Source organism: Aulonocara stuartgranti, assembly GCF_965226115.1.
Source record: "Aulonocara stuartgranti genome assembly, chromosome: 13".
Taxonomy (NCBI): Eukaryota; Metazoa; Chordata; class Actinopteri; order Cichliformes; family Cichlidae; genus Aulonocara; species Aulonocara stuartgranti.
The window spans coordinates 24,579,452-24,867,809 of record NC_138949.1 but is presented as its reverse complement, the minus strand read 5'-3'; the positions used below and the strand labels follow the sequence as shown (position 1 = coordinate 24,867,809).

Below are 288,358 nucleotides of genomic sequence, written 5' to 3'. Positions count from 1 at the left end.
CAGGAAATAGAGCACCATGAAGCCCAGACAGACTCCAAGTAGGACCAAGTAGCAAGAGTACAGCGGGTACTGGTTCATGTGCAGGGCCTCCACCACCTGAATGACGTACAGAAAGGATTAGAGGAGAAAAATGTTCATCAAATGGATTTGTCCATTAAAGTAAGAATTAGCAGGTCCTTAAAAACATTAACAGTCCTGATAACTCTCTTATGGTCTGATTTGTTTAGTCCTATAAATCTTAAAGATTTAATATCTGTACAGATAATAGCAAACCTAACAGTAATGTGTAAACAAATCATAACTTTAGTTGAAATGATAGTGTTTAACTCACGTGTATGCCATCAACATTGATAGACATGTTTGCAATGGTGACGGAATAATCGTTGCCTCTGAACTGCACCTGCAGCATGCCCTCAAAACCCCAGCGCATGAATGAGGCATAAGAGAGCCATGATGCCACTGTGGAGACAAAAAACATGAACAAACATTAAATGCTGACCAGCTCATTTTTCTTTCCGAAGCTGTCGCCTGCTGTTTACGGTTTATAACGCAAATAATTCCTCACCAAGCCACAAATTCTCCAGGTTGATAACATAGCCTGCAGTCAAGTAGAAGACGGTGAACAAAGAATTGCCCATGAAGGCAGAAGTCTGCAGGGTGGGAAGCAAAGCAGCTACAAACAGAGCCATGGCCCGGCTGCAGTAAACCATCAGCCACACTAACAAGAAGTTCAGAAGGAAACGGTCTGGCGCCTTGTTAAGTCCTGCCAGCCAATAGATGGGCAGACCATAGACTAATGTGAACACACAGTGTTCTGGTAACTCCCCCAAAACCTGAAAATGGAGAAAAAGCATATATTCAAAAATACACGACAGTCAAGAATGCATAAAACATACTTGTAGTACTATTCAGCATACAGTGACTCCAGCATGGAACAAGACTGGCCCCTGCTGGAGATTCAGTTTTATCACTGGACTTTACCTTGGCAAAGAAGTAAGAGGTCACAGAGTACATGCCGTCCTGCAGCTCGTGGTAAAGCATGGCTCTCTCTGTGTGACCTGCAGAGAGCATTCAGTCTAACGACACTCAGTTCACAATACATGCAGTAGGATCAGCTTCATGAGCTGTATTTAGCCTCAGCCAGGCAGTTTGTTTTTTTCTTAAAAACTAAGATGTCAAAGAGTTGTATTAGGTTAGGGCATGAATATATAGCACAATGTCTCTCTACATAAATGTTATGATACTGGATAAAATGCAGTTTCAGAGATTTTTTTTAATTTTCTCTCTGCAGTTAGAGTCACAGTATTTAATTCTAAGTGAGCCTGGCATCATTTTTCTATCTTTTGGTGTCTTCTGACCTTGACCTGAATTAAACTTGACTTTTTATGGTTATGGCTAGACACCTCTACACTGTACATGTGGCTGGATGTCATAAAGTTCAGGGTTAAAGAACACAAATCTGTCTGATAACTCTGATAATCTTTCCATTCTGAACCATCCTACCTTTACCTGCTCTGTTAAAGTGTTCATCATTAATTCAAAGAATAGAATAGAATAGAATAGAATAGAATAGAATAGAATAGAATAGCCCTTTCGTCATTGCGCATGTACAATGAAATTGTGGACATCTGCAAATGACTGCAAATGCAGAGGTCACAACTTGAAATGCCTTCAGTGATTTTTGCTTTATTTTAAACAGATAATTTTTTTATGATACTTATTACATGTGAACATTTATAACATAAAACACTTAAATAATTTAAAGTAAATGCATAGAGAAATCAAAACACAACCTCAGTGAGACTTATTACTGGCTTTATCCTTTCAAACTGCTTTATTACTCACATTTAGCTATGACGTCCAGCACCACAGCAAATGGGGTGAGAGCTCCGATCATGTAGAGAAGAGACACGGTGTCCTGAATGGACAGGCGGGTTTCTCCTGCCCCGTAGTAGAGAGAGCCGACCAGCAGCGACATGAGGAGGGCCTCGAAGCCGTGAACTAATAGGGTGACCAGGTCTCTGAAGTCATTATACATGTGACGCCTGATGAACAAGAGGAGAGAGGTCAGTGTTCATATTCAGTCACATAGATTTGAGTGCTCCAAAACATTCATGCTCGTACTTGATGAGGGTGTTAAACTGGTGTAGTTTGCCTGGCAGTCTGTTTTCATGCCTGGAAATAGTTATTACTTCATCTTCTTTTCTCTTGCTTGGCTGCTGAGGGCTGCTGTGTGTGGGAAAAAAGAGTAATGGATGGGTTAGTCTGGGTTTTAAAGGTTTGGTCCACAGCTTAAGCATGACCATAAAGGAGTTTTAAGCATCTACAACAGGTAATCACAAAAAACAGTAAATCCCTATATATGGAAAGCTGTAAGCAGAGATATTGTGGTGTTATTTCTTACAAAAAATACAGAAAATCTTATGCTTTATTAGAAAAATGCTGGTTCATTATCACTACTTACTGTTTAAATAAAATTTTAAAAAAGCCAAACTTTCACACAAAAACATGATCACCTGTCGGTTTGCGCTACATCAGTCCCAGCGGCTTTCCACATGTGGTCGTCAGTATCACGAACCTTTTCCATGAACTGCTCAGCCAGAACTCTGGCCCTCTCCAAACACTCGGCTTCTCGCTCTGGACTGCGCCGGTCTATACTGATCAGATCAACTGGATACACACACACACACACACATAAAAGACACAGGACACCAACAACATGAGGCTTAAATAGGTTTAAAAGAATGAAAAACACAAAGAGATGTAGTATTTATCATTAAGATGAAAACAAATGCTTCTTTTGCAAAATTAGTGGTAAATTGTTGGGTCCCAGCTTTCCTTAAGTTACCAGTGAGCATGGGGTTGGTAAGAATATGTTATTGCATGCTGGGAAGAAGCACTTAATTCTCTTTTGACACACTTACTAACCATAGTAGTCAGAGGGGTTGCAGTATCGTGGGCAGGGGTGTCCCAGAGCAGTGAAGTAAGGCACCATCTCACGAGCTGCACCGCAGTAAACAGCTGAACCTGAAGACATCAGGACGACGAGGTCGAAGAGCTGAAAGATATCTGATCGAGGCTGGTGGACTGAAAGCAGGACCAGACGATTTCCCCGAGCCAGACGGGACAGTGTGATCACCAAGTTATGAGCGGTAAAGCTGTCTAAACCTGATGTGGGTTCATCCAGGATCAAAATACCTGAGAGGGGAAATAGACCAATCTATCACCTCTGTTAAACCCTGTTCTTTATATAACAGATCTTAACAGTATGAGCTCGAAAATAATAGAGGAATCATGATTGTTAAAGTCAGTAATTAGTCAAATGTGTTTGTTATTCACAGGAAGAAGTGTTACACTCGTGTCACTTCCCAGTAGTTTATAGATGTTCAGAAACGGTATGAAATACCCTGTTTAGAGCTGAAACATTTAAAACTCGCATAAACACAAAGGTTAAAAATGTTATATCTATAGTAACTTTAGAAGTTGCAATAAAAACAACATATATGACACTGATTACACTCAGATGCTAAATGGAAAGGAGGCACTGGAGGTGGGTTGCAAAGTGGCGTATAGAGGACACAATTAAAATAGTGTGCCATATATAAAAGCTGCTGCTTGGATTGGGACTTCAGTTTGAGTCATTGCCCTGTCTTAACAACATAAATGACAGTTCAGGGGACCACATTAATTAATCTCTGTGTTAATATCTCTCACCGGGGTTCCAGAGAAGCTGGACAGCTATGCTGACTCTCCTCCTCTCTCCACCAGAAACCCCTCTGATGTAGTTGTTTCCCACCCTGGTGTGTGCACACTGCCGCAACCGCAGCTCTGCGATAACATCATCCACCTGTGACAGACAGCAACCAGAGACACTGTTAGTCATTGTTATCTGGACACATACAAGCATTCTTATCATTTAACACGTGTTTGTTCAACAAAAACTCTGAAGAGTTTAAAAGGGCATGCCTTAACGAGAATGTGATAAACATGCTGACAACGGCTCTATTATAAAATGGATAAACAAGAACCTGCCAGTCCAAACAATCATGCAAATACTGTTATGGAAATAGTTTGAGTCCCATTTATTGACCAGTCTTAATCTTACCCTCTGGTCCCTTTGAGCCTGTGTGAAGTGAGTGGGCAACCTCAGTTTGGCAACAAAGGAGAGAGTCTCTCGGACGGTGAGGTGAGGAAGAAGCCGATCGTCTTGGCGGACGTGAGCGATGCTTTTCTTGACGAGCTGGGGCGTGTTGTGCTTCCCATTAATTAGAATCTCACCGGACTTCATGATGCCTCCTTCATCCCGACAAGTTATTATGTCCAGCAGAGACGTTTTACCACAACCTGAAAACATATTGAATTCAAGACATTCTCATCTTTGCTTATGTTCAAAAAAACAAACCATAAGCAATATAGAACCGGAGAAATGCATCTATGAGTCTTCCAAATGAGCAGATTTTCTACTTATTTTTACTTAACACACATTTATTCTTCAAGAAAATGCAGTTTTTTCTTTACTGTTCTGGTGGAACAACGCATATCTATTACTTTATTTAATAAAGCAATACTTCAAATCTTTGTGCATCACCTGAGCTGCCAATAAGGGCCAGCATCTGTCCGCTGTGGACAGTGAGGCTCAGCTTGTTGATGGCTGTCTGCTTATTTCCTTTAATTTCCCACGGCATTTTGAACTCTGACAGCCTCTCGTACCACGGGATCTGAGCTGCTGTATCCACCTGTGAACATAAACACATGTACACGATGAACACCTGCAGCATGTATACACATGAACCAGTCAGGAGCTTGAGAAAACTCATGTAAGATAAGAGCAGGTGACCTATAGTTACCTCATAGCAAAGGTTTTTGACCTCCAGCACATTGCAGCCTCCGCTGTAGGTGAAGTAGAGACTGCTGTCCTCCTCAGATGAGAATAACTCTCTGTCTTGATGCTGTTAATGCGAAGCAAGCAAGTCAATAAGTTTCATACAGACCAGGATACATGTACTAAATGTTTTTATATATATAGACCTATATATACCTTATAAACTATGAGAAACAAGATGTTCTTATTTCAAAGTTTCAAATCAGAATTACAGATATGCTGATTTTACACCACAAAATTGGGTTTAGTTAGTAACAACAAACAGTACAGTAGATAATAAACCTGTGGCCACACATTAGTTGGATGTGATTAGAAAATGTGATTTTGTCTTTTGTCATTTAGTCTTTTATGGAAAAAAATTGTTACACGCATTAACTTGTGTGTTTGATTGTCTACCTGCGTGTGTCTGTTTGTACTGTATGTGCAAATATCTGCCTGTGTGACCAGAGTCCAATTTCAAATAAACCCAATAGTTCAGTTGCAGAAGAAAAAAAATACAAATGTTCAAATTGAGATTAACAGCATCCTGCCACTTAATCTAGTTTACATGGTGTAGATTATAACATACAGTTCTGTTTTAAAATTAACGACTTTTTTAGCCACACATCAAATTTGATCATTTATCACTCATGGAAGCTTCTATAAAATAATAATGTACTGGCTGAAAAAAACAAATACATATTTGGTTTTTTTTACTGATTTTTTTTCATTGTATAGCAAAACGAGGTCGGACATCAGATAGATGTGAAAATGTGAGTCGTGAATGTAATAAAACAAAGAACGCAATTAATACATTTACAACCAAATTGAGCCATTAAACAAATGAGTGAAAAATAATTTGATATTTTACTGAATGTATAAATTAATGAGACACTTAACTGGGCACGATCAAAAATATGTTACAAATCCTGATTTGAACACTGGAAGGAAAAAGGACCTGGATTTCAGTGCTGTAACTGGGAAAGCTTGGTCTGAAACTGGTAAAAGCTGCTGGCAAGCAAACAACTTGGGTTTGCTGGGGTTAGCATATTTAAGCAGTGAGTCTGCGTTGTCTTCTTAACAGAAGTTTATGCATTTCTGGCCATTTGATAGAAAACATTTTTTTTATGCTTGAGTAAACGAAACCCAGCAGTGGACATGTTATAGCTAAGCAATAATAACTGAACAGGAAGCCAGTGTAATGACACCAGGAAAGGCAAAAGGTACCAGGTGTGATCGTGACCTTAGTGCCTACCAGACTTCATGTACTGAAGCAGTCTACTCTGGACTTAATGAGTTAAATAATTTTACAAATAACGTTAAATGGTTCATTTGGGTTCTCATTGCATAAACATCCAGATTTCAGAGCATTCTGGTCGCATTTTTAAGGATATTTATCTCGACAAAATGCATCATAGAGTTTGGAAATGTTGTCACTGCTGATCCCGCCGTTGCAACCAGAACATGCCCGATGCAGAAACTGACATAGGAGAAAAACAGAGCTTGCTAAACCATCTATCCATCCATGTGTTTTTCCAACCAATTATCCAATTCAACATTTCCTATTTGAAATTACAGTTTTTTTCTAAATTAATTTGCACTTAAGTGCATTCAGGGAAAAATTCCAGTTTTTCAGCAAAATGTTAAAATGATATATTAGGAAATCAATCAAATTCTTTTCTATAGATAAATAAGTTTGTTTTTTTTTAAGAAAAAACAAAAAACCCACGTAAAGTAAAGTTTCTAGTACTGGTTGAGCACACTAGTGATCATAAATTGATTTAGGTTACTTCAGATTAGTTAATAAAATCCCATGTTATACTCAGTCAAAGAGAGGAGTTTAATGGCTGGTAGGGCTATAAATAAAGTAAAACAGCACAAAGTTAAGACCTGGATTGGTCATTTTCTTTAGGAGAGCTAAGATTTGCATATTTTGACCTGACAAACCTGTGAGTAGTCGTTTGTGTGTATAAGGTCACTGCCATTGTCCATGGTTAAAATTTGCAGGTTAGAGAGGTCAATACTCCTCTTTTCCTCTTCTGTTAGGGTCTTTATTTTCCTCTCTGTCTGCTGCTTTGTGTCTCCAGTTGTTCACGTCCTCCTGAAGATCTTCTCCCTTCTAGTTCACAATTCTTTCTTCTTGAAGCATCCGAGTTCATGTCATGTCAGTTCGCCCTCTGCTTTATCCTGTCAGTCACAGCTTTTTTGGGAAGCAGCCGACAATACGAGGACTGAGTCCACACTGAAGGGCTGTGAACTGACTTAGCATGTGTGCTTTTTGTCTTCATTATACAACCTTTGATCAAAGTTCTCTGAGATAACATGACATTTGCTGCGCTCACGCTTCCAGAGAGTCACTACTGATCTCGCATTTCTGCTGTGTGCAGGCAACAGGCGCAGAAGACAAAGTCTGGGACTGAAACAATATGAACAATCTGATGTGAAACAGATTTGACACAGACCTGGAGGAGACATGAACAGATTTTATTCAATGCAGATGGAGGAGCCGCAGAACGGGAAAGTAAAAGAGTCCTTCAGGTTTGTGGCGGAGGTGAAGAAAGATGTGTGGAGAGACAGCAGAGAGGAGCAATCAGAGCCCACCTGTTCTCTAAGTGTCAGAAAGATCTCCTACACAGTCAGGTAAGTGCTGCTGACAACCAACACGAGTAACTCAAAAACAGACTCAGAGAATTTAACTTAATTTACTCATTATTACTTGACTGTGATTGTCTGATTATCTGATTGTTCATAAAGAGCTGATTCTTCCCACAGCCGAGATAGACATCGTGTTGAAAAAAATAAAATGCTAATATCAAAAATACTGTCCTTGTCCTTAAGCGTGTGTGCATATATACATGTGTTTCACAGTGAACGTGTGGGTCCGTGGTGGGACTTACCCTCCTACAGGAAACGATGGACTCGTCAGATCCTGAATGATGTCTCCTTTCATGTTGACAGTGGGCAGATCATGGGCATACTGGGCAACTCAGGTTCGAGGTTCAGTTCAATCCAAGAGCCAAATGTTTAAAGTGAAAAAGAAATACAACGTTTTTTATCAGGAAGCGTTAAAAATCAGTTAAATCATGAGTGTTTTATGCATATGTGTCTTTATCTGCACTTTTCATTATAAAGGCTCAGGAAAAACCACATTGCTGGATGCCATCTCAGGGCGGATTGGGAACCAGGGCACGCTGCTGGGAGAAGTCTTCGTTAATGGTAGAAAACTGAAGCAAGAGCAGTATCAGGACTGCTTCTCCTATGTGCTGCAGGTAAGACAAAGAAACGTCCACGCATCAAGATTTAACTCATAGCTTTTACTTATTATCCCAGTATTGCATTTCTATTGATACAATATTGATATAATAAGCATTCATAAATAATTAAAAGTAATATTAATGTTAATATTACATAGTGTTATATGTGTTAATATTATAAACATATAAAATATTATGTGTTAATAACTATTAGGTTACATATAGGTATTACATAAATTACATAAATTACATACAATAAATGTTAAAATAACACAACAATTGTGTTTAAGTTAAATTAACAGACTTTTATTTACACTTATAAGAAAATTGTTTCTCTGTTTAAGTTAATAAAAGCCTTGGGTTGCTTAATATCCTTAACTACCATATCAATTTTGACATTTTTAAACTCGTCATACGCTTTTCTGTTGCTTTATTACAAAAAACATGTACATTTATAAACAATTTACTGTGTAATTTTAAACAGCTGCATAAAAAGCACATTTAAATGGTAATAATATACACAGAAACAAAAGAAAAGCCGTCTAAGACTGCATGACCTCCATACTTTGTTCAAATTTCGGATTCTAATCCTTTCACAACATCAGTTTTTTGGGGGTCAGGAGTTCGAGTGGTTCGATCACTGGATCCTCACGTTCAATATTTGGCCAAAGTGTCATTGTGTAAATACTGAACCCTGGTTTAAAATCACTGCACACCTGAATGATCAACGGTTCAACAAAAAACTTCCTCTATTACCGTTTAAGTTTATTATTAATTATTATTACATTTATTAAGTTGCATACTCTCGCACACACTCAGATGTGCATGCTAGCTAGTGACCGCTTCACACGAGTGGATGGAAAGGGTAAGGCTAAAATAAAATATCAGTTTGACAAACTGAATCCTTAGTAACGTCCAAAAAGCCTCTAAACATTTTTTTTTCACAAAAAAATAAATACAATAATTTCCAGCTACATCTACACAAGTCAAAAGAGGGTCCACAGGCATTCACCAAACATTACAGATACTGAACCCCAAACTGACTCCAGTGCATCCATTAGAGTGTCAGTGTGTGCATAGTAGTAAGACATACCTTCACAATGGTAAAGAATTCATGGATTGAAACCCAAATGAAATTTAAAAGATGGGCCCAATCCCATCTTTTAAATTTTGAGCAATCCTGCTAACAATCAGATGGATAACAAACAAAAAGTCAAAGCAGTTGAAATTACATGACTTCTAATAAAGGACAATTTATTCCCAATTCATAATTGTCACAATTGTCACTTAACAGAAGTTGAAACCCAGCAGTGGACGTGTTAGACAAATGATTAATGGGAGACTGAACAGAGTTTAAAGTAATTAGCAAATAAGTTCATGCACATTTCACTTTCCTGTAGTTCACACAAACACTCATTAAACTTTCCACTACAGTTTCAACTGCAGCTGGCCTCATGCACATAGCCTGTATGTATTTAGTTTTGCCTGTGGTTGTACAAACCGCCACAAACTCAATGAACATTCTGCAGTAACTCCTGAAAAGCTGCCCTGGCCTCCGTATGAAATTAACTTAAGACCCCTGATAGCCTCCTCATATATGTAATCTCGCAATGAGAGGTGCTCAAGTGTATCCAAAGCCTGAATTAAAAACACTGGTTTAAAACCAGCCTTGCTTCTTTTCAAATCATCTCTCCCCTCTAGCTGATAGCTCCCCCTTCTGCTCTCTAAGCCTCGTCATTAACTTCCGCTGCTAAGCTGTAGATGAGGAGGTGATATGAGCTCCTCATATTAAAGTCATTCAGATGAGAGAATAAGGAGAAGTGGGATTGGGAGGCGCCATGTGTTAATTGAAGCAGGCAGCAGGTTCAGCTGGTTTAAGTCATGCGCCTGTGCCTGTGTGTATGCACACATCTGAGGCAAAGGTATATTACAGATGGGTCGCACTGGCATATATGAACATAGACGTTTGTGAGGATATACCGGTATGCTCACTGTACGGGGATGTGCTACAAAGATGCTATAGATGGAGAGAGTGTGACATAAAAGTATCCAGTCCAAACATATACTTCCATTTGTTTACTGATGACCACTCAAGAGAAATACTGAGATGTTTTCTTAATCCATCTCCTTGAGGAATAGAGGTGGTAGTTTCTAGTTTTAAGGTGACCAAATCACAATTTACAGTGTTTTTTTGTGTCTAGTTTCTTTTCTGTTAATGCCCTGTTTTCTCTTTCTACCATTCTTTTCCAGAGCGATAACTTGCTGAGTTATCTGACAGTGGAGGAGACTCTGACCTACACAGCTCAGCTGGCCCTGCGGAAACGCTCGGCTGAAGCTATCAAGAAAAAGGTGACTTTAGAGCTGCGTCTGGGTATTTCTTTCATTATTTTCTTAAACCTGGCATCTCTGCCTGCTACAGAACATATCCCAAAAAATAAATAAATAAATAAATTACAGGCTGATGGATATCAGTATCCACTAAGATGTCAGCACACAAACAGTTTCAGTGCTTATTTGGATGATCAGCTTAATCTTAGAAGGTGCATTGCTGTGTTGTTTTATATTTTAGGTTAGTTAAGTATGGCTGAGTTATTGCTTCACAGAGAGTCGTGTGCAGCATCAAGATGACTGAGAATGTGTTACAATTTGTTACAGATCTCTTTGCTTACAGCACATAAATGCTGCAAATGCCCATTTTTAAAAAAAGAGTACCTGACCTGACATTTAAGAACGGCAGGTCAGTTGTTCTCAGCCTAATATTTTGTTTGAGTCCCTCGCTCTGAAATATTTCCAAACTGTAAAAACAGGAAAATATTGCTTCTCCTAATCTTGTGGAGCAAATACACTCATCAAGGTCTAATGAAGCTCATGTGGTGCTTGGCACCAGCAGTGGGTCCTTTGGATCTTGTAAGTTTAAAGTGGAAACAAGATGAGTTTTTTTCTGGTGCTGGTTGCTTCTAGTTTTTTCTTTCTTGTTCTTTTGAACATTATTTTTTTAGACTGTGTAGATTGTTGCTGAGGTCAGACTCAAACCCCTGAGCAAATTTCTGAGTATTGTTCCCATGAGCAGGGTGATTATCTGAAGAGTTCACAGCAAATCTTTTCATAATAATGAGGGGATTTTATTCCAAAGTTTTAGCTGATCAATGTATAATATCTCCTGCAGGCCCTTTTTTAGTAGATTTGCTAATAGTTGTAACTCTTGTCTCACCTGAACCTTGACCTCTGGCTCCCATGTAGGTGTCAGCAGTGATGGCTGAGCTGAGCCTTAGTCACGTGGCCCACAGTGTTATTGGAGGTCAGGTTTTCCCTGGGATCTCCGGGGGTGAGCGCCGAAGGGTCTCCATTGCCAGTCAGTTACTTCAGGACCCAAGTGAGTAGTGCACCTCAGGAGATCACCTGAGGAGATTTACACAAGTTCATCTCTGACCAACCTGTTTCCTCCAAAGCAAACATTTGCTGTCGGTTTATATCAAAATAATGAGGTGACGCAGAGTAAAAGTCATTAATCACTCAAATCTTCACTTTTAATAGATGTAAAATAGATAATAAGAGGGATTAGAAGTGATTTTCAAAGACTTTGGCAGATAAAAGAAAATAATTATATATAACATGCTTTCATAAAATGTTTCAAAATATGTCTTTGGTGGAGTCGTGAAAAGGAAAGTTTCAATGAGGTTGTGTCTGAACTTTGACTGGGCTATTGCACCACCTTGATTATTTTCTTTTTCAGTCATTCTGTTGTAGATTTGCTGCTGCTTGTTTGTCAGACTAGCAAACTGCCAAAACAGGACTGCATATAGTCCCGTGAAAACTTTCTTTTTTCCCACGACTGTGGGAGAATGCAGCAGAGGGAGGCAGAAGGATCAGACGCATGAGAACAGTGGAAAGTTCACCACATAACCTGTCTCTCCCCAGAAGAGTTATGAAGTCCACACTGGAGAAAAACAAAAGGATCTAAGTGAGACAGGAGTAAGAAGAGACAGAGAAAAGGGAGAGATGGAGAAGAGTAATAAAGGACTGGGTTATCACACCGTAAGGGGAATGAGCAGAAGCCCACCTCAGTGTGTGTGTGTGTGTGTGTGTGTGTGTGGTGTGTGTGTGTGTGTGTGTGTGTGTGTGTGTGTGTGTGTGTGTGTATCCCAGGTGTAGTTTATCAGGACTTCAGTCCTCTGGGGAGGATGGAGGGTCTCAGTCCTCATTCAGGATTAAAATGCCCATGAACACACTCACACACACAGAGTAATGAGGAGTTCCCATTCGGTGACTCTCCAATCAACCAGGAAATGAATTAATCTCACAATTAAAGTATCTGCTAATTCCACTCTGCTTTCATAATGCGAAGAGCCAATCTTTTAATTGTCCTAATTAGAGTAATTAACTAAAAAAAAGAGAACTCACTTATCTCCGCAAGTTAAGTCGGCTCCACAGAGAGTCCTGCAATGTGCCACTTAATAAAAAGTACATCTGAGAGTTTTTACTTAGAAGGAAAAAGTTATTGTCCTGCCTTTCACTTATTCTCAGTGTTTCACTGCGTGACAAACCTGCAGTGACAGCAGTGATGTCATTGGGATGCTGTCGTTGCAGGGGTGATCCTATTGGATGAGCCGACCACTGGTCTGGACAGCATGACCGCCAATCAGATTGTAGTGCTGTTGGCAGAGCTGGCCAGGAGAGACCGTATCGTCATAGTAACTATCCACCAACCACGCTCTGAGCTCTTCAGGGTGGGTTTTTGAGAAGAACTGGTGAAAAAGAGAATGAATGGCTTGTAGAGTCAAACTCACACCTATGTGCCAACATCAGCTACATTTATCTAACTCACAGCTAAAGAACTTGTTTTGTTTTTTTATCAGAATTACACCACTTCATATATTAGACACATATTAAGAAAACATTTTGGTTACACTGTACACATGAGTCTTTGATCCTTTGATAGTGAATGTTTTGTGAAAAGTTGCATGCTGATGGAATCAAAGGAGCTTGAAAAGAAAAGCGTCTGGACTTCTTTAAGTTGCTTGAAGACGTTTCACCTCTCATCCGAGAAGCTTCTTCAGTTCTAAGGTCAAATGGCGGAGAGTCCCAGATATAAACCCAGTGGGAGTATCCCGCCAAAGAGGGACAAAAGGACCCCCTGATGATCCTCTAATCATCTGAGCCAAGGTGTGAAAATGGGTGTGGGTCCCAATCAGCCAGAGTTTCGGGTGAGCTCATTGTGAAACCTGGCCCCACCTTATCATGCGAATTCCTGAGGTCAGATGGCCCAGGATGTGAGTGGGCGTTAAGGCGTCTGGGGAGGGAACTCAAAACTGGATTATAGATGGCAGAGAGTTGGTGTCGTAAACCACCGCCTGTGTTCAAAGATGGTCGCTCACAGTGGACATAGATGGCTTCTTTCACTCCTCTTTCAAACCATCTGTCCTCTCTGTCCAAAATGTGAACATTGGCATCCTCGAAAGAGTGTCCTTTGACCTTAAGATGCAGATGGACAGCTGAGTCTTGTCCTGTGGAGGTGGCTCTTCTGTGTTGTGCCATGCGCTTGTGAAGTGGCTGTTTGGTCTCTCCAATGTAGAGGTCTGAGCATTCCTCGCTGCACTGTACAGCATACACCACATTGTTAAGTCTGTGTTTTGGAGTTTTGTCTTTCAGGTGAACCAGTTTTTGTCTGAGTGTGTTGCTGGGTCTGAAATGCACCGGGATGTCATGCTTGGAGAAAACTCTCCTGAGTTTTTCTGATACACCGGCTACATAGGGGATGACAATGTTGTTGCGTCTGTCTTTCTTATCCTCCCTCGCTGGTGTCTGATCTTCTTTTCTGTGCCTCTTTGCTGACTTTATGAACGCCCATTTAGGATAACTGCATGTTTTGAGTGCTTCCTTTACATGTGTTCCTTCTTTTTTCCCTTCAGGCTTAGAGGGAACATGTTCTGCCCGGTGGTGTAGGGTCCTAATCACTCCAAGCTTGTGTTCCAGAGGGTGATGGGAGTCAAAGGGGAGGTACTGGTCCGTGTGTGTGGGCTTCCGGTAAACTTCGATGTTGAGGTTGCCGTTCTCTTCAATGTGCACAGCGCAGTCCAGGAAAGGCAAACAGTCGTCCTTTGTGTCTTCCCTGGTGAACTTGATGTTTTCATCCACGGCGTTAATGTGCGCAGTGAAGGATTCCACTTCTTGTGTCTTGATTTTGACCCAGGTGTCGTCTACATATCTGTACCAGTGGCTGGGTACTCTTCCTTTGAAAGAGCCAAGAGCCTTCCTTTCCACTTCCTCCATGTAAAGGTTGGCTACAATAGGTGACACGGGGGAGCCCATGGCACAGCCATGTTTTTGTCTGTAGAAGCCTTCGTTGTATTTGAAGTATGTTGTGGTAAGTCAGAGGTCTAACAGTGTGCAGATCTGATCGGGTGTGAAGTTGGTCCTGTCTTCTAAAGAGCTGTCTTCTTGTAGTCATTTTCTGACAGTCTCCATGGCCGCTGTGGTGGGTATGCAAGTGAAGAGAGAGACTACATCAAAGGACCCCATGGTTTCATCTGGGTCCAGGGTAAGTTTCTGAACCTTGTCGGTGAAGTCGGTGGAGTTCTTGATGTGGTGTGGGGTGTTCCCCACGAGAGGAGCAAGGATGGTAGCAAGGTGTTTTGCAATGTTATAAGTGGCTGAGTTTATGCTACTGACTATGGGTCTGAGTGGGACACCTTCCTTGTGGAGGTCAGGGGCCAGGTTTCACAATGAGCTCACCCGAAACCCTGGCTGATTGGGACCCACACCCATTTTCACACCTTGGCTCAGATGATTAGAGGATCATCAGGGGATCCTTCTGTCCCTCTTTGGTTGGGGGGGGGGGGGGGGGGGGGGGATACTTCCACTGGGTTTAAGTCTGGGACTCTCCACCATTTGACCTTAGAACTGAAGAAGCTTCTCGGATGAGAGGTGAAACATCTTCAAGCAACTTAAAGAAGTCCAGACGCTTTTCTTTGCGAGCTCCTGTGACAACGATGACTGAGAACCTTCACAGACATGCTGATGGAATAATATTGTTTCTTTGTGTGTGTCTACCTCCAAGGTGTTCAACAGGATAGCTATAATGAGTCGTGGGGAGCTAGTATTTTGTGGACAAACAGAAGAGATGGTGGATTTCTTCAGCCAATGTGGATATGAGTGTCCAGAGTACTGCAACCCCTTTGACATCTATGGTACAGTATGACAGGACCCAGCACACTGCACGGTGTTGTGTTTTTATTATAAGTCTTCTTTTTTTTTTAAAAAAAGATGATTTTTCCATAGCTTGAACATTAAAAATTCAATTTGATGTCAAACAGTTGACTTCACCTCAGTGGACACACGCAGCAGCGAGAGGGAGGCAGCCACATTCACTCGCATGCATGAAATCACTTCAGCCTATCAGAGGTCTACCATCTACCAGAGCATGCTGGAAAAAATGGAGCAGAGCTTGCAGAGATCAGACAAGCCCGCCATACCCTTTAAGAGCAAAGAGTCACCCAGCGGTGCTGCCAAACTTGGAGTTCTCCTCAGGTCAGTGTGCTTGTACACACCACCCATAAATCACTATTTAAAACTGAAATATGATCACAATATTCCAGGTACAAATTACAAATGTCACTTAGTGTGCTGCTTTATAAAAGACATGTAACATATACAGATTACTTCCATGCATCATGATGATTTTTTTGTAGGGTATCAGTAGGTAAAACATTTGCTCATTAATTTTGCCTTTCTGTTCTGTGTGCAGGCGCACAGTAAGAAACCTGTCCAGAGACAGGATGGGTGTTCTGATGCGTCTATCCCAGAACCTGATTTATGGTCTGTTTGTGGCCTTCTTCGTCATACATTTAGACATCGACGTCACTAAGGGTGCTGTGCAGGACCGCATCGGCATAATCTATCAGAGCATCGGTGCTTCACCATACACGGGCATGCTGAACGCCGTCGCTCTCTGTGAGTTCCGCCAACACCAAACATCTGCTCACCAGGATGAATTAGTACATTTACATTTGCACGTCCCAAACACCAGGATGTTGCCTGACAGTTTTATATATAAAAAAAAAAGAGGAAGCTGGATAAAAACTTTGAGTCAGTAACTTGAAAACATGATTTTTTTCTTATTCAAAGACTAAATTAAAACATAACTCAGAAGCAGCTTTGCTCAGTGCTAGTACTGACTCTTGATTCAGGATAATGTTGGCTTCCTTCTCTTGGACAGACAGATCCAATGAAGAGCTAATAAAAGCAGTTTCAACACTTGGAATCAACTCCAGATTCCTTTATCCGCTTATAGGTATCAATTAATTTTGAACTTTTGAAAATATCTCAAATTGACTTTAATTCCTAATCAGCTAAATGCAATACTCTTGTTCAAACCCTTGAATTAAAGCTGAATATCTGCACTTCAATGACATCGTGACTAAATTGCACTGTTTGACCACTGTGGTGGTGTACCGAAACAAAATCACAAAAAATGTATCACTGTTTGAAAATGTATGGACTTAACTGTATAAAATGCTGAAAATAACAATTAGACAAGACAAAAGACAAAATGTGAATGTCGACTTTGTTGTCCATACATTCACTTAATCTATGTGACGTTACAGCACATCTCTGTGCATGTTTCTAACAACATTTAATCCACGAGGTGGGTACTTGTTAGTTCTGTGAAATGGATATGAGGCATGTTTATCGCAGCTGTGTGTGAGGCCACTTCCCCCTGATTCAGTTGTAAAATCACTTTAATTTCTTACTTACTTTTGTCACCTTTGGCAAAACTGTGTAAAGTCTAGCTTAATCTTGGATGTTAAAGGTATGTAGACTATTGGAGATAAGAATACATGAAAGAAAAAATGTCTATTAGAAGACCGTGCATGAAGTCATACTTTAGTTGCTGAGGAGATCCTTCAGTTTACATATTTGAAATGATCATTGGGTGTTCATGACCTTTAATCTGTTCAGAGCTCAATGAACCCGAGTGCCATTTTACCTACAAACCTAGAGAACCTACAATACAGTACAATATTGTGTGCACATAGATTTCCATGATTAACAGTTTTATGGGTTTTTTAATAATGCATGCTTTGACTTAAGATAACATCAAATACAGGGAGAGAAAAATTTGCACTAAGTCTCCTGTCAGCATTTTATAAACTACAACCACAGCAGTGTCTTGATCTTTTATAGAGGACTTGTGACCGCCTTTTAACCCACTTTATTTTTAATGTCAGAGAGATTTATGATTTTTATTTGTGGTTTAACAAATAATTTGGTCGTTAGTGGCTTTGTTCAATATCTGGGAGACTTATTTAATGAGTGAAAAAGTAAGGTTAAGAAAAGGACAACAATCAATAGACAAAAAGGCTCTATTGGAATGTGGGTTTCAGTGATAGGAATGGATGAATGAATCATCTTGGCTGTATTTCCTTACTGTCGGTGACACCCTTCGTCATTTACAAGGTTTTATCAAAACATAATAAAAATGTTCCAGTTCTTGCCAGATCTGACAGGTAGAGATAAACCTCAGATGAAAAACAACACTTGACATATCACACAGTGTCATCATATAGGCCAGAAAGCAGAAGCACTTTGTAAAAAATTGAGTACACCATGATTCAGTAGCTTGTAAAACCACCTTTAGCAGTCTTACTACATCAGTCTCTCACACGGAGGGATTTTTTGAACACTATTCTTTACAGCATTGCTTCAGTTCATTGAGGTTTGCAGGCATTTGTCTCTAGAGAGCCATTCTGTTAGAGATTTGCTGCTGAGCTTGGGATCATTGTCCTATTATTCTGTTAGCCAAGCTGTAGCTGTAAGACTGTCAGTCTGACTCAAACCAAATCAAATGCCCTCCACTCCCACAGCTGACAGTTAATAGGTGTTTGTGTGGATATGTTGTGTTTGGATTTCTCAGAATGTGACACTGTGCCTTACAGCCAAACATCTCCACCAAGGACATTGTTCCAGATGTCTTGTGGTGTCTTCAGCTGCAACTTTAAACCTACAGTACACTGTGCTGCCATGTAGAGAGAAGAGATTTTCCCCTGGAAACCCTTTTTAAACAAGCCATACTTGATCAGTCTACTTTTCTTTGTGTGCGTGTGCGTGTGTGTGTGTGTGTGCTGTCTTGAACGTAAACTTTTAACTATTTTATGCTAACCAGGCTCAGTAGAGTCTGAATTGCAGCTGTGGGGTTTTTTGCAGTTTCCATGAGCATAGAAAATAAATTTGCTCCGACGTCCACTCCTGGGAAGGCTGCCAACTGTTTTGAACTCTTTCTCACTGTAGAATGATGTCTTTATAAGCCTATAATAATTACTTCTTAAAGATTATATCTAACATCTTTATTGTTTGGCATAGATAGGGATGATTGGACATGCTGATGTTTAATTAACTGTGTGCATTTGATCATCAGCACCTACCTGCTACTTACCTCCTTAATTCCTTTGGCAGTAGTAAAGATGTACTTAGTTTTTCATGTACTGCTTCTGCATTTTGGTTTAGTTAATAATAACATGGTGCAATATGTCATCTGTTGTTTTTAATCTGCGCTTGTATTTACCTAATTTGGAGGACCAGATGATTTTTATTATGTCTTGATATATAAAACCTAAGAGAGTATACTTTCTCTTTCCTATGACTGTATCAACATAGTCTAAAATCTTGGCTTCAGGTCTCCAGCCCTCACAGACACTGAGGAGAATAGATGTGATAAACGATTGGGCTGAGCTGAAGTCAGCCTCTGTAAACACTCAAACAATCAGAGGTTGTGCTTGGGGATATCATTGTGACCTTCAGTCTCAGAGATAACAACTGATAGGATTCAATGAAAAGCTTTTTTTTTTTTTTTTTTTTAAAGAAACAGGCCCATCAAGTTGTCTTGGTAAATTCTTGGCATAAAAACAAGAACACCTGAAATATGGAGCGATTGCAAAAATGCATAATCGCCATCATCCTGTTAAAGGAAAGCCCTTTTGATATATTTTGTTTTCATATGCATGCTTTCAGTTATGAGACAATAGAACAGAATGAACTGTTCATTATAATATGCAGATTTTAAAGTACTGGAACTGAATGAAATATGGAAAAGGTAAAACTCCACTTAAGAAATTTTTCTGGGTTTTGTACTCTTGAAATCATCATATTTTTCCCAGTTTAATGTAAATTTAAAAACTGCAAGCAAAACAACATTAAGCCTTTTATACATACATGTGCATGTGCACAATCACTCAGCATTATTATATCCCTTGAATAATCAGTCTCAGATTTGGCAGGCATCAATATTTGACAGTATTCATTTATCTAATTTATATCTATTAAATATAATAAAGTTACTCTTTAAAAAATAAAGGAATAGGGTCAGGGTTTGTTTTTTGTTGTTTTTTTTTTTCAGATTTGGTTGATTTTATATCGAATGGACCAGAAGTCACTTTTATCTTTTTTGCACCCTTTCTGTTTTTATACTCACAGTCCCAGCATTGCGAGCCATCGGTGATCAGGAGAGTCAGGATGGACTCTACACTAAATGGCAAATGTTCTTGGCCTACATCTTCCACATCCTGCCCCTCAGCATCCTGAGTGTCTTCATCTTCACCTCCTTCCTTTACTGGTTGGTCATAAACTTGATGTGTTTTTGTGTTGGCGGTGGAAGAAGCACATTTATCCACTCAAGGATTTTGGTTTCATAGTCATCAATGTCTCTCCTGTGTGATTGTCTCTGCCTTGCTTTGCTCTCAGGACAGTGGGGATGCATCCGGAAGGTTTGCGCTTCCTGTGTTTCACTGCTGTAGTTCTGGTGCCGCATGTTATAGGTGAGCCAATTAAATAAAAGGGTAAAGTGCTATTTTGGGGGGCACAAATTGGTTGAATGCATTTAATAGCCACGTTTCCACTTTCTTTATCTTTTAGCTGCACATATTCATGTTTGTTTGTTTTTTTCCACTCTCATCAGGTGAGTTGCTGACTGTGGTGCTACTAGGTGTGGTCCAAGACCCTAACATGGTCAACACTGGAGTGGCTCTACTCAATATTGCAGGGATAGTGGTGGGATCTGGCTTTCTAAGGTAAAATCCCAAATATGCTTAACTTTATGATGAGAAAACTTGTGATTTAGAATTTATTGAAAATGAAGGTATAATAATGCTAACTCTCAGGACATATGCTCACTTTCCTCTCCTCTTCTTTGCAACAGGAGCACCCAGCAGATGCCACAGGTCTTTCAGTGGCTCAGTTACCTGACTTTCCAGAAGTACAGCTGTGAGCTGCTCATAGTCACGGAGTTTCATGGTCTCCAGTTCACATGCAGTAAGTTCATTTTTAACATGGGATCATCCTATGCTAGAGGGAATGCTATTTTGTTAATTTGGCCAATATCTACACTATTCTGCGAGTAGTGTAGAGGATAAAGCAGGAAAGATCATTAGAAATAACTGATTTCAATTATCTGTCTTACATTTGATCTTTCTGCTATTGGTCCTTTTAAGACTGATTTATAAAGGATGGGTTCAGGATCAGTGGTCAAAGTCACTCAGCAGCACTTACAATCATTTAGACTAAAAGGTAGGGGTGGGTTTTTATAATCGATTTATCGATTAAAATCGATTCTGGCTTGGGTAACGTAAAATCGATTCATTAAAATCCTGAATCGATTTTTTAATATTAATTTATTTTGCCCGAAATGCCAGAATCTCTGGTGAAACCTCACAAAATTTCAACAACCACCAAACAGCTAAGACAGTAAATGAGAGCAGGTACACGGCTTCTGCACAAAGACGTAAACACACAGCGCGGATCAGAATCAGTGAGATGTCGCCTTTCTCAGCTGACGGTCGGGGCTGAAAGCCGACGGCTCGCTGATTCTGATCCGCGCTGTGTGTTTACGCCCTTTTTGCGCTGATCATATGGCTGTTAGTTTTATCTCTCTCCAAACAATATTGACCGAACCAGCAGCAAAAGAAGATCCAAACTACGCTTCACATAAACATCGTCATGAATTCCCTCTGACTTTTGCTGACTTTTCAGTATAAAAATCACACTTCATGCACAGCTCTCTCTCTCTCTCTCTCTCTTTTCTGCATTATTCGCTTGCTTGTTACGCACAAGTCTACCGTTGTTTACAGCGCTGTCGGCCGACGTTTTTTTTCCCCTTTTACTTACTTCCGAAAAGTAAACCTAATTTCTGCCGTTCAATATTGAACAAATTTAAACTTTTTAAAATTAAGCAAAATGCAAAACGCTTAGCCGTGTCTCTAATAAAACCGCTGTAACTTCAGAGGTAATGTTCATGTGTTGATTAATGGTTTTCTTTCGTTTTTGATGTACTGCAGATTATTTTTATAAAATCCCAGGCCAGGAAAAATCACCTTCATGTTTTTCTGTGTTTTATCTTCAGCTACTTTGACACAAAGGCCTCTGCTGTGATGCTCACACCTTTGATAAAGTCTTGCGTGTGTCAGCTTCCTTTTAATAGATACAAAAATATGTAAATGTACTGATCTGAATTATAATATTTCTGACTGTCAAAATTTCCCAGATTCAAATCGAATCGAATCGAATTAAATCGAATCGTGGATCGAATCGATTCGGGACCTTGTGAATCGGAATTGAATCGATTCTAGAAATCAGTGACGATACCCAGCCCTACTAAAAGGCACTTTCAGAAGATGAAATCTCTTAACACTTTTTTGTGTTTTTGTGATTACAGATAATTCCACATCTTTGCCGGGAGCTTGTGTGGTCACCCATGGCAATCAGATCATTGAGGAGGGTTATCCTGGCGCATTGTCCCGATACACACTAGACTTTGTTCTCCTCTACGCTTTCCTGCCTGCTCTGCTGCTGCTGGGCATAATTAGCTTTAAGATCAGGGACAAGGTTGTGCGTCACTAAGCCCACAAACACACCTTTGTGGGTAAAATCTTCTTTTTAAGTTAAGCTTATAAAGCATTTATGTTATGAAATTCACTATTCAGAGATGACCTACACCCACCACTGTATTAGGTACACCGTACCCTTTTTGCTTTCTTGATAATAAAGGGATGGACATTTTCAGCAATACTCAACAGACTGTTTAAATGATGGCCACCTGGTAGCAGCCCAAAGTGTGCTAGGAAAATAAATTACACCACCAGCAACAAACTCAACCACTGATATAAGACAGGATTCATGTTTAGTTTTTGTTGCTGATTATGCCAAATGTTGACCCTACCATGCAAATGTCATAGCAGAAATCCAGACTTTTGGTGAGTTTGTGTGATTTGTACCCTCGGTTTCTCTTTTCTAAGCTGACTGGAGTGGCACATGATGCCACTGAAGCCCAATTGCTTTAAGGTTTGACGTGTTACGCATTCAGAGATGCACTTCTGCTTATCATAACGAGCGCTTTTGAGTTACTGTTGCTTTCCTATCAGTTTGAGGCATTCTGACAATCAAAAAGCCATATTTTCTTTTTCAGAACATTCTCCTTAAACCCAAGAGATGGTTGCACTGGAAAATCCTAGTAGATCAGCAGTTTTAGAAACGCTTCGACCTGCCTATCTGGCACCAACAACTATGTCATGATCAAAGTCGCTTAAATCCTCTTACTTTCAAATGCACGCTTTGAATTTCAATGTCTTACATTGTTACCACGTGATTATCAGATTAAACATTTGTGTTAAAGCACTTTAACAGGTATACCTAATAAAGTGGTAGTATAAGCACTTAGAATAAGTTTAAATGTTTACACTTGATGCACACAATGTAGTACAGCACGGTTTATCTCTGTTCACTGGGATGAAGCCATGCACATTAAAACACTTAAACATCTGCAGATGTTCTGTAAACTACTTGAAAGATGTTACCTGAAAAACGAGCATGTTTATGGCATGTACAGTTTTCTTGTGGTAACCTTAATCCTAGAACCACTGATGGCCGGGAAGAAAAAAAACATAAATTTGTTTGTTTTGTTTGGAAGAACAAACATTATTATTGGTAAGCTAAAACTATATTTTTCTTGATTAATTAAAATGTCAGCATTTATTTATGTAATTATAGAAAAGTACAACAGAAAATATAATACAAAAGTAAACAAATAGAATATATATACCCTGTACATTATAACATGTTGTATGTGTGTAATAAAGCAGAAGATATCTCATGTCTCCAGCTCTAGACCTTTCCATGATTTCGCTGCATTCCTTTTATACTGCTCCAACTCCTGAAAAACAGACAGATGTAACACTTTTCACATATTACTGAGGCAATACAAGAAAATCAAAACAGTGCAGGTAAATGCAAAAACACACGCTACTGTGAAGAAATACTCAAGACTAAATCTGATGATGCAGATGAAGGAAGGTTCCACCAAAGGCAAACGTTTTCAATCTTGTTCTAATTTTACTGTTATAAATTTTAACATACACTCAACAAAAATATAAACGCAACACCTTTGTTACTGCTCCCATTCCCCATGGGATGGACGTAGAGACCTAAAATTCATTCCAGATACACAATATAACCATCCCTCCCAAACAGTGGTCACAAATCAGTCCAAATGTGTGGTAGTGGGCACATCTGCTATATTGAGATAATCCATCCCACCTCACAGGTGTGCCACATCAGGATGCTGATCTGACATCATGAGTAGTGCACAGGTGTACCTCAGACTGCCCACAACAAAAGGCCACCCTGGAATGTGCAGTTTTTTGCGCTATTGGGGGTCTTATATTTTTGTTGAGTGTATAACATGCCAACTTTGGCGTATCGAGTTTGAGATGCAGCCCTCTGGTTTTTTCCAGCTGAACATTGCACGTCTGACCTTGTTTGACTCCAGGGACGACTGGCACACGCCTGAATGCTCCACACTTCGAAAATGCCAAAACGTCTACGTCTACAGAGGCGCTCACACCTCAGAGCAGTACTGTGAAACTTTCTTTTTTTTATATCAGTGTAAATAACCACAAGACACTGAAGCGCCTAAACTACAACAAATACACATTAACGAGGGGAAAACAGAACTATAGTTAATTAGCTTAAAACTCTTAAGATTGGTCTTTATTTGTATTCGTACTGAACTATGCATTTATACATTTTTACTTTGCAAACCTATCTCTAAATTCATTGTGTTGTCTCTCAAATAAAGAGGTCATTTCTGACTACCATGATCTGCTGAGATTCTTTTTAATCCAGACTAGAGGGTGCTGTCTAGAAAGGAGTTTCTCAAGACTTATTTGGAATTAACCTTTAGCCTGTTTTTCTATTGAGTTCTCAGACCACACAATGGCTGAGTGAAACGACGAGCGCCAGGTGAAAGTCAGTCAGCGATAACAGCCGGTGACTCCATCGGGTTACTGCAGTTCAAGTTCCAGAGTGGCACTATTGCAGGCAGGAATGAAGACAGCTAATCTCTAAGTTTATCACCACAGGATATAAAGTTACAGCCTGTTCATTTCAAGACAGAATCACTACTAGAAACAGACTACTGAAGGACAAAGTGTTACTTTGGAACATTAACCTTCTTTAAGATGTCGAATGAGTTTCTCCATTTGTATATTTTGTACAGCGTACACAGTTTTTAACTCTGTTACCCACGCCAAACAGGCCATGTCATTCGATTGATTTGTCTGTTTGTTTAGCTATGTTTGTTTGTTTAGCTATGCAGGATTACTCAGAATGTTATATGAACAGATTTGCATTGAATTTTTACCACAGCCTCGAACGCAACAATACAAATCTGGATTTGGATGCAGGAATTTTTGGGGGATATTTTACTATTGGGAGATGGAAAAATTAGACATCACATGATATCTTTGCAAATTCATATAAAATTGAAATAAGGAAAATCGGATAATGTCAAACTGAACTGAAGTCAGATATCCTTCTGGATCCAGAGACTGAAGTCCTTCTGTCATTTCGACCTTGCAATTTCAGACTGCCCATAATAGTGTTTAAAAAAAGAAATATACAATATATTTTTATTCTGACTATTAATATATTATATATTCATTAGCTTTTGTAACTTTGTATCCCACGAGCTTGTCATTTTAAGCAGGGTTATTATTTTATAAACACACATATCTTAACAGCCTCTTTTATCTGGGCTGCCATTATGTCTAATCCCTTTATCAAATGAAACTGTGCTATGTCACAGAAACTTATCTTCTTCATTTTGCGTTAAATGCTTTAGTGATTTATTATCTTCCTAAATACTTGCTACCCCTCAGAAGGAGGACAAAAGTCAGGGTCACGAATCTGAGATAAGTGAATGGGAATTCTGATTACCACTGATTAACCACCGTACTGCCAACTCATGAGTCAAGAGACTTGACTGCAGTAGGTCTGTCAAAATAAATGCAATGCAAACACGTATATAAAGTATTACCTGGTCTTTCTGGGCTCTCATGGCATCAATCTGAGGCTCACTGTACTGGGGATCTTTGGCTGGATCCTTTAGCTCTCTCTGCTCATTTGTACTCTGCAATGACAAAGTTGGTTAGACGAACAGATGCTTTTAAATCATGCAAAAGAAAAAGTAGTTTGTCTACATAAGTTGGATTTTGCAGAAGACAAACATGTTGCCAGAAGCTTAACTACCTCTGGGGGGAAGACACGCTCATACACTTTCTTCCAGAGGTCTTTTGGATTTTTAGCATGGAGAGACGTTATATCCACATCGACAGTAGGTGGGGAACCTATATTAACAGATTTTAAATAAAATATCACACCAAATGTTAAATAAAGGAGGGTGGATTTAAAGGAGATGTTTTGTTTCATCACAGAGTTTTGTAGTTTATTCAAAACTTGAAGACATTTCTACTTTTGGCTACTGGGGGGCGCTGTGCTCACCTATTTGACCGAAGGAATCAGAGCCTGCTGGAATGATGAGCGGCTTGAGGGGGTCAGAGGAAACAGTTTTCCTGATTACAGAAAAAAAGAACAAGAAAAACAGTATTACAGCTAAAACATTAACCAACAGACCCTAACATAGACAGCATTTTACATTTTTTTTGAAATTCTCAATGAGAGCAACACACATTTTCCCTTCAAGAAACAATGACAGTTGTTGTAAGTAGCAGCCATGCTCCTTTAAATGCAATATCTAATACCTCCATCATAAACAAAGGTAAAGATTATAGACTTCTGAGTGTGTATATCTATCTGGAGCTGTCCCATCACATGATTATATAACTAAAGTGAATATCCTAAGCTCACACTGTTTATGAAAACCTGTTCTATATCATACAATTTTTATACAGTACAAAAATGTAAATAAATCTGCAATGAGACTGTGAAATCTAGTATTATCAAGCATTAGTGGTAACATTAAAGTAACTCTATTGACACTATAATCTAAAATGAAAGCCCATGCCCATTACTGCTTTGTGTTCAATGTTGCTTTATCCTCCTCACCCTCTCTCCAAACCGAAAGCCAGGTGCAAGAAGAAGCTCTTGGTTTTTGATATAAGGCTCTCTGATTTGATGCTAGTGAACTAATCAAAGCATTAGGAGACACAAACACAAATACAAAGCGGTGGTTAGAGACAGCAAACTATAAGAAATATATGAAAAAGTGCAAAATTATTTGTTAAATACAAATGTGCTGCAGGAGCATTAAAAACGTTCTTACAACGAGAGAGGCCACGTAGTAATGAGCAATAAAACGCAGTGTTTTACTGACAACTTTCTTCTTGTCAGAGTCAAATTCCTGAAAAGCAGATGGGAAAATTGGAAATCTTATATACAAATATTACTGAAATTTATGATCTAATAATAATTCTGTGTACGTGTCTTTTTTTAATAAATCATTTAAAAAGAGTACAAATAGTGTGTTTTACCTGGAAGATGTCGTACTTGCTGCCGATGATGAGCAGAGGAACAGGAAAGGGACTGATCAACTCTCTGTCCTGCTGACAGAATCACAGTTAACTCTGGAGACAGCACCGGCCTTACACACTTTTACACTTTTAGTTGAGATTTGCTTTTTGTTCCCTCTGACAATAAAATATCTATTTTCACCATCTTGGTTGCATTTGTCAGGTCAATGCAAATTTTACTTTGTGACATTTGAGTGTTTAAAAAGCCAGAGGCATGAGTAGTTCATGTAAACACTTTAAATATGCAACTTGTTACGGATGCCTCAGTGCACCAGCACATTTACCCATTGATGACTGTTTTTTTTATCATCCTTATTAATCTGCAGTCTCTTTGTGCTGCATCCCTTGTGCTGATCGACTGTAGAGGCTCACCTGTATCACCATAAACCCTGAGGAGGCAGAGCTGCCTTTTCCCTCAGTGCTTTTTACAGTCTATTATGTATTAGCTGAGATGGAAGTTACTTGTGATCCTGTTCTTGGTTACATTAATTTAGTCTAACGATATTGATATTATTAGATAATACATGGTTAAAGAAATTTGCTTCATCTCACATGTTGAGTTCCTTTGAGTCGTGGATTTAGAAATTGTAACACAGCTATAAAATTGCTGTAATACAAATTGTATGTGTAATGAGACAAGGTCTTACAGGATAGTCTTTAGGTAAGACACGTGCTGCTGAGTGGCTGGGAGTCTGGTGTTTGACTCCGGATTTGGATTTCTGTACTTGGGAGGAGGTTCTCTCTAGGTGAGCCTGTGCAGCCTGCAGTAGCTTCTCCATTGTTCCCCACAGAGCGTTGGGTTTAGACAGGTCCAGGACGAGGATGACTGAGAGACAGCTGAACAAGACAGGAAAGGAAAGATGGTTTTCCTCTGAGGTTCAGACCAAGAAAACATTCTTCTTCTCTACTAACATGACATTGCTGTTCAAGAGATTCAGATTTTAAAGATACAAATAATAATCTGAACAGAAAAGATAAATAACATAATTCACACTGTGAATGTGTCAAATACTGACCCCTATTCAAAAGCAGGATATTTGTAAGAGACCTACCTGATGGTGACAGGAGTGATGGGGATCTGGACGAGGTCTGACAAAGAGGTCCCTCCTCCCAGCTCCCATAGGTGGGCTATGTCTTTAGGCTGAAATAAGTATATAACAGTTTTATCTTGAAGTTACATAAACATCCAGTGCAACCCTAACCCTCTATGGCTTGTTCCACATTTCAGCTGCATTTAATACCAAGAACTAAAATATTTACTTGCATAATGAGCACATCCTGCCACATAAGTACACTAAACGTACTCTCTAATGTGGTCACTGTGCTGAAATACTGGAAGGAAGTTCCTTCCTACTAACGCAAATAAAACATATACAGCATAAGGTGTATAACCACATTTGTCTTCTCATTTTTAAGAGACTAAAGCAAAGTGTCCAAGACTAAAAGGATTTACTTACCGTGTTGTGTCCTCGTGCTCGTCTGCCAAAAGTGTACTCCAAGGCCAGAGTTGGTTTGGATAGTTCATCTCTAGTAGACAAAAAAAAAGTGTGTTTATACAAAGTATGATGTCATGAAACTAACTTGTGCTTTTGGTTAAATATTTTACAGTACCTCATTCGTGTGTTTTCTCTAGATCAGCAGAGACACACTACACTTCCTTCTGGCCTTCTCTGTATTTCTCCATTAACACTCTCAAAGCAAACGGTACATCTGTAGAGGTCGTTCTAGACATGAGCCACACTGCTGCTCACCAATCATCACCCCGTTTCCCAAACAAAGCTTAAACTCTTTCCCATATCTTCATGGTATGTCTTAACAACTCTATCCCTCTGTTGTCACTACAGCTCTGCACATCACGCTTGTTCTTGAAAATCACTACACTTCTTTTCCATTTCTCAGGCATCCTCTCACTCTTCAAGAGTCCACTCTTAGCTCACAGCTGCCATCACTTCCTCCTTACTGAACTGTCCTCCTCTCTCTCATTTTCTTCATTCATTAGCTCTTCAAACTACTTCATCTTCTCAACAGCCTCTCATCATTCATTAGTACACTTCCTTCCAGCTCAATCTTGCCGCCAAGCTAATTTTCTTTCCTTAGTGCCGAGCCTCACATAAGCCTTTCCTTATGTGAGGCAGATCTACATGCTTTCCCAAATTTTTATTTGTTAACCCCTCCCTTTGAATAATTGCCAGCACTCCCTCATCCCACCACCAGGTACTCCTTATGTCAATAGGATACACCAAATACTTTCTTGGCAATCTCCCTAAACACTTCAGCCATATAAAAGCTTTGCCAAATATTGACTGTGAAAGGATCAGCTTTAGCTTTCGTGTTTCACTTTGCATGGTGTAAACTGCCCCTGCAATGGGTCTGAATAGTGAATATGAAGAGGGGTTTAGAGCACTCTAGTCTGCCCGGGCATCATCATACCAACCTGTCCAAGCACCTGAGGAGAATGGACGTTTTGCCCTAAAAAATAAACGGATGTGAGTTTACGCAGTACAGTAACAAGATACAAGCGCTTCCGTGTGAAATCAGTGACACACACACCCCAGCTTTGCTCCCCATCAGAAGCACCGTCCGCTCGTTCACAGCCTCTCCACCGTCCCTCTCCTCTGCACCTCCGCTCTCCCGGCTGTGGACCTCCGCCGCAGCCAGCTCCCATAATGTGTCCGAGCTGACCCATACGAGACGAGACGGGACGAGTCGGTCGACAGATATTACTATTACTGTTATCACAGTAAACAGTTATAATGATAAAATAAAGTAATTCTCACCTTATTTTTGGCATCGAGCTCGATGGTTAGCGAAGGCTACACAGCTAATAGGAAGGCTAACCGTTATAAACGTAACCAAAGCAACAGCGCGTTTTGATGACGTAACCATCTTATGTTTTAATGGACATTGTGGGATATGTAGTTTTACGCAGACAGACTATAAACTTGTAAAATACATTTCCATATTGTCATATCTACAATCTGCTATATGCCAACAATGTTTTAAATTAAGGTATCCTTTATTACAGATATATTTCACACAGAGGTTTTTACAAAGGTTTTCAAAGATAATTCTTTTTGTGGCTTTAAAGCAGAGCTGATTCTTGTTGTCTGTGGTTGTAACAGCAAATTAAGTCTGGGACACTCTGGGAATACTTGTAGTTAATCAGATAACAGTTTACATTTGTTACAGTACCAGCAAATTAATATTTTCCCCTTGTTTGATTCAATCATATGAAGAAGCCAGCAGATAATGTTTCAGTTCCATTTCATAACATGCTGTACACGAAATGACACGATCCAGTTTTCCCAGCACAGATTCCTTGAAACAGAACGAAGTAGATCCTTGCAGAATCAAAAGTGTTGAGATGATCTTATATTTTATTATTTTTTTAATGTTCCTTCTATAAAGCCAAACTGAAGATGAAAAGGCAACAAATGATATATAGTCTCTTTCCTGGTGATCATGAAGTTATCAAATGGTTTGTCACGACTTTTCCCTTGGTTTGTCACAATAGGGGACGTTTTCTAGCAGAAGGTCATTTCTGGGCCGAAGCACTGAGAGTGAGGAGAAAAAAACAAAAAACAAAAAACACAATCGTATCATTAGAGGAAAAAAAATCATTAGCAAGTATATACATTATGATACCTGATGTATGAGTAATCTTTGCATGCACATGCTACTTCCTTAATAAAAAGGAAAAAAGAAAAGAAAAGACAAATCATGTCATACACAGCTTATCTTCTGCTACGTGTTCCATTTGCACCACACTCTGTCGAAGGACGATGTCAACGTCTGAGCCCATTTTAATCAGCTATATATATATAAAAAAAAAAAAAAGTAAAAGTAGAAGTTAAATAAAGTCAATTTTATTTTCAAATATCAAAATGCTTCACAGTACCTTCTGGATGTTTTCTTCTGACGTTTCATTTTTGTTTTTCCGAAACTCCTCATTGATCTTTAATCGTGCAGCTTTGTAGAAGAAAACAAACATATTTCGAGTCACCTGAGCAATTCTGCAGTTCTAATTTGACTTCACAGCAAAAGGCTCAGAAAAAAGGTTTCATTTACACTCATTAGATGAAAATAAATCTCTCCAATGCAACCTTTCTATTACTCTGTGTACATGCTGCTATTACACACGGCCCTCATTACTGATGTAATCCAGATGATTTTCACATGTTTATCAACCATACAATGCAAAATTACATTAAATATCAGTTTACACTGTAAATAAGAATAACAGGGTGGACGTTTTATGCTTTAACATGTTGGTGAACCATAATAAAACATGGAAAAAATGCTTATGAGAGAGTCTTGATTCATCCTCAATCATTCAGGTAAGGAAATCCCAAAAAGTTGATCTGGACATAACGTTTTCAGGAGAATTGTTTTGTCACTCATTCCCTCAGATACAGCGGCCACACAAGCAGAAGAACATCACATTTAAAAAAGCCCTGTAAATGTGGTTATCCCAGCTGGACATATGTCAAAGTTGGGAAAACACCTAAAGAAAGCTCCAGGCTATCCAGGAGGGAAGAAGGACAAATGCTGCCTAAGGGATCACTAAGGGTTTTCTCTTATGGGTCATGAGTATCGAAACAGACTGTGAGGTCTATTTACACCTATAGGCCATTGGACACTCTTTCAATGATGAGGATGTATACAATCTGAACAGAGTGGAACGCTGGTTTCAATGGAAAGTCATGGATTTATGTGAAAAGCCCTAAGGCGACATCTTTCTTTGCTGTGATTGCAGCCACTCTGCAAATTGTACTTTTGACTTTTATAACTTAAACTGGTAATTGAACTTGCACAAAGACGTCTGGGGACATGGCATTTTAGGCTGTTTGTCCAGCTGAAAAAATAAATAATTTTAGGTATATATATATATATAAAAACAATTTAATGGTAGAGAGGGGTTAATAATATAAGACACGCTCATGGGGCTCATATGACACCGAACATTAGGAATGACCCATTTGATGAATGCTGAGCATGTGTTCACTCATCTCCTGTTTGATAAGCATCAATTATCAGTCCAAGATACTGCTCACAGACTCACCTGTCAGTGCTCGGTCATCATCTTTGAACACAGCCATCCTGGTCCTGTGTAGCGTTTTAAAAACGCCCAGAACCTGTATTCACAAACAGGCAGCTTTTATAACAGCTGTGAATGATGCTACCAGTCACCTGCAATTTCAAGTAACATGCAAGCAATGTTGCAATAAAGGTATTTAAAAAGACGATAATATCCCATACTAACCTTCAAACGAGTGCCCATGTTGCCTTCTTGTGTTCACTTCCGATGTAGGGAGACGTCACATATGTCAGAGCCCAATCAGAGCCGACGCTGGAAATGAAGCTGTGATTGTAGCCAATGAGGGCTCAGAGTAGTTTCACTGAGCTACTAATTCGATTGAGAACGGCCTCTCTCTAGATTTCCCATTTTATGGGGGGCACTGGTGAGCTGTGTTTTGTGCTGAGAGCTCCCTTCGGACACAAAAGTGTAAATGTTGTGGTGCATATAATCCATTTCTTGGATATTTTACAGGTTTCTGTTGGAGTAAAAAGAACTTTCTGGACGGCACCATGAGTCACTTTTATGGCTACTGCCGTCTTGAATAGGGGAGTGAAGCTAGCAGCTAGAGAAAACTTCTAACGTTTCTTATTATACACACGTTTTGTATTGTTTTTTGGTGTGGTGTAACTGCTCCTCTAACGTCTATGGATTTGTGCACTCGTAAAAGCTAGCATTTATTAACATTTCACTAGCACAACGATGTTTTTCATTGTACTAAAGAATAAAGGACACGAGTCTCGTTTTATTTAAAGTCGGGTGTATAATCGAAACCGTGTTTGCGAAAAATAAATAACTTAGTAAGTTTTTAAATCAGGAAGTAGGTGTAAATAATTACTTTCACCATTTAGCTTCGTCCACGCTTATCCACTGAGGGACGTGCGCCCTCTGCTGCCCCTCTGTCTGAACTGCAGCCTGTACAGTGGCATTAACAGGAATTGGAGTGGCTCTTATCATAGATCGGCTCTGATTTTAGTGACACTGGAAGCTGCGTGGGGGAGCCGTGGCTCATCTGCGTCAACATGGCTGATGAAACAGCGAAAGCGCAGACCGCCAAGCCGGGCGGAGATACGATATTTGGAAAAATTGTACGCAAAGAGATTCCTGCCAACCTAATCTATGAAGACGATCAGGTATGCGTTCATCACTTTGATTCACGAGGACGTTTAAAGTCTGAATGTTTCTCATCGTGGCTCCGCAACTGCCTGCAGGAGGCGTTCAGCTAATGCTAACTCAGCGTTGCAGAAACGCTGTTTTTGTGCCTACTTGCATTTAAAAATGCTGCAGCAGAGCTTGCAGAAATCATGTAATACATCTAGGGTTGCCAACTCCCTGAAAAATAAATAAGGGACACCTCGTGGCCAGGGCCGGGCGACCCAGTTGTCTTCACCCTTCCCAGTGTGGTGAATTTTCTAGCTCTTTTTTTGTGTGTGAAATTATTTTTTTAACCATTTGACTTGAAGTTGATTTAAGTACATGCATATTCTATTCTTTGTGATATGAACACATGTGAAACAAATGATCATTTAGCCATTCATTTTTAGCTCAAAATGACAACATTAACACAGTAAAACAGGTCTCTTTCTTAAACAGAAGCCTGTCATGCTTAACTTTTGAGAATATAAGTAAATCTTTCTTTAAAAGGACTCTGTCCTGCTTAACTTAAAATAATAGAAAACAATAGAAAGAAAAATATTCTTGTAACAGTGCACATTTAGTGCATTTAGTACAATTGGCTTCAGTTGAGGTATTATTTCAGCTTTTCTAATGCTAATCAGCTGCTCCTGTTTGTAAACCCGCTTGTTCCCATGATTACGCATCTTAACTCATCATCATTATTCATCTATGTATTACTTTTATGTATTAGTCATCAATTTGTTGTAATCATCTATCCTTGGAGTTGTTTATTACACAAAATAAATTATATTATCACACTTCTGGCCACATAGCGCTGATATTCACTGCACATGCCCATATTAACGTTTTCCAGCCAGGTGTTTTCCTTTTCCCATTCTTCCCTTTCTCTGAGGGAAACAAACATTGCTGCTCTAACGCTGGGCTCACACTGTGCGATTTTTGGCCCATTTTGAGCCGATTTTTGAGTGATCGGACCGATTTTGGCCTTCATCGTGCGTCGTGTAGTATACGTGGGGTAAAGAGAAGTGATTAACACCTCACGACCAGCTCCCGATCATCAATCGCTCGTGAGGGTCTCACCACAGGGGCTCACACTGCTCACGCGCAAACGTAAACGTTGGTGAAAAAGACGGAGCAGCACGGCTGTGCAGCGTGTGATCTGGACACAAGCGATGGAGGCACAACTTGTAGAACTTTGGAAAGCTCATCCGAGCCTTTTCGATGTGGCATCACAAAATTATCACGACCACAACAACCGTGAAAATAGTTGGATTTACACTGCTGCTTAATCACAGCTGCCTGATCATGTTTTTCATTAGCAATTTAGCAAAGTTGGTGGTGGTGGTGTGTCTGTGTGAGTGAAAGGCAGAGAGAGCGAGCGACAGATTTTCTGTTATAACCTTCATGTTATGGAGGCACAGTGTGAGCTCTCAGGTCGCATCAGAGCATCGGGCCGTATAGTGTGAGAGTACATCGTGACATACGAACTTCTAACCCCTGCGAGTCAATCGTGCAGTTTGAGCAGGAGGTGAATAACGTGACTGAAAAAAAACCGCACAGTGTCTGCCCAGCTTTAGGTGTACTGTCATCCGAGACTTGCACCGCAGAGTCGGCGTTTGTTCCCCTGTTGGCCATGCTTCTTGTTGTGGTCATCTGTTGTCTTCCGGTATTTTCTCCGCAAGCGACCTTTCCTCGACCAATGAGATGAGCGGTAATCTGAATTGTCATACTCGAATTGTCATAAGTGTGCTGTCAGCTCATTGGTCACAAAGCAGGAGAGGGGCTGGGAATTATGTTTTCAAACAAAGTGTTAATTCCATTAACATTTATAGACTACTTTTGATTCTCACTGTATTACGGGACAAAGTGCGTCCCTTATTAGCTCAACACGGGACGTGTACTTTTGTTTCGAAATACGGGACGATTCCGTATTTTAAGGGACGGTTGGCAACCCTAAATACATCAGAAGAATCTGCAAGTTTATAAAATAGCCATATTTGCTGCAACACAGCGTCTGAAGTTACAGATAGTTGGCTTTGCACCAAGAAGTGACAAGGTTCACTCCAGTGCTGTTTGTTTGCGGACTCGTTAAACATGTAGCCGCTGTAGGCTAGAGCAAGACAAGGAAAATTAAAAGGTGAGGTTCCTACAATAAAGCAACATCAAGTGATTTGCAGCAGACATTAGTGAAATGGGGAATCAAAGCGTTAAAAAAAAAGCAATATTTATTTTTATTTCTAAGTTTTGGAACTGCTTTGTATTCCCAGTGTAATGAGCTATAGTTGATGACTCCAGATAATTTATATCTGTCATGTTTACAGATTCCACATTTTTGTACGCCTTAAATGCAACAAAAACATGTAAACATTGTGTCACATTAAGGCTTGGGCTGTGCCACTAGTTGAATTTTAGTTGCAATTTTGTCGAAGTCGACATTTGTTGTTGTGCCCCATTCTGCTTTCTTTGATGTGTTTCAGATATTTGTGACAGAAAGATAGCAGCAAGATTGAAAGGGAAGGTTTACAAGATGACAGTGAGGCCTGCTGTGATGTAGTGTTCGTAGACAGTGGCACTGACAAAAAGGCAGGAAGTAGAGCTAGAGGTGCAGATGAGATTCTTCATTGGGAGTGATGAGGAGGTACAGAAATTAGATTTAATAAAGAAGAACATGCAGAGGGTTGGTGTGACAGAGGAGGATGCTTGGAATAGGGTGGAGGCAGGTTATCTGCTGTGGGGAAGAAAATGAGTGTGACTCATGATCATCTCATTTAGAGCTGAAATTACAATTAGAGTTGATGGAAATTAGCCTAAAAAAGACAATTTTATTCCTGTTTTTTTTTTTTTAAAGTTTAATAAATCTGTTTTTCCAAAATGTGTGTTTAAAATTTTCAGTATTGACCAAATATTCATGACTATGACTTTGAGATAAGCAAGCAGCCTTAATGTGTTTAACTCCAAATACTGGGGTGTGCATAAACACGTAAAACTATCTAAGTACTATTAAGACCTGAGTTATTATCATTTTTTAATTATATTTTTATTTTTTGTTTTCAGCTAACTTTCAGTTATTTCCAATTTTGATTGTGCACAGTCTAATTCTGTTTTCTAATTTCTTGCTTTGGCTCTCAGTGTGTAGCCTTCCCTGATGTCTCACCTCAGGCTCCCACTCACATCCTAGTCGTCCCAAAAAAGCCAATTGTTCAGCTCTCTCAAGCCGAGGATGACGATGCTGCGGTAAGTATCATTGTAATGACTTTTGCTTGTGAAATAAACTATAAACAATCTCACACTATCATTTCCCTGGCATATTTCTATCAGTGATCACTAGGGGGAACTATTTGCCTTTTTAATACTTTAATGCAAGTCATTCTTTCTGTGTGTCTCTTAGTTGTTGGGCCACATGCTGATTGTTGCAAAGAAGTGTGCTCAAGATGCCGGCCTTTCCAAAGGCTACAGGATTATCATCAACGATGGGCCGGACGGAGGCCAGTCGGTGTACCACATCCACATCCACGTTCTCGGTGGGCGCAGTATGGGGTGGCCTCCTGGCTAACGCTCAGCTTCCAGCACCCACCATCCAGCCATGCATATTCACATCTGTTGTCTGATTACCAGTGCTGTTAAATCTGATCAAGCCAAAATATATCTGTGGAATTAAAAGGCACATCACAACACCACTCGTGCTGGCTTGTCTTTATTCTTAAACCGGACATTTTTTTTTTTTTTAATAGAAAGCTTGATCGTGTTCTTCAGTGGGGTTAGCAGTAATGTCATTTACAAGCCTTTAACTGAAAGACGAGCAGTTGCGGTCAGAAGTCTGCATATAGTCATGATAACTTAATGATTCCTTTGCATTGTTCTTTTTCCAGGGATTGAATGATTGTACAGCATACCTGATTTTCTCTAATCTACACAGAGTCAAAACTGTACTGACAGGCTCAAATCTATACATACATAATCCTAAAGTGGTGCTGAAGGTTCTGCACTGTCCTTTAACTTGTTAATGCTAAGACTCCAAAGTGATCATGACTGATTACAACTAGTAGTTTGTCTTTGCCAGCATTAAAGGAATTGTTTTACAGCACTCATTAGATTGGATCCAGGTCTTCCATAAACTGGAAATTACTGGAACACCAGTACTACTGTCTTGAGAGGATGCTGATCAAGTAAAAAGCCCCTGCCTCAAAATTGACACCTTCAAGCTCAACTGAAATACGCAGCTGCCCACATGGACAAGCCAAATACCTTCTGGAGAAATGTTTTATAGTCAGATGAGACAAAGATTAAGAAATGTGGCCACAATGACAAAAGGTGTGTTTGGAGGTGTAAAGGTGAGCCTTTTAAACTTAAGAGTAGTGTACCAGTCAAGCTTGGTGATGGTAGCATCATGGTTAGGTCTTCACCTTAAATCAACAGGTAGAAGGTTGAAACTTGGACACAGGTTTTCCAACAGGAGAATGATCCCAAACTGTTTTTTAAAATGGATTTTATGGGCTAACATTACACTTCTGAAATGGCCTTCTGAAGTCTACACTTATAAACCCAGTCTGTGTCAGGAAATCACCAAATTTACCCAAGAGTGGTCAAATATCTGGCTGGAATTATGCCAGAAGCTTATTAATTGCTGCCAAAAGCACCTAGCCAAGGTTCAAGTTGCTAAGGGACATTTGTCCACAAATTAGCAGGAGTGTATTTGAGCTTCTGTGTATACTTTTGACCCTGTGTGGATTAGAGAAAATCCAAAATAAGTTCAAACTCGTGCATCCAATTCTTGTTCTTTAAAGTCATTAAAGATGTATGCTGTACAATCGCTCCACCCTGGGAAAAACAAAAAACAATTCAAAGAAATCATTAAAATGAGGACGCCCATGATGACTGTATGCAAACCTGACCACAACCGTAGCTCTCGTGGTTGAAAGGAGTGCAGCTGAAAGGATGAGGGATCGTTCCTGCTCAAAATGGGACTGTGGGACGGTTAGAGTGTGGGTTTCAGCTTTCTTATAAACCACTTTCCTAGACAACATGAGTAAAGTCATCTGTCACAAGAAAACCAAGGGAAAAATAAAAATATTAGAACCAGTCTGAGTTTTAGATCAATAGAGTGATTATATCTTTGGGCCAAAATAAAGCGTGCCCTCACTGGTTTCAAGGTTAAGAAAATAATTTAGTGTTATGGTTAGTGTTTGGAACTTGGTTGTAAGATTAATATTAGGGGTAAGAGGCTTGGGAATCCATTAATAAGAGAACAACTTTTAGCCAAAATATAAGAGGTACCCATCCAAATGACCTCAGCACTGCACTTATTCAGGCCCCCAGCCACAAACCTGACAAGTCTGAGAAGAGATGTGAGAATTCTGAATTTATTAGTGGGATAAATTGTATAAACCTCCTACATCAATTAAAAAGAATTGGATGCCAGGTACCATGTAAAAAAAAACTGATGTATTGTAGTTTGAATATAGTTCTTGTAGATTACAACAGCTGAACATGCAAATGTCTAACTGTTCAGGCATCACAAAGCGAGTAGTTGTATCATTTGCATTTTCAGTTGACGCACTATTAATGGCAATTCTACTCAGTAAAAATGATAGTTCAACTGACTGTAAAGGAGTTCCTTTTTTAAGGAGGAATAACAACAGGTTCCTCATTAATCAGTAGTGCTCACGTTACTTCTGTGCAGGTTAACTAAACCCCAAAAAGTAAAAGTGGGACAATTTGAGACGGGTTACTAAAACGGCTGAAACATGAGCATAAGCTCCAAATGTAAATACAGTGAGGATAAAAGCAAGTTAGAGTTTAATCCTTTAAATAACAACCTGTTTTTTCTTTACTGTTTTTTGTCACATCACTTTTTGAGTTCTAGGCTTCCTAGGCTCACCTTCCAACAGTCATGGGATGTTTCTCAGTTGTTACTGGAGATGCATTTCCTTTTCTTTGTGGTTAAGAGTCTGGGATAAGCCAGGTTTATGTTAAAAAGGGACTTGTTTATATACACTCACACGATCAAGGTGTGAATCAGAATGGGGAATAAAGGTGATTTAAGTGACTTCGAAGATGGAATTTGGTGCCACATGGGCTTTTCTGAGTATTTCAAAAAACTGCTGATCTACTGGGATTTTCCCCACATAACCACAACCATCTCTAAGGTTTACAGAGAATGATCCAAAAACAATATCCAGCAGTGGGAGTTCTCTGGGTGAAAATCCCTTTTTTTATGTCAGAAGTCAGTGGAGAAATGCCTGATTGCTTCAAGCTGATAGGAAAACAATATTAAGTCAAGTAGTTTCTCATTATAACCAAGGTTGTGGATTTGGAGAAGAGCATCTCTAGATGCACATGCAAACAACTGAACTAGGTGCGGTTAGTGCAGGACAGGAACTACAAAGACAGTTCTCACGGGCTCAACAAAAGACTGGAAAAATGTGGCCCGGTCAGATGAATCTCAATTTGTGGTGAGACATTGGGATGGTAGGATCAGAATTTGGAGTAAACATAAGAATGTGCCTTGTATTGGTGTAATGATGTGGGGGATATTTTCTTGACATCACAGCCTGCCTGAACATTGTTGATGACTGCATCTATCCCTGTGTCGCCACAGTATGCCCATCTCCCGATGGCTGCTTCACTGTAAAATCTAATTCGTTCCCAGAACTCAAAAAAATTGAGGAAACTCGTTGCCTCAAAAAAACTGAATAAAGCTTAGCTAAAAATGACTAAATTAGGACAACTTGTTTATTTTGAGTACTCCGTACAAGCTCATATGTTCCCAGAACTCAAAAGAAATTGGATCAAGTTTACGTAAGATGACCAAGTTAGGGCAACTTACTCATTTTGAGTACACTGTACAGCCTTGTTAGTTCCCAGAACTCAAAAAAATTAAGGAAACTCATTGCCTCAAAAAAAACTAAGTAAAGCTTACTTAAGATGACTAATATTGCAAGTCTGCAGTATTAAGAATAACTTGATATTTCTGACTGTACAGTGCTAATTGTTTACCTACACTGAAAAAAAATTGGAGTGACATTTACTTAAAAAAAGCTAGGCAACTTTTTCCACACAGAAAGTGCTTGTAATCTTTACTCGGGCTATTTCTAAGTAATATTTACTTACTAGAACCATCTATTTTTTATGTGAAATACACAAGTAAATTGCACTGGCAATACTCATCTATAGGTTGTAACTTTTACTCAGAATACCATTGCATCCAATTACAAAACCCAAGTGAACATTGCTGATATTTCTTTGTGTTTCTTACTCATCTTTTCTTTGTTATATTCTATGTAATTATTAAGTAATATTTATTATGAATGTACTAGTTAATATTAATCGAATTGAATAAATATTCTTATTATTCTATTAAATAATAAATCAATATTTTCCAAAACAAATATTTGCAGCTTAAGAGACACTTATTTCACAGTTGAAATGGCATAGATATATTTAAAATATCTACATAACATTATAACCACAAAAAACATGGCCATAGAACTTCTTGATCGCAAATTTCAAAACAGAGCATATACACATATACAAAAACAAACAAACATGCTATTCAAAAACTCAGTGTGCACTGTCCCCTTTCTTCTAATCAACTTTCAGAACACATACATCAACTCTGTCCATTAACAGTTGCAATCACTACCTTTGCAGACATTCTCAGAACGTTCAGGACAGAAAGAACTTGTATAAAACTGAGCAACATTTGAAATTACTGTCAGAAAACAGACAAAATGCAAACAAATTAATTGTACTGGACAAAAGCACAAATAATACTGGAACACTCACGCTAAAAGTTTCTTGTGGAGAGACTGGACCTTTGGTGACATTTTAAGGATGTCAAGCTCAAGAAACAGCTTCTGAAATGCCTCAAACGTATATTTCAGTTTCAGTGGGTAACTTAAGTTGACAGCATAGATGACACCCATGAGCAGGAGGCAAGCGTTTGTCACACTTCCGCAGTCCTCCAGAATTTCTGTCCCCTCAATGATGACCGACACGTTCACAGGATCTTGGTTTTCCTGTGCCACATTGGGATGGATTACGATGATCTTCATCATGTGATTACTGCAGTCCTCTTTCAATGCTTCTTGGCTGACGTCCTCCTGTGAAAACAAACAAACCACAATTAGAAATAACTAGAATAGATTCCAAGTAAAAGAAAAGGTTAAGAGAAAAAAAATGTAAAAATAAAAAAGAGGTATACTCAATTTAGTATACTCAAATCAAACAATATTCATATGGCACTTTTCATACGTAAAGTTACAGAACGTGCTTCACAGAGGCTGACCCTGAGACAAAGAAAATCCCTTTTGGGGGCCATCCAGCCTGGAGCTGTCCATGGGACGGCACGCGTGTTGGTAGTCCAGAACCATTAAATCATTAAAATAGGTTATAAAGGTATAATCAAATTAAATACTCTTTTGCTCATAAAATAAAGTTAATAAGTGATCGTTAAATAGTCAGAAAAAAACCAGACAAAAGGCAAGTTAAAGTTTAAGGCAGATAAGATAAAGATTAAATATGATTTAAAAAATAAAGGGTAAGAGCATAAAGATTTAAGAAATTAGTTAAAAGCCTGATTGAAAATATTAATCTTGAGTCTTTTTTAAAAAACATCACGTGTAGAGAATCTTTGACCTTCAATATATCATCACAAGTGAAGACCAGATTATAAGGTTAGACAATTTTAATACAGTCATTATGATCATCAGATACCTGATGGTCTTTGATCAGCTCCTCTCCACTCTCTCCAAGATACTCAACTAAGCAACGAATGATAATGTCCCTTCTGCCATCGACATGATGCTATTAAACCCAAAAAGAAAATTTTTTGCAGAAAATACACAACATAACATATGTAACATACATACATAACAGCACATACAGATGTAAACAGAAAGTTACCCATGGAGAATGTAAGCCTGCAGCTACATTCTAACGTTGTGAAGTGTACAACTTAACATGAATTTCTCAACGATGTGTGTTAAGACAAGAGTCCAGTGCATGTCATAATCTGTGGGTCCAGAAACTGTCTCTGCCCAGTGAGGAAAGTTTTCTGCCTCATCACTGGACATGCAAATGAATTTTTTGCAACATATCAGTACCTCCTATCACAATATTAACCAGTCAAGGACAGGAATTCCCACACACAAGAGTAATATTTTGGGAAATAATTGTATTGGAGTCTATGGGCAGCAGGAAGGGATCTCGCTGCACTCAGAGGGTCACTTTGAAAATTCTGTAAATTTCTCTGCTTTTGAGCGCATATTAAGGGAGAGATGACAGGTTTGTATACACTTGTAGAGACAATCATGTGCATAAATTGTTAATTGTGGCCACAGTGTCAGGATCAGGAGAACAGTTTCAGCCAACACAGACACTGATCAGAATAAAGGACAAGTTCAGTATTTTACACTTAAAGCCCTGTTTTCAGTTTATGATGAAATCGAACGATTTTGATTGAAATTTGGACACATGCTGCTGGCCCGAGCTTTTTTGGTTTCTGTGGTAGCACATCCCCACCTCCACAATGGCTTCATAGGTGCACTGGAACAATCCTTCCTAAAACGCATAAAACTGTCGTTTACAAAGACGTGAAACTCACCGAGTGGTCAGAAGTGTTCACTGATATGTTCACACAAAAATCGCTGCAAAAGATACTTTCCAACTGGTTTTTATTGTAGTTTTTGTCCAACTCCATTGACTTGTATTAGATGTGCTGTGATGTACGGTATTAGTCCGCCGCTATTCCATTCTATTATTCAAGCTCTCGGCGGAAGAATGTACAGGTGTAAGGCGTTTGAAAAAATAGGTCCAGTTTTACAACAAATGGTAAAACACCTGTTGGAAAGCATTTTTGCAACGATTTGTGTGTGAACATATCAGTGAACACCCCTGACCACTCGGTGAGTTTCACGTCTTTGTATGAAGCCATTGTGGAGGTGGGGGTGTGCTACCACAGAAACCAAAAAAGCTCCGGCCAGCAGCATGTGTCCAAATTTCAATCAAAATCGTTCGATTTCATCATAAACAATCTGAAAACAAAGCTTTAAGTTTAAAATAACAAACTTGTCCTTTAAATAAGAGTGATACATTCTCAGTGTGTATGACCTCATCTTTTCCATTAGATTATGTAATTAAAATAATTTAAAATTTTACCTTATTGAGTGAGTCCAACATTGGTTTTATTTTGGTCCCTGCAGTCCCGCCCTTCCTTCGAAATATCTCCAGGAGTTTGGTGGTGTACCCGTCCAATCTGGACAAAAACGTTCGCTCCAGATGGATTGTGGTTATTCGCTTAAACTCCTCTTTGATCTGAAATGAGAGATAAAACACAAAATCATGTCAAAGATGACTCATGAGATCTCACATACACTTAGTTGCTGCATGAACAAGAACTGGATTTACCTGATTTTCACAGAACAGAGAAGGCCACCTCTCTAAGAGGTCTTGGATTGCGGGGCAATCCTTGACAACCTCTTTTCTTCTCATAGCGAAAGACTTCTCCATTTTCTCATTAATTGCCCTCTCATTGTTCTTCTTCTTCATTTCCTTCAGCAAATCTAGTCTCTCCATCTCTAAGGTTTCCTCAGTCTCACCGAATGGCAGTGGTGGCAGATAGTTGACTTCAGCTTTTTTGGCCCTTTTAAAGCCTTTAAGTGAACCCTCTTCACTGGAGCATCGTCTCTTCAGTGTGTTCACCTCGAGCTCTGGAATGGCTAATTGGCGACCTCTTAACTTTGCCCTGTAGTTGCCCATTTTATACTTTATCCTCTGTTGCCAACCATATAGGCCATTAAAAGACCCTGGCTCTTTGAGGCATGGGTATTTTGCTACCAAGGCTTCAGCAACAGCTAAAATCTGGACACCAGTTGGATATGCTGTGAAGCCAAATATAGTCTCTGCAAGCTTCTCAAGAATGCTACTAGTTACGCTTGGGTTGTTCAAAAGTGTGCCATCATTTTCATAAGCTTGCTTTCCTGCTTCCAGTGCAAGGTCTATATCATAAGAGAAGTCTGGTATTTCAAACTTAAATGGCCATGGCTTAGACCTGTAGGATGGTCCACTCTCATCTGGGGAGGACAACAGGATTGTGTCGCATACAGATGAGGAGGAGCTTGCTTCTGTAGATAGTGGAACTGGAGATTCGACTTCTGACATGTCCACAGTAGTGAGACTTAAGATTACTGGTTCAGTTTTTACTACTTTGAGGTTAGCTTTATCTTGTACTTCCTCAATCGAGGTCAAAGTGAAGAACTGACCATCGAAATCCATGTCCTGGTACATAACAGTGAATGGTCCTGTAATATCAAATGTCTCTCGAAGAACATCATTGAGGTCCTGAAGTGTGCTTGGGATGCCTGCAGGTAAAAGTAGTTTGTGGACATCATCCTCCCCAAAAATTATCCGCAGTTTCGCTGAGGGTGCCATATCAACAGGAAGAAGCTGCAACAACAGAAGAGAAATACAGACATTTATTCACAAGCTTCTCTCCTCACATTTCAAAAAGATAGGCAAATGTGGTGCTTTAAAGTTGTCAGGCGTCTTCCTGCAAGGGTGTATGAAGCCAAAGGATAAAAATCTTTAAGCTCTCTTTGCTCAAGTAACTGCACACTCACTGTGTTCTCCAGCTCATAACTCCTCAGGTGTTCATTGTACCATGTATTTTGTTGTCTCACGAAAAAAGTCAGTTTGTTACAAATCACCATTATCTGTAACACTTCAGAAAAGTCAGGCAGTCCTGCAGTGGAACCACAACACAACAACATTCCCACTGCATAGTTGGTGCCTAAACTGCACACATTATTGGCAACATGCACAGCTGTAACAGCAGGGAATCTGCATTTCACCAGGTCTTTTAGATCATCCTTAAGCACATCTAAAGAGACCTCTGTTGTTTTTGTGACTGCAAGTGATGGTTTGACAGAATGTGATTGATGATATGCAACCATGAGCTGGTGCTTATTTGCAAGAGACAGCAAAATATTCCTGAAACAACCAGTGTGTCTTACCACCTTCTTGAAAAAGCTGTGTTTGGCCTCGAATCTCATTGTCCAGAGGGCAGCTAGGGGGCCAAATTCCCGAATGAGCTGAGGATAGTGCTCAAGGAAATGGTGCTTGGGAATGAGCTTATGTTGGGGGAAAACATCAAGGAATCTGCTTCGGTGTTCTGAAATGATGCTGTCAAGATAGCAAATGCTTTCTTCAGTATGGGCTCGAGACATGACAAGGTCCACAATGTCTTTCAGTGTCATCAGCATCTGCCATACAGGCTCTTGTTGGGGTACTTTTAAACCTATAATCAGAGGCAAAAGACGTAATAAGCACCAATTTTCATGTGCGTTGCCCCCTACTGATTTTCGAGTCGAAAAGTTAGCAGGAATGAGATGAGGGCGATTTGTTTTATCACTCCACTTGTATGGGAAATTGGAAATGGCATCATTCAGTTCCATGAGAGAAAAATATTTTTTCTTGATCAAGTTATCAAATGCCAAAGCCAGTTCCACTGGAACAATGCCCTCCAGCAGATCATGTAAAACATCTGGAGGGTAACCAGATGTAACATGAAAATGCTCAAGTTTTTCTGACAATGCACACTGTTTTTTTACACCATAACAATGAGGGTGATCTGGACTAGACACAGCTGTCTGTACATGCAGTGTATGTTGATCTTTGGTTCTTTGATGAAAAGACCCAGATCTCACTTCATTGGACTGAAACTTGGATCGCTCCCCAACACAAAACCGGCAGATGTATGACCCTGCAAAGCTTTCGACAAATCCTGCCACAGAGTGCGCCCCCAAATTATCTGCCACCACACTGACCACAGTCCCTTTAATGGCTTTCCCTAACGCTGGAACAAAAAGACCATCTTTCTCCAAGCTTTGGATATCTGTTAACAGTGGCTCTAAAACTCGCTGGAATCCAAACTGCTTGGTGTCTTCAGCCTTACACAGAATTGCAAGGTAGATTGATGTCAATGTGGAACGTAACTGCACCGGAATGTTTCCCAACACCCAATAGACAGCTGTGACTTTGTGCTTTTTTCGAGATGTCCCAAGAGGATTACATACCTCAAAGTCATCAATGTACAGGATGAGACTCACTCTGTTCTCCTCTACAGAGAAAAACTTGTTGTTTTGATAGTGAGATCCATCACGAAATGTCTGGTACTTAAAGTCATTTTCAGTTTTTTTTTCACCTTCAAATGTGTTTTCTTGAAAAGACTTACTTAGGACCTGCACCAAGGAGGGCAATATTGGGACATACTGGAAGGTTTTGCCCTTTTTTTTTATCAAGTATGTGTTCTTCTGGTTCAACAACTGAAAAATGCTTCTTCATAAATTCTCTTCTCTTGTAATAAGTTGTGAAAGGGCCACCTGTCCCCAAGGCAGTACTTATAGGGTGTGTCTCACAAAGATTTTTCACTAAATCTGAGATAATGGCTGGATCCAGATCACAGTTATGGCTTTTCAAGGTGGACACCACCACATCTCTTAAAAGTGGACCAGATGCAGAGGTGGATATAAACTGAAGCTCATCTACCATTTCATCAATGCATTTGTTTGGGACATTGAACATGCTTTCTAACTTTAAAAATAGATGGCCAAATTTCTCTTTTATATCTTGAGACAACTCCTGTGGTTCCCCATCCCAAAGCTCTAAGCTCTCTTCCACATAGGTCTCATCCTGAGCAAACATGGGTTCATTAGGTTTGCTTTTTAATACTTCAGTTTTAAAATCCTCAAGGGTGTGTGACTGGTGTTTTCTGTGTCTATGTGTAGCAAAGGTGGAATAAATATTTGTACTGAAGTTGCAGTCTTTGAAGACACATGCAACTACTTCAAACTTCCTTAAGTGGTTGTTAAGATGCTCAAAATACTGCTTCTCTGAATTAAAAAAAAAAACAGAGCAGCAAAGTAGACAAGTAAATGAAAGAGGTCCACTTTGTGTGACCATCTTCACATGGTGTCGAGACAAATGGGTCTTAAGGGCATTAAATGTTTTAAACGAGCAAGGGCAATCAGTGTGAAGACAAGGGACTGACTGGCTGCGACCACCATTTCCATGCTTTAGTCTGTAGTGTTTTAACAATCCCAACCTCTTCTCTGACTCAAAGCTACATATCTTACACATCCATCTCATGTTGTGGCACCTTAAACAGACAAATTATGTGACAAGTTAAACCTAATCGTTACTAATTTGATCTTACCTTGTGGAGTTCAAATTAGCAGTCAGAAGGTCCTATGTTCTGTAAAAAAAAAAAAAGAAAAAGAAAAAAAAAAGGTTATCTATATGCTTTTCAACTAATTTTTACTAACTCAAGGATGCACACTGATATTATTATTTTTTTTTTTTACATATGTTAGTTCGGTGGCAAATTTAAAACAGGTCAATATGAAGACTTGAGTGAAATCGAGTGCGTATATCGTTTTTTGTTTTGTTATTTTTCAAAATACACCTCATGGCAGCTGTGCAGCAATTATTTTAAACTGGACCGTGGTCGTTTTATTCACAAAGACGTTAGTTAAGGCAGCAGGCGTGTGTTGTTTAGGTGGCCATCTAAGCTGTAAAGTGCTGTGGGAAATTCTGGACATACCTCCTGCCAGGAAAGTTAGTCAGCAAGTCTAGCAGGAAAATACACTATTTGCTAGCGCAGCTTCTTTCAGTGCGGAGAAACTGACTTAAGTAGGTGAGCCAACAGGAACGTACAAAGTTTGTTCCGCTTAAAACTTACATTCATGGTTCTACTTCTTCCCATTTCCGTCAAGTCTGCCAACTGTCGAAATGTGAACCATGGTATGTCTGAAGAAAGACCGCTCAAATGTGGGGAGGGGCTTTGACGTCATGCTCCGAATGCAGAGAAGGTGGCCATATTCACTGATGTCACTCCATTACATTTTACTTGGAAATATCAACTAATTAAGCCAATGAATTGGTTTAGTGAATATTACTTGGATCGAATGATTCAATTTACATACAAAACTGAGGACACATAATTACAAACAATCCTCAAGTAATGCACTACAAGAAAAACTGCTATTTTAAAGTAATAGCACTGAATTTGTATTTTTTTGTAAAATTTATATAGCTAATTGAAATAATAATTACAGGGCCAAAAAAACATTTTTTTCCAGTGTACTGACAAACATTTCATGTTCAACTAAATGAAAAACAATTCGTGGTAACCTGAATATGATTAAAAATAATTAACAACACTTTTTGTAAGGATGTTAAAATCAGACCAACTTTTATTTTCAAACACAACAAAGTATAACAGCCAACATACTGGACACTGTTCTGCTGGACAACAAACAATTATATTGCCATCACTGTTATAATCTTACAATGAAACAAAGTCTCAGATTTAGTTATTCTGAAAATAAGTTTAGGCCTACCACAAGTTTGTTTTGTACTTACATTACTTATATAATCAAAATAAAATATTTGTTGTTCTGTCACAAATGCAGTCTCTAATTTAAACAACACATTTGTTTTGCATTCCAACACATGAGCTGGAATGTTGTAATATTTTAAGGATGGCTTGTTTCCAGTCCAGGCATTATTGCCTGAATGACTATCATGGATCGAGGTGACCCAAATGTAGGTGCAGAAGAAAGTCTTTAACTTCCCTTAAGTACAGTGGCAGTGGATGTGGGTTGGAGATGCAATGAGCTTGAACTTGCAGGCGACCATCTTCACTGACCACACCATCTGTGACGGAGGACTCATCTCTCCTGTTGTCCTGCAAGCAAACAATCATATTTTTTGGAACATGAACTTAATTGCTTTCTTAAAACATTTTTTTCTGCATTTGGTATAAAACAGACTCCAATTTGGACAATCTCAGGCTCCCTCCCCACCGGAGAGGTGATATTCAATGTCCCAATTGTCAATCTGGATAGCCGTGACCACCACCCAACACACAATAATGTCATGAAAGCATCATTTTAATATAAATGTCACTGACAGTTGCTAATATATTGGAAAACCAAAATACTTACTACTGAGTTGATGTCTTTCTGTCCAACAGCAGGAGTGCTGGTCCCGAGCCTCAAAGACAGAAGCAAGCAGAGGGAGAAAAAAACAGAACATTTTTCAGAAACCGATTTGATCCTTAATGGCTGTGCAATCATTGTCACAGAGTTTGCTTATGTTGTTAAATAAAGGCTAGATTTGACATTAATAGATGCCACAGATGTTCAAGGTGCCACAAAGCATGAAAAAAAATGGAAGTCTCGGAAAACGTCGGGGCATTTTTGCAAATATGTGATGTCTTGATAAATCGAGCAGATATTTGAACTTTCGACAGCTACATTCTCGCCTGAAAATATCTTAAAAGTTGATTTTGTGACCCAGAAAAGGTAATAAGTTTTTTAGCTGCGCTCCTCCGCCATTGCCGCGCTTACAAGTAGCGCAGGCTCCGACAACCGTGGCCGACATATGCGATCCTCCTTTTCCCCAGATTACCCTTTTTGGGTCACAAAATAACCTTTTAAGATATTTTCAGCGGAGAATGTAGCTGTGTAATGCTCAAATATCTACTTAATTTATCAAAATATCACATACTTGCAAAAGTGCTTCCACGTTTTCGGAGAGCTCTGTTATCCACCAGCGCAATAGCTGACCGGGAGGTCAAGGCTTGATAAGAGTCCGCGAGTCCTGGCTTATTGTTTTCAAACCCCCCTCCGAAGAATTTTGTCTGGGCTCTTATCTCACTTTTTTTATTTCAAACAATCAACAGAAAATTTCACAGACATATTTTTATATAAGGTTTTTAAGGCTGTGGTGTTAATTTTTAAGTAACATGAGCCCAGCCGCAGCAGCAACGCTAGGCTAACACTAACTAGCTAGCTAGCACGATTATAAACCTGGTGCTAAACTAAGAGAAGCCACAAAATCAGTTTGAATAAGAGTAAACATTTACTCACCAAGTCAGTGTATCAGGTAAAGATCCACAGCAATGACAACAATAATCTCTTGAGCTGACGCTTTTCTAGGTTTGCTCAACATATTCCATAAAAAATGCTGGCACCATGAACATGCGGACTGATCCGTGCTAGGGAGGAGGACGGTAGTGACGTGGCATTTTCAAAACACATCTTTCATCCTTCCGCACTGAGAAGAAAAACTTCCATCTTACTTAGTTTTTCTAAGTTAAGACAACTCAAATAAATTGAGTTTATCAGCGTTTTTGCATAAAATGTACTGGTAAAACTTATTTAAATCGAGTTCTAATAACAAATTGATAAAAAAAACTGAGTTCAGCCTATTTAATATTTTTAATTAAACACAGTATTACATTTTACAGTGTACTTTTAAATCACTATGGAACACCAGCATTTCTGTAGAGGACAGAACCACCTGCTTTAATCTACCATGATGCTCTGTGTTATGTTGCCATGGCAATATGAAAAAAACTGAGTTCAGCCTATTTAATATTTTTAATTAAACACAATATTACATTTTACAGTGTACTTTTAAATCACTATGGAACACCAGCATTTCTGTAGAGGACAGAACCACCTGCTTTAATCTACCATGATTCTCTGTGTTATGTTGCCATGGCAATATGAAGTCAAATAAATACAAATACATAAAATGCACATTTGAAGGAGGACAAGAAGACAGGCAACTGGAAGAGCTTTTGAAGCAGGAAAACTTTTCTGGATTACTCTTAATTTAACTGGAAATTTTGCAAATACAAGTCAAGGAGGAAACAAGGAGGCAGGTTGGATTATATTTGAGGACAGGACGCATGAAGGAGAAGCATGAGGAGACAGAAAACAGCAGAGCGATGGTGCAGAGCTAATCGTGGATCAAGTCGAAGAAGCAAGCATCAAAACTGTGAGTAAACATAACACATAAAGACTTAAAAATTACTGTGCTGATTAAGGAAACATTAAATTTGGTTAGTTTGGGGTCTGCAGCTTCAGGTTTGTGGGTTCAGTTGGTCTCAAAATTGAGGAAAGACAAAAAAATTTCTTTTAAAGGGTTGTTGGAGGATTCTTACTGTAAGAAATATCTGGGTGTGCAACTGCTTTTATTTAAAAAAAAGTTGAATTTTATTGAGTCACATTGGAAAGGGAAAATTGGAGGATCGGGACAATAATGTGGCCAGATTTACTGTTTCCTTAATCAGAACAATAATTTTGATCTGAACTAGAAATTTTGAAATGGGTTATTTTCTTTCTTCTCTACTGATCACTGTGTTAAAGGTTGAGTTACTTGTCAGTCTACATTTCTGTTAAAGGTACTTTTAAAAAATGCAGTTTATTCGTAATTTTGTAAAAAAGTTATGAGCTGTCTTGCTGCAGAGAAAGTGGAGTCTGTCATCCTTGAAAAGCTCCCAAGATTGGCAGCTGGCAGGTTGAATGATGCTCTGCCTCTGTGGTCAAGTACAGACATAGGCCTTAAGCAACCATGAGCCACTGATAAGCGTGACAGATTAGGAAACATGCATACAGTTCATTAGTTAGACTCCTATGAGCCACTAATAGGAGAAAATGAGCACGCAATAAAGTGGACTTGTTAGGGAGAGATTGCCATCAGAGTTAAACACTCCAACTCAATTTTTGATCACAAACACGGCTAAAAAATTGAGCGTTTTGTTGACACTGATGACAAAATCCTGGTCAGATACAGACAGACACATGCATACAACACACACTACTGCTCAAAAGTTTGTGGTCAGACTGAAACAGTCGTCTTTTAATTAATAACTTACATTTACTTTAACATAATATTACAGGAAAATGATCAGTAATGTTTTCACACATGTGTGTTTAATGAATCATTTAAGTTAAATCACCCATGATGCATTAGGAAATGTCTACACACTTATACATGGGCCCATTTTTAGTAACCATCACTGCTGTGTGGACCGATCACATGGTTATAAACCAGGTGAAAATTGACTTCAAACTTTTGAGCTGTAGTGTAGATTGCAATGATAGTGTATAGTTATCTATTACAGAAGAATATATAGAAGTATGAGGACAGGGAGACACTGTAAAAAAGTTATGAGCTGTCTTGCTGCAGAGAAAGTGGAGTCTGTCATCCTTGAAAAGCTCCCAAAATAGGCAGCTGGCAGGTTGAATGATGCTCTGCCTCTGTGGTCAAGTACAGACATAGGCCTTAAGCAACCATGAGCCACTGATAAGCGTGACAGATTAGGAAACATGCATACAGTTCATTAGTTAGACTCCTATGAGCCACTAATAGGAGAAAATGAGCACGCAATAAAGTGGACTTGTTAGGGAGAGATTGCCATCAGAGTTAAACACTCCAACTCAATTTTGACGACAAACGCGGCTAAAAAAATGAGCGTTTTGTTGACACTGATGACAAAATCCTGGTCAGATACAGACAGACACATGCATACAACACACACTACTGCTCAAAAGTTTGTGGTCAGACTGAAACAGTCGTCTTTTAATTAATAACTTACATTTACTTTAACATAATATTACACAAAGCTTACCAGTAATGTTTTCACAGATGTGTGTTCAATGAATCATTTAAGTTAAATCACCCATGATGCATTAGGAAATGTCTACACACTTATACATGGGCCCATTTTTAGTAACCATCACTGCTGTGTGGACCGATCACATGGTTATAAACCAGGTGAAAATTGACTTCAAACTTTTGAGCTGTAGTGTAGATTGCAATGATAGTGTATAGTTATCTATTATAGAAGAATATATAGAAGTATGAGGACAGGGAGACACTGTAAAAAAGTTATGAGCTGTCTTGCTGTAGAGAAAGTGGAGTCTGTCATCCTTGAAAAGCTCCCAAGATTGGCAGCTGGCAGGTTGAATGATGCTCTGCCTCTGTGGTCAAGTACAGACATAGGCCTTAAGCAACCATGAGCCACTGATAAGCGTGACAGATTAGGAAACATGCATACAGTTCATTAGTTAGACTCCTATGAGCCACTAATAGGAGAAAATGAGCACGCAATAAAGTGGACTTGTTAGGGAGAGATTGCCATCAGAGTTAAACACTCCAACTCAATTTTTGATCACAAACGCGGCTAAAAAAATGAGCGTTTTGTTGACACTGATGACAAAATCCTGGTCAGATACAGACAGACACATGCATACAACACACACTACTGCTCAAAAGTTTGTGGTCAGACTGAAACAGTCGTCTTTTAATTAATAACTTACATTTACTTTAACATAATATTACACAAAGCTTACCAGTAATGTTTTCACAGATGTGTGTTTAATGAATCATTTAAGTTAAATCACCCATGATGCATTAGGAAATGTCTACACACTTATACATGGGCCCATTTTTAGTAACCATCACTGCTGTGTGGACCGATCACATGGTTATAAACCAGGTGAAAATTGACTTCAAACTTTTGAGCTGTAGTGTAGATTGCAATAATAAAGTATAGTTATCTATTACAGAAGAATATATAGAAGTATGAGGACAGGGAGACACTGTAAAAAAGTTATGAGCTGTCTTGCTGCAGAGAAAGTGGAGTCTGTCATCCTTGAAAAGCTCCCAAGATAGGCAGCTGGCAGGTTGAATGATGCTCTGCCTCTGTGGTCAAGTACAGACATAGGCCTTAAGCAACCATGAGCCACTGATAAGCGTGACAGATTAGGAAACATGCATACAGTTCATTAGTTAGACTCCTATGAGCCACTAATAGGAGAAAATGAGCACGCAATAAAGTGGACTTGTTAGGGAGAGATTGCCATCAGAGCTAAACACTCCAACTCAATTTTGACGACAAACGCGGCTAAAAAAATTGAGCGTTTTGTTGACACTGATGACAAAATCCTGGTCAGATACAGACAGACACATGCATACAACACACACTACTGCTCAAAAGTTTGTGGTCAGACTGAAACAGTCGTCTTTTAATTAATAACTTACATTTACTTTAACATAATATTACACAAAGCTTATCAGTAATGTTTTCACAGATGTGTGTTCAATGAATCATTTAAGTTAAATCACCCATGATGCATTAGGAAATGTCTACACACTTATACATGGGCCCATTTTTAGTAACCATCACTGCTGTGTGGACTGATCACATGGTTATAAACCAGGTGAAAATTGACTTCAAACTTTTGAGCTGTAGTGTAGATTGCAATGATAGTGTATAGTTATCTATTACAGAAGAATATATAGAAGTATGAGGACAGGGAGACACTGTAAAAAAGTTATGAGCTGTCTTGCTGCAGAGAAAGTGGAGTCTGTCATCCTTGAAAAGCTCCCAAGATAGGCAGCTGGCAGGTTGAATGATGCTCTGCCTCTGTGGTCAAGTACAGACATAGGCCTTAAGCAACCATGAGCCACTGATAAGCGTGACAGATTAGGAAACATGCATACAGTTCATTAGTTAGACTCCTATGAGCCACTAATAGGAGAAAATGAGCACGCAATAAAGTGGACTTGTTAGGGAGAGATTGCCATCAGAGTTAAACACTCCAACTCAATTTTGACGACAAACGCGGCTAAAAAAATGAGCGTTTTGTTGACACTGATGACAAAATCCTGATCAGATACAGACAGACACATGCATACAACACACACTACTGCTCAAAAGTTTGTGGTCAGACTGAAACAGTCGTCTTTTAATTAATAACTTACATTTACTTTAACATAATATTACAGGAAAATGATCAGAAATGTTTTCACAGATATGTGTTCAATGAATCATTTAAGTTAAATCACCCATGATGCATTAGGAAATGTCTACACACTTATACATGGGCCCATTTTTAGTAACCATCACTGCTGTGTGGACCGATCACATGGTTATAAACCAGGTGAAAATTGACTTCAAACTTTTGAGCTGTAGTGTAGATTGCAATGATAGTGTATAGTTATCTATTACAGAAGAATATATAGAAGTATGAGGACAGGGAGACACTGTAAAAAAGTTATGAGCTGTCTTGCTGCAGAGAAAGTGGAGTCTGTCATCCTTGAAAAGCTCCCAAGATAGGCAGCTGGCAGGTTGAATGATACTCTGCCTCTGTGGTCAAGTACAGACATAGGCCTTAAGCAACCATGAGCCACTGATAAGCGTGACAGATTAGGAAACATGCATACAGTTCATTAGTTAGACTCCTATGAGCCACTAATAGGAGAAAATGAGCACGCAATAAAGTGGACTTGTTAGGGAGAGATTGCCATCAGAGTTAAACACTCCAACTCAATTTTGACGACAAACGCGGCTAAAAAAATGAGCGTTTTGTTGACACTGATGACAAAATCCTGGTCAGATACAGACAGACACATGCATACAACACACACTACTGCTCAAAAGTTTGTGGTCAGACTGAAACAGTCGTCTTTTAATTAATAACTTACATTTACTTTAACATAATATTACACAAAGCTTACCAGTAATGTTTTCACAGATGTGTGTTTAATGAATCATTTAAGTTAAATCACCCATGATGCATTAGGAAATGTCTACACACTTATACATGGGCCCATTTTTAGTAACCATCACTGCTGTGTGGACCGATCACATGGTTATAAACCAGGTGAAAATTGACTTCAAACTTTTGAGCTGTAGTGTAGATTGCAATGACAGAGTATAGTTATCTATTACAGAAGAATATATAGAAGTATGAGGATAGGGACACACTGTAAAAAAGTTATGAGCTGTCTTGCTGCAGAGAAAGTGGAGTCTGTCATCCTTGAAAAGCTGCCAAGATAGGCAGCTGGCAGGTTGAATGATGCTCTGCCTCTGTGGTCAAGTACAGACATAGGCCTTAAGCAACCATGAGCCACTGATAAGCGTGACAGATTAGGAAACATGCATACAGTTCATTAGTTAGACTCCTATGAGCCACTAATATGAGAAAATGAGCACGCAATAAAGTGGACTTGTTAGGGAGAGATTGCCATCAGAGTTAAACACTCCAACTCAATTTTGACGACAAACGCGGCTAAAAAAATGAGCGTTTTGTTGACACTGATGACAAAATCCTGGTCAGATACAGACAGACACATGCATACAACACACACTACTGCTCAAAAGTTTGTGGTCAGACTGAAACAGTCGTCTTTTAATTAATAACTTACATTTACTTTAAAATAACGTTACAGGAAAATGATCAGAAATGTTTTCACAGATGTGTGTTTAATGAATCATTTAAGTTAAATCACCCATGATGCATTAGGAAATGTCTACACACTTATACATGGGCCCATTTTTAGTAACCATTACTGCTGTGTGGACCGATCACATGGTTATAAACCAGGTGAAAATTGACTTCAAACTTTTGAGCTGTAGTGTAGATTGCAATGATAAAGTATAGTTATCTATTACAGAAGAATATATAGAAGTATGAGGACAGGGAGACACTGTAAAAAAGTTATGAGCTGTCTTGCTGCAGAGAAAGTGGAGTCTGTCATCCTTGAAAAGCTCCCAAGATAGGCAGCTGGCAGGTTGAATGATGCTCTGCCTCTGTGGTCAAGTACAGACATAGGCCTTAAGCAACCATGAGCCACTGATAAGCGTGACAGATTAGGAAACATGCATACAGTTCATTAGTTAGACTCCTATGAGCCACTAATAGGAGAAAATGAGCACGCAATAAAGTGGACTTGTTAGGGAGAGATTGCCATCAGAGTTAAACACTCCAACTCAATTTTGACGACAAACGCGGCTAAAAAAATGAGCGTTTTGTTGACACTGATGACAAAATCCTGGTCAGATACAGACAGACACATGCATACAACACACACTACTGCTCAAAAGTTTGTGGTCAGACTGAAACAGTCGTCTTTTAATTAATAACTTACATTTACTTTAACATAATATTACACAAAGCTTACCAGTAATGTTTTCACAGATGTGTGTTTAATGAATCATTTAAGTTAAATCACCCATGATGCATTAGGAAATGTCTACACACTTATACATGGGCCCATTTTTAGCAACCATCACTGCTGTGTGGACCGATCACATGGTTATAAACCAGGTGAAAATTGACTTCAAACTTTTGAGCTGTAGTGTAGATTGCAATGATAGTGTATAGTTATCTATTACAGAAGAATATATAGAAGTATGAGGACAGGGAGACACTGTAAAAAAGTTATGAGCTGTCTTGCTGCAGAGAAAGTGGAGTCTGTCATCCTTGAAAAGCTCCCAAGATAGGCAGCTGGCAGGTTGAATGATGCTCTGCCTCTGTGGTCAAGTACAGACATAAGCCTTAAGCAACCATGAGCCACTGATAAGCGTGACAGATTAGGAAACATGCATACAGTTCATTAGTTAGACTCCTATGAGCCACTAATAGGAGAAAATGAGCACGCAATAAAGTGGACTTGTTAGGGAGAGATTGCCATCAGAGTTAAACACTCCAACTCAATTTTTGATCACAAACGCGGCTAAAAAAATGAGCGTTTTGTTGACACTGATGACAAAATCCTGGTCAGATACAGACAGACACATGCATACAACACACACTACTGCTCAAAAGTTTGTGGTCAGACTGAAACAGTCGTCTTTTAATTAATAACTTACATTTACTTTAACATAACGTTACAGGAAAATGATCAGAAATGTTTTCACAGATGTGTGTTTAATGAATCATTTAAGTTAAATCACCCATGATGCATTAGGAAATGTCTACACACTTATACATGGGCCCATTTTTAGTAACCATTACTGCTGTGTGGACCGATCACATGGTTATAAACCAGGTGAAAATTGACTTCAAACTTTTGAGCTGTAGTGTAGATTGCAATGATAAAGTATAGTTATCTATTACAGAAGAATATATAGAAGTATGAGGACAGGGAGACACTGTAAAAAAGTTATGAGCTGTCTTGCTGCAGAGAAAGTGGAGTCTGTCATCCTTGAAAAGCTCCCAAAATAGGCAGCTGGCAGGTTGAATGATGCTCTGCCTCTGTGGTCAAGTACAGACATAGGCCTTAAGCAACCATGAGCCACTGATAAGCGTGACAGATTAGGAAACATGCATACAGTTCATTAGTTAGACTCCTATGAGCCACTAATAGGAGAAAATGAGCACGCAATAAAGTGGACTTGTTAGGGAGAGATTGCCATCAGAGTTAAACACTCCAACTCAATTTTGACGACAAACGCGGCTAAAAAAATGAGCGTTTTGTTGACACTGATGACAAAATCCTAGTCAGATACAGACAGACACATGCATACAACACACACTACTGCTCAAAAGTTTGTGGTCAGACTGAAACAGTCGTCTTTTAATTAATAACTTACATTTACTTTAACATAATATTACACAAAGCTTACCAGTAATGTTTTCACAGATGTGTGTTTAATGAATCATTTAAGTTAAATCACCCATGATGCATTAGGAAATGTCTACACACTTATACATGGGCCCATTTTTAGCAACCATCACTGCTGTGTGGACCGATCACATGGTTATAAACCAGGTGAAAATTGACTTCAAACTTTTGAGCTGTAGTGTAGATTGCAATGATAGTGTATAGTTATCTATTACAGAAGAATATATAGAAGTATGAGGACAGGGAGACACTGTAAAAAAGTTATGAGCTGTCTTGCTGCAGAGAAAGTGGAGTCTGTCATCCTTGAAAAGCTCCCAAGATAGGCAGCTGGCAGGTTGAATGATGCTCTGCCTCTGTGGTCAAGTACAGACATAGGCCTTAAGCAACCATGAGCCACTGATAAGCGTGACAGATTAGGAAACATGCATACAGTTCATTAGTTAGACTCCTATGAGCCACTAATAGGAGAAAATGAGCACGCAATAAAGTGGACTTGTTAGGGAGAGATTGCCATCAGAGTTAAACACTCCAACTCAATTTTGACGACAAACGCGGCTAAAAAAATGAGCGTTTTGTTGACACTGATGACAAAATCCTGGTCAGATACAGACAGACACATGCATACAACACACACTACTGCTCAAAAGTTTGTGGTCAGACTGAAACAGTCGTCTTTTAATTAATAACTTACATTTACTTTAACATAATATTACACAAAGCTTATCAGTAATGTTTTCACAGATGTGTGTTTAATGAATCATTTAAGTTAAATCACCCATGATGCATTAGGAAATGTCTACACACTTATACATGGGCCCATTTTTAGTAACCATCACTGCTGTGTGGACCGATCACATGGTTATAAACCAGGTGAAAATTGCCTTCAAACTTTTGAGCTGTAGTGTAGATTGCAATGATAGTGTATAGTTATCTATTACAGAAGAATATATAGAAGTATGAGGACAGGGACACACTGTAAAAAAGTTATGAGCTGTCTTGCTGCAGAGAAAGTGGAGTCTGTCATCCTTGAAAAGCTCCCAAGATAGGCAGCTGGCAGGTTGAATGATGCTCTGCCTCTGTGGTCAAGTACAGACATAGGCCTTAAGCAACCATGAGCCACTGATAAGCGTGACAGATTAGGAAACATGCATACAGTTCATTAGTTAGACTCCTATGAGCCACTAATAGGAGAAAATGAGCACGCAATAAAGTGGACTTGTTAGGAGAGATTGCCATCAGAGTTAAACACTCCAACTCAATTTTGACGACAAACGCGGCTAAAAAAATGAGCGTTTTGTTGACACTGATGACAAAATCCTGGTCAGATACAGACAGACACATGCATACAACACACACTACTGCTCAAAAGTTTGTGGTCAGACTGAAACAGTCGTCTTTTAATTAATAACTTACATTTACTTAACATAACGTTACAGGAAAATGATCAGAAATGTTTTCACAGATGTGTGTTCAATGAATCATTTAAGTTAAATCACCCATGATGCATTAGGAAATGTCTACACACTTATACATGGGCCCATTTTTAGTAACCATCACTGCTGTGTGGACCGATCACATGGTTATAAACCAGGTGAAAATTGACTTCAAACTTTTGAGCTGTAGTGTAGATTGCAATGACAGAGTATAGTTATCTATTACAGAAGAATATATAGAAGTATGAGGACAGGGAGACACTGTAAAAAAGTTATGAGCTGTCTTGCTGCAGAGAAAGTGGAGTCTGTCATCCTTGAAAAGCTCCCAAGATAGGCAGCTGGCAGGTTAAATGATGCTCTGCCTCTGTGGTCAAGTACAGACATAGGCCTTAAGCAACCATGAGCCACTGATAAGCGTGACAGATTAGGAAACATGCATACAGTTCATTAGTTAGACTCCTATGAGCCACTAATAGGAGAAAATGAGCACGCAATAAAGTGGACTTGTTAGGAGAGATTGCCATCAGAGTTAAACACTCCAACTCAATTTTGACGACAAACGCGGCTAAAAAAATGAGCGTTTTGTTGACACTGATGACAAAATCCTGGTCAGATACAGACAGACACATGCATACAACACACACTACTGCTCAAAAGTTTGTGGTCAGACTGAAACAGTCGTCTTTTAATTAATAACTTACATTTACTTTAACATAATATTACACAAAGCTTACCAGTAATGTTTTCACAGATGTGTGTTCAATGAATCATTTAAGTTAAATCACCCATGATGCATTAGGAAATGTCTACACACTTATACATGGGCCCATTTTTAGTAACCATCACTGCTGTGTGGACCGATCACATGGTTATAAACCAGGTGAAAATTGCCTTCAAACTTTCGAGCTGTAGTGTAGATTGCAATGATAAAGTATAGTTATCTATTACAGAAGAATATATAGAAGTATGAGGACAGGGAGACACTGTAAAAAAGTTATGAGCTGTCTTGCTGCAGAGAAAGTGGAGTCTGTCATCCTTGAAAAGCTCCCAAGATAGGCAGCTGGCAGGTTGAATGATGCTCTGCCTCTGTGGTCAAGTACAGACATAGGCTTTAAGCAACCATGAGCCACTGATAAGCGTGACAGATTAGGAAACATGCATACAGTTCATTAGTTAGACTCCTATGAGCCACTAATAGGAGAAAATGAGCACGCAATAAAGTGGACTTGTTAGGGAGAGATTGCCATCAGAGTTAAACACTCCAACTCAATTTTGACGACAAACGCGGCTAAAAAATTGAGCGTTTTGTTGACACTGATGACAAAATCCTGGTCAGATACAGACAGACACATGCATACAACACACACTACTGCTCAAAAGTTTGTGGTCAGACTGAAACAGTCGTCTTTTAATTAATAACTTACATTTACTTTAACATAATATTACACAAAGCTTACCAGTAATGTTTTCACAGATGTGTGTTTAATGAATCATTTAAGTTAAATCACCCATGATGCATTAGGAAATATCTACACACTTATACATGGGCCCATTTTTAGTAACCATCACTGCTGTGTGGACCGATCACATGGTTATAAACCAGGTGAAAATTGCCTTCAAACTTTCGAGCTGTAGTGTAGATTGCAATGATAAAGTATAGTTATCTATTACAGAAGAATATATAGAAGTATGAGGACAGGGAGACACTGTAAAAAAGTTATGAGCTGTCTTGCTGCAGAGAAAGTGGAGTCTGTCATCCTTGAAAAGCTCCCAAGATAGGCAGCTGGCAGGTTGAATGATGCTCTGCCTCTGTGGTCAAGTACAGACATAGGCCTTAAGCAACCATGAGCCACTGATAAGCGTGACAGATTAGGAAACATGCATACAGTTCATTAGTTAGACTCCTATGAGCCACTAATAGGAGAAAATGAGCACGCAATAAAGTGGACTTGTTAGGAGAGATTGCCATCAGAGTTAAACACTCCAACTCAATTTTGACGACAAACGCGGCTAAAAAAATGAGCGTTTTGTTGACACTGATGACAAAATCCTGATCAGATACAGACAGACACATGCATACAACACACACTACTGCTCAAAAGTTTGTGGTCAGACTGAAACAGTCGTCTTTTAATTAATAACTTACATTTACTTTAACATAACGTTACAGGAAAATGATCAGAAATGTTTTCACAGATGTGTGTTTAATGAATCATTTAAGTTAAATCACCCATGATGCATTAGGAAATGTCTACACACTTATACATGGGCCCATTTTTAGTAACCATCACTGCTGTGTGGACCGATCACATGGTTATAAACCAGGTGAAAATTGCCTTCAAACTTTTGAACTGTAGTGTAGATTGCAATGATAAAGTATAGTTATCTATTACAGAAGAATATATAGAAGTATGAGGACAGGGACACACTGTAAAAAAGTTATGAGCTGTCTTGCTGCAGAGAAAGTGGAGTCTGTCATCCTTGAAAAGCTCCCAAGATAGGCAGCTGGCAGGTTGAATGATGCTCTGCCTCTGTGGTCAAGTACAGACATAGGCCTTAAGCAACCATGAGCCACTGATAAGCGTGACAGATTAGGAAACATGCATACAGTTCATTAGTTAGACTCCTATGAGCCACTAATAGGAGAAAATGAGCACGCAATAAAGTGGACTTGTTAGGGAGAGATTGCCATCAGAGTTAAACACTCCAACTCAATTTTGACGACAAACGCGGCTAAAAAAATGAGCGTTTTGTTGACACTGATGACAAAATCCTGGTCAGATACAGACAGACACATGCATACAACACACACTACTGCTCAAAAGTTTGTGGTCAGACTGAAACAGTCGTCTTTTAATTAATAACTTACATTTACTTTAACATAATATTACACAAAGCTTACCAGTAATGTTTGCACAGATGTGTGTTTAATGAATCATTTAAGTTAAATCACCCATGATGCATTAGGAAATGTCTACACACTTATACATGGGCCCATTTTTAGTAACCATCACTGCTGTGTGGACCGATCACATGGTTATAAACCAGGTGAAAATTGCCTTCAAACTTTTGAGCTGTAGTGTAGATTGCAATGATAGTGTATAGTTATCTATTACAGAAGAATATATAGAAGTATGAGGACAGGGAGACACTGTAAAAAAGTTATGAGCTGTCTTGCTGCAGAGAAAGTGGAGTCTGTCATCCTTGAAAAGCTCCCAAGATAGGCAGCTGGCAGGTTGAATGATGCTCTGCCTCTGTGGTCAAGTACAGACATAGGCCTTAAGCAACCATGAGCCACTGATAAGCGTGACAGATTAGGAAACATGCATACAGTTCATTAGTTAGACTCCTATGAGCCACTAATAGGAGAAAATGAGCACGCAATAAAGTGGACTTGTTAGGAGAGATTGCCATCAGAGTTAAACACTCCAACTCAATTTTGACGACAAACGCGGCTAAAAAAATGAGCGTTTTGTTGACACTGATGACAAAATCCTGGTCAGATACAGACAGACACATGCATACAACACACACTACTGCTCAAAAGTTTGTGGTCAGACTGAAACAGTCGTCTTTTAATTAATAACTTACATTTACTAAACATAACGTTACAGGAAAATGATCAGAAATGTTTTCACAGATGTGTGTTCAATGAATCATTTAAGTTAAATCACCCATGATGCATTAGGAAATGTCTACACACTTATACATGGGCCCATTTTTAGTAACCATCACTGCTGTGTGGACCGATCACATGGTTATAAACCAGGTGAAAATTGCCTTCAAACTTTTGAGCTGTAGTGTAGATTGCAATGATAGTGTATAGTTATCTATTACAGAAGAATATATAGAAGTATGAGGACAGGGAGACACTGTAAAAAAGTTATGAGCTGTCTTGCTGCAGAGAAAGTGGAGTCTGTCATCCTTGAAAAGCTCCCAAGATAGGCAGCTGGCAGGTTGAATGATGCTCTGCCTCTGTGGTCAAGTACAGACATAGGCCTTAAGCAACCATGAGCCACTGATAAGCGTGACAGATTAGGAAACATGCATACAGTTCATTAGTTAGACTCCTATGAGCCACTAATAGGAGAAAATGAGCACGCAATAAAGTGGACTTGTTAGGAGAGATTGCCATCAGAGTTAAACACTCCAACTCAATTTTGACGACAAACGCGGCTAAAAAAATGAGCGTTTTGTTGACACTGATGACAAAATCCTGATCAGATACAGACAGACACATGCATACAACACACACTACTGCTCAAAAGTTTGTGGTCAGACTGAAACAGTCGTCTTTTAATTAATAACTTACATTTACTTTAACATAACGTTACAGGAAAATGATCAGAAATATTTTCACAGATGTGTGTTTAATGAATCATTTAAGTTAAATCACCCATGATGCATTAGGAAATGTCTACACACTTATACATGGGCCCATTTTTAGTAACCATCACTGCTGTGTGGACCGATCACATGGTTATAAACCAGGTGAAAATTGCCTTCAAACTTTTGAGCTGTAGTGTAGATTGCAATGATAAAGTATAGTTATCTATTACAGAAGAATATATAGAAGTATAAGGACAGGGAGACACTGTAAAAAAGTTATGAGCTGTCTTGCTGCAGAGAAAGTGGAGTCTGTCATCCTTGAAAAGCTCCCAAGATAGGCAGCTGGCAGGTTGAATGATGCTCTGCCTCTGTGGTCAAGTACAGACATAGGCCTTAAGCAACCATGAGCCACTGATAAGCGTGACAGATTAGGAAACATGCATACAGTTCATTAGTTAGACTCCTATGAGCCACTAATAGGAGAAAATGAGCACGCAATAAAGTGGACTTGTTAGGGAGAGATTGCCATCAGAGTTAAACACTCCAACTCAATTTTGACGACAAACGCGGCTAAAAAAATGAGCGTTTTGTTGACACTGATGACAAAATCCTGGTCAGATACAGACAGACACATGCATACAACACACACTACTGCTCAAAAGTTTGTGGTCAGACTGAAACAGTCGTCTTTTAATTAATAACTTACATTTACTTTAACATAATATTACACAAAGCTTATCAGTAATGTTTTCACAGATGTGTGTTTAATGAATCATTTAAGTTAAATCACCCATGATGCATTAGGAAATGTCTACACACTTATACATGGGCCCATTTTTAGTAACCATCACTGCTGTGTGGACCGATCACATGGTTATAAACCAGGTGAAAATTGCCTTCAAACTTTTGAGCTGTAGTGTAGATTGCAATGATAGTGTATAGTTATCTATTACAGAAGAATATATAGAAGTATGAGGACAGGGACACACTGTAAAAAAGTTATGAGCTGTCTTGCTGCAGAGAAAGTGGAGTCTGTCATCCTTGAAAAGCTCCCAAGATAGGCAGCTGGCAGGTTGAATGATGCTCTGCCTCTGTGGTCAAGTACAGACATAGGCCTTAAGCAACCATGAGCCACTGATAAGCGTGACAGATTAGGAAACATGCATACAGTTCATTAGTTAGACTCCTATGAGCCACTAATAGGAGAAAATGAGCACGCAATAAAGTGGACTTGTTAGGAGAGATTGCCATCAGAGTTAAACACTCCAACTCAATTTTGACGACAAACGCGGCTAAAAAAATGAGCGTTTTGTTGACACTGATGACAAAATCCTGGTCAGATACAGACAGACACATGCATACAACACACACTACTGCTCAAAAGTTTGTGGTCAGACTGAAACAGTCGTCTTTTAATTAATAACTTACATTTACTTAACATAACGTTACAGGAAAATGATCAGAAATGTTTTCACAGATGTGTGTTCAATGAATCATTTAAGTTAAATCACCCATGATGCATTAGGAAATGTCTACACACTTATACATGGGCCCATTTTTAGTAACCATCACTGCTGTGTGGACCGATCACATGGTTATAAACCAGGTGAAAATTGCCTTCAAACTTTTGAGCTGTAGTGTAGATTGCAATGATAGTGTATAGTTATCTATTACAGAAGAATATATAGAAGTATGAGGACAGGGACACACTGTAAAAAAGTTATGAGCTGTCTTGCTGCAGAGAAAGTGGAGTCTGTCATCCTTGAAAAGCTCCCAAGATAGGCAGCTGGCAGGTTGAATGATGCTCTGCCTCTGTGGTCAAGTACAGACATAGGCCTTAAGCAACCATGAGCCACTGATAAGCGTGACAGATTAGGAAACATGCATACAGTTCATTAGTTAGACTCCTATGAGCCACTAATAGGAGAAAATGAGCACGCAATAAAGTGGACTTGTTAGGGAGAGATTGCCATCAGAGTTAAACACTCCAACTCAATTTTGACGACAAACGCGGCTAAAAAAATGAGCGTTTTGTTGACACTGATGACAAAATCCTGACAGCTCGTACATTTGCTTCTTCCACACATATATAAGCATTGAGCCAAATTTAGTAATGCCAACATATTAAAAGAACAATCTTTGTCTGTTATATATAATACATCTATATATACACTGTCACAGATACTTGTCTTTAAGTGAAGATTTAAGGTGATAGAAAATAGAAATAGATGCAACTTGAATCTTTACTGAAGCTCAATGTTTGGCACAGAGTTCATTTTCACTGCTGTAATAACTAATAATGAATAATATAATATTGGCCATATTATATTTACATTACCAAAGTGAGATGACTTTAGTCTCATGAACAACATTAGCTAATTTTTATTTTATAGCTAATCTTAAATGACTGTTCAGTACAGAAATGAAGCCCAAAAATCATGTTTTACAGTTCTCAGCCTCAGATACTTATCAAATCACACAAAGCTCATGTAGAAACAAATGTACAAAATATGTTCTCCTTCATTTCTGTCAAACAAAGATGTATGAAACGTTTCCAGCTGTTAGTATCATGGTTGCTAGGCAACCTGGGCAGCGCGAGGCTAGACCGTCCCATCTCACAAGCCTACAAGCCTCACACTTCCGGCCTCAGCGGTCTTTGAGTGCGGCCCTTGAGGACCGTTAAGGCTGCATACTTTAAGGCTGCAGACTCTGAATTGAGAAACAGGCTGTATCCCAATCCAGGGTCTAGCCTCCGCTGCCCAGGTTGCCTAGCAACCATGATACTAACAGCTGGAAACGTGTCATACAATTTTGTTTGACAGAAATGAAGGAGAACATATTTTGTTCATTTGTTTGTTTGTTTCTACATGAGCTTTGATCATTCTCTGTAAGATTAAGCTCAGCTATTGAACGGCGTATATTTTAAAGTAAAGGCTTTAAAACCAAGTTAGTACAAACGTCACTAATGTCACATAACTTTGCCGACATGTGGCCAACTGTAATGTTTTAATGGTCTTCGTTATTAAACATTTGCACATAAATAAGTGACATAATATTCAGTACTTACTTAAAGTTTACTCTTCGGGCGCCCCTCACTATGGAACGCCAGGACTGCCATAATGAATTAATTAAATACACCATTAAATAATTAATTAAATGTGTCAATAATTAATTAAAATGTGAAATACATAAATAATTAATTAAATATGTCAATAATTAATTAATTAAATGTGTCAATAATTAATTAAAATGTGAAATACATAAATAATTAATTAAATGTGTCAATAATTAATTAATTACATGTGTCATAACTATTTATTTAATTAATTAATTCCAATTTTAATTAATTATTGCCACATTTAATTAATTATTTAATGGTGTATTTAATTAATTCATTATGGCAGTCCTGGCGCTCCCAACTCATCCGCCGTTTTTTTCGGCAAAATTATCCACACCCACCGCCGCGCTATGCATTCTGGGATATGTTGGGCCACGAAGTCTACACTGCCACAGCCTTAAAATTCAGGGAAATTAAGGACGCATTTCAGGGCCGCATTTCGAGCAGCCTTTGAATTGGGACAGCCTTCGGCGCGCCGCTGTGACGTAATCTGCCTTGAAATGCGTACTTTAAGGCTGCAGTCCCTGAATTGGGATACAACCATACATACATGTTTTGGTTCGTGCAACTGGTCCGTCCGGTTATTGTCTCCCCAGAAACATTTCCGTTGTCTTTTTTCCTATTTCCGTTGTGCTTTATGTGCTTTTGTAGCGTTTTTCTTTTTGCAGCATTTTTCTTTTTGCAAGCGTTTTTCTTTTTGCAGCATTTTTCTTTTTGCAAGTGTTTTCTGAAGTTGCAGTCCGTTTGGCCTCTCAGGGCCACCGTAGAGGTAGTACTTAATGGATTGAAAAGAAAAAAGATGACACCCTTGTAGTTCACACAAGTGGTGATGAGTTATAATTTGTAAGGTTTGAGTAATCATAAATTTTAAAACAGGAAAGTATACTATTTAACATATATTAAGTCAAAGCTAATACAGCTGCTCATATATAGGTAATTTGAAGAACTACCTACACCAATGAGTAGACTTCCCAGAATGGAAACAGCACTCTTTGTGTGGTTGGAGAAAACAGTCAAGTTGTTAAGAACAATGACTGAGAAGAATCCGCCTGTGTACAGCAGCAGGCTGCCTTCCTAGAATTTGGATATCCCCCGTGCGCTCGTCTCTGTATTATGTGCATTACCTCTCTTGGAAAATTAAAACCACAGCAGCTTTTTATAGCTTTTTTCATTCACTATCATCTTACACCAAAAGTCTACTCTGAAGAAGATTATTCTAAACATGCAACACAGTCACCAATCCCAGCAAATTCACCCCTAAGTCAGACTGTACAATACAGAAAATAAAAGAGCTACATCTCAGACTCTACAGGCTTCAGTTAGCATGTTAAATGTGAAAGTTCAGTTAGAAAAAGACTGAACAAAAACGGCCTGAGTTGAGCGATTAACCAAAGTGACAAACATTGCTCTAAATAATACTCCCCTAATCCAAGTAGTCACCTAAACCTGGACGTGGATTTAGAGGCCTGAGGGCCATCTCACACATTTATTCAGAAAAAAAACAAAAACAAGTTTCAATTAAAATTAAACAAATCAAAATCTTGTGGACGTATGCCTTTTACATGTTGGTAAAATGTTTAGAATGAGATGGAGATATAACACTCATGCACCCTGAAAATTATGAAGGTCTAAATATGTATCAAAGGGACTCACTGAACATCAGTGGATTTCTATGGGGCAAACGTACTTAAACTAGCCACTGTGACCATTGTGGCAGAGAATGAATGTTACTGATGGGAACTATGAGGGTTTGTAGTTAAATTCCTGCTCTTACAGGATCAGTGAGTGTCTGTTTAAAGATTATTAATTCCAGTAAGATAACACATCCTGTCATAAAACTCACACCAGTTTCTTGATCATGAAAATGGGTTCACAATGAGTTCAAATCTCTGAGAATTGTTTCCAGCACCTTGTTTTGAAGGCAAAAGTGCAGTACTAGCAAGGTGTACCTAATGTAGTGAGTGGTGAGTGTTTTTTTTCACTGCCTAGTCAAATGAAATTGGACAGACAAGTGTATGGCTCTTTTTTATTAACAGTAAGAACCAATGCAGATAACTGAACAAATATAAAATGCATGAAACATCCACAACATATTAAAACAAAAAAAAAAATAAATAAATAAAATGGTTTTTTTTTCTTTACAAAAATAACAAGAAAAAAAAATACAAAGACCACTGAGCAGATGACACATGTAGAGTTTTAAAAAATAAGCCTGTACCTAGCATTCACAGTCCCCCAATTTATATTTTTTCTGATAAAATGGGAGAAAATAAAAAATAAAAACACAATTAGAGGCTTCTTCTTCTTCTTCTTCTTTTTTTTTGTACAGGCAGAATAGTTCCAGAGAGGCAAGGCAGTCACGTCTGATATCAGGCTAAATGATATCGCTCATCTGATGCAGCCTTTGACTACTTCTGCATGAAAACACACCACAATCTGATGTGCAAAACCAGATAAATCTTCCTTAGACGACTACGTCTTTTTTTCTTCTTGTAATCAATGCCCCCCCAGCTTCAAAACGGGCACTTTGAGGCATTGAAAAACATTGTACAGTACGGTATAGAGAAGGAAATGAACATGTATTGTGGTACCTAATTCACTATTCCATGAGCATCTAAGTACTAATACACTTGCCTTTAAGTTGTCTTACTCTAGTACACAGACTATAAGCTGGAGAGAGATTCAGAAAATGGTTAGTCCCCATAAAATAACTACAAAAGCAGCAATGTCAATGAGTAAGAGGTTAATTATACTGAAATTCCACAGTATCAGTAAGATAACAATGCACCTTCTGTATATACACAAGCAAAATTCATTAAATCTTCACAGACGGGGAGCTTATTTTGTAATTATCTAATCAATTCAACGACTTGATATTTTAAACCATAAAAAGGCTTCTTGTGAGGTGCCTATATTCTTTTGACAGCACATTAATTGAAACTAACCCAGCAGCTTTTTTCAAGTTCAGATTTTGTATGCACAAAGAAAACGAACAAGTCAAATCATAAAAAGTGTCTAAATATAAAACAGTGGTTTAAACAGTGACCTTCTTTGTTGCTACTTGAAACAGAAGTCAATCTGTGACTTGGAAAGAAAAAAAAAAAGCAGAGAAAAAGCCAATTGGAAATCATAAAGACACTTAGGCATAGATTCTCACAGGGGCCAGAAATATCTGTTTGCAATTATTAAAATAATGATTCGTTATAATAAATAATCTTCTTGAATTCTTGATTTGCTAACAGAGACTGGGTTTTGACATTCAGAGAGGTGGGTGAACTGCAGACCAGATCACGTTAAGATGAACTGCAATATCAGTTGATGACTTTTTAGTGTTTGGAAACATACTCGCTTTGGTAAGTGATTATCATTGGTTTCCCTTAGGCTGTTACTACTGAGTAAAACCACTATTCAGTATTGTTGAGAGCAACCCAGGCGCTAGCTTGCAGGGAGAAAACACTCTGCTCTCTCATGCATGTGCTACTGCTCTGACAAACATGTTTCCAGCTACAAGGAGGAAAAAATGGGGAGGACAGAGGGGAACATAACAGGCGAACAAGAAATAGGTGAACCGACAGATGGGGAGGCACTGCAAATCAGTTTGAGAGATGGCTCGATGGACGGTTACAATTCGGAAATATATAAAACATCTGCAATTTGGCAGTTCCTGGCATAAAGCATGTCTATTTATGACTGTGGTTTTTCGGGGTGGTTATTTAAGGCTGCTGAAATATTCTTTGCACTGGCGTGGAGCTAATAAATTATTGCAGTGTGTTGTATTTTGTTCTAGTGTAAATAGAACATGTTTTGCAAGTGTTATGTTACAATGCAGTCTGTCATGAAAGTGTTAAAAGTCTTTGAAGTAGAAGGGATACGGGGTCATGCTGCTACTATGGAGGATATGTTTTAAGGCATGTCCTTAGTGTAGAAGGGGTCCAGACACACGGAGAAGGCAAGAGGACTGGAGGAGACTGTACGCCCACAGAAATCTGTCCACTGAGAGAGCACCCGACCGGTACCGCCATGTCAGCCGGCCAGCTTGAACAGTTCAAAGTTGAAATGTCAGTCTTTCATTCATGGGTCAATTTCTGTTCATGGTTAACTCATGATGTATCAGCTGAGGGTCAGAGAGGGGAGTCTAAACGTCAGATGAAGCACTTCAATTCTGGTGAGGAGAGCTTTTTTTTTATATTATGCTATAATCTTAGACTGGTATAGTCTCAGAATGGCCATTGTTCTGTCATAAACAAATAAACAAACAAAACAGTTTGAATGTTTCTACATGGATCACCAGCCGCTAGCACTCCAATCCATTTGTTTATTCACATAAACCAAACTTTATTTCTGGGCGATGGCCTCCTCTCCGCTCGGCCGGATCCGGCTGAAGCTAAGACCTCCGACTGCCGATTTACCCAAACCAATGCTGGTGTCGCGTGCTTTCTCCTCCGTGCTGGCAGAAGAAGTCTGAACCCTGGCGGAGGCTGCTGCTGAACCTCCAGACCCTGGAAGTATCTCCGGCAGTGATTCTTTGGCTGGGGGTGCCGACCCAGGGCTGGTAGCAGAGGGGGGAGTTGTTTTGGCGGCTTGGGGCTTTGTAGGGGTTGTGGGGCTGGTCAGGCTGAGGCTGGCCAAGGCATCCAGAGTCCCATCTGGGTCTACCATCACATTGATCACTATCACAGAAATAGACAGAGGGTCAGTGTGTGAAAGGCTTCATGTAAAAGCCAGTGTATATTTTCTATTGTAAAATATAGTTTTTGATCTGGTCTTGCTTTAAAAGCCACATGCACAAGTGTAGAAGAAGAAAAACATTTCAGATTTGCAGAGAATCTTTCTGACACCTCCATTTCCTACATATGTGTCCGTCCCATTTTGCAGGGTGATGAATTTTCAGCATTTGAAAGAAATCCATCATTTTTATTTCTTTTCCCTTAGTATTAAGGTGCTTCTCAACTTTTAAATACAAATAAACAGAGTTGAGATGCAGGAAAATGTCTACGACTCTGAGCGAGTTCACATTTATAATTTACCTTGAAGCTGCTTTTCGACTCTCTTCAGTTCAAGCAGAATACCAGAAATTTCCTGTGAATGGAGGGTGGAAATAAAATGATTAGGAAGTAAAACGATTGGGTTCACTTAACACTGGGAATTGTTTGTCACTCGATATGATTCAGACAGATGAATTTACGCACCTTGTTGGAAGTTTTAAGGAGTGGTACTTCACTCTCTGATCTTAGTTTACTCTCAATTTCATCCCAGTTTCTGTCCTTATCCTTAAACAAAATCCTGGAAGCAAACATTGTACAACAGGTCACGTTTGTATTCAGGATCAATGGGTTAGAGTTAGGCACTGTAGATATGTTGTTAAATGCTAATGGTACTTATATCAACAAGTATACTCACCTTATTTTTCCTGCTGTTTTGTCAATGGAGTGCCTGATCTTGGTGGACAGCTGGGAAACTGAATGGAGCAGCAGGCTGTCTAACACGGCCTGCATGCACACAGAAGAAGAAACTGACTGTTAAGCTGACTGCTGAATGCAATGCAGCTTCCAGAAATTTGGTGTCATATGTTCTTGTTTGCCTCTCACCTCCTCTCTATTCCAGGTGCGTCTTCTTAAAGCTCGAGGCTCCAAGTTGTCAGGAGCACGGGGCCGGAGCTCTGCTGGTTTACCGTTTATCTCTGGTGGCTTACTAGTTGAAATCACAGGTGGGATCTTCCTGAAGTTGAGGCTCTCATCAAACACCCGATCAACCAACTAGGCAAAGAGGGGGAGAGATGGAGCAGGGAGAGAAGAAGGATGTCAAAGTTTTGAACCGAAAGTAGAACTTCGGTGTTGTTCTACTTTAGTTTAACATAGTATGTGAGAATTCATGGGAAATGAAAGAAAAACTCTATCAGTAAAAGCTAAGCAGCTCTGAAGCTTTTTAACTGTTTAGCCAAAGAAAGTCGGTTTTTAGTCTTATAGTAGAAAAATAATAAAAAAAATACTCTCTTGGTCAAAATAAGGATAAACAAATGAAAGTGGAGTGCATGGGACTGTAATACGTGAATACCACACAGCAGGTGAGATCAAGAAGCAGCAGAGAGGCATTTTTTTTAAATGAAAGCAAAACATTAAGATGGAAGAGTGCAATGGAAACACACGCAATAAGGCAATAAGAAGAAGAAAAATGGGCACCTTTTTCATGCTGTCCTGTATATCCGGCTGCGTAGGACGTGCAGGGCCTACCTCTTCCCGAGTGTCAATGGCCGATCCTGGAGTGGTGGCAGCGGTGCTGACTGTGGTGCTGGGTGCTGTGCCGGATGAGCTGACTGAGTCAATCTCGCCGGCAACATCGTGGATTTCACGAGCCAAGATGGCCAAGTCCTTAGCCAGGTCCTGGCTGATCCTGCGCACACAGGGGAATAACCTGTTAACCATCAGACGGGGTTCTTTAGGACTCGGGATAAACAGCCACATGAACACATGAAACCTGCATACACAGAACAGCATATACAAAACCGTTAAACCATTAAAGCTCAGTTTCACTCAGTTCAGTGTGGATCAGTACCTGGCTATCTCCTCGCTGTGTGCTGTCCAGTCCCTGATGTACTCCTCTTGCTCTTTCATGCGGTGTTTGATCCCCACTCCACCTGGGCCCGTCACCCCAACTGGGCTCACAGTGGCGCCGAGTCTGGAGTTGCGGTGTGGGACGATGTGATGAGGCCGCACGTGGGGCCGTTTCGGAGAATTGCGATTGGAGCCGAACTCTTCCTCCGAGGTGGAACCGTACTCTGGTGGCAGACGTCTCCACCTGCTGCTGCTGGACACTATGATAGAAGTGCATGAGAAATGTCATCTTTCAGTCAAAAATATCAGTTATTCATAAAACAGATAAATGTGCTTATAAAGTTGAGATGCTTTGTTTCTGAGGAAGCCAGCAGCCGATTCTGCTCTGATCTGACAAAATATGAATGTTAAGCAGAGGAGAATGGATGCTTCCTTGTTTGTTGACAAACACAGATATTTCTCAAAGGCAACGACGATAAGCTTGATTACTGAACTGCCTTGCTGGGCTTGAATAAAAAACGATGGGAGAATAAGAAGCGTTAGTGGTGCCAAGTATTTCAGGAATACTATCATTATTGCAACTTTGCTTAGTTGTTGTATGGACTGATGCAGCAATGTTTGGAGTTTAAAAAACATAATTAAAAACAACAACAAAAAAAGAAACACTAGTTGAGTTTATTGAAAAGCTCTTGGCCCATGCTGCCAACAAAAGCATCCAACAAGTTAACAAATCTTGTTAGAACCATGTTAGTGTATGTTAACCTGCTTCAAAATGCTCACACACCAGAGCCATTAATGTACTGTAACTGTGCCATGATGAGATGACACAGAGTGCTCTTCCAGTCTTCTCAGAGCGGAAGTGTCTAGATCAGGGGTGTCAAACATAAGGCCAGAGGGCTAGAATCAGCCCAGCAAAGACTCTAATTCAGGACCAAGTAAAGGAAGGCATAAACAACACCAAAGTAATTAGGTATTCGCTCAACAGTTAAATGAAAGAAAATTTCCATGTTTTTCACTATCAACTATAAAACCTTCAGGGTTTTTTACAATAGGACTAAAATAAATGGTCAAATAATGGTCAAAAAACCTTTTGCTTTAAAATTAAGAGACAGCCTGAGCAAAGACCTACCAGAACTTCTTCTGTAATTCTGCACGTCTTATAACTTAAACGCAAAGAGTCGTGCTGACAGATTTCTTTTTTTGCCACAAAGTGGGCTGTACGTGGTCCGACACCCCTGCTCTACATGTAAATTCTCCACAAGGTGGAGCCAGGACCACATAATCACAGAGTTGGAGATCAAATATCAGATCTTTGGATAGAAGTGAAGCTTAATCTTTAATACATCGCTGTTAGCATTTATACCTGCTATAAAAAATTTTTGTATACTTTACAGAGCTGATACGACTGTATTGATTTGCTATCAGGAGTGACACTCGGCTGATCATATTGGAATTGAATATGATTGAATTCACTGAATCTATAAAAGCATTTAAAAAACATGGTAAACTTGTAAAAATCTAGCTACTGCATCAGCACAGTAACCAATCTAGATACAAACAAATCCTGTTACCATTTGCATCACGGCAGTTTTAACCTTGTGCTAATTAATAATTACATATAATACAACATACTACTACAAAAACAGAACTAGGAAACCTCTGAAAAGGTGCACTTCAGGCTGCATGTAGCATGGGATATAGGGCCAAACTACAGATTTGACGCAGTAAGAGTATGGGTAGAGCATTCGAGTCCTCATCACAGCAGATTTTAGGTAGGAGACGTTAACAATACAAATATGCTAGAGCTGGGTCATTGTAGTTTACGTTGACATTTACTGGTGATTTACTAAGCCTTTGCATTTTTGTATGTGGCAATTTTTGCCAAAGAAGCTACTCAACGTACATACATTGTTTTCATTTAACTTTTAAATGCAAGCAGCGCCATTTTTAAAACTGAGTTGCTGCAGTAACACAGTTCAGATCCTGTGGAGCTCAACCTTCTATTCCTGTGACCCAGGTCTGACACACACTTGTACACACTAGACACACACACATACACAGTCTAGTTAGGCTCTATAGTCCTGGTACAGTACCCATTAGCTCCTCCTCTGTATCACCACCTGGAGGTTCGGGTTGAAAGCTCTCTGGATAATGAAAACCAATGCACCAAATCATCACAACACGGTGGAAATGTTTGGACACAGATGTTTACACACTGACATGTGAGGTATGCAATGATGTAGATGTAATTAGACTTTGTCATACTTTTTTATAAAGAAACTGATAATTAGGTCAAAACAAAAATAAAATGAACAGCTAAAACTAGAATTCTACTTTTTCCTTTCTCTGTGCAACTAAAAAATCTGAATCAATCAGACAACAGTGCTGGAGTAGATGTATTCACCTGTTGGTGAGCAGTATCCCGCTGTAGTGGTCTTGCTTTTGGCTTCATTCAGTTTGGACACGCTGTTGGCTCTCATTCTGGGTGTCAGCTTGTTCTCCGTGGGTGTTGATGAGCGCAAGCCCAGACGCAGAGCAGTCTCTGATGATAGCCGGGGTGAAGAGGTGGAGCTTCGGGTCACTGTACACTCAGAGTCACTGCGGGCTGAGATGGAGCCCAGACGGTTTCTTCGTGGCTGCGCCAGCAGATCCAGCCGTGACATCCCTTTCCGGCCCGATGGCGGTTTTGAGGTGGAGCTGGTGGTGGACACCTCAGAAGCCACAGACACCCTGTCTGCATCAGCTAAATCCGTGTCAGATGTGTCTCCCAGTCGAGCACGACGGAGAAGAGAAGCTCTTGTGGGTCGTGGCTGAGGCAGTGAGGCTTGCTTGCTCAAGGAGGAGGCTGTGGCTGCATGAAGAGTCCGGCTGGTTTTGGAAGAACCACTGGCAGATGTCTTTGCAGACCTATCAAGTTTGGATTGCAAGACATCATCTGAGCCGCGTCCGTGTGTTGAGTGCCCCAGAGGTCCAGAGTAGGTCTCCTGGTCTGAGGAGAGGATGTCGGAGATGGGAAAGGATGAAGTCTGGTCGTCATCAGTGAGATCTGCCGAGGGCTGCCGTGCTCTGGAGGAGGCAGAAGATGGCTGAACAGAGCGACGTGCATCAGTCCGGGTCGTTGCTTCGACTGGCCTGCTTTTAGTCTTTCTCTCCAACCGTTCACGAGCACTGGGATTTGTGATGCTGGTTTTGGAAGCTGTGCTCATATTGCTTTTCTCCCGGTGCATACTGCTGAGGGAACGCCGTTTTTGTACACTGGCTGCTGCTTTCTTATCTGCCGATTCAGCCACATGACTAGCTGTGCTGGCTGTGTCCACATCTGATTCAGGAGAGATAGAGTCAGTCCGAGGGAGGAGGGCTGAACTTGAACCCTGAGCAGTGATGCCAGCTTTACTACTTTTCTGATCTAGTTTGTTTTCATCTCTTAGTTTGGCCTCTAGGAAAGCCATGACAGCTTCAGTGTCCTTCAGGAGAGTTGCAGTATCCATGCTGCCTACAGAATCACTGCGTTCACGTCCATTGCAGCCTCTGTTTATACGTGGGATGAGCTCGGCAGGGACGCTGGCACTGGGCTTCTCAATTGTGAAACTGCCCTGGCGGACTAGAGGCTTTCCAGACTTCTCGCTTCCTTCTCCTGCTCCTCCTCCTTTCCTCTCCTCTGACTTCTTCCTCCTCTCAGTGCTTCCAGAGGTCCGGAGAGAAGCCTTAGATGGAGAGGAGGTGGAACTTTGTTTCCGTTTACTAGTCATTTCGCTGTTCTCCATGGGAGTCGGGGACTCCCCGTCTCCCTTGTTCTCTTTCTCCTGAGGTTCAGTATCCTGCTTTTCCCCAATCTCTGACCTCAGAGTCTGGGTAGCGGATTTAGCCCGGGAGTCATCCACAGGGAGCTGAGGGAGGGTCCTACGCTTACGGTCAGTCAGACTGGAGGAGGATTCGCCTCTGCTGAGGGAGGCACCAGACTCAACAGTATTAGCACCTATAAGAAAAAACAACTTAATTGTGATTCTTTTTTTTTTCTTTTGTTTGCATGAAATTAAAAAAAAAGATTTTCAGTCCTAGTTCTACTTTGAAATAATTAGCATATCAAGGTTTTAAAAATGAAAACATATTGTGTTTAAAAACTGAGTTTCCAATAGTATCTACCTCTCTCTTTGTGCAGGAAGCTGCCTGTTTCTGCTCCTGAACCCTCTGGGTCTGTTCTTGTGTGATTGGCTGCTATGCTGGCCCACTGAGAGACCCAGCTAGAATCACCAGGGAGAGCCTGGGAGGACACAACAGGGAAGAAAACAGGATTGAGAAAATTACAATAGAGCTCACTTAACTTAATGGTGGCACAAAAAATACCCAGGAGATCACAACAATTGCTATATCTAAAAGCCATTAAAGTATATAAATGATGAGAGAACTGAGTTAGACTGTAAGGATGAAGATATTTCACTACATTTTTATTTGATATTAAAAAAAATAACAGTTTGCTATATGCTCTGTGTGTTATTTAAATACATATAAATCACCCAGACAGGGGGGCATAAAAGACAGAAGAACAGACAGAAAGGCTGTCATTGCACACACACGCTGTCCCCTCCCTCTTGTAAAACTGCCTAAAGGGCCGAGCATGTCTCTCCTCATCTTAGTATGATCTAGGTCACTCGTAGGGAGGACTTGCCTACTCCCACGAACAGGCTTAGGGAGTAAGTGCCATCAGAGTTATTCTGACACACAATATGAAGCTTAGTCATGAATCTTAAGTCTGTTATATGACACTGGACTAAGAGGCTATTGTCAGTACTTTAACATGCTAATCTATAGGTGAACATAAAAAAGCTAATCAAAGACAGAAAAAGGAAGAAAAATACTATAAGGGGCATAAAAAAGTAACAAAGCAAAAACAAATAACCAGTTCAAGTTCTGTTTTCTACCTCTTTTCCACTCTGTCCTGCCTCCTTTCCTTTTCCTTCTCCTTTCAGGTCTGACAGAATCGATGAGTCTTTGTTCTGCTGCACACCAAACACCTAAAAATGTGTAAAAAAAGAAGAATACAAAAACGTTTTGCTCAAGTACAGTTAATCTTTAGACAATATGCACATTTTGTATGCAACAGAATAATGGTAGTCTTTGGAATGAAAATGAAATACCGCCATAATATATTTTATAAACATATCATTCAACAGTTCTCCTACTGAACAAAAGTGAACTAAACAGAAGTAAGTGCTGTTGAAATAAAGCATTAATTGGGTCTGGTTATTTGAGTACCATGGCGACATAAAAAATATCAGTCACACATCACACAGACACACACACACAGACACACATGCACTATTTACAAAAGAAAAGAGAGCGAAAGGCGGACAGACTGTGAGCAGTGTGCCAATTAGCGTGTCAGCTAATTACAGGAATTAGCATAACAACACTTCCAGTTTTGAATGTAATGTGCCCAGACTACCACTACCTCGAAATACACCCCACTAATTATATCACAGCTCCTCCTAAGATAACACCTGCATGCAACACTTGAAGGGACAAGTGCCACACTAAGATGTCATTTAGTAAAGTTAAAATCAGGCCTGTGTGATAACCTTGTAATTTAATAACCCACAGCAACAACCTGACTTCCTAAAAAAGGTTTATGTGCAGCCAATCCCAACTTCTGAATCGGTTAGGTGACAAATAAAAATACTGGCCATTGTTAGAGTTGCAAACTTTCCTTTCTACAACTTTCTAACCTTAGCAAGTAAAATTGTCTCTGTAAATTTAACTCACAGTCATCTCTCTAAGTGCATTTCTTGCCTATTTCCAGTATGTTTTCAGTGACCATGAAAAAGCTCTATGGCATAAGACCAGTGGCAGCAGTAGGAAATTGATGATGGTGGCACAGCCTCCCTGGAGCATTGTTTAATAAAGCAGGACAGTCCTTGATGGAGTAAGTCTCTCCAGGCAACTACAGAAGCATTAGCTTTACCAATGGGACAGAGAAGATGGGTGGTGGTCAAAAAAGGCAACAGAAAGGGGATAGCTTTGTTTTAATGTCAACAACGCCAAGTACTCTCATAGGACTCACTACCCCTAAAACTGCCAATGAAGCAGGTAATAAACAGACTATTAACCTTGCTCTGGCCTGTTTATGTTGGCTCAGTTACTTTCTGCAGTTACTGCAGAGACCTTAAATGATGCTTGTCATTCTAACTGCTACTTTTATGGTCAACGTTTGGAAACGAAAAGCAACAACACACATAATTTTTGTTTTCTTGTGACTTTGGAGGGATCAGAACATAAAACATTAAGACTCAAACAACAAAATGCAACAAATGTCCTTTAAATAACCCACATTTAAATTTACTATTGTAATTTATCGTATACTATTTACACAGCACATCTCAGGTGAAAAAAAGATTTCAATCTAGGTATTTAAGGCTTTACAGACTTACAGATTGTTTCAGTTTGTTATGTAGAGTTTAGGATTTCATTTCTGGAAAATATGTTTTTAATCACAAACTAGTGGTGATGTTTATGGCCCAAAAATGTGGGATCCTAAATACATCTCATTTCAAGTACTGTGAAAGCTGGGGCAGAATAACAGACATGTTTCCACGCTACCTTGTCTATCATTCGCCTGGCCTCCTCTTCCTCCGGGTTCTTGTTTTCCAGTTCGATGGTGTAGGTACCTTTATCACTGTGGTCGTCTTCTGCCTCCACACCAGCTGTACTTGCACCTCTGCCCACAATTGATGTGTCCTCACTGGGGGTGGTGGGGCTACCTGTCGCCAGCCCGGTACTGGCCGAGCTCCGACCAATACTTGGGTCCTCTGACCTCTGTTTAAGAAGCACTCGGGCAGCTGTAGGGGCACCTACAGTCACTGTAGCTGGTATTGGGGCTGGGACCTTACCTGAAAGGTACACACACAGAGCACAGAAATACAGCTGTTAAAAAAAATAATGGTCACACATACATAAAATGCTTTTCAGAGGATAAATAGTGCCTTTGTGTCATTCCTTTACTTAAATAGCTAAACTCCCAGTATGTCTTATTATATTTAATGGGTATAGTTTTAAACATTTACTTTGGAAAAGACAAACAAAATCTGGTCATAGAAAGAGTGTAAAAATACATTAAATCTGAGTTTTATTACCTGAGTCTGAGGCTGTTGTGGCCGAGGTGGAAATGCTAAACACCTTGGGGTGAGAAGGAGGCTGAGGACAGAGTCCCTCTCCACCAACTCCTGCTCCCAGCAGGGGTGCGGTCTGGGAAAATGAATATGACCGGCGCTTGCGAGGATTTTCCTCATCATAGAACTCGATCATAAAAGCAGTACGAGTCCCAGTTGTTCTGGTCCCACTGACTGTTATGTTGCCCCCTCCTGTTTCTCCAGATCCTCCTGCTCCCACGTGGCTGTGTGACGCTTTTAGGCGTTCCTCTAAAGCATGGCGTCTGTTGGCAAAACGCAGCCCCAGCCCATTCTCTGAGTCGCTCTGGGTGCCATCCTCATGTTTGCTGCCTAAAGGGACAAAAAAAAAAAAAGAATTATTTTAATTGACTATATTGACCGTCCACATATTCTCAAGCGAAAGATCTTACATTTACATCACAACATATATGCAGAATAATTCCACAGCAACAGGCCACAGCTTATGTAAAAAGATGCAATATAGCAATGCTGTGCATACAGCAGCATGTGCGGCATGTTCTGACAACAAGCAGTTAACACAAGAGCCAGGCACACAGAACCACATCCACCTAAAACCACATTCGTAGTCTAAATGAACTATGAACTTTCAGTTGTGACACACACATTTAACAGATAAAACAGACACTAAATTCACAACCTACCGCATTACTCGAGTTATTCTACATTTGTATCAGTCTGGGTCAAGTCATCACGTCCACGCTAATCCAGACATGCCACCCACACCCACCACTATCCCTGCCTACTTCACTGACAGCAAGAGAGGCGAGGGGGAGGGGAGGAGGAAAGCATGGAGAGGGAAGCGAAGTAGAAGAAGGCTGGACTAGAGTGTGTGCGTATGTGTGTATGTGTGTAGAGGGGGTTCAGGCTGAACAGAGAGGAAGATTGGGGGATGTGGAAAATGAGGAGGGTGGAGGGGCAAGGAATGAAAACAGATTAAGTGTGACAAAAAGGAAAAAACAGAGACTGAAGAATGCTCAGGATACGGAATGTATTGTCATTAGAGCTAAGAGAATGTCACACAATCAAAGACCTAACCAGTCACTGGCATTTAACTAGCTGGCAGTCAGTCCATCAGGATATGGGAGAAGCGAAGGGAAGGAAACACCACAGGACTGGTGCTGCACATGATCACACACATTGTATAAACCCAAAGCTCTGTGATATAGTTAATACTTTCTCCAAAATAATACAGGCCCCAAAAGCTTGTTTTTAGGCTGTTTTTCACTTCAGACACAATGTGCAAGTAGTGCTACTGAACTGCCCTCTGTGAGAAAAGAGGACAAAGAGCCTAAAAGATGCATACATGCTGAGTGGTCTTGAATGGCTTGGCAGGTTCACTGTGCACAGACTGCTCCTTTGAATCTGTTAACTTTCTAGATTAATTTCATTGTAATCAGGACTGAGAGTCAAGTTATGGACAGTACTGAATTAAAACTGGAAAGCCGGTAAACATTAGTGGCGTATCAGGATGACACATTATTTATGTTAACAGGGACATGTGTACTTACAGAAGCTCCACATATGACACACTTTAGTTTTCTAATTACTTCTCCTACTTGAATCTATTACTTTTGTTTGTTTTGTCAAGTCTAAGAAAGTCTGTTTAAAAAATGTGAGAGCTGGAGATCTAAACAGCGATACACCTTTTGAGATAACCTCTATGCCACCCCAACACTAGGTGTCTCTGTTTTGCTTTGGTCTTGTTGTGCTTTGGTGGATAGCTGGATGAGCTACACCTGGGCCCAGTATGCCCAGCTTTAACAGCTCCCTCCTTCCTGCAGACTGACTGGCTATGCTACAGTGAACTCTTTTAATTTAATCATTTTACTTTTCATGCATGCTGCCAGCCACGCATGCATGCATTATAATGCTGACTGTCTGATATATGCAAGTTCTTTTAAGTTGATCATATTGTTTTCTACGTTTCTACATCTAGTTGTGTCTTATTCTTTGCTATACTTTTTTTTTTTTTTTAAATCTGCCTTTTACAGGGCGCCAACCTTCATTCAAGTACAATATTAAATTGCAGAGCACCCCTGTAAGTACTTTTTCCACACTGGGATATCACAATGATTCTGCTGCCTAGGGCATAATTCAGAGTCTGTGGCTCATTTGTCACATTCCACCGGCCACCTCCTCAAAATGTTCCATCTTTCCAAACTGTAGTTTATTAAAGCATTTATTAAAGCATCTATTTCATTAACAAGAAGAAAAAAAAGAAAACAGTAGCTTGAAGAGATCAGCAGATAAGCAGACAACGAGAGGCAGGTCTTTCATGCTGTGTGTCCGAGACAAAGAAGCCCTTGGTAGGGCCAGAAGAGAACAGAGATGTCTGTGAGAGTCCAGTGCTCTGTCCCACTCGCCCCACTATGACTCACAGTGGAGCTGGCCTCTGCCCGCACACGCACACACGCACACACACACACAAGTAAACAGACACACAGACATACAAAGCTCAGCAAGAAAGTACTTACTTTACATGTAGACACACTCACACAAGCAGGCAAGCAAACACACAACCTCAAACATACACAGAATTGTACTGTATGTAAGGATACACTGCAAGTACAACACATACAATTGAATTTAAAGTCCTGAGTATGTGATAGGCTTTAACTATTAGGGCAAATTAATTACATTTCACATGAAACACTCATCATTAATAAGAAAATGAATTTTGTGTTCTTAATAACATCTCAAATCACACATATTTGGCAATATGCTGATAAGCGTGCAACAAAATACTTACATTTTCATGCATACACATGGCAGTTCATATTCTAAATAACCAACAGTATAAAGATATATCATGTAGACTATTTCCTACAGTGAGAAAAGAAAGACTTACCTTGATGGTTAGAAATCAAAACCTCAGTTGCTTCTTCTCAATTTTCTTGCTGAACCTCTGCTACCCTCTCTGCCTAGAACCTCTATGACACACCCTGAGCACATCTCACAAGCCTCCTCTCACACATGCCGCACTGCTTGTCTGCAGATCAGTGCAGAGCATGATTCCAGCACACACATGCAGCAGACGCAGACCTGGCGAATTTCAGCAACACAAATGAACATGTAAGCAGCGCATGCTTCGCACACGCACTCATCAGCACTGAAACGCATGTCTCACACATGCCGCTGCAGCCTTCACACACAGACACACAGACAGATGTTCAGCACTAGTGCTTGCTATATATGTCTGAACGCTCGCCTTCCCTGCCATCATTTGCATCACTGTTACTATAACAACTAACTAAAAAAAAAGCTCCCTTCCTTTGCTGCCTCCCTTTCCGCTTCTACTGCAGTGTACACAAGTCTCTCTCTCTCTGTCTTGCTTCTCTTTGTTTAGTCACCTTGGCTGCAGTTACTGCAAATACTGCTCTCTCTCATCCTGCTTCTTCCTACCTTCCCTCTGTACCTGTCTGCAGATAGCTTTTCATCCAGCTGTCCACTTACCCTCTATCTCCTTGCTCTTCAGCCACATTTTGAAAAGACTGCAGCATCCAGCAACCCAAAACTCGTATTAAAATAATAGTCCCATAGCTGAGCCATTCTGACAGCCCATTAACATGTGTGTTGTACTAACTCCATCTAATGAATTACCTTCTCTCCCTTTCACTTCTGCTAATAGATTTCCATTTTCATCAGCTCGCATCTGCTGGTCCCTTCCCTTACACATGCCAGCACTATCATAAATTGGCCTTCATTTAATTGACTCAAGACATGTGCATGGCCTAGCCTAGCATCAAACCTAAACTCTCTTTAGAGGGAGAGAGCACAAGGCTTAACCTTGCTTGGTTTAATCAATTCTCATAAAAACCCATAGCAGCAGGAGCCAACTCAGCAGCTGGCTGCTTGCAGGTAACGGGGACAAAGAAACACAGAGAACCAAGAAATCTACAGCAATAGTATTTTTAAACCTTATCCCACACATAATACAAAAGAAGAAAAACATTTTTCTGATCATGCAATCAGGCTTTAAATGGCAGGATGTATTCTATGCATGCATGTGAGTATGAGTACTCTTTTCTGCAAACAGGAAAAAGGGGCTGAGCTATACAGCAGCAGAGGAATAGGCATGGTATTCTCTGCTAGCTGCTAATCTCCCCTGCTTGGCTACCACTGCCAACAACCTCTGGCAAAGAATCAACTCCAACTTCACATAGTATGGCAAATGACAGTGTGTTAAATATTGTACTATTACAGTAAGAAAGTGAAATTAGAATGACTTTGCTGGTGAACTAACTGATAACTCACAAATAAGGATTATTGTAGGGACTAAATGGGATTCTTTTGTTAGAGGAAGGAGAAATAATCAGGGAAACCAAAAAGAGGCACAACAAAACACACAAACTACAGACATACAAATAGTAAACGCAATCTACCTTTCAGTCTTTTCAGATGAACTGGCACATCGCTCTTGATGCTCTTGCTGCTCTTGCTGTCATCCTCTGTCGACTCGCTGCGCACAAGAGTGGGGTCATTCTGGGCTAGCCAATCAGCTACTTTGCTCTCAGATGCCATCATAGCAGCCTGTAGGGTACTCAAGTCCCTTCCTCCTGCGCCTCCACTTCCTGCTCCACTCTTCTTGGAGCGAGATCTGTGGTGATCGGGTGTGAACTTTGACACGTGGTCTTTAATGGTGACTTTCCCTGGAGACGTGTTGTCAAACTCTATGGTAAAGGAGGCGTGACCTTGAGCTGTGGAGCAGACATACTACTGTGTCAGTCAGTACTAAATATAAGTTTGCTAACTGAAGCACTTTTCTAAAAGAAAAAATGCATATAACCAGATTGTGTAATTATACAGTAGTGCATGGACATTTGCTAAAATGTACTCAAATAAGCCAGTGTCACTAGCAGAATAACTGCTACTTTGTCTGCACTAGATACACATTGATCTCTTATTTGTGCCATAAAAGATTTCTCAAAAGTTCAACATGAATAACATGAAGAATACAAAACATAAATACACCTGCTTTTATCAAGACATATCAAAAAGAATTAAACATATACTTCACTTTACCTGTAGTGATGTGACTGGCTGTGCCCTCAGTGTCCTTGGTAGGAATCTCATGGATGCCGTTACTGGCCATGTGACCCTCCTTGGTGGGGATCTCAAAGTAACTGGAATCATGGGCAGTGGGCGCATGAAGACCACCCTCTTTAGCTTTCTCCCCTCGATGTGCCTCTTTGCTTTCTAAGTTCAGAAAATACCAAAAGATGCATTCGAAAATAGATCAAATTTGGGTAGGCAATAAATATTTGACATCAGTGGATTAAAATAAAACCACCCAACCAACCTGTGAAAATCTTAGCCAAAATTAGATGGTGAGATTTTATTTTGGGGTTGTGTTGTGTTACCAGCTTGTGGACACAGCACAACACTGTTCCAGCTAATGTGCTTTTGCGCTGCACACATCCTTTTTAAAAGAAAAACACAAAGCTTCCGGTACCAAAAATTTTGTACGTTGCCTAAAGACTCCATATTCTCAGCTTCTATGTGGAGCACAGGAATACATTACTTAGTCGACACAGATGAATACTAGATTTAATTTTCAAAGGATATGAAAGCGAAAATATTGAAAATCAAGCCATTCAAGACACAGATCAATCCACTCAAGGTTTGTTCTTCACATCAACTTTCTGTTTCTCATTTTCACTTTCTGTCACTATAAAAAAAGAAGTAGTGCTGGCATAGCTCTTTAAAACCTGATTTCGGGGGACTTTTTTTCTCATTTGTCCGTATTAGCAAACAGACCCTCTGTGAGATCTGAATATGACAAATGATACTTGCAGAAATTAGAAGGGCCATCTGCTTTATGTTGGGGAGCAAACGTAGGAACATATGGCAATTGACAAAAAGAAACAAGAAACAGAAACTGTCTGCACAATACAAGAGTGAGCAACAGTGAACACATTTCTAATAAAATATTTATTTTAAATATATCACAGAGCTGCTTAAAGACTTAGGACAGAAAACAGGACATTCCAAAAGGTACAATCTCTTAGTTAAAAGCTGCACTTTCCACTTCACTTTACTTCCCTCAGCTCAGTTTAGTTGATTTTTTTTTTATCTTTTTGAAACTATCAGTGGCTGCCAGTGTAAGCGGCTCAGCAGTTTTGGAAAGATTTACAACACAGATTAAGACTGAGAGCAAATATGATGTACTTTAGATCAAATATGTGCAGTGATGCTTAAGATTCAATGACTATGAGAACACTGTAATACCATTGAACTAAGACAGAACACATGGTTCAACTTTCAAACAGCAGTACTACTACACTGTTCACATTTCTTCTCTGTGATCTCTTACCTTTCAGGGCCTTCTGGTGTTAAAACAAACAGTTTTAAAAAGAGACAAAACAATATAAACAGCAACAGTTATTCCTTTAAAATTCTGATGAACTCAGAAAACTTCCTCTATCCCACTCATGTAAGGAGTGAGTTAGTGTGAACATAAGTCATCTGAGAATCACTTACATTAGTCACTTCTGCAAAGTAAAGAACTCCAATAATAATTTTATTTAACCGCTAGGTTCAAACTAACTGCTGAATGTGTTCCAGGATTTCTGTTGGCCTAACAGTACAACACCAAACCCTTTCTCATTTCACAGACTTGAGAGTTGAAGAGATTTCACTGACTGGACAGCTCTTCAATGAGCTGCTGGCAATCAAGTGCAAGGTAAAATATTAGATAAATACAAAGCTGACCCAAACTGAAAGCATTTCACCAGCTCCATTGCTCAAAGTGTATGGATGAGAAAGTGATACTTACAAAAGAATTAGAGCGTGGTTGGCTAATGATTGCTGCAGTGTACACTTAGTGTGGTCTGTTTGGACACTCTGTGTGTGTGTGTGTGTGTGTGTGTGTGTGTGTGTGTGTGTGTGTGTGTGTGTGTGTGTGTGTGTGTGTGCTGGGAGGAAAGGGGGGAGCTGGTGCAATGGTGTAACCCAATCAGCTTGAGCAACAATACATGAGGAGGGGAGGGTAGGGGACTCTGACAGCACAGCCTATTCAGAGGGAAACATAAAAAGACACACACTAAATTTAACTGAAGTACACATACATGCTACAAAGCACACAACCAAACAGAATCGCTTCCTATCCCCAAACCTCTCTTTCTCGCTTTCACTTCCTCCTAACTGTCATATCTGAATAAAATGACCTATTAGGGGAAATACACATGGAGGTAAAGCCACACCATTTAAAATTAAATGTCCACTGATAACATACTGATAAATATGCACGCCGCTTCACAATCCAACGTTTCAACATTCATCTTTTAAAAGCCGATGCTGGGGAGGGTAAATGCCTTTTACTCACCCGCTTCCATAACTGAAGTAGCCAATCCCATTTGGCTGATCTTCTGGAAACGTTTTTTTTCCGTTTGGTTTCAAATCAACCCTTCACACTTTTGCAGATTTACTCCAAACTGACAAGCTTTTCTAATCTCACTTCACCACAAAAATATGACACTAAAATCCACAGAGTGATGAGAATCGTAGAGAACGGAAAGCACCTATAACTGACTGTTAAAAGAGGTAAAACAAAAAAAACAAACAAACAAAAAAAAACCCCCAAAAACCCAGTCTTCTTTTACCGACTGGCAAAGATGCTGCCAGACTATCCATCCAGATGTAACGAGAGATTTGAGGATGCTTCAGTCTGCTCCAGTGTTTTTTTGTGTTTGGTTAACCTCCCCCCACTCCTTCTGGTCCACACTAAACCAGCCTGGCACAGACTGATTTTTTTGTATCACTGAGCTGTTCCACTATTCCTCTAATCCTGTTACTCTGACTATCGGCTTCTAGTTAACGTTATTCCCTCCTCAGTCCAATGGTCACTGTCTAATCGCATAGTGCAGGCAAACAGACATACATGCATACATGCTATGAAAAAGGCCTTTGTGTGCACTTGGACTGTCACAAATACAAAAACACAGGCTAGTTGGACATCACCCCTTCAACACAAAGAAAGCAAATAAATGGAGCTGGAGGACATTAGGATGACTTAAGCTACTGATTCAACTTAACATAGCATCTTTAATGTGTTAGCTATTTAACAGCAACGTTTCACAGTACATTGTAACTATACACTGTAAACAGTAAAATACTTTGATTTTAAATTTTTTGCTTGAACTAAAGCAAATAGAAGCTTCATTTAAATTACTGAAAGTGCATCCTATTATAGAGTATGAAATTGAACTTCTACGTCATGTCTATTTGTAAAGCAGTTACCAAGTGCTAACAGTAAAAACACCTTTTACAAACCAATCACAACTACACAAACTTTATTATAATATGTGGAAATCATTTGGCATTCTTACAACTATGTTTTGAAAATGTAACACTGTCATTGTACATGTACATTGTACCTGCTTGCTGTGTATAAACCCAAGAAAGCACATGTTTGCATTTGATCTCTGAAAGTGTAAAATAATTCAAAATCTCACAGCCTCCTACCTGAGGTGGAGCTGTCATGCTTTTTTGTGGATGTCCTGTTTTCCTGTTTGAAAGAATTCTCATCATCTGCGTCCCCATCCCCCCACCAAGATGGCTGGCCATACAGGGGGGTCCCACGAGGCAGTGCTGTAATATCCCCTGGGGCAAATGTTCACACAAAAACATTTTAACAAAGCCTTGCAGTGAGTCTACGTGTTACTCTGTGAAGGCGAGTGTTTATTACTGACTTTACATACTCAGGTCATATCTAGATAAACAGTTCACTGAATCACGTTGCACCAAAATTAACCCAGCTGCTCCTTGCGTATGTCTGTGTTCGTGCTTTAATTCCCCCTAGTCAGGTCTTGCAACACTGACCTATTTTCAAAACTTTAGCCAGCTTGGTCGAACACGCATGTGAACATTCAATGTTTTGGGTTCTTTCTCTTTCAGAAATAAATGGTGGATATGAAAGACAAGCTTTCCATTTGCCTCCCTGTTCCTATCAGACTATAAGAAAAGGTACTATGCTCCAGTGGTAACTCTTAAACTGAGTAAGGAAGTGAGAGGAAACATCACTGAGTGCTGTATCAGAGGACATCTCGTCAAGTTCTTTGCATTCTTTCCTCATCTTATGCCTTTTCCCCTCATTTTAGTACCCTTCACCTTGCGATGTGTTAGTTTAAACACAGTATATCCAGATAATTATAGATCCTCAGTGCCAAATTGTTTACAGTGAGTAGGGCTGATCTATATAAAAACTACTGAACGTATGTTTACTGTAAATTATAATATGTGGGTGAGGTCTGGTACTGAAGCAATAACACTGAGATTGCATCCTCATGAAAAACCGCATGAGTGTTATTTAAAAACTGAGTGGAAGATCAGGCAACATGCAAAGCTGAGTGTATATCATTGCCTGTTTAGGTCCAAATTTATTTCTGTGTCTGTGTATCTTACTGCATTTTATAGACAGCAGAGCTGGGATGTTGGTTTGCATTATTCATTCAATCTGACCCTATTACAGCTTAAGCTGTCTGTAAACCCAAGCCCTCTATGGCCTTGTTTTAACATCTGGAGATTAACCAGAAACACTGCTAGCACCCCAACATGCCCACTGATGTCACTTATTAGGGACACCCTCAAATGTAAGCCGTCTTCATGATAATGCTCAGCGCCGGGCAGCAATTTTTCATGTGACCATGTCCACCCCCTACTGGCCTAACCCTACCACACTTAAATTACACAATATTCTTATTTTAAAAAAGGTTTCCTTATTTGGGAAAAAACATCAACAAAAAACAACAACAACAACAACAACAAAAAAAGACACAAACACTAAACCAGGGGTGGGGAACTCCAGGCCTCAAGGGCTGCTGTCCTGCAGGTTTTAGATATCACCCTGGGTCAACACACCTGAATCAAATGATTATTTCATTACAAGTCCTCTGGAGAACTTCAAGACATGTTGAGGAGGTAATTCAGCTGTTTTGGATCAAGGACACACCTAAAACCTGCAGGACACTGGCCCTTGAGGCCTGGAGCTCCCCCACCCCTGCACTAAATGATGACATGAATGTGAAGCCTGAATGCGAATATAAAGCCTGCTCTCTCAGGGTTGTAGAAAGTGAAAAATTCAGTGAACTGCTTGTGAAACTGTGGTATTACATCTAGAGGTTTTAGAGAGTATTTGCAGAACTATATATCAGAACATACATTTTCTACTTGTTAATATCAGCATAAAGCCATTACTAAACATTTGTATTGCTTTTGTTGTTATTTCAGTCCCAGGGCTACTTTTGGATCACCACAAAATTAAAATTCCACTGAAGATATCTTTATTCATAAGAGAAATTTGTAAATTTAAGGAAACAGCAGACTAATTTACTTTTCTACATTTACTTCTGTTTTGTCTCTTACCTCCTATCCTCTCTTCAGCTTTGTGAGTGTCCACAGGTTTGGCAGATGACTCTTTGGAGGAAGTGACCCCATCCGTGACTTTGCTCTCCCCTGATTTAGTGTGGCTGGGGGATCTATGTGCCTTTGTTGGGGTCTTACTGGGAGATTTGGTTGTGGCTGTGGTGCTAGCGGTTTCACCAGTCGATGGTTTCTTGCTGAGTTGGAGGCCAATGGTGAACTTTTCATGCTAAAGGGAGAAGAAGAAATGGACACATAAAATGAATAGCCATATATGTAGTACAATGCAACTGTGAAACATGATCATGTTAGGACAAAGGTCCTCACCTTTAGAGCTTCCTCAGGCACAGTGAGTTCTCCTCTCACCACCGTAAAGAGATTGGTATGTGAAACAGAAAGGTTAAGGAAATACGGGTCACCATACAACTATGACATGATTACAGACACTAATGCAAGCCCACAGGTGGGGAAGCACAAATGAGGTAAGGACCTGCACAACCAGGTTTAAAAAAATACAAAGTAAAACTAATTTAAATGATTCTAATATTTTCCCTATTTTAATTAGAAAATAATAATAATCTAAAAATGCTAATCTATTGAAAGAAATTATTCATAATTCCCTATGTATTGTTATAGATTGATAAAAGTTATGGGGTGTCAGGCATGAGCTGTTTTGGCTTCTGTGATGGGGCATGACACAAACTGTTTAAGAACTGATACACTACTGCAAGTTGTGAACTCAACTATGTTTCTAGGTCACAACACAAGTTTGGCACCTTGGTGAGAATAAAAAATTTTTCCTCAGCATGTTCTCTAAATGGTGAACATATTGCTGGTTGTGTGAGGGGTGAACAGATTAGTGAAGGATATCATATCCAAACCTCAGCTTGTCCTCTAACTTTAGAGTGATGTACATCTGCTCCTGAATGCGGACATCGTTTACAAAGGTCTGCAGAGAGAGGGTACAGAAAGGCGGTTATTTAAAGAAATAGTCACAGTAAAATTCCAAAAATAACATGTGCTTTAGTACTTTAAGTACTATGGTTGACATCTTTCTTTCTTTATATTTATTTCCTTTTCATCAACAATTAACATCCTAATGTTTAATGTTTTTTTTAATATACAGCCATTATAAATCACAAAAGCTCACAGCAGGGACAGTAAGTAAAGTAAGTAAAGTTTATTTATTAAGCGCTTTTCATAGACAGGTAGTCACAAAGCGCTGCACACAGAGATTAAAATAAACAGTACGATAAATAGCAAAATGCACAATATACACAATATAGAGTTTACAGCTTGCTTGGTCTAACCAACAGTTCAACATGTAAAGATATTCAGGTTAATAACATTCAATACAGGACATGACAAAGCTTCAGATTCATAAAGTAAGCTAAAAACAGATGATGTTCAGCATTTTTGCAAAAACAAATACATCACTCAGCCATCTATGTCTCTAGCTTGTTAAGAGGTTAAACTAATGGATGGATAAAATGATTAACCGATTAGCAAAATAGCAACAGATTAATTTTCTAGTGATAAAATAATCAACTTAAGATTACAGCTCTAGTCTAAACAGCCTAAACAGTTTACAGTTTTAGGATTATGAAGCTAGGATAAACCAATCCGACAGATTTAAACACCAATAATAAACTTTCATATAGTCAACGGGGCTTCTTATATAGGAACCACGACTGGTCTGGATAGCGTGGATCAAATGCCAAAGCAAATGAAATCCTGTATTTCTTTGTTTTGTTTGGAGTTTTGCTTTCCATTTCTCTCCTTCTCATATCCCCACACAACCCTTTCACCCTTTTTTCTACTGTACAGCTCTGGGAAAGATCAGGTTTCACTGGATAGCCAATGAAAATCTATCACACTTGCACTGCTGTTGTAATAAAACATTCCTGTCTTCTCTCCAGTGAGATGAAATCCAAATATTTCAACAACACAGCTATGAAATGACTTCAGAAAGACAGTAAATGGTGACACTGTCCAAACATAGCTTTTCAGACCGTGGCAAACCTCAGTATATCCACTGACTCAGCAGGAGAAAACTTCCTCTAAATCCCGTCAAAGAAGCTGGACGGTTAATGACACAGCAGGAAGCGGCTCTGACTCTGGCTTCCTGTCTGAGAGCTAGAGAGGATGTGAGGGGCATTGTGCATATGTGTCTAATCTGGTGGGCTGTGACTGAGTACGAATCATTACACATGACTAACGCCATGTGGTAGCTGCGTGTAACCAAGTTTTACTGAGTCAAAGAGACAGAGAAACCAAGAATTACAAAAACGAATATAAATGTGTTCCCCATAATTCTCACATGCATCATGCTAACATCAATTATGGTGTTTGTTATGTGGTATTTTGGGATGAATGTACTGCTCGAATTTTGGTATGAACCAATTTAATCTATTCCAACTTGGGTATCACTATCCATTACCCTAAATATGCAAATAATTATGCTTTTCTCCACACATCTTTTATCTTATACCCAAAAACATTACGCATCTACAACAAACTTATTAAAAATTCACAAAACTTCGTGCAATAACAAAAATTTATAATGCTTATTCTTTATTTCATCTTCCACAATAGCATTCTTTCTGCCAGCTCACATGTTTACAATGTGTATTTCAAGTAGCATCAGAAAACACTGACAGCTTTTTTCTTCCATTGTCTTCTCATAAACCCTTTAGGGAGAGTTATTTAAATCAATCAAGGTAAGAAAACAGGTCCTAAAGATGTGTTTAATTGGCAAATTGACTCCTTAATTCATGTTCACATCACAGAGTTTGCCCTTAAGCAGCAATTTGCATAATTGGGTTTAGATTCAAATTGATCCAAGCCTTGATATGAATCTTGATTGACAAGGTGATTGATTAGCAGCAGAAAAGAAGTTCCCAATGACTTCCAGAAATAAACAAATCTCTGACCTCATCTCCATCTCTCCTACTTTTAACTTGACTATATTGAATGTTTTGTTTCTTTGTATCTATTGGTCTCTCTCTATTTCTCTCTATCCTTTTATTATCTTACTCCTCCCCATCTGTCATCCATCCTCTCCCCCTTTTCCCTTTGCTTTTTGACTCTGTATCCTCTTCTAGTCTTTTTATCTTGATGCTTACTTCTGTCCTTAGCATATTTTGGTGTTTGTACTCACCCCATTCAGACTGCCCAGATCCTTAACCTTGTGTTCATCAGTCCCAGGCTCGTAGTTGATGACAGCATGCTGCTTATCCACACTGCGCGACTTCAAACAAAAGGAAACAAACACGAAACATTAGCAAGTGGTAACAGCTGTTAATGTGATTATTGACATCTGGACCTCAAAATAATGTGTGATTGTTGGCTTTACTCTTCATGTTTGCTGTTGCACTCCAGCACAGATTCACAGGTTATTCACACTAAACATCAGGACAGTAACTGTTTCTTACATAAACGATTAGAATACTGTATGTCACTGAACCGGAGCCTTTGTGGAATTATCAGAATCCATGACAATGTCAAGAATGTAACTCTGAAGGTAAATATCAGGGTTACTGCATATGATATCTACTATCATATCAACTCTAAGCATATCAGCAGGTATTTCAATGTCTGTGTCGGGGCTCTTTGTAATCACTTGCATTTGTACACAGCTGTACACACACACACACACACACACACACACACACACACACACACACACACACACAGTAGACAAAGAGGAGCAGTGGAATAGTAACTGGAGATTGGAGGTAAAATATTGATTTTAAGCAGGCTGTTTGGAGGATAAACAATTTCCAGTAGAAACACTGCAACCTTCTGCATAGCTAAAAAAAAAAAAAAAAAAAAAAAAGATGGCAAGAGCCTCGGAGAGAAATATGCTGTGGAATTTGGTAAATATGTCTCATGTACCAGTGCCACACAAATGTTTCATGTATCTGAAGAATTGCAATGACACTGACTGGTTAGCAAATTTGCTGCAGTCAGATATCTACTGCAAAACCCTAAATCTATAAAAATGCAAATAAAGCAGGACAACCTGGAATTATTTTGTGTGGAAATGTCAATGTTTCCATTTTAATTTTACTGTTTGAGATTGAAAAGTCTGCTGGATCTGGGGTTGATAGTAGGCAAGTCATTTCTCAATGATTAGCTCATCTGGGAGTGACCACATTTCTGTTGCCAGCCTTAAACCTCTCCAACGCTGACAAATACAGATGTTATATCCGGTAAATATGTGCACAAGCATAAACTCAGGCTCGTCTAAGGGCTTTAGGGTTGTGGAACCACAGAACCTCTTTCACTAACCTGTTGAATGCAAAATTTTAACAATGCAGATGTCACTGAAAAGAGGGCCCAAGGGCAGTGTTCAAAGAATCCATAACAATACACAAAGACACAGATGTCAACAGGACTGTATATACTCACAGAGGCGATTGGTGACGAAACACAGGTAACAACGAGATGCAAGTGGAAACAATCAAGCATAGGTGAAACAAATGATGGCAGGGCAGACAAATACAAAGGATGGAAACTATAAAAGTAACAGATACATTGGGCAACATTACAAATAGAACTAATAATGACTAAAAATAATCAAAGACTAAGTCATTTCTGCAATGAAGCAAGGCAGACAATAGTGAATTTATTCCACTGAAATCAGCCAGTGCTGATTATGGGAGCTGAATCTGATATTCAGTTCTCATATGACTTTCCTATAAGCCATTCACTCCTTGTTTAAACAAAGAAACATGCTCGTGGTGAAGAAAAAATGTTAAGATAAAGCTGCAAGGCTTAGTAAAACCAAGGGAAGCAACTCCAGAGGGCCAACTGTGAAAGCGATTACTTTAGTGAGATTAGGCTAGATCAAACAGGATAGAGACCAGCTGAGCTGCTCATTGTACAGGAGAGAGGACTCATGCTGCTATACTCAGACGCACTGACAACCAACAGAACATATGCAGAGCCAAGCCACGTCCTCAAAATGTTTAATTCAGGAAAAATCATTTGTAGAGGTTAAATTAATATCATAGTTTGGTGTTCCTCTATTCACTAAACACCTTCTCTGTTCAATAAGAAAATAAGAGCTAGGCGCTTCGGATCATTATCCTTAGTTTGCAAATACCATGACTGTCAAAAGCAATGTAGCACAAACAGTATGACTGATGGGAAAAACAAGCCAATTCTTCAAGCTGACAACACAACATCTACAAAACACTTACGCAGACCACTCAAGCAACTGTGTGATAAATTCTGTCATATATTCACTTGTATTTTGATATTCTATCTGTGAGTGTGCATTCCAGTTTTATTTGGTGCATGACACAAGCAGCCTTAAACCATGTGATGATGCCTTGGCTTGTTAAAACAGTCACATGGAGGGTAACTGTAAGCCGCTTCTCATGTGCTGTCCAAGTACACAAAACCAATGTCTGTAACTTGGAATAGTTCCCTTATCTTTCTCTGGTTCCAAACACATCAGAGGGATAGAATTACAAGAAGACACACAGAAAGAAAAATCCACATTAGGGCTGCCACGATTTGTCGACTAGTCGCGATTACGTCGACTATCAAAATCGTCGACGCGTCGTTTGAAGCTTTGTAAGATCACAAAAGACGCAGGAATAAGTAGCAGGATTTAAGAGTGTAATAACGGACTGAAACAGAAGATGGCAGCACTGCATGTACAAGGATGCCAGCTGCCGTTAAACCCCGAAGAAGAAGAAGAAGCAGCTGTGTCCCAGAATTCATAGCGCGGCCCAGCTCAGTTTCCAACAATGGCGGCAGCTAGTTAGTTTTAATATTACTCTTATTATTCTTTCTGGGTCACAAAATAAACGTTTAACATATTTTCAGCCGAGAATGTAGCTGTGTAAACCTCAAATATCTGCTCAGTTTATCAGGACACCACATATTTTCAAAAGCGCTCCGACGTTTTCGGAGACGTCTGTTACCCACTAGCTCGATAGCTAGCCGGGGGCTAGGTCACTAGCACGGTGAGAACACCGGACTCCTGGCAAATTGTTTTGAAACCCACCACCGTCTTTCGCTACTCAGGTTAAATATATATGAGTCACTTAGATAACTTAAAAATGTTGTTGTTTGGCTTTTTTTTTTTTTTTTAGTATTTTATTTGTTCCTGAGTAAATCGGTTTGTCTGAGATTAAAGTTATAGTTTTTACACAGCTGAATAAACGTCAAGCAGACAGCTGATTATCAGAAGTGTGAGATGCTGGAGAATATACTCTGGTGTCCTGTTATATTTTAGATAGCAAGGAGTTTATTAAACTTCACCGAAACAATCTGCAAATTTCATTAAAATTGAATAAACTATCATCTTGTCTTTATTTTTAGTTAGCACCTTAAAAGCTTAAAGCTGTAAGCTAATGATAGTTATATAAGAGCATATGCTGCATGGTGCAATAAGCTGTAGTTTTACGTCCAGTGGATGATGATCTGATTAGTAGACTAATCGCATAAATAATCGGTGACTAGTCGACTATCAAAATAATCGTTTGTGGCAGCCCTAATCCACATCCAATCCACATGCAGAACCCGAAGACATGCAGGTCATCAAAAACACATTAAGAAACCACTTGAAGAAAAGAAAGAGATCTTTTACAACTCAAAGCAAAGCAAACAACCTGTATTACTTAAGCACTGAAGGCTGTGAGAAACCAGATTGTAAAGGCGTAATACGATACCATCTGAACAGCAAGTAGTTTCCAAGTTTTATGGATGCAAAGACATTAGTAAGATATCACCGAGTTTGTTTTATAACATATCATTTTTAAATATTTTTCCATAAAAGTTGTACACACATACATATGTATCTCAACTTTAGTCTCTGCTTCATATGCATTTCACTCAACGCATGACATCTAAATTATTTTAGCCACATAACGCTTAGAGTCCTTTGTGTTTTAGCATTAGCTAATCTACACTATTAAACTATGAAAATTAGATTTGATTATCTGAACATTTATCATTTAACTAATACAAATTACACACAGAAAATCAAATTTTCAGTGTTGTATAGAGGTTTTGTACTGAAAACAGAAACTAAAAGCAGACAGAAGCGTATGTGTGATGCATAATGTAAACAGTGAGCAGAAAATGTCTGCTGACTCAGGATCAGTGAGTCCTAAACAAATGTGTTTTTGACAATCATACTTTCTGACAGGCACTGGTGGCAGTGAAAAGTTCTCTAAAAATGTAATGTCATAACTGGAGTCCTGTAGCCATGGATGAATACTCTATCCACAACAACACACATCAGAAAAGATCTAACTCAAGAGGTATCTGCCCCACTTTCTATTATTAGTGCAGTGACCAGAGGTACACATGAGCATGCACGTGGTCTCTCTGGATGCATGCACAGCTGCAGCGACATCAGCATACAGACATATAAATCAACCTCTGCTACTTTAAGAGCAGCAGCATGAGCATTGTGTGCTATTGTTGTTCAATCCTTGGTACAGTTATTGCACTGTCCAATGAAACAGGTCAATGTGAACTCCGCAGCTTACTTCTAAGGCTGAGAAAAATCTATGTGTACAGCAGTTTTAATGATCTCTAAACAGTAAAATCAAACACGATTGTTTTATTGGGGCTTTTTTCAGTGAAAAAAAAGAGGCATATCAAATGTCTTTACCTGTAGCATGAGCTCACAGTCATCCCGGCCGACAAAGATCATTTCCCGTGGGAGTCGGTGGCGAGTCCCACCGCTGCTAACCAGAAACCAGGAGGTCACGCTCATCTTTGTACCCTGCAGCAGCCTCTCATGCAAACCTCCTGGAAAGAAACATGCAGAAGTGTAAGTAAACTGTTATTCGGTGACCACATTTTAGATGTGGTTGAATCCACACCAAATTACCCACTCAGCAAAAAATATTTGTATAGAATTCAAATTCATAGGTTACAGCTGTAATCCTGGCATTTTTCCTCATAATCCAGAGCCAGTCCCCCCCCCAAGAAAACACCTCTTCTTAGAATCAACCTAAGTCTTACCGTCTAAATAAATGTTGATACATCATATTTCAGAAATGAAATCTACGAATATGTGTGGATAATTTTTTATAAAAACAGTATATAAACAACAGTGGGAGGAATTGTTTTGTACCAACAGTATTATTTAAAATAACAGATTGTAATAAAAAAGAATGAAAAATGTGTTTGTTACCATACCCTGTGGAGATCACTGATCAAGGTTTAACTTATCAGTGCACCACAGTATTCAAAAACAGAACTCTTTATTAACGTACATGTAATCTGAATGTATGCAAAAGTAAGTCATAATTTGAATGAAATATGCTGGTGAACTCTACTACACACCTCTGCTCCAGGTAGCTCACTGCAGATTGACCACTGACAGCAAAACACAGCTACGCCATCCTGAAAAAGATGAAGAACCAACATTTTTGTTTTCTTCTTTTTCATTTATTCTCACAGATTCAGGCAATCATAGATTTTCTATCATCATGGAAAATTGGTAACCTCATATGACAGAAAAGATCATGACGACATCAGAGAAGATGAGAAAAAGTCTTTCACAACTCTTTCCATCTTCATTTTGTTTTGCTCCAAGGGGGAATGAGATCGAGTGGGCGGTCTTGCAATGTGATGCCTCTGTCTACGCCTGGAAATGAACACTGGGCCAGCCAGTAAGATACATCCTCTCTCTCTCTTTCTCTCTCTCTGTGCCTGCCTTGATCACTGCCAGATGTTAGAGGAGGAAGTGATGTAGATTTGTTGGCTGGCCGGCCCATCAGGACATTCATTTTCCCTCCTGCCTCCCTCCTCCCCTTGCTCTCCTTCAGATGAGCTGAAAACGAGGTCAAAGCCAGCCACTCTTACTTTCTAACTGCCTAGACCTGAAACTACAGCATTAAGGAGATCTAACTGATGGGCTGTTGACCTCTATACCTATTTTTAAACTGATTGAGCATGCTAGAAGTTTGTTTTGAGCAACAGACTGAGTGACTGTTCCTGTCTGAATAAGCAACAGGGTGTAAAATATGAGACTAAAGGGACATTTTAAACTCAATTTTAGCTGTAACTAATGTTGTACCAGCTATGAAATTCATTTTAACATACTGTTGTTCATGTGGGGTTTGGACGGTTCTAAAACATTTCCTAAGTAATTATTTCAAATTAAAAATAAGTTTCCAAGCTTTTGACATTAATTTGAAGTGGCACTCAAATAACCAGAGCTCTCTGTCGTGTGTAGAAAGTGCCAAGAAAAGCCCATCAGAGTGGGAATTAAAGATTATTGAGCTAAGCTCTTGCTCACTTGACCTTTTAAGTACTTAGTATACCAACTCAATAATCTCTTGGGTAAAGTTTTAATCAACTGCACACCTCAGTTCTTGCATGACACTGTAGGAAATATGGGTTGGGAATAGGACTGTATCGTCAGCAGCTGTCTCTGATGTAAAACAGATCAGCTTTCATTCCAGTGACCACACTGAATATCTGACAGCTTTACATGCTGAGTGAAAGATTTAATAGGAAAATTTAGAAACTTGGTAGGTACTCAAATACAAGTAATGTGCTGCAACAAGCTGCTATAGAGAGAAGCACTTTTGAAGATGTCACATTTTGACAACAGTGATTACATTCTCAAATCACTAAATCTGACTTATGATTTCTCTGCATTTTCACATGCAATTATCAGGAGCAAACATAAGTATTAAGCACCAACCAAATATAAAGTGATTTGCACAGCTTGTATTGGTCACTTCTGCGGAGAGGTGTTTTAGTCCTTTTGCAACTTTTAGCTCACCTCAACGTTGAAAAGGTTTCACTTGAGACCCATCCAAGTCATGTTGCTAAGTGTTATTTTTTAACATAACTTCTCTTCCTTTTATTTTAGTATAGTAAACTCATGTTAACTGTGAAGTTAAAATAAAAGTAAACTAATTTAAAATGTTTTCATCTGCAAAATAAATAAGATTATTATCATATATTAAATCCAGCACCAGGGCTAATGATCAGATTCCAACTAATGATGTTCTGCTTACATTGCATGCTCCACCTGTTTGGCTAACAGGTGGCACAATTTGTATTGACAAACCTGCAGGTACATGTGAACATTATGTGGCAGATATTACAGATAATGGTGTTTGGATACACCACTAGTGCAACCAAACCTAGCAACAGAACTATAATTGTTTTTGGTTTCCTACTCGACTGTAACTAAAGCATCACAGAGCTGCCTGTCTCAGTAACCACTGCAAACTGTTATCAGAATGCAAGCCTAATGAGAATGTGGTTAAATAGTCTGGATGCAATCCATACCAGTCTCCTTTATGGTGCCATTAAAAAGAAAAAAATCTTCTCACTATTACACATGAAAGACGTAGCACAGATGGAGGAATGCAGTGGTAGGTCTGAAGAAGGACACACAGCTGAGAGGGAAATATTATCAGTTCTGCATGTAGTCTTTTCCTTCTCTATAATAAAAACGGTGAGTGCGAGTGCATCCAAATAACAATATTAGAAATATTAGAAAAGTCCTTGTGTTTTGGACAGCTAGTCTGACATATCATGCAATATAAGGCACTGCATGGGCAATTCACAAAGCACTAATGTGTAACGCGTAGCCAAAAGAAGGACAAAAATATTTCATTGTTTACATATTTAAACAAACTTGTGGGGATAGGTTAATTGGATAATCCAAATTGCCACTAGGTGTGAATGTGAGTGTGAATGTGGGTGTGAATGGTTGTCTGTCCCTATGTGTTAGCCCTGCGACAGACTGGCGACCTGTCCAGGGTGTACCCTGCCTCTCGCCCTATGACAGCTGGGATAGGCTCCAGCACCCCCCGCGACCCTGAAAAGGATAAGCGGAAGTGAATGGATGGATACATATTTAAACACATTGTTTATATATGTAAACACTGGAGTGGCGATGTAGCACGTTTTCAGCAGCATTTTCTACTAGGGCTAATAAGGAGGAATAGTGACTCATGGGTTTTGAAAGGAATTTCCCAACCCCCGACCTGCACTTATACTATCTCCAACGCACTCAATCTCACACACACACACATCCACAAGGACTGAAACAGGAGGATTATTCTAAGATGACTGTGAATTCTTTGTATAGAGGAGATGGCAGAGGAGATACAGGAAGCATGTGCAGCGCCCCTCGCTGCAGACACTCATCTTTGCATCCACAGAGCACAATTAGGTGATTTTTGATAGGCTGAAATGAATTAAAAAACATTTGTTATCTATAGCGAGGCTGCTCGCTGACTTTTGGAAAATCCAATTTAACTGCACTTGTATTTCGTATGTATTTCGGACCAGAAAAAGTTATACAAATAGCCTTTTATCCTTTCAACAATTCAAACCTCCTCCTTTGACATGAATTACCCAATCATAAACGCTGGCTGAAGGGCGGCAGGAAGTGATGTCAGTGAGCACTAGTTTATTTACTGGCATCACCTAATATGATTTTTTTTTTTTGGTACTGGCCTGCTACTCTCCACGTAGCATCTGGCTGGAGTGTGCGTTCCAGGATGATGCAACAGCTGGGTAACCATTAGAAAACACTCATCTGCTTTTCCTCTCTAACTTTCCAGATGTCACATCAACTGGCACAACCATGACAGCTGACTCGCACCACATCACACACAGAGACATCACACACACATATGTCCTACGCAAACGAAGCGACAGACAGTAAGAGGGAGAGGACGAAGGGGAAAGAGATGGGATGAGCACAGAGAGACAACTCATTCTTTCGTCACACTCATTTCCACATGGTCTTATGATAAGAGCCAAACTTAGTACTTCTAAGGGCGTGGTTGCATGCCTGCATTTATAGCCTGTATCTGACAACAGTTAAATAAAATACGAAAATAATAATAATAATAATAATAATAGTCACATTTGCTGCTTATTCACTGGGATCAATCAAAGTAATTACATTTAAAAAACCTTTCAGGCACTCGTTGCTTTGATTTTTTATGTCTGGTTGGTATTTGTCTGGCAGACATGAGACAATGCATCTAATGTTTACAACAGCCGAGGCTGATTGTCCAAATATAAACAGCACTCAGTAGTTACAGTAGCTTCAGCACTTACAGGCCCTTAGGCTAAACGGACAAAGAACAGAGCAATAGCTGTACTAAATTAAACTCTGGTCACTCTGACTGATAGTATAACCAATATTGTAGCTTCACAAAGAAAGCAAAGATGGTATGTGATGTTCTGGAGTACCTTGAAGGTATAAAACCAATAAAAGAAAGTATACTGGCAGACAAAACAAACAGCAAAGAAGCCTATTCTTTCAATAACACCAATGGAAGATCTGTGAGGGCTTTCAGATCAATGTCAATAAATAATAGGTCAGAGACGCTGAATCAGTCTCGCAAGCTTAGTTATGTTTTTGTGCAAAGAGTGCAAAGGACCCTGAGGGGTGCAAATCAGGTGAACGAACTCAAGACAAGATGGTAACCTTTGGACAAACAGACAAAGGCTTTTCTATCCCCCAATGGCTTAGTCGACTACATACATACAGACATGAAAGCATGTAGTGGAGAACTACAATCTATTGTTCTTCTAAAAACGAGACAAAAGGAGTATCCCAGCTCTTGTTGTGATATAATAATATACCAGACAATTTCCACAAGAAAAAAGATTCTGTCCATAATATGAGATAGGTTTTGTTGCTTATGGGAAAAAATTTTTTTTATGTTTTTATATCCTTTTAAAGTTTTCCAATGGTGACCACTTGTTTTTAATAGAATTTACATTCAATAATTTTTAAAACATGATAATTGAAATAAAATAACTGTGGAGCATTTTGTTTCACGATAATGCTCTTATTTTGTTTTTCAGCAAAATCTCCTCCTTTCAAATTCCTTCCCCGCCAGGCAATGACAGATTTAGTGCACATTTATTTATGTTTTCAATTTAGATTTATTTAATTCTAATAAAAGTACCAAGAAATCCTATTTTAGAAAGACTATTTTTTCCCAAACTCTAGGCAAAATTGGATTAATTAGTTGTGATCTCAACACTGACAAAAATAATAAACATTACAGCTCTAGAAACTAAGTTTTATTGTGTTGCACAGAATATAATGCACCATTCTAATACATGAGTATGACACCGTTGTCAAACATGTTTACAGTCTAATGTAAGAGAAATAAGTCTATCGGTATCGGTCCAAAGCACTAAGTTACAACACTTTGAATAACAAAGGCAACCAGTCAATAAATTAGATTTTATTTAAGAATAATTCAATGATATGGTACATCAAAAATGTTCTTAAGAGAACACAAAAGAAGAAGCTATGGCTGATTCAGACATACCATTCTGTGATATTTTATTGTTTGTGACATGACATTGGCTTGCTTTAACTTCTTCTAATATAGGAAGAATAGCCAGTAAAATCAAAACACTGCCTTTCCAAATTATGTTAAAAGGTACCTCATCACAGTCTGATATAAAGCCGGATTCTACAGAGTATATTTTGACATCCATAATAAACACTTTGGGTTTATCATCATAAAAAGGCTGAATGCAGTCTGACAGTGTGTATTTCAGCCAAGGATGCTCTTCCAACATCCAAACCCTGCTTAAACACCAGGAGCAAAAAAAACAAAAAAAAAAACAAGAACTAAGCCAAATGAGAATCTTTTAGACACACATGCACACGCGCACGCGCACACACACACATGTACATCTAAAGTAAACAAGTGTTTAATATTCCATTTAATCTCAAACTGAATTATATATATCGAACAAAATCATAAGTATGTATTGGCATGTAAGACCTTTCTAAACATTTTTTAAGGCTATACTCATGCTTTCTTAAATATAAATGTAAATATTAGTATAAATACTTTGTGACAATAAATAACTCAAGAATAATCAACTGCCTCTCCAGTGACTTTATCGTCCTATGGATCGCCCTGCCCTGCTGTTTGTGTTCTTTATCTGCAGTTTTAGTGAGCTCAGTAACGATGCACATAAACCAGCATTCTACTAGCTGGTTGTGGTTAAAAGTGGTCAGCTTACAGCATATCTTCAAAGTAGAAGGAGGACTACCATCATGGTGAAGTTAACACTGAATCTAACTGAGAGATAAAAGACTGACTGGAGAGACAGTAACTAATCAGTCTGCTAGCAGGAAAGCACAAGGTACTGCTGACTGTCAAAATCAGATCAAGGTGATTGCTCACTAGCTCTGTTACATGGATATATAATTTTTAAAAACACATTGAACTGCCATATATAACTGGCTGGCCTTTAATATCAAGCAGCAACATGCCAGTGTGGTAAAGTTCACCCAAAAAGTTTGGTGAGAGAAATCCTAATATTCTGCTCTAATTGGTAGCATTAGCTGATAACCTTGAACTGCCAGAATAACTGCCATATTTTACCACTGTGGTTAATAAAGTAATGTAAATGTGTATGTAAAAACCGGACTTCATTCTTACATATCTTACCTGGTTCAAAAATAGACTATATACCCACATTAATCTAATGTGACAGAGTCATAGCACCATGGAAGGACATAATAAATCATTATGGGCAGTGTAAGTCAGCAGAAACTTGGGTGCGCGTGTGCAGCTATGGCTATGTGTAGTTGATGTGGCTTTTACATGCAGCATGTGGGTGAAAAAGAAACAGTCCAATGCAGCAGAAAAGACCATATGGTGTAGAAAAGCAGCCACACACACACACCACATGAGCCATCGGCAAGAGGAACAAACAAGCAAACACCATCATTTAGCCAGCATCCATCCTGACTGTTTCAGTGTTGTTACCAAACACAACCCAGCACACCCTGGCCATAAGACATAAACCCACCACATGCTTAGTGACCCTTGTGTTCAAAATGAACTATAGCCCTACTGATGGAAATTTAACCTTTATAGAACATGAAGAACAGGATTAATGGGAAAAACAACAGTATTATTCATGTTGAGTGGAAGGAGGAACATCAGCACCCTGGGCAATCCTTACAGTAATATAGATATGCTGAAAAAGAGATTATTAATAATCCAAGAGAGTTAATGATGCACATGCCCTGAAGCATAGTCATTTTCATGTGACTCATTCTCTGGAGCATGGGTACACTACATTTTTCAGAAACAAGGTCTGGAGGCAGCTTTCTAATAGGGAATAAGAAAAATAAATTGTAAATGAAAAAAAAACAACACAAATTACCTATTAAACTTCCAGAAATAAATATTTAATTACAAAAACCTGAAACTTTTAACTAACTAATTATTCATGTAGATAGTTTTACCTATTTTAGCATCAAGAGGGCACAACATATAAACTCCATTTACATAAAAAACATATTGCAGTCATTTCAAATATACCTTCGGTCTGATGACTGCTCTAATGGCCCCGCATAGCCCCTGCTGAGCAGATAATGACTAACCCATGGCCCTTTAACAGGAACATTAGTATTTGGCCAACCCTGCCACTTTGATTATGGTGCCAACATTTATCCTGGCTGTAGCAATAGCTTCAGTAGCAGATAAAAATAGTGAACTCTCTCACTCTTGCACTTAGAAGGGAAAAAAACATAAACATTAGCATAACAGGACAATCAGGAGTTGGCAGAGGGAAAGATGAGAATAGAACATGTTCAAATATAAGATTGATATCTAGTGGAAAGAAGTATCAAATGAAGGAAACTCAGAGGGGAGTATGTTACACCCCAAAACAGATGTGCAATTTCTCTTTCTGTGAGAGGTTAAATGGCTTTTTTTTTTTTTTTTTTTTTTTTTAAAATCAGACACACCCTTGATGTTCCATAACAAGGGAGAGGCTGATGATTGTATTAATAAAATGCTCCAAGCTTGTTTTGGGGTATTTTGTCTGGTATACTGTGCTGTCTCTCCCAATTTGTAACCACAGACTTCGCTATTCACCTCTCTTGTTTTTCCCTCTGACACCACACGCCAGCATGAGCGTTACCAGGCAAGGCTATGTGAATGTCATAACCCTTTTAACGTTTCTACTCTGGCAGATTACAAAACTGAGATTCACTTCTATTTTTAGCTACAGGCTCCCAAATACAAAATTTTTAACAACATCTTAAATACAACTGAATACAATCAGATACTAAGTTCAAGACTGGCTTGTTTTCTGTCACACATAACACTCCTGGGCCACTGAAGTAAAATGAACTCACTTCCTAAACTTCCTACTATACACAATGGCCGTGGGCAGGCTGAGTAAGAGTCTCCAAAAATGTCCCCAACTTGAAACTAGAATTGAAAATATTACTGAAGGATATACTATATGCATACAAATTACTCTTTGAACAGCAGATTGAGTTAAGATGCTGAGAAAGAATATCAGGGCGAAAAAGCGGGATTTCAATGAGTATGGTAATTTACAGCAGTGCACATTAAATGTGAGTTGATCAAACAGCACTGATAGTCGAATTACTGCAAGAAGCTTCTAGATTTTCTTTCTAAAGAAAAATAAAACTCAAAAAAGCTATGTTTTAAGTATAATAGATAAGTCTGTAGTCAGGCTCGGCTGTAGTTTAGCTTCAGTCAGTTTGCTGCTTCCTCTCCGAAAGTGCAGCAACCGTCCTGTGACACTGACACAGTTTTTAAAAATGCAACCGCCAGTGGAGCCAACAACCCTGCTGGCAGCCACATTTGTGGGGAGAACACAGGAAGAAGGCGGAAAAAGGGGAGAAAAGGGAAAAGGAGCAAAACTGGATTGGATGGTATTATCTGCACATTCTTTTGGCTCAAACCCAAGAAATTTGAATTCTTACAGCTGAGGGAGGAGACTAGCAAGATACACTGATGTGAAACACGTAGCTGTCAAAGAACATCTAATCGGGTTATAAACTCAGACCAGAGCTGCAAGTGACTTTCACCAGCACCTTTGAGTCTACTGGATGAAATTAAAGGGCATAATATAGCTGATTACATAAAATAAAACAGCTTCTAATGCTGTGAATATAAATATTAATTTTAAATGTTTTGAACAGTTGTGAGGCTTTGATTGATATGCATCTGCCTCTGGCATTTGTGCTAAATTGGTAACAGTAATTAAACAATAATTACAATATTTTTGCATTGATTTCTAGCGTCAAGTACCATTTGCTTATGAACAGCCTGTCAAGAGTTATCAAATTACCATATGGCATTTAAACTAAAGCATTTGCTTCTATTTTCAAAAGTTTTACAGCTAATGTGATGATGACAGCAAAAAAAAATCAAACTCAACACAAAGAGAGCGGATGCATGCAGGCCAGCTACATCTGCCCCACGAAAACAAAGCCTCCACACAGAAGAAGAGGAGGGGGGTCCGTTATCGGAAAACACTCGGCAGTTGTCTTACTTAGAGCAAAACCTGCCCATAAAATCTACCTCTTAGACAATACAGACTAAAAGAAGACCCGAGGGGTAGCATGTTTCCACTAAGATAAACAAAGCGTTCAGTGTGACCGATCTTCATTGATGTGCATCTTGTCTCGATTAGCCTCTGTCTGGCTACAAAAGGATGCAACTACTGGATAAAATCAGGTCAGTAGTAAACAATAGTATTGATCTGGAGTGAAGCAGTATGTGGCCGGTGTTTTTACAAGGGCAGCAAAGTGGCTATAGTCTGTGCGGCTTACAAAGGTGGAGCAGAGTGGGCTTGTCATGCCGCTGCTGACAATAGTAGCCATCCCGTTAGCCAAGAGGGAGTCAGACCAGTCTGCTTAGTCGTTACAAGAGCCGGAGTGTTTTTTGTTTCCTAAATTTTACTCAGATTTAATGCAGGTTTAATGGTTTGAAAATTTGGGAGAATTTTCTATGAGCTCACTGAAAGAGGAAACTGACATCAGTGGACTGCAGAAGGAAAGAAAAAGCGACTCTTTATATTTTTTGTCTGCCGCAAACTTCACGTGAGTAACGGTCAACCACCTAGCTAAAACCATACTACGGACTGTCCACTGTATACTGTTCGCTAAGAAAAAAAATCAAGTACACTCCACACTTACCCTTTCCTTAAAGATGTTTTTTGCTCTGTGACTGCGTGTGGAGCCCAGCCCTGTCGTTGCTGCAGTTCAGTCTGGCTCTATGCGGTGGCCTTCTCTTCCTCCGTTGCTCAGCAATAAGCTACTGACTCCCTGCAAAACAGCGGCGAGCGGACCAGCATCCTGAAAGAGGCGTCGAAGTGGCAAATAGGCCAATCGCTGCCTCCGGTCAGACGTTTCAAAATAAATGTCAAAGAGACAACAGGATACTCAGATTTGCGAGTTGAGGCGTCGATCATTATTTAAGTGGTGTTTTAAGTTGTATTCATACGCTGTCACGGTATAGAAATCTGCTTCCGCTAAAAGGAAGTTGAGGTAGTTTTTAAAATTTTTTATTGCTATTCTTAGTCATCATTTCAGGGTGTTTTCCCCCCTCAAAATTAACTGGAAATTTTACGTTATTTTCTCGATTTATGTCATTTTGGAGTTATTTTCTCTGACTTTTTTCAGATAAAAACCTGCCATTTTGATATATGGATGGCAAATAATGTTGGGTTTTTTAGTGGTGGAAACGGGCTTCCATAGTAGATAGCAATTTTTCAGTTTTGTTTTTTGTGATGTGATGTGATTGTGATGTTTTTAGTTTGCAAAAAGAATAGGTTGAAAAGAATGTACAGAATGTATGGTAATAAAAAATGGTAAATGATAAAGTTCATGAAACATCCTTCTTATTAGAGAAATTAAGATTAAAAGACAGCATTCATTCAACATTCAGACAGCAGTTCACCCCGAGTGATTGTGTCACTGCCAAACAAGCCTGTCAAGTATGGCCTAAAGATCTTCTAGGTTTGTGATACGCATCCCCTATGCAATCTGAAATGGTTAACATAGGGAAACGAAAATGGAAAGAAAGGATAGAAGTTGATAAGAATCTGGGTGAAACCATTGTCCAGCAGTTGTGTAGTAGATTCAGAAAGACAAGAAGCAACACTGGCACAGATAATTTTTTTCCTCCAGTGTACTCTTTCACCATGCCTCCTGGAGACACTTTTGTGGGGACTCTACATACATCCTTTATCTGATGAAGGCTTCTGAGTCCAGGGAGGCTTACAGCACACAGTTTGCATTCAGTGGCAGCTTTACCATAGTCAGCTATGTCAGCAGAAAGAAATGGCTGTTGTACTCCTGAGCACGATGTATCACAACAAAATGGGGGATGAAAATACCAGAAAAGGGAAAAAACACTAATTAATCACATTTTATAACTAGACCAAAGGAGGTATAGATACTATGGACAAGATGGTTGGCACCTTAACCTGCAAGTGTAAAACATAGAGATGGCCCATGGTGCTGTGTTACAACTTCACATTGAATTCAACAATGGTATTATCTGTGCTTGACAGGTCTTTCTCATTGAGCTCTCAAAGCAGCTTGCGACAACACATATGAAAAAATGAGTAGAAAGTTGCCCTCTGACTGCAAGGTGTGCAGTTTAAGTTCCCCAGAAAGCTTTTAAATTACTTATTTATTTGTGTATTTGATACTGAAATAAACTTAATATTCAGAACCACGCGCACAACTATAATCTCACGATCACCTGAGTTACACCAGAGGTTCAACCAAAGTCCTTCTCTCATGAGTTTCAACTAAAACGTTCAATATGTTGTTCTAACTTATAAAGCCATATTGTGTGCATTGTGTACCTATCGATCCTTTTATATTTTGGGATATGTGAAACCATTCTTCGGCAAAATATGCATGTAATAACCTGTGTGTATTTTGAATAATTTATTATGTGGGGAAAGTAAAAAAAAAGAAACTTGTATTTACAGTAATACCATATTTATGGAATTACTGTACTCTAGATTCAATGCTACTAAAAGCATTATAGAGATAAAGACTGCTATCATAGATTAAATTATTAAAAATATAAGTAAGAAAGACATGACGAGTCATTTTAAAGCCATAAACCACTATAGCACTTTCCCAATAAAATTCCAAGCTCTTGCATCCTGTTAGGAATGAATGCATTTCAGGCACATGCCTGTATGTTAACACGTTTTCCACTTATAGATAGGTCAGCTGCTGGTGCAGTTGCAGACTAGTTCGTGATTCAAGTACTACAGTGTGAAATAAAACGTTACAGCCTATGAATACACACACATATGGATTATTGTAGGACAGTCGCTCAGACTAACAATGCTCTCCAGATGGTAAAGTAGCTGACTGTGTACTGAGTGACTCAGAGGATTACACTGCATGTGAACCTCGTCTGAAATTCAAAATCCTGTGTTTTATTTTTAAAAGCGGATGTAATTTCCTGTTTTAGTGGAATTTCTCTGCCCAGCTTGACGGAGTTCATCTCCAGGAGCGCCTGCGTCCACAACTGCAACCGTGGATGCTTCCAACTCAACCAGAAGCGATGTCAGCCAGAACCGGGTGGGCGGGTTTCCTGGACTCGCACTGGTTACGTTCCGGGGTCTTTTGTTACAGTACCACTACATGGACTGTGCAGAGGTCATGCTGATAATGAAGGCTGTACCTGCTGCATGATAACCGGGAACCAAACTACTAGAGATTATCAAACTAATTAGGGATGTAGCACTACAAGAAAAACATCCACCGCTTTTAAAAAATATAAATTAAGGAGATCGATTAAATGGCAGTAACATATAAAAGATTCATATTTGTTCTGCTTCAAAAATGTGAGCTCAAAATGGAAATGCTCATTGCATAAACGTGAAAATTATACTTTTAAATTAGCATCACAGCCTCTTAGTTAATTGCACGTTTGTATGTATTATATTATAATATTTAAAATACATTTTCTGATGAATTTAAAATAAAATAAAATAATAATATATGTAATAAAATGTATGTTATCTGATACCGTCTATGATTTTATACCGTCTAAAAATTCAAACTCGAAAACGGTTCAGCCCTGTTTTGTCTGACACACTGACGCAATGACGCCCCCTCCCTGTTGGCGTAAAGGCACTCGTTTTTATGTATGGCAGTGCCGCCGGGAAAAGCGGAACGTTTTTTCATGTTTATTTTTGAACTGTACCCTTTTATGTATTATTGTTAAAATATTCTTTTTTCTTTATTTAATGGTTGTTATTTAATGATTTCGATTGCATAGGACATTTGCAAGTTAGAGTTTAATTTTGTTTTAATTTTAAGGTTTGATGGTGACTACAACATTTTATTAAGTCGTAGCTTTATGTATTGGTTACATTTTATACTCTAATTCTTATTTATTTGATATGATATTAAATGTGCTGAGAGAACAACACACTTTTAAGCTTTTTAATGGGTGTACTTTATGTTAACACGACGGGAGATTTCGTTTACGGGGGGTACGATAACATAAATCGAGCCGCCCCCGGCCGTTTGAAGCAGGAGCAGTAATACGCAGCTGTTGTTAGCGAATGGACATGCAACATGGACGATCCGCGGGACGTTCAAACTTCCAAGAAAAATGGGGGCTCCAGGTCATTGTTTTTGGCCGGCTCCGCGGTGGATATGGAGATTAAACGAAAGAAAATACGACAGAGTACTTTATTCCTACAAACAGAGGTATGGGCGGTACGACAGTGATTGTTTCGTATGATTTACCCAATGGAGTGGTCCGAGTGGGTGTAAAGTGCACGTCAAACACGGGAATGCTGATCTTTTTAATTCACATGGCTTTAATAACATAGTTTCATGTGCTGCGACTTGACTTGCTAACGCCCTTCTCAAGCTGGATTTCAACCCTCCAGGGCAAAGCTAGTTCGGGGCAGTGCCCCTTTTGTCAATATTCACTTCCCTGAAACCATATCCGTGTACGCTGCATCATCATTGTATGTTTGCTTCCTTCTAATACTGCTCCAACTAATCTCCCTGCAGGCAAAGAGCATGCAGCCGTGCCCTAGTCTTCTGAAAGACACTCTCCAGATAGTAGAGGATATGAATTTGTTGTACATACGACAGATTTCTAAGAAGCTACAGGTGCATATTGTTGATTGTGATATGGAGAATGATGATGTTTGTGTTATATTAGATGTGATTATAACAGACATCATCAAACTTCATTTAGTTAGAATATGTCTGCTGCATCGTGGCGATCGTGGCTCAAGAGTTAGGAGTTCGCCTTGTAATCGGAAGGTTGCCGGTTCGAGCCCCGGCTCGGACAGTCTCGGTCGTTGTGTCCTTGGGCAAGACACTTCACCCGTTGCCTACTGGTGGTGGTCAGAGGGCCCGGTGGCGCCAGTGTCCGGCAGCCTCGCCTCTGTCAGTGCGCCCCAGGGTGGCTGTGGCTACAATGTAGCTTGCCATCACCAGTGTGTGTGAATGGGTGGATGACTGGATATGTAAAGCGCTTTGGGGTCCTTAGGGACTAGTAAAAGCGCTATATAAATACAGGCCATTTACCATGCCTGCCAGTTTTCACTTGTTTTGTGCTTTTCGAAATGCCAATCGTACATTTCCAAACTCCATCTTTGCCATTACAACTGCTACCCGAGACAACTTATTAATCTCATTCAGCTGGCATTACCATCTAACCCCTTCATGCATGCATCATTACGTCACCGAAAGGTTGGTCTTGAGTTTGTGATTTCAAGCTTATCAAGTAATTTGAAACATCACCAGTGTATCATCTTAACTAGTGGGGCTAATGTGTCAAATGATTGCAAGTCCACCAAAGGGTCCAAAACTTGTAGGGAAATCAGTTTTTCACAAAAAATGCTTAATATTGAGATTCCAGCATTCCTACAAAGGAATGTAAATGTATGAAAAGTTTATTATTTGAGGTCCGAATCAGTTTTTATTGCAATACATGAGCAGATTTTTCCTAAATCTTTCATCTGACATATGCTCTCATTAAAACAATAAATAAAAAGACTAAAACTAAATAAACAATAAACACTAAACTGAAAAAATAAAACTGAAAGTAAACTAAAAGAATAACACCCAAAAGGTTGAGTCTGTTCATCTGGACGTAGCATTAAAGAATAACAAAAAATTCAGTAATTAAAAATAAAAAATAACTAGAAAATACCATGAAATATTGACTGGTATGGCCCACTTGTGATCAGATGTGTTTGGACACCCTTGGGCAAGAAGATTTCCCAACCGCCATGCTGTTTAAGATCTGTCTTTTGTATTAAACCCAGAAAATGTTAGTTCTGTTGGTGCCAGAGTGACCTTGGATTTTGTTTAACAACTGCTTTTCTTTAAAAATACCATATAAGGTAAAAACATGGAAAAAAATGTAGGTCTGCTGTGTCTGAAGGCGATAAAAACAATAAAATAAAACTTTTCAACGAAACAAAATACAAGTTATCATATACACAAACAGTTGTGCGCGCACAAAGAGCTGTTAAGTTTAAGCCTATGAGAATAAAGGTTTTAAGTTTGTTTTTGAATGTAGACCAAGTTCCAATTGTCCTCAGGTCAGCAGGCTGCTTGTTCCAAAAACATCACCACAGTAACTGAAAGCACCCTCAGCACGCTTCTGTCCAATTCTGGGAACAGTTAAAAGATCTGCACCTGATGACCTGAAAGGTCTAATTGGGCTATAAACTCTGAGGAAGTCAGAGGGGGTAAACCAATGAGTGCTTTATAAGCTACACAATGTGAAGTGGACTAAAAGACTGAAAGAAAATTCTGGTAATCTAAAAAGCAATTTCCTATGAAAAAAGTTTGCATAACTAATGAAAACCTTTGCTGTGATGCCGCTCATGTCCAAGCTTTTGTTGTCTGATGCACTAACACAATAGAAATCGTCATAGAAAAGTTGGCAGTCTGTTCTTTTTTTGACACTTGTTCATTCTTGTCTGTTTGTCCACAAAGACAACTAACATACAGGAGAAACTTGACTTTGAGATGCGAATGCGAGAGGGAGCCTACAAGCTGCTGCTCGCTTGCAGTAAGAGAGAACAGGTACTAAATGCTTCCAAGAACATGTTTACCTGCAATGCCCGGATAAAGGCATATCTCTCTCAGCTGCAGAAGAAAAAAGAGGAAGAGGACATGATGGGGGGAATCGGCAGGTGGGGAGATTGATGCTTATGGCTCAGTTTGAGTCCACATCACTGTTGTGTGTGTGTGTGTGTGTGTGTGTGTGTGTGTGTGTGTGTGTGTGTGTGTGTGTGTGTGTGTGTGTGTGTGTGTGTGTATCCAATTGATATATGTTAACTTTGATGGGGAGGGTGAAACAATTGTCCTGTCACTAATGAAAGAACTGAGCGGGTTTTGGACAGAGGTTTTTAAAATGTATTTTTAAAATAACAAAATCCAGGAAGTCTTGTTAGATGTGTCTAAAATCTTAATCATGCAGCGATTCCATCCTTTTTTGTAAATGTACATACAGTTTATTTGTTTTGTTAAATTAAATACATTACACACATTTTGATCTATTGTAATGGTAAATTCCAAATTTTATTCCAGACCTTCAGATCTAATTTCAGGTGACCGTTTGCCCTGTAATGGAACAATTGCTTTGTCAGGTAAGATTGCTCATCTTTTATTCAGAATAAATCAGCACCGCACATCTAAAACTATGCAACGATTACATTTAGTTGCAACATTTTGCTCCCTGAGTTAATTTTTAAGAGCCTTTCTTTTTAATTAACTTTCTGCAAACGTAGGGCTGCGCATACCTTTGATGTGGAGGGACTCAGACCACTTTAACAACAGAGGGAGTAAGTTTGCTCTTTGTTATCTTTCATGCCTCATGTTCAGCTTTGCCTCCTGTAATTTTTGTACATACTGGCTGTACTAATGCATACTGTACATCCATGACATTTGTTAGGTTCTCGCAGGGTGGCTGTGTTCTGTCTGATGCAGATTGGCTCAGAAGTGTTTGACACTGAAATGGTGGTGGTGGATAGATCAGTCACTGACATCTGCTTTGAGGGAATTACCATCTTGTAAGTGTTTTTGTGCTTATGTAATATGCAAAGTAGTACTCTCTGAACTGCTGCACTCCACCCTTTAGGTGGATGTATGTCTATTTTATAGATTTATATATAAGGGAAATTTTAAAAGTATTTAATGAAATTTTGATCTAGTATATGTATAATGTATATTGTGTCACTTCAGCCCTGGTTTGTTAATATGTTTTAATGGTTATGTTCTTATTAAAATCCCCACCCTTAGTAAAGAAGCAGTTCCTCAGTTTGAGCTGAAGGTGGAGTTGTGGAGCTGCGCCCTAGAGGAGGAGCTCACACTGGTAAACACGCCAAAGAAACTGGCTAAGAAGCTCCGCAACTCCTTTGGAAAAAGCTCTGGGAGGAAGCTCTGCTCTCTGCTGGACACTCCAGACCCTGACACCTTCCTACAGCACAACCCAATACCGTCGTATGTATTGTGCTGTCATTAAATACTTTATAGGCTCTTGGCTCAAGATTTTTTACAATAACTCTACAATGACTGGTTAGTGGAAGCAGGACTGTTGGGCCAGAGCTTGTTAGGGTTTTGAAAACAAAACCTGTTCCCGTGTTTAGCTTTTAGGTAATCATGATTTATTTTTTTGTCATAATAAAAATAAGAATTTTATTAAAATGAGCAGAAAAGCATAGTTTAAACCATTTAGAATATTAATTTGGACTTCTCAGCTCAAAGTATCTCAAGTATCACCTGTTCACTGGGATATAATTTACAAAATATAGGTTATGTGTACATTTTAGAAGTTGAATTGTCTTCATTATCTTTACTGTTATTGCTAAATTTAAACTTGGCAATATTTCTCCTGAAAAGTCAGCGTGCTCTACTTGAAGACTGCTAAAATGTTCATATGTGTCTTGTACTTGTAACAGTGGAGCCAAATACAGCCTGTTGGCCTACACAGCGCTGTGTCTGCCCGAGGCTGAAGGCAGCTTTCAGTCTCACTCCCTTATTGTCCTCCAAGATGGTAAGAAGCAAAACACACCATTTTATATCTGGGGATATGAAATGCTTATGCTTTTTAACTCCTGATTTCATTTTGGAATAGTAATGATAGATATTTTTTAACATCACTTAAATCTAAACCTCCATTTAAACAAAATGAAGAGTGATGAAATGGAAAGTTAGGGCTTGGGCAGGTTTCTGCCCCTCCTGCATTGCTGCCCCACCTTGATCCTGGTTGTCTTCCTGTTAAAAAGAAGTTCTTCCTCCTCACTATGTGACATGTGCTTGCTCATAGGGGATCATCTAATCACTGGGATTCTCTGTATATATTTTAGGAATTTTACCTCAAGCTTTTGGTACAAGTTTGCACAGTTTACATTATGGGGTTTTTACCCTTCATTTATAAAAGGCTGATAGGGCATGGACGCCCAAGTTTGTGAGTGCAATAATATGAGAACGAGGCGATGTAAGAGTTTGACCTCAAGGTTGAGGTCAGAGGCTAAGTTTTCTGAAGCGCTTATGAGCACAATAAATCGAGAATGTTGTCACCGAGGAGTTTCAAAATAATACCGTAGTTGCATCTGCTAGGAGGCTGAGGGGAAACACTGGGGCTTTTGTTACAGGAGAATGTATGAGTTGTAATAACATATATGTCCTTTTTAGAACTGAATTATTTTTAAATTAACTTTATTTTTTCCATATAGTACAAGGTAACTTATTACAGTTTTCTGGTTGCTTTTCATCGTCCTTACAGCTGAGTGGTCCTCTTGGCTTCCACTTTATGGTAACCTCTGCTGCCGGTTAGTGGCTCAGCCTGCCTGTATGACACAGACCATGATGGCCGGTTACCTGAGCCAGAAGGTGTGTTCACTGTTATTTTGTAATGATAGCAATAAGCTCCATCATTGATTCTCTAGTGTCTTAGTATTTATTTGTATTTTGCTGATTTACAGCAAAGTGTGGAAGGCATGAGCCGCTGCTGCAGTCTTTACTGCGTGCTGAGTGCCGGCTTTTTGTCTTGTTTCTTCACTCCAGAAGAAATTGATGCTAAAATACAACCCATTCTCAAAGTACCCATTAATAAGGTAAGAGACACTAAGAAAAATGTTGAATTACTTGATAAACATTAATGTTAGCAATTTCTTGTTCTGTTGCATCATTTTATAACACAAGACTGGAAGAACAAACTTTTCTAAAACTCTGCATAAGATGAGGCTTTGTGGTTACCCCTGTTAAACTTCATTATCTGTTTCAATTGTGCTGTCTGGAAAGAGAAGTTAAACATCAGATTCATTGTTATTGATTTAAATCTCAGTTCACCTTTTCCCTAACATTTGCAGAGTAACCAAAATACAAGATACCAAATTACTCACTGCGATACGGCTTGGAGCTTTGGCATTTTGCTGTGGAATTAATTTTCTTCTGCAATATCAGCGATGTAATTTTTAATGCACTAACTCGCACAGAGGTGTGATTTGTATTCCGTTAGTGATTTTCAGCTTGTAATAGGTTACTTTTGCTTTTTTTGTGCAGGACACCCGGATCCGAGTGTTGGAGAAGGAATCAGCAGGCCACAAATCTAGGAGTCTGTCCATCATTAACCCTTCACCAGAGGGATCACAGTCCATCGTCTTCACCACAGACACCAGGGAAGCGCTGGAGGACTGGGTGGAAGCCCTCCACCAGCACCATTATGATCAGAGTGAGTGTTATGTGACCATGCACCACAAGCATTTGTATATGAAAACACGTGTTTATGTAAAGGGTTTCGTGTGTGTTTGCCATTATAAAAGAGAAACTGGGGTGTGTGGGCTAGTCTGCGCAGGAAAAGTGGTTGCACATACACTTAGCTAAATTTTAAGAACAGATGGTATAGGTCTTATCATCTCATGCCTATCCTTGTTTATGACCAGGCCAGTGGATGCACTGCTGTGACCAGCTAATGAAGATCGAAGTCGCGTCTCCACGGAAACCATCACTTTTTCTCTCTAAGCAAGCAGACTCTGTTTACAACGACCTGAGTGAGTAGATTAATTGGAAAGAGTCACTGAAGCGAGTTAGACGGAGGTTAATATTTTGCCGACTGTTTGATGATGTGGATTTAACAGGATTTATATTTACACATATTCATTTTAAGAAGGTGTAATGCGAGTGCTCACAGCAAATAAGACACTCACTGAAAAAGAATACACATAATACATTAATTTTCAGTGGTGATGCATGTTAATAAGATGCTTTTTCAAGCAAAATATAATGCTGCAATCTGAGCCTTTGTGATGCTTTATTATATTTTAATAGTACATCAGGGAAAACACTTGATTTTGGTGTTTATTTATTTCCCTTATAGGTATAAATTCACCAGGCAAGTTTGAGAGCATCACTGATATTATCCACAATAAAATTGAGGAGACAGATGGGCACTTCCTTATTGGCCATGAAGAGGAGAAAGAGGCACCTAACTGGTCCAGTCTGTTTGATGGTTCCCATTCAGTGGTAGTGCAGAAGGGTATTCTGTCCCAGAGCAAAACCTCCACCCCTTGTTCGAGCCCCAATCCCAGCAACAGCAGCTGTACTACCAACAGCAGCAAGAAGCGACGCGCTCCACCTCCTCCCCCTGACAGAGAGCCTTATGTTGCTCCCACCTGCCCAGCCAGACCTCCTCTCCCTGCCTCTCTTCATCAGCACCCTCCTCCCTCATACCAGGAGAAAGAGAATTCTAGCACTAGCACTTCACGTCCAATCACAAGGTCCAAAACAGGCAGACCATCTTTGGATGCCAAGTTTTCTGCCATCATCCAGCAGCTCCAGCGGAATAATGCTGGAGGAGCCACCGCCTCAAGTCGAAAAAATGCTCCTCTGGGCGTGCTCAATGTACACCCACAAGGTCAGCACCAGCCCCCCCTCCAACAGCTGGACTACCAAAACCACCACACCCAAACCCCTGAGGCCACAGCTGATCATGGCTTTGTGAGAGCCACTGATGGTCCTGGTCCTGTTCCCGCACCACGGAGCAAACTGAGGAAGTCTTTCAGAGAGAGGATGAACCTTAAAGCGTTGTAACCCCAACCTTAGATCAGATCTAGAGTGAGGTAACCTTGCTACTAATACAGATACCTGTCACACTTTATCAACTGAGCTGGGTAACGCTGCTAAAATCAAATATAGCACTATAGAACTAACTGAGGAGTGATGATAATTCGTCATGATCGGTGATGATATTTGGGCTTGACTGTTGGTGTGGTCCTTAATAGAATACTTCATCATTTGGGAAATGTGATTTGCTGACAGTTTGGTGGGAAAAATTCAATACTACTCTCATATATACAGGAAGGAGCTTGAGCCAGGACATTTAGTTTAGATTAAGAAGGTTATAAAGTTGAAAATGCAAAGACGAATTTTCTCGATAGGTAATAAATGTGTTTACCTGCACATTTCTCTCAATCAAATATTTTAAATAAAACAATAAGGTTAAAAGGAGAGTAATGTCAGAAGCAGTGACTCACTGGAATGGGCATGACACAGCTCAGAGAAGTCACGCCAGCGCAAAACGAGTGTTAGTTAATATTTTAGCTTTAGATGTGAGTGTAGGTAGTTTTTACCTTTGGACAGTCTTCAGCCCGAGCTCCAGCTTCATACTGACTGCACAAATCTTACTCAACAATGAAACACATAAGCATAGTTCCAAAAATGTGTAACGGTTGTTTGCCATAAAGGGTGGGTAGGTGATGACGCCACGTTTGAGTTTACACCTTAGTTTGCAATATCAGGACTATGTGTATAAATTTCCTGCTCCTCTTTCCCTTTCTAAACCTTCCATGTGCAGCTAACCCACAGATGAAATTAAAAGCTGAATGCTGGCTTATACACCACTACCACCATCATCAATCGCACTAAAATGGAAAGGCTTATTTCTTTGCTCTGCCACTGGAACATGGATTGAAGAAAGAGCTTTTGAAAAGGCGCCCAAATTGGAATTGATCCATTGGCCGACTGAGGACGAGTCATTCCTTTTGGAACTATTGACTTATTCTACTTACTGTGATGACTTTATGACCACTATAGCTGAATTTAAGGAACATAATTTTAAGAGCAATTGCAGGCACTAATGTGACATTCCCTGAGGTCTTAATAATAGTGTGACCTTGGTTTTCAGTGGCTACACAGTATGTCCAACATAATTTAACACTACAGCCAATATATGCTATGAACATTATTGAATGAATGAGTCTTTTGAGTAGCTGAAATAATGAATGCCCTTGTGTGTGTGTTTTGAACATATCCAGTACTGCCAGCCACTAAATATCTCAGCCACTTAGTGATATTGTGTTGAAGAATGGTCGTCATAATTACACACAGTGTGCAAAACATTAGACTTTGCTCCCTTCACAATCTAGATGAAGCATTATAGTGAAAGCTGCAGTCCCTGTTTTCTTAAATCTCACCCTCCATACTGTTTAATTTAGAGGGGAAGATGTAGATTTAGGAGGAGGTGGATTACAGACGGGTTTAGTTTAAGCCTTGAAAGGGAAAAAGGGAGAGAAGAGTACAGAAAGCGCTGCAGCTTGATTTTTAGCAGTGTGTCAAATGCTTTTTGTTTGATGTGTATTACTGATGCATTAGTCACTTTGATCTTGTACTGTATACACTTGGAAACATAAGAGAGGGTTTGAGGCTAGAACAGCACACCATCACTTTTCGCTGATGAGAACAGTGGTTACGTCTCAGACCCCATGATTATCAAAATAATTACATTGCACATCCTACATCCCCCCCCCCAACATCTTGGCCATTTTCAGGTACACTAGGTATGCTTGAGAAATGCATAGAAGTACCACTAGCAGGTACTCTGAAAGCTGTGTTATTTTGGACAACTGACTGTGTAGCCCTGATGAAACTAATTGCATGAAAAGATATCATCTTATAACGGAGCCAAATTTCCTTTCATTTTATGAATTTATAATCAGTTTATATAAATAAAAACAGCATCTTGAATTTGTAGTTGTTGTTTGTTTTTTTTGTTTGTTTGTTTTACTGTTTTTGATCAAAATATTTTGTAGTTTTTTACATTAGTATTGTCCTCTGATCTCAATGGTTGTTGTTTAGCATGTTCATTATTTAGACTTTTACTGGCACTTAATTTTATGTATTGCAACATAGCTATTCATTAATCATGTCCCACTGCAGTGTAATTTGCGTATAGTGCAATGTTAAAAAAATATAGTAGTTAATGTTTCTCAAAAGGTGCAATTTTCTTCTCACTCTGTTGTCTTGGAAGCTCACCGTGTTTTTTATGATTGCTGATCTGCAATAAAACGGCCTACATTCCACCCTGGTGAGGCTGCTTTATTTTTGCTGAGCTTGGAAGTATTACTGAATATTTTTCATGTTAAAGGTTTACCAGGGGGTGGCAATAAAAGTCAAAGCATAGCTTTTATTGCCACCTAGTACACATCCCATAGAGATACATGCACTGGCACATTTCTCTACTGCAGCAAATACTGAAGAGGCTTCTCTGGCATTGAGCCCAGAGGTAGCCTGTTGTGAAGATTAAGGCGGATGGAATCTCATAGCCAGATAATGGTATTACAATAATAAAACCCCATTCACACTGCATTTACTGAGGGAGGGAAAAAAAAGCATTGCTTTGATGTTAGCACACTGACATTAAATACCAGTTTATCCAACCCTTGCTATTTATCTGCAGTTCAGTTAAAGAACACCACTGAAGAAACATATAGATAGTAAAATACTTTAATTAAATATACAGGAGGTCATATAATACAAAATGTGTATTTTTTTTGTCTTGCCTGCCAGCTGGGTGATTGGTAAACAGATGGCTGCTGTATCAAAAACACTTTCAGGATGCACATTAATGGAAACGACATGGAAAAAAAAAGTGAAACGACAACAAATAAACAATATCCTAATTCTTAAATTGTAGTGTTTGAATTTAACGTGATCACGGTGACCTTGAAACAGAGCAAACAAGGACACGGCTAGATTGTGTAACCAACTTTTATACTGTTTTTATACTATATACAGATTATAACAGTTTATATGATAACAACCACGCAGTCCTATCTACAGTGCTATTTACACAAAATAAGACGAGAAGGAGGGGTTGCCATGAATTGATCCCGTATGAATGTTCTGTACAGGAGCCAGCACTAATGCCAGTTTTACCTACACACAGCAATGTACAGTACTTAATCAGAAATGAATGTCTTTATCTAAGTATTCGGTAAAACTTTACAGACGTTTTACAGATTTTTTTTTCTTCTTTTGAAACACCAGACATGTTCACTGTGTATTTCGACTATCCTGGATTGCAATTATATAGTGGTTGTAAAAGCCGGCGCAGGTGTTGTCTTTCCACCTCAGGCTATGGAGCATGGTAGGCATATTTTATGGAGTCTGGTACCTTTTCATCACTGCTTGAAAACACATAGAGCACACACGCCCTGCGGGTGACAGACACCAGACCTGTGTCAGGATCAGTAAATCTCGCAGGTTCTTGTATAATCGACTGGCTGACAGAGTTAAGCTAGGTCAACAGATTTACTTAAGTTAAAGCGTAAGTGTTTAAAATTTAAACTTCTTAAAGTGCCCCTATGTGTTTCACCTTATTTATTTATCTGTTATATAGCTTTTCTTTTGTATATTTAAAATTATTCTCTCACACAGAAAACACTGCTGCTGAACTGCCTTGCTAGTCCAGGCTTTACTTACTTGCCTACATAATAATGTAACACTGTGACATATTGCCTTCTTAGCAGCTAGTTTGGTGCACACTCAGACAAAGAATAATGAGCAGTGGCATGAATTAAATCCAGAGTCAACCAGCTGCAACTTCTTTAAAATGCTGCATATCTCAGTTACACCTAAAGAACTGAATACCAGTAGATTCATCTTTTATTCGTTAGTTTTTTTAAGTATTTTGGGGGGATGGACTTTTTTGCCTTCGGAGTTGAACCCAGGGCCACTGTGGAATATGGCCGCTTGTGAGCTAAACCAGAACCCAAATTACTTTTATTTTTGACAGCTATATCATAGAATAATTGGGAAATTCTTGTGTTTACTGTTGGTACAGAGCACGGGTAGTGTGGCTAACATTATCATCCTTTGCTTCTGTCTGCACTCTGCAATTACACATACTGTATTTTTACAGCAAAATTCCCGATAAAGCTGCTCACATTTACATATTTTTCTATTTCTGCTGTCAGACAACAGAAAGAGCACAAACCCACTGAGACTAATTTAAAATAGCTGTAACTTTCAAGCTATTAAACCATTGCTTAGAACTGCTAGAATTATAACAGCGACTTTGTCTAACAATATCACTGTTTATATAAGTAGGGGGACCATTTCAGAGGTTGGGAAGAGTATAGAAAAAAGGTTTTCATCAATAAAGTGTGTAAACTTACTCAAATAGGTCCCCAAATATGTTATGAACCTGTAAATGAGCACAATAGGGGCACTTTATAATTTAAGCACAGATACTAACCATTAGGTTTACAGCATAACTGTTTACATTTTAAAAACATCCCATTCTGTGCCTCACACATTAAGTCTGGTGTCTGATAGCCAAGTGTGCCATACTGTTTTTGCATGGGTGTCTGTGCGCTTCGTTTCAGACAAGAGTGACAGTAATATTGACATTCCTACCCTGCTACAGAAGATAAACCTTAACAACTGTAGTGCTAACTCTAATCCAACACTGCGAAAGGCACAGATATTTGCAAAGCAGTAATATCCTAAGTGACAACATTCCTATCAAATCATACAGGGAGTCTTTTCAGCGTACTGAAGAAAAGAATATGTTCACCAACAAAAAAGCTTTTCAAGTCAAGAACAAAAAGATGAAATGCTGATTTTTTTTTTGTGGTGAGCATTCCACAGCAGACAGCTGCTTCATTATGCTGGTCCTGCAGACAAAAACAAGCCGCTACAGTCTACTCATCACAAAAGGTTTAGGGGGTCATATCACTTTTAGTTTAGAAAGTAAAAAAAATTTAATGACTTTTTAATCAATGCTTAACAAAAAAAAGTAATTTGTCAACAGACTGAACATGAAAACTGCTTATTTTGTATTTGAACTGAAATACATGATTATTAATAAAAGAAAAAACCTGAACTGAGGAACAAGTGAGTCTACAGTACATCTGTCATACACAGCACCTCTAAATGTTTTGTTATGATTAAACTATTCGTGTTATGCAGCACCACAGTGAGTGTTAATGTCTATTCTAAAGAGTCCATGTGGATTTACTGTGGCACAAACAGGCAACAGAGCTCAGCGTGGAGACATGTAAACAGATACAACACCACTGGCTGCCTAAAGAGTAATTATGCGCTAAACAGCTGCTGAACATGGTTTGCAATTGTGAACGCACCTCTAGTTATATAAAGAATTTGATTTACGTTGTCATGTTACTTGTAGTGTTCTTAAGCAACAAAGTTTAGCCCTCAGATGTAGTAAACAAATGGCTTTTCTCTGTTGCCCTCAACATTTCACACATCCAGAGCAACAACCTGACTCATGGTTACTGAGAGCGGCAAACTGATTTGTGAGCACATACACATGAGCATTGTGCAAATAAGAATACGACGACAACAACAAAAAAGATACAGTAAGTGGTGATACAAATAAAGAACAGTGCAAAGTATATAAACAAAGGCATAAACAATTTAAAAAAAAATAAAGAAAATGGAATTTTCAGTCCACCTGACTGATGCATTTATCAGTCAGTTATCAGCCAAAGTTACATAATCAGTGTTTTGTTTTGACTGAGCCACAATCCCCGAGATAGAGAAACAAAGACAAAGAAAAGCTGAGACAGTTTCTGAGGATGAAGAAAGAGAGTGGGAAATAAATGTCTCCTCTTTCTCACAGTCTGGTGCTGGGGTGTACCGAGGACAGCTGAGGTGGTGGGAGGGTTGAGAGAGGGTATAGATGGTGCAACAGGTCCCCATACAGTGCTGCCCCACCAGGGTGCCTGTAGAAGTGGTGTGGGCTAGGACTAGAGGCCAGAAGCTGCCTGTGGAGCATCATGGAGTGGAATAAAGGGGGAACAAGAGGAGATACTGCTGACTGGCTTTTTAGGTACTGGAGACCCGGATGCTGTTGGAGCCCGTCCTGGGCCCCTGGTGAAACCAGGCTGCCAGGCGGGTATATGCCAGCATAGAGGGGTGCGGCATGAGGTGGGGGAAAAGTGGTTGTAGGGTGTCCCTCAGGAAGATGGTTGTTGAGGTGAACAGCATGGGCCGGCTCAGCTGGTTTCAGCTCTTCTGGATCGCTACGTCGGATTGTGCCAGCAGGGTGGATTGGTGTAACCACACGAACTTTCCTTTCAGGGACATCTTCGCTCTCGGGCTCTGCTAGACTTCTTTTACTGGGTCGATTGGGGCTGGTGAGGGAGGATTCACCTGAAGCTTTGGGGCTGGGAAATGACTGTGATGCCTCTGCTGGGTTCTGCTTGGGGGGGGAGATTGTCATAGGAGGAACTCTGCATGCTTTAGGGTGAGAATCCAAACCCTGGTGCATGATGGAATATGAGAGACTACAGAAGGGAGGCTTAGAGAAAGAGGAAACCCTCTGAGAGCGTTGTTTAGAAACTGTGAAGTCTCTTGGCTCATCTTCGGCCTCTCTGCTCTCGCCGTGTGTTTGAGTCCTGTCACTGAAGTGAGATCTGTAGGCCAAGCCCTCTTGCTCCAGGGTGCCACAAACAAAACCCTGGCTGCCTTCACGGTCCCTTGTGTAGTGCTCTCGCCGCTCTGCACTAACAAAGCCAGGAATCCTCTCTTGACTCAGACAGTTCTCAGTTTGCCTATACAGATTGTGGAGGTGAGGGGAAGAGTAGCAGTCACTTGCGTAATTCCGGGGCTGAGAAGCCGGGCCCTGGAGTAGCTTCTCCCCACAGTTTTCCAAGGCATCCTGAGCTCGGGGGAGATAGGGCTGCCATGGTGCGCTTACTTGAGGCTGGGGATGATGGCTTGTCCGGCAATTGTAACTCTCTGAAAGCTCCCCAGCAGTGCTCCTCTCTGATGGGCCACCTGTGGCTTGTTGGTGAGGCTTGCTGCTCTGGGCATGCTGGATGACTGATGGCCTGAATATAGGAGCTACCTCTGGGATACCGTGCCTTTGTCCTAGTCCCTCCTCTTCACTCTTTCTCTTCTCCTTTTCCCCTTCAGACACTGATATGACAGGAACTGAGGATGTAGCTGTGGGAGGTGGAGGCTGAAGAGAAAGAGGTGTAAAGGAGAAAGGGTTGGACTCACACACTTGAGAGAGGAGCTTCTTTTTGGCCAAAGGAGACATGACCCCCTGGCTTGCTTTGCAGTAGGCAGCCGTCTGTCCGGAGCCCTGGGTAGACTCCTTCTTAATAACCCCATAGTCTTCTTTCTCTGGGAAGGAATCTGTGCTTAAGTCTATACACTGTTTGTCTGCCTGTTTACACATCGGCAACACCTTCCCCACTCTCCCACCATGACCTTCAATGGGGTCTTTGACCCTGGAGAAGGGCTCAGGCAAGGCTACATGTCCAACAGGTTTGTCTATATCCCATCGATGAGACAGGTAAGGGTTTTTAGGAATGAAATGACCTTCATTTTGCTGTTCACAGGTGAGTTTTGACTGCAGGGCCTCACTGATTTGCCTCCATTCGGGCTGGGAACCAGAACCAGTACAAAGGGGTAGACCAGCATGTGGGCCTCTGCAGTCTGGCTCTTTGGGGCAGAATGAAAATGGCTGCTCCACCGCCAGGGACTCCTCTTTCTTCAGGGTAAGGTGTAACTCTTCCTCCTCTATTACAATTGGTTCATCTTGCAGAGGTACCTCCTGTTTTATGGCTGAGGGAGGGTCATGATCCTCTTCTTTCACCGTATCATCCTGCAATTTGGAAAAATGATAGTTATTTCAGTTTTTCAAAGAAGAAAAGAAACTCATACTTTCTTATTTGGCAAATTCAACACAGGGGATGAGGGACTGATGAGAAAGCATAGCAACATAAAAATTAAATTGAATTGAGAGTGAGATGGAATCCTGATGAGCCAGCAGCTGGATAGGTTTGCTACTAACCTGTGACTGTTCTTGGCCTTTCAGTGTATCCCCTCTATCCTTTTTACTCCCCAGCTTGGGATTGCTCAGGCTTTTTAATTTCTTGGCCCCTAGTCCTTTGGCTTTGGCTCCTGACGCCTTCTCCTGGCTGGTCTCCTGCTTCCTGGGTTTGGCCAAGGGGAGGGGTTTGTCGGGCTCTCCTTTAATATGCCTCTCGTAAGGGAGGAGGAGCCTGAGGAAGAATGTGGGCAAAGCAGATATGATCAAGTTATGTCCTGTCAACTTTGCAAGGCTTGGTTACTGATATATTGTGGATCATTGCACATAAACAAAAAGCTTTTTTTCCTGCTAAACAGGAAAAAGGTGGAAGCTTTTTTTTTTCTTTTAAAAAGCAAAACACCTTGGTTGTTTAGCGTAAAATACAATACACCACATTGTTTGGCAACTGAGCTGCAGCTTCGCCCCTGGCATGCAGTGTATCAAATAGCTTGCTTTAAAACCTCCTTGTTTTAATACCTGGCAAGCATTAACGATCCTATTGTAATTAAACTAGGTTAGGGGAAATCCAGGCTCAAATGGGTGCCAGAACATGTGTGTGTGTGTGTGTGTGTGTGAGAGAGAGACAGAGAGAATTTGAATAACCAGTTATCTCCTGCTGAGACAGATCACATTTGGTATTACTTTAACCTTAACAGAAAATAATATGTGTGTGTCTGTGTATGTGTGTGTGTGAGGGGATTCTAAAGTTAATGTAATTTGGAATGAAAAAAAAGGAAAATATCTTGGAGAAATGACATCAAATTCTTTAACTTCACCGCACATAATCTCTAATTTAATATACTAATGTTATTAATGATAGAAGCCCTTAAATTGGTTATAATAATGAAATATTTCAGCTGGTATAAGCATGCTTTAGCTGTTACATGTTATGAAATCCTGAATAGCTGCGTATGCTTCAACTTCATTAAGTCCATACTAAGTAACAAGGAAAAATCTGTAGAATAAACATTAGACTATTTTTGACTTCTGGTAATCCTCCTCTGAATACGCCGCAAGTCACTTTTCCATATCTGATGTCATAACTAATGGGAACATTAGGATCTGGATAACATAACAACACCCATGTGTAAAATAATAGCATGAAGAAACCAGTGAGGGAAACTTTTAGGCTTTTATTGCTAGGAAAAGAAAATGGAAATTGGCACTAGACCAGAAATAAGAAACGCTGTGGAACAGGAAACCAAGACAACTGAAGAACTACGACACTAAGAACTTCAATAAGTTCTTCTGAAAATCTTTCCAGCTCCTCTGTCAGTTTCTTTAAAACAATAAAAATCCATGAAAGCCAGACAGAAACATGACTTTCTAAGTCATGAGAAGAAAAAAAAAGGTCTTCTCGTGTAACGACAAGAGACGGTTGCACTATTCCTTTTAAGGGACATGGCGGTAAAACAAACAATGAATCAAGAGCTGTTTCGCCTCCTCTTCAAAAGGAAGAAAAAAAAGCCTCAGAGAGTTCAAGAGGCTCTGTGGGATTTTTTGTTATTTTTCCTCTGAACAAAAGTGCTGGAAGGGAAAGCGGTGAAACTACATTTCATACAGCTGGTCTGGCACCAGGCCCCAGGCCAAGAAAGGAAATGTACTATTAAATGTGACTTATTGGAGAGATGGAGAGCAAAGAGGTTGTGAAAGAGAAGAGAGGAGGGAAAGGGCCAAAAGGAAAAAGAAACAGAAGGATAGAAAGAGCGGCATAATGACATGTTAATGAACAGGAAAAATGATTTTGAATAAAGGAATGAAAAATCCTAGAAAACATAACTTTAAAGTAGAAGCTGTGGATTTTCCCCTGTTAAACAGGGAAGTGCTTCTCAGTCTTTCTATAATTAGGCCTTATTGCACAAAAAAGGAGGGTGAGGTAAATCTTCCACTGTTATAAACAAAAGGTCTTGAAAATTGTTATCGACATACCGACATGTAAAAATATCTAGAGGCTATTAGAGATCAAGGGCTAGAAAAGTGACATGTTTGCTGCATATACAAGGGTCTACTGTTGACTATCAGCAGGATCTGTGGGAAAGAGATGGCTGCCTGGGCCTGGGTCAACTTTATGGAATGTCAATAAGGGCTAGGGGGATGGTGGTGTTGCTGGTTAATGTAAGAGCTGAACCAGGGAAATTACTGGAGCTGAAAATAGTTACACATGGAAAGCTTAAGATGTTATGTTGGTCCGGGAAACCAAAAAAAAAAAAAAAAAAATCAGCCTCAGGAAGTTCTATTCATTGTTAGAAAGACTTGTTTTGTAACACTTAACTACTGACCAAAAATTTCAGTCTATCAAAATATGATTGTACATTTTATACACCCATTACAGTATCTTTGACTGCCAGGAAACAAGTATTAAAACTGCAGGAGTCCTGTAAAAAACAAACAAACAAACAAGGCAAAGCAAGTAAAAATTAAAAATAAAATCCTAATAGACCCCTGTGTGTGAAAGCAATTTCAAACACTGCACCTATAACTTAATCATGATTGTGTAGTATGATATAATAAGCACTTATAATACAATACTGCTATAAGTAGCAATTTCCTTCAAAGCAGGGGAGGGGCTAAGCTTGGCAGCCACTGAAATAGTTGAGAGAAAGCCAGATGTAGTTATTAATTTGAGCCACTTGGGGGCGTATTCTGCACTGGAAGACTCCAACAAGGAATTTCATCAAGGCAGGAGAGGCAACATTTTTATGAGGTCAATAAATACTTAACTTCCTCTCATGCCAATTTATCACCTGGCTTTTGTTTAAGCGGCCGTTTTCCATGTTCCTTAACAAGGAATCCAAATACGCAGTGAAGATGAAATATTTATATTAATAGACAGAAACTATCTCATGTAATTAATCAGAAAAAAATATTTCTTCATATATACGATGGATTATATGTGACTGATTTTGGAATCTGGGATCAACAACACTGTGATTCAACAGAACAAAACTGTCAACTAAGCAGGTCTGTGCCTTTGAAATAATGGCTTACACACAAAGCACTTCTACTGAAAACAACAAAAAAAAAAAGACAACTTGGCAAAAACAAGGTGACTTTACCAGCAATGTGCTGCTGTTGTCCGAGTCTTGTGTTACAGGAACAAGCACTGTGCTCAAATCCAAGAAATGCCTAAGTCACCAAATAAGTGGAAAAAGCCCACAGGCTGTTCCATTTCAACAATTTCCCTCTCATCCGTCTTGAAATTAATTTTTGCTGGTGTTGTGTTAAGATCACAAGAGCTGCTTCATGCGTTAAAAGAAAAAAAAAAAAAGGCTGGTGGACAAGCCCCTGGGGCTGTAGAAAGATTTGGAGGAAAGAAAAATAACGTACTTTTACAAGGCTGTGAGGAAAAGAGAATAAAATAGAAAAGGATAAAATCAAATCTTTATCATATGTAAGTGGAATGATTAAGCACCATCACAGCGATGAGAAAACAATAACTGCTGTAGAGAAAGAGCCAAGATGCCGGCAGAGGGATAAACAGACATTGTAGCTGGTCCCTTTGCTTTGGATTTATGCCTCAAAGCCTCTCTTTTGTCTCGAAGCCAAACCACTTGAGGTGACCCTCATTCATGCAGTTAAAACAGGAGGGCAGCGCAGGAATGTATGAAAAACTTAAGTCCTTTGTCAAGTCTGAAAATACCAGATTTAAAATGACCTCTACTGTTCCCCCGGGGTTTGCTCTCATTAGCTGCTGCTGCAGCTTGCAGTAAATGTTCACCATACAAGGTGTGAGCCAAGAGTGCTACATGTAAGTGTTTAAAATAAATGTGTACTATTCTGCATAAAGGACCACTCAAGTCTTTCAGTCACTAAAGTATTAATACGCCGTAATATCCACAATATGTTCCCTCTTGCTGCCCTGAAGTGGACTGAAATCTCAGCAAGAATATCATTAATTTAATTTGCAACACTGAAGCACTTATTAATTTCAGTAGACTTGAATAGATTCTCATACAGTCGATTGCCTGTCACACATCAGTGCCATAATTTGTGATTTCTCACTGCCACTGGGGGAAAAAACCCCTCAGACCTTTTGATTAAATTTGACACATAAAGAAATGATCCGATATTGTGATTTGTTAGATGGCTGCAAAAAAGAAAGAAGAAGAGATTTTTATCACTGAATGCTCAATAAAGCATTTGTCTTGGGGAAACCATCTCGCTCTCAGATGTTAAAATAGCTGCCTGCTATTTTAGTGTAAAGAACATGCAGCTCTTTGGCTGCCTTCCCACTCTAGCTCAAGTCCACATTCTGTGGAAGTGTTCATGGATATACAAAGACTTTGGCCATCCTTCTGATACAGACAACATGTTGAGACATTATTATAGTCTTAAGGAATGCTGAGAGTAAATACTATGTTATCATATTGCAACTGTCCTATCTCTCTCCTGTTTTTTTACTTTCTTTCTTTTTTTTAAAAACTAAAATAGTCAACCATTTTTACTTCTTTATTAAATTCTATCAACGTCTCATCCTGCTTCTTTCAGGTTTACAAGGTGATACTCTTTCCACACCACTTCTTACTGCAATCTAATGATACCCTCTGCTGCAGGACAACAGACCAACTTAAATCTGTGTTTCAGTGTAAAAATATAATGCGCTACATCTGATGTATTGCAACACAGCAAGGACAATGCGGAGCGAGACGCTGACGAGTTCAGAATAAAATTTACAAAACAATCCTGTCTCTTTCTCTCTTGCCCAAATTTGAAACCCGTGGTATTATACGGTAATTCTCAGAGCAAGGACTGACTCAAGGTTTCCTAATAATGTATTTTTATATCTGGAAAGCAGCTTTAGTGAATGCAAAAGAACATCGATACCAGGAGGAATGAATAAAGGCTGAATCAATAAAACATCTAGTCGACTAAAATTGGAACAGTCGTGCATCTGTCTTAAAAGAAACACATATCTGCATGATCTGAGCCAGAGAATATTTCACAGGCTCTGCGTACAGTACATCTGGCAAACATCCATTACTTTATAGACAAAATGATTTAATCCAAAAACCCCTCATCTGCGTTTTCTGCTATTACCCAAAACCTCAGAGTTTTTAAATAGCAAATTATTCTAAATTGCTTCGCTGTTGCCATGGATACCCCCCACCTCCCCCTCCAAACACCCCCCCCCCCCCCCCCCCCCACACACACACACACCAATACCAACCCCGTGGTGCAATTACATTAGAGTGCCAAGGCATGGTGAGGTATTAAAAATCCGTAACAGGCAGAAATGAACAGAGATGGTGGAATGTGATGTTTCTGTTACAAGAGATCACGTAGGAAACCTGGAAGATTAAATATGTAGGAGCTGTTAAAAGGCGCTGACCTGTATAATGAAAGAAACAGCATGAAGTGCAAGGCAGGGAGTGGAAGAGAGAGAGACGGGGAGAGGGAGAGTGAAAGAGAGAGAGAGGAGGGAGAAAATGGCACAGCACAGAAGCAAAAGGCAGTCTATTTCAAGGTTATTGATGCCATCTTTTTCATGACCTCATTTTTAATTCAGAGCGCTGGGCCCTGACAGCTAATCTCGGGAAACGGTTTAAATAAATATCATTAAAGCTTCCCCGTAGCTGCAGCGGCAGACCTTGGCTTGGACATTTCTACATTGATTTTTCCCTGCGCACTAATGAAGGGCGCTCTGTGCCTAAACAACAGTAACTTTGAAAATGACAATTAGCTGAGGTTATCTCCTGTTCAATTCCAGCTATGTAACTCTATTTCTACCAGTGATTACCGCCCGCTCCTGGACAGCATAAATATAGTGATTATGCCCCTGGCTCCATCTTTCACAATAACATCTCCTAGGAAACCATTTCATATGATTTTACCATTAGGGCTGTAAAGGGATAATGTGTATAATTTAAAACGAGCACTGAATGCTTGTGGATATTCACAGTCTTTAACCCAAATAACACCAAGACAGCCAAGAATATCCACTTAATTGAAAGCAATTATGTCCTGAAATATTGTTTCCTTTTTTCCTACTAGCTGGAGACTTATTTCCTGCTCTACTCTACTTTGGCCCACTGAGACAAATCAAAGTGATCCTTCTGAGAGATGAGGAAAACATAGGTGTTGTTCCAGTTTGTTCACTGTACATTCTTCCCTGTGAAATATATTTCTGTAGCACGTTGACTAATGATTAAAGGTGGAAACAAAGACGCCTCTGGGGAACAAACACATACTTCAGCGAGCCCACAAACAGCCTCATTCATCATGCAGAGAGAATGGCCGTGTTTGCTGAGTTAATACAATGAAGCTAATTGCCCTCCAAGCAGTCCAAACACCAAGGCTCAGCTAAAATTATTCCCCTGATTGGAAACTTGCTCAGCTTCAGCTGATATCTCTCTCTCTCTCTCTCTCTCACACACACACACACACACACACACACACACACACACACACACACAGTCACCCCCATCCCCTCCTTCTTACACCTTCTCTCTGTCAGACTGATATTCACTGCAGTGTGTGGATATTATTGCTTTGTATTGATTCAGCATTATTTTCTCTCAGCTGCTTCTCGGTGGCTGGAGAGGGAAAGGCCAGCGCAGCAGCAGTCACACCTCAGTGCTTCCCACAAATTCGTCCTACACCCCTATTTTATGCCTTACAGACAAATGAACAATATAGCGTTTTACTTCAAAGTAATTGCTGCACTCCACAAAATAAGGATGAAACACGTCTTGGATTCTGAGTTTTGCAACAACAACAACAAAAAGCAAAGACTTCTTTTTTCCCCAGTATCATATTTGAAGCCATGAATTGATAGTCACGTCTATTATTAGTAGAAATAAGAGCATCCAGTTTGCAGCAGGTTCTTATTTGAAGTTCGGAGAAACAACTGGGAATGCAGCATAAACACTGGAGGCACTTGCAGCTGAACATTTAGAGGCGCATTGTCAGCTTGTCAACAAATTCAACACCTAAAATAATATACTCTCACAAATATGGTGTTGCAAATTTCCTGGAAAAACTGCCCTGGCCGCCAATGCTTGTGCTCGTGAATTCGCTTACAGCATGCAATCTTGACACAATATGAAGGTGCCTGGCTCCCTCATATGGCACTGCTGGCATATTGCTGTATTACGGATAGGTGTGTGTGTGTGTGCCTGAACTGTGCTGATGCATAAACCTGCAGCAGCCAGAGGGATGTGGAGAGGGTCACAGGCCCGGAGGAATGACCTGCTTCATGAGCGACTGGTTATCTCTTGCTGGGAAGATCGTATTTGGCATTTGTTTAACCTTGGGCTGTGTGTGTATGTTTGCATGTGTGTGTGTGTTTGTGTGTGTTTGTGAGTGTGTGCTAGCAGCCCTGCATTAATAACCACACAGCTCCCTTAGGATCATATCCATATGCTTGCTTAGGTTTTGTAATACCATCTAAGTGATTATAATGTGGAGGTTGAAAATGCTGCAGTATCAGGCTGAACGATTAAATGAATATATTAAACTGGTGTTTTCATTTTATCCCGCAGCTTTCTGTGCTTGTAATGCATATATAGTGGAAAATGGAGAGACTGCATGCGTATTCATATAGGTCAGCTAATAATTAAAAACTTTGCTGTTATTTTGAACTCCTTAATCCTCTTTGGTTTGTTTGTAGAGCGGAATTGGAACAGATTACAGCACAATTGGTTTCACTGTGCCACACAACTGATCAATTGAGGCAAGGAAAATAACCAAATCTCATGTCATTATGAATTGATTTAGGTCCATAGGATAAGGAAGACATTTCTAAATACAATTACAGCTACATGCTAAAACAGTCGGCATCCCACTGTTGCTCTTCATGTGTACATTGACTTTCCGTAAATAAGATCAATATGTGTCCTGCTGTGTCCTGATGTTACAAATAAAGCATTGTGAAAGTACATTTGATGTAGCTGTGAAGGAGTTTACCCACTTCAGGCGATGCAGACTGTTCACATGTGCATGCATAACAATGTGTCATATATAACTACCCGACATAATAACTCACCTCTCGTAGTGTCTCCGTGTACATGTGGCGGCACTTGTGCTGCTGGGGTTGCCGCCCAATTCATCATATACATGTTTCCACTGTCTGCGGACTGTGATCTGGAGCGATGGGTGAGAATACAGAGTGATCAGACAAAAAGACAAAAGAAATAGAGACAAAAAAGAGATAAAAATAAGACCAAGAGAAAGAAAAACACCAAAAAATAATAAAAGACATAAGTAGTTGACATCATTTCAAGGTCTTGGGGAGCTGATGAGTCATCATGTTCCAGTTATTGAATCCTCAACACTCAATTCTCTAACATAATAAGCTCTGTTAACATCATGCAGTCAGTTGTTCCTGCTACGACTCCTTATTCCACAACAGATGGGAATAAAGGACGAGCTACAACACAAAACACAAAAGAATGACGGCTGCCACAGAGCCAACAAAGCCACAACATGAAACGTGAGATAATCAGCTGCAGATATGAGCGTTTTAAAAGGATATGAGCCCCAATTATATGAGCTGTATCCTGTTTACGGCCTAGTTTAGTTGTCTGTTTGGACGACACAGCTAGCATATTTAGAAACAGGCATAAGCAATCGACTTGAAGACTTAATATCAAACATTGACTTCACTTTGAAAATACGTCGCACATGAATAGTGAGTGAATAAAAGGCAGGTAAGGCTGCCAAGTTAAATGCCTCATACACCCTCATTTCTGACTCACTCTGGCTGTGTGTGAACTCGCATATAGTACTTGCTCACACGTGGGTATGTATGTGCATTTCACTTCATCTCCAAATGGGAAAAAATGAGTGATTTAACCAATTTCCTTTTGACCAGTTTAGAACAGAGGAACATGTGTTTTCCACTCCAAGGGGGTTTTGAAACAACAGCATCATTTCTGCTAAAAGTGGCTCTGAGCGAAACTTTCTTCTTGGGAAAACAGTGACTGAGCTCAAGGGGTAAAAGGAGGGCAGAGAAATAAAAGGCAGGGAGGAAAGAAGGAAGACAGGTTGGAGGACAGCATTAGTGGAAGAGACAATTTAGAAGAAAAAAAAAAAGAGCAAGTGTGGATTTTTGGAGGAGAAACAGAAAGAGGGTGGGGAGGGAACTTCATGGAAAAGCAGGACTATATTGCCACATGTGTGAATACTTACCAACTCATATCCTCCGAGTTTCTGAGCAGCTTGAAACATAGTCCAAAGGTTGACTGTGGGAGAGACAGAAGACAAACAAGGGAGTTAGGAACTCTGGGAAAGGACCTGAGCTGAAACACATAACGTCATGTGCAGTCATTACACAAGAGAGAAGGCGATGAATATCAAACTTTTATTTAAAAGCTGCCATAACAAAACAAGTGTTATGACTAAAAGGTATGTTTACACGCTGAAGTCATTTGTTTAGATTAAAAGTAGTTCTGGGCGCTATAATTGTATTTATTACATAAATGGATTGTTAGCACTGACAAATCAACATGTTTAAAAGCTGATGACATTTTATTTTAGGTAAAGTCTAAAAGCCTACAGAAAGCATCAGTACGGGCAAATACATGTTTAGCTTTAAACCATATAATGCACATATAAATGAGCGAATGCACGGATTAAACTATAAACTAATGAGACACACTGAAGAGAGTAGTAATTACATATTCTTTGCCTGGAAAAGTGAAAACAGCTTTTCATCATAATTTCACACAAAACAATTCTGCACTTCAGCTAAAAGGATGCAAATGAATACTGAGCACTTATACAATCATGACTATGTGATAGAATACAGCATATGCTTTATCCTGACAAAGAGATGTGTTAACCCTCAGCTGCCGCCTGCAGGTATGAATGAAACACCATTAAAAGCATCAAACACTTGGCAATATGCTCAAACTTCTGTTTGAACTAATGCAAATTCCTTTGCATTGATTTTCCCATGCAAATACCCCATGACAGCCCATATCAAAATAAAAGTCTTGTGTAACATTTTCCTAAAAATAGCCATGTAAGCTTTCAGAAAGGCTTCAAATGGCTGTCTGTCTTTGAAAGAAAATATTTCCCACAAACAAAGAACCACGAGTTCATTGGGAGACTTTTGTGCCAATGACATTTGTATTTGCTTTCTGTAACATCATTGTTTAACATTTTTATATGAAGGCCTATAAATAAGAAAAGGAGGCCTCGCCTGGGGAGAAATCCATCAAAATGCAATCTGTGCGTACACAAAGCCTTGCATTTGTCAAAATGACATTTTCCTATCTCCGCATTTGACAGCATTGATTTTTTCCTTCCCTCCTCTCTGTGACCGTTGTCAATGCACGGGTGGAATAACAAAGGGAGCTGGGTAGGTTTTTCTGTTTGAACTGAGCACGCTGGCGTATTGTGCTTTCTGACTGTAGAAACAGAAAGACGGTCTATTTAACTAGCTTGTTATGCATCGACTGTAATTATTACAATAGCACACGGGACTGGGAGGGAACAGGACACATAAAGGAAATGAGAGAACATGCCTTTTCTTAGATGTCTTGTCATTAGCAATTTCTTTTCTTAATTCCCCTCTATTTGGCAGGGGCAATTATCACTGAGATAAGGATGACAAAACAGGAACACAATGCAGCCTCAATGACACACCGATGGCATGGCAATTAGACAACAAGGCTGGAAGAAGGAGACAAATTGGAACTGATGTTCACAATCACATGCTGATGCCCGAGCACTGAAGCACACACAAAAAAATTTCACACAGAGGCACACACTCACACTTAACAGTTAATCTTGGAGATCAAGGGCATTCACAACATACAGTGTAACTACTTCTACTCTTGTTTTATTCCTCCTACATCCACTATCACAATCTCAAAATTATCTTTCTACAATCTCTACTGCAGCCATGCAACTTAAATGGCAGCAACTGTACAGCAAAGTCAACAAAAAAAAAAATCCCAAAACAAAAATAGAAGGACGACAACTCACTGGAATAAACTGCAGCCACACTTGGTAGCTGTTTTCTGCAATTCAAATGCTAGTGCTCTCGTAGCTTTTAAAATGACTGAGCAATGCAAATTAGGAATAAAAAGAGTGCATACTACAGCTGGAACATTAAGTTTAGGGACAGCAATAATCAGTGGGTAGTTTCACAAACAATCATTTTAAAAATTCAAAAATTGTATTATTTGGGTACTCTGGCTTCCTCCCACAGGCCAAAAATATGCATATTAGGTTAACTGGTGATTCTAAATTGGCTGCATCAGCCCTGTGATAGACTGGTTCTCTGTCCAGGGTGTACACTGATGTTCACCCTATGACAGCTGGGATAGGTGTTTAAGAAAATGGACCGATGGATGAAATTATCTGGCTCCAACTCTTGAAATGTGAACACTTTCTTTTTCTTTTCATTTTACTAAATACATCAGCAGGGAGAAAAAAACCCCAGTTCATTGGATTTCACCTTGCACGCTGGGATTCTGTGACTTTTTCATAGTTTCACAAATGAATCACTGATTAGCTGTAAGTAGAACACTAAACAACATGTTGATCTCTAGATTAAACAGAGAAATTGTTCATTTCCACCTTCCAGCAAAGATAAGAATATCTTGAGCCTCTAAAATGTAAAGACATCTTGTGCTTATCTTGACAGAAAACTGAATATGAGGCCGGCTGGTCTCAGATGAGCACTTGAGCTCTAAGATGTTTAATTCATACAAACCTTGAAGTGAAACATGAATTCCGCATGAGAGTGAGGCAGGAAAACAAGTGGGTGCTGAGCTAAACCAGCAATATTAGCATTTCTCTGTTTAAAATAGATTATGAGTCATTCGAGGTAAAGGCAGACCGACTGAATTTCAGTGGTTAGCGGTCTTATCTCTCAGCCAGACTGTAAAGCTTCACTATTATGGTGTTAAAGGTAAGACTCCAAGGCTAGAAGATGAGGTGGAATACGCAGAAATAGTCTTCGTTCAGGCTCAGATAGGGTTTTTTTGGAGGTGAGTCAAATGGATATTTTAGTGATCCAGCCAACAAAGCATGGGTAAGTCTGGTAAATCAATCAACCATCTGTTGCTTTGTTAAACTCTGGAGAACTTCATAAAAGATTATTACTCAAATGCAACTGAAATAACATAATTTGGATTTCCATTTCAGGAAAGTGAGCTCTGATCTTTTAATGCATTTGTAGCAAGTTTAAAGAGAAGACTATGAAAACGGCGTCTGATTACATCTAAGGGTTTGTTGTATTAATTATGATGTGTTTTCCTTTTTTCCTCCTCTTTACATGTGCTGATGTGCGCTCGCTGCCAAGGACGAAGTTTAAACAGCATGATTTCACCATTTAATGAGGGCCTTGCTTATGATGTGTCTGGTTTTGAGATTCAAAGCATGTACTGTATGTAAAACAGTTGGCGCGTGGACCTCGACTTTATTCTGAGCTCAAACTGAGAAATGCCAGCTAAAAGTAAAGCGAGTTGGGTATGCAATTCTCCCTCCGACTCTCTACGTATTCCTCGCTCCCTCTTTATATCTCCCGCAACCACAATGACCTATTTAAGCAACAACATGTCGGCAGTCAAGATGACAGGACTGTCAAAATACCGCAGTGAGGTTAGCGCAGTCGAGTCGACCACAGCTTACCTTCGTGTAATAGTTTAGAGTAATGAGTTTTACTACGCTATAAACTGTCACTGTTACATTCAATAGGCATGTCTCCCCTCTCCCTGTCTCTCGTTAATTTGCTGGAGTTGTCGTGCTACATTCTGATCTGAATGGCTAAATTCTCCTTGGTTCCTCTGACATGAATGCAAATGTTATGTCCCTCCTTGAATAAAGACTGAGCATGAACTAAATCTGAAAACCACAGTTTGTGAAGAGAGCCCGCATTCTCATGCGTCTTGCCTCGACATCAAACACATAAAGCAAACACACTTTTTCACTTTCCAGAGACCACAGTGTGCCCTTTTTGATGCTTAGGTGCGCGTTTTTTCTTCTTCTTCTCTGTCCTGTTCACACCAAATGCAAGCTAAGCATCCGACCTATATTAGAAATCTTTCATCTTGGGCCGACGTGTTTCCCATACATGTGATGTTCTTTTAACACTGGTAGAGGACGTTCTTGGCCTTCACAGGAAACCCCTTTGACAAGTGAGAGAAGATATTCTCTCTTTATATAAAAGCCAGGCAAAATGTGCTCTGACAGGAAGTCTCCTGAGTCTTTTACTAACTGCTAGATGGGATTTTTCTCAACATAGAATATTAATCCTTTAGTTTATTATTACTACACACTGAGTTAGTTTTTTAACATTTTGGCTGCAGTTTAAATTCTGGGGCCTTAAACATAACGCCCATCACATATGGGAGCACATGAAACTCTCACACTCTAGATGAATAGGAGAAAGTCCACCATTGACTAAAAACCAGCTACTTGTTTCTCCTTTGATCACAACAGGGGCTCTGCATATATAACATGTGGTTAGAGATGCCGATTAGAGTCCACGCAAGGTTTTCCCCTGCCCGTTACACCGACATGTGTGACTTACAGAGTGCACTTTCACTCTGATACATATACTTGTGTTTCTTTTCTCCAAGCACACGATATTTTAGGGTTCAAATAATAATGTGCTTTTTTTTTCTGTGCAGGGAAATTCTGAGGAGGTTTGGGGGCTTTTTTTTTTATTGCTTGTTCCTACAGGTGTCTTTTACTCCAAATTTGTTTTAATCTCCTCTCAGCCTCAGTCGATGTTACGACCTAAATTTTCAAAATAACTCCTGTAAAAATGTATCCACACAAATTTTTTACTATCGATTCGAGCGCTCCATTGCTTCAACAACGGCAGTGAGGGAATAAGAGAAAAAGTTGCCCTACTCACTCTGTTTGAAGCCGAGGAAGGGGATCCTCTCTATGGGCGTGTCTCTTTCTTTCATGTACTTGTAGAGGTCTACTAAGAAAGCCTGCTCCTCCGCTCGGCTCTCCTCTGATGTATCCTCCTCTTTATTGTCCTCTTTCTCGCTTCTCTCCTCCCTCTCCTTTTCCTTTCCTCTGTCCTTCTCCTCGGATAAAGATTTCTTACTGAGGCCAATGGCCTTTTGTTTGGCCAGTGCGGTTATTTTTCCGTTGGGTACCGTTTTACAGTTGGGTTTGACCTGCAAAGAGAGAGCATACAGACTCAGCGGATGTATTTAGCGGAAAATTAAACCCTTAACAGAGTGTTATTCAAATGATGTCAGACAGTTTGTATGACTTTTGTTAGAGTTTAAGCACAAGTAAATATTCCTAATGGCCACAGAGGAAAACTCCCATTGATTATCAATGAAGCAGCTCTTCTGGTCATAACAGATTAGGCACAGATAGGTTTGACTCCAGCTTTGAGAAAGAATTGCTTATATTGATTTAACTGTCCAAGGTCATAGGAATGACTGTGGAAGAGCTTTTACCAAAGATATTTCCCTCACAGGAATATTACGACTAATGTCAGACAATAAACGAGGACAGAGGTACAAAATCATAATATCAATAGAAAGTGATACCACTAAACCGATGTTTTAAATAAAGAAAACATGACAAGACCTAGTAATGGGGCTTGATGATTATTTCTTGTTTCCAGTTTCCTCCATCGACTAACATGATTTCAGAATGAGTTGAGTGCTTCTCATTGGTGGAAACTGTTCTTAGATTAAAATATGAAATAACCCATTAATAACCCAATTTAAGATTACACTGTACCTGGTAAGAGGCTATTATGAGGAAAGTGACACAGACAAAAAAGTACCTCTCAACAAAAGATCCTATCATAATATCATAATCTATCAGTGATAAGTTAATCAGGTGAAATCACATTAGATTTAGGAAGAAGTCAATTATAGAAGTATAATCAGCAAATGCTGTCATAATAAAAATAATAATTTTTAAACAGTCTTCATTCCCCAGTCGTCCTTGCTTCATTTGTGTTGATTTGTGACATCCCTTTTTGTAGCACGTGGCCTTCGCAATCGTGTTGCTTTTTACACGTCCCGAATAGACTACACTGTTGCTGTGTTGGTCATTGTGTAGGAAAGTAAAGGTTATTCTGTAACTTAAGATTCAAGGACAACGTGGAAAGCAGCTGGTTGGCAACAAAAGCTGTGATCTTAACATAAAGCTAGTGGACTTTAAAGTTACTATTTGTTGTATAATATCCTTATAATATGTCTTTTACAAATATTTATGTAAGTGTAACCTTGTAGACTAGCTTACATGGCTATATGTTCTAAGGAAATGTAATATATGGTGTATGTATACCGTACAGGCAATGCGTGTAATAGACCTGCTGACTGGAGGATACCATGTCAGTGTCAATTTTTTGCTTTGCGTTGGCATGAAAAAGGTGTTTTTTCTCCAATAAAGTGCAGGAATGTGAAGTGGCAGAGCAGTTCCTCTCAGAGCACCGAGTCCGCTCAGAGTCATGTGAAGGACGCTCTGCAGGCAACAGCAAACAGCTTCCCCACAATTTTAACTAAAACTGATAAATTACTGTCTTACTAAGCCTAACCATAACAGTGTGCAAGACTGCTTCCTCCAGGCCAATTTGAAGAATCCAGGGATCAAACCCTGAACCCCGTAATTATAGGACAACATAACTCAGAATCTGAGCCAAAGCTGCCAAAACAGTTCTAGTCTGTGTTTTTTTTTTGTTTTTTTTTTAATCTATAGGGTTATCTCTGGAGCATTCACGCATGCATGTACAGTGACACTGATGAGGCATCCTCTAGTGGACGCTTGTTACCGTGATATCGCAGCTGTTTTTATGGCAACACTTCTCCATTTTATTTTAAGAAATATTTGCTTTTAGCCCATGTCCCAGTTTTAACATGTAAATACTCCCTGAGGGAATGTAACTCATCTTACCTTGGTTGTAATTTTGCCCTCTGGACTAGAGGGTTCCTGTGCTGTCACTGCTGTCGAACCCTGGTTTGACCCTGATGACCCCTGACCCTGAGCCTGACTCTGGGAGTCTCTCCTCTGAGAGAAGGACAGCTTCTTCTTCCGAGGTCGCCCCTTCAGGTTGGGAGCTGACGGAAAGGGAACAATGACAATTAGATTTATCCATTTAGATGGAAATTTGCTTTTTAAAATCACTGAATACTTTCAGCTCTTTGTTGCCAACATCTAATTCTTTCATAATAATATACTTTGTTTTACAGGAAGAATAAAAAAAAAAGACTTAAAAAGAAAACGCCTTTTAAACCCAAATATGTATTTCTTGCCTGGGAACTTAGAGGGAGGGTATGAGAGGAACATTTACAATCAGGGGAAAGGAATTTCACAGGCCTGCTAGCCTGTAGCTAATTATTTTTAAACTGGATTAGTGCAACATTGTGCTGAATGGGGTTGCAGCCTGCCAAATTGCTCCAATGTGCTAGTAAACACGATCCTCAAGTTCACTCCCAGCCTAAAAGAGAAACTCCATTTTAAATTCAGACAGATGTATTTTTAAGATTACAGATGAGGGCGTCATAACAGTCAGGCAGTTAGAATAATAATGAAAATGACAGATGCTGGTTAACCGAGAAACCCACAAAAGGGAAGAAATTTGAAACAGTCAGTTTGTGCTAAGAGAAATATTTCACACAGATGCTAGACAAACATAGCTTGTATTTTTTTCTAACCGCAACATATATAACATAAAAATGCTTTGTCTTGCCCCCCCCGATTCTAAGCAACATAAATAATTACACTGTACTACAGCACATCAGATGAACTCATAATCATGACTCTATTTTTGGTTTCCCTCTGGTTAGTCTTCTCATGTCTTAAAGCTCAACGCTGTTAATTAAAAACACATGAACCTGCATGATAGGAGCTCTTTGTTTGAAAGGCTGGCAGATATAATTGCTCAGTTCACATTACACACACAATAAAGTATCTAAGCCCTCCAAGTCCTTTGTACACCCACGTTTATGTCAACCCGCAATTGTAATGTAACTTTTTGGCAGAGTGACTTGCCTCCTCGCAGCAACACAAACAGAGATAAGCTCAAAGGAGAGGGAAAGAAAAACTTCAAATATTCTAAGTTCAGTCATGTATTTCTCAGCGTCGACATTCTTTCTTTCCATCTGCAATGACAATTAAATCACATCCAAGGTTGTTCTCTGCCAAAAGGACTCTGTGATTATTTTTGTCGGATCAAATTCCCATCAAGAGAATGTTACAATAACACCAGAGCTGAATAAAACTAAGAGGCAGTCATTAAAAGGGTAAAATGATCACGACTCAGCAACCCATCACTTCATGTTGTTATTTTCACAACCGCTACGCTGCGGAGAAACAGCACAGGGAAAATTCCAAGGACATTTGTTGTGCATTTGTCATCTCTTTGGCACTAAAAAAACAAGTTTTCAACGCTGTAATCTTTACTTAGAAAGCGCTGGGTGTGTTCCTCCCTCCACTGTTTATCCACTTTGGTGCTTATCCGGCTCCTTTTATTCGGCCAATTACTCATTAATACTGAAAAATAACACATCTTATTGTATTTACTTATGTTTAATTTTGAAGGGTCATAGACATAAGCCATAAAATATCACAGTATGTTTCGTCTCAGCCAAATTGTGATGCTTAGGCTTTATGTAAGTAACACAAGCCATAAATATAAAGTAAAAAAGAAAATGAAAGCTTGAGATGACTAAGAAAACATATCTCATAGAGAACAAATATAAGAGGAGTTATTATGACTGCTTGCAGGTTTGAATCCAGATTTATCCTCCAACATGTGACATTAGATTTAAACAAACATCGCAGGTCCGAGTAAGGTCACACACTCAGTGTGGTTTTGTTTTTAGTCCAATCACTAACCTCGCTGACACCATACACTGAGTTACATAACCTGCCTGTCTGTTTACATTTTTCATCAAGTCAAATACTGCTGCGTAAGAAAAAGCTGCAATTACTGCAAAACGCTGCTGCATAACACTCTGCAACAGGGCAGGGAGTGAATCTGAATTCAGTGACTTATTGACAGAGGCCAAACAGAACACATTTAAACCAGCCAGGCAGATGCTGCAGATAGGGGTTAAATGGTGCATTCATGTACTTTTGTAAATATACAGAAACAAGCACACAAGGTCAAGTAAAGGCAATTTTTCTGTGCTGCAGAAGAAGCGCTGATCTGCTCTCCTCGTGGCAGAGTTGCGTAAGGGAGGAGTCATCAGCTTTAGAATAACACAAAGAAAATAAGACGTGGACTGACTCTGTGCAGATCGATTTTGTCGAATGGAAACACAGACATTTATAGTCTGTAGAAAAACAAAGCCAACATCACAAGACGATGATTTTACAGCACCCTGGGAGACGTGGTATTTTTAACACTCTGTGGGCATTAAGTGTTTTTGTCAATGTACTAGAAAAGAACGAGATCATTTAAGCACACTTGATACTTCCCCTCTGCAAGCCAAATATGGACCTTATAATCATACACCAAAAATGGATGCTGACCAAGCTTCCCCTTAAGTTAATAATTTCTTACTTTGTGGCTTTCTGCTTATTTGGGAGACATGCACTGAAGTGACCAGAGGACTCTTTCCTAGTCCCCCATAAAGCCCTAAGGCATACTGCTAACACATGCAGACACACACATACACCATCACCAGACACTGGTGTTATAGTAAAACAAAAAAATAGTGACTAAATTCATATATATGGATAAGGGTTATTCCCATCATGAGCCACGAAAGTCACAATGACTTCAGCACAGAGAAGCACAGGATGAACACTTGATCTCAGGATGCAGCTGAATGCTTTTAACAGCTTTAAAACATTGCTTTGTCTAATAATTTCTACCCCCTCAGATTCAATTAGACACAGCCCTGGCACCTCTGTTTCATTGCTATTCAGCTGATGTCAATGATAATGAAAAACTCATTAGAGACAGCTCAGGAAGGGTTCTGACGGTTCTATGCATCAACAGAGGCGAGCCACAGGGAACCACAACAAAATGGACTGATTGATTGAGAGGCTGCTGTGAGTAGAGAGACATATCAAGCCAACTGGAGAATTCAAGTGATGGATGTCTCAGTTGATAAAGCTCACAAAGCTGACTGAAAAAGTGCAATATCTGCATGCTCACTTAATGAACAGGAGGGTGGCTTCACAGATCCTCTTTAAAGTAGTTGAACAAATGATCACGCTGATGGGCTGCATGGGCCAAATAATTGTGCTGTGCCTGTTTTTGTATTTGTTTGGCAAACTGAAATTAAAGGCTTAGAGGATAGAAAAACACTTTGATGTGCTTTACAGGATTAGTGGCCAACTCATCCTTTCATTTGGCACTTTGGAGTAACACTTATGACAGAAATAATCACTCACAACTACAGATGTGTGCAGTGGTTTCCTAATTTTAGCCACACCAGCAATATCGGTTAAAAGAATGGCAATTTTGGTCAGCTGAAAGATCAGTTCACCACTTTGGCACAGATGAAACAAGACAAAACAGCTAAACAGAGGAAATTTTTAAAGATGTTGTTAAAGGTTCACATGGATAACAATAATTTTGACTGAAAGTCCTCGACAACTGCAAAAAGTTTGGTACAGACTAGATTTTTAACTTGCTATTATCATGGTAAAAAATACAATAAAGTTTGATTAGGCTAGAAAAGTACACAAAGGTGGCAGAAAGCATCTAATCCCATAAATTAAGGTTATTCTTTAATGGGAATCTTGATTGTATTACCATAAATGTGCAGTCATACAGAAAGAGTGGGAGTTACTCACGCCTTTGTTTTCTAACACTAGTACATTTCCATGTGATTGTATTGTTTAGCCTGTTACATTATTCCATTGTTAGGTGGTTGCTAGGCAAGATGACGACATAATAGATCCTGCATTATGAAAGTTTTTGTGGGAATAATTGAGATGTTACCGTCATGAAAAAAGAATGACAGACTGCTTTTCTGAGGTGTTACAGTTGCATAAAGCTTCAAATGGGTCATTTTAGCCCATTTGTAGGTAGTTGCTAGGCAACATGATGACATGATATTATCTGATATAGATAAGAACCTCCAGGGGCCGAAGATGTTCCTGTGTGCCAATTTTGGTTGCTCAACTCCTCATTGTACGCGAGGCAAACAAACAAACAGATTTCATGTATTATAGTAAGAAGATTATAACATGCATACTGACACAATGTCACCACTTCATTTTTTCAATATTAATATTAATATCACTCCTTGGCGGCCGCTTGTCGGGGCCTGGGGCCTGGGGCTCGCTCGGGCCCCTTTGGAGGTGGGGTGCCCCCGGCCTCTCGGCCTGGGGCTCGGTCACTCAGGCACAGCTGGGGGCCGGCGGAGCTCACGGGCGCGTCACTGCAACTCCCCCTGGCTTCTGCTCCGCGGCTGCTGGGCGAGCCCTCATCTGGGACTCTCCTCAGCTCTTACTGGAACAGTGGCGCGGCTGCCCCTCTGTTGGTCTTCCATGGTCTCTTGTGTTCTGGGGGCCTCTGGATGTCTGGAGTTTTGATCTCCTCCATACCCGCTTCACACCCTGGAGGACGGGGCTGTGGCCCCCCCACACTCCCTAGCAGATCATTACATGGAGAAACCTTTGGAATGCAAGCATGCTGATCCACACAGGTATGCACACAAGGGTATTCACAGACGCGGACTAAAGCTTTCTTGGCTGCTGCCTCAAAGCACACTGTGCGCTGTCTATCTTGCGTGCTGCACAATATCGTTTATTATTTAGTAAATACTGATATCTATGACTAGCTAGTTTATTGTGATGGTGCTTTGTTTTCTCTATTATTATGTTACTCTTTGTTGTTTGCTGTCTCCTCTGTTTGTTTTTTTTTGTTTGTTTTTTTTTTTTCTCCATACAGGTGACCCAGGAGTTCTTTTTTTTTTTTCTCTCTCTCTTCCCCCCCCTTCTCACCGTCTCTTCTCCCCTTTGGTTTTCTTTCTTTCTCTCCCCCTCTTTCTCTCATTCATTCCCCCTGTCCTATTTATTTAAAAAAAAAAAAAAAAAATGACAAAGGATGAACTGAAGCTCTGCCATCACGTAATGTTGCATACTGCTGTTTCTGATGTCATTTAGAAGAAAAAAAAAAAAAAAAAAAAAAAGCTACATTTCTCATGGCACCCCTTGCATTTTTTCTCTGAAGCTATTTTCAAGTCAAAAGTTGAATCTACTGTTTTTCTTAATGACCAAAAACTCCTTATACAACATGTTGTTAGCACCACTGTAACTGCCTCGGGGAACTACACAGTGTGGTAGACTTACGTTAATTTACAATCATCCTTGTAATCTTATTATGCAAATATACAACGAGGATGCTATAAATGTTGATCATTCATTTTATTGACATTTACAAAGGTCAAGCTGAAATAAATCATTAGTAAAAACTGTTCAGAAATGCTACAAAGTTTCAAATGACAAACTAAACACTTATCTGTGGATTTTCTTGTTCAGTTCACTTTTAAGTGCTATAAATGCTTGATTTTTTGCTTTAGTGTTAATCCTTTTAATTATTACAATGCAGGGATTTGTTAGAGGAGCATTCATGACCAACAGTCACCTATTGTTTCTTTTTATTTCAGTGTATTTTACACCCAGTTTCAGGTTAACTATGATAACCTTATTCAGCTCAATAAATAACATTTTTTTTCAACTGTAGACAAGTTAAATGATAATTTCCCTCCTGAAGTGATGACTGTTCTGACTCATCACATTTGAAAGAGGAACATATGAGAGTTTTTATCCCCCAGACAAACTGCAATTGGGGAAGAATGCCCCATCTATGCTTTCATGAAACCAGACTCCCACTCATGCCTCTGCGCACATCCTTAATTCTACAGTTGAACTTCAACTACATCTAACTTCAGCTAATGGGGTTCAAGTTCAAACAAAGAGGAGAGCGAGGATGAGTGTGGTATTTCAAGAACAAGCACCAGAAGAACATGTTTTGACATATTTTGTTGTCTTACTTGGTTGCAAATTCACTAAAGGCCTGACACCCACTCAGCAATTATCAGAATAGCCCGCAGCCAAAGGTAACATTCATGTTGCAATACAAGGCCTTGCCTGTACAGTACAGTATGTCCCCCTGGATAGAATATGGCAAAATGTAATTTTGAAATTATAATTAACGACATTTATGGACAGAATTCTTGATAAAAAAACCCAAAGAAAACAAACAAACAAAACCACAGAAGCACAGCAAACCAAAATAAAATTATGTAACATCCTGTTGATGAACCTCTAAGCACATGCGGATATTTAGAGCAAATATAGCATAACCACTCAAGTCAGTTCAGCAGCGCAGAGATATTGACGAGTGGAGTTATGTTCCAGAGCTTACAATCAATGGGAATTCTCCAAAGAGAGATCCTCTAGGTCAATTAGTTCAATAAGTAACTCCCTGATGAGTTACATGCTGAAGGTTCAGTAAATGTAAGGGCTTTTTTTTTAACTAAACACACTGTAAAGTTGTGAGAGAGAAGAGCTCTATCTGTGCAGGTGAGAAGCAGTCCTCAGGGAAGGATTTGTAAATGAAACTAAACTTGTGAATACGCCCACACTCAGACAAAGGAGGTCACTCAGGTCTGCTATACAAGCTTACAGTGGCGCATCGGAAATTTACCGCAAGTTATACAACATAAAGCACCGGGACAGACTCTTTGAGGACCGAGCAGCTGTATTTCCATGTATGCATAAAAAGATGCCACTGGAAAAAGGGGAAGTTTTTCAAACGGAAAACAGAAGCAGACTTAGAGAATTAAACAAAAAAAAAAATAGAATAAAACTAAATATGACTCATAAGGAACAATAATAGCGGCTGTCACAATGCAAACAAAACAACCAAAGGTTAAAAAAAACCTGACAAGTAATGAATAACACATGACAAATCATGATACAAAGTGCCCTCTGATACAACGCTTAAGACACAGACTTTAATCTGTAGAGCAGTGGAGCATTAAATGTGCGATCAGCGAAGTGATATTGCACTTTGGTGAAACATTTCAACTCCACCGGAGGCACAATGAAGTGACAAGGGAGGCTCTTAAGCAACAAACCAACAGTACCAGACTGATTCCTCAGCCAGCGATGACGGGCAACCATGTGTCTTCACTATATGTACGTCAAAGAGCTCAGAGTTTGGAGGAATTTCAAGTACTTGTTCTCAAGGACTGGATGTTTCTGACCACACTTTCATGGAAAAAGCACGTCTGGGCTAATGTTTCTTCCTCAGGCTCATCTCTGAGTCAATACCTTGTCTATTGCTCTTTTGGTATTTATGACACATATTGCCAGTAATTTTAATCAAAAGGTTCTCAAGGGGAATGCAATACACAACACCTAAGCACATTTGTACTACAACCTACTGCACAGGTCGCCGCTGCTTACCACAAATTAAAACAACAGTTATTTGCCTTTCAAGCTGGCAGTAAATCAGGATGTGATAGATTTGTTTTTTACCGAATACCACTGGATATTTAAAAAACACACATTCTCCACCCACACTCACTGTTTTGGTTTAAAAGACTCGCTTAAATCTCTCTCAACAGTGCCCTTCATCAGAGCTGGCTTTAATTATACCCACACACTCCTATTAGAAAAAAAAGGAAATTCTGATTCCTATCTTTAATTCCTAATTGTGACCGCTTTGCCCGTGTGTATGGACTGTAAGTGACTTTGCACTTGCAGTCTGCAGAGATTCCGAAAACACAAGCAGTCCTACCAGTTATCTTACACTATGACCATAATTTAAAAGTGATGGTATAATAGAGCGAAGCATCAACAAAGGGAAGAAAGGATCGGAATACTTTTACAAACATTCTTTGTTTTATGAGGCAACCAAGCAAACTAACCCAACACAGATTTCACAATATCATGACTGAAACCAAAACAGCTCTCTTGATTTTCCTCATGTAAAGCAGCATTAGATGCCTCCTCCTCGCCGCGATTATGCCGCGACTGAAGCTGCCGTCACCTTTCGCATACTAACATCAGGCACTTTTGACATACTTGTAATTCTCACTTTGTCACATCTGACAGCAGAGCTATTCCTCTGTTCCTACGCTTGAGGCACGTTTCTGCTCAGAGTCATTTGAGACACATAAACACACAGACAGACACACAAAAACTTTAATGAACAGCAATACTTCAAGCATCTCCATCGCTGCAATCATCAAAAATTACACAATGCGCCCACAGAGCGAGCGAGTGTGTGTGGGTGGACACAGTACACTGTTTTTATTAATCATCAAAACCTCCGTAGGTTGATAGATGATACAAGTGTTAATTAATTTCTCATAAATATACAGGGGAAGATTATCATTGATAAAGTGCAAAACATTTCACACAAAACAATCCAAGAGTGCGGCATTTCATACTAGGTCAACCTCAGGGGGATTTCACATCAGTAACACTGAAATATTTTCATCACCGCTATTGCCTGTTTTTGACTATGAATGCATCTGCAGCATAAGAAGATATTTTAATACTGCTGTGCCTGAGAGCTATTCTGAATTTAATGAGGAGGAATTATTTGGCTTCTTCCTAGGTATGATAATAGTTACACGTTACTGTTATTACAAAAACACATCTGAGCTGTGCCAAGCCTTTAAAAACAACAACAACAAACTCACCTTCCAATTTAACAGAGGGAGAGGAGAGCGAAAGAGATAAAAATCAGTAAACACAGCAAAGCCCAGCAGCAAGAGCAACAATTTCAAATTTTCACTGGTGCTGTGTTTGGTGAGAGTACCTGTATCAGGAACTTGCTCTGACTACTAACACACAAAAAATCACTGTAATACAAGGCTATTAGAGCATGGCCCGAGTAAAAAGCAGGGATTAAGCCGACCTGTTTCTAAAAGAGGTCTAACAACAGTCCCCCTGAGGTACAACCGACTCATCCCCAGGTCCTCGACAGCTTCTTGTAAACAGCTCTTTCTTTCCAACAGCACCTTGATTGACTCTGCTCGAAGCGTTTTTTAAAGAGCAAGCTTGCCCAAATTACACACACAAAGAAGCTTAGCCCATTATTGGTTTTTTTTTGATGTCTCTATTTTTGTCTGTGTAAATTTTTTTAAAACCTAATTCAGAGGAGGTGAAAAGAGGTTCACTTATCCTCTCCTTTTTATTAGGATAATAGAAAAATGATTTAAATTAACAACATTAAATTGGAGACAATGTCAATATTATTATCTATGTAAAATATTCACTCTTCGAGGGAAATATCCAACTCCTTAGCTTCTAAGTGCTCAGCTATGTTTGCCATTTAGTGGGAAATTAGTAGAATAAAGTGAGTGCACAGACACAACTCATAGGGCTGGGTGGGTCATTCCTGGTAATCCCCTTCATATTTCACACAGCCAGTTGAATAAATGTTAACATGGAAATCTTTTTTTTTTATTGGCGAAGCAAGTCAAACACATGTGTACTGACCAAACACTGACAGTTGTTATTATATATGAAATGTAAAAAGCTAGAAGGAACAAACAAAAACAGCCATTTCGTTCATTTCATTATCTTGTTCATATCTTTAGAATCTATACTTAAAGAAAAACTAAAAGAGAAGTCAGGGACGAGTTTTAAACAGGTCCGGGCGGAAACGACGTAGGGAGGAGATGAATGGAGGCTTCTAAGAACTGAAGTTTTTATTTTCTTTGCACGTTATTGATAATGACAACTATTTACAGACCATAAAGTAATTAAGACAATTTACAAATAAAAAAGGGCGTGTGGGTTGTTGAACCTGTCGGAATTGGGTGTACTGTATACTGTGACTTATTTTGCTGTTGTGAGTCAACATTAACGCAACAACCTAAGCCCCAAAACAAGTTTTCACTGGAACTTATCCTACAGTTGGTCTGCCAATTATCCCAAGGATACACAGCCATGGCTGGAAGACTCCCAGTTCAGAGTATTTTTCATACTTTTAATTTTTCTGTGTTGTTATGGGCTGGGGAGCAACACCCAGCTACCTGCATGGTTTGGTACCACTAGTGGTCAGAGAAAAATCTAACTTGCTCTCTCTAATGTGCGCTTAATGTTAGTGCGATTATGTTAATATATTCACAATGCAAAGATGGGAATCCGTGTGAGATTTTTACCAGACCTCCTCTTCGTTTCCAACAACTCTGACATCCCGTTCCAGTCTATTCCCCCAATCCTATCATTTCCTATACAAACACCGCATTATATCGGCTACAGTCTGTTTTTATTTCCCTCAAAGACGATTCCCCTTAGCTAGCTGACTGACAGCTGTGTGTGTATGCATCATTATCTCCTTCACAGAGCCTGTCTGTTGCCATAGCCTGTGGCAGACCTCAATCACACAGTATTAGAAATGACTTCGGTTTCTGCAGAGTGCCCTGCTTTTGCCTGCTGCAGGTGAGCCACACATTATATGAGCCAGCCAGATATAAGTGAACTAGAATATCTGTAACTACAAACGTGTTAAATCAGATACTTGTGTTTATCTGATTTAGCCAGCAGAACATGACAAGACATAATCAGATGCTGATAATATTCCTGTTCCTGGAAGTAGAGGTTATGGAGGCCAATTAAATGGAAGAGAAAATTAGAAATAAAATGTTCTATGAAGCATCCTACACCTACCGAGAAGCAGATCGGGTCTGCGTGTTTTATCAAAAAGAAACAGTTGTCATCTTTTTGTCACATAAACTCATTTTTTAAAATTGTCTATGTAGGTGCAATTTACTAAAAGCTTAAAAGGAAGAGTGCAGTGTTTAATCTGAATTTAGCTGATGTTTTAAATGCTGGTCAGGTCTGCAGTGTTAGTCTGTGGTTTCAGCATACAGTCAGGTAATAAGATCCACAACAGAGGGCCTATGCTAATGCCTTTTTAGACAGTGCACAGTAGATAAATCATGTTTATAGATTGATATCCTCCTCTATGGCCTCTGTGAATATAACAAGATTGCCTCCAATTGCATCTAAATATGAGCTTTACGCATGCAAACACACTGCATAATAAAATACCGCGCACACAGATATGGAATAAAGAGTCTCGCTTGCCATTTCAAACTACAGCCCACCACACTGGCTATTATCTGGTGTTTATTTTCTAATATGTGACTATACTGTAAAATGCTCTTTCTTTCTGTTAATCCTGACAATTTGTCAAATTTAAATCCAGCAGCAGTGCGCAGAACACATCAATTGAAAGTTAAATTAATTTTGTCCCCCCCTCCTTCTGCTGCCTGTTTTTGACTTTCTCCCACTCTCCTGCTTCTCCTATCTATTTCTCTTTCCTTTCTCTAATAAGTATGTGAGCGGTGGCAAATGTAATTACAAAGGGGTGGGGTTGGGAGGGGGTGCGTGTGTGTGTGTGTGGTGGTGGTGGTGGTGGTGGTGGGGGGGGGGGGGGCTGCTATGCATACACAACAAAACGCAACATTAAAAAGCTATTATCAGAAAAAAGAACATTTTGGCAGATATATGGCGGGGGGCAGATCTCGCCATATGTTTGCGGAGATGGGGACAACAAGTCAGGTAGTAATTATCAATCATCATCAGGAGAAACTGTCAAAAACGCTAGGCCGGGCACGCTCTGACTAGTGTTGCCATGGAGACAAGCCCACATCCCTCTAAGTGTGTGTTTACCAGGACATTAAAAATACTCTCCCATATTTTTATCTCACACTTATAAAATCATGTAAATCGTTCTCTTGGCCTGCAGAGTCATGAGGGCTCAGTGTGTGTGTGTGTGTGTGTGTGTGTGTGTGTGTGTGTGTGTGTGTGTGTGTGTGTGTGTGTGTGTGTGTGTGTGTTAAAGATTTCCTGACAAGTCTCAGGAGATTTTTAAGGGATAAAACTGAGGAAAAATAATTCAGTTAAGGTTAGGGGTTTTGGTGGTACACCAATTTCCCTGTCTTGGGTTTTGGCATTTTAGGGGTTACAATTAGCAGATGTAAATGGAATATTCTCACCATAGTAATGAAAAAAGAAAGTGTGTGTATGTGTGTGTGTATTTGCCAGTAATGAGCTCATTTTTGCAACCATACTGTTGCTGTACACAGACTCTCTATTCAGACTGTCACTATTCATATTCCTCAGCCTAGCAGAGAGGACATTCTCCCAAACCATCATGACTTTGTCAGTTTAAATTTTACATATTTCATTCTCTCTTTTGCATAGCCTACTTCAGTCCCCCCCCCCCCCCCCCCTTTACATGCACTGCATGCCTTTAAATCAAATGTCACTACTTGCTACACAGGCTATTCATTCCCAGAACAGTGCAAGTGTGACTTTTCGCAGAATCACACATGAGGAATGTTTCTGGAGCGTTTCCAAGCATTTCTATCGACAGTGGTTCCTTCAGATGACACTTTTCATGTGAACTCAATCCATTACCCTTTAGAAATCGGGATTTATTTTCACTTAAAGCCAGCTCTGAAAATTAAATACATAAGCAAGTAAACATAAAAGCAATTTAGGGGAAACTGGTGTAAGTGCATCGTGAATTTTCCTGCTTTATTATGGCAGTCATTTTGAAAAAAAAGGAGTAGTGTTCTTAATTCATTATTTGTGCGCCGTTGTGCATGCTCCCCCTGGGGAGAAGCAACATTACTCTTTCATCAGATCAAATGAAGCGAAGCCGTGCCGTTCCAGGAAGAGCCAATTAAACAGTTCAAAGAAGTTTATTATTGCGATGGATTATGAAATCATTCTCATCGGATTCATTGGGGTGTGTGTTTCAACAGGGGTGTGAATGTGTGTACTTTAGCACTGCGCAAACTCATAAAGGCTGTCGACTCAAGCTTTCCATTTACAAAGTAAATAGGGAATTATGTTACAGTGTTACATGTTTTACAAGGGAAATCTCACAAACTTAATTTATAGTCAAAATAAGCCGTAATTACAGGAAGAAACTCTTTCCTTCTCGTTTCTTCCTTCACTCTTTCCTTTTTCTCTTTCATTTTATCCACCTCATGTGATTGCCTCATGATGGCAGCGTCACCTGTTAAGTACTTATTAACAGTGGGTTTAATCTTAACCCAGCGCCCCTGACTGACACATATGCTGAGGAATGCAATGACCTCTGACCCCGGTGAACCAAATAATTTGATTTATCTCAAGACCCATATGCACAGTATAAATTTTATGCATGGTATATATTAAAAAAAAGAACTGATACTGGCTCAAATCCAGCAAGGCACAATGTCTTTCTGGTCTCTCTGTGTTGATTTAAACTGTAATAAGTCATAACGCAGTTTTTCTGTCAGGACAAAAACACTACAGCACAATAAAAGCTGTAAATATCTGACAAGTGAACATGTCACCTCAGCTTTTTACTGTGCCAAAGTGTTGGCAAGAGCTCTTAATGGCCATTGTTCCAGGAGAGGAAATTAAAAAATAAATCCCTTTTTGCAAAGAAATGTTAAGAGGACGCAGAGGGACTGCCCCAAATACACACACCCCTGTTGTTCCAAGAGTGGCAAATGTAAAACAGAGTCAAAGTTACATAATGTGGAGGATTTGCTAAAAACGGGATAACGTTCAAACGCTTCCACATCATTGATACTGACAGACTGCAGCAACAACTCAGTAGGAGTGGGGCTCTAAAAAAAAAAAATACAGTATTTCAATTTGGCTTTTGGAGGGAGGGAGAGGGAGATAGACAGAGGGAGGGAAGGGGGGGAGGGAGAGAGAAAGAGAGGGAGAGATGAAAGGGAGCAGTGGATAAGCTTCAAGGCTTATCCTATTCATTACTGGAGGAAAAAAAAATCGTAGCATCGACCTATAAATAAATGAATGCCAGGATAAACACGAAGCCCATACATCAATAAAACACATGTATTCTAATAGATCACGCTCTAGTTACACTTGATGGGATCGAGTCAGCCAATGAGCCCAATCATAGGGACTTTATCATTCTGCAAAGCTACGCAGCATTAGGCCGTGGTGATTATAAATAATCATCATTCTCATAACAAAATAGACCAATAGATACTTTCATCTTTGTTCTCTTTTTCTTTTCCTTGTTTATATGCTACTGTGTTTAAGGCATTCAAATTAATTCTCAAATCTACAAACAAACAAACAAACAAAGAAAAGGAAAACAGGACAAGTTATCGCCTCTCTTTGTATTTTCTTTTTAGTAAATAGTTGCATATTCATAAGAAAAAAAATTAACACATTTGTAAACAAATGTCTAAAACTGCAGCCAGCACCGCCTCTGTTTAAGCACTCTCCTTTCCAAGAAACATCTGGGTCACTTTGAACAAAAAAAAGAAAAGAAAAAAAATCTGGAAACATCAATCACATTCACCGCATAGTGTATAATCCTCACTTTGCTGCTGTCGTGTATCAGCGGTGCAACAATGATTTTTGACGTCACTAAAAGTTACACAAGCCTTTTTTAGGGAAACAGCCGGCAACAAGTCTCCACCTACACAGAGATATTGAACACTTAAACCTGACTAAAAGGCTGCATTCAGGACGTGTTTCCACACCGGAGCCTGACTCTGTAAACAGCGTTTTCAGTTACACGTATGAGTCAGACTTGCTCACCCCAGGTTGCAACATGCTATTCTGTACATTTATATTAGGGAATTTCAGAAGTTGTATCACATCTCACATCTGGCGTTTATGAAAATCTGACTCTCAGTGTGTTGTTTTTATCACATTTAACTCACAATAAACCGATTTATCAATTGAGCCATTACGAATGAGGTCAAGCTAACCTCCTCAGCTCAAGTGTAACGTAATACATAAAAAGCATTGCATTTTATTTAAGAAAAAAAAGTTAAAAATAAATCGTTTATAAACTTAGAAGAGCTCGAGGAGGTGCTTTTTCATGTGTGCATTAAATATAATTTATTTACCAGATTTTTCCCTTTAATTCCTGGAAGCTATCAACATGAAGACAATTGCACATACATGTTGCAACATACTTGTTATTGGCAATCATTTGCACTGAGCATTTCATCACTTTATTATTATTTTTTCCACTGTTAACATCTTGTGGTTCTGCTATTACAAGTAGGAGCCAGTCTGAAGTCATTCTTTTGTGATGCGTTCAAAGACGCTACGACATCCAATGTGTAAGACTCTGCCCCCTCTTAAAACACTCCATTCAAAAATTACAATGTGCTGACAGGAAAAGTTCACCTGGAAAAAACCGCAGAGGGAAAAGCATAATAAGAACTTAGACTGATTTAAAATAGTTTAAGGCGGGTTAACTTTGAAATCTTGGATGTCAGAGTTTCCATAAATGCAGCAAAAAGGGGAGATTTCCAGACAATCACTCCTTGCAGCTGCAATAACATGTGATGACAGCATGAAAATGAGATGGTGACTAAATATTTCACTATAGGATCAACTGCATAAAAGAAATTTTATGCTTCTACAAACCAATTTTCATTGTCACTGCATTGAAATCAAATTTATGTTTTGTCAGTATATGTCTGTTGATACAGACCTCATATTTCAAGACAGATTAACAGCTTACGAGGATTTCCGCTGAAATGATAGCAGCCCTTTGCTGTTTATCAACCATTCAGCATTTGATTGATGTGCATTTCTATCATCTTTGTGGAAAATTACTGACTACATTAAAATATAAGCATTCAACTATGAGGAGCAGGTGACAGTTTCCCACTCATTATGCGTAAATCTTCACCACATATAAGAGCCAGAAGTAGCATGAGTGTAGGGGCAAACCCAGGGCACAAAACAAGAACCGCCCCCATGCTCAGTGGTTATGATGTGCTTTGAACTATATGTCATTGATGCACTCAAAAATGAAGCAAATGAATTGGTATAATGCTGAAGTAAGACATGAATGTCCTTTTTTCTCCAAATATCCTCCATCAGCTCCTTCGCTGACAAACCTTTTGCACTGGAAATAAAAGCTAAGCTTGTTCCCCAAAGCTACTTATTTATCTATGTTACATTTTGCTATTAATAGATAAGTAGTAATGCAAAGCCATATGTGTAGAGCTGCTGTGTTGCTGATGACATAAGAGGGATAATACAAAACAATTGTGCCTTACACGATAGAGAAGTGCTAATGCTACCGATGCCAGCGGAGGAAAGTGGTTTTAGTTAAAATAGCACAGTGGCATTTATTCTGACGTGCATACCATACACATTAGATACGATGAAACACAAGCCTAGTATATATTAAAGCTATATGTGAGTAATTTAGGTGCTAATAAAGTAAAAATATACAACTTTCACATCTTACACAAGGACATTGCAATGTGCGTTGTCATGTGTAAGTGATCTTTCACCAGATGTTCACTTTGTTTTTATATACAGTTCATGTCCTGATTATGAAATGTGACTATACAGCCACAGCATGTCCTCTGTCCTCCTCTAAAATCCTCCTCTACGGCCTCTGTATACCATGACATATGGACAATGAAAAATTCATGGGCCGTGGTTAACACAAATCTGCAGAGGAGATAGCAAAACATGAGCTTAGCAAGCAATTTGCCTATTACATTGACAGACGGAGCTGTCGTGGGACGATATTGGCATATGCATATTTCATCTAATCAGATTTCATGTTTAAAGAGCAGCGAGAAAGTGGTTCAAGTTGTGGAAACAATGACATCATGCTGTATGTTCATCTAGTGACCCAGCCCAATCAAGCTAGAAGGACTCAATGTTTTCAAAGATTGTATCTCAAAAAGCACAGGTTCAGGATTTTAGGCTGTTTACTTACTATAGATTCACTCATTTTTTTCCCTCCGTGTATGTCAGCATCAGTTCAGTTCAAATGTTTCTTTTGTTCCTGTCAAACACAGACACCACTGACTCTGACATGCAGAAAAACCTCTTAAAAGCACACAAAGCTCAACTAAATTCAGCCACAGATGCATTAAACCAGCGCTCATGCACCGCAGTACAAAAATAGATTGTAAAATATTGTGTGTGATTGGTGCATCTGGACAGCATTAATATATTGAAGCAATAAATTGTTTTTTTATACTCCTCCCACCCTGGAGGATTACAAAAAAAGAAAAAGGGATTCCAAAGGATTGCAATGAAAATGTTTCTTTTTGATAAAAATCAAATCAGCAATGACTGAGATGTATTTCAAAGAAAAACAAAGCTGATAATAAAATATATAGATTCTGTGCCAAGACCTGGAGCATATAGGATAAATGTGAGCAAGCCAGAGAAGGAGGAAGAAGAGGGTAACTCCTCTCAACTGCTTTGCCTCAAAAAAGTGATTGCCTCACTAACTCTCAGAATACTGTTGATTTAAGCAATGTGCACACCAGGAGTGTTAGGTTTCTGGAGGTGGGTGGGGGGGTGGGGGGGTGGAGAAGGGAGCGGAGAGGAAGGTCAGCAGTTTGGAAGCATAACTTGAGAATCCGAGAAACCGGGAAAAAATGGTGCTTGTAATATTTTCCAAAACAGACGGCCATCTTGTTTAAATATATCATATACAGCACCTCTAGGTTGAGTTTACAAATGTTTATGTTATTGCCTTGTAGCACATACTGCGTCCCTGCCAAATTAATGTGAGTAATACTCAACATAACCAGGACAGCTAATAACAAATACCTGACCCTTGTCATCTGTCATTCAGCGCTATTTATGGCTTTTTCTCAAGGCATTTTATTCCAGCACAGTCTGTCATTACTCTTAGCTTTATATAAGAGATCGTTTTTCTTTGAGTGTGTCAGTAAGCACACAATAAGTAAAAATATCTGCACTGGCAACGTTTAATGCATAACTTAAATTTCCTGTCGTACGACTGTGCAGTGTTAATATTACATTCCTCCTGGCAAGAAATTAAATTGGGGACACAAAGTAGCATGGGTATAATCAATCCACGTTGGCAGAGAATGCATGATAATTATAAACAAAATCTGTGTCATTCCCCGCGAGGAAAGCAGCTGCAGGGGTGACAGGCGATGCTGAACATGAATATGGATCACAGGACTAAAGATCTGGTAACTGACGCAACCCCGGTTTTGCTCGAGCTGGCTCAAAAGCAGGGACGCTGGTAGTGACGTGGATGAAAAAAAAAACCACGAGCTTGGATTGAGTCAGATGAAGAACGTTTCTGATTAATGTCGTTAATACACCAGGAATAACTCTGCACCATCTCCGCACCTTAGTGAACTCCAAGCAAACGCAGAAGAAATGAAAGCCATTATATAGACAACAGCAGCCCAAGTACGCTAATGTTTCATTATCATCTCTTTAAATGCAGATAAATGAGAATGAGAGTGCACTGAACATGCTCAAATAAAACGACATATGCTGCTTATCAAATAATCATCCCCTACATGATTATGTTGTACATGCACATATTGTAGTGCTCTGTTGAATCCGTAACCAGGATGCCAAGAATAGACTGGATTTCACCACCATCTGACGGCTGCATTTCACACACTTCTATACCAAAAGGCTCAGTTAAACTCTTTTTTTTTGCCCTCTCGTCTTCTTTACCTCCTGAGGTAGCTTGACACACTTTCATGAATTAGCCTAGACAAGATGGACAGCTATTACAGCTGCCACAGCAGATTTAGCTGAATCCAAAAGGTCAGAATTAGCATTGAGAGAAGCACAGGAAGAAAAAGTCCTAAAATTGTTCCCCGGATCAATTTCTAACATTTTAATATTTCACAGCAGCACAGTATTCCTTCTTACGTGTCCACTGTGCTAGTATTTATCGTAATAAAGGTGGATTTAATATGGCGTTTATAGCTGCTTTTTCATATGGAGCCTATAAATGGGAGAAGAACTTTACTCAGCAGCTGTGTATATGTGCAAAAACCCATGCGTGTGTGTTTAGGCCTACAAGTAAGACACCCTTGAGGCTTTAACTCACCTGCCAGAGTGAAGAAAATTACTTAGCTCTGCTGTTTTGAAACAAATCACAATCAAGTCTCCTAGCAGCAATTCCAGCAGAAATAAAGCTCTGCTTCAAAACTAGTAAACCCTTAAGTGAAGAACATTAGAAATCTGGTTGCCTTAGTCAAAAAAATTGTGGAATTCCTTTAGGCTATGAAAATAAACCTTTAGCTTAAATGTGGCTCACAGAGGAATGGTATTATTGAGCCAAGTGAATGAGCAACAGCCGCCACAGGATGTTAGCGTTACTATTCATAACTTATTTTTCCTATGCCTAAAACCGTTTTCCCTTCTGGTCTCACCTCTGCTGCTCTCTTAAAATGCAATTACCTACTGGCAAATTTACAGGAAAAGAAAAACAATGACTTTTGACCAGAGGAGTCGTTAATGTGAATGTCAAACCGATGCTGCACAAGAACCCGCTGAGCAACCGAGCAGAGGAAATATATAGAGAGAGATGAATCACTTTAATCCTTTGTTTTAGACCAACTCTGGGTTTAATACATGGATTCAAGAGAGGCAAGGAAAGCGGATTGAATGGCAGACAGACATGTTCCAGCACTTCAAGACTCTTCTCCGGAAACGCTGAATGCTTTCCATAGGTGTGACTGATGAGGATGTTTGAACAGTAGACACTAAATAAACGCAAATATACTGAAAATATGTCAGAAAGCAAAAGGTGATTCCTGATTCCTCTCTTGGTTCTAATTATGTAACGTAAACTAAAAAAGCATTGATCAAAAGTACATTTGGTTTCAAAGTAAAGGGCAAACACAGGAAACAAACAAGGGAGTGACGTGTTATGAAGACAAATCACAGCTTTGAAAAACATAAAACGTTATTATTTTTATATTTATTTAATTATAAACCAAGTCAGGTAACAGGTATAATAAAAGGTGTTGAAAAACTTTTTTTGGTATCAATATCAATCCAATCCTCTCTTAAACAACTAAGCTTTTAGTGATATATTAGTGGATACAGCATACTATGTGACGAATACGCCCTAACAGCAGGGATCTCGGTTATGCAACACAATTTCTGTCATTTAACTTTTTTAGCTTTTTTAGGGAACTTTTAGTATAATTTCTGATTTGTCAGCACCATTCAAACATTCATACTCTTATATATTCATTGCATAATAAACTGCACAGTTGCACTCGTCTGTTTTGCTTTTTCCTCCTCAAGCATAACTCCACAAACCTGACAAGATGACAGCATCGGTGACAGGTCTCACTCATGTTCTTGCTAACATTTACTCGACTTACACGGCTCTGGTGATTGCTCTCTTTATGGCACGTCACTCAAAGCGTTGTTAAGCATTTGCTCGACAGTTTAGGCAAATGGGCTGCGTTTAACTGTTTGTTTGTCTTTTTATTTGATATTCACTCCAGTGATTTTGGCGGGTGTTGTGCCAATACAAACACCAACTATTGGTCCAGCTCGGCCCTAATTTTACATTTTCAAGAAAAAAACTAAATAAAATCTAGTTATTTAAAAGTTAAATAGCATTCCAGTGTCCTAACACGTCGTACTATGTGAGAGAAAGAGATCTGAATCAATGCAGCAGAGCCGAAGGTGCGGTCTTATTCTCCTTTGTGCCAAAATCTGGCACCGACATTACCCGCATTCAAATTAGCCACTGACAGTTTGGAAATGTGGGTCTGTTATGTTAATGGCAGTTAGCGTCATGAAGCAAATTCACAGAAAGATAAGCTCAGTTTGTTTTAACTCCACGCCCCCAGATGTGCTTTTGTCACTTTCAAAATTCACATTCAACAAGTCAACTGAAGTGATTTCACTTTAATGTTCAAACTCAGCCTATTGAAAAATTCCTTGTCAGAAAGCCAAGCAGGGCTGTTTTTCTCAGCTCATTAAATCCTATATTTTTTTCACAGCACAACAGTATTTGGCATGGGAACCAGAATAATTCACTGGCTCTGTTTTTCTTTGTCCTCTGATGGACTTCGTTTTGATAGGCAGCCCTTAACAAGTGAAAATATTAAATGAACTAAAGTACTTTTTCACCATTTCACAATTTTCACACAATGGAACTAAATTACTTGGCCCAAAATGCCAATTTCCCACTAAAAGCAGACTTGAACAAATGGTCTAGGTAACCAAAATGACATAATTGGGAGTTTGAGATGAACCGTACTGTGAGAATGAGTTTTAAGAGCATGCGTATGTTCAAAGATCAGGACATGATGAGTTTGATGTTTCATGGGCCAACACTCAAAGTTCCATAAACTGGCACTATAATAGCTGCTGGCATTCAAGATGAGCTAATATGATAATGTATCTAAAGGCTACAATCAAATCTCCAGCTGCCACACTCACCAAACTCGTCGCAGATGCTCTCATTCTGCAGCAGGGTGGGGTGTTCGAAGGTGTCCCGGCAGTACAGGATCCTCGTGCTTCCATCCAACGCAGCAATGCCGCCCAGCGCCAGCACCGTGTGGTCTATGAGCAGAGAGGACGGCTGCTCTCTGAGCCGTGCCAAAACGGAACGGTAACGACAATACTGAGGGTAACTGAGGACTAAAACCTTGCGCCCATCTTCTTCCTGGCCTGGAAAACACAACAAAAAGGCACGGAGTTAGAAGGGCCACAGAGGTTACACATACTTTAATTTGACATTGAACTGTAACTGTTTTGCTTTTTTCAAGTGCCCCTCTAAGAGTTGTAGAGAAGGGCAGCACTTAATTTTTACAGAACACATCCACTCTTCCATTTCTCTTCGGCTTTTATGATTTCATTCTAGCTCATCGATCATTATTCGGCTACTTTTATATTCAAGCACATCTACTGCCAGTGTGCTGTGAATATGAAATTATCTGTAATCTCAGACTTTGTCCTAATGAAATTTTATTTGATTCACAATAAAACCAAGGAGGATCAATATGTAAACCAGCAGAACAAACTTAATACTTTATTTTGTTTCAAGAATTTGTGAAAGGTGCCACATCTGCACTGTTTTCAGACGGACAGGTGTCCCTTGCGAGCTGGTATCTCATCACAGGGATTTCGCTGTGTGTATCAGGAAATGCATCGAATTAAGGAAGCAAGATTCTCTAACGCTGCTGTTTCATTGTGACTTTAAATAGTCTTCATGAAAGTTTCACATCCTTTCCTTGTAGTAATAATACACTTCAGCAAACTGACAGGATGACTTTCATGAGTGCAAACATATGACGTTGCCGGGCGGCATGTTCGAAATGCATGACATGCATAGCTGCTTGGGTGACAAGAGGAATGTCAAAACAACTCCAGATGCCTTCTTTTAACAAGCAAGTTCAAGGATGGGAATTCTCAAACAGCAATTTAAACAAGGCTGGTGTGAATCAGTGTTTGCAGGTATCTGTGTACAGCCACTTGCTGATAAATGTGAATTTGTTATTTATATAACAATCTCAAAAAAAAAAAAAAATCACGGTTTGTCGCCTTGCTTCAAAAGCTACACTCACTGTTTCACACAGGTAATAGCAAACCCTCCCACTGGAGCCAGACTTTACTTTTGTGTGATTAACATTCCATTTACAGTGTGTAAGTTTGACTAATGCATTATCACCTGTGACAACTGACTGGCAGAGAAACCTCTACTGTTATTTGGAGAACCTCAGGACAGGAAGTGCACACTGAGCTGATACAATAAACTGCCATAAATCCCAGGAAGATATGCTGATAGACAGTCGGACAGTTAATATTATACTGGCACCGTGTAAGAAACTAACCAAGAGACTAGCCTGCTTTTAACTTTCGACTTCTGACAATGGTGCTAGATGATTGTTAAAGGCTCAACAGAGGTTTCACAATTCACCCTGAGGGTGCATGACTGTGCGTATGCAATTTCAGTGCAGCCCATCAAAAAGTTGTTTAAATATTCAAGTCTCGACCTGAGCGCCGGGGCAACAGACAGAATGCCATTCCCAGCTAATAAAATACCATAAAGACACCGTTGAACAAAAACAACTGAAAGTGTACAATGACACAGAAAGATAAAAATGTAACATAAAGTCATACGAATACAGAGCTCCGTGTCAGAAAGATGACAACTTATTACAGGAAAAGGAAACCACTAGAACCACATATATATGTAGGGTTTGATATGATGTGCTCTGAAACGTGCACTGAGTTTTATTTATATTTGTTATGTGTTTATGGCCTTTCTCCTTCATAATGATGCCTGAGTAATCGCTTATATGTTGATGTTATGCAACTAGGGTGTTGAGGTTACAGGTTACTGACAGTGATTAAAATGACAGTTTTAATGTTTAATTAGAACAGAATGTATCTCCTGCCACCCACATATCAGATATATGATAATCCTTAACTAATTACATGCCCGGTTAATGTTTATTCAGCAGGAGAGGGTTAAGGAAGGCACTTCAGTAAAGAAATATTGCTGTAAATATCGGCCAAGCTGAAGCCATGAGAGAAGCATTTCCTGCTTTTTAAAAACGTATATATATCTTGTGTTTCCTGTTGGACTACTTCGCAGAAACTGCATGCTCTAGTAAATCTGTCATGAGAACCTACTCCTTTACAAACAACAAATGGAAATGATCTGAATATACACAGAAGCTCTGGCACTGAATCAACTACTTTGTGTAATATAACATCATCAGGGCTGACCACGGACATGCAAATGTTTTCGGTGGACTGCATGCACAGTACTAGTAATTGCAACAAAACATTTGGGCACGAGTGTTGCTCTCTTTCACCAGAATAAACAGGTGCTATGAAGTGTGCTCAGTGCACATGACACACTGGAAACAACTCCTTGGCACTCCAAGCGCTGGCAGTGGTTTTAGATGCAACTATCAACAGTACTATCAGAGCAAGTCCATACAAAATATTTTTTATTTTTATGAATAAACTGGAGAATTCTTTTTACACAAAGGCTGCCTGCCAGATCTGAAAAAGAAAGTCAGCCACATCAGCAATAAATCTGTAAAGTTATATTGCGTGTACCTTTATGGGGGGGGGGGGGGGGCTACTTAAAAAAGCAACAAAAAAGAATAGCTAAGAGTAGGTTAAAATGAATGTCAACCTGAATGTGAAATGACTCACTTTAATCTCTGTAAACCGAACTTTAAGCTAGCTCTTGTGAAGTCTGAGCTTGCACAACACTGAACTTCATACGCGGTTTTCTGTTCCAAACAATGAACTAGGTATGCCAATTATAGCCACTTTCATTTCAACTTTTCAAATGCCAAAGTATACATTTTCTAATGTCCTCATTTTTTCTGAACAGCAGAGCTAAATAAAGCTAAATGAATTACCCTGCTACCACAAAACGAGCAAATTCAAGAAACTGCAACTGCTGAATTTTCACTCACTTGGTGTAACAGTAGCGTTTAGAAAAACAGTAAAACTGATTCTAACTAACAATTTCAACTCTAAGATAATATGACAAATGAATATGAGGTAATGTTAAATTGATAATTTCAATAAGTCCAGGGTGTACCCGCCTCTTGACCCATCAGAGTTGGGATAGCTGGCAGACCGTGAGTAATTGCATAAGCGTGAAAAAATGGAGGCATAGTAAAAGCTCACGTGTTGTAACCCTGTAATTATAGAGTACAATCATAAAAAAATGACCTAGAACAAAGAACAATACTAGATAATGATCTGACATAAGCCAATCATAAAGCACACAGATAATATGCAAGTGCTTTGTTTCTTAAAAGCAAACACAATTCTGTAAACGTCAGATTTTTCCGACTCACTCATTTTAATAGGCTGTTGTTTGCAGTAAGGTCTTAATACTATTCTAGCTTACTAACCAGACTACAAGGTTCCACAGCTGATGAAGTAGAGTCAAGCAGTTTGAAACACGATTTTTATATGAATTATTAACCACCCTGTCTACTTTTACAAAGCCCTTGGACATGACATTCATGGGAATTTCTGCTGGTGAGTTAATATTTCAGGGGGAGGCTAACTAGCAAGCTTTTCACCTTGCCTTGCTACAGACAGTTTTAAACAGATTTTAAAAATGCATTTTCCCTTTTGTGGTGGTATTTTCTGAAGCTGCAGGCTGATAAAAATCACTGAAATGTGCAGCAGAAGCAGGACAGGAAGGACTCTATTCATAACATATTTACAACAGCTGCATTCCCAACAATTAGCGTAATTAGTTCCACTGTACTCCAACATGCGGACCACCTCAAAAGAAATTATTAAAACCATTCAGCCACTCCACTCACACATATATTCACATGCTACAAAGTCGCTACAAAGCCCACAAATGTATGAACACACATTTTACTGCATACATATCCCACAGCAGTCACACACATTTATCCAAGATTGCGGCATTTGTCATTCGCAATTACAGCTCAGAGGTAGAGCAGGCTTTGTTTCCAAATGTCAGGGATTTTATTGTAAGCGGTCACCGTCAGAGCTGCTCTTTCTCCCGAGGACCCTCACAGCATTTCACTTGATTAGATTCAATTTGGAGTGAGAGCCGCAGGGCATTAATAACTGTACAAAGGTGTTGTAAAGTATGCATGTCAGTGTGCGCGCGCGTGTTGGTGCGTATAATGCACATTGAGTGCAAACACACTTTAAAAATTCCTTTTGTTCTTGCAGCCCGACCTTTCAAAATAAAGGACGTCCTTATCTTAATGTAAGCGTCCTAATTGGTTGGGGCTGTGGCTGTATCACTGGAGAGCTGAAGACATTGTGAGAACATTATGCAATTTGTTTCTCTCTCTGAGGACCTCTTTTCTATTTTCTCTTTCTGTCTCTCTGTCCTTTCCTAGTGGTAGTATGGCGTGTTGATCAAACAGCTGCGGTGCGGCAGATTATTTTCAGAACATGCTGTAAAGCTTCTGACCTCATAAACTACAATAGTGTCAGGGTCATAACTGCTCTGCAGGACAGCTGATAATATAACCACTCAGTCAGAGCAGCACAAAATAAATTCCAATACTTTACAGTACACAGTAAAGTGAAAAGGAATACTAATCATTAAATATTACATCCCCTGTGGTGCTTTTAAAACACGTATTACACTTAAAGGGGCACTCAGCTTATTTTCACCTCCCTGTAGCCTGCTGTATCATCTGCTGTGACTCTGGAGGAGCTTTCTAAAGTTTCAAAATATAATGCTGATGATGTCATCGTGCTAGCATTAACGTTATCTAAGCTTGGACCAGCACTTTTCAAATATATAACTGAAAAAGTGCGGCATATAAAAGATGTGGGGGTAAACAAGCCAAGAAGGCCCTAATCAGAGAGGCTATTGAGTTGCATTACTGGAGCTCAACTCATAGCGAGGAATAAAAGGCAGAATATTTTGGCATCTCATGCTTGAATTATGACTTATCTGGTTGGCTATTGTTTCCAATGTGGAGTCAGTGTTAGTCGGTACAGTCACCACTACTTAAGAAATATGTCTGGTCTCCCTTTTCCATCCACCGGAATGCTGCACAATCAGATAAAATCTACCATCTCGACTCCCCGCATCCCTGCTGTTATCGCTGGATTTGAGCTGATTCTCAGTCTTGTGATCACTTTGCATGCGAGGCCCATTTCTATTACTTATGAATGTATATATTCTAAGTAGCACATCTCTTCATGGTACTATTTGATGGATAGGAATCCTTTAGTGTACATAATACCTTTGCATAGTGCTATATACCAAATATAATCAAAGGAATTCACTATATATATATATATATATATATATATATATAAATTGTTGTGGAAGTTTATGTGGAAGATTCAGCAATTCAACTTAGTTAAGGAGTCATAAAGAGAATACTTCTTCTCCTTTTGATTTGAGCTGTCCAAGAGACTGCTAAAAAACCTTGATCCATTTTCTCATGGCTTTCTGTTACGGTACTACCGAGAATAGCATTAATACAAGCTAATTCAACAACTCCATAGACTTGTCTCTGGTATGCAAGGCCTCCAGAAGAAAATCAATTCAAAAATGTACTAATGCAAAAGAAGAGCTTTTATTAACATATGTCTATAGTTTGATATTCAGTCTTGCAGAAAAAGTTTGCTCAAGCTGTAGACACTTCAAGGATGACTGAGTTACTAAAGCAAAAAGTGCATTACAGTAATTTAATCAGGATGTGACAAAAGCATGGATGGGTTTCACTCTGTGTTGAGATGACAAGATTGGGCTGATCTTTAAAATATTCCCGAGATTAAAGAAGCATGACTGAAACATTTCTGTAATATGCAAATAAAAATGCGAGCTGGAGTCAGTCTTTTTTTTTTTCAGACACAGGCATTACACAACTACAGCAAGAGTTCGGGAATTGTGCAACAGGGTGAGGGCTGGTGATTAAAATGTATGTTTTAGCTTTGAGCCATCGAACCTCTAATGTCAGGAAGACAATTATACAAGAAAGTCTGCAATACTCATTTGTGGGCTGGAATACTTTAAAAATGACATCAGTCAGGAAGCATAACATTAACAAATGTTTCTCCCTTTATTTTTCTATCATGGGAACATTTTAGAGTTTCAGGTATACAAGCAGGACTGCATGCAGTGAGTCCATACATTATGTTAATGGTGTCATGACCCACGTAAATAATAAGACAGATGATGCACAAATGAAAGGGAACCGAAATGGGGAGCAAAGCACAAAAAGTGAACAAACTGAGAAGTTGCAGTGCACAGTTTTCTTTTTATACTTTTGGTTTGAACATGTGAAATAAAACAACTGTACACCAGATGTAGTATTTCCTTTTTAAAGGGCCGGAACACAAGATTTGATAGTCCTGATTTCCTGGCTTATCGGCAGCCGCTGTTCTTTATTCAACAAATAAAATGGAAAAACAAATGAGACTCAACTTGCAGGGTAAAGTTGCTGATAATTCATTTGGAAATCCATCACAGAGAACAAATGAAATATCTGCTTTGATGGTGCATTCAAGGAAATGCGTAAATCTGAGAGCCTGCCAAACAGCAACTTTTTAATGTGAAGCATGATAGAAAGAATGAATGTCATCTTTTTTGCAACATCTGTGTCTGCCTCCTGTCAGAGGTAGACACAAAAGTTGATTTCCTCTCAGAATCACTCATCTATGACATGCTTTTGGAAACCCACTCATCTTTCATAGACATCCAGCTCACCGAATTTCCCTTGAATACATCATTGCGATTTAAAACATAAAATTACTCAACTTCTTTTTGCACTAATGACAGCAAGGTCTTATGAGTTGTGCTATATGGTATGTCAGCTGTACCGGTATGCCAGTTATGGTGTCTTGCATGACGTGAATTGTTCAAATACAGCTATAGTCATACATCTACTCCACCCACAGTGACATCGAGCCAGGTGAGTCAAGGAAGGACTTAAAGGTGTTTCATCTGACTTAAGAACAATTTGTACCACAAGGTTCGCAAGAATAGATTGTTTTCAAAGCTGCACTTCACAGCTCAGCTGTGGAAACATTAAAATAAGACAGCGGCAACAAAAAGTTGCATTACATCTAACCGAAAAGTGGAACAGAGAGCCTGTTAAGTGCTAATTCTCTAGCCCTGTGCCAAATTCTCTGTTAACAGAGTCTGTGTGCAGAATACATATTATTGTGGGTGTGTGGTTTTATTTGTGCTTTATTTCTCATTTTATGATGACATTTAAAGGTTTTAAATTCTACAAACAGAACAATGAACTGTTGGGAACCTATATAAAGACCCACTTATAAAGAGATATTGTACAAACTTTTGGTCACACCAAATAGTATGACTTTCTATTTCTTTTATAAGCATTATAAAATGGCATTTACATATTAGTTAATATGTGCGATGATGTGCTGCACGACATGTTTAATGAACATATTTAATAAAACAACTATCTAGAGCATACAGTAGCTCTAATGAGGTAGTGTGTAAAGTAAAAATAAGGGTTTTTACTTCTACCACAGCATAATAAAAGCAACATGCAGTAATCCATGTGCATAAAAAGGGATGAAAGGAGATTATACTGTGGTCCCACTGTACAGGAATAAGTATGATGAGAAGAAGCTCAGCCACTATAACATATTTTGTGTAATTACACCAAATGAAGAATTTCTCTTTAATAACAAGCATGATAAACGAGTCATCATAATCAAAATCTCAGAAATGCTGCATTCAACAAGAAACTCATTAGTTGAGGTTGAAGCAGCTGCTCTGGCAGATGAAACATCATTGATATCATTGAATTTCAAAACCAGCAAAATAAAAGGGTGATCTATTTGCCGCATCTTTGAGCTCCTCTGCTTTTCATTGGATAATTTCTGTAGCGGCTTTGAAAGTTGGGAATAAAACTAGTTGTAATACGAGGGTTGTTGACAGTTAAAAGCAGATCTGTGCTAGCTAATTAAAAACCAAATGCTACTCATGTAAACTGTGTCATTTACATTCAACCAAGCTTAAAAATATTCAAACTGCCCACAAGCTCTGACAAGATCTTTCAAGAAAGTGTGCTCATTTCTCTTGTCACAGACAAGCAGGAAGAAGCTGAAAACCATTACTCTCATGCTCTCTGTCACCCGCTGTAGTCCTTAAATCACTCACTCTGCTCAAATTTGCTGTTGTCAACATTTCCACATTATCTGCTCGGCCAAGGAATTTACTGGATCCCCCTGCTGCTTTTGTGGGGTTGGCGAGAAATGGCAAGGCATGTAACCCAGAGCCAATAATGTCACTTTCATATTTGATTTTTTTTTTCCTTCCTTTTTTAATCCCACGGTAACACCAAAACAAGCCCAAAAACTTAAAATATAGGGACAAGTGAGGCTGCGGTGAAGAAAGGGGGCAGAAAATAAGTAGGGAAAGTAAAGAAAAGTAGGTTCTTGTTTGGTATTCTCCCTCCATGCTGTGGGCTCTCTTCTCTGTGCTCTGTATTGATCTTCGAAACTGCCCTGTTTCCATTTAGCCTCTTCTCATAATATATAACACAGCTCTGATTTATTCACCTCCTTTCTCTCTCCTACTTTTCAATGAGGGGACATGACACTGAGAGACAGCAGGCGCCCGATCTGGCTGTTGGTTTCAGGTTATTGAAACCTGACCAAATAAAGAGAGAACGGCATCTGTCAATGACACCAAATGGAAATGATGTGTGGGGGGCATCACATTTACACTACAGGCAACCTCATGTTTTCAATGAAGACAGAATTACATAAAACAATGAAATAAATTCGTTGAATTTGCATGATTCATCGCCTATCCAATCTGTGAATGACTACACTATCTGGGATAAAACAAAATGTGCTAGAACATTTTGCTAATTGCAACCTAGTCTGTGCAGTAAACAAAATCACATTAATCACACCGGGGATGCAGCAGCATCAATAAATCACTATAGTAGAGTAAAACAAAGCAAAGCCATCACACAGACACTAACGCACAGTTTATTTTCTTTAAAGGGAGTAAAATTGAAACAATATTTCAAATTTGTTTAATGGATTTGCACAAAATAACAAACTGTGTTTGCAAATGACTCAGTGGCCGTCCATCATCAACATTGCATCAGTCACACACACTGACTCGCCTCTCCCCTGCTCATTAAATCAGCTGCAAGCTGTGCTCTCACAGACAAATGCACACAATGTACACAGCATACGTTCTGCCTTTTAGATCAAAAGACAAGCTGAAATCTAACTATCGCAGTGAGTTGGCTCAGATGATTTAAATCAGGACATTTTTTGACAATTTATTTCCTTTCTCAGAACAGATATGACAAATTCATGCAGAGTCGCCCATAAATCAACTATAACGAAAATGATCATGTAGCTGAACTGTACTGAACTGAAGACTATTCCTACACGAGCAGCCACCGTTTTTATGCCGTATTAGCAAACAATTACATCCCAACGTCTAATACGAAACAGTTCATTTTTAGTGACTAATCAATAAAAAAAACCTCTCACCTGAGCCATTTTAGCTTCTTTAAGCTTCTTTCATGTTTTGGTTTTAACGTCAACACACTTGCATCTTTGTGCACAGCTGGATGCCCTAAAAACCTACTAAGCAATTCATTACCTCAAGCATACCAACACAGTATACAGCTGGTGAACACAGCTTAGCATTTAGCAGCTGAAGATCCAGATATTTTCCCTCAAGAATTGGTGGAGATCAAAACAGAGTGGAAACAAGCAGAGTATGGAAATTATTTTTACAAAATTAATCCAAGTGCTGTTGTTGCCCCGTGTCTGTTTGTTAACATGCCCACTGTTATAAGTTTATCATTGTTAGCTGTTGTATTCACACATCACTCAGTGGCCAGAAATTGGGCAAAAGGACAAATACACAGTAAACTATTTGCTTGAAACTGGGGCATTTGGAGGAGCACAAAGCAGTTCAACCTCAGCTGGTGTGTATTATTATTAGTACATTTTTTAAAGTCAGCTTCTTAAATTAGCACTCTGATCTGATTTGCTTTCTGTATAATGCTTTGAACAAACTGTATTTTCTCACCTGCATTATTTATATAAAATATCATTATTTACTGCCAGTATAATGTATCACTGCATATGCTGCTATATAGATATTTTGCCCCACCCCTCACATGAGCACTATTGTAATCTGTGATTGTTACAAATAAATGTTCGCAAAAGCCTCTCAGAAGCATTTCCTGCCTTTTAGCTGCGTTTGCAAACATAGTTTGTTCCCGACATTTATGTTTTCACCAGAATGTTTTATATTTTAATACACCCTGTTGAGCACGAAGTCTGGTCTTTTGTTTATTGCGAAAGTGTTTCAGTGACAAGCTGCGAAGCAAGTAAACCACAGCAGAATTTCAAAGCTGACAAACAATGTGGAAGCAGGTTTGTCACAAGGTGGAGACTGACACAGGCGCAGTTTACTTAGGGATATTTTGTTATAAATATGACTGTTTGGAACACATTGAGCTTACCGGCGGATAGCTAAAAAGCGTTATGTGCTCCAACACAAGAAGGTGAATGAACTGTACCCATCAGGAATTCAAGCTGATCACATCTGCTGCTCTGCGTGAAGGCTGTGATATTAAAAAAGTATCAGATGGGTGGAGTGAGTATGACTTAGTATGTGAGAGTCTGGCTTTTACGTGCACATGCCTAATTCTTGCAAGAGAATAATATTCTCACAAAAGGGCACCAACACCCAGAGGAAATGTTCCACTGAAACTGTACAGAGGGCAAATAGAAAGAGAGAGTAACAAAGAGAGAGAGTAATACATAAAATAGAGAGAAAGAGAGCCCTCCATGCATGCTGGCTCCTGTTCTTAATTATAGTAAAGCACTAAAGTGCCTCATTCATTTCAGCAGGGTGGGGCGGCGGACTGTGACAAAGGAAAAAAAAAGAAAAAGGATAAAAAAAAGAAACATTTATATAATTTTCACCTCAATTTATTCAAGTGTGATACAACACTAGTATGCACACACACACACACACACACACACACACATACAGAGAAAATTCAACTTCCCTCAGCTTAATTCCTTCCCAGATGTTTTTGCGGTTGATGTTGGTGGGAGGGGGGGTTCAAAAACACACACCCATATTAAATGTTTTCAGTTAAACAGGCAAGAGAAGAGAAGAGAAGAGAAGAGAAGAGAAGAGAAGAGAAGAGAAGAGAAGAGAAGAGAAGAGACAAAAACAACACAAGCACTTTCCTCCGGTTGATTTATGTGATTCTATTACATTAAACATTCTTTCCCCTGAGCAGGCTCAGCTCCCTAGCAACCATCGCTCGCAGCCCTAATGTGTCTGGCACAGGGCCAGGGAAAGCTGCCTGCCTTATTGATTGCCAGATTGAAAAGTTTGCATTTAATAGGTCCTGTAATACATGAAGGAATTATTCAGAGAGGCTCCTTGTCAAAAACCCAAATTGGTTCTTTTGACTATAAAAAAAACAACGGGGGCCGTGTAACAAATGAGCTTTCAGAAAGCTCCTCTTTTGTGCCTGAAATGAAATTCGATGTAGCTTTGACCCTTCAGAATTATCACTGTCACCAGGAAGTAAACTCGAAACTGATAGCTATGAGGTTCGAGGCCACGTTGTCGCTTAAGATGAGGAAGACAAGTTTGTGCCATGTTGATCCCCTTTTGTGCGGTGATGGATTGGCCCTAAACACTGTTCGCTGTCTGGTCCCCGGCTGCATCCTGACTAATGAAAGACTACTGCTGGGTTTTGGGGGTCAATCCACTTATAGCGCAGTCAATTCAGAGAGTAAAAAAAGCTGCTCTGCGAGAACCCAAAATGTGCAAATACCACAGGGAGTAAATTTAATCAACTATCTGTGGTTGGAGAAATACAGCTTCCTTTCAACTACACAAACAAGTGAAACCCTTCCCCGTGTCTCTTTCCCTCTCCTCAAACAAGCCTAAAAGCTGTTACACCCAGGTGATGATACTCTATCTGCTATGACGGCCACTCTCATTTGTCACGCGGCTCTGTCCGACACAAACTCAATTGAGCAGCTGTGATCAGAAATCTCAGAGGTTGTCAGCAACAGAGAGAATGAGGAATACATAGAGAGTTTCTTTGGCTCAGCCTGTAGAAGACAGCATTTTCAACCGCACATATCATTCTCCCGCAGAATGAAATGGATGACATGTTTGCCTTTAAATGTATCTTTAATGGGACAGCGAGTTCCCATTTAAGTGAGTTCTGCTGGAAGGTTAGAGCAAAGGAGGGAGAGGGAGAGAGAAAAAAAACACATCTTATCAGGAGATTGGGAATTGGGTCAGGCAAGGAATTACATGCCATTCTAGATCAAAGTTGCCGTGTGTATTTCCTCAAAGAAGGGTCCCTCATTATCAGCTCAGACTTATTTCTCAGGGCGTATACTCAGCATAGTGTGCAAAAGGAAACATAATTTAATGTGTTTTAGTAAAAGAATGAATAAAAAAAGAAAAGAAAAGAAGAAGAAGAGGGACAAAAGAATAATACTGGAGGCTATTTGGGACAGGCATGTTTCCCAATGGTAAAACTGTAATGAGAGAGAGAGAAGAGAGGGGGTGTTTGCTGGAGATGCTGAGGGTGGGGGGGTGGGGGTGTTGTTGTCATTCAGCATGGCTCCATTGCGAATTCCTGTCATTAAATATGAACTTCTCTTTCTCCCTCGCCCTATCTCTCTATCATCAGATCTGTATAGAGGAGGAAGGCTTTATATAAACAGCCTGTGCAGTTAAGCCAACTGGAACCCTTTTCAATAATTACATCCAGCACAATACTCAATTTACATTGCATTTATTTAGCTGGAGGATTTGACAATGTGGCAAAGAAAAGAGTGACATTAGCAGTAGATGATAACAACTAGAGCGGTGCGCTCCCCAAGGGGAGATGTTTTAGTCTGTGGCTTAGAGGGAGACTTTCCAGATAGCAATATGTCATTAAAAACCAGTGCCATCTGTTCACATTTCTTGTTTATGTGCTGTCATGGATATAAACCGTACTGAAGATACAAAAGCAAATCCGAGAAATGCAATCTGTAGGATTTTCTCTTGCATTCTTTGCTGTGCAATTAGTTGTGATTACACATTCCAGCAGCACCACAATAAAGAAAACAAGACCCACTAACAATTGTTTTCTCTCCACAAGCACTAATGATCTCTGTTTGAAGTTCCCAAGCTCAGTCCTACACAAACAGTTTTCACATAGCTGCTGTCTCATTCGCCTAACATACACAGTATCTGGCGAAACGAGCAGGTAATTTCTGATAAACTGCAGCCGTCTTGGCTCTAAACTCATTCATTCCAGATTACAGAACATGACCTCTGATGTGGCAAACCTCCATCCTGCGCTTTACTAACAGAGCTGTAATTACTGTAATGCAGCACATACAGTGTTTGTAGCTGCTTGTCTCACATTGCACAGGACTGATAAGAACTTCAGTGAAGAATATCTACCAGCTGTGATAACAAGTTTATGTGCACTGGTCATTCATGCCAAAAGGCTTCTTACTTCTCTCTGCTGTTTTTTTAAAATATTATTATTATGAAACAAGTCCAAAAGGAATCTAAAATGACAGTGCAAGATATTTTATTTGTTCTGTATAGTGTTGTACTTTGACTACAGTATAATGACAAAGTGTTTGACATGAAACGAAAACAACATGAATCAGAGATTCTTTGGCAAAGGCCTTTGTTGTCTAAGAAATAACTTGCTAAGTTAGTCTTCGTGATGCCTGACAACATGGGTGTGTCATACTTTGCTCTTCATGAGAGTCCAACACAGCTGTTTTTTCCCTTCCCATTCAGTAATTATCCTCAGCAATATAAATAAAATTTTGCACCTACTCTACAAGGCAGCAATTCTGTGACTAGGCTTTTGTTAACTTTAAATATTACCCTCTGACACTGTGAATGAAACAACAGCTTTCCCTGAGTTATGGCTGACGGGAAAATCGGGGAGGGGGGGAGGAGGGGCTGGCTGAATGCCTCTCATTTTGCCAAGTGCTCCTCGGGCCACCACATAACAAGGAAATGGACTGAAAGGTTGAGAAAGAAGACAGAGAAGCATCAATGATCTATTGTTTGCAGGGAGGGCACTGCATACAACTCCTCTGGCAGTTAATATATCAAAGAAAGCCAAACATACTACACCATCTGCAACGAGATATTTTGCAAATACACATTACGTCATCTGTAGTTCTTTGGCTTAATAAAAGCATTAAGAACAGCTATGTACCCAGGCAAGTATGTGTGACTATGCGCACACACTCCCACAGCTTCCAACAAAGGTCTGGAATCTATCAAAGCTTCCAAATTACAATTACCTTTCAAAGGAGGAAAAATGCATTACAGTACCTCTGTGCTGTGAAATGAACGCAAGGCTATAATCTATACTGTGTACTACAGTTTACACCCTTCAGCTTGGCTGTGCACCTGTGTTTAGTTCAGCCTTACACATTATGAAATATATTATGTGGATGTTGAGAAGCTGATCCGCAATCAGCAATGAAAGCTATTTTTACCTTGGCAAGGGTCTGACTCAAAGTGTTTTTCCAACACTCTAATGCTATGATACAAATAAATGGTTATTTAATGTTCACACACTCTCACATACTGTAGAAGTCAAGAAGCTATTATTATCATCGTTCTGCAGAGTTCAGTCTTATTAATTCACGCACCTTCAAATCTTGAAAATAATGAGCCAAGTCTCTGGTATTATTAAGAGAGACAAGTGGAATTATTAAACTCGCACAACTTGGAAGCTCACAATAAACTGATAAAATCTGTGTTTAGTTTTGTAAGAACAACAGAAATGTCACTTAGGAAATATTTTATTACAGCATCAGATTTAATGTATCTCTGTTTTAATGATGATGCAAAAATCTGTTCATTTATCTTCAGATCAGACACAGATGTGCCTGTGCTGATAATTATATGTTATTATAAAGTAATTAACAAGAACTAATGAGGCAAAGGTAAAGTCCTTGAAAAAAGTTAGCAATTCCAGTTTGGAAACTTAGTAATGTCTGTTTGTCCATCCATCCATTCAGCTGCTCACAGGGTTATAGTCTTACATTTCTATATCATTACCACTGATATATTTCACTACTGTAACTGGTAATATGTATATAATATGCCAAAAAAAAAGTCAAATTCTGGGCCAATACTGACACCCATATTTAAAAACAACAATTTGGCCAATAGGTGATCTTTTTTTCTGTTATATCATCAATTAATTTGCTTTTTGTTGCTCTTCATCAGACCATATTTGCCAATTATCCAGTGCAAAACGGATTGAATACAACAGATAAATATCAGCAGCCATCAGTAAATGGCATCTTATTTGCTGATAGCTTATACTGACGTTTGGCTAATATATCAGTGCATTAGCAGTCATTTACTGAATGATAAATAGTATTTTTGTGAGTAAATCTTACGATGTGCTTTGCCAAAACTATCATATACATAATCAAAAGGGAAAAAAGAAAATTTTCCCTGACTTGCAGCGAAGTAGAATCATCAAACAGTATAAAATTTAAACAGTTGAAACTAAAAGCAACTAAAATGCCTCAGATCTGCACTTCAGTGGAGAACTTAACACTGCTCATGTTGTAGGTTTGACTTTCAAGCCTTTTTAATAAGCACAACAGGGCGTCCAGAAGAGGACATGCATTCATAAAGCAGATGGACTGGCATGCTCATAAAAAATGCAGGGTTATTAATTGTACAATCTGTGATGTCTAGAAAGCCTACTGAGCAGCACCAAAAAAAACATCCATATCTATCTATCTGAAGGCAGAATGTGAGGCTGTCATGCAGAAAGAAACATATCGGGGGAGATGTACAAAAAACCTCAGCACTGAAATATTAATGCTGCCGTAATCCTTTAAATAGGCATCATATTACACATCATGTTTTGACATAGACTAATACAGAAATCTCTCTAAAAAGTCTGCTGGTTGGGTAACGCTTAAGTATGAGTCAGAGTAACTGGAACAGGCAGGCGATTTGCTTAAGAAAAGAAAGCAAATGTTTCTCAGTCAACACACAGCCTCAGATAAAGCCTCATTATCCATGTGATTTTAGAGCTTTCATAACAGCGAATCATTAAAAAGAATAATTTAATAATGAATCTATCAGGGAATTTGTCTTGGAGGCAGAGCTGCTAGCGCATTATGAAAGCACCTCACTCTGTTTCTGTCTATTTAAGATGCCTGGCAGAGGTCACATCAATAGCATCTCTGTTGTTCCAGACCTGACTAATGGAGAGAAGAGAGACACAACTGTTGTTTCAGACCTCCCTAATGGAGAGACGGAGCTCTTCATTTCCTCTGAGGCCATTCTCATTGTTTAACCATGCACCAGCCTTCAGCCCCCTTCATTGCATAAGCCAAAAAAACACATTATGTGACAATCCAGAAATAAAATAACACAAATTATTGATGAATATAGCTATCCAAAGAAGCTGAATTTGATTACGGCGTGAGCCATAACAGGATATGGCTCGACTGTTGGGTGGTCTCTTTCTCTTTCTCTCTCTTTCTCCCATTCAAATTCGAGGCATGCTCAAACATCTAATAGATTTTTCCACCCCAGCACACAATTTACTGCTTACAGATTTAGAATTCTCTGGCTTCCGGCCAGGCCACAGTCAGAAGGGAATTAATGATATGAGCACATCAGTGAGGAAAAACAGCTTGTGATTCTCTCTCCTACAGGTCTGGGCATAATGAAGAAGATACTGCCATAAACCCCCCAAAAGAAAAAAAAAACATAGCAAAGGAGGAGAGAAGAAAACAGGAGGGGGTGAGAAAGGCACATAATCAATACAAACACTCCATTAAATTACTTCAAAAGAGATTTTGGACAGTTTCTAGAATTAGTTCTGCAGAGAAAAAAAAGCAGAAGGGGAAGCAAATATGTCTGAGGGGCGGAAAGCAAACAAGTGCAAACGATACAATCTGCCACATGCTCTGAACGGAGGAGTACAGTGGCAGTGTGTCTTACGAAAGCATGGCATTCTTTCTTTGCCTGAGTCACAACATACCATTACTCTTGTAACACCACAACCCAGTTGTCTTTATCTTTTTCAAGAAACTGCTTACTCCTTCCCACGTTGCAGTCGAAACATAAAACGCTTTCACGTGTGATAGTGACTCAGTGTCCCAAATATTGTTCTGTATTGTCACCAAGACAATTCAACCATGAGAAGACCGCATCTGTCTGTTTCCTTATCACAAGTCCCTACCCGCATAAACATTCTGTGACTCTGTGAACAGTCTCTTCTCTGAAAGAGGACAGAATCTACCCTCTACATCAAATTGAAATGTTCCGACTGAAATATTGTCAGGATATCAACTCGGGTATATGTGCCAAGCCTGGCATACAGATCAGATGTTGTATCGGAGGGAAATACAGCGGCTATATCCCCCGAGTGAGCGAGGCTGTAAAGATTCTTGGAAAAAAAAAGCCAGGTATGCGTGTCACGGGCCTATTACGCCTTCGAGATCAATCAGTGTAAGTGACAAAAGCGACATCGCTAAATACGCTCAACCACATGTCAGCATTTAGACTTAAAAGTGTGCCCGTGTCCTCCTTAGTGTGAAATTTCCTCTTTGTGTTACTGTCGATCTGCTGCAGCTCAATACAACTCAACGACATCAATGCAAAGAGGGCACCTTAAGTCATTCTGTGGGTCAAGACGACACAGAAAGGGAAAAATGTTTGGACATGACATGGGAAATTTGTCCAAATTTTCATGCTGTTAACATTTACTTAAAATATCTTCATACACACTTAAAAATCACATCAGCAGTAACTGTCAGTTACTGAAGTTGAAGTGTCAGTTCTGAAGTTGCATTCTGACTGACATGTGAAGGTACAAGTGTCATTTCCTGTTTGCATAAACTGGTGTGTTGACTTTTTGTATAACAAGTTCCAAAACCAGTATTCATGCAAAGTAGCTTATCCTGTATGGAAATGATAGAACCATACATCATTTTTTAATTCAATTTTGTAGTGAAGGTTAGGTGTTTATCCGAGAGTTACGTGTTTGATTCTTAGCTTCTCTAATTCCCAAGCTGCCCTTGGGCAAGAAACTCCACTAGTGCATAGATGTGGAAAATATGTAGGTTCCTTTTAGACAAAAGCACCCTCCAAATGTATTTAACTTGAAACTGCATACATTATAAAGAAGGTCAGTTATGATTTAAGCATAGAGCTCACAATAACGTGCATTTTCATTCGAATCTGTTATGTGAAATTTGGACATTGACACACTTACTGGATAGAAACATTATTCAAAGAACTCTATTTGTGGCTTTTCATACAACAAAAAGTTGCATAATGAACATGAATTTCCTTGAATTCCAATAAGTGGCTTTTATTTCCATTACTAACTGAATATTGCATGAAAATGTTCTGCCAGATCCAATCCATCATTTGTTGGTTAAACATCAAAATTACAGCTTTGAGCAGCACTGCACATAGTATGTAGTATTTTTTTTTATTAAAAAATAGATGGAGTCATATAATTTTCATTTTTGTATGGTTGAATCTTCAAAGGTGTTAGAGCATAGAAACAGTATTTAAAAAAAGTCAAGGAGATGGGCGAATTCACCATCCCTGCAATTCACTCTATTTTTTTCTGCCAGCATGGTTCCTTTAGTCTCAGTGTTTTCTTGGAGAGCCCTGATCCCTCCAATTGCTGAGGGATGAACTGCCTACAGATCATACTATGGGTGAGGGCAGGAGTCATGAACACCATCTATGTTCTTTGAACGCAGGAGTCGCAAGCTATGACCTTGTATAATCCTCCACATCATCTCAGCTCACAATCTGTTCAGTGGCATCCACACCGAAGGCTTGAATTAAAGAAAGACAAGACAGAAAACCTATTGAGCTATTTTGTGAGCATGAGCCATTCTGTCTTTTTTTCTCCAATCCTTTATTATTTTTCTTCTACAGCACTCTGTGTCTCCCAGCACAAGCCTACAAACTGTATCAGCAGATACAGCTCTCAAACACTCGGCCTCGTAGTATACGACCAGAAACCAATTTCGGCAGGCAGCAATGAAAAAAAAAAATGAGGCCAGTCCTCTAGGGAGAGATAGAGGGGCAGAATGTAAACTTCCCTGGCAAGCCATCCCTGGTGGATTGAACTGTAAAAAGAAGCTCTAATACCCACTCCAATACAAGATAAACTGAGTGGACAGTTTACATTACCTGATTAAGTGAATTACACCACAGATTACATAAGTACTGCGAAATACATTACATCACCCATGCAGACTTGCTATCTCTTTATCGTTAGTTAGGAATTTGAGTGAGACAAACACAGTTCAACACAACAATTTTTCAGGGCTGGAGATTCTTCAGAAAAAAACCACACAGTTCTTAAAACAGAACTGCAGATTGCCTCAAATCAAGTACTTCTGTATTTCCCTTTGCTATTTTGAGTTCAAGCGGGTTCACACTGATAACTCGGTGTGAGTGCACTAGTACACTGATGGTGGACTTACAATGGTCATAAAGTTGACTGACATTACATGCTTCTTACCCTCGGTGGGTAACCACTTTGGCTACGTACAAAGGCTTTCAATGGTGAGGCTAATGCAGTGCAGCAGGTCCAAGAAGGTAGGAGGAGCACTGCTGATAGGACTATCAAATAGACATCCAGATATATATGGTGCTTAGCCAAAACTGGACAGATTGTAAAGGTTCCACTGTACAGTATGTTTAACCATGGGTCCATCTTGTGAAGCAATGCCCAGCTTTGTTTATAAAATACACGTTTTTCCCATGTATTTAATTTTAGCTGCAAAGATCTACACAACATTTTAGACTCCTAAAATAGGTGCCTTTTCTTAAAGTGGCGGTGGCAAGCTGGGAAATATATTATTTGTATTTCCTGACCTTGCTCTCTGTCATTTGTGGAAAATTCCCGTGAACATGTTGACTTTGACTACGCAACAATTTGTTTTTCAGCAAGTGTCTTATTGAGTAGTTTGTCCATGAGAGAGGGAACATAAGATTGAATGTGTTTGTTCAAGTATGTAAAAGATATCTGCACCAGGGGGTATCATAGAGTTGTTATATCTGCAAGAATGCTGCAAAAGATGATTTAAAACACACTGTGAACTCTATTATTTTTGGGGGGTTTTCTGTGTTACCCCAATGTCCACACTATAGATTAATGTATGAGTGTTCATTGGCTTGCTAAGCTGTAAACATTTAGAACATTTGGAGCTAACATTCAAATGCTGCAACTACCAACAGCTTACCAATACGTTCACTCTGACACAGTCAAAAATCACCTATTATGCAATGAGGTACAAAGTGTACATTGTGTGCTACATGGAAGTGTAGTAATGGAAGTATTTGAGGAGAGACACAGTGTCAGAGCCAGAATAGATGTTTCTCGTTTTTCCAGTTTTGGTGCTGAGCTAAGAAGCTGCAGCAGCTTTAAATATAGCATAAAGATATTACCTAATTTTGACCTTCTTGGCTAAGAAAGTGACAAGGCATACATGTCAAAACTTAACTTTCAACAGATGACATTGTTAAAAGACCAAAGAAAGACACCCTGTTATTTCAGGTATGGCACTTTGTGAAACACTTGCTGGAATTTGAATTATGATACCAATAATTTCTCTGCCTTGAAGGTTTTGCAGAGCTGCCAACGGTGCAGGACTGCAGTAAAGGTCACTTGCTTCTAATTAATTACTTTACTTAATGTGGGCATCTTTTGTTACACTTTTTACGCATTTCTGAGGAGAGAATACAGTAGAGCTTTGTTCGCTTACCAAACCACAAAACCCAATGTAATACAGATGAAAACAAAAAAATGTCTTCCTGCTGCTTGAAACACATTTGTCTTTTATTTTTCACATGTTGCCTGTGAGACACAAATGCACAGCAGTGCACTTTATTCACGCTGGCAGCATGCCAGGAAAAGTTAGGATGCACACTTGGAAAAAAAAAAAAAAAAAGAAGTTTTCCTCGATAACAATGGCACACTTTATTGCTCTTTAGCTCACAATGCTTTTCTGTGCAGCTTGTGGTATTGCTGCAGTATCCTGTTATGAGGAACAATCCAATTCTTCTGACATAGTTACACATCAGCCTGAGAATAACAATCAGCAAATGCATCACTCAAGTTATAAAGAAGGCTGCCACTTCAGGCTAAAAGAATCTAAAAAAAAAAGAGAAGAAGAAGTGTGTAGAGTTGTATCATAAAAGCATTAGTTTAGTCAATGAGCGAACGTATTGTACAGAATTACAAGCATTCAGCTACAGGATGCTTTAAGGCTACTTTTATATCTGATCTGCTGCTGCTGTGGTATGAATATTTCATTTTGGTAGTCAGCAGCATTGCAGTGGCATATTTCATATTTCTCTCCCAAACTCTCTGCCTCTCTCATATTGTTAGACTGTCAACAACTGACACACGCCAAAGATATAGTGAACAAACAAACAAATGGATAAGTGAGTGCACACCACTGATTGTCGGTGTGTATCATGCATGTGCATCTATGTGTGTATGTGTGTCTCTGGTGCCCTGCCAGAGCCTGAGCCCGTTCTGCTGACTGGGCAGATTCTCTGGCGGAGTGTCCCATCGGAGTGACAAGTGCATTTAGAAACAGCCTGATGGAGTCATTAACGGCAGCGCTGCTCATTAGCAACACATGCACACACACATGCATTCACGCACACACAGAGGCAGGCTCTCAGTAGCAACAGCGTTATCATCAGGTTATTACACCAACAACAGTTAAATCTATAAATTCTAGACTATACCACACGTTTAAAGAAAATCCAAATAAGGAGCATAATACCATTTCAGAAGCAAGCTGACACATCTATTTATGAAAGCGAGCAATCATAGACACACACACGCGCCTGCAGGCACATTCACGCTATATTGATTACTGGAATAACAACAAAGCATTCATTATTGATCGCCTTGTCCTTTTTGCGTATGAGATTCAAGCAATGTCGAGTAATCAAGGGCATTACAGCATCACACAGAAACACAACAGCCTCTCTTCCCGGAAGATCCTGAGCAGAAAACACTACAAGAGTCATCAATAAATCACTATTTTCTACAGAAGAAAAAAAAGTATTTTTAAAGCCTGTAGCAGTTTTACTTCCAAGTTGGCTTTAGGAATAAGATGGTTATTAAAAATTAATTATTAGAGGATCAGGAAGCTAAAAAATTCTGGCTTGCTTAAATCGCAAGGAAAGGCACTGGTGATCTGACAAGAAATACTGTAATTGATGGCATTTCAAGCATGTTTGCTATGCTATGTAAAACCATTATAAGCAGTATTTGGCATTGCATCACAGCCAAGTGAGGGAAAGGCAAATAAGTAGGAAAAGGCTTCAAAGGGAACATAATGTTCTTTCTGATTATTAGGCTCAAATGCCAGAGTTTCCTATCTGAATCAGATGAGTCATCTCCAGAGACATCCAGCTTTACGTTGGGGTTGATTCATGGGTAAGGCTGTAGTGAGAACCCAAGAGCCTGCTTCAAGAAACAAGCATTCACTGACACTTAATGGCACGGTGTACATGATGAATACACCAGACAGCCATTCAGATACACACAGCAATGATCCTTAAGGCTGCTGAGCTACACAGCCAATTATGATCTGAACTGATGGATAAGACAGTATCAGAGGTGCCTTATACTGCAGTTTGATGTAACTCAATTATTTATGACATTGCCAGCAGAATGATGTGATTTTTGCAGTGCAGTCTTTGTTGTTGTCACACTCAGAAAACGGAGCTGTAACACTGTAAGATGATAATATGTTGGCAAACACACTGCCATTACCTCTAGCCTGCTTGTATTAGTGTGATTCTTAGCTCATTATAGCGGGAGTAATTCCAACTATGCACTGATGAATTACTCCAGTCAAGACAACACTTGTTAAACCAACCAAAGGACAATAAACATATGATGATAAATGGTGAACATGGGACACAAATACATAAACATTCAACACAGCAGCCCAGAGAAAATGGAAAGATGACAGTAACCTTTTGGAATGAAGGAAAATAATAAAAATAACCTCATAAAAGGCTAAAAAGAAATTGAGGTCTCTGCCGGAGCTCACCTAGCTGTGCCCTCTCCCTCTGGACATCCTTGAAGTTGAGTCCACTGGTAAGGGTGCTCTCCCTGTAGCGGTGGAGGGCCTCCCTCCTCCCATTGGTCCCCAGCTCCCGGAGCACCGAGGGTTTCAACGGCTCGGCCTTGAGACTGTTGTCCCATCCTGAGAAGTCTGGTACCGTCCACTTCACCAGGTCCTCCAGTCGCACGATCACCTTCTCAGACAGCGCAATTACTTCGTGCTGAAAAGAGGCAGGAGCAGAATCACGTAGCGAGTTACATAAACGCAGCTGTGCCACGGAAATGGATCATCTAGTTCCACCACAATTTTATGGCTCTGAAATGGTTTTGTTGCATAGACACATAAACATTTCAAAACAGCACATCTCCAAGTATGCAGATGTGCTATTTTTAATAACCGAGACCAACAATAACCAACTGTGGTGTGTAAATAATTACACAACTTGGGTTTATGAGATTAGAAAACCTAAAACAAACACAAATAATTATAGAATACAGTACAGAAAACACATACAGGTTCAAAATTATACTTTTCTAAAAAAGAAAAACTCTCATAAAAGTGAAAGTGTTGCTCTGAAATATACTAACGTAAAAGTAGCGTCTTAAGTAAAGTATTGCACCACATCAGGTCCACTACTCAAACTAAGCTGAGCATAATCAGGGTCAAAGTTTGGGTAAAAAAAGAGAGGATTAAAATTAGACCAAAGATCAGAGTCGAAATGAGAGTTTATAGAATAAATAGGACACAACAGCTAAACGGCCTGTGTATAATCTCAATTTGTATGTGCATAAAGTAACGTTATGGCTTTGGATGCACCTTAATGTAAGTAAATTACCGCACCATGAATATGGATGATGTGGATGATTGCTGAATTGAATTTATGCCAGCAACTAAATCAATGTCATTGAGGACATAGGTGTTTTTGACTCTTTGATTAGCGTTTAGGAAGTCGGGCTCCTGATAATCACCGTGAATGTTAAGATTTTATGCTCTAAAATGACAAGACGCACTCAGTGGCTATGATTACACCTTCAAAGTGAAGAAGAGCAGTTGAAATGTAATTTGTTATACCGGGAATGTAATGAATGAAGAGGAAAACGCTGTAGCCACAGGTTTCTTCAGTGCACAGTAAAACTAATGTGGCACTGTCAGGAAACTATAAAATGTAAATTTATAGCAGTGACACGCATGGTTGACACAGAGGCAACGTTTTGTGTACATACTTCAGTCTGCTCAGTTGGCTTGCTTAATAAGATTTGTTCTCCCGTCTGTGTGTGCTTCAACCTATTTTTTTCCTACGGTGGATTCAGCTCCTTTTAATAACTCTCATGCTCAAAAGAACTACAAGTCCAGAGGAGGGAAGGAAGCAGACATGCTTAAATGTGTTTCCATTTGAAGGGCTAATGGCTGAAGTGCTTGTTACCAACAGAATGGAGTGCTGTGCTGTAAGATGGCTATTACAGAAACAGGGAAATCTGGAGGACAGATGTGTACGGGCAGAAACGCAGACACACTGAGTAGGTCTCTGATGTTTACCTTGGTTATCTCCAATTTACCAGGCATCTGTCTGCCTGTACTTATTTCCCCTCAAAGAGCTGTCGACATTAAAATAACAGCCATTTATGTCATATCAATGTGTGTTGGCAGAGGGTGTGGACAAAATAAAGCTACACTTTAGAACAAATCCTTTCTTTGTGAATCTTTAAATGTTAAGATAAGCTGTTTTTTTTTTAGCCATTTAATGTCGTATTTGTTTCGAGTTTGTCACCAAATTCCAGAAACATGCATATGGCTTTTGTGTGTTTCAGATTCTCCCTGAGTGCTCTGTCTATACAATTACCCATATTCAGTTCTCACATCATTGCAACTAAAGGCATATCAAATCCCAACCAGTTGGAGACAGTATTTCCTTATAAAGGAAAAGCCTGCGAGGGATAGCTTGATATAGCTGTGCCTCCCTCACTAAGTAGAAACATCAAACATGGGTTTTCGGTCTTCTTATAATGAGCTGTCTTCAGCTGTCAAGTGGTGGCGGGTGGTTGTAACCGGCTTTCCATGCAATGAAAAACTGACTGCTGTTTCTGCCTTCAGAAAAGCCGGCCATTTGAATAATGTAGAGCAACAGTAAATAGCATTCAGCCTGCAGCCAAAAACCACATTGTAGTGTATTTCTACAGAATTACCTACTATACTTTGATGCAATCTCTTGACAGCATATTGAGAAACAACATCATGAAATATTGCACTTGAACCCATTTACAGCTAAAATAATGCACTGAATGCTCAAACAGTCAAACGGCAGTAATTCAAGTCTCCCAATAGCACACCGGAGCATACACGCAGCTATATCAAACCTTAAAAACACACAGCCATTCCCTCTATATTAATCAGGTGAATGACATGGTGCCTTGTGTGACTGTCAACAGATGCTGTTTGGGGACTTGTTCGGCTTGAGAGCAAAACACAACAGGTGAGCGCAATTCAGGAGCTGTCAACACAGTCCAGAATATAATCAGTCTATGAACAGAGCTGCAGCCCTGAAAACAGGCTACATCCATTACTTTGCCATATAATGCCTTTCCTTTCCCTTCTGTACTTTGGCTGCACAACTTTACAGCAGCGAGTCTGTGAGCTGCAGCAGGAAGATGAATTTTGGCTTGTGGTTTGCATAAGTCATGATATTTGATTGAGAAATGTTTAGGTAAAGAGTTTGGTAATGTGCTGTGTTTCCGTAAAAGGCTTCTGAAAACCAGCCAAGTCCGTAAGTTGTTGAGAAATGATCAAAACAGCAGCATTGCACCAACCTCTTTTGCCCTTACACTGAGAAAAACACTGAACTGCAGCTACAACAAATGACTATTTCCTTCATGACTTTTAGCCTGGAGTCAAAGTGGCATTGCAAGAGAAAATATTTAAAGCTGGGCCCACTCAATATTTGATATCAAATTAAACTGAACATTGTTGATATTTTCGAATAAATATTAAACTCCTAGAAGTTGTGATGTCTCAGTTCTGAGTATATTCTGAGCTTCTTACACCACAGCAACAGAAACCTGAATAGTTTTCACCCTACTGGGTCAAACGAGAAATTTAAAGGCACTGATCTAGCAACAGAAGAACCCCTCAGCTAGTCTGATTGAATATCATCAGACATGAGGGCAATGGTCAGTTTGTTGGGGGGCTATAACTGGTAGATATCCAGGCCAGGATCTGTACCATCCACTTGTTATTGTTTATGTATAATGATAGATCATAAAAAGCAAAATTGGGATCATCTGAAGAACCCCTGCATGCTATACCAAAGGCTTCTCAATAATGTGATTGTTCAAAGAAACCACAAATTTCCAGTATCAGTCAGTAAAATTGATTAAGAAAATAATGCGTAATAATAGGGGAAATGATGACTACAATAACTGCTAACCTACTTGCTAAACTGCTGTTGACTAACATTCTGTCAGCCCCATTAATTGACTAATTTTACTAAGATTAATCACTGTAGCAGCGTTGCAGGGGTCTTCTTCTCACTCCTCTGATTTGGGGCGTCTTGGGGCCCTGCTCCTCTGTAAATGCCGCCCATCCACACTGTGCTGTCATTTCGAGTTAGGCAGTTGATAGTTTAGCAAAGCGGCAGACACAGCCAGCAGGCCACTTGATAATATAGGTCAGAGGACTACAAGCCTGCAGCCACGAGGTGACACTCCACATCAGCAACACACCAAATAGCCTGGTGTCATTTCATTGACACTTCCGACACAGATGCATTAGAAGCATTTATACACAACACTAAATATCTTCATGTGTTGGCATAATTTTACTGTGGGTACATCAATAAGCCCATATAAACACAAACTGCTCCTTTTACGGTTGAGTTAAAATGCAAGATAACACATTAACAGCTCAGTGTTACAGCGTGGCTCCATACTTCTATCAATAATTTATGTTATTACTGCAGCAGCATGATATCTCCAAAAACATTACTGAGTGAATTTATTGCTATGACTGCACATAATAGACTGAAAGTAGAAAAAACAGCCTGCTGCTGCGAAACTGTAGATAACTCTGTTCCAGAAACCCATGACTCCAGCAATCTCATTGAAATTAAACTCGCTAAAATCCATATCATTCAATTTATATGGATGCAATAGTGTACTGGTGGCAAAACAGCACATAAGGGACATTCCCAATCCTATATTTGGTGATCCAATTACAAACAATGTACCCTGAAATATTCCATATCACTCCAAACAATTCCCTGTGAGAAATCCACGCCACTGTGCGCGAGCATTAAGGCAGACATTCCTGACTGTCAGCGTTCTGCGGCGGAGCATCTCATCGCTCAGACGGGACTTTCAGCTTGAGAGTCAAGGGGTGCATGCTCCCAGTTGGTGGGTATCTTTCTATACTATGGGCACACACGTACACATACACACAGTGCTCCTGTCATGCTGGGAAGGTTTCAGCCTGCTGCCTCGGAGAGGTCAGCACTGGAATTCCTAAGGCCAAAGGAGATTAGTAATTGAGTAATGGACATGGTGACATGGACAATAAAGAGACAGAGAGGGAGAAAGAGAGAGGTGGAAAAATTGAGAGAAAGAAGGAGAAAGAAAGAGAGAGAGAGGCTAGGAAACACAATATGAGTTCATTATCTATCTCCCCTCCCCATGACTGACCTTGGCTTCAGTGTCCCAAAACAAACTTATCTGGGAATTAAAGAGGAACTCAGGGGAGTAAGCCTGGAACAATTGAATTAGAATATTTTCTTTTTGAGACTGCCTAAAGACTACAAAGAGTTCAAAGCATTGCATTTAAAAGGTGACTGTACATTATGTACTACCACTTAATTGAAGCAGTTTATTCACATGTATAAATGTTGCTGTAATATCGGCAGGGTGCTGAACTCATCTTTTATTCACTGATTCCATTAAGCAACTTCACTTACATCGGCCAGGGTGATTTATGAACTTTGCATTCTTTTGCAGTTATAACGAAAGAGAGAAATAGCAAGATAAGAGGAGTTTTCAAAGCCTTACTGAAAGTGGGTGAGGCATCCATCATGTAAGGTGACACCACAAAAAAGCTGTGTCAGCTCCCTTGAATCGCTGCAGCTTTGTATCCTTGTATTTTAGCAAATGCGCACGCAAAAATAAATAAATAAATAAATAAATAGAAATACAGAGAGACTGAATGCATGTTGATTCCACATGCTCCATCTAAGAGAGCGCAGTTAAGAATTAAAAATATTGGCTGGAGGATTTAAGCAAGAGCTTCCCATCTGTGGCTGCATTCTCCTCAAAGGTTATAATAACGATCCACTATAGCTGGGGGCGCTGGAGTCATGCATCAAGGCAAATGTTTGCCTGTTCAAGTGGTTAGTCAATGACAAAGTGGAAAAAACTGAACTAAAGAGCACCAAAAGTCTTCTGTGTGTTGACAAACAGGCTCCGCTGTAACATATCATTACTTTAGCCTGCAAAGACATTTGGTGAAAAGAATCAGAATCAGAATGTTTGCAGGGGTTTTTTATAGCCTTTGAAGTCCAGTGTATTACATTTTAAAGGTTTTAAATTACACTATCCTAAAAAGCTGGTAATAATTTACATGCTATTTCAGCAATGGTGAGGAATTCACTGGAGGGCAGTGTTCAGAGTTAATGACTTGTTCTGCGGCAGGAGGAGGCATATATGCGTGCACGCCACACATGCACACTAAACACATCCCCACTCCAACCCCCCCACCCCACCTCTAAATTCCTGCCATTGTTGTGTGAATGGGGAGATTTGCTATAATGCACACACTGGTCAAGGCAACAGAGCAGTATGGACGCACTCAAAGGATCACTGTAAAAATGTGCCATATCACATTTACACTCGAGTCATTCAGCAGAACGACCTTATCCATCAAAATGCTGGTTGCATATCTAAGCCACTTACACTTAACTCAACTAGCATCCCAGATGCTTGAATTACCCATTCAGGGTTTTTCCCTTAGGAAAAATCAAAGAAGCAGCAAATGAATACAATCTAATTTCCCTACAAGCTGGCTTTCCAAGCACTGAAACACATGCATGGACTACTGCCATGTACTGAAGAAATGGCTCTGGATGCATGCCAAAGTGTTTTCCACAGCAATCAATACTGGCCTACTGCTGCAGTCCCCAGCCTGTCAGTGTGTCTGTGTATGTGTATGTGTATGTGTGTCTCTGTGTCTATGTGTGTGTATGTATGTGTGTGTGAGCCAAAGCCTTGTCAGCTAGAGGGACAGAATAGAGGAGAAGAGAGGTCAGATGAAATCAGAGGTGATGATAATAGCACATTAATATAACATGATCTAGAAATATTCTCTGCGGTTGTGACTTCCTATTAAGAGAACCTTGCTGTATTTGCACTAATGTGGGATATATAGTATAAGATAAGAATAAGCAATTAACCGCCTGAAGCAGCGTATACAATAAGTGGGTGTGTGTGTGTGTGTGTGTGTGTGTGTGTGTGTGTGTGTGTGTGTGTGTGTGTGTGGTGAGCTGTTATCTACAACAGCTCTCTCCTGAAATAGGGAGTCCAAAAACAGAAAGTATTACAGCCGGTGAGCAGCACCAGCAAGAGAGGCAGGCCATTTGGAGTGAGAAGAAATAATGTGTCACTCAGTGAGTTTTAAAACACATGTGACTGCTTCGTCGGTGGCAGTTTGCAGGCAGACAAATAGAGCAGAGGCCCCAATAGAGGGTTTGTCATAATGGGTGAGCAACTCTACACAAAGCCTGTTTAAAGAGCAAGCTGAGCTCAACTGGTGGGGGTAAACACTGTTTGTCATGCTGTGATCCAATGAAAAATAAAGCTTCCTCTACATATGGACTTAATAATTAACTCAGCATAAATAGGTTAATAAATTTTTCCCTGGATCTGTTTATCAACCGTTCAGCAAATACGGGCGCCGAGAGTTACGCTTATTCGATGAATCATTATTTTTGTTTCCAGCCAAAGTTGAGTGGATTCAAAGCTGGCTGTGTTTAAAAGGAATTGACCTCCAACCCTTTGACAGAAGAAAAACAAGCACAGTAGGTCACGGGTTGGTTCCTCTTGTCACTGCACAGCACAGCAAAACATGACAAATACAGCGCAGGAGAGGCTGAGAGCAAACAAATACCTGAGAAATAACCAGGAAATTACATCATACCACAGCACTGAGAACACAAGTGAATCAGTAATCCAATTCTGGGGAATTGTTCAATATATGGCTGTTTTGATATCTTAAAACAAAGTCATGCCTTTTTGGTATTTGGAGGATATTGGCTTCAGGCTTAAGATAATAGTTATCTACAAGATACAAGGCATGATCTGTTGGAGAAAGAGAGCAAAGCAGCACCGACTGTCATAAGTCATACACTGATTCTGCTTTATGTTGTGTGAAAATATTCAAGAGTAAATCTCACATGATCTGAGAGTGAATGTTATAAATTGTGGCTTTACCTCATGATGTTGCCCGTGCTCATTTAACACCAAAACCTTGTGAAAACAACACACTTCCTGAGAACTGCAAGTTATCAAGTTCATATCTGCATGAGTCACTGGGCTAATTTGAACCCCTGATTTTCAGCCAGTCAATTACAGATTTAGAGTCAGCGTGGCTCCACAGTCATTAATCTGTCTTTATACACCACTTTTCAGCGCAGCTAAAAATGAACTTCTCTCTAATGTTTACCTTTTCACACATACATCACTCAGACGCAGAGTTTAGCAGCCGATGAGTTTTAATGTCATAGCTTTATTGTCAGACTGGCTTGCCCTTCCTGTTTGTTTTTTGGATTACGGCTTGCCTCTGTAAGCACTCCTAGCTGACTCATGCGGTGCAGATTAGTGTTATGGGGCAAAGTCAGCGAGAATCTGAATGGGCTCTGTGAAGGTCATAAACTGACTTGAAGTTGTCAGGGCAATTTCCACTCTGTAATATACAGTAAGTAGTCCGATTTGCTGAGAGTGGAGTGTTTGACAAGTCCTTTAATTGAGGTCAGCCTGGAGGCACCTACATTGCACTTAAACATATCAGCCCTCTTCTATAATCATTACAATGCCTTGTTTATGCATAGAGACTGCTTTTTATTTCTGCTGTGACTTCTCTTATCCTGCACTTTTTCATATATATGACAAATATGAGGTTTCATTTGCACTGCCAGGACACACCTTCTGGTAGTTAAGTATCATATTTTCCAGATATGATGTCCAGTGGAGTGGAATGTAAGCACTTTGCAATGCAAATAAGTCTTTGGGAAAGGGGCGGGGAAGACACGTCGTTGCGCAAGCGTTGCCTTAGAATCAGCAATGCATGCACTCGAAGTAATTACTAAATAATTGCAGCGTGCTAAAGACTAACGCGAGGGGATTTCGGGAGATGATACCAGTTCATACAAGAATGATAGTTTGTCTAAAGCGCTGCCCATAAATAGCCACCTTTTTCATGAAAGGGAAATGTGATAGGCACTCTATTACTCAAGAGGAAAGAATGTAAGTAAACCTTCAGCGGAAGAGTCAAGTACAAACACGGCTTTGTCCTTCCCTATAAACAATATATGAGCACCAGAGGGTGATTTCAATGCAGCCGCAAGTGATCAAAAGCACATAGCAGTAATTAAAGTGCTGCGGTCGTATCAGGGAAAAAAACAACACATCATTTGTTTTACAGCCGGTTAGAAAAACTCAATAATCAGACTAATGCCATTCAGTGCAGCGATGTAACCGGATCACAAGCGCCACATATGGCCACAGCCAATTATAACTATTGCTTTTCTGTGCCAACAACAGCGTAATTCAACACACAGAGGTTTTAAGTGCAATATCACATTATTAAGGATGGAAATGCTCACATGGAAAATTATGCAAAACGCGGAGAGTAGCTAAAACGTGTCAGCGTTGGCTTTTTGCTCTGCCACGCTTTATGACTCGCTCTACTTCTTTCAACATCAGGCTGCATTACAAAATATCTAATAACTATCGTAGCGACCGATCTGAGCCAGTTTGATCCCATGCATTCATTACCGTTTCGCAATTTCCGCCCATATGTCTGCGCTTGACACGCTTTACCCAGAAATGAAATGACAGAGCCCAGGCGCAGGATTGTTGCGGATTTTCCCCTTTATAACACAATTAACCCCACAGAGCTCAGCGGCAGCCTTATTGAGCGCAGCTGGACAAGTGCACATTCAGCAGTTGACAGCACAATAGACAAACAGACTAAAAGTAAAACTAGTGGAAAAAGAAAATACCGCTGTAGGTCAGTCCTTTTACTGCTCGCATCAATCATTGTCAGTAACAGTGCCTGTGTTTATAAATGCCCGTGTCACCGGAGACATCCAATGCCAACTCTTAATGCGGTAAAGATGTTAAATTAAATCCTCCCGAACGAGGTGGACTAAAAACACCAAAAAAATTCACAATTATTCATCAGACGATTAATATTCCTACCTCTCCATGAGTGACTGTGCGTCCCTGGGGAGTATCCTCGGGTAGAAAATAAAGTTTGGAGCTTGATAAAAGTTGTTTGCTTGTTCTTTCTTCCCAGAGCAGCTGAAGCTCCGCTATGCAAATAGGATCCTCCGGTTTGCATCTGACGAAGAAAAAGTCTCCGAGAGACAGGATTCTCGGTTTGGCGTCCCGGTTAAATTTAAAGGCTTTATAGAATATATATGGTCCATGTAAACCGCAAGACGAGCCCACCCACTGTAGAGGGGAAAAAAAGGCAAACAGGGAAATATTTACATTGCTTATCAACTCGTTTTCGTAAACAATTTGTAACAAGGCGAAAAAAAACATTTCTAATGTCCCTGCGTTATTACGCATAGTTGGCTAATATCAAATTAGGATCTCTCCGTCTTAAGCAAACAATTAGTATCATGTAACTATTTTTAGATGGTCAACATATTCACAGATGTAGTCATACAAATGCTGTATGTTTAAAGTTTTGTGGATAGGAACATGAGGATACTTTAGAGCAGGTGGCGTTTAGCGCAATGCGAAAATAAAACAAATCGACGGTTGATATCAAACGTTACCTTCAGTGAGTTCGGCTCCATCTCGACGTTATGAATTGATTAAACTCAACACGCTCTCCAAACTTGCTGGCTTGAATGGATTGGCAAGGTCCTGAAAGGGACGTATTTTTCTAGAGTTTAAAACATGGCGTTTCCGTCGTTGAAGCGACACCGAAAAAATATGTTTTCAATTAAATACGCCGCGAGAAACATCGCCCATATTTGTATTCTAATCCGATTAAGAAAATATTTTATAGTGGCCTTTTCGGCACATTTCTATTATTCGCGACCGCTTATTTAGGTAAAATATTAAAGTCCAACTCAAATATTTAAAACAAAATCACTCAGCTATGAAACATAACTGTAAATAGAAAAATAAAAAACAGGATCTGAGCAAAATATTCTGCCCACAGAAGCTGACTTTGTGCCATTATTCTGCGTTTAAGGGCTTTTACGAGACTATGTATCTTCCAGGACTTCTGTAAACGACGTTCAGTATGAAAGCACATTTCTCAGAGTAATGACACTGAAGCGCTCGCTGTGGATGCCTTCAAGAAACAATGTTACATGAAAGTTAATAGGGCTATCAAATGATTCCTCAAAAGGCAGTGTAGGACCCGTGAGGTGCTTTTGCTTTGAGCGGAACTTGGTATGCGCTATGGCTCAGGCTCGAGCAGTGGGTTTAATGCTGGAAATAATGCCCTTTATATATTTTGAAACGAGCATTTGAAAAGACAAAAAAAAAAAAAAAAAAAAAAAAAAAAAAATTGGCCGAGTTAGAAAGCGGGGCGTCACGAGACAGAATCCACGAGGCGGTCCTTTCTCCGTACATAAATCATATTCAAACGCTAACCTGACCTTGTGCAGACAGCTGGATATGTGTTTGACACAGGTTAACATATCTGAACGATTAAAGTCTCTTATAATTACGTTGATGAATATTTATCATTTTAAACAGTCGGGGATTGCAACCGATGTAAGGAAACCAGTATTAGCTTGTGAATTATTAATAACAGCTATGTTATTCATACCAAGTTACACAAACTTCTCGGTTTCTATTTACATCTGCGGACTCATTGTCCTTTGAGTCCCCGCTGTCTGAATGTGTCAGCTCTATTTTATCGGCTGTCTGGAATTATTCGTATATTCAAAAGTACCGACTGAGTCCACAGCGCTGTGCTGTTCCTCCACCGTCATCCACCCTTTGCCCTGCATTTATCCACCACTCAGATCTCAGACCATGCAACAGCAACACAGGCCTACTTCTGACACCAGCTATTTCAAGCACTATTACGCAATGCGCCTTTTTTTCCAGAAATGATGGGCAGAGAATACAGGCGCATTGATTTCCACCCAGCAAAGTGTATTTATGTCTTCTTAACTGACATGTTGTGTTGTTCTAGTTAAATGAATGCCTGCCTGGTGTTTATCTTAAAGACATACAGAAAGTGATGAAGAATTAGTGGCATCAGGGCTGAAAGATGGTAATTTCCTCCTATTATCCCCCCCCCACTACCCTGCATTCAAAGAAAAGACAGGACGTTATGCATTAATACAAAAATAGCTGAGGCAATGTTCTGTGACACTCAGATATTTTAAGTACCAGTTTAGAGCAAAAGGTGGATTACACAGAGGCCCATTGTCTTACATGTGGCTGCAGCAGTGTTGGGATTCCTGCAGTGAATCCAATATAAACCGCAGCTCTTAGTGTTATCTTTCCTGATTTCTCCCACAGCCATTTCAGTTGCTGAATCAATGGGGTTGCATTGTTAATGGCAGCCAGCATAATGAAGTCCTTAGTTAATCAATGGCACCACTCGAGCTCTTATCTGGCAATTGCAAGTGTTTTCTTGTCAACAGCTAGAGCCCAGCGCGAGTGCAACATTATTATGCAGATATTGGTGTGAATGAAGCTTCACGTTGAGAGTCTTTTTTGAAAGTAAATGAAAACAGTATGCAGAAAGAGAGAGAGGTACTGGTTAAATATGATAATATATATCAATATATGGGACATCTTAAAATTTTGCAGTAGCAGATGCGGCACAATTCGCTGGAAATCAAAGTTTACAATGTCATCTGCCTCGCTTTATATCAACTTTGTGACGAGATGAGATTTAATAATGGGAATCTGTAAGAGATATTTTTATGCAGTAGTTTAGTGAGTGAACTTGAAACACGGAGAATGGATGGATGGTTAAGATTGGAAAGAATAAGCATCCTCAAAAACTTTCCACAAATAAGTAGTATGAGGAACATGCAATGCATCATTCTGAACACCGAATATTCTCTGGAAAAAACAAAACTATGAGCTCACAAAGAAGCCTGAAACCCTATTGAAAAATGTTCACAAATGAACTCACTAAAAGGCCTTATTGTGGGAAATAAAATGAGAAGCTGGATGAATATGTAGCTCTGGACAGCTACCTTGCTATTTGTTGCCTGTAACAAGAACATACTGTACTAGATACCTGTTAAAGGGGTGAAAGCTTCCTTTTTCCTCAGCACAGGTGTTCCGCATTCACTATAATGAGCCAGCCTCAGTGGGGAGCCACAAATGTGGTTGGAGAGCCACCTCAAAGTAAAGTGAGGTTACAATTTTAACCATGGCAAAGCAATACCACACCAATAGAAAAAAATAGGACATATAATTTCAACCACATGTTGACCTGTCTCACTAATGAATGTGACATTTTTTTTAGAATAGCTCAAGCAACATTAAAGAGAGATTAAATCAGTATTGTGGTGAACCCATCCAGAAGAGAAGTGAATAAAAGTGTATTTTCCAGCAGTATACTAACAAAAAACACCCTGTTTTAAAAGTGGGCAGTGCTTTTTTTAATCCTTTCATAAATCCAATCACGCAAATCCAATCCAATAAAGCATTTACTATTAATGCATGGGAGAAAAAACAAAACAGAGCTAGCTTTTTAGCGCCTTTAAGTTAATTTTCTTAGTCTTCCTTTCCTGCTTTTGTTTTATTTTCAACAACACCAAGTAGGCAACTTGTCTTCAGAGTTAAAAACAAAAACAAAAACAAAAAAACCAAAACAAAACAAAACAAAACCCTAGAATAAATCCATTGTGCTCCACTTGCTCAGAATCAGGAGGCAGGCATATAAAGTTAAAGAAATAATAATAAAGAAGGTAGTGGATGAACATGGGAACTAAAAATGTAATTGTTTCCACCAGGAGTTGGTAGAGACCAAAGACAGAGCTAAAATGAAAAGAAATACATGACTTACATTCACCAGATATTCAAACGCTACCCTGAATGTATGCAAAATGAATGCTAATGTTGGACATCACCTGGAAACTATAATGTTGCAAAAGGATCCCAATACATTTAGATGCAATTAGTATACATCATAGACTTGTTTCTTTTGCCCCCAAGTGGCCAGAAAAGGTTCTGCATATTCAAATTTGGTTTTTGATCATTATTACAGTTATTAGCAACAATTACCACTGTACATTCATCAATGCACCTAAAATGTCATAAAAATGCTTTTAATTTTACTGACAAATGTAGGTGAAGTAATACTGGATTTATCCCAACTGTGTACGTTTAGACCCAGAATAATCTAATAATATAATACTATTTAATAGAGCACTTTTATTTCTGGACATTTGCTGTGATTGGGTAGATTTTATTTCTAGAAATTATATAAAATTAAGTAAAAGGTACTCCAGGTGAGCAGGAGGTTTTCGGCTATCATCCTATGATAACTTTCTAAATGTTTCTAAAATGTTTGAAAGCTATTTTTGGAGATTGTTCACTCTGGGTTTTTTATGTCTGTAGTACTTCATGCTATAGTGGCCGGGGCTCTTTCTAAACACGGTTTTTGTAAAATGAGGTCACCACGTGTGTAAGTGTTTCCTATGGGCCAAAAGCTGAGGCTACTGAGTGCTTTCTTACTTTACTTGTATCTACATGTCAGTAAAGAAAACACCCTTCCTCCTACCCACTGTTCAAACCTTGTGTTTATTAGAGCCAGCCATTCAGAAGGACAACTAAAAGTATGTCATAGCTAACTGCTGTAAAAATATGGAGCTAGAAATAGGCAGAATAGGCCACTTTAAGTAAATGCACTTAGTGACTTTTTCCATTATTTTTGTAACAAAATATCACAACTCAAAATACCAAAGAAAAAAGGATCATTAAATTGCAAAAAAAACACCAAAAGCCTCCTCATTTACTTAATTAGTCATCTAATAGAGTGTTGGAAATATCCTGAAAGGAGAACTAGGCAGATTTATAAGTAATACACACGTAAATGCACGGGCAAACATCACTTTTACTGACAGTAAAAGCTTTCAATGCAACATTAGGATTCAGATTTCTAATTGTGCTGCCAGGCATTATGAAAATCTACTGATGACTAAAGTAAGAAAGCATCTGAGAAATTAGGCCAACACACTCTATCTCCTACTCATTCCAAATGCACAAATGCATTACCAAGTGGATATCCATCTATCATCAGTGGAAAGCCCTGGAACATTAAAAATCCATCAAGTAAATTTGTCCAGGGGAACGTGTTTCAGTAGTAACTTTACACCTGCGTCTTTGTGCTGCTGTAATCACACGACAATGGCTGCTGTCTGCAGCATGACTTTAGGCAAGGTAAGAGGAGATCTGAGAGATGTTGCGGGGCTAATTTTAGCCTTAGAGTCATTATAAGATGGTGTTACATTTCTCCCCATTCAATCACATGTCGGTCCACCTACAGTGGACAGCACGTAAACAAGAAAGCCGTCTTGTTTATTAACAGGATCACTTTTAATCAGGACTTCATCTGGAGGCTATTTGAGAAGATTTCTGTGTATATAAGCAGGTGTCAGCAGTGTACTCTAGGCTGAATATTAACTGACTTCGCTCATAAATATCTGTGATGCAGTGATATCTTCAGAACATCAAAGGAGCGAGCGCGTGCAGTGAACTGTGTGGATTATTACAGTTCACAGCAGAACAGATATCGTCTTGAAAATATACTTCTCTTCTCTCTTTTAGTTCTTATCGAATATCACACTTGTTTATCTGAGGCACAATACATCATGATTTATGCATAATTTATAGCTTCTGCATTCCACCTTTTCAGTTTCAGTATGCAGCACTGGGGTGCCTTATTTCCCGCAAACCAATTTTTGTATCCATTCATAGCTGCGACACTGATGATACCCAATACTACATATTTATATGCGTGTTATAGTAATTCATAAGGCAAACATTGGTAGACCCAGTCTGAATGACTGTCGTGACAATGAACTAATTGCCTGCAAAACACAATTTCACATTCACGGGCCACTATTACAGCTGAATTGTTTGATAATGTCAAGTGAGTCATTTTATTAAGCGCCACACAAATGTAATCATGCGGCAGGGCAACGTGAATTCGAGTGTATACAAGTGTTAACATCAGTATGGGTTTTAGGTTATTACCACCACAGCAAATGTAAATTTGCCTCATTGATGGAGAGTGCTCAGCTGAATCAGAAATGTGCAAACCACAAACAGAATAGGCTGCTTCATTCCCCTGCCATCTGCACACACATCAGGACACACACACTCCCTCGCACACACTAGCACATACAGACAAACACATGCACACAGACGCACACTGTCGCATTTTATATCTCCCCATCTGAAACCAGGATTAGAACCATGAATAATGTATTTATGTAAATGTCTGATGGGTATAACTATAAAAGATGAGAGTGATTGAAAAGGCATTTTGTTAGATTGAGTTACAGCTGCCAGTGAGTTATGGATGTTTTCAGTGCAGGCAAACATCACTGAATTTAAAAAAAAAAAAAAAAGCTCTAATTTTTGAAGCATAGGGGTCACAGTGTCACCCTCACATCTGAGGAATCCATTAAAACTGATACCTGATCTCAGCATTTAAGATTTGCTTTGCATGTTTCAGAGATCAGTATGGTTATTACACCCAGTGGTCAAACCATCATTGACTATGAAATCACTGAGGACACTGACCTCAGCATTTACCATCTGTGTAATGCATCACTACTGCCTTTTCTGTGAGACACCAATTGTTATAAAACAGGCATAAATGTCAGCAGACATCTATGATCAGATTATTCACTGGTGCGTGTCAGCCTCCCATCTGCTCTTAGAGTTCTGCGTTATGTATATGTCAAATAGCTGTGTGCATATAGCCAATAACAATGCAGGTATTTTACACTGGCTGTTTTCAAGCTTTCTCCTCAGGTATTCTATTTGAATAATAGCTTCAGTTGTCATGTGCGCAACACTGCTGTAATCGGTGTAATCCCCATGATATATCTGGAAACCAGGACGCAGCAATCAGCCTATTCAAGAATGGAGACAAAGGATAAGTTTGGAATTAATGAATGACAACTGCTAAATTGTTCCATTACAGCAGTACAAGAAAGGTAATACAGTATTGTATTCTGAGCTCAGAGCCTGAGCACACATATTAAAGAGAAAAAAACCTCTCAACATTAATAATTTATCTCATTTTATAAGGCAATTTAGCAGTCACTTGAAGTTGCTATGGTGACAGGGGGGTATTTTGAGACAACTAATGACCTATGCAAAACCCACTCACTGTAAACTTCACTCAAGCTAAATGAGATTGCTGTCTGTGCTGTGTGTGATACATGGCTGAGAACTTAATCCCCACGCTATGCTTGGCCTTTTTCTGCACAGGACAAATTAAGGTTGTTAATATCAATGTAAAACATCTGTGGGCTGTTTACTGTACAGGGAATATGAGCCAAGTAGCAACTGGGGGCCAACACTGTGCTGCATAATAGTCTTTTGTTTTGATTGCTAATGCAGAATTCATAACAGTTGTCAGGTTAAGGTCAGAAAAAAAAAAAACCTAGCGAGTGAAAGGAAAATGAATACACATGATATGGTTTGAGTGTAATTCAATATGTTTCACACTAAATCCACTTCAATATCTCTTTATTTTTCGGCTTACGTCAAAGATTCCACATTGGAAAAGCTTTGAAGACTTGCTCTGTTCTAGGGCGAATCATATTTGTCCAATAACTGCTTGGCCTGTTGCAGCTGTCGGGGCTGAGAGAGAATGAGTCATGTGTTACCCATTTAAGTCCAATTTCTCCCATGCAAATGCCTGACATGTGTGACTCTGCAGGGCCCTGGGTTAAAGCAGTATTTCTGAAACGAAGGGAGAGAATTCAGGCCAGAGCTATATGACCATTTAACCACCTGCTTCACCTGTGACCTGTGCTGTTTAAAGAAAGTTTATATTTGGGAAACAATCAGCTTATGTTGTTTCTGACATGCCTCTAAATCAGGCACAGCTGGCATGAAATTAAATGAATAAACAAAAGAGGAATGGACTCAGCGTTTTTGCCTTAAAAGGAGCTCTCTTTCTGGAAAATATGAGTTACATCCAGTGAGCTGTGGTGACTCTATGATTTTGAAACATAACATTTTTCATCCCCAAAATAGATGAACACACACAGGGTAATGTCTGCTTGTTGTAATCACACCTCTCCAACCTCCTTCCTTCCTTTTTATAAAGTTGTGGTTCTTTTGTCCATTCGCTTAAATATCACAGACTAATAATAAAGGCGCCGCCTTCAGATATGTTTTTTTTTCCTGCTCTTCCTGGAAGCAGTGGTGTTGAGTGCCACCTGTTGGGATACAATCTTAATGACACCGAGCAATAAATCAACAAATGTAAAACAGCCTCTTCAACAGCTGGCAAGGCATGTAGTACACAAACTGTAAGCTAGAGAACCTAAACAAATGAAAATTAGTCTATTTATAAGGCCAGATGACTCAACACTGAACCACAGGAGAATTTCAATGTGGGCCTTTCATGCACAGAGGTTATTCATAAAGAGATATTCTATATATGAGATAAAGATGAAAACCTCATAGGAAATGAATACATATTTACAATGTAAAAAGAAAATCATATTTATCACGCAAACACACACACATATATAGAATTTCGTACACAAGTTTGAATTCATTTAGGATATTCTCTAATCTACACAGGGCCAGAATTATACATCCAGGCTAAAATTATATGTGCACTCACATAATCTTTTAATAAGTGGTGGTGAAAGTTCTGCCATGTCTTTTTAACCTGACAAGGCCAATACCTAATAAGTTCTTGTTAGTGTTCATAATTGACTGCAGCTTGTAGGGTTTTTTTTGCCAAAATAAAAAGGATTTGTTTGACTCTTATATCAATACTCAGAACAATGGAAAAATGCAAGGAAGGGGAATTGCAGATTTAAACAAGCTGGGAAGGCCTCTTCGAGCTATTTCTAAACAACTGAATATTCTCCAGATCATCAGTTCAAACATTTTACGTTAAATTTAAAGATACTGAAGATGAGGCTTTCAAACTGCAAAAGCTGTCAAGCTCGGTGGTGCTAGCATCATGCTCTGTGGCCATAACCAAAAGCAAAAGAAAACATACAAAAATCCCCTGGCATGCAGTAAGCCTGAGTATTAGGGAGGTGTTGAGGAGCTCCAGCTGATGATCCAGTCTTTGTACTATGTAGCAAATGTGGCTCATTAAATGTAATAACAAAATCTTTTAGAAGAATATGAATAAAACATGTTTGTATATGAAACTTAATAAACTAAAAAAAAACCCAATGTAAAAACTGCACCAGGGTTCATCCAACAAAAGAACGATCTTGACTTCATTATAGCTTTGCTTGGGGTTGTTTTCCTCAGACGTCAGCCACAATAACCTCAAACACCATGCCAGAGATGAAGCAGAAATGTTAAAATAAAGCACTGAAACACAGCTAATGCTTATTTTTTCTATATTTTTGCTGGCCCTGCACTGATGTTAATGCTCCAAAACCCAAAGTTTGTGCAAAATACCTAAAATCATGCATTCCGTATATAGGAGTATGCTTTTACATCACTAATGCAGTGTTAAGTGCCCAATTTCAAATTGCACGTTTAGTTAATAGTCATCACGCTTTCTAGTCTGTAGGCTGTTGTGATCAACAATATTTCAAACACTGATCCACTGTTTTATCCATTTTATTTTATTCCACATGACAGACAAGTTTGTTCTTTGTGCTGAGACAGCAAACAATGCCACTCTGCATGAGCCTTGTAGCTGCACTGATTGAAGCAGCGGCATAGAGGGAATCACTGTTCTGTGATCGGAGACCAGAGCCCCTCGGTCATCTCTGTCAATATCATCTCCACACAGCAAACAGCTGAATCATGAACACCACCCTCACACAGAAATGCAGGGTCACACCAGGCCTGGGGTGTAATGTTGGATGACCTTTCTGTCTCAGTCCACAGAAGGGAGCTTGTTTCCATTTATGAGTGACCGTCTCTGACTCGGTGCTGTAGTGTAGCTGCTGTAGTGAAGCGCAAACGCTGCTGACTGAAATTAGTTTCATTTTGTATCAGTGCCACTTTTGTTTTCTTTTTGAATAATTCTAGGTTTTAATTCTTTGGAAACCAACAACCTGGATAAGAACCATGGTAGTGATTCACAAATACACCAACGGTTTCTTAAGAAACTCAAACCACAGTTTCTTTTCTCTTCCTCTCCCTTTATTTCCCATGCATGCAGCTGGATACTCTCTCCCATGCTTTTTTTTAATGTGGTTGAAATTCTCATTTTGATTTTACATGACGTAAACAGAAGTATGATGACAGACAATTTGGAACAAAGACAGGAAAAGTCTGACTCTTTTCCAGGGTTGCAAACCTTTCTACTGTTTCCTGTCTAATGCACTGACTCGCTAGATTAATGTGAATAGAAATCAACTGAGTATGCAGCCAAATAGAACACAATGACGTGTGCATGTTTTAAACTTAGAAAGCCTGTGCACAGTTAGTCTGACATGTCAATTCCTGCACAGTGAGATAAGAAATGTAATTAGAGTACTAAATCACAGTCTTATGTTAGATAAAGTCTAATGACAGATGAGAAGCAAGAAGAAATTAGCTCTTTATACTGATGTATTTCTTAAGATCAAGGATACTGTTGGTTTTTTATTCATTTATTTTTACTTTTTACATATTGGGATGAATCATTGTGCTGACTGAAAAAGATAAAGTAAAGATAAAGATCCCTTTATTGTCGCTGTACTTGGGCATTGTACAACTTGAGCAGAGCTTACGTTTCAGCAGACTAGCATACATACATTCTTACTTGCTTACAGTCATCATTCATTCCACATAAATAATAAAACAGCAAATATGTACTATGATGTAATCTTACATTAGGCAGCATTGGTGGACATTGTACGGGCACAGGTGTAATGTTCAAAATCTGGGTATTATACCCAAAAAACACAAGGCTACTTCAAAAATGGGGCGATCGTGGCTCAAGAGTTAGGAGTTCGCCTTGTAATCGGAAGGTTGCCGGTTCGAGCCCCGGCTTGGACAGTCTCGGTCGTTGTGTCCTTGGGCAAGACACTTCACCTGTTGCCTACTGGTGGTGGTCAGAGGGCCCGGTGGCGCCAGTGTCCGGCAGCCTCGCCTCTGTCAGTGCGCCCCAGGGTGGCTGTGGTTACAATGTAGCTTGCCATCACCAGTGTGCGAATGGGTGGATGACTGGATATGTAAAGCGCTTTGGGGTCCTTAGGGACTAGTAAAGCGCTATGTAAATACAGGCCATTTACCATTTACCAAAAATACGGAATCACAGAAATAAGCTATTTTAAGAACAAAGTAAAAGAGTTCAACTAAACTGAATTATTCTCAAGAAAATAACATTTAATAAAATATCATAACTCAACAAACTGAGCTACCCAAATGAGAGACAGCTCAACCTATATAGTTACTGAATAAACTATTTTAAACATCAGAGGGGAAAACCACAGAGACAATAGCTAAACATAATACAAGGAGAAACCCCCTATATGATCACAACACTCATTTTGGTGGCCTCTACACTTAAACCAGCTCCACCCCCTCCTCTTTTACTCAGACCTGGAAGGACTGGAGCAGCAGCCTGGTAACAGAGCATTTCAGTTGTGGGTTGTGGGCAACCATCACACACCAGTGAGCTTTTGCGCTCTCTTAATGAACCTCTGCAGGTTTTTCTTGTCTGCCAGCAAGCAATTAGCATACCAAACTGTGATGTCAGTCAGGACACTCTCTATGGTGCTGCAGTGAACCAACAGTCTCTTCTCCAGATGGTTCCTCCTCAGCATGCTAAAGAAGTGGAGTCTTTGCTGGGCTTCTTAACCACCGTGTTGGTGTTAGTGGTCCATGAGAAGTCCTGAGCCATTTAAAGGAGGACTTTCACTGAACAGTCCGGGCTGATGTGGAGAGGGACATGTTCCCTTCTGTGTCTGCTGAAGTCAATCACCATTACCTTAGCTTTGATGGTATTGAGCTGAAGGTTCAGCGTACCATCCCAACAGTTTTTAACCCCCTCCCTGTACGCAGTTTTATCCCTTTCACTGATGAGACCAATGACTGTAGTGTCATCAGCAAATTTAATGATGGTGTTAGAGGGGTAGGTAGGTGTACAATCATTAGTGTGTGGGTGGGTGTACAGGAGAGGGCTCAGCACACTGCCTTGGTGGGAGCCTGTGCTGAGGGTCATGGTGGAGAAGCCTGCAGTACCTCAACTAAGGGCGATTTGGACAGAGAATCCCTGATCCAGGCACAGGTGGAGGGGGGGCAAACTGATATTAATCAGCTTGTCAACCAGAATTTCAGGAATGATGGTCTTGAATGCTGAACTGTAATCTATCAACAGCATTCTGATACAATTTGAGTCTTGTGTAGGGGTGTGGCAATGGCGTCCTCTGCTGATCTGTTTGCGCTGTAGGCAAAGCAATAAAAGTCTAGGTTCTGTGGTAAGCAGGCCTCCATGTGCTGCAGGATAAGCCTCTCAAAGCATTTAATGACTGCAGATATTAAGGCGATAGGTCGGTTGTCTATGAGACAGCTTGGGGCAGATGACTTTGACACAGGAATAAAGTTGTTTGCCTTCAGATGGTGGTCTGTGACAGTGAGAGGTTGAACATCCTGGTCAGGACTCCCCTTAGCTGGTCAGCGCAGGCACAAACTATTTTACGTACTCCATCAAGGCCAGCAACTTTCCTGATGTTCACAGCTTTCAACACCTGCTTCACCTGGTGTTCCTGGAGGGTGAAAGAGAAATTCCTGTGTATGTGTGTTTGTTCTTCAACATGAAAACAACTTAAAACTTCTTCAGTCTCAAGAAAATGAAAAGTCTTGAAAAACTTTGGCAGATTCTTCAAGATAAGAAAACAATCTTTTTCTCATTTAACCTTTTCATCTTTACTTGATCATGATTCATACATGATTCCAAACATTTTTGTTTGGAATCATGTATGATTTTCATTTCACTTCTCACGTGTACACGACTTTGTATTGGTCTTTCACATGGAATTCCAATAAAATTGATTCATGTTTGTGGCTGTAATGTGACAAAATGTGGAAAAGTTCAAGGGGGCCAAATACTTTTGCAAGCCACTGTATGAATCTAGAGATCTGAACCAATCTTGTGGTGGTTTAGTTGGGATCATTGAGAATAAACAAGTTATTTTTGGTAAGACCATCATTTTTATAGCAGCAACCCTTCCCGTGAGTGATATGGGTAGACATTTCCATCCAGCCAGATCGTCTTTTACTTTTCTTTAAAAGTGGGATATGGTTTAATTTAGTTAGATCTGCAAGCTTGGGAGAAACATTATGACCTACATATTTTATATTTCCTGATTGCAGTGGTGTAGAAGAAAAATTATGGAAGGAGCAATTAATCGGAAGGACTGAAGATTTTGACCAGTTAATTGAGTAATCTGATATTCTTGCAAAAGAGTTTATACATGCAATCACCCCAGAGAGATTAGTTTGTGAGTTTTGGAGAAAAAGTAACACATCATCTGCATAAAGGCTGATTTTATGTTCCACGTTCTTGCATTTTATGCCCTTAATTACTGAATTCTGTCTAATTGCTGCTGCTAGTGGTTCAATAAAAATTGCAAACAGTGAAGGGGAGAGTGGGCATCCCTGCCTGGTGCCTCTCAGGAGACAGAAGCTGGAGGATGTTTGGTCAGTTGTTTTGACACAAGCTGTTGGGGAATTGTATAATATTTTTAACCAGTTTATGAAAGAGGATCCAAAACCAAATTTGTGTAAAGTTGCAAATAGAAATTTCCAGTTAACTCTGTCAAATGCTTTTTCTGTGTCTAAAGAGAATATTGTAGTTTCTAGGTTTTTACTGTATGAGTAGTCTATCAAATTAAGTAATCTACGTGTATTTGTTGATGAGTGCCTACCTTTTATGAAACCAGTTTGGTCAGGATGAATTAAGAGGGGGGTTATTTTCTCTAATCTCTTTGAGAGAGCTTTGCAGATTATTTTAAGGTCTACATTTAGGGATATTGGACGATAGCTTGAGGGATATACAGGGTCTTTGCCTGGTTTTAGCAGGAGATTAATGTTTGCACAATTCATATTTGATGGAAGTCTGCCCTTTTCTTTGATTTCCAACAACGTTCTGTTAAAAACTGGTGCTAGAATCGTCCAGAATTCTTTGTAGAATTCTACAGGGAAGACGTCTGGACCTGGAGCCTTACTTATCAGGGCTTCCTGGAGTTCACCTGGCGTCAGTGGCAAATCCAGTGGCAAATTCATTTTACTGTTTAGGTGTGGACGTAAAGTCACCCTCTATCATGTAGGCAACAGAACATAGTAATTTTCTTAAATTCTCATTCACAGCAGGTGTCCTACATAACAGATTCAAACTAAGCACATCCATTAGAATTGAAATTTAGATAGGAACAATATTTGTATTCTTATGTTATGTATGATTAAAGAATTGCTTCAGTACTTCAACTTTTACTGGAATATATGTATATTTTATATTAGTATCTGTACTTCTACATAAGTAAAGACAGTCTGTACTTTTGCCACCTGTGGTGCTCATGCTCAGGACAGGGTGCTAATGACTCTGCTTCTGAATACCTTGCTTGTAACAACTGGCTATTTGAGCTACTGTTGTCTGGTCACTCTCCTCTGACATCAACAAGGTATATTCACACAGGGAACTGCTGCTCACGGAATACTTCCTCTTTTTCAAACCATTTTCAGTAAACCCTAGTGACAAGTGTGTGGGGAAAATCCCATTAGATCAGCAATTTCTGAAGCACTCAGACCAGCCCACCTGGCACCAACAACCATTCCACATTCAAAGTCACTGAAATCACCTTTCTTCAGCCTTTTGGATACTTAATTGCTTCTGAAGATTGTGTTGACTTTTCTGGATACCATGTCTAAAAGCATAGAGTTGCCTAGTATGTGATTCGTTATTTAGATATTTATGTTATTTAATAAAGTGGCCAGTGAGTGCAGGTGTAAAACTAAGAACTAGAGCCCGTGAAATACAGACAGCAAGTAAAACTAAACAGGACGTGAAAGAAAGCTACTCTTCAAAATAAAACAGGAAACAACCAAAGGAAACAAAAGAAAAACAAACGACCCACCTAAACACCTAATGTAAACCAAATAAAGCCTTGTGTTTTTTAAAACAAGAATAGAAAAAAGAGAAAAAAGAAAGCCCTATGACCTTTTACATTTTGTGGCCTATTTGTTCTACTTCAGTTTGAGCCTGATTGGGCCTAATTTATAGTTCCAGCAGAGGAGCTGCTTGTCATTCCTGCTAAAGAAACATGATATGATGCTGCCCTCTCCTGTACACTTAAAGAATTTATGATTAAGCCAATCATGCCGCTCATAAATCATAAAAAAACCAACTTTCTGTTTACCTGGTGTTCAGCTTATCTGATCTCTGATCTCCTGTGAGGATCAAGGCAGAACTTGACCGGTGGGAACTTTATTTGATTTCCGCACGTTTTTTTTTTTTCATTTACAGTGAAAGCCACAGTGAACACTGAAAATTCAGGTGATCAGTTCTGAGCTGCATAAAGAGAGAGAGAAACCTGATTAGCGCTGTTTAGCTTACACTGTAAAAAATGTTTGTGAAAATTACAGTGAAAAATTTCCAAAGGCAACAGTACTGGACCATAAAGTAAAAAATAATACCTTACTTTACCAGAAACATTCAGTTATTGTAAATCAAGAACAGTACATGACATTAATGTTTACTGTTAATGTGTTTAAAAAAAAACAACCCTACAGTTCTAGGTGAAAATATATTTTTCATTTGTAAAAGTACAGTGAGTATACCATAATTTCAAAAGTAATTGCAATAAAATACATTTGAGGCATTTTGCTCTACATTTAACTTTACTTAACAACCAGCCATCATTTTGAAAAATCATGAAGTCTCAATTTCTGCAAAAAAACATGTTACAAGTTATATAAATCTCTAAATGGCAACTATTATGTTGAAGCATTACCTGCAGGGAATAATCCTTTTGGCTTTTTTAGTTGCAGAAACAACTTTTCATAGGTTTTTATTCATTTGAAATATTCTGTGATACTTTGCAGAGTTTACTGGTTAATGTTTTCAAATTCATAAAATTGTTTCTGAAGAATATTTGTGCCTTTGTTTCAGTGCCTTTGTGATACTCCAGAGTGTGTTGAATGCTGATGATATTTCTAAGATCTACAACAGGGGTGGGCAACTCCAGGCCTGAAGTGCTGGTATCCTGCAGGTTTAAGATGTGTCCTTGATCCAACACAGCTGATTTAAATTGCTAAATTACCTCCTCAACATGTCTTGAAGTTCTCCAGAGGCCTGGTAATGAACTAATCATTTGATTCAGGTGTGTTGACCCAGGGTGATATCTCAAACCTGCAGGACACTGGCACTTAAGGCCTGGAGTTGCCTACTCCTGATCTACAAGAATTCCTGTACGATAAATAAACTGAATCCATATCTCACAAACCTTTTCAGTGATTAAGAGTAAATTCTGTTATGTATCTATACATTGCTTTTGTATAAATTGTCTTGATTTTATAACACTTTAAAAAAATAGCCTTTTGGTCCTACCATTTTTTAAATACTTTTTTTCTGTGTATCTTTTAGTTACAACAGTCTTTTGTCCAACCCCGGCTGTTGCTGAACAAAGAAGACTTCCACTACCTTTTCCCAGGCCAGCACCTGGCGCTAGCCCTGAACTTTATCCTTCTGAGCAAAACAGTTAGCAGATAACATCGATAACATAGTGCTTAGGCCTAGCTAAGCAGTTTTCACAAGGTCTTGCTGATACATACTTCATCTTGAGCATGCAAAGGTTATACAAAAATCATACAGTGAAATTCTTACCACCTAAATCTAAATGTGAGGGTTAACTAGAATTTTCCCATTACAGATGACATCGATTTTTCACGTTTCAAGTTGTAAATGGAGAGCTGGTTCAAACCTAAGGATTGTCCCCTGCTGTTGCTTAGTAGTCCTACAGTTGTGGTGAGTTTGGGCAGTAGCACAAAGTTTGGCTTTCATGCACTTTGCTGCCTCAGTTATCATATAGTTTGTTTGTTTTTTTTACACGTTTCTATGATACAGTGAAGAACAATCACACGGAATTCATGTGCTTCAAAAGTTTTTATTTAACAAATACATATACCTTTAGTTTTGGTAGTGCCAAACCTTTTTGGCAGCTCCTGTACTACAGCTTGTGTGGCCTGAGGTCCACAGTCTGTAATATGGGCTGTGCAGTGGTTTATCACCTCTGTTCTGTCCTTTTCATTGTTGGATCTTGAAAATAAATCGACATTTTATGTATATGATTCATCTTCTGTTGAGTGCTACAATTTTTGAATGCACAAAATAGTTTAAGCATTTCCTGAGCGCAGTGCAGCTGGAAAAGCAGTGCTGCCAACTTAGCAGGAGTGTTGGACTGCCTGCACTCAGTTTCATAAGTGTTATCAGGTACTGCCCATAAATGTGTTTTAACATTTTCTTTATTTCGGTTTGGGCTTTTTCATACTGGGAAAGAAATGTAAATGTTAACACCAATACTTATGGCACCCTTATGTCTCCATCCCTAAATGATCAGCATAATATTCAATCTGTGAGATTAATTTTTTTTCTTTTGAATATTCCAAATAAATAACTGTTATTTTTTATGTTAACCATACAATAACAATGTAATTTACAAGTTGTTTGCTTTTTGTTTGTAAGACAGTAAATATGAAAATTTGTGGATAAGTTATATATGCTGTGGGATGCAAAAGTTAGGGCAAGCTTGTTAATAGTCATTATTTTCCTGTATAAATCGTTGGTTGTTACAATACAAAATGTCAGTTAAATATATCATATAGGAACTCACACAGTGATATTTGAGAAGTGAAATGTTTATTGGATTTACAGAACGTGTGCAATAATTGTTCAAACAAAATCAGGCAGGTGCATAAATTTGGGCACTGTTGTCATTTTATTGATTCCAAAACCTTTAGAACTAATGATTGGAACTCAAATTGGCTTGGTAAGCTCAGTGACCCCTGACCTACATACACAGGTGAATCCAGTAATGAGAAAGAGTATTTAAGGGGGTCAATTGTAAGTTTCCCTCCTCTTTTAATTTTCTCTGAAGAGTAGCAACATGGGGGTCTCAAAACAACTCTCAAATGACCTGAAGACAAAGATTGTCCACCATCATGGTTTAGGGGAAGGATACAGAAAGCTGTCTCAGAGATTTAAGCTGTCAGTTTCCACAGTTAGGAACATATTGAGAAAATGGAAGACCACAGGCTCAGTTCAAGTTAAGGCTCGAAGTGGCAGACCAAGAAATCTCGGATAGACAGAAGCGACGAATGGTGAGAACAGTTAGAGTCAACCCACAGACCAGCACCAAAGACCTACAACATCATCTTGCAGCCGATGGAGTCACTGTGCATCGTTCAACCATTCGGCGCACTTTACACAAGGAGATGCTGTATGCGAGAGTGATGCAGACGAAGCCTTTTCTCCTCCCACAGCACAAACGGAGCTGCTTGAGGTTTGCTAAAGCACATTTGGACAAGCCAGCTTCATTCTGGAATAAGGTGCTGTGGACTAATGAAACTAAAATTGAGTTATTTGGGCGTAACAAAGGGCGTTATGCATGGAGGAAAAAGAATCAGAATCAGAATCAGAATACTTTATTGATCCCTGGGGGAAATTATTTAAGAACACAGCATTCCAAGAAAAACACCTGCTACCTACAGTAAAATATGGTGGTGGTTCCATCATGCTGTGGGGCTGTGTGGCCAGTGCAGGGACTGGGAATCTTGTCAAAGATGAGGGACACATTCCACTCAGTATCAGCAGATTCTGGAGACCAATGTCCAGGAATCAGTGACAAAGCTGAAGCTGGATCTTTCAACAAGACAACAACCCGAAACAGTGCTCAAAATCCACTAAGGCATTCATGCAGAGGAACAAGTACAACGTTCTGGAACGGCCATCTCAGTCCCCAGACCTGAATATTATTGAAAATCTGTGGTGTGAGAGCTGTCCATGCTCAGAAGCCATCAAACCTGAATTAACTAGAGATGTTTTGTAAAGAGGAATGGTCCAAATTACCTTCAACCACAATCCAGACTCATTGGAACGTACAGGAAGCGTTTAGAGGCTGTAATTTCTGCAAAAGGCGGATCTACTAAATATCGATTTCATTTCTTTGTTTTTGTGGTGCCCAAATTTATGCACCTGCCTGATTTTGTTCGAACAATTATTGCACACTTTCTCTAAATCCAATAAACTTCATTTCACTTCTCAAATATCACTGTGTGTGTCTCCTATATGATATATTTAACTGACATTTTTTAGTGTAACAACCAACGATTTATACAGGAAAATAATGACTATTATCAAGGTTGCCCAAACCTTTGCATCCCACTGTAGTTTGGATTAAAAGGCTTTGTATCTTTTCTGTGTATATTTTAGTTACAACAGTCTTTTGTCCAATCCCGGGCTTTTGCTGAACAACGAAGACTCCAACTATCTCTTCCCAGGCCAGCACCTGGCGCTGGCCCTGAACTTTATCCTTCTGAGCAAAACAGTTAGCAGATAACATAGTGAAGCATTGTTAGGCCTAGCTAAGCAGTTTTCACAAGGTCTTGCTGATACATACTTCATCTTGAGCATGCAAAGGTTATACAAAAATAATACAGTGAAATTCTTACCACCTAAATCTAAATGTGAGGATTCACTAGAATTTTCCCATTACAGATGACATCGATTTTTCACGTTTCAAGTTGTAAATGGAGAGCTGGTTCAAACCTAAGGATTGTCCCCTGCTGTTGCTTTGTAGTCCTACAGTTGTGGTGAGTTTGGTTTTCATGCACTTTGCTGCCTCAGTTACTATATAGAAACATGTAAAAAAAAAATCTATGATACAGTGAAGACAGTAAATATGAAAATTCGTGGATACGTTATATATAGTTTTGATTAAAAGGCTTCATATAATGGTGGATTAACCATTACAGAAACAAAACATGATTTAGGTCATTACCAGAACTGTTCATTTATAAACCTCATATATCATATTTATAGCAGGCCTTTAGTGACCTTTGTACTAAAGAAACTTAATACACACGAAAGCACAAACTTGTATCAGGTAAATTTATTATGGAGTCGGGGCAAGGTCTAAAGAAATTATTATAGCAAAGTTTTACTTATCCGTTTTTTAAAAGTGAGTCTGAAATACCACAACTTACAACAATAACAACAAATGATAAGCATAATGCATCATAATGCTCAGTGTTTTAATAGGTAAAAGAGGAAAATGGATGGGCCTCTTTGCTGGTCTGCTAATCAGAAGGATGTGGAAAAATGTTACACAGTGAAGTGGAAACTACTTTCTCCCTCAATCTCATTCAGTCTGTTAGATCTGCTAAAACTGTGGCAAAGAGCCAGACTCGAACCTGGACCGGCTGCTCTAAGCCGTCGCTCACTCGAAACACTGAGCTAAACCAACACCATGCTGAATTTGCATATCCATCCTAGTCTCGTCTCTGTGTTTTGATATTTCTTCAGCTTTCCCGGTCATGTCTCCATGTCTGTTTTTCCCCAGTCCTGGTGTCAATTCCACCTGTCTGAGTCTCTGTGTTAGTTCCTCTTTTACTGCAACTTGTACATGCTATGTTGTTATTATTAATAGTAGTTGTTGTTGTAGTAGTATTAGTAATATTGGGGTTTCTTCTTCTTCTTCTTCGGATCATGACAGCCGATAGTGTTCACTGTGGACTAACTAAACAGAAGAAAGAAGAAGAGAAATAACAATTTAACATAAACCAGTGACACAATCCAGGGCCTGATCAACCCTGGCAGGGCCTCCTTGGATGAGGGTGTATAGTGATAATGGCCAAAACACCTGATGAATCCAAGGTCCACTGCTGATGATATCTCCCAAATTGAAAATGATAATCTAGATCGATCTCTAATCCCTAAACCTAACCAAGGAAGGTAAATGGCAGATTAGCCTGGGTAAAAGACCGAAAGTTGAGGCACACAACGATCTGTGCTGCACATAGAGAGAGGTATCATTTCAGAAACACCAGGAAGACTGAAGCTCATTGCAGGGACAAAGCAGGACTCATGATCTTCACCAGCAGCTCTTTTTTTGAACATAAAGATATTATATTCAGTCCTGTAGAAAGTTAAATATTTAAATATATATTATGCTCTCGTTACTCTGTATGAATGATTCTGTATTACTTTATGATAAATAACACACTATTGGCAAGAAACGGTGAAAGAATTCCGGATCAGACGTTTTTAGTTCAACATACAAGTGACGATTTTTGACCTTCATCAGGTTTTATTCAATTGTGTCAGAGAAAACATCACATCCTCTTCATGCAGCTGACTACATTCAGTGTTTAAAACAGGAGTTGAGCAGGTCTGAGATTAGCACCTTTCTGAAACACCAAACTCAGGTCCTGTTAATGCTGGTATATAGTGACACAGTTACATGGGTGATCAATCCTTTTGACTTTGTCTTTAACTTTATCTATAAGCAGCTGCAGCTTTTACTGAAAGCACATGTGGTACTTTAACCTTTGTACTGTTTTCATCAGTTAATTATGGAGTTACTACAAAGAGTGAAGATATAGGATGATCTGTCTGCTGTCACTGGCTGGTGCTGAGGTCTGAATCTGAGGGCAGCTCCTGTAATCACAAGGAGAACAGAATCATCACAAACTGAAATATAAAGTTTCTCTCTCAAATCTGAAATAAAAAAATTTCCAATATAATGTTTACCTTTTGAGTTGTTGATGCTTTGTAAATGGAGGTATGCAAAGATGAGATGATGGAGCAGGTTTCAGTCCTGGTTCAGTCTGCTGCTGCATCCTGGTCACCAAGCTACCGAGGTATTATCAGCAGTGTGTGAGCTGCTGCTTGGGTATTGAACAAGAAATATTAAGGCTTCAAATTATTTCTCTTAAAGGATGTAAGCTGTACAGAGTACTGCACATGTGACTTTGTGAACATATCTCATTAGCAATAATTCAGACAGTTTTTTAACATGAATGTTTGCAACAAACTCAGTACAAAAATATATACAGAGTCAGTGCTAAAAAATTCATCAGTGGAAAAATTAAACATATATTTGAACTTAAGCTGCCAAGCGGAAGTAGTTGGTTTCAGTACATAAATATCGGGCTTTGCTATTTAATTCGTAGTTACTGATTAATGAGGGGTTACTGAAGTGCCAGGTTTGTTACTATCCTTACAGATGTGGCAAGAGACAGACAACATGCTGTTTGTTAATAATCAGCTCTGCACAGGAGCTGAAGCAGAGTCCAGCCTGTTGCTCTTACAGTAATATACTCATAATAAAAGTACAGTAACAGTAGTTAGTTAGTGACTGAGCAGCCCGGTGCTTTTCTCTTGATTTCTGTGTACATAACTGATTTGTATCACTGCCAGTACATAAACACAAATTCAAACTTTATCCTCGGAGCACAGATGTTTTAAACTGATCTACTTCTATATTTCCGATGCATGAATTCCATCTTAAAACCATATTTATTTTGTCTGTATTGGTTCATTTTGTACAGCAGCCATTTTCATTATTCGTTAAGATTTTTTTATTTTTATTTTAATTATTAAAAAAAAGATCAGCGTTGTTTCATTATATAACGCGTCTGAGATATATATTTTACAGGGATTACAGGCAGAGAAAGGGGAGTAGGGGTGTGCTGCAGGATGAACATGAATAACAGTGCACAAAATAGATGTGATATACATGACAGTTCTTCCCTCGTTGCACTGCAAGGGTGATGAGAATCTATGAACAAATAAAAATTAAATGCAAACTAAATTTTTGTTGTTGTTTTTTTAAACATTTTAAGTTTTTAGCTTTAACTTTTTTTCTTTTTTTTTGATTTTCAGTACCAGTAGTTACATCAGACCTTCCCAAAGTGATTGGGGCCCAGAGCCATGGCAGGGGGGGCGCGGTATGAAAAGGAAAAAAACAAAAGGCTTGGGCACTGCTAGCACGGGCGCCCACAGAAACGCAAAGCAGGAGATGAAGCATCGCTGAATATGTTTCCAAACCAACTTCATTCTAAGCCAAAGACTAGAAAATCTGGTGAAGCATATCTTCCCTTTGGTTTCACCTGCACAAGTGCCGAGGTAGGTCTCCCCTGCAGAATTAGTTTTCCCTTTGTCGGGAGCAGCGCTGGGCTCTCCAAATCACGGACAAACAGTATCCCACATTCTTGATTTTTAGTTCACAAACACTTGTTGTAATGACTAACTACTCCTGACATTTTGGAGATGTTAGCTCTGTATACAGTAAAGTTACAGCGGGATACAAATAATATCAGACTGATCCTGCCACGATTTGTTCCCCCGGTTCAAATCACAGACAAACAGTATCCTACAGTTGTTTATGTTTTTGAACCCATTTTGCACAGAGACACATTTTTTTAAAAATGTATTGATGGCAATGTTGAATATTATTACTCAGGAAAAAAAAACCAACTACAGTAAAAATAATTACACCCTGATGCGTCAGCCTTTCTAAATAGAGGGACAGTAACTGCTTGTGTATATATAAGCGTGTAAAACCTGAGGATAGTCAGATTAACAGTAACAGTATTTTGTCTCTGTCTGCCATTCTGCAATGCAGCTCATGTAAACAATGTGGCGCACAGCCTGACGTGAAAAAAGGCACATACCTTTGACGTTGTGTCAAACTCTGTATTCCTCATCCACAACTAAACGCAAAAAAGGGTTTTAAAAAATATCTGTTTTCGGTGATTCGAAACGCCGTTTACGACGAAACAGCTGCGTTTTCAAAAATACCCGTGTAGGTGTGGACGTAGCGTAAAAGAGTTAGTACTTTATTTTATTACTACCCGTAATTTATTGCAGATTACTTGTATTTGCTTAATTGTTTACTAAATGTTTGAGGTGTGAAATAAAGCGCAATGGAGCAAAATATGGGTGTGTGTGGTTGGAGGATGTGTTAGTGCGTGTGCGTGCGTGCGTGCACGCGCGCGGGGGGGGGGGGGGGGGGGCGCGAACATTTTTCATGTAAAACATAGGGGGGCCCAGCAAAAAAGAAAAAGTGAGTTACATCATGAGCTTCACATTAAACATTAGGCTACTCAGCAGCATTTACAGTCATTTAAAAAAATTGCTTTATTCCTTGGAAGCCAGAAACACCAGAATTATGACTCACAAATACACCAGCGGTTTATTAAGAAACTCAAACCAGTTCCTTTTCTGGTCTTCTACTGTTATTTCCCCTACATGGACCCATGCTTTTTCATGTTGTGCCTGAGGAACAAGGCGGGGCTTTATCCATGGGAACTTTATTTGAAAATGCATTCCCAAAGGTTTTGTTTCACTTACAGTAAAAGCCACAGTGAACACTGGAAATTGAGGTGATCACTTGTGAACTGCGTTAAGCCACCGACATGGCGCTGACTAAATTAATGAGTGCGATCCTCACCAGAGCGCTGTTTATTTTAGTTGCTGTCATCGGAGTGTTGAGGGTGGCATCGGTTAAGAAGGATAACAATTACTTGTTTCTGGCTTTTCTTTTGTTGCCGCTTGTTGTTGAAATGATAGTAACACTGAAGATGCGAAAAGGACAGGATTATAAATGGTAAGATAAAGGAGCATGCATGCAAGTGATGGTAAAAACAAAAGTGGTGTAATATTGTAATTATATTATCCTTAAGTATTCATTAGGCTACTTAATCCCTGAAGCTACTCATATTACTTTCAAACTCATCTCCGCTCTATCGTTTGCACTTTCCCCCTCTAATAGACAGTATAACAGTATAATGCATGATTAAATTATGCATTTTCATCTTTTCCTAGTCTTTATCTCGACCCCGGTGTACCTTACATGCATATTTAAGTAGTTTGTACCTTTGCTGCTACTATATTGATAAGCTGGGAAGCTAATAGTTAAACTGTCCCGAATGGTGGTACGATACCCCTTGACTTTTATTACTTCAAGTTAATCTCTTCAGTCTTCCTGCATGCTTGAAGTAAACATGCTTATCACTTTTCTTTTTTTAAAACATTTTTGAATGCCTTTGGTTGTCTTGTAGGTTTTCCCCTCCTATCTTTCTCTTCCTCATTACTATTATTCCCTCGATCTGGATTCTGGAGATACAACACCAGCAAGACAAAGCCAGCGATCTAGAGGTACCCCATGTACATTTATTGACCGATTCTATCAAATGTCACATCTGCTATTAATGTTAAGGTTTATAAGATTTAATTACAATAAAACAACAAATACCCCGTGAAATTCACTCACAAAAGCTTCTTTAAATTGTTTTCAGTGCAATAAACTAGATTCTATAGAAACTTTGCAAAGACTGTGGAATCGAAGCACCGAGCAGGGAAACACCACAAACCAGAATTTACTTAAGGTAAGAGTGACTGAATTGTTAAGTTATGGTTCTGTGACAGAAATAAAGAGAGAAAAAAGAAAGAAACTGTGAATGAATGAAATGAGAAAGATCACTGTGCCATGTGAAGTGCTGTAAATACAAGAATGAGCTCAAATGGGACAAGCAATGAGCAAATACAGACTTGCCAGGAATTTATTTCGTTATCCATGTCTAATCAGAGAGAACCAGTTTTTCCACTTTTTCTACCAATGTTTTGAGTGAAACTCTCTGTATTCAGCCAGGAAGGGACATATAATAATAATAATAATAATAATAATAATAATAATAATAATAATAATGGTAATGGATTGCATTTATATAGCGCTTTTCGGGCCCTCAAAGCGCTGTACAATTCCACTATTCATTCACTCTCACATTCACACACTGGTGGAGGCGAGCTACAGTTGTAACCACAGCTGCCCTGGGGCAGACTGACATAACCTTCTACAGAAATAACATCCGGTGGCGTTGTTCCTCTTCTGGTCTTTCGCTAAGAAGGCTGAACTACCACTGTAAAGGTTGTTATTTCTTTATGCTAAGACACTTAACAGCTTATTGACTGTTTCATAATGACTTCTCTTTAAGAAAGCCAGAAAGAGCAGCAGAAAAGGTTGAAGCAACTCAAGTAAAATAAAATGATTAATGATGATTTCATCATTTAGTTCTTGGAAACTGTTTAAGCAGCAGTGTGGACTGAACGCATAGTGAAACTATTTATGCTCTGATTTTTTCATTTTTCATTCATGCATTAAGATTGACTGGAAATTAATAAAATAATCCAACTGATCCACTCCACCTGTAGGAACAATGCATTTTTGTCACACTTAAAAAAAACAAAAACGAATTTATTTCAGCTACCTATCCAAAATGCGGCATCCAAATTCCAGTGCCTTTTCACTTAGTACTCTTAATAAGAAAAGTAGAAAACAGTAAAGCATAAAGTGGACAGTCTCTCTTACTTTCATCATTTCAAATATCATCAGATTGATGACAAAGACCAGAATCAGAATCAGAATCAGAATCGTGTTTATTGGCCAAGTATATGTGCAGACACATACAGGGAATTTGGTTCCAATAGATGGTGGCTCTCAAGCACAGCAATGTAAATCTCACACACACACACACACACACACACACACACACACACACACACACACACACACACACACACATGTACATAAGGTGCAGTTGCAGTCTGGCAGTGTGACAGGTCAACTGTTAAGAAGGGAGATGGCGAGGGGAAAGAAACTGTTCCTGTGTCGGGTGGTCCTGGTCTGCAGGCTTCTATACCATCTGCCAGAGGACAGCAGAAAAGTCTGTGTGCAGGGTGTGAGGGGTCTGTGATGATTTTCTCTGCCCGTTTCCTGGTTCTTGAGAGGTACAGATCCTGGATTGAGGGCAGGGGCGTGCTGATGACCCTTTCTGCTGCCCGTACAGTCCGCTGCAGTCTGCTCCTGTCCTGTTTAGTGGCTGCTCCATACCAGACTGTGATGGAGGAGCACAGGACAGACTCAATGACCGCAGTGTAGAACTGGATCAGCAGCTCCTGTGGAAGACTGTACTTCCAGTTGTCTCAGGAAGTACATCCTCTGCTGGGTCTTTTTGAGGATGGAGTTGATGTTGGTCTCCCACTTCAGGTCCTGGGAGATGGTTGTACCCAGGAACTTGAAGGTCTTCACAGTTGACACAGGGCTGTCTGATATGGTGAGGGGGGGCAGAGTTGAGGGATGTCTCCTGAAGTCCACTGTCATCTCTACAGTCTTAAGAGTGTTCAGCTCCAGATTGTGCTGACTGCACCAGAGTACCAGCCGCTCAACTTCCTGCCGGTATGCAGACTCATCACCATCTTGAATGAGGCCAATGACAGTGGTGTCATCTGCAAACTTTAGGAGTTTGACAGCCGAGTTCAAGATGCAGCATTAAGAGCTAGATAATTCACAAAGTGCCCACTAATTGGAGAAATAGGAATAATTTTTAGAAAATAAGAGCCTGGGTCTCAATATTGACGAAGAGTTTTAAAAATGTTTAGCGCAGGTTCCAAGAAAATAGACTTTTTTACTTATTTAATAAGTTTCTCCACTATTCTGTTATTTATTTTGAAAATAATAATTTAAAAAATTGTACAAAGGAACTCAGGTTCTCTTATTTACAGCAGGGTCTTATGACATATTACCTGTACTGTGTCTCAGGTTACTTATACTCAAATGCTTCTGTAGAACTGCTTTTAATTGTATGTGTGGGAAACTATCATAAACTATCATGTGGCTCACTGTTGTTTACTGAAAGGACAGAGATGAGATTAAATCCCAAATGGCTTTTTGAGTGAAGTGATTCAACCTTCTCAGAAAACCAAGTTTTCAGCATTAAACATCTTGCCATCTTTTTTCCTTTTCTTAAATACTGAGCAGAGGTTGTCCACTGTCTGCGCGAATGACTGGATCCTGGCTCTTCACCAGATCGTGCTCATCCTCCTCATTGTGGGGAAGTGGCTTCTGCCTTTGGGAGGTGGGGTCACAAAAGATGAGTTGTCTCAGCTTCTTCTAACTTTTGTTGGCACTGCAGCGGACATCCTGGAATTTACTAGTGAGACGCTGTCAGATGTAAAGTAAGGGGCTAATCGTGTTGCTTGTACGTTAAGAATGTGCTTCTCCTATCGAGACATAAGTCTGCATTTAATGTATGCAAATGCATATATAGTTCCTGATATTGGTGTCACTTTTCTTACAGAGAAAAAAATCCTGCCATGGTTTACGTCATCTTAGCTGTATGGACCTGGAGCATGTTGCAGTTTCCACTACATCTAGCAGGTCAGGTACCTTAAAATACTTGGTGTTTATTAAGGAGCTACAGCAGTGTAAGGAAGTTCCTTTCCTGTTCCCCGGTCATGAAAAAGACAAACAGTCTTAACAGTGTGTTTAGAAATTGGCTAAAAATCCAAGCCAGTCCAGTAAGTAAACAGTTAAGTACATAAGTGCAGCAAGTAAGTTGAAATTACAGCCCCCGGTGCTTTTAAATGACTAACTCAAACATTTTTACTTCCCGAGACTTAAATTAAAGGAATTAGGTAGCAGGTTATAAGTTTTCAGCTGCTTTGGTGTGGTTCCTCCTAGTGCACAACACAGCTCATGCCCCATGTGGCGAGAGTATGTAGGCAGCTGCTGTAGGATCAAGGATTGATATCACTGACTTGTCCCCACTCTCACATAAACTAAATCCAATACAACATCTCTGGGACTTTATTTTTTTGCCCATCTGATGCTACCAAGTTGCACCTCCGACTGTCTAGGAGCGCAGTAACGCCGTGGTCTCTTTAGGAGCATGTCCCAATGTTGTCAGGCATCCACAGAAGCACGTGGGGGGCCATACAAACTACTCCCTCACATTTTTAGTTGCTGCAATATAATTTCAGCAAAATAGACAAGCCTCCTCACAACATTTTTTCACTTTGATTTCTGGGGTGTCTTTGAATTCAGCCCTCTGTAGGTTTCCATTTCCATCAAACAATGTGGCATCTTTTCATTCCCATCACATTACTCAGTATATATCAGTGTAGATATCAGCATGATTTTTTTCTCATTTTGATCTGATGTGTTTTCAAAGTGTTACAGGAAATATTCAACCTTAGTTTTTGTGGTCTCGAGTCTTTATTTACTATTTGTTAATAGGTAAATGGTTATTCTAATGATAAGTATCTAACTTTAAGGATATCTTATGCTCTGGTTTGTTATTAATAATTATTATTAGCTCCCCAGGTTTCTGCTCACTGGGAACCTTCTTCCTGGTCGTAGCTAAAATACTTTTGACCTGGGTGGCTAAAAAACTTGTTAAGACTATTTCTGAATTAATGTCACCTTTATCTAAGGTTTCCTCCTGTATCATCCTCACTAAAACTTCTAACCTTTGGTTAATCCATCCACTTGTGTCCTGCATTCAGGTTCTAAATTAAAAGGAGACCTGTTATATTCAGACCATATTTGTATTCTTGGACTCTACTAGAATAGCTTGGTAAATTTCACACTTAAACAAAAAGCGAGATAAGCTGTTTTAAAAACAAACAAATAAATGTGACATCTGTCAAACTACATGCAGCTACCTGAAGGAAAGCTTCATTTTTACTGTCAATCATTTGTTTTTCCTCTTCTTATTCAACATAGTGGTGAACACCAAATCTGATGAAGAGAATGGCGGAGAAGATCAAGTTGTCCGGGAAACCTTCTTTATTAAACACAGCACTGATATTTGGAGTATCATAGAGACCCTCTTTATCCAGGATGGGCCTTTTCTGTTGGTCAGGCTGACTGTCATTATTCACTTCAGAGTCCTCCACCAGATGCTTGGTTTCTTTGCCATCAAGAACGGCCTAGTGATCACACTGAGCTTGTACAGGTTGGCCATTATATTGCTGGACTACAGACATTCCATGGGCAACAATGCAGAGGCAGTACCGATGCATGAGTCAGATGACAGACGTTGCAGCCACAGCAGCACTGAGGCAATAGCGATCCATGAGTTAGATGAGCTATGCGACAGACCTTCCAGCCACAACAGTGCAGAAGCAGTGTCGACCCATGAGTTGGATGACAGACGTTCCAGCCACAACAGTGAAGAGGCAGTGCTGACCGATGAGTTAGCTCTGGTAGATAAAGAGGAATCTTAGAGTGAGATGTATTACGCTAAACATTTAAAACCTTTTAAATTCAAATGGCAAAAACTATCACTGAAGCAGGAAAAGAAGGAAACACAACACAATGGTTTGACACAGCTACAAAGTCAGAGTGACTAAAGTCAGACTGTCAGATAAGAAGTTAGTCGACTTCTAACAGTGTGATAACTGATGTCTGGCCGACAGGAATTGAGGGCAACAAACGAAGGTGAAAGCGAGATGATGAGATATTTTTGCATGTTGTGTGAGATCGAGAGGAAGATAATAACAGACAGAAATTTTCCTGTTTTAACCCAAACAGGAAATTGAAAGTCATGCAAAAGCCCCTCTAGTGGTAGTCGGTAGGTGCTTTGTTCATTTAAGATGATTGCTCTTTACAAAATAAGGAATATGCTGTTTACAAATCAAAAAGTATTGTTACCTCAGTAGTTACATTAAATCAATGTGATATCTGTGGCTAAAACAGATGGATCATTGTCCATTTGTACATTTTTTTTAAACTAAAGATAAAATTGCACTCAGGTGATGAGCTGTGTATGAGTTGCTTTTAAAGCCTTTAAAACCGTTTTTACGGCTTTAAAATCACACAAAGTTTTTATACCTGATTTATGTGAGGATCTTCATTTAGCTGGTAAAGGAACAAAAATATATGTCATGTTTGTTGTAAATGACTATAACTCATGATATCCTGTCAAAGCTGCTCTGACCTGAATACATTTCAGTAAATGTGGCTCATTTTACTTTTTTGCTATTTCATTTATCACAAAACCAGAAACAGTGGGTTCAAAATGATTATTTTTTAGTTTTTCTGGGTGATTTGTCGCATTGCCAATATATACAAACACAAATTCAAACTTTATGAGCACAAATGCGCTACATCTACTTCTGTTGAAAATATTCATCTGAAAACTGTGTTTATTTTGTCTACATTTCTTCATTTCGTACAGTAAATCTAACCTGCAAACTGTCTACCGTCTCCCCTCTGTGGACATCAGTGTATTACCACTTTGATGATGCCATCTGTGACAGTTTTTTGTTTGAGATGTTGCATCAGAATCAGTCTTATCTGAGTTTAGAACATTTCAGCTCCCTATGAAATCACTGTGGCTGCTGTCAAACTGTCACAAGAGTTGATTTTTGTATTCACCATCTATATGCCAGCCAGTTTTCAGAGATGTCAGGAAATTTAAAATTGACATTTGCACCTGCGTCATGGCCCCACAGTGTGGTTTCCTGTTTTATTGTGAAGGTCTGTGTCTTATGTTAGTGTGTCCAGCTTCTGACAAAACAAGAGTAAAACAGTTTCTCGACTAACTCCAGCTCCAGCAAATAGTCTTTTCCTTTTCCTCTCTATGATGATTAAACTGGATAAAACTGAACAATGTTTGGAACCATAAATCTGTCATGACAATAAATACTCAGGTGTTCAAAAGGCTCAAGGAATGTGTGAAATCCTTCAAAACAGTTTATCACACCAGATTGAGTCATTTTCACCCTTCCTTAATATTTGGAAATGCTCTAAGGCAAATGAGGAAGAACGGCTGTCCAAAATCCGGTCAAATTGTAAACAAGCATTGTTTCATTATATAAATCATCTCAGATATTTATTTTACAGGGACTTTTTTTTTACAGGAGGAAGGGGAGAAGAGGTGTGCTGCAATATGAAGATGCATAAAAGTGCAGCAACATATATGCCAGTTCTTCTTTAGTTACACTGCAAGGAAGTACATTTAATTGTTAGTGTGATAAAAATCTGTGACCAAATGAAATCACATATAGTGTATTACCAAAAAAATAAAAATGTAGGACAACAATGATACACACTTCTAGTGTTCACCGTCATTCTTTTAAACAGTGTTATATTAACCTTTATTTTGGTGGCAATTATTTAGACCTGTTCATTGACAAAGACTTCATATTGGCACATGCTGCATGTATGATCTGTTGCGGAAAACATATGTTAGAGCTGAGAACTTCAAACAAGGTTATGAGAAATGTGCCAAAGCCAATGAGACTAAAACAACTTTGTGAACTTCAAACACTCCCCAGTTCTCTGAAACTCTGATGGAGAGATGGAGCCTAGCAGTCCCGGTCAAATATTGACATGATTGATTGACAGGATTTTCACAGAAATCTAACCATTGAGTGTTTCCTGACTCACTACTGTAAGAAGAAATGAATTATTTGTATATAGAAACAAACTCCAAAAAGTTGATGTTGTTTATCTGGACATCTGTGTTTTCAGTGGGAGTGACGAAATGTTTATTTAAATTATTATTTAATAATAACGAAATATAATATAATCATTAAATAATAATTCTGAATAATTCCACTTGAAGTTAAAACACAAACAAAGTGGAAAAACCATCAAGTTTTCTTGGCAGTTAAGGTGAGCTTGGCTTCCCTCTTGTGGCATTTTAGATGTATTACATCATCTTGCTCCTCTTCTGCTTCACAGCATTTTTCTCTTTACTGCCTCTTTAATTGTAACAGAAAAAGTTAACTAAACGAAATCATTTCTGGAGATCAGGACTCCCGTTAAACTGAACTAGTAAAGATTTGCAAGCTTCTTATTTTGTAAAATTAAGTTAAACCTGGTTGGCTGCTGCATTTTACGCCCACTTTCACTCCACTAATCCATTTCATTCACTGCCACTCTCTTTGTTGAAAGGTGAAAAAGACATTTATCAGGCAAATGTCATTCTCTTTGGCTGCTTGTCTCTGCCTACACTGCTTAACACTCGCTGAATGTCGGGCACGTTTCATTACCCTTGATCCAATCCAAAATCTCAAAAGGTAGGCGATTTGTGCAAATTATTTTCAAAAGGCTAGCATATATATATATATATATATATATATATATATATATATATATATATATATATATATATATATATATATATATACATTTGAAATTCACGGGAAGCTGCTTGAAATAACTGAATTTTTAAATTATGTGACTTGTGAAGTTAAACTTAATGCATTCATAGATTTTGTTAGATTATAATATTATTTTATGCCATGTTATACCCCTAATTAAAGGTTGTGAATTATTATGTAGTTTTAGTTTGCAGTATTCTCCTGAAGTAGAAGAAGCTGATAACTATTGCATTTGTTAAACTGATTTGCATTACATTAGACTGATGATTTATTGTGGATGAATGATATTGTTTTATGATGTTATAAGAAATACTGTTTGCAGAAAATCATCGCCTTATTTGTCTGATTAGAAGAGAACGGAACATACTGGAGTTTTCTGCCCCATCTCAGCAGGAGCAGATAAACGGGGAGCCAAGGTCGTAGCTTAGGCACTGTGTGAGAGAAAGCATGTGAATGTTTAGGCTTTTATGATAAGGTGGGGGCACCAGAGGCTATAAGAGTTTTATCAATGCTCCACCATTTTGAGATCTGAGGCTGTCTGCATACAGTGTCCATCTCCCACGCGTGTGACTATTAAAATCATCGTTTGACTCAACCCGGCCGGACCAGTGTTGTTATTGTGGTTTTTCCTCTTGTATCCATCCCCAATATTTGAATCCGTAACAATTTCTATTTATGCATTTGCAAAATAATTTTACCTGTGTTCAGGTTGCTGTGTATTTGTGTGTGGGTTGGCAAATGCATTTGTGAGAAGTCAAAACATGCAAATCATTGTGCAGATTTGTAAATCTTAGTTTATGTTCATGGATCATACCATATGCTTTTGTAAACATTTCTAGACTAATTTTACACCACTGAAATATGAAAAAGCACTCGCTTAGGAGGAATGACAACTGGTAGTGCAACAGCGCTTATAGAGCTATCAGTTGACACCTCACAGAACACATAACAGGCTGTTCAAAGATAGCAACACTGGAGTGGACGACAATACTCTGGTGGAATGAGCTTTAGTGTTCACAAGGATTAACTCTTCTTTTATTATCTTTAGCCTAAGGAAACATTGTTCAAAGAAAGGTGGTTTAATGTAGGTAGAGTATAATAATCCCTAGCAGCCTGTCTCCAAGGTTTACTTTACTTTTTTAGACTTTACTGTCTAGCACATGAGCACACCTGCAGAGAATCACATTATCACAGAGTCCTAGAAGTCACAACCTAAAAATAAGTAAATAAATATATAAAATATATAAGCGTGACCTCACACATCTTCTGGGTTTCTAAATTTCTTCTATTTGAGGTTTTAAAAAATTTAAAAACACAGCTCTGCCTGTGAACACAGTAGCCCCACCCACCTGACGATCAAATGTTTGTTTGTCAGGGGTAACCAATGAGAAGAAAGCTGGTGTAAAGATAGGTGGAAGCTGATATGTATAACTTAAAGTTACTAAAGACCCAGTTGATCACCAGAAAAATGTGAGGAAGTTAATGCAAAGAAATATCAGGTTCTTTTCTGGGCTACCTCCTTGCGAGTGGGCAGATGAAGACAGAGCTCGAAACAAATAAAAGCTGTGGTGCATTGGGTTGTTCCCACCTCACCTATCCCCCTCTGTTAACAGCTCAGGAAAGCATGGGACGAGGCCAAGGGTGTGTTTCTTGAGACAGCTGAACGACATACGAAACTGGCAGATTGATGGGGGACACCTGTTTTCATTTAGATCAACATGTTTGGTTGTCATCAATGACATCTCTTTACAGCCCCTATGTAATTGAAGAAATCATAACTCCATCCGCTGTCTGTCTAAAACTACCTAAATCTATGATAATTCATTCAGCATGTCATGTCTCCCAGCTGAATCCTGTCTCAGTCCTCAGTTCTCTTACCTCCATGTTTTGCTTGGCTTCTAAGTGCTTACTCTTGCTCTTGCCACTGCTTCCAGTAACCCCCTGGTGTGTCATCTTCCTCGTGGCTTTGTTGAAATTCTCCTTTGTGATTTTGAAACTCAAACTTCGGTTTAGATTTGGAATCATTTTATTTCCTCATCTGTCTGCTCACCCACTAACAGCGCTGTTCCCTGGCTTGTAATTCTCTAATAGTCATCATTCTTTCTAGATTGTAGGATGTCATGACCAGTAATATGTCAAACACTGATCATTTTATTCTACATGACAGACAAGATTGTTCTTTGTGCCAAGATAGCAAACAATGTTAGTCTGCATGAGCCTTGTACTGATTGAAGCAACTTGCATAGAGGGAATCACTGTTCTGTGATCAGTGACCAGAGCCCCTCGGCCATTTAATAAAAATAATGGATTGCATTTATATAGCGCTTTTTGGGGCCCTCAAAGAACATACTGGTGGAGGCAAGCCACAGTTGTAGCCACAGCTGCCCTGGGCAGACTGACAGAAGCGAGTCTGCCATATCGCGCTATCGGCCCCTCTGGCCAACACCAGTAGGCGGCAGGTGAAGTGTCTTGCCCAAGGACACAACAACCCAGACTGTCTGAGCAGGGGCTCGAACCGGCAACCTTCCGGTTACAAGACAAACTGACAACTCTTTGAGGCACGATCGCCCCATTTCTGTCATTATCATTTCAACAAAGCTGAAAACAGCTGAATTTTGAATACTATGCTCACATAAAAATGCAGGGTCACACCAGGCCTAGGGTGCGATGTTGGATGGCCTTTCTGTCTCAGTCCACAGAAGACAGTTTGTTTCCATTTACTCGCTCACAGAAAAAAAAAAACCTGCTGTTGTGAAGAGGAAAGCCTGCTGATACAAATTCATTTAATTTAGTTTCAGTGATTTGTAATTGCTCAGAGTTGACTTAAGACTTAAGATGCGTGGAAAAAAGGAAGCTGCCTCGTGATTAACAGAGACTAATGGGTTTTGAAGAAATAGAACTAAGTTAATTTTTTTCCTTCCTCTTTCGTCTTCTGTAAAATTCTCACTGTGATTTCACGTGATGATGACTGAAGTATGATGACAGACAATTTGGAACAAAGACAGGAAAAGTCTGGCTGTTCTCCAGGGTCACAGACCTTTTTACCGTTTCCTCTGTGCAAAGCTGATAGGCCAGATAAATATGAATAGAAATCAACCTAGCACACAGCCAAACAGGGCAAAGTGACGTGTGTGTGCGTACCATGTTTAGATATCTTTGTGAGGACCAAAAATTGGAATGTTGCTATGCTTGTGGGGGCCAACATTTCCTCGTGGGGACTAAATGTCCATCATTTTTGATGGTTAGGGTAAGTGGGTAGGGAAAGCATTATGTCAATTTGATGTCCTCACTAAGATATAAAAACAAGTGAGTGTGTGTGTGTGTGTGTGTGTGTGTGTGTGTGTGTGTGTGTGTGTGTGTGTTAGATGACATAATCACTGACTTCTGTTAGATAAGTGTGTGTGTCTCTGTGTCTCTGTGCGTGTGTGTGTGTGTGTGTGTGTGTGTTAGATGACATAATCACTGACTTCTGTTAGATAAGTGTGTGTGTCTCTGTGTCTCTGTGCGTGTGTGTGTGTGTGTGTGCGTGTGTGTGTTAGATGACATAATCACTGACTTCTGTTAGATAAGTGTGTGTGTCTCTGTGTGTGTGTGTGTGTGTGTGTGTGTGTGTGTGTGTGTGTGTGTGTGTGTGCGTGTGTGTGTTAGATGACATAATCACTGACTTCTGTTAGATAAGTGTGTGTGTCTCTGTGTGTGTGTGTGTGTGTGTGTGTGTGTGTGTGTTAAACTGTACAGAAGTTTTAGAATTTTCCTTAGTAGGTTTTAAAACTTAGCATTCTAGCAACAATATCAAGAGGAATCAAATTTATGCCTGAAACAGACAGATGCATAAAGAACAGTGCTTAGACACAAGAAGAATGGAAAGTCCTGAAACTTGTATCATGGACCCACAAACTCTGAGAAGTCAAATTATGATCACCTGATACGTCCACTGAAAAATTGTGGCAAGTTCTCCAAGATAAAAAAACAAAACAAAAAAACATTGCTGTTTTGATCAATTTTTTTCTCCTTAATGTATTTTTTTTAATGTATTAAAAATACATTCTTAACATTATTATTGCAAGGATCTCCCACTTTACTTTTTTGCTTCTTCCCGCAGGCGATACGGTCTCTCAATCACACCACCACACAGTACTGACCCACACATATGGTTCTTACACACACACTGGACTTTCTGGACTTTGGTTTTGCACAACACTGGTCACTATATTCTTCATTTCCGGTTAATACTTGTACAGCTGCTGTTATTGTGTATATATTTATTTATATTTAGATTTCTTCATACATTCTTATATAGTTCTATATTGTGTATTGTGTATTTTGTTGTACAGTTATTTTATTTTCAACTTTAATTTATATATTTATCTTTATCTTATTCTTCCCAGTTAAATTTACCCTTCATTCTAATTTGTGTTGTACAGTTATTTCATTTTTAACCTTCATTTATATTTTATTCCTTCCTAGTTAAATTTACCCTTTTTAATTTTTCATATTTATTTCCTTTCTTATTCATAGCCTTTTCCTTTTTTGTTTTCTTTAGGTCACGAGCAGTTGTCCAAGCATTTCACTACATATCGTACTGTGTATGACTGTGTACGTGACAAATAAAATTTGAATTTGAATTTGAATTATTGCCTCAAAACTTTCCACAAATTAAGAGTCTAATTATATTTGTAGCTCTGAAAATTTATATTGACAGTCATGTGAAAAAGAAAGTTTGCAAAGGACTCTATGCAGTCTTTTGCAACACTGCAAACACCTGTCGGCTTCCACAGGAATTAAAACCCAAGAGTTACATCTTAGACTCTACAGGCCTCAGTGAGCATATTGAATGCTAAAGATCAGGACAGGACAATTAGAAAAAGAGCAAATGTGTATGGCTTGTTGGAAGGATAGCCAGGAGAAAACCTCTTCTCTCTATAAAGGCAGCACAGCTTAAGTCTGCACAATTGCATCTGAACAATGTACTTTGGATACAAAGGACAAAGTCAAGAAATCTGCCTTAATGCAAACACCCAAACACAGAATATCCAATACTTCATGGAAAATGCAAACCATGGTGATGAAGGGGTGATGATCCAAGCTTGCAGGCTTGCTTTTGCAGCTGCAGTATCCGGGCAGTCGACAATGAACTTCTCTGTATTTCAAACTATTATTGAGTCAAATGTGAGACCATCTGTTCGACAGCTTAAGCTTGGACGTCCCACACACAACAGGAAATCTACAGCAGAATGGCTCAAAAAGAAAAGAATTAAGGTGTTCTGATGACCCAGGCCAGACCTCAGCTTAACTGAAATGCTGTGGAAGGACCTTAAGAGAGCTATGCATAAATGAATAACCACAGACTTGTAAAAAAGAGTGAGTCAAAACTCCTCCACAATGATGTGAGAGACTGATAAAGTTGTAAAGAAGATTGTTTCCAGTTATTGCTACAATAACATGGTTCTACAAGCTACCAAATCAGAGGGTGTACTTTGCTTCTCATGGGACTCCTGTGATCTTTTTTACATAACTGTATGTGAACATGGAAATACTTCAGTCCACCTTTACCTGCATTTTACACCCCAAGTTGAGTACTACTAGAAATGCAAGTTTTATAAAATTACAAACTAAGATTCATCCAAATATAATCCTATTAAAATGCAGTTACTGAAGTTAACTCTGTAACTTCTGTCGGTGCTGTGCTTTTTTGGAAATCGAATTTCCCAGAGGAACCCACCCGAGGGATTAATAAAGTTCTATCTAATCTAATCTAATCTACATTTACTCAAGTGCTCAACCTAAATACAAGCATAGGGTATTTGCCACTTAACAATCACCTCTTTATAAAAAAAAGATGGTATCCCAGTAATTACAGGCAGATTTCATGGTGCTGAATATTGCAGTATGTGCACTCTGTAGCTCGGGACAACTTGGAGATGAATGAATGAAGACAAAAATATCTTCCTGTATATTTAAGATTGAGAGCAAATGTTTATGCAATGCAGAAGTTGTGTAATTGTAAAGATACTATTACTGTGTGTAGAACAAACTTGCACAATTCTGTAAATAAACTGTATCTGCATTTGGACATGGGTAATTTTTTCCTGTATATATATACAGTGGACCTTTCATACATTAACTGAAGGGTATAAAACAGTTAATAAATATAAAATAGTTGCTAAAACTCTCGATCGTGGCTCAAGAGTTGGCAGTTCGTCTTGTAATCGGAAGGTTGCCGGTTCGAGCCCCAGCTCGGACAGTCTCGGTCGTTGTGTCCTTGGGGAAGACACTTCACCTACTGGTGTTGGCCATAGGGGCCGATGGCGCGATATGGCAGCCTCGCTTCTGTCAGTCTGCCCAAGGGCAGCTGTGGCTACAACTGTAGCTTGCCTTCACCAGTGTGTGAATGTGAGAGTGAATAAATAGTGGAATTGTAAAGTGCTTTGAGGGTCTCGAAAAGCGCTATATAAATGCAATCCATTATTATTATTAAAATAGTTTTCAACCAGTAAAGGTCATATTTGCCTGTTTGTTGTTCTGCTTCAGCTTTGGGACTTAATTTATAGTTTCCAGGAATTAAAACAGCTCAGGATGTCCTTGTCGTGGTATTCCTGTTAAAGAAAGGCATGCTGTGATGCTGCCTCCCCCATACCCTTAAAGAATTTCTAATCAGTCCAAGATGTCATGAATTAATCACGAAAAAACAGAAAGACCTTCTTGCGTCAGCTTGCATTGTATTTAACTGGAGCTACATTTATTCCGACTTTCCCTTCTATTGGTGTATCTGATCCCGTCTAAGGGTCGGGGGGGGGGGGGGGGGGGAAATGGACCTTGACTCTATAAGGCGGAGCTTAAACTTTTGTGACTTTGGCGAAAAACGATTTTCCCCCCACTTCACTCCTGGAGTCACAGTTTCGTTTGTATCCGTGCAGTTAGGAATAACGGGACCGCTGCGGCGTCCAGTGCCAAATTGCAGGCAACCGGCGACATGGGTCTGATTAAATTTATAAGTGCGATCATTACTAGAGCGCTTTTTATCCTGATTGCTCTCATCGGTGTGTGGAGAGTGACTCGGGTGAAGGAACATGACTTTTACTGGTTGCTAACTTTCCTCTTTTTGCCGCTTGTTCTGGAAATGATAATAACCCTGAGGAGGAGGAAAGGAAAGGATTACAAATGGTGAGATGTGAAGCATGAATGTAAGAGTGTGGAAATGTGCTGTAAGGCTGTAATTATATTATCCTTCAGTATGCATTATGTTACTTAACGACTGGAGTTTGCACAGCTACTTGGCATAGATGTACAGTATATGACTAAAACTAAGCGCTTACCATTTCCCCCAAAAACTTTATCCCTTCCCCCATCTCCCCCGAGCATCCTATATCCTGCCTGTCCCTCTGCTGCTATTGTTAAGCTGTCCTAAGACATTAAGTTGGGGTGGTACCCCTTAACTCATATCGCAGATCGCAGTCTCCCCTGTCTTCCTGCATGCTTGAAATACATTGTGTTGTTCTATTTTTCTGACGTGATATTGCATTTCATTCAACAACTTATTGAAGTGCTATATTGTGTAAGACTGTGCATTTAATGAAGCATCCACCAATCACTGAGGAGGTTAATGGATGCCTCAGAATATCTGTTGTTTTAAAAATCATGTTGCGTGGTAGTATTTTGAGGAAGTAAACTAGAAGCAAAGTGATAATAAAATACTTAATATTGTGGCAGTAACTAATAATTATTTCAAACTGCCAAATCTCCAAAAGAACACAATGAAAAGCATCTGTTGTAATCTTATTTATCTTTAAGGGGTATCAGTTCTGTATATGGTTTTTTTTTCTTTTTTACTAATTATAAATAAATAAATAAAAAGTCTGAATGATTCTGGTCATCTTGCAGGTTTTCCCCACCCATCTTTCTGTTTCTCATTAGTATCATTCCCTCCATGTGGCTCCTGGAGCTCCATCACCAGCAGAATAAGAACAGCGAACCTCAGGTACTCCATGCCAGAAAGATAAATTATATAACTTGCTTAAAATAATCTCCTGTTTCTCAAACATGTAATTTAACAACAGATGTTGGTGAGTGGGAAGTTTGCAGGCGTCCAGCTCTGTAAAATAACCGTTCATTATACATTCATTTACGGATTCCATCAGATATCCCATTTGCTTTTAGGTTTATACAGGCTTACCTACAAGAGAATAATAAGTAGCCTGTGAAATTAAGTCTGTAAAATCTTCTTTCATCTGTTTCAGTGTCAAAAGCTTGATTCTTTGGATCTGTACAACCTCATTCAAAACAAGACCTCCAGAAACCTCACGATCACGGATTCCCTGAAGGTAAGAGTGATGGAAAGAAGAAGAAAAAAAGAAGAAAACTGATTTTATACCATTTGGCACTCATAGTCAAATATATCATGTTGAATAGTGTTGTGAAACTAACAGAGCGTTTCCGAATGAACTAACTAAAGGCAGACAAAATTCTCAGGAAAGTTGCTTAGACAAGTCTCTTGGTGTTTACTTCCACTGGTTCTATCTGTTTTGTATTGTTCCCTTTTACTGCTCACAGCTGTATGCCTGCCGTGTCAGCACTTTAAAGCTGCCACATAATCATTCATGAGAAAGTCACTGCTCCCAGCCAGGAAACAGTCAAATGCTCACCATAAAAAACCACAGCTTGGGCTTCAGGTGTTTGCTCGTGAGGCTGAAGTTTTACCTCATACAGAGCTTGCTTCTTGATGATAAGCTAACTGCCTGCTGGCTGTTTCTCTTTGATAAAGCCAAAAAGAAAAACACAAAAATGTTTAGCAAACCATATAATATAAAAAAAATCTGTCAAGTCTCTTTTAAAATTCGAGATTCAGGGTGATTTAATGAAATAGTTCTTGGAAACTCTTTACACAGAAGTGTGGATTTAATGTAATACTGAAACTTTAAGTTCACAATGTATATCCCAGAATAACCTCGTCATCAGACACACTGTCTGCAATGCATAAACTTTAACCTTTCCCCCAGTAATTATTGTTTAAATAATTATTATTATATGCGTATGTGCATATAAATTATTATTAATTATTTATATGCACACACAGGGTTAGGAAAATATATATAAATATATATGTAAAGCATATTCTCTTTCTATTAACTTCTATTAACTTCTATTAAATTGTATATTGAAATACCAGCGTCCATGTCTTTTCTCAATTTAGTTGTGGACAGTGCTGCCAGGCTCTTCAAGGGCAAAGAATACGAGACGTGGTTATCAGGAACTGAAATCTGACTGTGTAATACGGGATCCCTGAAGAGACTTAACTGGAAAGCTTCGTACAGACTGATTCCGATATGTTTAGAAAGATTTCAACATCAGAAGACTGGCAGTCTAGTTTTGGCATTAGAGACTGAACAATATAGAAAGTAACCACTAATAGGAAAAACAGAAGTTCTGAAGGCTTGCAGTCAGTGATGATCATTTTATTTGTTGTTTTGACAGTTTCAACTGTTTTTTCTTAGTGTTAAATTTTCCGATATTATGACATTTTGGTTCAAAGGAACTCAGGTTTTCACGTTGACAGCAGAATTTCAGTCACATAGTTTGCTTTACTTATGCTTCTGCAGCACTGCATTTAATTTTATCTGAGGATGGAGAGTATTTGATAACTAGAGAAGTTATGAATAGCTGAGAGACGTGATCAAAGAAAAAGAACAATCTTCAATTGTGTTTTATTATAAGAACACTTTGAGTAATTCAACAAGAAAGGAATAGATGAGATTTGAGATGAATATCACCAGCATACAGTACAAATCCTTCAGGTAAACAATAAGTTGAAGGATAAAGGATCCAACAATCAACCTCTCAGGAACCTCACTGTTCACAGGTCACAGTCAAATAAGTATAAGCAATAAGAGCATTTATAAGTCTTTCTTTCAAAAGTCTTTTTATTAGACAAAGGTTCCAATACAATGTATACAATAACACAAAATGCTTCAGAATATTCAAAAGTTTCAATCCCTTAACCCTTAAAACAACAAATAATTGGAAGCCTGCTGCCCAACTAAACAAAAAAACAAACCAAAAAACAAACAAACAAACAGTCTGGAGTCTGGAGTTGGACAGATTCAGATTCTGGACCGCACCAAACATAGCACAGAGTGGCTCTGGTTCAATTTGATGCTGCAGGACTTCAGACATGGTATGGAAAACAGATTTCCAAAAGGTGGACAAAGAAGGGCAGGACCAGTACATATGAAACAATGTACCAGGAGCACCCCCACACCTTATACAGGCTGGGTCCACCCCTGGACCAATGCCCCCGATGAACTATCTTAAATTGGATAAGTGTATGTCGAGCACACATTGATATATTGTGAACCTGGCCAAGGATAGAGTCCCACAGTTCATCCGTAATATGAAGAGCATTTATAAGTCAATACCAAACACTCAGTCTATCAGTTGGCTGGGTCCATCACTATCAAAATGACTGTAGCAAGAGTAGCATTTCAGTCATTTCTAAATGGGTGTGCTTTGCGTCAGATGATGTAAGAATAAACCTTTGATAATGGAAGCAATATTTAATTCAGGAGGTCATTAAAATAAGAGGATTGAAACTTCCTGTGCAGTCAAACTGTTTTGAAAGCTTTTCACGTTGATGGTTTTCTTACAAATGGAAATAAGTAATGAGGAGAGTGTGTTGAGAAGATGGGAGAAGTACTTTGAGGAACTCACAGATTAATTAAAAGAGAATGAGGGGAGGACAAATGGAGAACAGGCAGAGGGGAACTGTGAAGACGATGAAGCGGGGCTGCTGGCCGAGATTACCTGTGGGGGTATGAAGATGTCCAGGAGAGACAGCAATGATCAGATTGTTTAACACAATTTTGGAGCGTGAGAGGATGCCTGAGTTTAAATACCTGTGGTTACCCATCCAAAGTAACAGACAGTGCACAAGAGTGGTGAAGAAGAGAGTGCAGGCAGTCTAAGAGTGATTTGTGATAGAAGAACAGCAGCAGGAGTGAAAGGCAAGGTTTGCAAGATGATGGTGAGACATGCTATTATGTCTGGTTTGGAGAGAAAGACGAGAGGCGGGACGTTGAATATTTGCAGATTTTCATTGGGTACGTTGGGTTTGAAGACAAAGTTGAGAAGCTGAGGCGGTTTGTTCATGTGCAGAGGATGCTAAGGCAGGAGGAAAGCGGAAGATCATAGAGAAGATTCATGTGTGTAGTGAAGGAGGACATGGAGAGGGTTGGTGTGACAGGGTGAGATGGAGTAAACGTCATACAGCTGAAACGAAGACTTAGTGGAAAAAATAACTCTGTTTTACGTAGTTAGCATACAAACACTACATTTCAGGACACCTGTCAAACAGTGAGGCCACAATGTAGCTGCAAAGACTATTTTAAATTGTATGACTTTTAAAACTTGCAAAAGTAGCCTGCATCTACATAACTATCAGAATAATCTCCAGTGGTCACATTGCTTTTACAGCCACAGCAATTAAGAACACTGAATAAAACTGCAGTTGTAAAACATTACAAATGAAACAGACTAAATTTTCTACACTGATTGGAAACACATGAGCCCCAATACTACAGTGACCAATAACAGTAAGAGGAGTGATTTAAACCAGACTATATAAACAATTACTAGACCACAACCACCACACCCATTTCTCCCAGGAGATGAAAGAAAAAACACGTTTTTTAAAAATGGCTGCAGTTAGTTGCAGCGTGTCACTTATAAAAACAATGTACAATGTTGTGTGGGATGATAAAATCACTGAAGGATAATTCTGGCAATGTTCTTCATTTTTCTTACTGTCAACAAATCCCATTGAAATATGATAACATACAATGATATCATGTGAATGCCAAGTTTGGCTGTGTTGACAAAGTATAATGTAGTGTGTTCCCCTGACACTAAACTACCACTGTCATCCAAATCTAATATTAACACGTAAAAGATAATTTAGTCACGTCTTGTGGTAAGTGATGTATTAAATTCTGTTTTAGTGTGGTTTGCAACTGTGTCAGTTACTCTTACAGTCACTGAGCACTTTATTAGGAACACCAATTTAATTGAACCGAGGTCAGTTTTTACTGACAGTTGCAGAAAAGACAGTTCTGATGCTAGTTATTATCAAGGTAAGAGTGGGTGTTGGGTGAAACCCGATACTTATAACTCGGTCAGTCCATCAGAATTGTCTTTTGACCAATTTTCTTTGGTCATAAAGGATAGGATTCCCACCCCACCTCTATCCTCCTCTGTCATGAACTCTCTCTTCAAAGGTTCATGTTGACATCTGTTCTAATAGGGCTCATTTCTGCATTCTTACGGGTATACAAGTGAGTTTAAACCAACTTTAAATATCTGTTAATGTCTTTTCTTTTTCCAGGATATTGGCAATTTTTTCTCTGCTGTTTGTGCGAATGACTGGATCCTGGCTCTCCATCAGATCCTGCTCATCCTGCTCATTGTGGGGAAGTGGCTCCTGCCCTTGGGAGGCGGGGTCACAAGAGATGAGTTGTCTCAACTTCTTCTAATCTTTGTTGGCACTGCAGCGGACATCCTGGAATTTACTAGTGAGACACTATCAGATATCAAGTGGGTGACTAATCATGTTCCATCTCCATGTGCATTTATTTTAATTTCACACAGAGCCATGTACATGTGTTGATAATATATCAATGCAATAACTGAAATAAGCAGTGAAACTCTTTCTTCACTCTTCACCGTGTTTTTTTGTTTTGTTTTTTACAGAGATAACAATGATATGCTGGTCTATGTCATCTTAGGTGTATGGACCTGGAGTATGTTGCAATTTCCACTTCATCTAGCAGGTCAGTGCGTGTTAGTGTATCAAAATGTAACTTTAGTGCTTATTAAGGGCCTACACCATAAAGACACTAATTCCCTAGTAATTCAACATGTTTATAATTTTGCCAAACATCCCATCAACTGCTGGGAGTAAACGGTGATGTAGATAAGTTCTCCCTAGTGCCATCACTTCCCGAGTATCAAAACCAAAGGGCATTGCCACCGACATGGAAATGCTGCTTCCTTCAGACCTATACTTAAAAAAAACTGCTACATGAAGTAGTCAGAACTGGGAATTTGTGCAAATAATTAGAGATAAATTGACAAAGCTTCAAGTTCTCATTTTACCTGAGAAGAGGAATCTCTTATTAGGCCGCTGTGTTCTTGAAATTGCCAAACCCTAATAATGATCTCAATTCTCCATAACCCCATCTCATAATTTATAAGTAACCCTAATGATGCAGTTATATGCATCTTTACCATCGCAGTGCATTTAGAGCACTTAGTACTCTGTGTTTGCACACAGAGAGCCATGTTCACTTTGTCTGGATCTCTTTTAAACACACAAAGAATTGATAGACAAATGCAACATATTCATATAATGCAGAGTTGACTTTGGAAATAGCCACTGAGAAAAAAAAGATCAATTTAGAAGCTATTCTGGAGTTTCTGACACATCTTACAATCTTTAAGATAGGGTATATGGTCAAGCATTATAATACATTTTTGAAAGGTTAAGGTTCTTGAAAAATGTTTGATGATTAAAGGCGTGAACCTCATCAACCCTCTTCAAAGAAATTAGACAACAACCACTGAATATATTAAAGATTAAAGGGTTTAAAAGCTTGACTTTCCAATTACACTAGCATGGTTTCCCCATCCCCCTATAACACAGGAAAACCACCAAAGACTGTTTATAGTTTGACTTGACTTATTCAAATATTTGGCTAGCTCTACATATTTGATCTGATAGATTTTTATACCAGCTACCCCTCCTGACAGAACTCCCAGGGAATTTGTGTGTCCTACTGTCCTCAAATCAGGAACCCTCAGCTTTCTATGTGACTATGTAAACCATTACACTCCAACAAACACATTAACTGGGTAACATAGGAGTCCTGTGCATATGTGAAGAGTTTTCACTTCTATGATAGGTTAGACTTTTTTGAGGTTTAAACAGCTAAACAATAAATGGATAGCCTTTGTTTTAGTTTTTAGCCATTTAAAGGCTAAAAATGATGCTTTAACTGTAGGTCTTAGTGATGCCCCTCCTCTTATCTACTGATCTACTTAAAGAAGTAAGCTGTTCTAACTGTTTCTCCCTCCCCTTTATCCAGCTTTCTTCTAATTGGCTAACTTTCTTATGGGTGGGAAGATGTAAGTTCAAGGGAAAAGCATAATAGGTATCCTTTATGTGTGACTATTCCAGCATTTCTTTAGAGAAGAAAGATTTACCTCTTGAAAAACAATAGCAGGGAAGGTTGCTCTAAATAGCAAGTGTGGCGTCTGTCAGACTACATCAAGCTACCTGAATGAAACCTTCATTTCACTCCCAATCTGTTGCTTTTTCTCTCCTTATCTGACATAGTGGTGAACTCCACACCTGGCAGAGAGGCTGATCAGGGTGCACAGGAGTCTCTCTTGACTAAGCACAGCACTGACATATGGAACATCATTCAGGCGCTGTTTATCCAGGACGGCCCTTTTCTGTGTGTCAGGCTCACTGTGATGGCCTGCTTCAAAGTCTTCCACCAGATGCTTGTCTTTTTTGCCATCAAGAACTTCCTAGTGGTTGCACTGAACTTGTACAGGTTTGTTGTTATATGTCAGGACTTCAGAACCTCCAGTGACAATGATGCCGGGGGCACCGCCATCCCATGACTTTGATGCATAAACAACAAGTGTAAACGGAGGTCTGGGAGGATTTTACACCAAACTTTTTAAAGATTTTTCAGTTAAAAAGAAAACTACACCTGGAGCAGGAAAATAAAAAGAATTTAATGCTCTCTGCTTTCTTCACACACTTCTACTGTGTGAAATACAGAATTCAGAAAACTCGGATATGCTGAGCAGCTAAGTTCAGAGACTCAACTGCTTAGCATCCAGTTCAGCCTATGAAAATCTCTGTCAACTCATTCATGTAGTACTTATATCCGGTTATGAATACATGATCTAAATGTTAGTTTCAACTATGCACGGTATAAACTGGTTTGTTTGTTTGTTTGTTTGTTTGTTTGTTTGTTTGTTTGTTTGTTTGTTTGTTTGTTTGTTTGTTTGTTTGTTTGTTTAAATGAATGACTTACGTGACCAACAGCATACCAGGGACACAGCAAAACAAGGAAACAGAGCAGAACAGGAAAAAGGTGTGGCGGTCACAATAATAAATATCTCCATATAAGAAAATAGTGCAAATCTACAACACTAAGCCTGTCAACACTCCACAATGCCTTAAAGTAGCTCCAGTGCCTCTGCTTATCAGTGCAGCATAAAATAACTGAAGTCCCAGACTTTCAGGTAAGACTTTTGTGCTTAATGGCTGAGAGGACATGAGGTCACCAAGAACAGGAAGAGAAAAATAGATGAGAGCAATGGCTCAGAGGCTAGGAGGTGTTGACAAAAAGCTCGACAGCATTTTTCCTGTCTTAACGCAGACAGGATGTTCCGGCTGACTAAAACAAACCCTGATCCAGCAGCTGGCTGTTAAAGAAAAGAACTTTAGCAGCGTGGATAATTATTCCACACCTTGATTGATGGTTAGTTGTACCTCTTGGATGGTGATGCTTAAAAAGTAATTCATGCCCCCCCCCCCTTCTTTTTTAACAAGTATCAGAAATGTAAAATAATCCCTGAAGTGGGTGAATTATCTTATCGTTCGTGCAATATTGTTAAAGAGACCAAACACACCGTTAAACTTTACTCAGGTAAGGAGCTCTGTTTGCGTTGTATTTAAGACCTTTAAACTTCTCCTCAGGCTTTAAGATGCCAGCAATTTTTGTTTTCAAATTATTCGTATTGGTTTGGTGATGCTATTTTGACTGCATTATTTTCCTAGATTACTGCAAGAAATAGCATCTTATCCTGTCAAGGTCTTATTTTTTTCTGTAATTCTGTTTTTTTAAATAAACATCATTAAATGATGTAGCTCTGCCTCCCGTTACTTTACTGAACAAGCATTTGTTTCAGAATTAAACTGATCATTTACAGCAGAATTCGTGGACTGACCTGTTTCACTTCACAGATATAAATTCAAACCTCTGAGCATGCATTTCATCTTAATTCTGATACAAAGTATAAATTATAAGGTTCAGCCGTCACTTGACTTCTGCACAGCCTCACCTTAAAGTAAAAGCTGAATCACTTTAAGGAAAAAGTGATTCCTATTTATTTTGAGTAAAGCTGATCATTTTTTACAGTAACTCGATTCTGCAACCTGTCTGCTGTCTCCCCTTTGTGGACAATTAGTGTATTAACACTTTGATGCCATCTGTGGGCAGATTTTGACATGTTGTATAATCATAGTCAGTTTTATTTGAGCTTAGAGCTCTCTGTGAAATCACTGTGGCTGCTGTCAAACTGTTACTGGAGTTCGTTTGTTTTTAATAGAGCAGCCACAGACTGCCACAATAATCCAAAAAATCCAAAATAAAAGTTTTGCATCTCAAAGCTGTGTGTTGAGGTGTAGTGTTTGCATACCCTGAGTAAAATAGAGTTAGTTTAACAGCAAGTGAACTCGCTTTGGAAGAAACATCTGTTCAGAAGACAAAAAGCATTATTTGTCAACCAAAGCATGTTCTCTTAAGAGAAGTTATGTTGTTGCCCTCAGGTTGGTGCTGTCCTGCACCTGTGGGAAAAACAAACTGCTACTCAAAATCTTTCATATCGTCTTCTAATAAGCTGCTGAATGTTGAGTAGTTTTTCTTATTCCATCTTCAATCTATGTTTAGGTTCTACCCAGAGACTTTAAAACTGTACCTACGTGTAGTTTGTTTATTTATTCCAAATTTTATATGGTTATTATGATGGTGGACTGTCAAACTGAATTGCCCATTGTGGCATAAAAGTTTTCTGAATATGCGCGTCGCCTTCTGAGCTAAGTCTTCATTTCATGAGCATGAAGATTACAGTGAAAGAAACTGAACATGGCTGTGTAATATCAGTCACCAGTTTGACTTTGCCTGTTATTTGGATAAACATGCAGGTATTCAAAGGGCTGACAGAGAGACAAAGATAACTGTGGAAAACCTCCGTAAGAGTTGCTATCTGTGCACATTAGCTAGAGCATTTCTTGTTCTTTGTTATCATTTGATAATGTTTTCATCATAATCAAAGTGACACCGGACTCAAGAGAAAGCACAGCAGCTTTAAAGTTTACAGAATTCTGAAGAGTTTTGAAACAGGTGAGTACACAGGGAAGTGAACTCTTTACAGGGAAATGGGGATTTCTCTCAAAGAGAAGAGGACATGTAAGAGCTGACTAAGGTGAGGATCGCAGATACAGTTTCAAATTGTTTACTTCTGTGTTTCTTCTTAGCAGGTTGCACTGGCCAAACAAGTAGGCTGAAAAAATCAAGAGAGGGAACAGAAGAGAGTGGTGGAAAGCGGGCAGGAAATTAACTTGTAAGCATATTTCTCTTGACAGGTAACGTCCCACTTGAAAGTGCAGGTAAGCTGAGTTTGGAGGAATGCACCAAAATCTTTCCAGCAATCTTAACACCATGCAATACCAAGGAGCCAATGATCTTGCAGAGTGTGGACACTCAAACTGGAGTCACCTCAGGGTGGGCAATTCCACCTGAGAAGGGGGAGGCAGAAGTGAGAGAGAGAAAAAGAGAGAAGAAGAAAAACAGCCTTGGCCTGCCAGGACCATGACTAAAAACAAATATTGGTTGCATATAACTTTTTGTGAAAACGTGTATTTTTTCTATCAGCTGACAAGTTTTATTTCAAATAATAATAATAATATTAATAAATAAATAAATGAAGATTTTGGCTTCTTCTACCAGCCACTTCTTTTAGGGGACTGTCTCCATCTCACCCTAACCCTAGCATCCTCCTCTGTCACACCAACCTCCATCATGTCCTCCTTCACAATATCAATGAACCTCCTCTGTGGTCTTCCTCTTTTCCTCCTGCCCGGAGGACCATATGCATACCACTGTCCCTCCTCTACACATGTCCAAACCATCTCAGCCTTGCCTCTCTGACTTTGTCTCCATCCTGAGCTTTCCCACTGATGTACTCATATCTAACCTCTCTCTCTAAATATTAATTTATCTATTTCTGGTAGTCATTACTCTTTGATCAATACAAAAAACAAAAAACATTTTGACACATGAATTAAGTATTTCCAGTGAGCTACAGCTTTTGCAGAAGTGGGGGTTTTTTCTGAATGCATAAGCATGCTCTAATTTGCAAAAGAAATCTTCAGAACTGAGAACTTGTGAGAAATGTGCTAAAGCAAACAAGCAAACTGTAATTAGGTGTTGGACCAAAAAAGTCCAATGTGCTCTCCAAAGGTGACAACTGAGTGTTGTCTAACAGTTTATTATAGTAATCTACAATCACAGTATGTTTTTTAATTTACTTCTTTATTAGGAGATACCTACATTCATCTGAAGAATAAAGGTTTCACAGGACTCTGTGCAATCCTTTGGAAAAACTACATACACCCTTACTGCTTCCATAAGAATTAAGGATGTAAGTAGCAGCTATACTATTTTGTTTGGAAGGGTTGCCAGGAGAAAAGCCTATTCTATCTAAAATGAGCTTGGCAGCACAGCTTAGGTTTTCCTAAAACCCCATAAACACAGCAAAGCCCCATAAAAAAAAACCCTCATTTGTAGCACGATGATGAAAGGGTGATGATTTGGACTTGTTTTACAGCCAAGGGATCTGGGCACTTTGCAGTCAAGTTGACCATGAACTTCACTTTATACCAAAGTATTCTAGAGTCAAATATGAGACCATCTGTCTCACAATTAAAGCATGGCTCAAACAGGGACCTGAGTGGACCAAAATCCCTCCATATACAGTTATTGCCGTTAAAGATGATTCAATAAGTTACGGAATCATACATTTAATTTTTGATTAGATAGACAGTTCCATGTAAAAATCATAAAGGCATACAGAATAAATACAGCCAAACGCTGTGCGTTGTTGTTGTTTTTTTACCTCCTTACCTTTAAAGAAAATATTAAGGTTAGCTGGGCTGCCATCTTGTGGCATTTTACATTTATTACATTTATTTTGTACTCTCTCTTTATATTTTCTGCCTCACAGCACATCACCCATTACTACCTGTTGGAATTCCGAAAAAGAAAAGTACATCTCTGCAGCATTCAGCTCAACTATCTTCTGTTAAACGCAATCCTTTCTGTGATCAGGACTCGAGCTTAGACAGTAACGGTCACAGGCCGGTTGTTGGGTGTGTAATATGACACACTGAGTGGGGCTGGGCTATACTTTGCTATTGTATCCAAATAAGCCCAGCCCTTCACGATCCTAACCTGGCTGACGGGTACGTTTCACTCTTGGGTGGGGCTGGAGCTTTTATATTATATCCTCACATCACCCACTGTCACTGCGCAAAGACGCATAAGACATTGAGCGGACAGATTTCGGCTCCTTTGCTCGCCTTTCCTCTCCGTGTACACCGCTCGCTGATCGTCGGTCATGTTTCGCTGTGGGATCGCCTACCCTCGATGCAGGTGGATCATTCCCCTGCTTCTGCTCTTCGCCATTATTTTTGACCTTATCGCCATCTGCGCACAATCGGGATGGGTAGAGGACGAGGACGCCAAGTCTCACTACGCCAGTATGTGGAAGCAGTGCCGCGGCTTAAAAGACAACTGGACGTGCCAGTCGCTCATGGAGTTCTGTAAGTATCAGTCTACCTCACACATAAACCATACACAATATGCTGTTCAAAGATAATCCGACAAGAGCGAATGGGATGCCTTAATGCAGCCAATAATAAACCTCGAGTCAGTGCGAAAATCCACATTCCCATATTGTAACTTCAGGGTGTTGACCTCTGCTAAAGAAGTCCAGGCTGAGGGGAGGAGGGAGGCCTGCAACAGTCAGGCAAGCAGGCGGAATGAACTTTGGTCTCCACGAGCATTAACTCTTTTCTCGTTTATCACCTCCAGCTTAAATAAACGCAGTTGAAAGAAAGGCGGTTGAATGCTGTTGGATAATAAGTCCTGAGTGCCTTCCTCCTAGGCTGACGTCTTCACGCCAGGAGAAACATTCCTTGAAATAGCTTTCTGTTCTTTAGTTTGTGTGAAGGGTCACAACATTAGTTCGAAGAAGGCAAAACGATTCAAACGTAGATAAACGGCAGCAAAAAGAATCATGAATAAAGAAACGATTCCTCACATAATATCCTGTTCAGTATGAAACCTGGGCATTGGCGGAGGAAGAATTTTCTTTTCTGGGGGCAGTCGCACTTAGGTTATGGTTGTGAAAACATATTTATAAGTAAATTGTAAATTTTTATATGGAGTGTAACCATAACACCCCCCCCCCCCCCCCTTTTTTTTTTTCACCTTTATGGTTAATAATGTTAATTATTAATATTAATGGCAGGATTAGCATGAATCTTGAAAACATACTTCTGAAGTATCAGAAATGGGTGCAACCAACAGGCACCAAAGATGACTAAAAGCCTGTTAGTAAGTGAAGTCTGAGCTTTTTTACTGTTAAGATATTGATGTTCTTATCATCAAGATAATTACTAAATGTGGCCTTCATAGAAGACAGCGCAGAGCTGCTGTTTGATGGTGTTTGTGTAAATTGTGGCATCCTTGTTATAGAATCCTTGGTTGATGTCATTTTAAAGGTTATCTTCATATTAGAACACACGAATAACTAATGTGCATTTTACAGTACATATAATGTATAAACCTCTTTTTATCAAAGCAGTGAAACTCATAGTGCTATCCCCATAGCAACCCATATGTGAAATATGTTCCCACAACTGTGGTGGTTGCATAACAACCACAGAGATAAGTTCTTGAAAAGTAGTAGTTGTTTAATTGCACAGCCCCCCTCAGGGTTTACTATTAGTGACCAGAAGGTCCACTTTTGATTACAGCCCCTGAAAAAAATGGATTTACAAAGAAATTAAACCTATAAAGACAAACTGTTGACAGATGAGGTCATTGTTGCTATGACTTAATGGATTAAAATACTTTTACTCATCAGAATGATTCAAGGGCACCCTGAATAAACCCTTACGAACAAGAACTTTGTGAACTCTGTGAATCTGCACAGGTAGCGAAAACCATATCAGGAAAAACAAAAACAACTCGGGTACATTTAGAATACTTTAATAGCTTCTCCCAGCCCAAACCAAAGAGAAGCAGAATTTCACACAGACTATTTTGGGAGAACCAGTTGATGAGTTTATTCTTCAGCAAAGACTGTCAGCCACAGAAACGTAACTCACCGACACACAAGGAGACCCAGTATGTGGAACAATAACTGAGAACAGAACAGACTTGTATTCTCGGTCTCTCCTACTCAGGCTTTATTTGTGTTGCTCCACGCCTGCTGTGGCCAACAGAGACACTATTGTTGTTCTTATCAGACTCTTTGAAAGTCACCTAGGTCAGCCTAATGTCACACAGCTCCAAATTAGGGTCTGCAAAGCATACATGTAGCATCACTTATTAGACTCGCCATTCACAGTGGTAATTATTTTAGGAGCTGCTTGCACTCTTTAATGCCATTTCTAGAAAACATAACCAGAGATCTAAGCATGGAGCACAGCCCCAAAGCAAGATCTGGTATTTTTTGTGTAATATGTACATTTTTAAAAAAAAAGTACTTTTAGCACTCAGTGGCATAAAACCTTACTCACAGGAAAATGCCCCTTATTTTTTAGATGTCTGTTGATATTACTTTTTTGTGTTTCATACTTTGCATGCACACCTGTGTTTTAGTTTAAAACATGGTTAAAATGATCACTTTATTAATCAGCAGTTCAACAGATCACCTCAGTTTTACTGTATGTCACTAAATAAGTTAGTTTTGTATTATTTACACAAAACACATACAGTCTACTAAACTGTGGTGTCATGTTTTATTATATTTAATGACCTCACTGTAACAGTCAGTTGAGAAAATAATTGTTAATGGGAATAACCACTTGCTGCAGCCCTAATTAAGATGACTGTTTAATGTAAATATCCATGGCTGTGTGACAGCAGCTCCAAAAAGTCAACAACAACAACAATTGCCAGTGTGGTTGTTAAGAGAGTATTATAGCTCTAGCATGTTGTCAGTGTTTTTCTGGCATTTTTCTGATCTCTTTTGATATTTCAGGCTAAATAGTTTTGTTAGGCTACGTTCACACTGCAGGCGAAAGCGCATCAAATCCTATTTTTTTGTCCCTATGCGACCCATACCCGATCACGGTATGACAGTGTGAACGGCACAAATCCAATATTTTCAAATCCGATCTGGGTCACTTATGTGGTACTGAATCCGATACATATCCGATGTTTTAGAAAGCGACTGCTGTTTGAACGGTCATGTCGCATTAAATCCGTCTTTTACGTCATTGACACAAGACAGACGCCAATTATCAGCGCTGGAGAAGCGCCCGAGAAGACATCGCGAACGCTTCCTGGCCAGATGTCAGTGAAACTGTTGGGAAGACAACGTTGGAGAAACGTGAACATTTTATTTGTACTGTATAATCTCCAGATTCTGACAGAAATCTGCAACTATCCTTTGAAGCACTGCTCCTCTCTAAAACAGCAATAGGGATAATTATTAGGTTATTTACATTATTATGTTAACAACAAAATAACTTAAAGCAAAAATTGGGAAACGTAAAGTCCGAAGTCTTTATATTAAGGGCCATCAGTCAAACAATATTGTTGCATTTTATTTGTAGTGTGAACAAGCAGACAAAAAAAACGGATTTGATCAAAAAATCGGAATTGAGCATTAAGACCTGCAGTGTGAACCTAGCCTTATTTGCCTCAACCGCTCTCTGCTACTGTTTTGGTGTCCTTTAGTCTCAGCGGGGCTGAAGCTGTTACACAAAGAAGAAGAAGCAGAACAAAGCTGCCTGAAGGCTGCTGGCTAGATGAAGGGTACATTTTGGCCCCGCGGTTTCTCTGGCTTAAATACTTGTAGGGATATTCTGAAAACTAAGGAAACAAACACAACCAGAGCACAGTTTGTGTGTGTAAGTTGTAGGATGTTGTGAATATTGGAAGCAGACCAAACTAACTCCCCCTCAGGGCGTTTAGGCCAACTGCCTGTAAAGCTGAAGAGACTGAATTCTCAGGAACTGCAGTTTTAAATAGGAAGAAGCAGTTTCAGTGTTCTGGTATGAGTGCTTGAACAAATCACATAATTACAGGCTTGACTATGGATGATGGCAAAGGGTTGGGTGATATGATAGTATGCTGAGACAAAAGAAGTTTGTCACGCCCTTATGAGTGTGTTAGGGCAGTTAGGGGAGCACAGCATTAAGGCAAAATTAGAATTTTGCATCACTTTGAGGAAGAGTGATATTTCAAATTACAGCAGCCCAATTTGAGTCAGAACTGACTAACTATACATTGTTTTAAAACACACACACACACACACACACACACACACACACACTCTTAGAGCCACAGTGATTCCAAGGATTAAGTATGATACATGCCAGTCTGTATATCTTATTTATTAGTAACAGATTAAGATAGCTGCAAAAGATATACTTAACCACTGCTTTCTTTATCTATTAATCTGCTGCTTGTCTTCCCAGTTTGTTGTGCAGAGAGAGTAATGACAAAAAAGCCACTTTAATATCCGTCAGAGCGTAATTTTCAGATTTATTTTCAATCAAAAGTATCAGGCATGATGATTCATACTTCAAAGCACCTCAAGACACTTTATATTTTAAGGTAAAGATCCTACAATAATAGACAGAAAGTGTTCTTAACGATATTAAGTGTCTTGAGATGACGATTGTTGCCAGTTGGTGAAATCTAAATAAAATTGAGTAGCTGTAATCATTTTAGCCCTCAATTAAATACCAGCATTTGGAGATTTAATGCTTATCGCCCACTCACTGTCACCGCTCTCTAGCTGAGCCCAAACTGTGAAAAATGTAAATGCGCAAACAGCAAGTAAAAAAAACAAAACCAAGGAGCTATTTTAGTACGATTTACTGCATTTCTAACACTGGAGTTTCTGGTTAAGAGAGTGTGCCATTAAAATTCTTTCAGGGAGAGCGCAGGGTGTTGTCGATCCCAGCTGCCTCTGTGAAAGCCTTATTCTAATAGCTTTTAGAATAAAAGCTATTAAATTATCCTTATTATCTGAAGGTTTAGATTTGTCAAATATGGGAAAGTCAGTGTATGTTTTCATAATCATACTAATAGGGCATTTTAGTAAATTTGCAATTAGAGGCAGTTTCAGGCATGCGGGTAGCGATAGTGTAAAAATGTAGGAGGGCAGCCAAATGTCTTTGTGTTTTGATTAAATGGGGAAAGCAGATGCTGAGCAGCTGGATAGTAGTAAGTGTGAGTGATTGGGACACGCATTTCGAGTGCTCACCCAGTAAACAAGGACACACCCATGAATATTTTTAAATTAAACAGTCATCGTTAAGTGTAGGAGCTTTTATATCAGTTTTTAATTCTCGTATGGCAAAAAGTATCAGTTCAGAAACTCAAAAGCTTTTTCTTCTACCAATAATGAATCAAGACACCATGTAAAACAGCTGAAATAGTAGCATGTCTCTCTGTGACTGTCTCCTTTGTTTCACTTGTTTTATTTTGAGAGCTTTGCTTCTTGAAGAAATACTTGTAGTAAGTTTATTGGACTGAATCTCACAATAAGCCTGAAGTCATCAAACTGTTGATAACCAGTCTAGTTTGGTGAAAAGCAGAACACTGTGTTACTGGTGAGCTTGAAGCTTGGTTGATGTTGACATGGGTATGGAAGGCTGAACCAGTTGGACTAGTCTGATGTGTATGTGATGCTGCCTGGGGCTGAGGCAGGTAGGCCATGACCTGAACACATTCACAGGCAAAACACTGTGAATAATTTAGGGTGTAACTTATCCAGTATCAGTAAATTGGGTGTAATGCTGTGCTGATCCACATGGCGAGCTTACATAAAGCGTAAAACTCTCAGGAAGTTTTGTTTTTAATCCTTGATGCAAGTAAAACCTATTCACAATACAATGAACACCTCTTGGTGCTTCTTTGCAAACAGCAGCAGTGTCACATGATAATTTGTTCAAAGGCTGGTGGTGCGCTGAGTATTTGGCCAACAACTCATATCAGTTTTTGTCCAAAAGATTGAAAAATTTGCATTTTGGGAGGTTTGCATCTCTGCTAAAGTTCAGAGGCATGTCTGCCGACGTTACAGAGTTTTAGAGAATTCCAGTGCTTTTAAGGGTGTGGTGTGTGTGTGTGAGCAAAACAAAATTTGTCACAGCTTGAACCTTAGTAACTTTGCAATCTGTGTGAGCACAGCCTTGGGGAGGGGAGCTGCAATAATAACTAAACACCATGTAGACATATTGAACAATAGATGATTCATTTAGTTCCACAAACAAAAGTGAGAGGGATTTGGATTTACCACCAAGCTGCATCCTGAGCTGTCATAAACTGTTGTTTTTGGACAATTTTAACGCATAAAAATTTGACCCAGTAAGCAGTTAATGCTTCAAATCCTGAGCTTCTACAAAAAGGTGGTGGTTTGATTTCAGAGGTGCACAATAAAGTTAGAATGAATAGTGCAGAAAGAGTGCTGCCTCCTTCATTTTCATGAATCTTTTTACTGAACATTAACCATAAATAGAAAAACCAAAGCTGTGTTGAGGCATAAAGCAGCCGAAACCTTCCCACTAAGACTGGAAAGTCTGTGCGCAGCTTTACAGTTGTAACTTTCTGCAGCTGTTTTCTCTGAGGGCTTAATGGTAACATGTGCCAACATTTTTAACAGAACATATTCAGAGATTTTCTTTTGTTTTGTTTTGTTTTTAAGAAAATTAACTTAAAAATGGAAATGGGAGTTGTACCTTGTGTGGCGTATAAGACATACACTGTTGTAACACTTGTTGATATACCAGGTTTGAAAATCTTAAAAAAAGACTCCTTTTAAAAAAACTGAACTTTTCAGACTTTTGTTTCTTCTTGAGTGTCACAATTGTTTTTGCTTATGTTTCGTTCCAGCTTGGGCCCAGGCAGTCGCTGCTCTAATGATCATTGGTCTAATCATCCTCATCATCGCCTTCATTTTGGCCATTGTGGCGATGTGTAACATCAACATTGGTCTTATGGTTGCTGTTGCAGCATTCTTGATCGTTGTTGGTAAGATACACACACACACACACACACACACACACACACACACACACACACACACACACACACACACACACACACACACACGCACAAAAACTTGCATCCACACAAACACTTAATTTCTGCAGGTATAATTACTTCCACATCTACACAGTAAAAATATTGTAAACAAAGTCAGGTGGGGCTGGCGATATGTATTGAGAAGAAGAAATAATCCTCCGTTTCAGATATTCTTTGTTGGTAAATGAAATTAACTTTAACTACACGAAGAGCAACACTCAACCACAGATTAGAATCTCTGAAACTGATACCAAACATGCCTCCGGTCTTATCGGTCCATTACATGATGCTTTAATCTTCAAATAACATGTTTAAGCTTGCAAATGTTCAGACAGCAGCTTCCCAAATAGAAGCAATATGCAAAATAGGTTAAAAAAAAGTAATAATCTGAAAATATTATTTTATACCAACACCAAAACTGTAAAATAGGGAAGGGAAATATGTGGGAGTTGCATACAATCACACAATAAAACTAGTGACGCTGATAATGACTGCGTGTTTTGGCGTTAAGAGGGTGAGCGTAGGAAAAGGCCTTTTTCCCCTGAGGCGTGACGCTGCTGTGGCAACAGCTGGTGTGTTTATCAGACAGACAGACTGACTGACTCACCTCACAGACGAAAGACCCTGACACAGTTACAGGTGGTGGGGTGTTTTTTTTTATTTTAAGTTGCTTTACACTGTAATAGTCACCAAAAAGATAGCAGAAATGACTGCCACCTCAAAAATCTATTTTCCTATTTTTATTCGACGGCATCCCAGCTGCTGTTTCAGCCCACACAGCTCCTTGTTGAAGATATGATCCTACATTGAATCAAATCCAAGATTCGGGGTTTATTTTATAGCTGCATTTTACAGAAATATGTTGAATTGGATTGGATACATCACTTTGTCGGTTGCAGTTGCCTGCAACTGAGATTTTGATTATACAGGAGTTTTAAAATAAAGTCGGGTGTTTGAACAAAATGTGCAAAATAGTGGGATGAGGAAGTTCAGTTTCAGTCTGGTGGAGGGTTTTACAAAAAGAGGTGGTGGTTAAAAATCAAACAAAACAAACTAAACTTGAACGTTTGATTTAAACTGTGTATTTATGAAATATAGAAAAAGAAGAGTATATTGATGATTTTTGGCAAGCATTCCTTCAAAACTATATTTTCTTCACTTGTTAAGTCTTTACTCTTGTGTCCGTATGATGTCAAAGAGAGCGGATATCCCTAATTTGGTCATTCCTACTGTGGTTGGCTCTGGCTGTGAGCACAGGAGCCCAACCCATCTGCCATTCAAAGCATTTTTTTTTTATGAGGCGAGCGACTCTGAAGAAATTTGGCCTATTAGGAACAGAAAGTGAGATAAAAGAGCTTGCTTCAGTCAAGTAGATGAACTGTGGGGCCCGTCCCCTTTAATATGTTAATGCAGTGTTCAAAAATTCAGGCCTGCCTTTGCAATTAATGTGAAAGTGCGTGTTGAAACAGAGTAGTTTATGTTCACTCCCTGCCTTTCCTAAGCAAAATAATGCTGTTTTAATAGTCATCTGTCATGGGAAAGTGGATCTAACTGAGTCAGAGTCACACCTTTCTCATGAATAATCCCTGGTAATAATGACAGGTCTGCCAAAACTCACCTCGAACTCCCAGATGTTGATATGCTGATGAAACTCTTACACAAGCTTGTGAAGGTATTTTTCACACCCTGCTGTTACCATCAGTGTAGTGTTGACTGCATGACTGACTAAGTATGTTCAACTTCCTTGTTTTCTGTAATGGTTTTAAAACTCTGCTCATCTAGTTTATGGTTTAAATATATTTTTTATTAGTAGGTTTTTATTTATACAGTAAAAATGAACTCTACTTTCCACTGACTGGTCTGTGAGAGTAAGTTATTCGGCCAATCGGCTATATAAAATCTCCCTCTATTTCTTGCTTAATAAAAAATGCAATAGATCATTTATCAGCTTCTAAACAATTTATCCCCAAAATGAGATCTTGCATAAATTATCAAATGTAATAATAGGTTATCATTATTGCATTGTTTAATTTTCCATCTAATTTAGTGGAGTGAACCCGGAGGCATTTTGCAGTTGTTAACACATAGCTTTATATCAGTTTTTAAATAAAACTTAAATATGTACTTTGCTTAATTATCCCAGGAAAAGAAGTAGTTCTCATCATGTTGTAATTTAAAGCCCTGAAACCCTAATTTCTGAATTAGCTTTTGACCATTAACAATGACTTTAGACAACATTTCTAGTAAAGTAAAAAAAAAAAAAAACAATTAGTTTGAGCCATTGCTGGTTTAGGCAGTTTGGCATTAGTTGATTTATTAGTGTAGATTATCACCTCACACTGTGCACCAAGCCTTGTTTGTCTGTCTCTCTCTGCAGCGATTATCCAAATCATCGCTCTGATCATCTACCCAGTCAAATTCAATGAGCTGATCTTTGAGGGTAACTATTACTACACCTGGGCCTACGGATTTGGCTGGGGCGCCACCATCATCTCTATCGGCTGCGCCATCCTCTTCTGCTGCCTGCCGAGATATGAGGATGAACTCAGCGGCCAGGCAAAGGTCAAATACCTCTATACTTCTGAGTAAGGAAAAAACCTGGGGACCCACCCAGTCATAGCCATTTCCACTTTTCGCTCTGAGCTGCATCTGGACTGGCCACTGAACATTTTTACACTGTGCCGTTTCACCAAAGATTTCCAATGGCTTATTCAGTTTAATATGGTCCAGCAATGGGAAAACCACTCTTCTACAATCTGTGAGTGAAGTTATAGGCAAGAAGTAATTCCTACTGGGAGTGGACTGCAATTGGGAACTGCATCTACTTTAGTACACAGATCTCTATTTTAGATTTATTAAGAAAGAAATAATAATCATGATGTTATTTTTTGTTTTTGTCATATAAAACACACTTATCAATTTACCTGTACTTTTATAACTGTAACTCTCTAACACAGTCTCACATCACTTTGTGAAATAGTTGCAAACGTCAATCAAAGGACCAAGAAACAGACAAACATTAATTTTACACTTCATTTTGATTTTTGATTTGATATTTTTTATAATTCTATATGTTTGGTTACACAAGTTCCTGGTTATATTTAGGAAAACTGTATCGCTTGGGTTAACCTACTATATTTACTACATGTTTTTATGTGTCCCTAAAAGGATGGTATAGAAAAGTTAAATAAATAAAAAAATAAAATAATGACCATATAGTCAACTAAATAGCTCACATTTTGTGAATATTTCACAAATGGACCACGAGACTGTGCTTTATTGTCAATGCAAGATCACCTAAGTGCACTCAACTTAAAGGAGGTTAGGTATAAAGCTTTTTTTTTTTTGCCTGATTTGTCTGTATCTCCTTGATAAGCAATCCAGAGTCAAATATTTTGCACAGGATATCAAATCATTCAGTATCATTTCTTGGATTTGTCCTGTGTGCCATCATTAGTTTTTCTGTGTCTTTTGTTCTGTATGTTGCTGTGTATAGATGATAAGAAGGAGACTTTGCTTCTGGAATGTAATCAAGTTATACAGAAAATGTCTGTGTGGTTCAACTTTCCTGTTTGTAACTTTTTATACATTTTCTTATTCATTTGCTGTTTGTCTTCATAGTTCTGTTCTAAATTTCCATATTACCAAGGGGATATAACTGGGGGAGTTCACTGTGCTGTTTTGTCTGGATGTGTAATTAAGTAGAGCGATTGAAGGTAAGAGTAAAAATGTTTTAAAAAATATGCAGGAAGGGAGTAATATTCTGAGAAATGGCTCATAATTTCCCCTTAAGTCACAAAAAACCTATTTATAACACAAACCTTCTATTATGCCTCTAATAACTTAATTAAATCACGGCCTAAATTGCGATCAGATTTGGCGAACAACAGTGTAGGAAACACTGACACAGTTGTGAAGTGAAGCAATTTCTGCTTCACTTTGGAAAAATGTGTTTTGTTTCTTGTAATTTTTATTACAAACAATGTCAGAGACAATCTTCACCTGATTTTAGGAACTTAATCTTTAAATTCTTTGAGATTTTTCTTAGCGTCACTTCTCACCTCTCCACCTCTGTCGGCCAAAAACACCTTCAATACCCCATCATGAATAAGGCTAATGATACACTTCTCGAGTAGGGCGGCAGTTTGATGATTGCTGTGATCCCGGAAAAAGTTGTTTTCTTGTTTTCTGGTTTCCAGTGCATGTTGCTTCTCTGCGTGCCGCTCTAAACTGGAAGACAATATAAAGAAATTTCCACTGAACACAATGATTAATTTAACATAAACAACAAAAAAGAACAACTCGTATCCAGATTTTTTTTTTACCTTTATCGAACTTGATAACAACTGATATCCCCGTCCACATCATAGTTATTTTAGAACATCTAAATGTGGTAACATTTTTGTTTTAGGTGGTCAAAATCTTTGTTTAAAGGGACTCGCGATGAACTCAGTAGGTTTACTGTGTTTTTAATACTGGCACATTGCTGACAGATGACCAAATGTGTATTTTCTAAAGGCCGCCAAAAGTTCTCATGATGCCACTTTGGCTGACATTTTCTTGTTTGATAAGACACAGAAACAATGTTGTACAATCATCTGACTTACTGTGTGGACAACTTGTGCCTTAGCTTCTTCAGTGTTATGTTTCTGAATCCTTGAATGTTCGATCCAACTGGTAAGTCAGGTTTTATTGACTTATGACAAGTCTGTTCGTGTTGAGACAAATTTCATGCCCAAGCAAGATGAAGTTTTTCTAATCAATTAAAGAAAGAGTTCCAAAGAAGTAGTTATTAGTAATTGATTCTCGATTATTGGCCACAACCCAGTTGAAGCGTTTCGCATTAAATGTAGATTGTATAAAGTTGTTGCTAAATAACAACCGTTATTTTATACCTTTTAATGAGAGCAGGTTTATTCTTCCTAACTCTATTGCAACAAAAACATGTTTTTGCTCAAGGCATGGATCTCTGTTTTTTTCTTGTTTTTTTTTTTTCTTTTTAGTTCCAGCTTTATATATCATTAGTAACTGTATGGATCTATAGGGACTGTCTCACTGGAAATCTAGCTGGTTTTCTGCTGTAGTTTGAATAATTTTGGTAGCGTGTGTATTTTTATGCAATAAAGAGTTTTTTTGGAAAGATTTTCTGAGTGTTTGTTGAAATGCAGTGACTATTTTTGTATTGCTCATATGGACAAAATGATAAAGTGAAGTTTGTGTGCATAAACAAGTCAAATTGAAATATTTGTAGTTTTGAGATAAATATCACAACACAATAATAGATCAGTCAACAGAGCTGGGCTAAGAAAGTGAACGCTCCAGGGTGCGGGAGCTCCTTTAGTACTCTTTGAGTATTGAGTCCTGATCACTTGATGGAGAAGTTAAATCCATAAATTTAAAGTGGACTGTGATGGTAATACGGAGCCAGCACAGCTGAATTAGCAGAGGTGTGACCTGTGAGTCATTGGATTTAGTCATAAGCCTCACATTAGTTGGTCTAAACAACCTGCAGATGTTCCAAGGAAGCTTTAAGACAAGCGAACAATGAATTGTAATTACTAAGATGTAATGGAATAAAGGCATCAGTAACATTTCTAATTCAGGGGATGACAGAATGAAGCGCAACTTGGCAGAATTCTGTTAGGGGCACAAACAAGGATTTCTCTTTATTCCCTTTTTATTAAGTTAAGATGAAATTGTCAACCTAACTTTTAATATAGTGAAAGCACTTGTGCAAGGTCTGTACTTATAAACCTCTTTGGACTTAAAAGAAATAAACAATTGAAAGTCATCTGCGTGACACTGATTAAAATAAAACATCCTTAAAACATATTTACTACATTTCTTAGTTGAACCTTGAAGCAGATGGGCTAGAGCAGCAGAAGACCACACAGGGTGCCACTTCTCCTAAAAACATGAAACTGAGCTTATAATTTGCATATGCTCAGCAAAATTGGACAAAAGAAGACTGAAAAAACAAATGAGTCTTAATTTCTGCTGTAGCATTTGGTTAGTAGGGTGAGACTCAAACAACATGACAGCATGAATCTATCTTGCTTTATATCAACGGCTCAGGCTGTTAGTGGCACGCTTTGGACAGCCTTATGCTACAGCCTACCCGAGTATTGCTGCTGACCATGTCTATCCTTTTCTAACTACAGTGTACCCATCTTATGATGGCTGCTCGCAGGAGGATTATGTAATCTCAAACTGGTTTCTTCAGCATGACAGTGAGTTCACAGTACTCACAGTCACTAATCACAGTCAACACAATCAAACACTTTGCCACCAGCAAATCTGCAGCTTGTTGAATCTGTGCCACAAAGAATGAAGGCAGTTCTGTAACTCCAAAAGAGTGTTCAACCAAGTACTTACAAGGTGTACCTAATAAAGTGACTGGTGGGTTTCTCATCGGTAACTTCAAAGTTACAAATGAAAGTTAAATGTGCATGTCAACCTGAGTTTTTGTTCAGTGGTATTGGCAGCATAACATTAATTTGCCACTCGTAGTTTATCGTCACACACAGAGCATTTGTTACCACATACAAGTGGAGACACACATTGGTGATAAACAGCTCAGAGATCCAACGATGTGAGTCATACATTTCTGGTGTACACACCCAGCACCTCCCTGACTGGGAATTAGACTTTGCTCAGCATGTTGTGGCAAGTTTGGTTTCTCTGTAAAATGGGAGTGGCAAGAACAGAGACAGGTAGGGGAAGGGAAAGACAACACAAAGGTAGAGATCGTAAGGGAAAGTAACACAGCACTGAAGCAGGAAGAGAAAGAAAGTGAAACAAATGGTATCACACTGGAACTTTTTAATCCACACCATGGACTATAATTATTTTCCCTCTGTGTTGTTTCTGTTTTTCACGTCACAGAGCGAAAATCTGCTGCACCATTGTTTTCTGTTCATGTAGCACCACAGTTCATGATAGTCAAACTTGGGTATTTGCAGTGTATTTTGCTACACAGTACATCTACAATATAAACACATATAAAATAGGTGCTTAATAAAACTACTGAGTACTTCCACAGTTATTCCTTTTTCGTTGGTGGATCATGTTTAAATGTTTTTGACATGTTTGACCAACAACACAAAACGAAGATATCCCAAAAAGTTGAATCTGTTTGTGTGGACATAGCCTTTTCAGTGGGAGTGACTTCTTCAGTCTCCGTGAATAATTGAGCATGAAGACAAAAAGAAGTAATATTTATTCAACAGTTGTGCATAACAAGAAAGTATCAACAACTTTCACTTGAGACGAAGAGACTTTTGTTTCTTTTCTTTGCTGTAAAAATCTCCCGAAAGTGCAGCTCTAAGAAAAAGCAGCACTGTAAGATGATATCTTTAACACATTAAACGCATCTTTGTAATTTATGTGCTCGATTTTCTGCTGTCTTTATCTGCACAATGCTGACCCCCTCAGGTCTGAGAAGTTACAGAATAAACATGCTGGTGATGAGATAGAGACAGAGAATAGAAATGAATAGAAATGTGGTTCATATAAACAGGAAATTCTAACAGTGAAAAACTTCTCAGCTGCTGGTTTTATCTCTGTAAAAGTTGTTTTTTTTAAATTCAGCATATCAGTTAAAATTAAAAGTCAACATGTTTTTGTAAGCCCTGAAGTTTAAGAACGAGTGATTCCACAAGGAAAGTAGCAAAAATATTGTTATAGAAATTAAATGAAAGCAATATCAGTACATTAAACGGTACATTACTTCTAATGCTGTTATACACTCACTGGTCACTTTAATAGGTGCGCTTCACGTCGATCCCTGTTTTCCTTCAGAGATTATTTTATTCTTTGGAGATGAATACACTGCAGTCATAAAGGGTTGGATATGGTTAGCAACATTACTCACTTAGTCTGTGATGTTTAAATGATGCTTAATTGGTACTAAGAGGCCCACACCATTTCAAAACCACAAAAAATGTGAGCTGATTGTTTAAATAAGGCAGGATGGATCCATGCTTTCATGTTGTTTCTGCCCAATTCTGACCCTGCCATCCAAATACAGCTGCAGAAATTGAGACTCTTCAGATCAGGTAATGTTTCTACTATTATCTCCAACTTACTAACAGTTCACCATCAATGTGAGCATGCTGAAGTGCCCAGAAGTTGACAAATCACAACATATGTTGTATAATGGACTATGTAAATGTTAAGTTACTTTACAAACATTGCAGGCATCGAACATAACACAAATGAATGCTTGATGTGTGAACTGACGTCCAAATATCCACACAACCCGGAATATATGGATGAATTCATGTTGAGCATTTGAAGACGTTGTTTGTCTAATGTCAAGTGCATTTGGTGAAAAGAAAATTCAGCCCTCAGTTTCCCATGCACTCTCATCAGAAGAACCATTTTTATAGCTTCTTCAGGGTCACAAAATATTTAGATTTTCAAATACTATTTGCTAACTTTATGATGTAAATCCAAGTTTTTATATTAATTTTATGTTCTACAACGACTCTGGAAAGTCCCTGACGTTAGTAAGTAATTGTGGTGTGAAATGTGCTGTATTTCTTTCTGTATTGTAGTGGAGCAAAAGCAGAAATTAAAGAAAGAAAACAGTAAATACTTCAAAGATTTATTGTGGTACAATTCTTGAACCAATATGCTCAATTACTCTTTGCCACAGGTTACCAGTACAGCTTTAGTAGCTCACTGGTTCCCTTTAGTTTGTGTTTCCACACAATTGCCACTGGAGGTCAGGCTTGATCAGCACAAGAGCTTCCGTGGCTGCGTCATCAACCAGCTGTTCAATCCACAACTGCTTTCTCTGAACCAGTCAGCATCAACTTTTACTACTTTCTTAGGAGTAGTGGCCCATAAAAAGGGGGACATATCACAATTAAACAATGTGAATGTCAGTCTTCACCCCTACACAAAGCTGTGTATACTAATTTTTTAGTGGGGGTTGGTTTCGATCCGCCTCCGAGGTGCTTTCCACTGAGAAGAAGAGTCAGAAGAACATTGAGATGTTCCTCTTCACAGTTCTCTCCAGGGTTCTCCCCGCTCTTCTGCCACCTCATACCAGGATGGGGCTCCGAAGCTTTTGGGGCTCTGATGGAACAATCCGGGTTCAGAAGTCACTCTGAGGGACTGGCCGCACTGTCAGAACACAAGAGACGTTTGACTCTGGAGGATGTATATGGGTAAGAATGAGGCTGATAGATTAATGTAAAGTAAATGGTTTACCAGCAGGATGTACATATCCGACATACCTGTCATAAATCCCCAATTCCACTTGTGCTCCGCCTTTTAACACAGATGAGGAGACTGGGCAGGGTGTATATGCCAACATTATTAGGCTTGACTAAGATTTTGCAAAGCTCATGTTTTTGTTGTTTTGGCAAATGTCTCAAGCTTTAAAACAAAGCACATACAGCATGCAACAAAAGCATTGCAAGTAAGCAGCAGCACGGATTTGCTGCCAGCTAAGATCAAAAAGTGGATGCCACATTTTAAAGTAAAGGTTACTATCAAAGTCTCAGTGAGTCAGATTTCTACTTCATGTTAGCAACTGTTGCTTCCTTTAGAGCATCAACAAAATCCCCTAATATGCAAGGTTTCAATAGACTGCCAAGGAATATAATGCACACTAGCAATATTTATTTGAATTTGATCATTTTTATGTTTTTTTTAATTTGAAGAAAGGGTGAAATCTTTGCAGACCCCTCTGTCTGCATGTTCATGGGTTTTCAAAAGCTGTTCAACTTTGGTGTTTCAAGATGGCAACATTGTAGGATGTATTCAAGACCTTTACCTCTGCAAAAAAGTCCTGCATTGATGAAGTTGCTCAATTAAAAGTAAGTAGCCATCATGTCTGTAGAGGCTAAAAGTGTCAAGCTGACATCTACTTTTTTAGTAAGTTATTGTTGCTGATGCATTTATTTGTAAGCAATAGTTTACTGTTGCAGCCAATCCAGTTAGAGCTTACTGCACTGCATACTGCCAGTACTTTCATCTCAATTTATTTTATCAATGCAACATATTTGTGTCCTTGGATTTTTTGAAAAGCATTGTACATATCTAAATTATTATTGTATTTATTACTTTAATTGTTTTAAAAGGCCTCTTGTGTGTTAATTATTTAAAGCAAATATTGACAAATAAATGAGGTGAAGAAAAAAGTCCAAAATAAATGAAATGGAAACAAACTGTGCAATAATCTTGAGTCACCCTGAATTTTTATATTTTGCTTCCAGGGAAAGGCTAAACTTGTGTGTAATGTTTTAAAAGTGGTCTTAAGCAATAACTCTCCAGACTTTCTGCAGATCTTTCCAAGGGTTTCTAATTTGTTGTTGTTGTTTTGTTTGTTTTGTTTTTTTGCTTTTTCACTTTTTTCACTCATTTTCAGTCCAGTCCTTGTACCTGACTATTTTAAGAAAAGAATATTTGGGGTTTTTGTTGTTTTTTAAGCACTGACCTATGAATTATTCAACTATAGAGGGATGAAGCAGTGTTCTGTCTACACATAACAGACAACTTAACAAAGACCCCATTATAAAATGCATCTCCTGGGACTTTGCTACTAGCAGCCTGTCACAAAAACACATTTGTTCCTATTCTATATATTTTTAAAAAATGCTAACAATAACACAGCTTGACAGACATAAAATTCTATTTTTGCACCAACAATGGGATTCCCAAAGAACTATTAGCCAAAAACGTGCCCCATCTCTGCATGGTGTGCAGCATATCCTCAAAAATGTAACTTAACTGAAAAACTATTCAGTTTTGAGAAGAAAGTTATAAAAGTATGCACTACTGTGGAATCCTTTGACCTTTTCTTGACAGACATAAATCCTTCCAGACGTTATAAGGAAATGTGGACTGCAGTACAATGGTCAGGTGGTTTTATTACAGTATCATCTGCTGGTCTAATATAGGTCATTTAATGAGGGAAAAGTTCAGCATTGATATGAGACAATAGTGGTGGCGGTGGTGGGGGCAGTGACTAAAAGAGGATTGCTCATACTGGTGATTTGAAACAGCGGAGTGGGCCAGTTGTCCCTTCTGGGGTTTTCCATGTGCTGATGACTATGCTACTTAGCTTTCACCACTTCCACAGCCGGCTAGTATTGATTATTGACTTCCGGCCAATGACTCAGCCAGCATGTGACTCAGTAAGGAACTTTTAAAAAGTTTGGAAACTGAAATTTTTAGCTTTATCTACAATAGCCCCCTCAGCAGCATTCAGTCAAAACAGACCAGAGTTAGATGGGTTTTTCTTAAGTGCCCACTTACTCAATCAAAGGCCTTTTTGAGGTCAGTCAAAGTGACTTCATAGATGTTCATTTTAACAGCCGGTGCGTGCAAAGCATTACCTCAAGGGCAACAGCTTGAAACTTCGAAAGGTAAGACTGATTCACAGAGCTCATTCCTCGTGAATGCTGTCAGGTGTTTTTTAAGTTTCTTTCCCCAAGTAGGTAGAAAACTGAAATGTAGTTTCAACTGTTGGGGCAGCTCAACACAGCAGTAGGAGTCTTTCCACAGGTAGGAGAAAGGAAATAAAAAGTGAGGATCAGCACAGGATAACAACCGCAAGATTAAGACGAACTATCTTCTTTCACAGCGGTGAAGTGGATATTTGTCCACAGTGGGAAAAATATAGAATAAAGTTTTACCTCAGCTTCAGGCCTACTCTAGATTTACGTGAATCCTGCCCTTACATAATAAACATGTTTGTTAGGATGCCAAATTCTTGTTAAAGCTACTTTCAGTTACTGTGACTCTGGCTGGATTAATCTTCTTTTGAAACCTAATGACAACCAAGTTTCTGTGGTCTTTCTAATGGTTGATTCAACACTGAAAAGATGACATTATAAATTATCTATCACTTAACTGAGAACAAATTTACAGACCAACATTAATTTGCGACAGTTCTGTGGTAACTGTGCTCTGTTTCTCGGCCCATGACAGCTGGGATTTGGACCGAATACTCGTATTTGCACGCCGTGCAAAATATACTATTTGTACTTGGTTATTTTTTCTGATTTATCTATTTTATGACACTAGAAATTAGGGGTGGGAATCACAGAATGGGTCATGGCATGTTAATCTAATCTTAAGTGGCCCAGGACAGCGCAATACACGACACAGTTTAAATGTGCATGTGCATATTTGCGTCTGCGTGTGTGTGAATTAAAGTTGCAAATAAAGTGCCAGCTCCTTTATTAAACTCTTTGATTTGCTTTACCCCGCTCACTTAGTGAGTTTCTGTTTTTTCATTGCAAATTTAGATAGATATGCCTATTTCAAACAATTGAAGGAATGTACAATCCATATTTTTAAACACAACAAAACAAAATCCCAAATATATTAATTTTATATATATATATATATATATATATATATATATATATCCATCCATCCATCCACTCGCTTCCGCTTATCCTTTTCAGGGTCGCGGGGGGCGCTGGAGCCTATCCCAGCTGTCATAGGGCGAAAGGCGGGGTACACCCTGGACAGGTCGCCAGTCTGTCACAGGGCCAACACACAGGGACAGACAACCATTCACACTCACATTCACACCTAGTGACAATTTGGATTAATCAATTAACCTATCCCCACAAGCTGCATGTCTTTGGACGGTGGGAGGAAGCCGGAGTACCCGGAGAGAACCCACGCAAACACGGGGAGAACATGCAAACTCCACACAGAAAGACCCCGGCCTGATGGTGGAATTGAACTCAGGACCTTCTTGCTGTGCGGCAACACAGCAAGAGGCCTGGGAGCTTGAGGGTCCTGCGCAGTATCTTAGCTGTTCCCAGGACTGCGCTCTTCTGGACAGAGATCTCCGATGTTGTTCCTGGGATCTGCTGGAGCCACTTGCCTAGCTTGGGAGTCACCGCACCTAGTGCTCCGATTACCACGGGGACCACCGTTACCTTCACCCTCCACATCCTCTCGAGCTCTTCTCTGAGCCCTTGGTATTTCTCCAGCTTCTCGTGTTCCTTTTTCCTGATATTGCTGTCATTCGGAACCGCTACATCGATCCCTACGGCCGTCTTCTTCTGTTTGTCTACCACCACTATGTCCGGTTGGTTAGCCACCACCATTTTGTCCGTCTGTATCTGGAAGTCCCACAGGATCTTAGCTCGGTCATTCTCCACCACCCTTGGGGGCATCTCCCATTTTGACCTCGGGACTTCCAGGTTATACTCGGCACAGATGTTCCTGTACACTATGCCGGCCACTTGGTTATGGCGTTCCATGTATGCCTTGCCTGCTAGCATCTTGCACCCTGCTGTTATGTGCTGGATTGTCTCTGGGGCATCTTTACACAGCCTGCACCTGGGGTCTTGCCTGGTGTGATAGACCCCAGCCTCTATGGATCTTGTGCTCAGAGCTTGTTCTTGTGCTGCCATGATTAGTGCCTCTGTGCTGTCTTTCAGTCCAGCTTTGTCCAGCCACTGGTAGGATTTCTGGATATCAGCCACCTCCTCTATCTGCCGGTGGTACATACCGTGCAGGGGCCTGTCCTTCCATGATGGTTCCTCGTCTCCCTCCTCTTTCTTGGGTTTCTGCTGCCTGAGGTATTCACTGAGCACTCGGTCAGTTGGGGCCATCCAATGTATTCTTGGATGTTCGTTGTCTCATCCTGGACTGTGGTGCTGACACTCACCAGTCCCCGGCCCCCTTCCTTCCGCTTAGCGTACAGCCTCAGGGTGCTGGATTTGGGGTGAAACCCTCCATGCATGGTAAGGAGCTTTCTTGTCTTTATGTCAGTGGCTTCTATCTCCTCCTTTGGCCAGCCTATTACCCCAGCAGGGTACCTGATCACGGGCAGGGCGTACGTGTTGATGGCCCGGATCTTGTTCTTACCATTCAGCTGACTCCTCAGGACTTGCCTGACCCTCTGCAGGTACTTGGTGGTTGCAGCTTTTCTAGTGGCCTCTTCATGGTTCCCATTCGCCTGTGGGATCCCCAAGTACTTGTAACTGTCCTCTATGTCTGCAATGTTGCCTTCTGGTAGTTCAATCCCCTCAGTTCTGACTACCTTCCCTCTCTTTGTTACCATCCGACTACACTTCTCCAGTCCGAACGACATTCCAATGTCATTGCTGTATAGCCTGGTAGTGTGGATCAGTGAATCGATGTCTCGTTCACTCTTGGCATACAGCTTGATGTCATCCATGTACAGGAGGTGGCTGACAACTGCTCCGTTCTGTAGTCGGTATCCGTAGCCAGTCTTGTTAATGATCTCACTGAGGGGGTTCAGGCCTATGCAGAACAGCAGTGGGGACAGAGCATCTCCTTGGTAGATCCCGCACTTGATGGTGACTTGTGCTATGGGCTTGGAGTTGGCCTCTAGTGTTGTACGCCACATCCCCATTGAGTTCCTGATGAAGGCTCTTAGGGTCCCATTGATCTTGTACAATTCTAGGCATTCCAGTATCCAGCTGTGGGGCATTGAGTCATAGGCCTTCTTGTATGTGTGTGTGTGTGTGTATATATATATATATATATATATATATATATATATATATATATATATATATAAAACACCCAGCACGCCCCTGCGGGCGGTTTATCCTTCAAGCTCGGGTCCTCTACCAGAGGCCTGGGAGCTTGAGGGTCCTGCGCAGTATCTTAGCTGTTCCCAGGACTGCGCTCTTCTGGACAGAGATCTCCGATGTTGTTCCCGGGATCTGCTGGAGCCACTCGCCTATCTTGGGAGTCACCGCACCTAGTGCTCCGATTACCACGGGGACCACCGTTACCTTCACCCTCCACATCCTCTCGAGCTCTTCTCTGAGCCCTTGGTATTTCTCCAGCTTCTCGTGTTCCTTCTTCCTGATATTGCTGTCATTCGGAACCGCTACATCGATCACTACGGCCGTCTTCTTCTGTTCGATCACTACGGCCGTCTTCTTCTGTTGGTTGGTTAGCCACCACCATTTTGTCCGTCTGTATCTGGAAGTCCCACAGGATCTTAGCTCGGTCATTCTCCACCACCCTTGGGGGCATCTCCCATTTTGACCTCGGGACTTCCAGGTTATACTCGGCACAGATGTTCCTGTACACTATGCCGGCCACTTGGTTATGGCGTTCCATGTATGCCTTGCCTGCTAGCATCTTGCACCCTGCTGTTATGTGCTGGATTGTCTCTGGGGCATCTTTACACAGCCTGCACCTGGGGTCTTGCCTGGTGTGATAGACCCCAGCCTCTATGGATCTTGTGCTCAGAGCTTGTTCTTGTGCTGCCATGATTAGTGCCTCTGTGCTGTCTTTCAGTCCAGCTTTGTCCAGCCACTGGTAGGATTTCTGGATATCAGCCACCTCCTCTATCTGCCGGTGGTACATACCGTGCAGGGGCCTGTCCTTCCATGATGGTTCCTCGTCTCCCTCCTCTTTCTTGGGTTTCTGCTGCCTGAGGTATTCACTGAGCACTCGGTCAGTTGGGGCCATCCAATGTATTCTTGGATGTTCGTTGTCTCATCCTGGACTGTGGTGCTGACACTCACCAGTCCCCGGCCCCCTTCCTTCCGCTTAGCGTACAGCCTCAGGGTGCTGGACTTGGGGTGAAACCCTCCATGCATGGTAAGGAGCTTTCTTGTCTTTATGTCAGTGGCTTCTATCTCCTCCTTTGGCCAGCCTATTACCCCAGCAGGGTACCTGATCACGGGCAGGGCGTACGTGTTGATGGCCCGGATCTTGTTCTTACCATTCAGCTGACTCCTCAGGACTTGCCTGACCCTCTGCAGGTACTTGGTGTATATATGTATATATATATATATATATATATATATATATATGTATATGTATATATATATGTATATGTATGTATATATATATATATATAAGCAATTCTGATTTTATGCTTCAAAAGGACTAGAGAGAAGTATAAACTTACCGCTCCTTCCTGTCTAATGACTTAGTCAACTTCAGTTTTCCTTTAATTCAAGAAGTCAAGAAGACTTTGGTAAGTTAAACTGACAAGTTAATCAAAAAAGAAATCAGGGGGTGTATGCATGTTTTAATAAAAAATAAAAAATACTGGCCCCAGTGTGTTGTATAGTAAGTCGATGCTAAGTTATATGTAGCTCTTTAACTTTTTGGTCCCAGTAGTACTGCAAATTGAATTTATGTTTTGTTTTTGATTGACTTAAGGAAATCAAACCATCTAAAAATTTTGCTTTTGTAACTTGCAGCATGTGGGCTTTTCCAACTTTTGTATTTTCACCTCCTCCTAAATGCTAAACTGAAACTTTATTTGTGTTGGAACACACCCATCACACAAAGCCTAAAAATATTTGTCTCTTTATGTCATCTAAATGTGTCACACCTCTTTTTCGTGTGCATAATGCTAACACATGCAACTCCAGCAAGTTGCATGTGTTAGCATCATGCATAACTTAAGCAAACGCTACACTTGGAAATAAAACATAAAGCTCTGACTACTTTTCCGTTGCAGCTTCTGAATGGTAGACCGCAGTAAAACAGTTAAGCATGCTCTGCCACATACTAGAAGCTCAGTCAAGATAATAAAACTTGTCAACCACAACAAACCACAGGTGCACAACAGACTTGTGACTTGACTGTTGTAATGCTTTAGCCGCCTTGACAGCCAAAGTCAGGTGGGTTGCTGGATGATGGAAGATGCACACTTTTCTTGGTAGACTAGAGCAAAGATCATCTGTTGATGTTTAGTATTGAACTCACATGAAAATGAGAGGCACAATTTAACCAAGTGTCAGTTTACGTTTCCATTAGGTGGAGACATATGGAGGTTAAGAGGCTTTCTTTAAGAGGAAACCAATTTTTGTTTTGTGATTTGGGTGGGAAGAGCTAGAAACTTTTGCCAAAATAAAAGAAAACTTCACTTTACATGAACATTGAGCTAACTTACTAATGTAGTGAATGAACCAGCGGGTTAGCAAAGAGCTCACATCTGCTTCTTAAATATCTTTGAGCAAGACAGGAATCCCCAAGAACCTGAAAGTCTGTAATTATATTTACATGATTTGCTAACAATTAAAGCACCATCGCATCATTGTTTCAATAGCTACAGTCATCAGACCATGAATGCACATATCAGTGCATGCAGTCAACAACTCAAATCCATTTCACAATCAGGTAATGAGCTTCGTTTTCCTTACTCATTTGCTGATTCTGAAGGTTAATGATTTATTTTTTAAGGCTGTCTCATGAAATAGAGTATGACGCGAACTGCCTCCCTCCCTCAGTGACGCTCCTTTGTGCTCAGTAGGTGGGATATGCTTTTCAGTATCGAGTCAGACAGATAGTAAAGACCCCCTGGTGGCAATGAGCTGTAACTACAGCGGTTGTGTGTGTGAGTGTGTGTGTGTGTGAGTGAGTAAGAGAGAGAGAGAGAGAGAGAGGAAAATGGGTGGACGGAAAGTCCCCGTGTGGAAATCCCCTTTGACTTGGACTTTTTCCTTGTTTTAAAAAAACTATCATTATCGTACGTGTGTATTCTTTTGAAAGGCTTCGCAGGCTGCGAGGGCTCCAAAATAGATCTGATACTGAAAGAAAGAGAAGGTTGAATGGCGCCGAGGACCGCTGCGGTGAGGCTGAGTGAAGTGGCTGAGAGAGGACTAGCCTGAGCATCCGGGAGGCTTTTGTTATTACCCCGACATATTACACAGGTAAGACGCCAGCCTTCCCTCCTTGTGCCTCCCCATGTGGACACACATTTCTTAGCAATTGGGTGAGACTTGGTGGGTAAGACCACGTTTGGGCCTTGAGTAATGTATGGTCGTGTTTCTGGGGACACGGAGGAAGCTTGAAGCCTGCTCACGACAGTGGCTTTGACAGCCATTGTTTACAAAGACGTCACCCTCGAGCGGATAGCAGGACATTTAAACAGCCAAATGTGGCATCGGCGAAGCTACAGTGTATCGATACCCGCGCTGTTAGACGCGATTGAACGCTACATTGTTCCAAAGGTAGTTGTCATTGGAATTACGTAAGCCTTTAACGTCAGCAAAGTCTCCTGTTATTGTGTTTTTGTGTAGCCAGCCATCCTAAACCGCAGCGTCCACCCGGGTGCTGCTGTCTGTCTGCCTTAAAGTGTGCCCCGCTGTGACAGCACGCCACGCTAATGATTCGTGTCAACATGCTCCCTGACATCCAGGTGTCTGTTGTCTGGTCCCTCATGTGACTGACTAGCCCTTTAGCACGGCCTAGTCTGTTGTTGCACCTGCTGCTGTTTGGGTAGTAAAGGCACAGAGGCCAATAGAAGCTCGCTGTTCAGGTGTTTGTGGACTCGAACAGTATCTTTCGACCTGACTGCCAGCTTGCGAGAGGTTGATAGAAGGATGTTGTGGGAAGTTTAAAAGTCAGCAAAACTCCAGGCCCACTTGCTGACCATTACTTTCTACTTCCTCTAAACTGCTAATGCGTCTTCACTGCGTTGAAATGTGAGGGGAAATAGTCCTTTAAAACCTTCCCTTTAGCAAACTTGACTCAAATTGGGTATAGAGGTTGTGCATTGAACCTCAGTACCTTTATACTTAAAGTATAAAAACTGCCAAAAGTTTCCCTAATTTTCCTAGCTTTCAAATTACTGTAACAAATTGGGAAACGTGGCTGAATTAAAGTTGTATTTTATTTCAATTTCATTGTTCTTGACAATGACAATAAATAAATACTACTACTACTACTTTATTTAGGGGAAATAATTCTGCAGCTGCTTGTCTTTTAAATGACTTCAGGGAGTGACGTAAACCCAGGTTAGATTATCTTCCTCCTGTACTGAGAGCAGTGTTTGTGTCTGTACTGAAAGCCTATAATTTTTCTAATGATTCCCAGCCTTTTAAATGGAGACTTTATGCAGGCTGTTGAGGGAGGAGGCCTTGTGACCTTCCCATCAGCCTGGGAAGCCCTGGGTGGCCTTCGGTTAAGGTCTGGAAAGCACCCGTTTATTGTTGGAAGTCTTTGAGCTCAGTGGGACACTAGGAAGCCCTGTTGAGGGAAACTCTCAAAAACCATCAAGACAAAAAGGAGAATTAAAAGAACAAACAAGAATACAAAGGGGTCTTTGTGTACTTTATTCAGTTGGGCCCAGCAGAATCTCCAGGAAAAAGCACCATACAGCCTCCATACTGGAATCATCCTTTGTGATGGGTAGTTTCCCAAACAAACTGTAAATTAAGTTGTGCCTTAAGTCTTAATTTGTTAGGAAGGGGACTCTCCACTGAAAATTTCCCACAAATCCCTGCTGTGAAATAACATGTCCTCTCCGCTTCTCTCCATCCAGTTTCCACGTTGATCCGGCATCGGTGGTTGGTGCCTCCTCCTCCTCCTCCTCTCCTCCTTGCTCCTCTTCCTCCCCTCCTTCCATTCACCTGGCCAGCCATCCGCCATGTCGCAGGGTCAGAACTTCCTCCCCAAATTCCTGTTTGTCTCCAACCTGCTCAAGGCAGTGAAGATCCGACAGCGAGTGCCTAACGATGTGGTGAAGCCTGCTGCCAGCGGTGGCCTCATGCACCACCTGCGGGGTATGCACCGGTACACACTGGAGATGATCGCCATGAACCACTTCCCCCAGGCCTTCAGGGAGGTGGTTCAGGCCGCCATCCTGGACCGAGCCATGCAGGCCTCATTAGAGAAGGAGAAAAAGCTCAACTGGTGTGGGGAGTTGAAGAAGATGGTGCCCTTACGCACCAATGGTAAGAACGATTATGCTGATGTTGAGGAGCTGTTCTGGAATATGGAGGCTACAGTAAACCAGATTTCTGTGGTGGTCTTGTAAGTGGATGAAGCTCCACGAAGCTTTGTTGATGTTCAAAGATGTTTTATATTATTGGTTGTATAGCAGAGGGCACCGTAAATAACTGCTGTTGGAGCAGTAGGTGATATTCAACACGAATAGAATAATTCAGCAGATTGGTCACAGAGCTAATGTTGAACCATTTCTCCTTGATTTTAGAAGCAAAACATATTGCGCTCAACACAGGATGTGTTTTGCTTTTGTTTCATTTTCTATGAGAGAGATGGTGAGCTCTTATGAGTCAGGACTATTTGATATGCAAATTCTGAGATGTCATTACTCACAGGCAGGGTTACTGTAAATGACAACAATCGAGGGACGTGAGTTCCGCTTTCACATAGACTCATTTAGCAGCCCCCTTGGTTTTACTGTGCCGACCTTAGTGTTTGACTTTAGGCACCCCACTGCTAAGTCATGTTTTCTGTTACGTGAATGTTGTAAGACGGGAACATCCCAGGGCAGGCAAACATGTAGACTCGGGCCTGATTACTTCTGATCATAGTTGTGTACTGGGAAATTCTCTGGCGTCACATGCAGGACTGTTATTTACTGTCTGTGATGTTTCAGACCCAACTATTTCCACAGTTTTTCATTTGCTGCATTTGGGGTATGCCCCCTCTTTTTCTGTGTAGGTGTGTGTTAGTGAATGTCAGTGGATGTCAAAAAAACACACCGTTTTACCTTAAATTCCCCACCTGCCTGACTTTATGTGACTTTATGGATTTGTGTTTGTGATGATCTGTTAGAGCTCATCAGACCTTGTTAAAGCAAACGTGTGTGTCTCTGGTGGCCTTTTCCATCTATACTGCAGTAGCTTAAACACAGCTGCTGTGTACATCAGATCTATTTTAAAGTTAATGGAGAGCAAGGTTTTTGAGAGGAATCATCAGCTATAGCTTCACAACAGAAGGAGGAAGAGGAAATCAGTCATAATTGCAGCTTTGTGCTAAACATGTGAGTTTCCAGAGGAAATAGTTTCTTTCTTTCTCATGTGAGAAATTCCTACATTGGTCACATATCAGAAGTTACTTTGAATAATTACTGGATGGTTGAGGAACTTGCTGGATGTGTTATGTCCTACAGTACTTTTTTTAAATAGTGAAACTCTTTGAAAGGGTCCCTGCCAATTCTGAAGTTAGTAATCACTGAAGGACTTACTGTAACTGTCATCAGCACATAATTCCCCCTTGCAAAGACCCCTTAATTGATGACCAAAATGGATGACTTCTGCTGCCAGTAACCTGGCTGGAATTTCCTGGTTTGCGAAGATGATGTCATAAAGAGGAGACAGAATTTAGTGCCAGAGCGTCTAACTCTGAAGGACCCAGACGTGACTTTGAGCAGAGGACGGACAACACGCACGCACGCACACACTCACACACACACAAGGCTGACTGACTGCTGCTGAGTCACTGGAGCTCAGCAGACACACACAAATACAGAAAGAAAACGTGAGAGAGAAGAAGTCTGTTCACTGATGTCCAGCGCCGTTGTCGGATATCTGTCTCCACATCATCTCAGAACTGAATTTACCAGTGAACCCAAAATCCTTATCTCATTTGGTCTATGCAAATGCACTAAAGATCCAAACCCCATAACCAATTTCCCCGAGCCCGGCTTAATTACGAAGCAAGACCACAGAATATAACTGACCATCAAAAAAAACCCAGACTCATAAAACTTCCACTCCGCTTCAATTAAAATAACAGGGCCACATCCGTTTTCCTGATACATCCAACTTTTCCTCCAAGTAAAACAAGGCTTTATTAGAATTCAGTCTCTCTTCTGTCTTGAATGTCTCGGACACATCCGTGGGGTTTTCCCAAACAGTATCCCATGTCTGTCATGTGTCCCCATCAGGAAGGATTTGTTCAGCTACAATACACTAACTTCATGGTTAAGTTACTGGGAGGACACATACACTGCTGCAGTGTTCTGCCTTACAAATAAAGCTTTTAGGTTTCTTTTGGGGCATCCACATTATTCCTCCTAGATTGGGGTATGTGGTATGTGCACTTTGTTTTTATAAGCAAGACTACACAAGGAAAAACTTGATGAGGAGGCGACGCATGAGCAAAGGATGAGCCAGTGAAATTTTCCATATCACTTTCTGTAAAATGGGACATTGGCCTTAGTGGATAATCTATGAGCGTTTTTCTAGTTTGGTAATAATTTACTGCAGTTGTTTACAGTCACAAATCTTGGGCCATTCTCACACAACAACCTGCAGACAAGGTGTGGGAAAGTGCAGCCCTGCTGGAAGCACACTGTTGCAAACTTGTGCTGTCACCTGGACAGTGACCAAATCAACTTAAGTCTGGCTCTGCACTGGTATGTTTTCAGGAAGTTCCCCAGCTTGCCACAGAGGAAGTATCTATATATAACCTGATGGGAGCTGCTGAACCACTTTCATCTTTAGTTTTCAGGCACCTCACTTTGTGATCATGACTTTTTTTCATGCAAGAGGAAGTGATTACGTGTGTGGACATTTGTTTGGATTTGTGTGTACCTTTGGGCCTACATATGTCTGGTGTTTTTTATTAAAAAAGCCTTGCATTTTATGTTTTTGCTGAGTGATGCAAGAGCACTGAAATGGAACAACATCTAGCTGGTCTGAAATGGAGAAGTGTTTTTTTTTCTCTCTTTAAATACAGCGAGATGTTCCTTCAGTTGAAAGAAAACAACTGTAGCTTAGATTGCATTAATTGAGCCACACAACAATTAATGCTACACTGAGATCAGATTTTGGCCTATTTAACACTTGCATCAAAACAAAACAACATTTTATGATCCTTTTTTTTTAGAAATTTTTTCCTAGCTGTTTCTTAAACCTACTTAAACTTAAACTTTTCCTGTATAGAGGAGAGATCTTGAAAATGCCTGTTTAATACAGCAGTATTATACAAAGAAGGGTGCAGATGCTTTATGTGTATGAAGTTACTGCCAGGTAAATGTTTGTGGAGGGAAAAAAAAGAAGTACACATTACAGTTCATGTGTATATGCTTGTGCATGTGAGGACCCATGTTATCTCTGCTCATTAATCACAGCATTCATCGGGTGTTGATTGTAGTATTTAAAAAGATAACATTCCATCCGGTCCAAGTCACGCCTTTGTGGAAAGTACAGGACCAGCTGAGTAGCATTGATGAGTTGGGATCATAGGAGGGGAGCATGCACACATGCACTCGCATGAAAGACAGAAGTTAGTACAGGGAAATTCCTGTGTTTAGTGTGGCAACAGGGTTTTTCAGAGCTGCACACATTAACAAATATGGGCTCTGCTGTTTCACAATGAGAAAAAGACCCAGTACTGCCAAAGGAGAATAAATAAAATTCCAGGATTTTTAGCCGCTCACGCTCTCACACACTCGTCTTTTCAGCAACCAAGTCTTTACCTATATTCTACTGACTGGCTGCAGTGATAAAGGCACATACGTTTGGCAAAAACAAATATATGTATGTGAGAATTCTGGTTTTCTATACAGATTTAGATTGTAAAAAGATTCAGTTTTTCAAAAACATGTTCCGGGGAAATTACGGGTCATTTTTATCAGCCTTGTCTGTGGCGTGTGTACTGTTAGATGTATAAGGGTCATATAATAGTCTAAACACCAGATACTAACGACCAGCCCAGCGGCCTGGAAATCCCCAGACTTTAGTTACACTTGTGTGTGTGTGTGTGTGTGTGTGTGTACACACACATTGCAGTTGCCTGTTTTTTATGCTGTATGTGCATAGCCTTTGTATGTGTGCGTGTGCATGTGCCTATTCACAGAAGGAGAACTTTGTGTCCTGTGTACAAAATCAACCAACCATAGTACTAAAAACACATGTGTTTTCTTGCCTCCTCTTTGTGTGTCTGTAGGAGATGGGAACTGTTTGCTTCATGCAGCCTCTCAGTACATGCTGGGTGTTCAGGACACAGACCTGGTTCTTCGGAAAGCTCTCCATGGTGTTTTGAAAGAAACTGACACGGGCGTCTTCAAAGCTCGCTTCCAGGCAGAGCTGCTCCAATCTCAGGAGTTCACCCAAACTGGACTCCGATACACCACCATGGTATGAATTTTCAACTAGATCCATTTTCCATTACTTTGCTTTGAGAAAACTGTGCTCATGCAGAAGTTTATTTCCTAATTGTGTGCATTTGTTCCAGAACTGGGAGGATGAGTGGGAAAAGATTGTGAAGATGGCATCGCCAGTCTCCAGTAGCAATGGCCTCCAGTTTGATTCTTTGGAGGACATCCACATCTTCATCCTCTCCAACATTCTCCGCAGACCCATCATCGTCATTGCAGGTACTCCCTTTTTTATCATCTCAAATTATGCTTATTTATCCTTGTTAGCCCTCAAAGACTCACTGGTTTTGTAAGAGCACATCTTGTAATGTATAATATATCACCACCATTCCTCAACATTTGCTCTCGGTTGTTTTGAAGTCTTCTTAATGCACTGTGTCACTTACTGTCTATCTTAATAAAGAATCTCAAATGACTACTGATGATTTCTCAACTTCAAAATATAAAAAAATAAATATGCAGAAACATGTTTGCAGTCATATTTGAGCAAAGCTTGCTTTTTCAGGATCTAAAATCCTAAAATGACTGCACATTGCTCCATTTATTCCACTTGAATTGGGTGCAGCTCTATAAAAGTTGTTCATTGTCATTTGTTAGAGAGTTATAAACTCTTAAATCTTTGTTCTTTCAACAGACCAGGTGGTCAGGAGTATGAAATCCGGCACCTCCATCTCTCCTCTGAATGTGGGTGGGATTTATCTGCCTCTACACTGGCAACCCACAGAGTGCTACAAATACCCAATAGTGCTCGGCTACGACTCCCAGCACTTTGCACCCCTCATCACCATCAAAGACAGTGGTCCAGGTACAAATCACAAAGAAATAGGTGTTATATATTTGGCACGATAAAGGGACAAAGCAGGACCCCTGTTCATGGATTTGGCTCTGTGTATCTTTAACTGAATTTCCCAGAGATCCGAGCAGTACCGCTGATCAATCCGAGGCGGAATGGCTTTGAGGAACTGAAAGTTCATTTTCTGATGGAGAAGGAGCAGCAGCAGAAAGAGAGGCTCCTCAAAGAGTACCTGCACCTGATAGAGATCCCTATCAGATTGGGCCATGACATTACACAGATTATGAAAGCTGCAAGGTACTTGGGCATTATAAGTTCCATCCATTGTTAAATGCAGCCTTGAACAGCTCATGGCATAAGAATTGTTTTTGACTGATTATCAAAGATAATTTAGCCAAACTACTTTTATTAACTATGAATTTGAAAGGGAAAAAAGTAATAAAATGCAGTTAAGAACCACATTGTATGTCTCTGTCCTAAGGCTGGATGAGGGAAACCTTCCTGAAGACATGAACCTGATGGAGGACTACCTACAGCTTGTGAACCATGAGTACCAGCGCTGGCAGGAGGACAAGGAGCAGGCATGGGCCGCCCAGCCACAGCGTCCGCCACCCTTCTCCGTCTCCCAGCTCTCGCTTATTGAGATCCGCTGTGCCACACCACGATGCACCTTCTATGTCTCTGTGGACACGCAGCCTCATTGCCATGAATGCTTTGAAAAGCGGCAGGCCACTACTGGTGGAGGAGCGAGGATAGAAGGGGTAATTCAGACTAAGGAAGGAGGTTTACAAGGTGGGGTAGGAGTCATAGGGGGATCAGAGACTGAGGTGAGCTCCAGAGGGGCCAGAAGTAGCAGCCCCCCATGCTCTTCATCTGGGAGAGGAGTAGTGTTATCCAGTCCCCGCTCAGCCCCGCCCACCGCCCCCAGCCTCAGCCTATACAGTGAAACACATGCAATGAAGTGCAAGACACCCGGCTGCCTCTTCACCCTAAGTGTGGAGCATGATGGACTTTGTGAGCGCTGCTTCAACTCCAGGCAAAACCATGGACCCCCTGGAGTTGGAACGGCCGCTACAGGACTGCCAGGGACCAATGGGGGGCCTGTCGTTCCCCACCCAGCCCAGGGCTCCGGCTGGAACCAGTGGGGAGGCTGTGAGACCGAGACAGAGCGATGTAACATGTGCAGAAAGGAGGCGTTTAGGATATTCAATGGCTTGTGTCCACCCTGCATGCAGAGACAGCAGGCTCCAGAAAGGGGAGAGCCACAACAGATCAATCCCAGGACTGAAGCCTCATCTTCAGCTTGGACCCAGGCCAGGGACACTGAGCGGCCATGCCTCACTCTAACTCCAGGGCACACCTCAGCTTGGCAGGGCCCTGTGGCCCGACCTTGTAAAAGATCTGGCTGCCAGTTCTTTGGGACACCTGAGAAACTGGGTTTCTGCACTATTTGCTACGTAGACTATCAGACAAATCACCGTAAGTCCTAAAACAAAACTAGAAAACACTTCTTGCATTGCACGCTTTTCGTATATATAAAATTTATTATAAAAGCCGTATAGCTGTCTTAATAAACATCTCATTTAACTGTTCTGTTTGTTGTTATTCAAATGTCATATGGCACATTGCTTATGTTGGCCACTGTTTCTTCCAGACCTGACTCCTCCTCCTGCCCCGGCCCAGAGTCGGCATGGTTTGGAGACAGGCTTCCAGAATGCCTCACGATGTCGTGGGCCTGGGTGTGGTGCAGTTGGCAAGGTGATGCTGGAGGGCTACTGTGATAAGTGCTACGTAAAAGAGCAAAGTGCAAGACTTAACCAAGTCGCAAATCGCACGTCCCCTCCTCTGGTAGGTACCTGCCATACCTTCATAACTCCTCACTGTTCTTCACATGTCTTGTTTTTTTCGTGTGTTCTTCTTCTTCGCCTGTTGACAGTTCTTTCCATTCTCGCTCTTTCTCTGTACAAAAGCGTGAACGAGCAGCAAAACCCAGATCTTCGCAGCAATCCCAGACCCAGACTCAGTGCCGGCGGAGTGGCTGCAGTAATGTATCCCCGGGTTGCACAGACCTCTGCCCAGAGTGCCACACGCGTGGTCAAGGCAGAGAGCCAGGAAGACGGGCGCAGGCGCCCAAAGAAAAGTCGAAGCAGCGGTGCCGGACACAAGGCTGTGACCACTACGCCAACCAAGAGAAACAGGGCTACTGCAACGAGTGTGACCACTTCAAACAGATTTACCGCGGCTGACCACATTTAGCGCCCATGCACACGACAGCGATGATGACACATCGCTAGCACGCTAGAGCCGCCGCCCTGCTGTGGGCTCTCCATGCCAGTCAATGCACCTCTGATACTAACTAACCAACTAACTAACTTGCTAGTGACTAACTAGTTACCTTATGGCCTGAAAATCAAACCCCCCATGTAGAATGTGAAGAGAGAGTGTGTGTATGTGGGGGTGGTGGTGAGTGTGTGTGTTTTCGCAGTAGACATGGCCTCCAGAATACCTCTTTGTGCAATTATTATCATCTGACATGCCCTGCGCACTTACACGGTGAGAGGTTTGGCTACATGTCAGAGCAACTGAATTAACTCTTGTGTACAATATGTATTTAGAGGTACGTAGTGAATCGTGCCGGACAAAATGATTGTATGTCGACATAACAAGAAGCATCTGACATTGCTTTCTAGACCACAGCCAAGGATTTATACCCCCCGTCTGTCTGTCTGTCTTAACCCATCTGTGTATCTGTCTGCCTGTCTGTCTAGCATTTGCTCTGAAGAAAGAGAGATGCAGTAGTTGGGCATGCCCAACAGCAAATCTCTGTGAAAATAGTCAGCAGAAGTGTGCAAAACTGGGCCAAAGGAAAGCAAGCAAAGTGCTTGAAATTAAGTTAAATGGCATTCACCACTGTTTTGCTTAAATCTCCTAAATCACTCATCTATGTCCTCACAACCCAGACAAAGATTTTTTTTTTTTCAAAAAGATTCTCTTGCAGTCAATATTGTAAAAATGGTCAAATATTGATTTTCTTCCATTAGCCAGACAATAGCAGGGTTAGTTTATATTTTGAGGCTAATTAACCTTATTACTGTTACATATCTGATGTAAATTGCTTGATATGGAAAGTAAAAAAACAAATTATAAACTGTGCAGGACAGACAGGGCAGGCCCCTGTTAGTTTTGGTGCTACATGTACAGAAATACAAGCCTCTCCATTGTAGCCAACATGCTGGTGGTTTCAGCGGACAGAAGGCAGAGATCACAGTAGAGACAGGACTCACTCTCTTTCAAAACCTCCTTTCCTTCCTCTTATTTCCCTTTTTCTCCAAAACAAATCTGTTGCCTTGGACGTTGTTTTCCTGTTTACTTACCACTTAAGCACCTAGAAACGCATAGACACATGCGCACACATATCTACACAATGTATACACCAACATAATATCGTCAGTCCTGTTAAAAGGGGATTGGCAACTGTGAGGAGAACTGAGACTACAAGGACAGGCGAAGTCTGGATAATTATCCACCCTACTACTGTATACACACGCACACATGCAAACACAGCTTTGTGAGATTGTATGTCCCCACCCCAGCCTGAGGTAATGTGTAGGTAAATGAACCTGTAAAGATGCATTCCTCTCTGCTTCACCCTCCTGGATGTGCCAAGGCATCACTTTCAAAACTTCAGAGAGCAATCCTGTTGCCTGCTTTGGCTAATCTTGTCTATCTGAATGTGTTTGTGCTGCTTGTACAGCAGCACAGTATTGGGGCTGATCCTCGATAAGTTTTGCCTTTACATAGTGATTGAAATTTTATGGACCAGAGGGGCCTGATCAGTGATTATGGATCAGTGCTCCCACTTATAAAAAATGCTTTTGTGAACATGGATCTTAGTCCATACCGTAGGACCTTCCAACCCGATGCCTCATCTTCAATACACACACACACACATACACACATACAGATAAAACGTACGCGTGTGTGCGTCTGGAGTACACAAAAAACTGACATTCCTCCTCTTTTTTTCTTTTCTTTTTTTTTGAATTTCAAATGTATTTTGATATATTTGTTTTTTTTCTGCCAAAAGAGGAAAAAAAAACAAAAAAAACGTGCCATCAATTGCCAAACAGTTGTTGTTACCTCCTTAAAAACGGCCAGCCTGGACCATTCTAAACTAACCAGAGTGCCACAGATTGACATCTCCTGTTCTGCGCAACCACAGACTTCAGCTAATCCAGATCTCTCATGCTGAAAACCCCCTAATGGACACCATCTTTCCGTGAACTTATCTTTTATTCAGATACGAAGAAATGTCTGTCTGTAAAGATAAGCTCAAACATGAAACATTTATCAGACTCAAATTTGGTAATAACTGGAACCTCTTTCCCCTCTTACTTTAGCTGTGGGCAGATATCCATCTGTGGCTCTAGTTAGAAAAGCATAGACAACCAGGCTCTTGGTCTGCCTTTTCATTCAACTGTATCTAAAGCTGTCAGGCCAGCCCACGTGTTGACGGCCTGGACGTAGATCTCTGTGTGCTTTAATCACCTCTAGACAAACCTTAATCACTTCAAGGCCAATTAGTGCTCAGCTCATCATAACCTCTTAACAAGGGGCTCTGACTGAGTTTGACTGGGAGGAGATCACATAAGTTGCACATGACTTGTCTAAGCTGCTGAGGCATTTAGGAATGGTACTCCGACCTGTGTAGGGACATTCCAACAGTAGGAAGAGCATCGACTTAAGAGCAGAAGGTGTAACAAAACATGCAAATGGTGTGGAAGTTTCTTTGTGTGACTTTTTGACAATAGGGTATTGTATGAAAAAAGCCTGGTTTTATTTGTTAAGTATTTATTCATATCAAAATATCTGTATTGTGTGATTCAATAATTATTTATATGTCGTCCTGAAATGAATTATTTTTATTAAGAAATCTGAAATCTGACTGATGTGTTTCTTGGGTCTGTACTTACTGTGTGTGTGCGTGTGTGTGTGTGCATATACTTGTGTGGATGTATTTTGACATCAGGTGGAACCGTAGAATTTGATTTGCGTGAGGATTGGCGTCAAACATTTATTATATTGATAAAAATCATATTAACGTGCAGCCCCATGTCAACAAGTGCAATCGCTGTCAGGGGAGAGTTTATTATAAGCTTTTGAAGCTACAACTTACTGATGAGTCTCAAATGCATCACCTGCTTGCAAACAACACCACAAACATCATTGGTGATGACCCTAACTCTAGAACTAGGCAATTAGAATATGTTTATTGATTTATTAAGTTGTTCTCCAAAATATTTTCAATTGGGAAACAAAGAAAGCGTTTATTCAAAGTGACATACATCAAAAATATCTATGTTTTCCCCCCAAAAAGTCTCCAAAATATACAATTATAGGGGAGTGCTAGGGTTATGGATGGGATTATGCTTACTTAAACTTCATTGGGTTAAGTTGCTGTTTGGAAAAGAAAGTTGTAAAGATGAGCTTGTTGCATTTATGTTTAAGTGTATGATGGTTCCAGTTTAAAATGAGGTTTTGCAGAAAGGGAACATTGTGGGTTTTTCGAGAACAGCTCATTCAACCAATGCATGAGTGACTGAGGTCATCAGTAACTCGACATCAAAGGCAAAAACAAGCACGTCAGGCTGTCATTGTGAGGAGAGTTTTGTCCCGAATGAGTAATGTTGTATAGTGGTTAACAGCTTTTCCTAATGTGTGAAAGTTCCAGACCAGTAGGAAGCACAAGTTCCTGTGAAGGTTGTGTTAGGAAGGGCATCTGGTGTAAAAGTGCGCAGGTCCGTCTACTGTGGTGACCTATTGTGAATAATGGAGCAGCTGAAAGAAGCTAGAACAATGCAAAAGTTATTGCTTTTTACTCCCTATACTTCATTAAATACTGTTTCGGTGTTAAAATTATAATTGAGTCAGGGTAAAGCCTGGGGCCCTTAGTTATGATGTTATGATCAGTGAAGGTCCTTATAAAGATAGCTAAATATGGCCTTGTGTGTATGTATATGCCTCAACACACAGAGAGTGGAGCAGGCGGCAGCCACACAGGGGAAACAGTGGTAAGAGAGTACTTTTAGCCAAAATATGGGAAGTGTTCATCCAAATGATGTCAGACTTGGCATCATACTTAGTCAAGTCCCCAGCAACACACTCACCAAGCTTGAACTGGGTTGGATAAACAGTTGTCAAAATAGGCAAAGAAAAAAGAAAAGAGAGACATAATTCTCGAATTATTATTAGTAACATTACAAATGGGTTTGTTCGGCATTTTTTTCTATTATTTTCTTGTGGCTGGTTAGGAGGGGGCAGGAGAATACAGTATATGAAACACTATAATGTGTTCTAGCCTGCATGCACTTGCATATGGAGTCTGCTTGTGTTCTCAGATGCTCAACCTTCTTCTTATTGCTTCTCTTTACTAAGCTGGATATTGCTTAACGCTGTTTCTGCAGACAAGCACTTGCACTCTGTTGGCAACAAATCCATCTCCAGTGTAGGAAGTATAGTGGGTGCTGCAAAAACATCAGATAA

The 288,358-nt window shown here is 39.5% G+C and overlaps 13 protein-coding genes and 2 long non-coding RNA genes across 27 annotated transcripts in view; 8 read left to right on the top strand and 7 right to left on the bottom strand.

Annotated features, from left to right (window-relative positions):
- abcg8 (ATP-binding cassette, sub-family G (WHITE), member 8) overlaps positions 1 to 6,855 on the bottom strand; it is a 7,334-nt gene extending 479 nt beyond the window's left edge. The window contains exons 1-13 of the mRNA XM_082556216.1: positions 6,809 to 6,855; positions 4,848 to 4,949; positions 4,589 to 4,736; positions 4,106 to 4,344; positions 3,715 to 3,847; positions 2,929 to 3,198; positions 2,517 to 2,670; positions 2,125 to 2,229; positions 1,846 to 2,045; positions 982 to 1,058; positions 566 to 833; positions 332 to 459; positions 1 to 96 (exon numbers count right to left, since the gene is read on the bottom strand). The exon at positions 1 to 96 is cut by the window's left edge and continues 479 nt beyond it. Of these exons, the coding sequence (XP_082412342.1) occupies positions 1 to 96; positions 332 to 459; positions 566 to 833; positions 982 to 1,058; positions 1,846 to 2,045; positions 2,125 to 2,229; positions 2,517 to 2,670; positions 2,929 to 3,198; positions 3,715 to 3,847; positions 4,106 to 4,344; positions 4,589 to 4,736; positions 4,848 to 4,949; positions 6,809 to 6,853 (1,965 nt within the window). The 5' untranslated portion in view covers positions 6,854 to 6,855. The remainder of the gene's footprint in view (positions 97 to 331; positions 460 to 565; positions 834 to 981; positions 1,059 to 1,845; positions 2,046 to 2,124; positions 2,230 to 2,516; positions 2,671 to 2,928; positions 3,199 to 3,714; positions 3,848 to 4,105; positions 4,345 to 4,588; positions 4,737 to 4,847; positions 4,950 to 6,808) is intronic.
- Positions 6,856 to 7,235: 380 nt separating this feature from the next.
- On the top strand, positions 7,236 to 22,649 carry abcg5 (ATP-binding cassette, sub-family G (WHITE), member 5). The gene is made up of 14 exons (XM_082556217.1): positions 7,236 to 7,501; positions 7,730 to 7,851; positions 7,994 to 8,130; positions 10,366 to 10,464; positions 11,356 to 11,488; positions 12,703 to 12,842; positions 15,173 to 15,302; positions 15,429 to 15,642; positions 15,860 to 16,065; positions 19,585 to 19,723; positions 19,852 to 19,925; positions 20,066 to 20,177; positions 20,306 to 20,418; positions 21,818 to 22,649. Exons 1-14 carry the CDS (start codon positions 7,335 to 7,337, stop codon positions 22,000 to 22,002), a joined length of 1,971 nt encoding a protein of 656 aa, XP_082412343.1. The 5' UTR covers positions 7,236 to 7,334; the 3' UTR covers positions 22,003 to 22,649.
- A 216-nt stretch (positions 22,650 to 22,865) lies between these two features.
- dync2li1 (dynein, cytoplasmic 2, light intermediate chain 1) lies at positions 22,866 to 29,851 on the bottom strand. Of its 3 annotated transcripts, XM_082557049.1 has the most exons (13): positions 29,744 to 29,851; positions 29,517 to 29,643; positions 29,401 to 29,435; positions 28,424 to 28,493; positions 28,019 to 28,107; positions 27,614 to 27,803; positions 26,928 to 26,996; positions 26,720 to 26,797; positions 26,503 to 26,582; positions 25,939 to 26,009; positions 25,687 to 25,784; positions 25,475 to 25,567; positions 22,867 to 23,311 (listed from the first exon to the last, which is right to left on the bottom strand). In XM_082557049.1, exons 1-13 carry the CDS (start codon positions 29,755 to 29,757, stop codon positions 23,249 to 23,251), a joined length of 1,077 nt encoding a protein of 358 aa, XP_082413175.1. In that variant the 5' UTR covers positions 29,758 to 29,851; the 3' UTR covers positions 22,867 to 23,248. The 3 variants fall into 3 exon arrangements, with proteins under 3 accessions (XP_082413177.1, XP_082413176.1, XP_082413175.1); XM_082557051.1 differs by lacking the exon at positions 29,744 to 29,851 and having other exon boundaries at positions 22,866 to 23,311; positions 28,578 to 29,435; positions 29,517 to 29,593; XM_082557050.1 differs by lacking the exon at positions 29,744 to 29,851 and having other exon boundaries at positions 22,866 to 23,311; positions 28,578 to 29,623.
- Positions 29,852 to 29,963: 112 nt separating this feature from the next.
- lyrm7 (LYR motif containing 7) lies at positions 29,964 to 32,905 on the bottom strand. The gene is made up of 5 exons (XM_082557053.1): positions 32,230 to 32,905; positions 32,029 to 32,101; positions 30,865 to 30,935; positions 30,696 to 30,777; positions 29,964 to 30,520 (listed from the first exon to the last, which is right to left on the bottom strand). Exons 1-5 carry the CDS (start codon positions 32,245 to 32,247, stop codon positions 30,450 to 30,452), a joined length of 315 nt encoding a protein of 104 aa, XP_082413179.1. The 5' UTR covers positions 32,248 to 32,905; the 3' UTR covers positions 29,964 to 30,449.
- A 102-nt stretch (positions 32,906 to 33,007) lies between these two features.
- Positions 33,008 to 36,857, top strand: hint1 (histidine triad nucleotide binding protein 1). The gene is made up of 3 exons (XM_082557052.1): positions 33,008 to 33,176; positions 36,310 to 36,414; positions 36,569 to 36,857. The coding sequence occupies exons 1-3, from the start codon at positions 33,066 to 33,068 to the stop codon at positions 36,731 to 36,733; spliced, it is 381 nt and encodes a 126-aa protein (XP_082413178.1). The 5' UTR covers positions 33,008 to 33,065; the 3' UTR covers positions 36,734 to 36,857.
- Positions 36,858 to 40,580: 3,723 nt separating this feature from the next.
- LOC309720015 (uncharacterized protein) lies at positions 40,581 to 50,268 on the bottom strand. 3 transcript variants are annotated; one of them, XM_082556538.1, is made up of 9 exons: positions 49,750 to 50,101; positions 49,185 to 49,233; positions 47,780 to 48,925; positions 47,393 to 47,431; positions 45,192 to 45,360; positions 43,588 to 44,625; positions 43,339 to 43,494; positions 41,896 to 41,985; positions 40,581 to 41,282 (listed from the first exon to the last, which is right to left on the bottom strand). In XM_082556538.1, exons 5-9 carry the CDS (start codon positions 45,228 to 45,230, stop codon positions 40,962 to 40,964), a joined length of 1,644 nt encoding a protein of 547 aa, XP_082412664.1. In that variant the 5' UTR covers positions 45,231 to 45,360; positions 47,393 to 47,431; positions 47,780 to 48,925; positions 49,185 to 49,233; positions 49,750 to 50,101; the 3' UTR covers positions 40,581 to 40,961. The 3 variants fall into 3 exon arrangements, with proteins under 3 accessions (XP_082412664.1, XP_082412665.1, XP_082412666.1); XM_082556539.1 differs by lacking the exons at positions 45,192 to 45,360; positions 49,750 to 50,101 and adding an exon at positions 50,112 to 50,268; XM_082556540.1 differs by lacking the exons at positions 45,192 to 45,360; positions 49,185 to 49,233; positions 49,750 to 50,101 and having other exon boundaries at positions 47,918 to 47,939.
- Positions 50,269 to 69,341: 19,073 nt separating this feature from the next.
- On the bottom strand, positions 69,342 to 109,605 carry cep170aa (centrosomal protein 170Aa). Of its 7 annotated transcripts, none has more exons than XM_082558016.1 (23): positions 109,392 to 109,605; positions 99,743 to 99,802; positions 99,063 to 99,202; positions 94,584 to 94,673; positions 92,294 to 92,372; positions 91,751 to 91,809; positions 91,427 to 91,652; positions 89,528 to 89,665; positions 86,087 to 86,260; positions 85,447 to 85,761; positions 81,008 to 81,373; positions 80,475 to 80,764; positions 78,800 to 78,892; positions 78,024 to 78,141; positions 76,285 to 77,856; positions 75,974 to 76,024; positions 73,882 to 74,140; positions 73,509 to 73,740; positions 72,918 to 73,085; positions 72,730 to 72,818; positions 72,519 to 72,612; positions 72,357 to 72,408; positions 69,342 to 71,999 (listed from the first exon to the last, which is right to left on the bottom strand). In XM_082558016.1, the coding sequence occupies exons 3-23, from the start codon at positions 99,165 to 99,167 to the stop codon at positions 71,665 to 71,667; spliced, it is 4,905 nt and encodes a 1,634-aa protein (XP_082414142.1). In that variant the 5' UTR covers positions 99,168 to 99,202; positions 99,743 to 99,802; positions 109,392 to 109,605; the 3' UTR covers positions 69,342 to 71,664. The 7 variants fall into 7 exon arrangements, with proteins under 7 accessions (XP_082414142.1, XP_082414145.1, XP_082414147.1 ...); XM_082558019.1 differs by having other exon boundaries at positions 73,560 to 73,740; XM_082558021.1 differs by having other exon boundaries at positions 73,560 to 73,719.
- A 3,115-nt stretch (positions 109,606 to 112,720) lies between these two features.
- On the top strand, positions 112,721 to 122,556 carry rtkn2 (rhotekin 2). Of its 3 annotated transcripts, XM_082557717.1 has the most exons (14): positions 112,721 to 112,946; positions 113,259 to 113,360; positions 115,206 to 115,405; positions 115,803 to 115,861; positions 116,003 to 116,056; positions 116,167 to 116,284; positions 116,514 to 116,714; positions 117,173 to 117,267; positions 118,000 to 118,106; positions 118,199 to 118,330; positions 118,779 to 118,947; positions 119,159 to 119,266; positions 119,593 to 120,334; positions 121,069 to 122,556. In XM_082557717.1, exons 1-13 carry the CDS (start codon positions 112,812 to 112,814, stop codon positions 120,303 to 120,305), a joined length of 2,193 nt encoding a protein of 730 aa, XP_082413843.1. In that variant the 5' UTR covers positions 112,721 to 112,811; the 3' UTR covers positions 120,306 to 120,334; positions 121,069 to 122,556. The 3 variants fall into 3 exon arrangements, with proteins under 3 accessions (XP_082413843.1, XP_082413842.1, XP_082413844.1); XM_082557716.1 differs by having other exon boundaries at positions 119,593 to 122,556; XM_082557718.1 differs by lacking the exon at positions 113,259 to 113,360 and having other exon boundaries at positions 112,734 to 112,946; positions 119,593 to 122,556.
- Positions 122,557 to 122,980: 424 nt separating this feature from the next.
- Positions 122,981 to 198,762, bottom strand: arid5b (AT-rich interaction domain 5B). The gene is made up of 10 exons (XM_082557585.1): positions 198,674 to 198,762; positions 198,087 to 198,341; positions 188,620 to 188,854; positions 165,442 to 165,672; positions 144,172 to 144,335; positions 142,157 to 142,430; positions 137,470 to 137,522; positions 136,325 to 136,422; positions 128,323 to 128,533; positions 122,981 to 128,133 (listed from the first exon to the last, which is right to left on the bottom strand). The coding sequence occupies exons 1-10, from the start codon at positions 198,692 to 198,694 to the stop codon at positions 126,133 to 126,135; spliced, it is 3,543 nt and encodes a 1,180-aa protein (XP_082413711.1). The 5' UTR covers positions 198,695 to 198,762; the 3' UTR covers positions 122,981 to 126,132.
- A 15,341-nt stretch (positions 198,763 to 214,103) lies between these two features.
- Positions 214,104 to 221,367, top strand: LOC309719938. Its single transcript, XR_014280363.1, has 5 exons — positions 214,104 to 214,457; positions 214,633 to 214,840; positions 214,919 to 215,013; positions 217,762 to 217,856; positions 220,930 to 221,367. It is a non-coding gene; the product is annotated as an uncharacterized lncRNA (long non-coding RNA).
- LOC309719939 lies at positions 219,035 to 221,998 on the bottom strand. The gene is made up of 3 exons (XR_014280364.1): positions 221,721 to 221,998; positions 219,796 to 219,929; positions 219,035 to 219,702 (listed from the first exon to the last, which is right to left on the bottom strand). It is a non-coding gene; the product is annotated as an uncharacterized lncRNA (long non-coding RNA).
- Positions 221,999 to 222,101: 103 nt separating this feature from the next.
- LOC309720102 (transmembrane protein 26-like) lies at positions 222,102 to 229,555 on the top strand. Its single transcript, XM_082556687.1, has 6 exons — positions 222,102 to 222,655; positions 223,110 to 223,206; positions 223,347 to 223,436; positions 225,866 to 226,062; positions 226,185 to 226,264; positions 227,612 to 229,555. The coding sequence occupies exons 1-6, from the start codon at positions 222,465 to 222,467 to the stop codon at positions 228,112 to 228,114; spliced, it is 1,158 nt and encodes a 385-aa protein (XP_082412813.1). The 5' UTR covers positions 222,102 to 222,464; the 3' UTR covers positions 228,115 to 229,555.
- An 8,266-nt stretch (positions 229,556 to 237,821) lies between these two features.
- LOC309720103 (transmembrane protein 26-like) lies at positions 237,822 to 247,440 on the top strand. The gene is made up of 6 exons (XM_082556688.1): positions 237,822 to 238,164; positions 238,882 to 238,978; positions 239,238 to 239,321; positions 243,374 to 243,582; positions 243,739 to 243,818; positions 245,384 to 247,440. Exons 1-6 carry the CDS (start codon positions 237,974 to 237,976, stop codon positions 245,674 to 245,676), a joined length of 954 nt encoding a protein of 317 aa, XP_082412814.1. The 5' UTR covers positions 237,822 to 237,973; the 3' UTR covers positions 245,677 to 247,440.
- Positions 247,441 to 250,282: 2,842 nt separating this feature from the next.
- Positions 250,283 to 262,322, top strand: perp (p53 apoptosis effector related to pmp22). Its single transcript, XM_082558363.1, has 3 exons — positions 250,283 to 250,672; positions 256,989 to 257,126; positions 259,558 to 262,322. The coding sequence occupies exons 1-3, from the start codon at positions 250,468 to 250,470 to the stop codon at positions 259,767 to 259,769; spliced, it is 555 nt and encodes a 184-aa protein (XP_082414489.1). The 5' UTR covers positions 250,283 to 250,467; the 3' UTR covers positions 259,770 to 262,322.
- Positions 262,323 to 274,477: 12,155 nt separating this feature from the next.
- On the top strand, positions 274,478 to 286,755 carry tnfaip3 (tumor necrosis factor, alpha-induced protein 3). The gene is made up of 9 exons (XM_082556794.1): positions 274,478 to 274,819; positions 276,433 to 276,844; positions 280,812 to 281,002; positions 281,100 to 281,241; positions 281,657 to 281,827; positions 281,935 to 282,112; positions 282,297 to 283,294; positions 283,470 to 283,663; positions 283,786 to 286,755. The coding sequence occupies exons 2-9, from the start codon at positions 276,538 to 276,540 to the stop codon at positions 284,059 to 284,061; spliced, it is 2,457 nt and encodes an 818-aa protein (XP_082412920.1). The 5' UTR covers positions 274,478 to 274,819; positions 276,433 to 276,537; the 3' UTR covers positions 284,062 to 286,755.
- Positions 286,756 to 288,358: the final 1,603 nt, after the last annotated feature.

Excerpts from the sequence above, each read along its gene's own strand:
- abcg5 (XM_082556217.1), top strand. The coding sequence starts at position 7,335 with ATGAACAGATTTTATTCAATGCAGATGGAGGAGCCGCAGAACGGGAAA. Across the intron at positions 8,131-10,365 it reads GCTTCTCCTATGTGCTGCAG|AGCGATAACTTGCTGAGTTA; the intron begins GTAAGACAAAGA and ends ATTCTTTTCCAG. Across the intron at positions 20,178-20,305 it reads GTGGGATCTGGCTTTCTAAG|GAGCACCCAGCAGATGCCAC; the intron begins GTAAAATCCCAA and ends TCTTTGCAACAG.
- dync2li1 (XM_082557049.1), bottom strand. Across the intron at positions 27,804-28,018 it reads ATCACTCCTGTCACCATCAG|CTGTCTCTCAGTCATCCTCG; the intron begins GTAGGTCTCTTA and ends TGTCTTGTTCAG. Across the intron at positions 25,785-25,938 it reads TGATTCCTTCGGTCAAATAG|GTTCCCCACCTACTGTCGAT; the intron begins GTGAGCACAGCG and ends CTGTTAATATAG.
- lyrm7 (XM_082557053.1), bottom strand. Across the intron at positions 30,778-30,864 it reads CAGAAGAAAACATCCAGAAG|CTGATTAAAATGGGCTCAGA; the intron begins GTACTGTGAAGC and ends ATATATATATAG. Across the intron at positions 30,521-30,695 it reads CGTAGCAGAAGATAAGCTGT|TGCTTCGGCCCAGAAATGAC; the intron begins GTATGACATGAT and ends CCTCACTCTCAG.
- hint1 (XM_082557052.1), top strand. The coding sequence starts at position 33,066 with ATGGCTGATGAAACAGCGAAAGCGCAGACCGCCAAGCCGGGCGGAGAT. Across the intron at positions 33,177-36,309 it reads TAATCTATGAAGACGATCAG|TGTGTAGCCTTCCCTGATGT; the intron begins GTATGCGTTCAT and ends TTTGGCTCTCAG. Across the intron at positions 36,415-36,568 it reads CCGAGGATGACGATGCTGCG|TTGTTGGGCCACATGCTGAT; the intron begins GTAAGTATCATT and ends TGTGTCTCTTAG.
- LOC309720015 (XM_082556538.1), bottom strand. The coding sequence starts at position 45,230 with ATGAGATTCGAGGCCAAACACAGCTTTTTCAAGAAGGTG. Across the intron at positions 43,495-43,587 it reads CTCTGTTCTGTGAAAATCAG|ATCAAAGAGGAGTTTAAGCG; the intron begins GTAAATCCAGTT and ends CTCTCATTTCAG. Across the intron at positions 41,283-41,895 it reads AGCTGATCAAAGACCATCAG|GAGGACGTCAGCCAAGAAGC; the intron begins GTATCTGATGAT and ends TTGTTTTCACAG.
- cep170aa (XM_082558016.1), bottom strand. The coding sequence starts at position 99,167 with ATGAGCGTGACCTCCTGGTTTCTGGTTAGCAGCGGTGGGACTCGCCAC. Across the intron at positions 77,857-78,023 it reads CTTCCTGCACAAAGAGAGAG|GTGCTAATACTGTTGAGTCT; the intron begins GTAGATACTATT and ends TTTTTCTTATAG. Across the intron at positions 72,613-72,729 it reads AAAACAGCAGGAAAAATAAG|GATTTTGTTTAAGGATAAGG; the intron begins GTGAGTATACTT and ends GTTTGCTTCCAG.
- rtkn2 (XM_082557717.1), top strand. The coding sequence starts at position 112,812 with ATGGACGATCCGCGGGACGTTCAAACTTCCAAGAAAAATGGGGGCTCC. Across the intron at positions 116,285-116,513 it reads TTTGAGGGAATTACCATCTT|TAAAGAAGCAGTTCCTCAGT; the intron begins GTAAGTGTTTTT and ends CCCCACCCTTAG. Across the intron at positions 118,331-118,778 it reads TCAAAGTACCCATTAATAAG|GACACCCGGATCCGAGTGTT; the intron begins GTAAGAGACACT and ends TTTTTTGTGCAG.
- arid5b (XM_082557585.1), bottom strand. The coding sequence starts at position 198,694 with ATGGAGCCGAACTCACTGAAG. Across the intron at positions 198,342-198,673 it reads TGGAGCCGAACTCACTGAAG|TGGGTGGGCTCGTCTTGCGG; the intron begins GTAACGTTTGAT and ends TCCCCTCTACAG. Across the intron at positions 144,336-165,441 it reads GAGCATCTGCGACGAGTTTG|CTCCCAACCTGAAGGGGCGA; the intron begins GTGAGTGTGGCA and ends CCTTTCCGTCAG.
- LOC309720102 (XM_082556687.1), top strand. The coding sequence starts at position 222,465 with ATGGCGCTGACTAAATTAATGAGTGCGATCCTCACCAGAGCGCTGTTT. Across the intron at positions 222,656-223,109 it reads AAAGGACAGGATTATAAATG|GTTTTCCCCTCCTATCTTTC; the intron begins GTAAGATAAAGG and ends GTTGTCTTGTAG. Across the intron at positions 226,265-227,611 it reads GTTTCCACTACATCTAGCAG|TGGTGAACACCAAATCTGAT; the intron begins GTCAGGTACCTT and ends TATTCAACATAG.
- LOC309720103 (XM_082556688.1), top strand. The coding sequence starts at position 237,974 with ATGGGTCTGATTAAATTTATAAGTGCGATCATTACTAGAGCGCTTTTT. Across the intron at positions 238,979-239,237 it reads ATAAGAACAGCGAACCTCAG|TGTCAAAAGCTTGATTCTTT; the intron begins GTACTCCATGCC and ends CATCTGTTTCAG. Across the intron at positions 239,322-243,373 it reads CGATCACGGATTCCCTGAAG|GATATTGGCAATTTTTTCTC; the intron begins GTAAGAGTGATG and ends TTCTTTTTCCAG.
- perp (XM_082558363.1), top strand. The coding sequence starts at position 250,468 with ATGTTTCGCTGTGGGATCGCCTACCCTCGATGCAGGTGGATCATTCCC. Across the intron at positions 250,673-256,988 it reads CCAGTCGCTCATGGAGTTCT|CTTGGGCCCAGGCAGTCGCT; the intron begins GTAAGTATCAGT and ends GTTTCGTTCCAG. Across the intron at positions 257,127-259,557 it reads AGCATTCTTGATCGTTGTTG|CGATTATCCAAATCATCGCT; the intron begins GTAAGATACACA and ends CTCTCTCTGCAG.
- tnfaip3 (XM_082556794.1), top strand. The coding sequence starts at position 276,538 with ATGTCGCAGGGTCAGAACTTCCTCCCCAAATTCCTGTTTGTCTCCAAC. Across the intron at positions 281,828-281,934 it reads CATCAAAGACAGTGGTCCAG|AGATCCGAGCAGTACCGCTG; the intron begins GTACAAATCACA and ends TGAATTTCCCAG. Across the intron at positions 282,113-282,296 it reads CAGATTATGAAAGCTGCAAG|GCTGGATGAGGGAAACCTTC; the intron begins GTACTTGGGCAT and ends CTCTGTCCTAAG.